This window comes from Danio rerio, chromosome 12 (assembly GCF_052040795.2).
Source record: "Danio rerio strain M-AB ecotype USA chromosome 12, GRCz13ab, whole genome shotgun sequence".
NCBI classification, from domain to species: Eukaryota; Metazoa; Chordata; class Actinopteri; order Cypriniformes; family Danionidae; genus Danio; species Danio rerio.
The window spans coordinates 12132652-12352049 of record NC_141032.1 but is presented as its reverse complement, the minus strand read 5'-3'; the positions used below and the strand labels follow the sequence as shown (position 1 = coordinate 12352049).

The window sequence follows — 219398 nt, the reverse complement described above, 5'->3', positions numbered from 1 at the left end:
AGTAGTTAATATAGTTACACAAACATGCAAATAAAAAGCCATCAACCATTAGATTAACAACACAGCAAATGGATTTTATAGCACCAGGTTAAACTTTATGACACCTTTATGCAACCAAATACAGTAAAAATAAACACAGACCACAACAGTACAATGAGGATGATTTCTGAGTGGCGGTCTCCAAAATTAAACCAAGAGGCTTGTGCTAAAACAATATATGTTAAAAAAAATATTTGGTTGTTGGGATGTTGCATTTTTTTTGTGTTGTCAATATCCTAAATTAGGGAAAATTATTTACAAAGGGAGCTAATAATTCAGGAGGGATATAAATTTTGACTATATATATCAGAGGCACGTGTCCCAGTAAAAATCGCCGGTGCCCCAGTAAATGCTTTCAGATACGATTTACTTTATATGCAAGTGTATTTCTTAAGATCCCTGAATAAAGATGTTATTCTCTATGTGCAACCGAACCAACGCTGATGAAAGCAATGTAGTTTAATCAAAAAGCAAACTGAGCAGATAAAAAAACAAACTCGCTGAGAGGCGCTGCTCTGCTCCTGGTTTGGTTGTGAACATGCACGCCAAAAAAATAGCCATGCCACTCATGCGTTGTGTAACCGGCATTATAGTTTTTCATGAGGTGTTTTTTTTTCTGTTTGTTTGTTTTTTATTTTAGATTGATTAAAAAAGAACTGAAACATTTAGTCTTACTTTGAGTTTTAGAGAAGGGATATTTCGCCCAGAGTATATGATTGTGTAATAAAATCTATTTCTCCAAAACCATCACATCTGACTAGAACCTGTGCTTAAACAGACTTAAAATGTGAAATGCCTAAATTAGTTATTGAAGAGGAGGAAATTACTGATATTAATTGTAATAATTGGTACATTAGAAGAAATTTTGTTAATAAGTTTAGCTTTTTATGAATGGAAATTAAATTACCCGGTTCTGTTCACCATTAAAATTTGGCCTGGTATTAATAAGTGCCTAATGAGATGACAGAACTTTATTTTAAAATCCTTCATAATTACTATCCCTGTAATTCTTAGCTGTCTAAATGTAGTATTCTTCGCAATGCACATTCTGTAATTCTAAGCTGGAAACAATAGCGCATTTACTTTTAGAATGCAATTTTATAGACAAATTTTGGACAAAAATATCTTGGCTTTTCTTCTAAACTTACAAAAAACTTTTTTATTTTAAGACAATTAATTTATTGTTGTTGATTTGGAAGTCAGATTTTAAGGAAATGGACAATATGTTAAAAATTGTAACTCTGTGGCCTTTTCCATCTTCACAAATATAGAGTTATTCAGTGTTTGCCTAGTTTTAGAACATTTTGTACTGACTTGAAACTTTATTTTGAATCTGTCTGCCTATCGAAAAGTAAGGAAGCCGCTAAAACAACTGAACTGCTGAATAAAATAATATAATCATAAGTAATACCTTTAATATATCAGATCCCTTTTGGTACGCCTATGTAACATTCCTAATAATCCAAGTATAGTTTGAGATATTTGTTTTATTTCCTTTGATATATATTTCTATATATATTTTTTGTTTTCTTTAAATATTTGTTTTTCTTTCATGTATTGTTTTTTTCCTTATTCCTTGTATCATTTGTGCTACTAAATGTACAATGAATGTGTATAATTTGTATTCAGATCATACAATATTAGCACAAATTCATGTTTTATGTATTCCCTGTTATTTATGTTAATAAAAAATTATGAATTAAAAAAATAATAATAATAAATATAACGTTAAAATGGTTTAAAATCTTATCTATGAACATTAATAATTTCTGTGAGAGTAAAGCTGATTTCATTTATTCATACTATTCATACAGAACCTTTTTAAAATCAAAGTTATTTCAAGTTCAAACTCTTTCGAATATATATATATATATATATATATATATATATATATATATATATATATATATATATATATATATATATATATATATATATATATATATCAGGTCACTTCAACCTCCAATAACCTTTTCTCAAATCTGAAACGTGCACCTGAACAACAAGACACTTAAAAAGAGACCAAACGAGGGGATTTCCAAAAATACAGCACTGTTTCCTTCTTTAGCACCGTCTCTTTAGTCACACAGGGCACTGAAAGACATAAACAAAACATTTGTGTGTATTATATAATAAACAATTTGACGAAATAATCATATTATAGACGGTAATTAAACTTTCTAAATAAAAGAATGTGGATCAGTAAATTAAAAGCAACTTACACGTTCTGAAGCTGAACATCATTGTTATAGTACTACAATTCCCATCGTGCTGTTTTCTATATCCGGAAAGGGCCTTTTCCGCCTTCGTTCGCTGGTTTATAAATTCCATAGACCTCTACACTGGCGAAGACTTGACTCATGAATAATAATTTGATGCCTTGAGATACGCCACTTGATTGGCTGAACGAAGACATAGAAACTGGGTGTTTCTCAACAGCAGAACTGTCAAAGCCAAACGCAGCGAAGGTTTGGCTCATTTTTATTAATAAAGAAACGTGATTGGACGCTGAGGAAGGTTTATCCAGGGACGTAGGCATAAACTAATCAAGATTCATGAGCCAAACCTTGGCCATAGTAGAATTTGCAATTCCGCTCTCCACCCGTCAGTTGACCCGTCTCCACCCGTCACAGGAGTTTCACAGCTGCTTAGAAGTGTGTAAGTAGTCTGCGCATGTACTATCGATATATATCTTTAAATATTAAACTTTGAATGTGGTGTTGTTATCAGTAGCACATATTTACTTAGAGCAGTTGACTAGCTGACTTTATGCAAAACCTGTCGCTTCTATTTTAGACAGTGCGTTAAACATTAGGTTTCTTATCTAACGTCCAGAACGTATTCCATGTCCTTTACATGTAAAACCACCTTTACTATACAAAATGATAGATTAAATATGTCTGAGAATAAGGCATTGATTCTTAATGCCTGTACATGGCTCCGTGCAGCTCTGGTTGCATATCTCTTTCGAATTCTAGTGCAGTACCTAACTAGACAGCATTTTTGGACACTAACGGAATGAATGGAACGCATAAACGTGTCTATGATGCCCATAACTGGTGTAGATTTACCTTTACTAGCGTAATATGGCTCTGTGATGTAGGTATGGTATTACCATGTTACTGGTGATGCAATGCATGATATAACCTGTCTGTGTTAGTACCATTGTGCTTTCTTTCTTTCTTTCTTTTTTTTTCTTTCTTTCTTTCTTGATGGTATAGTGTCTTGCTGACAGCTGTCAATCAATGTTTTGATATGTTGAGTTTAATAGTACACGCCCACTTTTTTCCCATTCATTGTTTTTCCATAGGGGTTATAACATGACTTTTTAAGTGGTGAATATATGTAACATTAAATGCATATATGGGATCAAAGACAGGTGTTTTCAAGCTTCATCATGTATCTGGCTTAATTTTATTGTTAATATTAAAATTAATTACACAAATATCGATTTTTGTTTAATATTTTATTTTATAAGTACAAGGCTGCAATTGTGCAGTTGTTTATGTTTACATATGTATATTATGATCAATGAAGATTTTAGTACCAATGGGATGTCTTGATCAGGTTTTTATGCCTCCAAGTCATTTGATTTTGAGTATTTACCAATATCGAAACCCAATCCCATACTTCTGTAATACATAAGAAAAGAATAAAGAAGAGCAAAGAAACAGATCCAGTATGTTCCTTGATTTTTTTTAATTCACCTTATTTTAAACAGAGCACTTATGTGAGGTAGCTTGAAAAATCAAGAACTAAATATCAAATTGTTCACTTTTGGACTTTGATGCAACAGCAAATATTAAAACAAAAAAAATCTAATCTAAAAACAAGTAGCACCTCAACTTTAAATACCCGGCAGGCAATCCCAAGTTTTATATCTCTCAGTTTGCTATGGCAATGTTGTCATCATCAACTTTATAATACATCCAGATCGCAGACATACTTGCACTCTCCGCCTCAAGCTGCTTTCGTGTTCTACTTTGGCGGCATTTAACCAATAGCGTCTCTGCAACAAAGTGATGTCATGCCACACACTTTGGGTTTAACTCTGTGCTACTGTATATTTATTATCTATAAATGTGTTTTAAAAATTAAATAAGAATATCTATACAACAGTTCTGTCTGGTTCCAGAATTTGATTGGCTGATAGCAGTGCAATATTCTGCAATATCAGAACTCCTACAGCCTCCTCACCCTTCTGTATTACGCCACCCAAATAGTGCGACAGCAGATTAATAAACTCACTACAATTTGACAAATATTGGAGCTGTTGGACAACATAATGTACTTTTGAGGCTTTTTTTGCCGAAAATTGTAGTTGACTATAGTTGGTAGTCAACTATGCAGTTGATTTATAAAGATAGTGCCTATTTTAAATATTTATAATTTCGGAATGATGGTGACAAAGACCGCATAATAAGCCCTTAGATGAGGAAAAACCCAGCGTAATTTTAAACTACAGCTGATCAAATCATTATTAAACTGGTAAGTGATTTTCTAAGTTAGTCTCTCTTTTTTGTATGTTGTAGTGCTGTATTTATACCATAGTAATTGTAGTGTGTTGAGTGTGAGATGGCAATCACATATTACTGCAGACTAGTTCTGTTAACGTTTGGGGCGAAGCAGTGGCAGAGTAGGTAGTGCTGTTGCCTCACAGCAAGAAGGTCGCTGGTTCGAACCTCGGCTCAGTTGGCATTTCTGTGAGGAGTTTGCATGTTCTCCCTGCGTTCGCGTGGTTTACCCCGGGTGCTCCAATTTCCCCCACAGTCCAAAGACATGCTACAGGTGAATTAGGTTGGCTAGATTGTCCGTAGTGTATGAGTGTGTGTGTGAATTAGGGTGACAGGCCCAGATGAAAGGCCGGCCGGAATGTGTAAAAAAGTTGTTATCATATGGACAAGTCTACAAGAGCCGACCCCACAACCATACGGGACTAAGGCCAAAGAAGAAGAAGAAGAGTTCAGTTAATGTTTGCAAAGAAGAAATGCGTTTTTTCTTATCGCAAACACAAAAGTAATCTGGTAGTGTTTGTGCTGCTTTGGCTTTTTCAGGGTTAATTATTGTAATATCCTCAATGCAACAGAGGAATACTGGGAAATCTCTGTAGACTGATGGCATTTCATGCAGTTCAGCCTTATAATTTTAAAATGTAAGCAAAATCACCAGTTTTGTCATCACTTTAGACATTCTAGAATCATTCAAATACTAGCTCTAAAGTAACGTTTGTAAAGTAGCAATGGTGTCTGCTCTTATGACGTCAGATGCAGATGTGAATGAATATCGGAAGAAAGTAGTTCCTCATACGAAAGGGTTTTTAGACTCTTTGTGTTTGATTTTCTTTTTTATATACACAATTATGCCGTCAAACTGTTGTGTAAACACAATATCACACTCTTAGCAGTGCGATGTGGCTGTATATCGTAACTGGTGGGACACTAAGGCACTCAGCCTTATATATACATATATATTTGAGTCCTGATCAGGCGGTAACGTCCGATTCCGATTGAGTTTGAAACTGTGTGATCGGGCCCGATTTCTGATCACGTGATCAGATCTGGACATCCCTAATTACCAATATTTTAACCATTTATTTTTACAGAAGTGAAAATAAAAGGTAAAACGTTAAATTAGACAGTTTACTTGCATTTAACATGCCTTCTATTTGCATATAAAGTCAGTTTTATCGATTTCATTTGATGTGAAAAACCAAAATGGGATGTTTTGTCTCATGCATGCAACTTAAATCAATGGCAACCATCCTTTTTAGCGAATAGACCCTTTTAACAAGCCTGTTATGACACATTTAACGGTCATCAGCTTCTTACATCTTTGAAAGTTTTTAATATTCAGATTTTTTTTAAAGGTATGTATATTTATATGTATTAATGTATGTAGTATATCATCTTTGCTTCAAATTACGAAAAAACGTATTACCGCTTGTGTGGGGCATTTCTAATGCAACGTCTATGGGACAGGGCAGTAAATTTGATGTTATTCTCACCTCTGGCTGCTGTCATCAGTCTCACATATTTTTTTTTTCCTTTTTATGAAAGTCTTAATAGATCATCGTGGAATTTTTCGTTTATTATTTGAGCAAATAAGATTGTACAAACATTATTTGTTGTATTCTTTCATTCACTGCGCTATAGCTATGATGACCGAGAAACCCAGAAATGAAAAAATGTAGAAGAGAAAAACAAAGTAAATGCTTGTGCTGCTTAGGGTTGGATACCGAAACCTTAACTGGTATGTACCGGATCAAATCAGCATATGAGTTTTGGTGCCACTGGTGCTGCGACGAAGACGTAAGACGCATCAAAGAGGTGCATCAAAGGCACACATAAGCGTTGTGTCACACCATGTTTAAACATTTAATTCTAAAAAATTTGGAGGAATACGGACAGGTGATGTCAGGCGATTGTTATTGTCGCTTAGGGTACGGATGCACGCAACACGCGCAGTACAGCGCATTTAGCCTGGTTTTTGGTAATTGAGAACGGCATTCTTCAGATCAACACGTATGATCGCATTCATCAAATTTAAGTAAACTAAGCATTCTAAAGCATATTTTACAAGGAAGGATTCTGACACACCAACGTGCTTTACAAAAGTTGCGTGTAAGGGGGAAACGTCAAACTTAATGACACATTTGAGGGCTCAAAAAGTCAAAGGAATGCCTCTCTCGCGTGCTCTAGGTGTCGCGCGCAATCCCTCCCTCGGGATCGCACTTGCTCTCTCTGTGACGGTGCTGTGCGCATCAGTTCCCTGCATTCGTCAGAAGTTGACGCCCACATTGACACAGGTAATAAAAAGATTAAACTTCAGTCATGTTCATGTTGTGAAACACTATCAAAATGTCCACTGTTGATGATATTAGACTTCTGTTTTCAATAGCATTTTAATACTTTTAAAATAGGAAGTCTTCAGTTATGCAGAGGCATTTATTAATCAGAAATCTAGTGTACATAGTTTTACGTTAGGAAATGCAGTCTTGAATTTACAGTCGGCAAGTACCAAAGAACAGATGTAACAGATTGATTAAATGTAGTTTTCAGACACGCCTTCATTCATTTTTGATTTTCGTCTTCAACGCATGATTTATTTTCAACACATTTTTAAACATAATTTTAACTAACTAATTTCTAATATCTACTTTTTTATCTACCCCATAGTGACAGTCAGTGCATACCATTTTACTAGTTACTTTGCAAGACAGTTGTATTCAGACAAAGTTCCTTTAAGTATTTTATAGTCTTTTATTCAGATTAAAGTATAATTTAAAGACTTAATCAGTTAACTACTAAAGTTAAAATAATTAGTCAAATTATTTTGTATTTGTTGTGTAAATCAAAAATACACAGTAAATATTTCTTAATGAGGCTAGTAATACTGACCTTATTTTTATTTTAATTAAAAACTGCTTTTAAGACATAAGACATATGACTTATTATGACTCCAGAATAATAAATTTTTTAGGAATCACTGTGAAAAATTGGTTCAGGCAGCATTTTGGCACCAGTATTGTTTTAAGAGTATAGATTTGGCACCGTTATCGAAAAAACCCAAACGATACCCAACCCTTGCTGCTGGTGAAACATTAAGGTTTTATGTGTGTGCATGCAAGAAGCTGAACATCACTTTCAGGTTAGTGTGATTTGCTCTACAAGCGATATCGGCCACTATACCCTTATTCACTATTCCCCATGACTCCACTGATTACTACATTACCTACATTAGTCCGATGATTGAATGAAGTGAGCGAATTTTCCAGCGCTGCCAGTCAATGGAATTTATTTAGCAGTGCTAACATTGAATGGCTGTTCTCTAGTGTTCAGCCTTTGAGAATATATTGGTTGTATAGGCGGGTGTATTATGGGAATGAGTATGTGTGTATAGTTGATAATGTCAGCTATGGGTTTGGGCATCACTATGACTGGCTGTGCACTCAGATTGCATTATATGATGGGATAAAGGGTGATTAGTAACAACATCCTTATTTTCAATTTTTATTTACTATCAGTATCAACATTAATAATATTTTTAAATATTTTTAGGGTGAAATAGGTAATTTCATTTTTTGTTAGGATTTCTCACTATCAACCACAGTTATTAAAAGAAATATAGATGCACCGATTGCAATTTATTTTTGATTGTAATTGATTCCGTTTTCCAATTTTTTTGGTTAGTTAGAGCTGCCGATACAGATTGGAGCTGATTCCAAACTACTCAGTCATTCATTTTCCTTCGGCTTAGTCCCATAATTCATCAAGGGCTGTCACAGCGGAATGAACCGCTAACTTATCCAGCACATGTTTTACACAGCGTATGCCCTTCCAGAGAGAGGGTGCTCGCTGCTGAGCCATTTGAGCAGAGCTGAGCTCCAGCGAGGGGGAGCATGAGCTCTCGTTCTGCCTCCTGTAAGTTGTTTTAATGCGTACACCAACCCCACCCCTAACCCTACCCCCAGTGACATCACTCGTAGAAGAAGTGCAAAAAAGGTGGAGCTCAAGCTCAAGCTCCCCTTTGCTGGAGCTCAGCTCGCCCAAATGGCTCTGCAGCGAGCACCACTTGCTTCCAGATGCAACCCAGTACTGAGAAACATCCATACACACTCATTCACACACATACACTACGGCTATTTTAGTTCATCTAGCGCATGTTTTTGGATTTGTGTGGGAAACAATCACGAGGGGAACATGCAAACTGCACACAGAAATGCCAACTGACCCAGTCGGGACTTGAACCAGTAACCTTCTTGCTGTGAGGTGACAGTGCTAACCACTGAGCCACCATGTCGCCTATTCCAATCTATAATTATAATTAATAATAATAAAATAATAACAATAAAAAAAAACAAACATCACAGTTCCCTGAAACTTCATTAACAACATCGCTGCATGTGCAGCTGCTAACAAACCGGTCATAAAAGTATCTGAGTTCGGTCTCTGGTCGGTCGTTAAAAGAAATACAAAAGTTTTTTGGAAATATTTTTAGGGGTTTATCACCTTTAATTTGGATAGGATAGTTAAGGTTACAGACAGAAAAGTATTGGGAGTAGAGAGAGGGGAAGTGTCGGCAAAGGACTCCGAGTCAGGAATCAAACTCGGGTCACCGTGAGCATCATGACGCTATATGTTGGCGCACTAAACCCCTATTGGCTGTTGGCACTAACAGAAATGCAAAAGTTTAAATAATGTGAACTAATGGCTTTAATAAAAGAGCATGCCATCAGTTTTTAAACTCACAGTCGGTCGGATTTGAATTGTTTACCCATAATACTTTTGCAGAACTTTTTTTCCTTTGTCTTTTTCTTTTTACATAAGCATCACAGTTATCCCACAAGTCTGAGTAGACAAAAAAATAAATTAATATAATATAATGTCATTTACCAGAGGTTTTGACAATGTTAATTGCAGTTTTCCGCCGTGAGTACAAGTATTGAGTATATAGTATTAAGTTTATATATATATATAATTTTTTAAGCTGTTCCAAAAAACCCTCAAGAATTGTGTTGTTGCTGCTCAAATAAATAAATATAAATATATAAATGAGCAATTCCATGCAAATGTCAACCTTGTCAGGAAAACAATTTAGTTTTCACTAAAATATGGAAACCTTTTCTATGTTTTTTGTGTAAGCAAGTATTTTACAGTGCTTTAGAAATACTCAAAATGTCTCTGTTAATGTTTTTAACAATTCAATTTGATTTACCAAAAAGCACACAAATAGCAATTTCAGTCACATCCATAATGCAGACGTGTCACATCCATAACAAAGCTTTTTCCTCATAAATGCTAACATAATAAATATAAATAAAGTCAATCATGTTTGTTCTATAGTGAGCCAACTCATATCCTGTTGATTAGCAGTATTTTTGGGCGGTTGTGCAGTTTAATTCACAGAATGTCTACTAAGCATGTTGTATACTGTAAACTCGCAGACTTTTTTGGTCACATCCATGACGCATGTTTATTTCCCTCATTTAAAGTATAAAACATGTTTACAGATTTGTATTTTTCTGATCCTATTGCTCTGTGGTTGGTTGTTTTGGAAAATATAAACTTATGTTTCAATATAATGTTAATATATACTTTCTATATGTGAATTTATGTTTTGAGTTTAAACTGATTTGAAAATATAATTCTTTTTAATAAGTAGTTTCAACAAACATCAGTTTTGAGTATATATAAATGGACGGACGGACGGACGGACGGACAGACAGACAGACAGACAGACAGACAGACAGACAGACAGACAGACAGACAGACAGACAGACAGACAGACAGACAGACAGACAGACAGACAGACAGACAGACAGATAGATAGATAGATAGATAGATAGATAGATAGATAGATAGATAGATAGATAGATAGATAGATAGATAGATAGATAGATAGATAGATAGATAGATAGAGGAGGTTAGTGTAGTGTAGTGTAGTTTAGCGTAGCATAGCTGTCCCACACTTGTTCCTGTTTCCACACAAATGCTCATGGGCTCTGATTTAGGAACTGTGTGCACTGATGCATGCATGTGTTGCTTACATTATTCATGCTTGCTAGAGCACAATATATCAAACAATTATTGTTATACACTGTAAAAATGCAGGGTTCCACACAATTCATTCCTGTTGTCCCAACACAAATTGATTAAGTTAACCTAACACTTTTAACAAATTGATGTGGATTGAACATAAAAAAATTTGTCCCAATGAAATTTCAAGAATTGAGTTGTTTCAGGGTCCGTGTACGTTGCGTTCATTCGATTTTTGATCTTAAACGAAATTTAAAAAACGAGGAAACGGCCGTTTTTCGTTTTTTTATTTGGCTACAAAAAAAATTAAATAACTGATTTTGGCTCGATTTTCTTTTTTTGGTTTAGGGTAGGAAAACGGATAAATGACTTTAAAATTCATTATCCACATGTAGGCGGTTCTGAAACGCCCATTTCCTCTGATTGGTCAATCAAATCTGGGCTCCTGACGTCGCCTTCAAAATAACAGTCCTGTAGTCTTCGTCCTCTGCGGATCAGCACCCAGGCATTTAATATGTTATATTTAATATATAATATATTAGCAGTATTATTAGACATTTATCATTACAATTTATCATTACTATTATAGTTCGCCGCCAAATTTGCTGCTATATACTGAGCAAAAGATTTGAGAGCAGCACTTGGTTTGCACGATTGTTTCCAAGCTAGGCCTATATAATACTAATAATAATAATAATAATTATTATTATTATTATATAGTTTTTATTGTTTAGTTTTTATTTTTATAGTTGTTAGCAGGGCCAGAATAAGAGTTCATTGGAACACACACACATTTTCTCTCACGCAGCAAGCCAATTCCTTTCGAGACTTTTGCTGGATTAATGTCGAGTACATATCTGTAAATTAACAGTTTTCAGTATTTTGTGATTTTTTTTATTTTTTTTTTATTTATGTATTAATTTATATTGTCTGGGCTGGTGTTGTATATTATGCTACAAAAACTTTGTAATAAACTGTCAGTGCATTTTCTGTTATTTTATCAATTTATCTTTAGCCTATAAGCTGGACATCTTACTACAGATATGAGGGAGGCGCAGCTAGGCGCCGCGTTTCACTTTGGCAGCAGCTGCAGGTGATGAGAATGATGCAAGTAGAATCCAACTGTCAAAGAGAACGATGATCTTAATTTTTTTTTTGTTTAAAATAACTGTTTAACATAATACACTAAATTTACATATCATTTGAACCACATACTAGAACATAGGCCTATGCCTGATTCATCCATTGCTTATGCATAAATTATACAAAAACATATAATTATAATCATTAATTTTTTATTTACCAAATCTGAGCTCCTGCACTCGCCCTCAAAATAATAGTCTTGTAGTCCTCTGTGGATCAGCACCCAGGCATTTAATTATTATTATTTGATATATATTATTAGACATTTATCCTTACAATTTATCATTTAAAAAAAAGTTATAGTTTGCAGCCATTTTTGCTGCTATGCACCTGATGCTGAGCAAGATTTCCGAGCACGACAGTTTTACGATTGTGATCTGCACCGAGGAAAAGGCAGATGACATAATTCGTAAAATAATAACTTTAAAATGTAAATATTTGTAATATAGAAATTACAGTGAGCATAGGCCTATAATTAAATCCTTATTAGCAAAACAATTCATCCACAGCACTGTATAGCAGACCGGCCCTAACAAAAGAAAATACACTTCATATAGGCTTTTTTTGTTGGAAAGATGAGCTTTTTGGAACGAATTTTGTTTGGTATAATTTGTATAAGCAAGATATCTTAATTTTAATGTATTTTTTGTTGGCCAGTTAACTACAAACAACAATATTTGAGGTCCCCTATATAGGCCTGGCTTCAGTGCCAAAACACAATTTTTTTTGTTAAATAAAATAATGATATAAATAAAATTAAAGTGAAATATTCACAATTTCAGAGTAGCCTAAATTAAACTGTATTGGCGATTAATATCAAAATCATCCATTGCGGCTGTCAGTTTCGATTTAATTCCGTGATTTGAATGAGCCAGGACAGCCTTACAAACTATTTGCAGCAATGAAGGTATTCCCCGGTTAACTCAGTTTGAAAAAATATACAGAATTTGTATTGAAGCCTGTGTGAATGCACTGATAACTGTACGGTTCTATACCACCTTAAAGGATATTTTGATGTCCAAAGAATAGAAGAAGAGTAAAGAGGACAGACACAAGTTATTATGTTTAAACAATGTATTAATTTCTTTATGATTAATGTGTAAACATAATCATCACAATACAAATCAAACAAAATAGCATAGGCCCACGTAAATGGTAAACAATTATCACATAAGAATGACAATAATTTTAATACTGAGAAGTTGTAATATAGTGATGAAACAAGTCCCATAGTTTTAGAGAATAAGTCCACCTTATAAACAGGAGGTCCAGCGATCACTTCAGCAGACGATCCGTGGACATTATGCAACATTTGCCGGGATCGTAGCTATATTTTCATATGCCATGAACGTATAATGTAAAATGAGGAGTTATTGTGTTAAAACAAGTTATCAGATGAAGTTAAATGTTGCTGTAAATTTTTATGCAGTTGCATGTGATTGTGTATGTGTGTGTGGTTATAAAGTTATGTCAAACTCCGAAGCAAATCACACCACATCTTCTTCTCATCTGATAAGATTCAGTCAAACTGCTTGCTCTTGGAATGGTGTGGTTGTAATCTTGTTGGGTATAATTCTTTAAACTGTCGACTAAGCATCGCGATGTGCACTTGCCTTTTCCTCTGTTCCTCTTCCGTTACTGTGTCAAATACATTCATTGAACTCGCGAGCGGACCTCTAACCACGCCCACATAATAACATAACAGGTAAAGAATAAATGTACAGTTCGAAAACAGAATAATTAAACAATCTTTTGTAAAGAATTATAGTGATATGCAAAAACATATGCCTGAGTGCACTTACAAAACAATTAAAAATCTTATATTCTTGAAGGAGCCGTCTTTGCTTTTTTTTATGAACAACATCCTCCAACTTGTGCAGTAAACTCATTGTGAGAGATTGCGCGTGTCTGGCCACGATGAAAGATTTTTATATCCAAATTTGTGCCAGTTTGTCAAGATACACATTTTTAAAACACCTTATTATTTTTCAGAACGTAGATGACGTTTGCATAAGCAATGACTGATCCTATCACCTGATCCACCCGATTAAATAAAAATGTAGACTTTAGCGCTTAAAAAATACTCCCATATAAGCTATGTAACTCTTGCTAATTCACGGAGTAAACTGCTGAGCTCTACAGTAAATCTATTATTAATGTAGCGTAAGTAATACATTTTAAAGTGTTCTTTTGAAATATATTTCTTTGTTATTGAAAAAAGCCAGAGAGAATGGTAAAAAAATACATTTTGACTATTTAATTTTGTAATATCCAAATAAAACACAAAGGCAGTGTTCGGAAACAGCCATATGGCCAATTAAAGTATTTCATTAATATTCGGCTGAATTTAAGCTTTCATCCTTACATGTACGCATATCCATCTATCCATCTCTCGCTTTCTCTCTTTTTTTCCTCTCTAGGCTATATAGCCTATGCACACACACACACACACACACACACACACACACACACACACATAAAGAAAGAGAAAGAGAGAGAGGCAAAGACTATAAAGGGACTTTGATATATGTATTTGATATATATATATATATATATATATATATATATATATATATATATATATATATATATATATATATATATATATATATATATATATATATATATGTTAAATAGGTCTAGTTTTAATTACATCACAATAATACGTGAAAATAATCACGTACTATAAAGCTGCGCCTAGCTCGGAAACAATAATGCAATGTGCTGCTCAGAAATGGCTTTATTTTGCTCAGCATCAGGAGCATAGCAGCAAGAAGTTTGACAGTGACGTTAATTTAATGTCAAATAATTATACTGCTGTTTTTATATAATTTATGCATATGCAATGAATGTATCAGGCATAGGCCTATGTACTAGTATGTGGTTCAAATGATACGTAAATTTGGTGTATTATGTATATTAAACAGTTATTTTAAACGAAAAAAAATAAAGATTATAGTTCTCTTTGGCTGTTGGATCCGACTCTTGCATCGTTCATTTATGGGACCTAATATCTGCTCTGCGGACTTTTGAAGTAATATAATGTTTAAGAAATAATATAGGCTATAGATAAATTAATGTAAACACAGTTTATTACAAAGTTTTTGTAGCATAATATACAACACCAGCCCAGACAATGTAAATAAATACATAAATAATAAATAATAAAAAAGTAAAAATCACAATACTGACAACTGTTAAAACAGATATTTTGTACTCGACATTAATCCAGCGAAAGTCTCGAAAGGAAGGCTTATTATTATTATTTGTATTATTATTATCATTATTATTATTATTATTATTATTAGTATTATATAGGCCTAGCTTGGAAACAATCGTGCAAACCAAGTGCTGCTCGCAAATCTTGCTCAGTATCAGGTGCATAGCAGCAAATTTGGCGGCAAACTATAACAGTAATGATAAATTGTAATGATAAATGTCTAATAATACTGCTAATATATTATATATTAAATATAATATATTAAATGCCTGGGTGCTGATCCGCAGAGGACGAAGACTACAGGACTGTTATTTTGAAGGCGACGTTAGGAGCCCAGATTTGATTGACCAATCAGAGGAAATAGGCGTTTCAGAACCGCCTACATGTGGATAATGAATTTTAAAGTCATTTATCCGTTTTCCTACCCTAAACCAAAAAAAGAAAATCGAGCCAAAATCAGTTATTTAATTTTTTTGTAGCCAAATAAAAAAACGAAAAACGGCCGTTTCCTCGTTTTTTAAATTTCGTTTAAGATCAAAAATCGAATGAACGCAACGTACACGGACCTTTCAGCTTATTTTAAATGGTTAGTTTAAACGACCAAATGTGTAGTATGCAATATGACAGAGAGGTGTTATAATTATTAATATTTGTATGCCAAACATTTGTATGTTGCATACATGGTAGGGGTGTGAACCTACACTGGTCTCACGGTTCGGTTTGGTTACGACTATTAAGGCATTGATTCGGTTCAAATCAATATTTCGGTCCACCACGGTGCATTGACGGAGCTTTCCATACATAATAAGATTTTTTTTTGCACAGAACAAGATTTTTTTTAAAATAAAATCTATAAATATATTAATATTTATATATTATTTGTAATACAATTCTTTCCTTCAATACAAGCAGTAAGCTATACAAACTGTACTTTTAGTTTTACCTGCTTAAAGAAAACACTCTTTTTTTAATGTTTTAGCCAAAACTTAAAAACATGCACAGAAGACAACATGAGCATTTATACCAAATAAACTAATGTAGATATTATTCCGCTTGCTTTTTGAGTGCAAGCAAGCGAGGTCTTACACCCCAATGATTAATCATTGTCTTCACCCGCTCAACAGAAAGGGCTGCGCTTGGCTCTAGAAATGAACACGCTGTTCACCGATGAGTGACTCAGGAAGAACAGCTGCGATTACAGTCTATATGCGCATAATGCACGGTTATCACAGGTAATCTGTAATAGACGCAGTGGAGAAAACTCACACCTCAGGCAGGCTTGTGTCTCGATTCATAAGTATCGCTTTAGCAGCCAAGAGGAGAGAAAAGGTTACCTCATGAACATGCCAGCGATGTCCAAAGTGAGAGAGAGAGAGGCAGAGATGGAATTTTACAGCATTTCTCCTTACTAGTTAAAAAAGACTTTTGAGCAACCTCACAAGCAGTTGAATTGTGCATGATTATCTACCTTTTAAGTAGTATTTCCTCGACTACTTCGCCATAGTATTCTACTGCAACATTGCGCATAGGAGATAAATTACGTCAGTACATAATAACCGGTTATGATCTATTACTTAACTGATAGCGAATTGTCCCCATCTGCATCGCGGAGCACCGAAAAAACAATTACTATTGACACACCTAATGCATAGGTTGTTTAACCAAATTTGTCTAATCAGATGGGATAGGACCTTCTTTACGTTACTATCTTTAAACCCAACTCCCCAGTAGGTGCTATTGGCTAGCTCTGTTGTCAGGCCCAAAGGTGAACCTAGTAGTGCCTTCAGGAGTAAAGAGAAGCAAGGAAAAATAACCTCACACAAGTAAGATTTGCCAGACCTGTCAAGCAAGTAATTCAAGGATATTAAATATATATAAAAGTTCCGGGTGCTGTGCTGTTCTTTGTCTTTACAGTTGTGCACTTACAGTACAGCAGCAATGTACAAAAAAAGTGCACTGATCAATAAAATACATTAATCAGTTTAATCACTCAAAAATGACAGTGTTTAGAATTTTCTATGCTGACCATTGAAATAAAAAAAAACTATCACAGTCCCACAAAGATATTAAGCATTATATATTGTACATACATATAGTGATCATTTATTTATTATTTATTTATTTTCAACAAAATTTGTCTTCATTGAGCATTCTTTCAAAGGAATAAAATGTCTTATAGACTCTAAGGGGGGGTCACCAACCCTGTTCCTGCAGAGCTGCAGATTTCAACTCCAACCCTGATCAAACACACCTGAATCAATTAATTAGGACCTTAGGTAGCCCTTGATAATTACAGACAAATGTGTTTGGTCAGGGTTGCCACTGAAATTTGCAGGAAGGTAGCTTTCCAGGAACAGGGTCGGTGACCCCTGGTCTAAACCTTAAAAAACTGTAGTAAAAATATAAAAACCTTACAAATGTATTAAATGCAGGAAATACTGGCCATACTACACTATAATCTTGCTATATGTCCAAAAAAACACGGGTATGTGGTACTTATCCCAAGAGCATATAGTATGGTATATACAGTAGTATAACTGTGCCTAATGCACAGTTTTGTATTATTGTGGTATAATTGCAAAACATGGAAAGCAATAATTTAGGCCCATTCCCAGTTCTACCCCTTAGCCCTTCCCCTTACCCAAATCTCTTTAGCTTGAAGGCGTGAGGCTAAGGGGAAGTGACAGATAGAGTTTTCAGGACCACACTCGAATCCAAGAGGTAAGAAAATTTTCCAGAATGCACCAGCCCCAACGGCAGCATAGCTGCACCCGGAAGTATGAAAGGATTACCGGTTTTACTTTCATTCACCATCATTTATTTAAAAAGCACCCTTTCCCTTTTTTACGTTAACACTACGATAGTTAGATGTTGAGCTAAGATTAATCAGATTCACTCTAGTGAACAGTTAAAAATCATCATAATAATTTACTCGAGTGCACACCTAATGTCTCACGTCCCCCTTAATAGCTGCTAGCGCCCCCCTGGTGGGGCAAGCCCCACCGTTTAAAAACCCCTGATGTAGTGGAATGGCTATTTGTATGGCCATACACCCAAAGTGCTTTACAATCATGAGGGGGGTCTCGCCTCAACCACCACAAGTGTGCAGCATCCACACTGTGGGAAAAAAAATTTAACCATGCAAGCCAGTGGCAACAGCGGAGAGGGAAAAAAAACTTGGAGGGTGAAGAAAAAAAAACCTTGAGAGAACCAGACTCAGTTCGGCACGACCATTTTCATTTCTCCGCTGGCCAAAAGTCTTGTGCAGAGCTGCAGTGTCAGCAGTGGAGGCTGGAAGCTGGCCTCAGCGAAGACTCGTCTGTCCCTGGAGCGTCACTGGAATCAGTCTCATGCTCTCCACTCCCCTATGACCAACAGCTCAGCAGCAGCTCAGGATATGGCCTGGTCCCGGATATGGACACCTTGGGATCATCTTGTTGCTGGTCTTTGGTCCAATCAGTGACTCCACATAATCTGAGGACCTCAGGATGAGAATACCCAGGTAGAAATGGATAATAAAGAGAATAATTAGCATAGCTGCTGTTCATATTGTATATAAACAAGATGTAGAAACTTGTGTGAAAACCCACTAAGTGATGCATTGAGTGTATGCTTTACTAAACAGATAGGTCTTTAATCTAGTTTTGAACTGGAAGAGTGTGTCAGAGCCTTGGACATTATCAGGAAGGCTATTCCAGAGTTTAGGACCCATAAAGGAGAAGGCTCTACCTCCTTTACTCGACTTTGCTATTCTAGGTACTACCAGAAGCCCTGAGTTTTGAGATCTTAAAGAGTGAGCTGGATTGTAGCGAGACAGAAGGTTGGTTAGATAAACAGGAGCTAGATTATTTAAAGCTTTTTAGGTACAAGGCAATATTTTATAAACAATACGGAGCTTAACAGGCAGCCAGTGTAGGGAGGATAAAATTGGTTGGGATCAAATTTTCTACACCTGGTAAGAACTCTGGCAACTGCATTTTGTACTGTTAGCTGATGTTTATAAATAGAGGATACTGGGCAACCAGCGAACAGAACATTACAGTAATCCAGCCTAACCGTGATTAGTTCTGTTATAATCACTGATGGGCGGAACCATATCATGCGCTTCCATGTATTGATGTTTGCTGGGAGCCTTTACTGCACCTGTTTTGCAGCTTCCAGAAGGAAATCCTGACATCTGGTCTTCACATTTGTTTCGACATTGGTGTCCAGCTTTGCTTCACAGAGATCAATAGAAAACTGCTTGCTGAAATTAACAAGAAACACAGGTGGATGAGTGTCATTAAAATTGACCTCAAGGAGTTTGGAATCAGAGAGAGAAATGGAATGTTGCTGGGTGTGATAACTCATGGGATAACCGTATGAACAAAACTGTAGGCAGTCCAACATTGTTAATGCATCCCCGTTTTAATGCTGGAACAGTTTGATGAGAAAACTCATGTATAATGGGTACAAACTCTAGTTTCAAATCACATTACATTGGGTAGAGTACTTCTGGAATTTACTTCATTGTTTTGCAACTTCATCCCACTGTTTTAGTATGAACACAGCCATCCACTGCCTGAAAGTTGCATTAACATCAGTGGGATTTTACAGGGGTTGATTAATTGGTATATTTTTGCATATTCTCTGCACTGTGAGCAAACCAATTGTGTGAATGAACAACTCAACATGGGGTGACAGTGTTCAGCGTAACAAATTTTAGTGGAATATAGGGCTGCTTGATCATGTGAACAATCATAATCTCGATTATTTTGGTCATAATTGTAATCAGGATTTATTCAAAGTGATATACAGTTGATGTAAAAATGAATCGCACTCCTGTGAATTTATTTATTTTTTATTAGATATTTTCCAAATGACAGAGCAAGAATTTTTTCATTGACATCTTCCCAACAGGGAAAACCATCAACAATCCAGAATGCATGATTATATGCTGTCATGGCTTGAAATGTCATAATAATAAAAGTCAATGGATCAAAAACATCTACGAACATTATAAAAGGGTAGTACTCTGTGAATTTATGCTATACGTTTTTATTGCAAATGTCACATCCATAACGCTGAATTAGCTCAATGCTAATTGGCAACCTTGTGGTGTTCCCTCAAATCAGGTGATCCTTGGTCTTTCAGTTCTAACTCTAAAAAGCCTTCATGCAGTTATATGAGCAAACTCTTTCTCATCAATAGTAAATGGGTCCTTGGTAAATGATATTACTTCTGTGGCTGTGCTCAATCCATAAAACCTTGCACCAAAGTTTCATCATATCTCTGCTAATTCTGAGGTAGTTACTGTATGAAGATCTGCAGTGCTGGAAAGAGTAGCCAGTATAGGGGGAAAGAAAACCTAGATCCATTGAGTGTTGTCACAATATTGCCTTCCATTTTATTTGACACTATCTCTAAAATTCCAGATTTACGCTTTTGGAGTGATGGAAGCTGTCATTCAGAAAGCACTCTTCGGCCATAAAGTTTTCATCAAGGATTTGAGAAATTGACAGCTTTTTTTATTGATGGGAGCAGTGGAGATAAGCAACACTGACCTGTCGGAATCCAAACCTCTTCTATTTCTCATGCCGTTTACCATTGCCAAGGCAAGGCTAACTTTATTTATAGAGCACAACCGTAGTTGATCTGAAGTGATTTATAATTAAAATTCAAAATGGAAGAAAGAAAAGTTTACAATAACAAGCTTGCATCACTAGAAAGTCTTTAAATAGGATTTTTAAAAGAATCCAATGATGAAGAAGTCCAGGTGTTCTTTGGAGCTGCAGCACAGAAAGTTCGTGACGAACCTGGAAATATTTTGTCATCATAAAATTAATTGTTCATTAATTAGACTATTCAGAGTATTTTCATTGACACTTTCCTATTTAGCTCATGAATCTACAGTTAGGTCCATAAATATTAGGACATCTACACAATTTTTTTTTTTACATTTTCGGCTCTCGGCAACAACACAATAGATTTTAAATGTAACGAACAAGATGTACTTCATAGACTGTCAGCTCTAGTTTGATTAGTCAAATCAGGTAAACGCTGTAGGAATTACAACAGTTTGCAAATGTGCATCCCACTTGTTAAGGGTCCAAAATTAATTGGACAATTGGCTTCTAAGCTGTTCCATGCCCAGTTGTGTGTTATTCCCTAATTGTCCCAATTACAATGAACAGATAAAAAGTCCAGAGATCATTTCAAGTGAACTATTTGCATTTGGAATCTGTTACTGTAAACTGTAAATAAGAGTTCCTAAATGCTGTCACTATCAGTTGAGCAAGCCATCATTAGGCTGAATAAACAAAACAAAGTCATCAAAGAGATAGCAAAAATAGCAGGGACTCGGAAGACCACAGCAAACAACTGTGGTGGATGACTAAATATTTTTTTTCCCTGGTGAAGAAAGCACCGTTCACAACAGCCGGCCAGATCAAGAACACTCTCCAGAAGGTGGGTGTATGTTCATCAAAGTCAACAATCAAGACAATACTTTACCAGAGTGAATACAAAGAGTTCACCACAAAATGTAAACCATTGGTGAGGCTCAAAAACAAGAATGTCAGATTAGAGTTCTAAAAAAGCCTTCACAGTGCTGAAACAGCATCCTATGGACAGATGAGATCAAGATTAACTTGTACCAGAGTTATGGTGAGAGAAGAGTATGGAGAAGGAAAGGAACTGTTCATGATCCCTTGCGGTGAAGCATGGTGGTTGTGGTGTCATGGAGTGGGCGGCTGCCAATGGACATGGTTCTCCTGTATACTGATGATGTGAATGCGGACAAAAGCTGCAAGATGAATTCTGAAGTGTTTCAGGCTGTATTATCTGCTCATATTATGCCAAATGCTTCAGAACTCATTGGACGGTGCTTTACAGTGCAGATGGAGAATGACAGTGGAATGTTATGCAATGGCCAAAACAATCCCTTGATCTGAATCCACCTGAGCTTGCATTTTACTTGCTGAAGACAAATCTGGAAGGAAGATATCCTAAGAACAAGCAGGAACTGAAGACAGTTGCTGTAAAGGCCTGGCAGAGCACTATCAGTAATAAAACTCAGCGTCTGGTGATGTCTATGCGTTCAAGAACTCAGGCTGTAATTGGAGAATTTGCAACCAACTATTAAAAAGTGAAAGTTTGATTTATGATTACTATTCTGTCCAATTACTTTTAAAACCCCTAATAATAGGGAGGCACATATGCAAACTGTTGTTATTCCTACACCATTCACCTGATTTGCATGTAAATACCTTCAAATTAAAGCTGACAGTCTGCAGTTAAAGCACATCTTGTTGGTTTCATTTCAAATCCATTGTGTTGGTGTATAGAGCTAAAATGTTAGAATTGTGTCCATCCAAATATTCATGGACATTTTAAATTTCATTCGCATGCCAAATTCACTTTACAACAGACGCGGGTTCGCAGGGCAGGGCTTATGTCTGCCCGGTGACTCTAGCTTCATTGCTAAATAGCTAACATAGATTTTATTGAGATAGTAGCTGTGCTTTATGTGCTTTAGGAAGGCTGAAAATCAGCGTAGATTTATTCTGCGCCATGTCTGAGTCCATTAGAGTCTTTCAGAGGTGCACATAGGTCTGTGAGTTCATCAACTCCTCCAGAAACTATACCTGGATGATGGAGGATTTCAGTGGTGCTTTAGACCGAGCTGAGCCCAGTTTGATAAGCTGTTGTCTGGTGTCAACAAGAGGATTTCCCCTCGGGACACCAAAAACGGGCACTACGTAATAACCACTCCCCTATGAAAGAAAGCTCATGATTGGTTAAAGGTGTCCAAATGTCCCCTGAAGTTCAGAATGTCCAACTCGACCAATTCAATACAAATGTACAAAACTCTAACCTCGCACTTCTCCATTCGTGAGAATTGCATCTTTGCATTGACTTACCATGTATAGGAACTACTTTATTTCGCCATTCATTCACATCTGCAGCTGACGTCAGAACAGCAGAAGCCATTACTAATTCATTAACGTCACTTTAGACCTAGTATATGAATGATTCTCTGTAGCGTAATGTGAAGCGGCACTTCTGGTGTGTGGCCCCTTGATGACGTGATGACGTGATGACGGTGATGACGAAAAAGCTAATTTTGTTCACATTTTTAGATTATAAGGCTGATCGTGACATGAAATGCCATCCATCTACAGAGATCTCACCAGACTACTGTTGTGTTTGCGATAAGGAGGAACAAGGCTGATTCCAGCTTCTTATTCAGAGCTTCTTATTGACTCTATTCGGTCCACCTTAAAAACCATGAGGCTTCCGTTTTTCAGATTTTTATTCGCATTCAAGAGAACACACTATCTTGTGGATAGACGGCGTCAACTGTCTTTGGCCGCTGACGAGCTCTTAGAAATTGTAAATATTTTGAAATAGGCACTATTTTTACAAATAAACTTCATCATTGCAATCTAAACAACTACATTCTCTACTAAAAAAGCCTCAAAAGTTGTCTAACAACAGTAATATTTGTCAAACTGTAGCCTGCTTGTATATATATGTACTTCTGACGAGTATGAATACACACTCAGAAATAAAGGTACAAGAGCTATCACTGAGGTGGTACCTTTTCAAAAGGTACACATTTGTACTTAAAGGGTACATATTGGTACCCTAAATGTATATATCAGTACCTAAAATTTTTAAGAGGAACACCTTTGTACTTTTTAGGTACTAATATGTACCCTTGAGGTATTAATATGGACCTTTTAGGTGCCTTTTGAAAAAGTACCACCCCAGTGACAACTCGTGTTTTTTTTTTTATTTCTGACACAATAAATCAGCAGAGATAAACAGAAATCAAGCTCCCTTGTCCTCAATACCCAGAATGCATTGCACTGTTATAACACATTCCCATTCTCTTTATCCTATTTACACCTTGTGGTATTATCTCTACATTTATGTGTCTATGCGAGTCTGTATTATATTATTTTATTTACTGTGACAGTCATCTGTATTTTCTGAATAGATATGATGAAAATGTTTCTAACAGCATCACTATCTCCTCTACAGTAGATAACATCCAATCTTTTTGTGAGCCATAAAGTTTCTTCTTCTTTTTTTTTTAAACATCTATGCTACAAATTGTAGTGCTGAAAGAGCTTTTCTCTTTTTCTTGAAACATGATCTGACCGTGATAGCTTGTTAGGCTTTGCACTTTATGACAGCGAGCGTAAGAGCCTCGAAGAAATTGTGTCATATTTGAGTGCTTGGACTTGAAGTACCTTCTCAGGATGTGTAATCCTATATCCCAGCACTTGAAACACGTATTTTCTTCATTGAGTTGTTGTACGGGAACTCTGTCTGTCGATGCTTTTCTCTCTTTAAAGTTGGCAGGACTCAAAATTTGCTCTTCTTGTTTTTATATTTATGGAATAGTGCTTGTTGTAAAATATTGTATCTGTGCACTTCATTATTTTGTAAAAAATTATTTGCCATCATAATCTTTAATCAAATACCATAACCTGCCCTGTCACCTCAAAAGGACCTTTTTGTTTTTACTTCTGGTCATATAGAATGCCTTTCGCAAGGGGTTATCAGACCGTGTGTTGTTTCTGCCCAACTTTTGTCAATTCATCAATGTTTCTTTATTTTATTAGCAACACCCATCTTCCAAGGATCCAGTTGGTTCCCAAAGAATGAAATAATTTATCACCCTACATTTTGTTTATAATTTTAGGACCAATAGGAAGTTTCGTTTGGATATACATCACAATATGGGAAAAAAGCACAATCTTAAAGGGTTAATGGCTGGTATTATGATGTGCGTCAAATCAATAAATGATTTAATTGAACTCATTCCCAGCAGTTAACGAGAGAAAACAGTTCCCTGCCATTGACGAGTTTTACAGCAATCCGTGTTTATGTGTATGACGGTAGGGGAAGCCCTGACGCATGTCTTATGTGTGACTATGTTTGGGGAGTGAAATCTGAGAAAAAGTAAATTGTCGCTAAATTGTCTGCAGATTTCTGGGAATTCCCGCCATGAAATCAGTCATTTTTATTGCAAAATGAAATCGTGAAAAACTAGGGAGTCTGTCTTGTTACTTGACTGATGGTGTAGCATTTTTGCTAAAAAAAAATATAAAGTTTGTCTGAAACTTTGCACCTGGAATACTTGCGCGTTTCGCTTTCAATATGTGCACGCAATCCACGCATATTCATTGGAAATGAACGACTGCACCGCAGAAGACCCCTTCATCAAACTTATTAAAGGGCCATGACACCCCCCACTTTCGGTTAAAGTCTACTTCAGAATTTTTTCAAAAGATGCATGATTAATGGGCGTGGAGCTCCGCGAGCATCGGGCAGGAGTGGGCGTAGCCAGCAGGGGAGAACGTGAGCGAACAACTGTTGTTGCCAGTTAGCTCACAAAATGAGACAAACCGTGAGGAGACGCATGAGTTTATAGTTTACAAAGTTAAAATGCTAAGAAATGAACAGTGATTTAATGCCCTGCTGCATTTGTTATTCTCCCTCAATCCCCGTATCCAGCAGACTCAGTGCAGCAGGTCTCCTGACCTGTCTATTTTAACCATTAACCCTGCTGGTAATCTGGAGGATTTAGGCAAACACAGCAGCACAGTGATGTGTCTGAATGTGAACAAACTCCTGATAAAAGACAGCGTCCGCCATTCTCTAATTTTCGTGCTGCTCTCCCGACAAAAATGATAGCAGCACACTCACAGCTTTGCTGTATGATTGGCCCTGACAAGATCGCAGGGGAAAACATGCAACAAACCCCGTGGATGATGGAAACAAACGCATATGAGCCTTCATGAACGGCTAAATACTGTGCCGTGGTTTCCGTGTCTCTCAGCTCGGCTTGACACTGGCAGGTCTCATGAATAATTAAGCAGCCGGCTCTTCTCATAGGATAAGAAAACTCCGCTATGAATAATAATGAGAAACCGACGCGTCATCATTGCACTTGCAGTTCTGCGCTACGTCGCCGATTTTGATCCCTCCCCCAAAATCATTTTAAACCCCGAAGCTGAAATTAGCTGACAAAAGCTCAAAATTATCCAGTTTTCCCCACAATTAAAGCTGACAGGTGCTAACATTGTCTTAACTGATGCTCAACACACACACATCTGTTAATATATAAAAAAAGGTTCTCCAGGGTGTCCTGAACCTTTAAGTTTGCAGATGACACTACTGTTATGGCCTCATCTGGAACGGTGACGAGTCTGCATACAGACATTTGTTGGAGCGGCTGGCTTAATGGTGCAGATACAACAACCTGGAGCTGAACACACTCAAAACAGTGGAGATGATGGTGGACTTTAGGAGAAACCCCTCTGCACTCCCCCCACTCACCATCATGAACAGCACTGTGGCTGCAGTAGAGTCATTCAGGTTTCTGGGCACCACCATCTGTATTTCCTTCGTCAGCTGAGGAAGTTTAACCTGCCACAGGAGCTGCTTGTACAGTTCTACTCAGCTATCATCTAATCCATCCTCTGCACTTCAATCACCGTCTGGTTGGGCTCAGCTGCCAAAACCGACCTCTGTAGACTACAGCAAATAGTCCGGACTCCTGAACGAGTCCTTGGCATTACCTTTCCTACACTTCAAGAACTGTACTCTTCCAGAGTGAGTAAAAGGGCTTGCAAAATCACTCTGGACGCCTCACACCCAGCACACTACCTGTTCTAACTGTTACCATCTGGTCGGTGCTTCAGAGCACCAAGCACAAAAACAGCCAGACACAGGAAAAGTTTCTTTCCTCTGGCCATCTACCTCATAAATAGTTAAATATCCCCCAACTGTGCAATAAATATGTGCAATACTTTCTCAAACCCACTTGTACACTGCACCTTATATCTATATACAATGCAATACTTTCTACATTCACATTTGTACACAGCACCGTATAACCTGTATATTTATAACAAATCTGTACATACAACTATCTTACCATAGCATCATAAAGAGGTCTATAATCTATGCATGACAAAACAAATCTAACCATACACGCAACTACTTCTCGCCTTTGGTCAAGCAGAACATTGGAGCCTTAAGCCGTACTCACACTATGTACGATTGCCTCGAACCAGGCCAAAGCACGCTTGTCCCCCCTCCCGTCTCCCCCGACAGCCAGCACTCACACTACAATCGGGCCTGGGCAAGCTTGCGTCATCGATACTGTGCTGTTCTCTGCTCTCGCTCAGCACAGAGGACATTTCTCTAGTTATATCATTTCAGTCGTTTGATATGCAGTGACATGCAGTCAAATATTTCGTCAAACAGTCCTGAGGGATGCAGTGACACGCGGTCAGATATTTCGCAGAACAGATCCGCCACTTTTGGCACTCATAAACAATCATAAAGCCCTCGTGCTGCTTCTGCTGCAGGAATGAGGAGGTCTGCTGAAGGCGCGCAGCTGTCGTGCAGTGAGGGGTTTGCGTCTTTAATAAACTACGACAGTTTGTGTTCATTGAACAGTAAGATTGATTTCAGTAAGATTGATGGTTTCAAAATCCATTTGAAACAGTCCCTTAAAAGTCAGGTCTTGCTTTCAGTTTCAGGCTTTGGCGAAAAGCCCAAGTGAACCACGCTCAGGCCCACCTCTTTCAACCGGGCCAGGGCCGGCCAAGTGAACCGTGCCTGAGCCCGATTCAGCGCACTCACACTTCTCAAACGATCCAGAAAACGGGCCTGGGCACGTTTCGGACAGCATAATGTGAGTAGGCCCTTACTCGAGTTTGATGACGCGAACGCGCTCTCACATAGGTCTGTTTTAGAGACAATTTGCTACAGCTTGGTGATTTTTATTTTGTGTCTGTTTTAGAGACTTGTTACTGTAAAGTCTTAGTTAAAGATCTAATTGTTTTCTTTTGAAATATGTTTCAGATTCACACTGTAAACACAGATTCAGTCTGTCTGTGACAAAATTTTGGTTAAAATCGAATAGGTTGATAGGTTTCTTTTGCCCATATCGCACAGCCGTACTATGAATAATAATGAGAAACCGACACATTATCACTTGGACAGGCCGATTGGCGCTACATCATCAATTTTGATCTTGCGCCAATAAGGATTTTCAACTCGGAAGATGAAATTAGCTGACAAAAGCTCAAAATTATCCCCACAGTTAAAGCTTAATTGTGTATTTAAATGTTAAATACACACAAATCCGTTAAAGTTTCAAAAAAGTACTTGAAGGGTTTCTTGAAACTTCATGATGACTTTCTTTTCTATTTTTGTCCAAAAATCCAAAATACTTTTTTTTTTTAAATACATTTATAATTAAACTACCAAGATTTTTGCATTGAACATTTCATGAAGTTCCTCTTCATTGAAATTGCTTTGCAACCAAAACTTCCTTTTAAAAAAATCCTGAAGACATCTTATATATCGAGCCATTCAACTCATGTTTCTGAATAAATATGATCGTTTCATTCTGTAACGGGGAGACTGACACGGAGGGATCCATTTTGCAGTATTTATTAAGTCACACTTAAACATCAACACCTCGCACGGTTGTGCGAACATACAACATACAACTCAACGATGATTAGCAGATAACAGAGGCAGAGTGATTACCAGGCTTGAGTCAAGGGCAGGCAGCGTGGTTCAGAGTCCGTAATACAGGCTTTAGTCAGGGGCAGGCAGCGAGAATCAGAGTCCGTGTAATCAGGCTTTAGGTCAAGGGCAGGCAGAAGACAGAGCAGAGTCGAGGAACGGGCTGAAGTGGTAAACGGGAGATCAGGCAGGATAGAACGCTCAGAAATGCTGGCCGGGGCTAAACAAGACTTCGCAATGAAGTGTGTGTGTGAGCTGCTTATATGTGGTACGTGGGTCATTAGTGAGATGAAGAACAGGTGTGCTGGGATCTGAGTGAGAAGGATGACGTAATGGTTAGAAGTCCGGAGATGGTGACCTCTGCTGGTCAGCGAGGGGAATGACTGGGACCGAGTCGGTGACAGAGCCCCCCCCCAACGAACGGCTCCTGAAGTGAGGCAATTCTCGACGCCGGGGTCTTCCACGGGGGTGAGGGGCCGGCATCTCCGGATGTTGTGAGTGGAACTCTTCCAGTAGTGTGGTGTCGAGGATGTCCTTGCGGTTAATCCAAGATCTCTCCTCCGGACCGTACCCCTCCCAATCAACGAGATATTGGAGTTGACCGCCCCGGCGTCTGGATCTCAGGATCTCGTGGATCTGGTAAGCCTCTTCGCCATCGATCATGAGAGGCGGGGGACCCTGTTCACCGGCTGCCACCTCCCTATCCGTCTCGGCTGGACCAGCAGCAGGCTTGAGCAGAGAGACATGGAAAGTTGGGGAAATACGAAAATGATTAGGGAGTGTCAGTCTGAACGAAACAGGAGATATTTGTCTTTCTATCTGGAAAGGACCCACGTACCTGGGACTGAGTTTCTTGCAGGGCAGCTTGAGGCGTAAGTCGCGGGTGGAAAGCCATACCCATTGTCCTGGGGAATACATGGGACCAGGACGTCGGTGTCGATCGGCTTGTTCCTTGAAACGCCTTATGGCGTGAGAGAGGTGAGTATGAGCTGCGTTCCAGACCTCTTCGCAGTTTTTAAACCAGGTATCCACCGCAGGGAGTTCAGAGGTCTCGCCGGACCAGGGAAAGAGCGGAGGTTGGAAGCCCAGCACGCATTGAAATGGGGTTAATCCAGTAGATGCCTTTCTGAGGGAGTTCTGAGCATATTCTGCCCACATCAAAAATTTGGCCCATTCGTTCTGGGTCGAGTGACAATACGTGCGGAGGAATCGACCGATCTCTTGGTTCAAGCGCTCTGTCTGCCCGTTGGATTGGGGATGATAGCCGGATGTTAGGCTGACGTTGATTTGGAGATTTCTGAAGAATGCTGACCAGAGTCAGGATGTAAACTGGGGACCTCTATCCGATACGATGTCTTCGGGGAGACCATAGTACCGAAACACACACTCGCAGAGTAACTCAGCCGTTTCCATGGCTGTGGGCAGTTTGGAAATGGGAATAAGGCGGCAGGATTTCGAAAATCGGTCCACTACTGTGAGGATGGTGGTTTTGCCCTGAGATATGGGTAAATCGGTGATGAAATCTATAGCGATGTGTGACCAAGGACGATGTGGCACCTCCAGGGGTTGGAGTAATCCAGCTGGAAGGTGACGGGAGTGTTTGGACATCTGACAGGGTGAGCATTTGTTAATGAAGTTGATTACATCCTTGTGTATGGATGACCACCAGTAGCGGGATTGAATTATTTGCACAGTGACTGTGCTGCCTGGGTGACCGGAACTGGGGTGGTCATGTACCTCGGAGATGAGTCTTTCTCGAAGCGACGGGGGAACAAAGATTTTATTCTCCGGACAGGGCTGCTGAGAAGGATTATTTTCGGCGGCTTGGAGGATCTCCTGATCTATATCCCACTGGATGGGAGCGACAATTAGAGGGCTTTTGATTATAGGCTCGTCAGGGATTTCAGAGGTCTCATCGTCTGAGAGGCGGGACAGAGCATCTGCTTTGATGTTTTTCGAACCAGGGATATAGGTGACTTGGAAGTCAAATCGGGTGAAAAACAGCGCCCATCTTGCCTGTCTAGGATTCAGACGTTTACAAGACCGGATGTATTCTAGGTTCTTGTGATCAGTGATGACGATGAAAGGGTGTTTTGCGCCCTCAAGCCAGTGTCTCCATTCCTCTAGCGCAGCTTTCATGGCGAGGAGTTCTCGATTTCCCACATCGTAGTTCCGTTCAGCGGAGTTAAGCTTGCGAGAATAGAAGGCACAGGGGTGGAGCTTCTTATTCACTAGGGATCGCTGGGACAGGATGGCTCCAACTCCAGTGTTTGACGCGTCAATTTCGACGACAAAGGGTTGTTCGGGATCAGGATGACGCAGAATAGGTGCACTGGAGAAGCGAGTCTATAACTGGGTAAATGCTCGGACAGCGTCGGGGTTCCATTTAAGGCGAGTATTATTAGCTTTGACCATGGCGGTCAGTGGGGCAGCGACTGAACTGAAGTTCCTTATGAAGCGTCTGTAAAAGTTAGCAAAGCCCAGGAATCGTTGTAGTTGCCTGATGGTTTCGGGTTGTGGCCATTGTGTCACAGAGTCAACCTTTTGCTGGTCCATGGCCACGCCTTCTGGATTGATAATGTAGCCAAGGAATGAGATGCAGGTCTGGTGGAATTCGCACTTGGAGCTTTTTGCATACAGCTGGTTTTTAATGAGACGTTTGAGCACTGCCCGAACGTGCTGGATATGCTCAGATAGCGAATTGGAATAGACCAGGATGTCGTCAATATATACTATGACCCATTTGTTGAGCATGTCTCTAAATATCTCATTTACAAATGCCTGGAACACGGAAGGACTGTTTGCTAGGCCGAAGGGCATAACGAGATATTCATAGTGGCCGTCAATTGTAGAGAACCCGGTTTTCCACTCGTCTCCTTGTCGTATGCGGATGAGGTTATAGGCACTACGGAGGTCCAACTTAGTGAAATACTGGGCGGATCGGAGTTGTTCAAGGGCGGCAGGAACCAATGGTAATGGGTAGCGGTATTTGACTGTGATTTCATTCAAGCCTCGGTAATCAATGCAAGGGCGTAAGCTGCCATCCTTCTTCTTAACGAAGAAAAACCCTGCTGAAGCGGGAGAAGTGGATGGTCGAATGAATCCTTTCTCTAGCTCCTCAGAGATGTACTTCTTCATAGCCTCAGTTTCAGGTTGTGAGAGAGGGAAGATGCGACCACGAGGGGGCGTGGTGCCGGGTAGCAGCTCAATGGCACAGTCATTTTCACGATGAGGAGGGAGCTTAGTAGCCTTCTGCTTATTGAATGCTTCAGTTAGATCGTGATACGCATCAGGAACATGCTGGAGTTCAGAGTCTTCGGTCTTGTTAATTGTGTTGATCTGGATAGGGGAAACAGGATGCAGACATTGGGTAAAGCATTGATTGCTCCATTTTATGATCTCACCAGATCTCCAAGAGACTTGAGGGTCATGCTGTTGTAGCCATGGTAACCCAAGAATCACAGAGTGTTTAGGGGAGTTGATGGCAAGAAGGGAAATTTCTTCTTCATGGAGAGAGCCTGTTTGAAGCAAGATTGGCAGGGTCTGGAATTTTATACGTCCTTCTCCCAAAGGGCGCCCATCTACAGCAGTGATGGCTATGGAGGAATCACAGGAGGTTAAAGGAATGGAGTGAGTGGTGGCGAACGTGTAATCAATAAAGTTACCAGCGGCTCCTGAATCGATCATGGCCATAGTCTCAATCTCCTCTCCATCGTTTCTCAAAGTGACAGGCAGATTCACAACATTATTAGTGGTAGTGAACATAGTGGTTGCACTCACCGAGAGGGTTTTAGGGAGAGGCTTGTGGGGACATAAAACCTTCGTATGACCTGGAAGTCCGCAGTAAATGCACAGGTGATTTCTTCTCCGTCGTTCTCGCTCTTCTGGGTTCAGACGGGTTCTACCCAATTGCATGGGTTCAGCGGAGGTTTCAGGGGATACAGGACTGGAAGCAATTGAGCAGAGCGGATTGCGAGTGCGGAGGAGAGTGTCTAACCTTATGGAAAGCTCGATTAGTTGATCCAGAGTTTTCCCATCGTCACGACATGCCATCTCTCGCTGCAATTCTGGCTTTAGAGCCCTTCTGTAGAGCGTGACAAGCGGATCATCAGCCCAGCCAGTTTGTGCTGCCAAGGTGCGGAACTGCAGGGCGAACTCAGCTGCGGAGCGATCTCCCTGTTGGATACACAATAGCTCCTCGCCAGCGTTACGACCACCCTCCGGATGATCGAACACAGTGCAGAAACGTTTGAGAAAGTCATTAAACGAGGGAAATATCGGGGTACTGTCTGGCCAAACTGCAGTAGCCCAGTCTAGCGCTTTCCCAGTGAGCAGTGAGCACACAAAAGCAATTTTCCCGTTCTCGTCCTTAAACAGATGGGGTTGTTGGGCGATAAACAGTTTGCATTGCAATAGAAAGCCTTTACATTTTGCTGGGTTACCTGAGAACTTGTCAGGAAAAGCCAATCGAACTCCGGAAGTCATCGGGGGTTGTGCAACAACAAGTGGACTTGGAGAGTAGTTGGCGGTGGGTTGCGCAGTGGCAGCAGCTTGCAGGTTTTGGAGGGATTTCACCAGTTCATCTGTTAACTGAGTTAGGTGTGTTAGTTGTTGTTGGTGTGTTGACAATACTTGAGCTTGTGTGGTGACTTCGTGAGACAAAACCTGGATGGCTGCGGGATCCGTGTTGGGCGAAGTCTTCTGTAACGGGGAGACTGACACGGAGGGATCCATTTTGCAGTATTTATTAAGTCACACTTAAACATCAACACCTCGCACGGTTGTGCGAACATACAACATACAACTCAACGATCATTAGCAGATAACAGAGGCAGAGTGATTACCAGGCTTGAGTCAAGGGCAGGCAGCGTGGTTCAGAGTCCGTAATACAGGCTTTAGTCAGGGGCAGGCAGCGAGAATCAGAGTCCGTGTAATCAGGCTTTAGGTCAAGGGCAGGCAGAAGACAGAGCAGAGTCGAGGAACGGGCTGAAGTGGTAAACGGGAGATCAGGCAGGATAGAACGCTCAGAAATGCTGGCCGGGGCTAAACAAGACTTCGCAATGAAGTGTGTGTGTGAGCTGCTTATATGTGGTACGTGGGTCATTAGTGAGATGAAGAACAGGTGTGCTGGGATCTGAGTGAGAAGGATGACGTAATGGTTAGAAGTCCGGAGATGGTGACCTCTGCTGGTCAGCGAGGGGAATGACTGGGACCGAGTCGGTGACACATACACTGTAAAAAAACTAAGGGTTCTACACAATTCAATTATGTTTTCCTAACACAAATCAATTCAGTTAACATAACAAATTGAAGTGGATTGAATATAAATAAATTGTCCCAAAAAATCACAAGAGTTTTGTTGTTTCAGCTCATTTTTAATACGTAGTTTAAACCAGCATTAAAAATAACCTTTTGAGTGTATACTGTAAAAAATACAGGGTTCCACATAATTCATTCATGTTGTCCCAACACAAATCCGTTACGTTAATGTAACAAATGTTAGTAGATTGAACATAAAACAATTAATTCGTCCCAAAACAATCTCAAGAAATGTGTTGTTTCAGCTCATTTTAAATGCGTAGTTTGAACAAGCTACAATATTTTTTACAATATTATCCTTCTTATGAACAGCCTCTACATTTCTAAAATTAAGTTTATAGTCAATAATTGTGCCTAAATGCTTAAAATTTGAGACCTGCTTTACTATTTTTCCATTTATGATGACTGTTTTTTTTTAAATCTAGTTTCTACTGCTCTTGTTTGACTTCCCAGACATAGCTCTTTTGTTTTTCCAATATTAAGATGTAATGATATCTTAATATTATATGCATTTCTACAGAAACATGTTAATATGCATCTATCAATCAAATCGGTGGATAGGGAAACTCCACTCCTATGTCACGTTGTAGTGGGCCTCAAGATGGGAGGGATTTGGACCCTATTTTAACATCAGGAAATAAAAAAAAGAGACCTATTGTCTTTATATCACTCCAGTATGACTGTGGACACACTATACTTACACACAGTTCTGTCCAAACAGCTTCCAAAAGATGATTTTCATCATAGGTGCCCTTTAAATAACTATAAAAAGCTTCACTAGCTAAAAAAAATCATTGTTTTTATGCCCTGACACAAAACACATTTCAGTAATCACGTCAGCAGCACATGTGACAGTGGGGAATGAGTACTAGTCAGGTGCAATCAATAAGTGCGTTGGTCACATTTTACAATAAGGTTCATTAGTTAATGTTGCTTAATGCATTTACTAACATGAACAAACAATGAACAATACATTTACTACAGAGTTTGTTCATGTTAGTTAACGTTAGTTAATGAAAATACAGTTGTTCATTGTTAGTTCATGTTAACTTACGGTGCATTAAATAATGTCAACAAGCAAGAGTTTGGATGTTAATAATGCATTAGTAAATGTTCAGTTATGATTAATAAATGCTGTACATGTGTTGTTCTTGATTAGTTCATGTTAGTAAATGCATTAACTAATGAACCTTATTGTAAAGTGTTACCAGTGCGTTCGACATAAAGCACAGCTGCAGCCGGTGATCAGCGAAGTTAGCCGAGCGCAGGCAGGGGCGGAAGTGAAAACAGAGCTGTCAAGCCAGACAGCTGGAGACTTCGGGGCTCAAAGTTGCTGCAGTCATGATGACCGATCACATGGCGTCATCATAATTATATTATTATTTTTTTATTTATAGCAACAAAAGATTTACAAATAAAACAGAATACAGTCTCTACAAATAGTTCATTTTTAAACAATAAGGGAACTATGAATTAAATTTCTAACAAATGCATGAGAGAAATAAGGGTAAACGGTAAACTATTAAACACAAAGCAGTAAGCACAAATTCTAGGATTTAAACATCACTCTAGGCTAATTACTTCTTGTTTGAATATGCTAAAAAGGCTTTACATTTATAGATATAAAACGTTCTAATATTTATTAATGTTAAACCCAAAACAAGCTGTTTTGATCTTAAACAATGATTAAGATTATATTGGATAATGAAAGCATTTTCAAAAAAGCATTTTAATCCAAAAAGATTGAACAAAAGGTAAAATAAGTGAGCTACACTTTAAGCAGATGTTTCCCAGAAAGAGCAGATATAAACGGCTAGCCAGGAAATAAAATATACATTTATATTATAATCATAAAATCATTTTATAATTATTTAATAAAATAGTTTTTTTACGTAATTTGTTAAGAAACCTTTAGGGTGTCAGGATCAATGATGGTAATCATTTTATTTCAAGTCTATAAGACTTATTTGAGTTATATTTAGGTTATTTACTAAAATATGTCATTTAAATCGTTCATGAAGCTGAATGCAGTAAATAGTCTGTATAAAAAAGTTGAAAAGAAACCCATGCAAGCAAGCCAGCCTTTATAACCAGATTATTTAACAAAACATGATTACTTCAGTAAAATACTTGTAGCCTTTTAATAAGCATGATGTGTAAAAGATAGAGATGTATGAAAAGTGAATTGTTTGTTTTGAAACTTTTGAATCCAATAATAAACCCGAAACACACGTGTTTGTTGTCATGTGGTGAACTCGGCCATTTGTGTAATATCGGTGTCGTCATCAGAGCCCCTGCAGCCGCTATTCAGATGCTGCACGGTCTGATTCAGTTGTCTAATCTCGGAACGCTGTCGCTGTACTTTGATGGCACATGTGACAGTCACGTGGCGTCGGCGCAGCATCATTCCGGACAAAATTTCTAACCAGCATGCACCTCTTTAAGACAGATTTCGATTGATCTGCGCAGCGCTGCATGAAGTCGAACGCACCTATTGTCACACTGACTGGATTGTAACAACAGACTGATTACTAACATGAGGGTACAAGTGCTTTTAATTATTGCCTTTTTTTACCAATGGTTACCTCAAAGCCATGGTTACCCCCTTTTTGCATCAAAATGACCTCACGTGCAAAGAAACTACTACAAAGAAGATTGCATCTGTAAAAAAAACAAGCATTTACCGGATCGAAACCCTCAAAGAGAGTGGTTTGAATTCATGATAAAATTCAGGACATCCCAGAGCGTCCTGTAAGCACCATCTTTTTTGTAGGATCATATCCCCACCAGTGCAGAGCTTGGTCAAGAAAGGCTGCAAGTGGATTTTGGTGCATCTACATGTACAGTGAGGGGAAGACTTTTGGATAGTGGCCTGTTTTCAAAGAAAACGGTTTTCTTCAAGAAATGCATCAAGGACAAACTAAAACCCTGCAGGATGTACAAGGATTGGACAGAAGAAGACTGGTGTTAAGTAGTTCTCTCTGATAAAGCTTCCTTCTGACTATTTGAGACAACTGGAAAATCAATTGTCTGGAGAAGAAACGGTAGATGCTAAAGGGTGCAACAATACAGACTTCTCACAGTTCGGTTTTCATTTTTAGGGTCACGGTTTTTGGTATGGTTTGGTATATGATATCATATGTTCAGTAAAAAAAGGACACTGTCAAATAAAAATAAAAAAACTCTACAAGCAAAATACAATACAAAAGGGATACAGTATAGTGAAGATACTACAAAAGATACAGTTCTTTCCAGGTATCTAACAGCAGTTTTCAATAACATATTTCAGTATAACACTGAATACTGTATATATTCTTCACCATATAAATTCAATAAAGCTTAAAGGGTCATGAAACATCAACACATTTTTTGAGCTGTTGACAGTCATATATGTGTCCCATGCTGCTAAAGACACTATTAGTACACAAATTAGTGAAAATTGGTTGTTGTTGTTTTTTGCATTATTTTGAGCAAATTCGTACTTTCGGGTTGAAATAAATTTTTAAAGCTGCGTCACGGCCATGAGATCTTATCGTGTATTCCAGCGTGTGGACTAGACATCTGTACCTGGGAGTACCTTATTACGTCTCTGAGTGTGCTGCATTCATTCAGTGTGTCTTTCATTCAGTTGGTGTTGATTGTACTGTCTCAACAGATTTAGTAAGCGGTCAGTGGTCTTTGTTTATTCAGATGGCAAAGTTCGTATCGTCAGCAGTACTCTTTAAGTGTTTAAATACGGACCTTAGTCAAATGATTTCTTACGTTAATATCACTACAATATTATAGACTGAAAAAGCTGATGTAAATGCTTCAATCCGAGTGTAAACATGCTAGCATCACAATCAAACTTTTTCCGTCGTGTAGGATTTTCACCGTATTTTGTGACAGGAATAACACACTCTGCTTTCAGACGCTACCTACAGAGTGCATCTTAGTTTCCGAGAAATGCGGAGGTTTTTTTTTTTTCTCTCATTTGCCGTGCGGTAAAAAACATTGCATGAAAAATACAAGCTTAGAGCAGTTCCTTGAATCAAATATCTCGTTTGTCACGAGAGGCATGAATGAAATTCCTGAATGAAAGAGCCAAACTGCAGTTAAAGTCCACCATTTAATAATTTGCCAAATAATTTTAATACTGATGTCCATTTAATCAGTCTCTGTCTTTCTCCCCTGTGTGTGTGTGTGTGTGTGTGTGTGTGTGTGTGTGTGTGTGTGTGTGTGCGTGTGTGTGTGTGTGTGTGTGTGTGTGTGTGTGTGTGTGTGTGTGTGTGTGTGTTTGTTTTGCCTCTGTGAAAATCAACGCATGCCCAATCCGACACTCCCATTTTTATGCAATTTTTTACAGACCTTCCCTATTTTGCTCCTCCGACAATCCCCCTAAACAGAGCCGGACACGCCCACTTTCCTGACTTTTTCCAAAGTAGAGGTGTGAAAAAACCCTGCTGAAACGGGGGTTTCATGGCCATTATTGAGCTATATAGCTACATTTTAAATAAGGAATCACCAATAAGATTAAACAACAACTGTCCCTTTGGTTTAATTTCTAAACTTTCGTATCAAACAAAATCTGCAGAAGCGCACATCAGGTCCGATCCCCTCCCCTTTAGAATCTTCAGTCTATATTAATATGGATCGCTGATTGGCTCTTGTATTAGAATGCGGGTCTTTATTCGCCAAATGACTGTTACACTTTTCCCTATTCAAAACTACAAGAGTGACATGTCTTGTGTATTTTAGAATCTTTGGTATAATATCTGCACATTTACCATACTGTTATGACATTGAGAAAGTGTGCAGGTAAATGGGAAATTACACTGTTTAAGTATGTGTGTGCTGCATCTCAGCTGTGAGATGTCACAGTGAAGTCATTTATATTCATACATCTTAGTATGACAGGGGTTTCATCAGCACAGAGGTCTGAAATGAAATAAGTGTCACTTCGTTGGAGCATGACCAAGAGTGACATCATAGGAAATAGTTTTACCAGACGATTACACACAAAGACACCAAATAATTTTTAATTACTATCCTCCACCTCTTTCTCTCCCCTTCACATTCTCTCATCTCCTTCTAATCAGTTGTTCTCTTTGTGTTACAGGGTAATGCTTAGTCTCAGAAATGCCGTACGTAGATCGTCAGAACCGGATATGTGGCTTTTTAGACATCGAGGAAATGGAGAACAGTGGCAAGTTTTTACGACGCTACTTCATTCTGGACACGATGGACAGCAGCCTGATGTGGTTCATGGATAACCCTCAGGTACCAATCATTCTACTTCTTCTTCACTCAGTCAATGCTTAGCTGAATGTAGTTGCTGTCAATTTGACATTTTCCTGCCCTTGCTTTTACTCCTGAAAAAGTCATTACATTTCAAACATGTACATTTATTGAATATGGCATTGTTATGTTCATCTGGGTCTAGTCTTTGATCCATTGTAGTTTCACACAGTGATGCTTGATTTTATGGTAATACTCTATGTATTGGCCACAGTGGTGCAAAGTAACAAATTACAAATACTCAAAGTACTGTAATTGAGTAGTTTTTCCTCAGGAATTGTAATTTACTAAGCAGTTTTAAGATTGTGTACTTTTACTTTCCTTTGAGTACATTTTTAGTGCAGTATTGGTACTTTTACTCCACTACTTTCCTTCAACCTGCAGTCACTTTATTTTTCCTTGTCTGTGAGGATTAGAAAAATCAGCGCTGTATTTCCTGTCTAATCAAATCTCACATGCAAGGTAAATCGCAATATAATAAACTACCTCAAGACATGTGCGATTTATAATTGCAGAAAACAGTTTGGAAACATTAAAAGTGTCCAAGAATATGTCCAAAATCTTTACCCACATTGACCAAAAGACTGTTCAGATGCATGTCATGATGATGACCAAAATGAAATCAACACGACATCAGGTTGACGTTGTACCCCACCGTCGTGGGGATGTTGCCTTTTGTTTGGAAATGAAAATTGGGTTGACGTCAGAACTCAACGTCAGGCTGACGTCAATGTCCAACATCCAACCTAAAATCAACCAAATATCAACATGTAATGATGTTACAGCTTGATGTTGTATGTTACCCTGTGCATAAATTGTGAACTGCGAGGTCCTGTAACAGATCGGGGTAATGGATCTGGCATGTTAACCAAGGATGAAAAGGTGCCGCGCACATAATCGTGCATGAAAGTGGAGAGCAGGGGAGGGGGTCGCGGACGAAGTACGAAAGTAAAGAGCGTGGGGTTGCCGCCAGATGAAAGTGAAGAAGGTTGGGGAGTTGCGGAAGAAAGTGAAAGTAAACAGCGGACGAGGCAGAAGGGCGGTTGAGGAGGGGAATCGATAAAATGAGGTGTCGGATCTGATTTTAGAGGTTCCGGATCCAGTGTGTTCTGGCACAAATTAAGCCCTAATGTTACCACTATGATATCTATCAGATGTTGGATTTTAGTTGCCATACCCCACAAATAAATGTCAGTATTTGACGTCAATATGGTATTTTGGTATTATGGTTTAAGATAATATTACAATAATAATAAGTAGGGATGTAACGGTATCAGAATTTCACGGTACGGTAATACCCCGGTATGAATGTCACGGTACGGTATTTATTGAATCATTTACAGGAAAAACAAAACTTTTGAAAATACTCCAAAAAAGTGCCAAAAGTGTCAATGACATACAAATTAGTCATCTATCTGTAAGCTTTGAAACAGGAACTTCAATTTTAATAACAAAAAATTATTAAACCATGTAAAAAAATAAAGTTTCAATTTAGTATTGTTGAAAACTCATCACATTCAACATTTAATCACTCACTCACTCACTTAGATAGAGATGGGTTTAAAGGAAAATTATCATATAACTATAATCTGGTAAAAGCTGGTATCTCTGGGTATTTACAATGTCCCCTGCAACAGAAAAAAACCCTCTCATTTGGGACTGAGGATTCTGGGACAGAGATATGACTTGGCCCATGTTGACAGCAGTGGATAACGTTGTGCATTGTCTTTCCCCCACTTGAGAAGACAAACCATGAGTGAGATAGAGGTCTCTTTGCGGTACAAGTCAATGTCTGCATCAATCTGAACAGTGTGCTGTGTTTCTGCAGTCCCCATGACTGCTATTAGTCGTATTCCCCAACTTGCAGGCACGTGCACACATAGGGCTCAACCTGTGCAGTGCACATGCCCCTTTTAGTCTTGGATAGAAAATGCCCTTCCAAATCGATCAAAAGTGCCCCCGCGACGCACACTCCATTTCCGCATTACTGGATCTGTAGCGACACCAGACCACAAAGGATTATGGCCACACCTGGGCTGATGGGAAATGTAGTTTAAGCTACCTCCCGTTCGCTTCATTCGCCTGACCACATTTTCTCAGAAGACCTATAGTTTTACCGAGTCATGCGACTTCGGTAATATCGAAAAAAATTAATATTGCGGTATGACGGTATTTACAATACCGTTACATCCCTAATAATAAGTAATGTTGGCTCGACGTTCTATTTTGGTCACGTTCCAACACAACCTAAAATCAACCAAATATCAACGTCATTTGATGTCGATATTGGACATCAAAATAACATTGTCCTTAGATGCTGGCTAGACATTGAATTTTGGTCACCTGACATCACAGCCTAAATCTAATCTAATATTAACGTCTTGTAATTTTGTGTGCCTTCTGGGCAATAACTAGATGCACTACAGAATGTTACGTTCACACACACATGCACAGATTACATGCAAACGCATCAGCTTTTAACAGCATAATACTCACTACTATTGAGTATTTTTAAAAGGGCTACTTTTTATGCATACTTTGAGTAATATTTACGACAGATACTTTTACTCTACTTGCACTACAGTTTTAGGCAAGTAATAGTAATTTTATTTAAGTATGATTTTTCTGTACTCTGTCCACCCTTGATTGGCCAGCAATGGCATCAAACATTAGCATTTGGTTAATTATTATTAAAAAATTAAGGATGTGCCCAAAGACTTTAGAATACACTAGGCACGTCGATCATACAGTTTTGAATCGAGAAAAGTATAATGGTCAATATGGCAGATAAAGCCCTGTTTTCTAGTACAGGAGCCAATCAGCGTTCGCTATATACTGAAGATTCTCCAGTTGAGGGGCTTGGACCAGATGTGTGTTTCTGCAAATTTTAATGATTCAAATGTTTAGAAATTAAACAAAAAAAAGACAGTTGTTGTTCAATTTTATTGGTGATTCCTAATATGAAATTTAATAGTAAGCTTGGCAAGCATTTTTTGAGAATTTGATGTTTCCCCATTCAAACAGAATGTTTGCGCATACTGCCCAAGAGGCGTTTCAGAGATGGCCGCCGAGTAAAATGACTTGCCTTAAAGGGACTTTGATGTGCCTAGTTGATAAGATGATGTGTTATAGGCTGCAGTGTCTAACCGTTACTCATAAGTGCTAGCATTAAGATCAGATAAGCAGTCTAAAGTGAATTTTTACCTGTATGGTGATTTATGGCCACTATTTTGGATTGCCAACTTGAAACTGCGATTATGAGTACAGAACAAAACAAAACCCCTCAGTAAGTTTGCCTCTGCTGCACTGACAGCCTCCCTCAGGTCCTAATGCCTAATGCAGTTTAGTACTGCTAAAACATTCTGTATTACCTTATTCAGCACCTGCTGGATCTGCTTCTTAGCCACCCCTTCAGGATGACATTACTTATTATTTTTTTTTAAATTGCATGCCATCGTTTTGCAGACTTAGGGCTCTATTTTGACGGTCAATGCGCAAAGTGCAAATCTTTTTGTGCAGGGCGCAAACACTTTTAGGGCGTCTCAGAATCCACTTTTGCTAATATAAGGACAGAAAAATCCGCTTTGCGCCATGGCGCATGATTCTAAAAGGGTTGAGCTTATTTTCTTAATGAGTTATAGGTGTTTTTTGAGATTTAACCTATCAGAGGCTCATCTCCCATTCCCTTTAAGAGCCAGTTGCATCACACCATAAGCGCATTTGCTATTTGCATGATGTAAAGTAAGTGTAAGTAAAAAAACTGAGCATTTCACTTGCAACAAAACAGTTAAACAGAGCACCTTTAGCGCAAGAATGAGAGATAAGGCATCTCATAATCTACTTTCACTTTCGCTCTTAGATAGGGAAACCTTGTACGCACAGACATCAATTAGCCTATAAACAATTAATTTCATTTGTTAAGTGCAAATATTTGTTTCAAAACTATTTCTAAATTCAGTTCTGATTTCCAGCAAACTAATAAATGAACAATAATAACGAAGTGTGTTAAATCCAAATACACATGCTGGGCCCCATATGGTCTGAAACCTGACAGGTGGACAAATTTAAGCTTGTTTTTAATAAAACAAATATAGATATGGATAATAATAACATTATAATAATAATAATAACATTATACTGTACAAAAGCAAATTGTTATGACTGAACTGAAAAGGCCACCCGAGATGAAGAAGGCATGAAGGCAGAGTTTTTTATATTTATGTAGGCTAGAAAATAATATATTTTGTAATATTTTAATCCTTTATATTTATATCCTATATATATATACTACTAACGCGCTCTGCACTGGAGTTTAGACTAGCTTTGTTTTGGTCTATTGAAAAAACTATTATAGTTTCTCAAAATAGCAATGCGCCTCAGAACGCCTTCCTTTTTAGACCAGAATGCCAATGGGCGCACATATGAGCGCTAATGCATTTCCTATTTAAACAGCATGGCGCAAAACGTCAAAACAACTCTTGTGCCAAGCTGAAACTAGCAAACAACAATTACGTCTTGCCTTGCGCCACATTGCGCCGGGTGTATGATAGGGCTCTTAGAGTTCCATGTGTATATGTAAGTTTCTATGTGCAGAAAGAGAGAGAGAGAGAGAGAGAGCTTAGAAGAGTGATCACAGCTTCCACTGGTGCTTATCGTTAATTATATGGTCAAACCAAAAAATTGGATTGTGACTTTTAAAGGCTTTTGAAAATAAATTACATTTGCCTTTGTGGAACGAAAATGTATTTGTGCCACAACACAATTTAGTCCACATTACAAAACATTTAAATCTTTGAAATGGCTCTGTTCCAATGAATTATAATTTATTGATTATTTTTTTAAAACATCATGTAAAATGAAGTTTGAATGGGGGTTGGTAGTTTCATTAAAAATTAAAACATGTCCCTGTATCAGATATGGCAGTATGGTGTTCCTCAAGGGCTTGTCATTGGCCCAGTTTAGTTTCACATACTGTAAATGTTACAAACACCCAAACCAACAAAGTCTAATATACTTTTTCAAAAATATAGAAATATACTGTTTAGTATTACATTCTTTATTTGTACATTTTTCCAAAGTGGATAGAAAATTCAGTTCTGACACAGAAAGTCTCATAATCCCCAAGTGAATGAAACAAAAAAACTCAGATTTTATTTTATATATTGTAGCGAGGCAGAGGGAAAACACAACCACAGTTAGATGATGTTACAAACAATGCCCAGGAGGGTGCTTTATTTACAAGTGTATAAGGGGTGAATGAGTGCTCTTCTTAATGGTGCGTGCTCAAGTGCTCCGGGGAGATGGTGAAGACTGGTGAGAGGTATGGTGTTGGATCGGTCACGAGCTGGATTCGGCTGTGGGAGAGACAGAGAGAGACAAGCGTTAGCGCAGGGAGTCATGTGCAAATGAAGCTCAGTTTCCTCCTGTGTGGGGCTGGCTTATATCTCTCCCTGGCTGATGAGGTCCAGCTGTGAGCGATCCGGGGTTGATGAGTGTTCCAGCTGGTGTGGATTTGTGCCCAGGGCGACGTGGTATTAGCCGACTCGCTACAATATATATATATATATATATATATATATATATATATATATATATATATATATATATATTTGCACACACCTGGCAGCCCAACCCAAGGTGGCCTCGGAGTTGCACATGTCACTCGGTTGGGTGGGTGAATGTGACGTAACCGTTTTTTTTTTTTTTCACCGAGTTCAGCGGCTGCCGTGTCCAACAGGGGCTACTACTGCAGCCACACACACACATTACCATGCTTCATAAAACATGCAAAAGAATAGCACTTTAGATATGCTGAAAGTCATAATCGTCATGAACACAAATGGAATTAAGACAAGTGGAGTATTCCTATTTCAGTTGCATTATTGAAATGCAGCACAGACATATAAAGACCTGAATCAAACTATTAATATCGTGAAGGACTTTTAGCTGCATTTTTTAACAGGACATAAACATATGGAGGTTTGACACTATTCTTTGCAACTACCGAGTCAGTAAAATAGCACAGATACATACATTTCTAAGTGCGCGTGCTCACACACTCAGACCCTTTTCCTCGAAAATTGTCACATCACCATTACTGAAAACATGTTTATGCTGTCTGGTAGATGCTGTCTTTTCATTCGGTGAGCGATATTAAATTGCATTAAAACAACAACTCCCTCCTATCAGTCCTTACTTTAGTGTCGCATCCAGTACATCAGAGGGAGACAAATTAAAAAATGAAACTTTAATAAAAAAATGAAAAATGAAGTACAAAAACTATTAAAAACATTATTTTTGTAAGCTCAATCTGTGTAAAGGACTTTGATTTCTTACGTTAGGTCAGTCAGTATAGTTTATAGCTAAATATTTAGCAGTGTTTGCATGTCCTTTATGGCATATACTATAATTCAATAAAATAGAAGTAGAAGATAAGATTAAATTGAAGATTAAAATAGAAATAAAATACTACTCATTGCAATTTTTTTAAAGCACTAAATTGTTGCTTTGCTCCAGCAAGTAGCATCTGTCAATATGTGAGGTTGTAATTACTTTTGTACGCATGGTTAGTTTTTAAAAGTGAAAGTATGCCCAAGTTCCTTTTTATGACATATCATATTTAACTTGTATAAAATGATTTATTTTAATTTGACTTTGTTTTAAAATGTCAGTTTTCTTATTTGATATATATTTCAACTTTAGAAATGTCCTTCATTTATTCTGAGAAATAATAATAAAAAAACATTTTGAATTTATTTATTGTCTGATGAGAATCTGAATGACTGCAATTTATTAAAGATCTATACCCCTCTTAGTGTTGTCAGAAACAGGAAAACGTGTTTTATAGGTATCAGGGTTTAAATCATGATATACAAAAAAAGTGTATGATGCTATAACTTCCCCTCCTACACACCTTGGTATTTTTAGAATTTAGGAAAGCATCGGTTTGTGAACCCTCAGCATAGGCTAGATCTTGTCTGTATTTACTCTGAAACATTTCTGAAAGAGGCTTTGAGTAATTTCAGTTCCCATGAGCTTGTGGTATATGAATATGGGCCGTGGACTTCATAATCTCATAAAGTGTTGGAGAACATTGATCTTTCTTTGCCTTCAGACCACTTTCAGAGCGAGCACGGTTGCAGTGTGTGTAAATGAATTTGCATTTGTGTGGGCCGCTCTTTACTTTAGTGAGCCTCTTTTATGAGGGTGTCTTTGTCTGAGAGTCCTGACCTACAAATAAAATTATTTATGAATATTTCAGTTTAGCTGATTTTTTTGGTAAGTCTAATTTGCTGGTTTTTGCTGACATTTTGTCTTGTTGACGTTGCCAATTGACAGCACATTCAAACAAAAATAAACTTTATTGCATGTTATTGTTTTTATAATTGAAAAAAAATTACTGAATTATTTAAAATGAATGTAAATTAGGTAAAGCACTTGCTGACAACCTAAACATGACTATCGTTTTCTTGTGAACAATTTTTTTTTCTGACACTGCAAACATTTTTAAAAATCACACAAGTTTTATTTTAAACCAGATAGTCAGATTAGTCAGTTAAAATTGTTGCTGTTTTTAACTTTGTATGAATGTAGACCTCCAAAACAAAATTAGGAACATTTAAAACCGTTAACTGTTAGTTATGTATTTATTATTTATTAACCAGATCTGATTGTAAAGTTTTAGAGTGTGGTCACATTTGTTGGTGAATTTCCCCTAGAATATTTCTCTTAATTTCGAGTATGTCCAGTTGCACATGACAATCAAAAAAGCTTCATGGTACTTTTGTGTGAACACTGTGGTTCACTGTGAATCTAATACTTAAATAGGCTAGTTTCATCATTCTCATGTATGCTGACGTGAAATCATTGTTTACATTGTTTTATGAACACACAACTTTTAAAAATCGTAATGTTGTCAAAAGATCTCCATTCAAAATGTTCTCCATCTCACTCACGGCAAGATTTGGCAAGGGAGTGTTTAATAAGTAAAACTGGCCTCAGACAGTTTAGGTTAGTCTGCGTCAAACCTGCAGGAAATAACAGGCTTTGCTAAAACCTGGTTATTTTACCAACAATTATTGTCAATAGTGGTAGCCTATTATAGATTTCAAAGAACAATCTTAATATTAAAAAAGGAAACATAAGCTAGACCACAACAGATTAACAATGTCATGAGGAATGCGCAAATAATGTAGCCTAGGTTACTGCAAGAATCATGTGTTTAGTTCAATTGTGTCATCTGTCCTATACAGTAAGGGTGCTTTCACATCTGTAGTTCGCTTTATTTGGTCCGGACCAAGGGTAAAAAATTATACATTGTTGCATCTTCTGCCGTCTTTGGGTCGTTTTTACACCACACTGATGGCTTTGGTCCGAACCAGTTGAAACTAACCAAAATGCAGTCATCTGACAAAATCCACATCTCTCATTGGCCAGATGTTGTTGAACATATTTCCTAAACTGCTTATTGATTGGTCAGAATTCACAAGCGGGAAAATGCCTACTGAAACTCCTGCAGGTAAACAAAACCTTTTACTATGAAGGGACGACTGCGCTGGCTGATTGTATCCCTGCTTTAGACAAACTATACATTACGAAAATGAAGCGCGGCCGCGGCTGGAAAACAGTGTTTAATGCATCGCTCGTCACTTCAGGAGGAGACGTGAATTAATTTAGCTAAACTGCGACATGGTCATCTTGCGGAAATATTACCAACGATCCATCAGGTAATGTTTTCCCCTCTCTCTCTCTCTGTTGGTAAAGCGCTGTCAACAAATATTTTTCCTCCATATCCCATAATGCATCGGCCTACAGCAGCTGAATTAGTCCAAAACACGCAGTACTTTTTGTGGTTGGACCTGTTTTAGTACGGATCATATTCTCACCACAAATGAACCGCTTCAGGGTTCGTTTGAAAGCGTACCGAGACCACCTCTTCAAGCAGGTCTCGGTACGATTATTTGGTCCGCTTTTGGTGCGCATTCGTGTACGATTGCTGCATTCTCACCTGCCCAAACGAACCGTACCAAAAGGGGAAACGAACTCTAGTGCGATTCAATCGAACTAAATAAGGCAGGTGTGAAAGTACCCTAAGCCTATAAGTCTGTTGTTTTACTAAAGAAGATTTATTATTTGAGCACCAGAACTATAGTAACAGTATTAGAAAAAAAAAACAAAAAAACGCATGTGTCGTGCAGTGTTCACATGCAGCTTTTGAGTCCAGATGCCAACAATACGCTAGTTGTTTGGTGTCGACTTGGTGTGTCTCCACCCTAACGAAACACTATGCATCTGCACACATGTAGTCTTGTATGTCAACATTGTTCTTTCATTCATTAAAGAGCCCCTATAATGGGTTTTTCAAAATGAGCTTGCATGCAGTGTGTAACAGCACTAAGTGAATAAAAACATCCAGCTGAGGTTTAAATCTGAAAGTGCACAGTGTTTAAAACTATTGATTATTTAACGGAATAGTCAACTAAGAGTCAAATAAATGAATCGTGTTGGGTTCGGATCTTTTGCTTGAACGCGTTGACATCGATACAATACATCACCAAATATGTATTTCCGCATCCGGTAAAACATGAACGCGCCTTTCCCTTTAGACACTAGCGGAGAGCAGGGCATCAGAGGACTGATTATGACGCGAATAGATGACAATCACTGATGGAGATTTGGCTACAGGGAATAAAGGGCTAAAGTTCATTTTCTCATCGATAAGATGTATTATAGATCAGTACTAGTACTGTATCTCTCAGGTTAAATCTCTATGGGGCTATTTACATATTGCATCCAAAACCATATTAAAAAGACATGTGCTTCTTCCTTAAGCAATTTAATTGAGTTACTGAACTCGCGTTATTTGTCTTTGCTATGGTCACCATCACCTGTTCCTAATTTTCAAAATAGTTCAACTTTTGCCACTGTGTGGATTAACACAGAAAGTGTGTCGTTATTACTTGGGGTTTACATTAAGAGTAGAGTAATAACAGCGTTGCTTTATTGCATTCCTGCATTGGACTCTCACACAGTCACTTGTACTACCCAGTCGACCAATTACAACAGACTGGGTCATCGGACCAATCACAGCAGATTTGTCTCACACAAAGGAGAGGTTTGGGAACAAATTAATTGCTGAATGAATCATATGGGAGTCGTTGGTATAACTAGGTAAAAATAAATGCATATTATAAGACAATGAAATTGTTTCCTTTTACGCGTATCAGCCTTCTGTTGGAGACCCCTAAAACCAAAATATGACCTTTTATAACCTTTAATTCTTTCCTAAATGTAGTCATTGACCATTAATTATAACCACAGGGTTCATACAGTCATGGAAAACCTGGAAAAGTCCTGGAATTTTGACATGGCATTTTTCAGGCCTGGAAAAGTTTTAGAAAATCAAAACCCATCAAGTTTTGAAAAAGTCATGGGAAACAGATATCTGTATACATGAATATAGGTTAGTTGTCTTTACTGCTTTTCTGTCCTTGGTCAGTCACATACTCTCACATTATTTGTGCAATGTAAGTATTATCGAAATCAATTTTACATAATAAATATTATTTATTTCTGTAATAAATTTTAACATGTATTGTTTTTTCCATGCATATGTACACATTGCATGAAACATTAAGTCATGAAAATTTTCTTAAAAGTTTTGGAAAAGTCATGGAATTTTAGTAGTAAAAAAGTGTAGAAACTCTGCAACCATCATTCATCTACTTGACAGCCATCACAAAAGTAACAATTATTTATTGTTTATAATATTATTCAATGACAATTACTAAGTGACGCAGTGGCGCAGTAGGTAGTGCTGTCGCCTCACAGCAAGATGGTCGCTGGGTCGAGCCTCGGCTTGGTTGGCGTTTTTGTGTGAAGTCTGCATGTTCTTCCTGCGTTCGCATGGGTTTCCTCCGGGTGCTCCGGTTTCCCCCACAGTCCAAAGACATGCGGTACAGGTGAATTGGGTAGGCTTAATTGACCGTAGTGTATGAGTGTGTGTGTGAATAAGTGTGTGTAGATGTTTCCCAGAGATAGGTTGCGGCTGGAAGGGCATCCGCTGCGTAAAAACGTGCTGGAGAAGTTGGTGGTTCATTCCGCTGTGGCGACACTGGATTAATAAAGGACTAAGCCGACAAGAAACTGAATAAATAAATGATACTATACTGCCCTACAGACCCTGATAGACCCACCCTAAAGGCATTCCATGAAGTAAATAAAAAAGTAGTTTCGAGGGGTTATGTTTTTTTAATGAAGATTACGAGCAAATACATTTTTACTAAATAATTGTGTTAAAAGTGCACAGATACATCATTTATAACAAACGCTACTATATGTGTCCTTCTTATTTGTACATTTTGAATTCACGCCGACTTTAAGATGGAAAAATCATCTCAAACTTTAAGAGTTTTGCAGTTGGATCAGACAGAAAGCTTTGATATGAACTATCCTGATGCTTTTAAGGTCTTAATGTCATTTTGCTTAAAGCAGAAGAAGAAATCTCAGCCGAAATGTGACCAGGACTAGTCAGTGTCAGGACCCGTCTTTCTGATATTTCACATTCTTTCTTTGTTTATTTTAATGGATTCTCTCTTTTCTCTCGGCTGCTGTAGGTTCTGTACCAATCACTTTATCTAAGACCAGCCCCAGCCTGCATCTTTTATTGATGCCACGTCTGTCTTTGAATAATTTACCTCACCGCATCTGTAGATGTGTGCTGAAACTTTCATAGACCTTGTGCCATTCTACAACTTTGGAAAACGACGTACACTCACCATGAGTGTATTCTGTCCATGTTTATTTTCAGATACTTCTCCAAGCACGCACACAAACACACTGCTCAAATCAAGTCAGCGGCTGTCATTTTATATTCCGAACTTCAGCCCTAATGACTTTCCTTTCCTTCCACAGAATCTTCCAGAAGGAACGTCCAATGTCGGCTCAATCAAACTAACATACATATCCAAGGTTTGTCATTGCTTTGTTATTTCAACTGTTGCCAACTTGATGTTCACAGACATGAATGATACTTCAAATCGAGCTTCTTGTTTAGAAAATGTATGCTTTTTTACATGTTCCAGATGCACTTTTTTCTCCAGAGAAAAAGAGAAAGGGGAAAATGTAATCGCTAGTCTTGTGTTGTTACCTTAAATTTGACAGCCATGAGAGGTCCATCTATCTCTATGTATTATTAAACAGCCTTTTCTAGACTGCTATATAACTAGAGTCTTCATCTAATGTGAATGCGCACTCAGTCGTGTCCTTCAGGAGCAAAATCTTTTTATGGTTGAAATGGATTCAGTATATATACATAAAGCCTATAGGGCTTTGCAATTATGTATTGTCTATAAACATGTTTTTCTCTTGTTTTTCAAAAATAAACCAAACAAAAGCCTACCTTGAAAATTAATGCTTTCACTGATCTTTATAATCTGTTTTAAAGGGGACCTATTATGTCAATTTTTACAAGGTCTAATATAAATCTCTGATATCCCTAGAATATGTACAGGTATGTGAAGTTTCAGCTTAAAATACCACACAAATAATACTATACAAAATAGCATGCGTATCTATAATAAAGCTTATCGTTTGATGTTATGTCTCTGGGATTGTGTATATTAATACATGGTTACCTCGGTTCATTTCCAAATGAACTGTGCCCTCACTGAGGGCGTGATCACGTTAGCTGAAATGAGGCGATGCAGGAAAGTCCTTAATTTTTTACAGATTACATAAAAAGAGATTATTTGTTTTCGACTTGAAAGCGTTACTGCAAAAATTGACATCAAGTAGACTTCAATCTTTCTATCGATGCATCTCTCATTCTTCTTTGTTGAGTTTTTGCTGAATTTCAGTTCATTTTAATGACGTGTTTTTTCTGACACAGTCTACATGTTGTGCGCGTTTCTTGCAGACGATTGTAATAACAAAGCCTCATGGGCGAGGCAGCATTAACTCTAATGAGCTCAGACTGAGAAGCTAGACAGCATTGGTTTCATACTGATTACTTTATCAAACAATATTTGTTTTCAACATGCACTCACTGCATTTAAAGTAGATTCTTCAAGCTTTCTATAGATATGTGTCTCATGTCTGTGTGTTCTGTTTTCGCAAAGTTTCAGCACATTTTACTGACGTCTTCAAAAAAACAATTCACGGACAGAGAAAAGACAGATTGCCTACACTGTTTATTATCCTTATTTTGCAAAAGCACACATATTTGTTGTCATTGTGAGTGCACACAATAAAAAATAGACACCTAACAGATTCGATTGATGCAATGATCTTATCTGTACGATTAAAACTGAAAGTTTAATTTAAGTTCATTTAAGCATTATGAGAAAAAAACAGTCTTTGACCCCTGGTGGTTAAATGACAAAGTTAAACAATACCACACAAGTGTGTCTTTAAATATCACTTGATTAAAAGTTTGATAAACAAGAAAATTGCTTATATTTCTTAAATTTCAAATCAAATATTGTCAATGTTGCTTTTCAAATAAAGGCAATACATGGCTTAAAGCACAGGTGTAAAACTCAGTTCCTGGAGGGCCGCAACTCTGCACAGTTTAGTTCCAATCCTAAATAAACACACCTGTTCAAACTAATAGAGTCCTTCAGACTCAATTAAACCTACAGGTAATCCCGCGGTCACACTAGAGTTTAAGCTTGGGAAATTTTGTCGTACGGTGCTGCCAAAAAGGCTGGGTAATTGGTCCATATTCAAATTTCTGTCCAGACATGTCATGTTTTGGTCTTCGATTGGTCTTGTGCAATCACGTGATGTGTTTTCACAGGTCAGAGTTCACCGAACTTGAACTTTGCAACGCAGTGAACTGCAAAACTTGTTGCACAAGCTGCTGCATTCACATTCATATGAATGGATAACTATGTGACCACAGCTCAAGTATGTTGGAGCATGGTTGGTTGGAACTTAACTGTGCAGGGCTGCGGCCCTGCAGGAACATTGACACCCCTGATTTAAGATAATTTACCCAAAAAAGAAAATGATATCATCATTTACTCATTGACAGGGAAATATCGATCTTAATTTGACCTGAACGTTTTTCTGCTTGCATGTTAAAGGTGCAGTAGGTGATCTGCCAAAATGCCATCCGTTAGCATAATATCTTTGAAACACAGTCCATCCCCTGTTCTCCAAAGCCACGTCTCCTAAAATCACGAACGCGAACAGAAATTAAACTTATTACTAACTGTGCGTTCACACCGAAAACAGTGAGAGCATTCAAGGTCGCTCTGGCCACCCTAGCGACAACGCTGTCTGCCTTCAGCTCAGGCGGCGAGAGCTTCAAAATTTGCTATATAAATCTCGTATTTAAAGGGGCCGTTGCAGCGTATCAGTTACATTCCTGCATAAAACATGCTTTCTAGCGTGAAAATGTTGCTCTCTTCTTATCAAATTCATTTAACAATGGAAGATCAAGTTGCATGTGCTGTGGCTTTGCTCTACTTAATTATCCAATGTGTCCATATGTATTGTCGCATGAGATTCCCGCTTTTTTAAAGATAAATATATATAACATTAACACAGATCATTAACTCGCCAGTAACTTATTTAATGCATGTTCCTGTAAGAAAACATAATAAATAATTGAAAACCCGGCAACGGCAATAATCAAAGCCTTGGGAACAACTGTGGTCGGAACCAAAGTTCACAGGTCGGTGTTCTCTGAACTCCTCTCAAGCGGTGGTTTTCTTCATTCTGACTGCTTGCCGCCGAACCCGTCATAGCTTAATACCATAAAGTTGACTTGATTTCAACTCTCCTTGACGCCCACACTGGTGAAGATGCGCCACCCTGCTTCTCGTTTCTTATCCCCGCCGCCTCTCATAGAAAATTAATGACTTCCGGCTACTTTGACGCTCTCGCCACTTTCGGTGTGAATGTACAGTAAGCCATACTTGCATACTATTTCAGAGCAAATACTTAAAGTAGCATAGTAAACAATATAGGGAGCGCATCACAGGTTGTTCAAAAATGAACCAATGTAAATATAAAACCATCGTCACCTCAGAAAAGCAGGCTATAGAATAGTGCTATTTACTGATGTTTTGTTGTTAAACTAAATAAAAATCTACATTATCGATGCTGTAAAACGTTCCTTATGAAACTGAAAATAATCACATCTACATGTTGCTGGAAGATTTCAGTCGCTAAACAACACTTTCGAGCATAGAACCCATTTGTAAAACAAGACAATCTACATTTTAAAACATAACATTACCTGTCTATAAGAAATACTACCCGTGTCGTCCTTCCTCCAGCGTTTCTCCAATATTGCCTCAGGATTTTAAAAAGTTTTGATTCAGCATTTGTTTTTACAGCTGTCACTCTCTCTTGTGTCCATGTGAACACTTATGATAATTATGCGAATTATCGGCCGGACATATTTTAATTGGACTAGCATGTTTTTAGTCTTATGCCTTTACCAGAATATAAAAATACATATAAAAACATTTAGATAATTTACTTTAATCATTACTATTAGAATGTGAAGAGACTTTCAACCAGCACAACAAGCAATGTTTCTGAAGACAATCACCTACTGCACCTTTTGGGGTAATATACAATCTGTGCCTCATTGGAGAATAAAAAATCTGAAATGGGAATTTGTACAGTTTAATGTTATTCTGGGCTAAAAAAAGTGACAAGTAACCATTTACTGGCAGTTTTAATTAATTTATTTTTTGTCATATTGTAATCTTAAGGCATTTATTAAAATTATACACAGCATGTGTACTGTAAATACAGTGTAAATGCATTTAGGCTACATCTGAGCTGCAAAAAATTATCTAAACCCCTAGTTAAATGTACTTCTTTTGGTTCCATCCCAAAGAGGGAAGAAATCACTTTCGCGAACGCTCATGCTCAATCTGCCCAGTTGGTGGAATGAACTCCCTAACTGCATCAGAACGGCAGAGTCACTCGCTGTCTTCAAGAAACGACTAAAAACTCAACTATTTAGTCTCCACTTCACTTCCTAATCTGCAATTGCCTCTCTGGATATCACACTAACTGTACCCAAAAAAAAAAATACTAATACTTTCCTTCTTAGACTTTACAGACCTGAAACTTGCCTATAGCACTTATTCATTGTTGCTCTTATTGTGTAAATTGCTTCCTTGTCCTCATTTGTAAGTCGCTTTGGATAAAAGCGTCTGCTAAATGACTAAATGTAAATGTAAATGTACTGTATATGCTGCCACTTCTGCAGTGCAAAGTAGGATTTTTAATTAACATTTAAATAGACACATAAGTGGGGAGAAAAAAAGGTATTTATAAATGTTTTTATATTTTTCCAAGTTGTTTAAAGAAAAGACGGGGCAAAAGCAAAAAACTCTCCTCAAAATATCTCAGTTTATTAACAAAATCCTTGCAAATAATAAAATATTTTGTGTGAGTATTTCAGTACTTCAGTGCACCTTTAAATGTGTGTGTCTGTGTGTAGTGTGTGTGTAGTGTTGTGTTGTGTTATTTATCTGCTCTTATTTTGTCCTTAAAGGTTAGCGATGCCACCAAATTGCGACCAAAGGCAGAGTTCTGCTTCGGTAAGCAAGCGATTCTTTCTCCATGTCAGACAGAGGAAGCACTATGTGGAAAATAGAGGCGATTAGAGAGCGTGTTAGACCATGAACCTTAACCCTGAGCTATTGTTTTCGAAGATCAGAACCAGAGAGAATCACACACTAGGGGTTCTGGGACTGTACCGGGTGGAGAAGCCACTGTCAAGAGTGTGTGTGAAACAGCAATGTGTGATCAACATAATACAGAAACACAACCTGGTCACAAAATGAGGTTCTGTTGAGGTGTTTAATGAAGGAAGTGTTTTTTTTTTTTCTTTGGCGTTTTACTACTTCTGCTTTTTTATTGGGTTTATCTGTAATCATTTTTTATGTTTGTCTTTGATGCTGTGCTTGCATCATGTATTTTTTGTGTTCTATAACGCAATGCTAAAGCTAAAAGGAGTTAACCTTTGAAAATCTGTATCTTGAGATCCTGCATTTATTAAAGGGGCTGAAATCAGAGGACTTATCTGGTTTATATCAGTCCTGTCAGAGCAGAGCTCCAGCTTTACGAATCAAATGTCATTTATAATGGCCCACTTCCACAATTTAGACTGGTTTCATGAAGATCAGTACCTTTTCAGTTCTGATTTTTAAGCATCATTTGCGTATCAATATTTATTTAAAATTAAGTTTTCCTAATTTTTATGTCTTTGTAGTTTTTATACATTTCTTTTCAAGCAGCTTTTAGCCTAAAGACACCATTAAATATGATGGAAATTATGTTAATATTGCAAAAAGGCTATAGTGGTAAAATAAATTCTGGTGTGCACCAAAAAGTTAGTAAAACGTGATAACTGCCCTTTAAAATCTAAGCCTTAAAAAAGGTAACCCTCCTTACTTCGCTTCCAAATGATGCACCAAAGGAATCCAAATGAGCCAAAAACATGATCTGTTTTAATGTGCTGTGTATTCAAAACAAAAGCAGCAGAGGCCAAACGTGGAACAAAGATGAACCATTAAAGAGATAGTACAGCAAATTGTTAAAACAAATTGTCATTAATTCATGTCATTCCAAAGCTGTAAGAATGTTTTTCATTTGCCAACACAAATTAAGAATTATTTGTTGATGAAATGCAAGTGCTCTATGAGCCTCCACTCTCTAGTGCACACAGTAGGTTCTGCATAGCCTTCACATACAGTTAAATTCAGAATTATTAGCCCCCCTTTTAATTTCTTTTTCTTTTTTAAATATTTCCCAAATTATGTTTAACAGAGCAAGGACATTTTTACAGTATGTCTGATAATGTTTTTTCTTCTGGAGAAAGTCTTATTTGTTTTATTTTGGTTAGAATAAAAGCAGTTTTTAATTTTTTAAACATCATTTTAAGGACAAAATTATAAGCCACTTTAAGCAATTCTTTTTTTTTTTCGATAGTCTACAGAACTAACCATAGTTATACAATAACTTGCCTAGTTACCCTAACCTGCCTAGATAAACAAATTAACCTAGTTAAGCCTTTAAATGTCACTTTAAGCTGTATAGAAGTGTCTTGAAAAATATCTAGTAAAATATGATATACTGTCATCATGGCAAAGATAAAATAAATCGGTTATTAGAAATGAGTTATTAAAACTTTTATGTTTATAAATGTGTAGAAAAAAAATCTTCTCTTTGTTAAACAGAAATTAGGGAAAAAAATAAACAGGGGGTCCAATAATTCAGGGGGGCTAATAATTCTGACTTCAACAGTAGTTGCTTTAGGCCAATGAAAAACATAAAGGCAGCATGCCTCAAGCAGCATGACACATCTATTACAACCCCGCCTACTGCAACGGAAGAGTGTCAGAAGGTTTAAAACAGTACATTTGTCATTTAGCCTTTTTAAACTTATCTTTGCCTTAAAACGAAGATCAAAATTGAACTGCTTTGAAGTATACAAGGACTTTTAATACTTTGATATTGAGTGCACATGGGTGGTAGGTCTGGCATAGTCTTCTAAAGTCACATACTTTTCGCTGATGTGCACCCTGATGCTCACCTCTAAAAAATGTAGCAACACCTAGCGATGATGCCGAGCACAAGATCTGTGATTGGTCAAATTGGTGATGAGTGTGGGTAGGGCCTAGAAAATAAAAACTATAAAGACAAGAAAATTAGAAAACTTGTTTTTTTTCTTGAAAATTTTTGGTGTAATGCTACGAATCACGAGTTGAAGACAGTAAAAGATCTGTATATAAAACATAATGAGTAAGGGACAATAATTAAACAGACGATTTTATTCAGTGGAAGTCAGAATTATTAGCCCCCCTTTGAATTTTTTCTTTTTAAAATATTTCCCAAATGATGTTTAACAGAGCAATGAAATTTTCACAGTATGTCTGATAATATGTTTTCCTCTGAAGAAAGTCTCAAGTCTTATTTCTTTTATTTCAGCTAGAAAAAAGCAGTTTTAAATTTTTTTAAAACAATTTTATATATTTTTTTAAATATGTAAAAAAATATATTTTTTATATGTATATATATATATATATATATTTAAATTCAAGCACGCAGCGTTTAATTTAATGTTTGGTAAGTTCCTTCAATAAAATACACTAAAAGTAGATGAACCAAGTTGTGAACATTGTTAACAGCAAACAAGAACATGAGTGATTGTTTTTTTCCTGTTTCAGAAACAAAAGTACTGGATTTTAATGTGAACACAGCTTTAGACAGAAAAAGACTGACTAACACTTAATACCACCAAATCTATGATACCACATTCATGTCTATATTTTTGTGCTGCCCTACAGTGATCAACGCTGGAATGAGGAAGTTTTACTTGCAGGCCAATGATAAGCAAGATTTAGTGGAGTGGGTCAGTGAGCTGAACAAAGCCACCAAAATCACAGTAAGTCCCTGATTCTGGATCTTTTTTTTCTGACCTAATCAAATTGCAGATTTGAAAAGCTGTATGCATCTGCACTCAAGGCAGGCTTAACAATTACTTTCGTTAGAGGCTAAATAAAAAATCCAATTTTGTCATACAGATACGCACAAAACATTAATTTCTGTAAAACCTACTCTCAAGAAGTTTGGCCAGAGGGTAAATGGTCGTGCCCAACTGAGCCTGGCTTCTCTTAAGGTTTTTTATTTTACTTTCGTCAATCGGTAAAGTTTGTTCCTCGCCACTGTCATCACTCGCTTAGATGGTTTGGGACTTGTGGAGCTGCGCATCGATGGATTTGCTCTTCAGTGTTTGGACTTTCAGCAGTGAAAAGTATACCACACTGAACTGAACTAAACTAAACTGAACTTCAACTCTGAAAACTAGACTGATAGAGTTTCAATTTACTAGAACTTCCATGTTAAGCTGTTTTGACACAATCTACATTGTGAAAGCGCTATAGAAATAAACAGGAATTGAATTGAATTCAATACTCTCCCAAACAAAACACTGTGGCTTTGTAAACGAACGCAACACTATATCATTCTATTATTTTGTTCTTTATTTTTACAGAGATCAGCAACATATGCTTGATACCTCTTTGTTGATAATGCTGACATAGAAAAAAATTCATGGCCAGGTATGAACACTGAACAGCCTCTTTGTGTAACAGTTAAGACTGACCTGTTGTTTTGGGTTAGAGACAACAGGTGTTGTGATAGTTTATTGATTAGTGTTTAACCTGAAGGGCTGAACACTGAACTGCCATGTCTTTAGGAGCTGCCAGAGCCGCATTCTTTTTTAGCACGCCATTAATGGCTGTAAGAATGGGATTTAACCACAGCAGTTCGAAATATAGTTCTGCCAAATGGCTAAAAGTTATCTGTATGATTGTCATGATCACCAGCGATCGTGACTCTCTAGAACGCTGGATTGCATGCACAATCAATTATGGACTACAAATCCACAATTGTTGGACTACATTTTCATACATGCACTCAGCTCACACACACGTTTCCTCATTCTGACTGATTACACACACACCCCGGAGGATTGTCAAGGACTAATTACTCACACTATTTAAGCAGCACACACACTCCCTTTGCCGAGTCTGTGACATTACAACGCGTTTTCCTTGTCTTGTTTTACCGTGATTTGACCGTCGCCTAGTTTATCCTTTTATCCCTGCCTGCTGCCTGCCTTCTGACCTCTCGCCTGTTGTTGTACTACGATTCTGGACTGCCTTTTTACATCTTTTTGCACCCGTGTTGACCATTGCTTGCCTGACTTCCGTATTAAACCTGCATCTGGATCCGAACCCAGGTGTCAGTGTCACTCCCCATGTAACAACGATGGTGAAAAACTACATTTCTAGTGGAACCATCCTTCTGCAGTCTTATATAGAAAATAGAAATAAGGGCAGTATTAATAGCTTTAAATGTGGGAGAGCATTTCTATTATGTGATTGTATTGTATTTCAATATAGAGCAATTAAATATTGATGTTAAATCAAAATTAAATCACAAATACTTGAAAATAAAATTATTTAATTACAATAATTCGATGTGGTTACAGTTTAATTAGTTACAAAATAACTGTATAAAATGATAAAACATGAAATAATAAAAAAACATGATACTAATTGTACCCAGCTTAAATGTAAAATACAGTTACCTGAGAGAGAGGAAGAGACGGGGAGGGAGGGAGAGACGAAGAGAGTAGCCCTTAAAGAGAGCCTGATAGCAGTAGAGTCAGACAAGATAGAGTCCAGAGCTGGAGAGAGGCAGAGCAGAAAAAGCACAGGGCAGAAAAAGAGACCAGAGCAAAGCTTACCGACTATTTTGCCTCTTTCGTCACCATGGCTGTTTCTCAATTCCATGAATGCAGAGAACGGACTTGCGTTCTTGTGGAGACCGGTCTTGCCAGGTGTCCTCAGAAGAACGAACTCAGGAGACCGCAAGGACAGAGGACGCGTCCTGTGAGAAATGAGATGCTGCGTTCTTCCTGATGGTCACATGGCCTTCAAGTGTTTTTTTAATGGAAAATTATTTAAACATTACAGCATCCATTCAATGATTTACTGTTTTTCCCCTTTTTAAAATATATATTGTGCATAAAAACATTATAAGTATACGTTGCACAATATAAATAAAACAGATTTTAATACAAATTTCAGCAAACAAACACCCTTAATGTGTTTATTCCTTTATTAAGATGTCCATGGTAGTGTTTACCTTCACTGTTTCATTTAAGGAAACTCCTGAGGTAAATAAGTTATATCTCTGAACTTTAATAATAAATCTAAATAAAATGCTGCGCTTCCCACCTCCAGTCGCAATAACTTCTTGGACCTCTGGAGCAAGTTTGGTGCTCAAGTATACACCGGTGCGTCCTCGATATCAAGAACACATCCGAGAAGTTTCACGCGTCCTCCGTTCTTGCGGTCTTGAGTATTGGAACTGAACTTTGGCAGCTGATGATGACGTTACATGAGAACACGAGGACGCAAGATCACTGAAGAACGCATATTGAGAAACAGCCCATATGACCACAGCCCAAATACTGAGACATTCAAACTGACCAATCAACATGTGTTAACATTGTAAAACCCCTAAAGTCCACATATTAACCAGGCCCTGATCTTATCATTATCTGCCTTTGGAATCGGTATGGACCTTCTTAGTAAAAATGCATATGATAATTTTCCTCCCTAGAGCTGTATTTGCTGAACCATAAAACTATTTATTAATTTCCTCTTTCAGTGAGGATAAAAACAGTTTAAACAGGAACAAAAAATGATATATATATATATTTTTTTTTTTTTGAGTTTAAGGGTTGCTTGCTCTTGTTTAAAACTTTGTAACTCCCATTCCAATCTCCACCCACCCACAAAAACGAAGCAAAGCAAGTAAAAACAATAATGAACCACAGAATCTGTTTTTTATCTTTGCGACATCAGACTAGTAATAACATCAGTACGTGTTACTGTGTGCATTTTCTGGGTGATTAAAAATGAACTGATCAGAAGTTTAGGAAAAACAGTGCTCAGAATAATTGAGTGCACCCCTTTAAAAATAAAAATTTTTACTAATTTGTCAGTGAATATACCTTGCATCCAGAGTATTCATAGCGCTTCACTTTTTCCCCATTTTTTATGTTACAGCCTCATTCCAGATTAGATTAAATTCATTTATTCTCTCAACATTCTACACACAATACTCCATAATGACAATGTGAAAAAGATTAAGAGGCCTGAAAAAAGAGGCCTGAAAAATGACATGTACATCAGTATTCACATCCTTTGCTTAGTACTTTGTTGATGCACCTTTGGCAGCAATTACAGCCTCAAGTCATTTTAAATGGTAACACTTTACAATAAGGTTCATTAGTTAATGTTAAGTAATGCATTTACTAACATGAACAAACAATGAACAAGACATTTACTACAGTATTTTTACATGTTAATAAAGGTTAGTTAATGAAAATACAGTAGTTCATTGTTAGTTCATGTTAACTCAGGGTGCATTAACTAATGTTAACAAGCATAGACTTGAATGTTAATAATGCATTAGTAAATGTTCAATTATGATTAATAAATGCTGTACATGTGTTGTTCATGATTAGTTCATGTTAGTAAATGCATTAACTAATGAACCTTATTGTAAAGTGTTACCCTTTAAATGGATTGCCACAAGCTTGGCACACCTGTCTTTGTGAATTTTTGCCCATTCCTCTTTGCAGTACCTCTCAGGCTCTATCAGGTTGGATGGGAAGCCACAGTGTACAGATTTTAGTTCTCTCCAGAGATGTTCAATAGGATTTAGGTCTGGGCTCTGGCTGAACCCCTAAAGGACATTCACCGGGTTGTTGTGAAGCCGCTCCATTGATATTTTGGCGGTGTGCTTTGGGTCATTGTCCTGCTGAAAGATGAACCCCAGTCTGAGGTCAAGAGCACTCTGAAGCAGGTTTTCATTCAGGATGTGTACATTGCTTCATTCATCTTTCCCTCTATCCTGACTAGTCTTCCAGTTCCTGCTGCTGAAAAAAAACTGTCAAAGCTGGTGTTTTCTGGGAAGTTTTTGTACCCCTTGGTTTGGAGTATGGTCCTGAAAAATCTTTGTTTCAAAAGGTTATCTAGCCAGTCCCCTTAGCCCTACACCTTCAAGCTAAAGAGAAATGAGACACCCTAATCCCTTCATGTTGTTGCGCAAAACAGGGTAAGGGAAGGGCTAAGGGGTATCAGAATTAAGATTGGGGAGTGTACATGAGTGTAAAAATGCAGCAGGTTGTGGCTAGATTATGAATATATGTTTATATACCAGTAAAATATTAGTTTCAGTTTTGGCTTTGGTACTAACTAATGTAATGCATATGCACAAAAATAATAATGTAAAGCATCCTGTAGAAAATATTAATCTTAAAGAAAGATCTGTGAGGGGTGTACCTGAACACTTACGCTCACAAATGCTGCATGTTTTTGTTAAAAATATGTGCTCAAACTGGAATGGTTTCTGAAATTGAGAGTCCTGGGGTAAGCTTTGTAAATGCTTGCTCTTAAATGGGTATTTAAAGGAAGCAGCTGTCGCAGCGCCTTGTTTATTTATACCTGTTCGTCTTTTTCTTCCAGGTGCCAAAGTCAGGCGAGCAGGTGGCTCCAAATACAGCAGAAGCCTGTGTGGACACGTCCTCCAGTGCCACCAAACAAGTGTCCTACAAGACGGAGATCGTCGCAGGAGTGCCCATTATCACAACCACACAGGTCACACAGCAGTCTCAGACCCCAAGACAGTTAAATTAAAGACAATTAAAGTCACCTATAAATGAAAATTATATCGTTATTTTCTACTCGCACTCATTTAGTTTTTCAAAATCTTTATTTTTGAGCGAACTATTTCTGCTAGCACTTTAAAATAATAGTCTATTAGTTAATATATTTACTAACATGAACAAACTATTAGTAATGCATTTATTATGGTATTAGTTAGTCTTTGTTAACCTTAGTGAATGTTATTTAATTTAAATAAGGTTGGTTGATGTTAACTCACTGTGCATTAACTAACAACTTTGGATTTTAATAATGCATTAGTTAATGTTAAACTATGATTAATTAATGCCTAATAAGATTATTCACACTTAATTTTAGTAAGCGCATTAACTAATGGACCATTATTCTAAAGTGTTTCCCTATTTCTTTAACATATAGCTATTGATACTTTATCTTAATATCTACAGTATCTTAATTACTACATTTATTTACCATGTGTTTGTGTAGTATCATTACTGATGTAAAAAAAAAAAACATAAGAAACACTTTACACGTAGATAATGTTAATGTATTTACTAACACAAACAAACCATGAACAATTGTACACTATTTATTTATTATAGTTCAACGTTTACTAATGCATTATTTTAAAAAAATTCTGTGCTTGGTAACATAGTGAGTTAAAAATAACAAATTTATTTATTTAATCTAAAATTGTGAAATGTTATTGCACTATAAAATAACTGTTCAAAAGTAGTTTATCATTTACCTTAATCATTTATTCGAGTCATTTTAAAGATGAATTTTCAGCTTCATTACTTCAGTATTCAGAGTGACATGATCCTTCAGAAATCACTCTAATATTAATTATTTTTGTTATTATTATCATTATTATTATTATTATTAATGGTAATAGTTATAAAAGCAATAATGACTGGAGTAGTAAATTAGTTTAAAACTTCATACAATAAGTAATAAATAAATATTGAATTAATTAGTGTTTAAAAATATATATATATTTTTTTTACATTTAATAAATATCATCTGAGGAGCAGAATAATTTTATTTAAATTATTAAATTATACTATTAACTATATTTTTTCCCGATAATCTACAGAACAAACCATTGTTATAAAATAACTTACCTAATTACCCTAACCTGCCTAACTGAGTCCCTGTATTGTAAAGTGTTAACAAAGTATGCATAATCTACATTTGTACTGTGTCGTTGGTTTTCAGGAAAAGGGTGAAGGTCAGAATGGTGCAGACAAGAGTGGACTAAGGAAACCTCCTGGTCAACTGCCATATTACCTGAGCCGCAGTAACCAAGACCAGTCGGTCATTAAAACTGGATATTGTGTCAAACAGGGAGCTGTGGTAAGTAACATAAAAAAAAACATAAAGTATATATTAAAAATGTAGATAAATTAAAGATAAAATAAATTTAAAAATCCTGGTTTGCTGTATCATATCTGATTCATCAGGTTTTTAATTTTTATGAAATAGGCAATCCCGACTAAAACAAACACCGCAGTTTTAGTTTCTTAATAATAGACCCTTTTCACAAGACTGTTATGATGCATTAAACGATCATCAGCATCTTATTCCTTGAAAGCTTGTAAAACACATGAACGAAAAAACATGTGGACATTGCTATGTATTAATTTATGTAAAGTCTCAGATTTTTGTTCATTTTCAGAATACAAGTGAAAATATTTGAGAGCTCCCTCGTCCTCCATAGACAGCAAGATTCCAGACTCATTCAAAGTCCAAATCACATTATCAAAACAGACCAAATGCCTTCAGTGGTTCAATCAGAATATTATCAAGGTACAACAATAACGACTTTGAGAAAAATAAACTTTTAAATAGTGTCAGTATAATGTGCATGTTTACGAGCACTGTGCATGACTTTCTCTTGAAACTAAGCAAAGTTTCACATGAGGTACACATCAGAGGCCTGACACTGAGCAGAAGAAACTGTAGAAAAAAGTATTCTCATAGCTTTATAATATTCTAATTATCAAACCTAAACCCTATTTTCACCCGTCTCAAAAAATTTTTTTTGATGTTATATATGCATAAAAAACTGTCAAACAGTTAAGAAAAAGTGCTTTTTTGTAAATTTGGACCACAATCCACATATATGGACATCGTTTTTCTCTAAAAGTACATCATATCAACAGATGATACTTCAATAAGCACAAATAGCTGAAAGAAATAAAACATGCATGTAAAAAACACCTTTAGTATAATATATTTTATAATAATACAATTATTATTATACCTTTAGTATAATATTATATTGCAAATACTGTATTGACAGTGACAGCTTTTCGTAATGCCATTACTGTACATCCAACTTTTCTTTTACCTCTTTTTCTGTTTTGCCTAATGTCTATCCATATTAAATATTGCTATTATTTTTGATGAATTAGTGAATCATGTGCTATATCTATAGATGAATTACCATGTTTGTAAACATTCAGGATGCACGTGCAAGGAGGTGGCAGAAAAAAAGCATGAGCTAGCATTTAGAGCGAGGGAATGACATCTGATGCGGTAGAGTTTGTTGTTGTCTTAGAAATAAATTATATTGATTTTATATATATATATTATTTACATAATGCTTTCAGTGTATTATAACAGCCAGTGATAAGCACAGTGATTCGGCAAAATGAGCAGCGTTCATCTAACAGGTCCATTTGCGATAGCAACCTCCCAATGAATTTTGGATAAGACGAAATGGCCAAGCATCCAGCCCGAAATATACAATCTCATTGAAGATCCAAGTGATTTTACAAGAGGTTGGTTTTATTTTCGCTTATTCAGACTTTCTTCTTAATAATATAATTTCATAAAAGTATTAATTGCGAACTCTAAATAGTTAAATTATATTAGCAGCCAATGACTATCAAAGTACAACATTGTTCAAAGTCAAATAAACAGTGTTAATGTTGTTTTCAAGACACACTTGCAGGTTATTTCAGACTGAATATTCATAGTGCCGTGGTAAACAATATACTGTAGGGAGTGTGTTTCAAGTTGTCACTGAATGAATGTGTGAATATAAAACAAACTTTACCACAATAACCTAAACTTTCACGTTTCATTCTTAGCATTCAGTGTCCGCAGGTTAATTAACCATATGTAACTTTTTTTGCTAAAATCATTGCTGCAATCAAAAACGAGTAATGTGTATGATTCAGCATAGCGTGAACTTACCTGAAATAACATGAGGACTGCAGAGTCCAGCATTTCTAATTAGGTCGTCACTTCATTCAGCTCCCTTTTAGCCAAAGATGTCTGCAGTTGCCATAAAAAAACAGTGTCGTGTATGGTAAAAGTAAAGTTTTCTATTTTTCAACTTTCGAATTTGGCTTTCTACCGAACACAACACTACATGTTTGCGATTGCAGCCGGTCTTTTTTTGCAACCGGGAACCCGCGTGACATCATGTGTGACGTAGGTTGGTAATTCGTCTTTACATTTTCAAAGATGTAGAATTCATTTTAAGGGTTAAATGCACATTCACAGTATTGCCAATAGCTTACCAATGTATGAAGCACAGCTAACACAGGAGTTCCAAATCCGGCAGCTTGCTGTTGGTCACCGTGTGGGATTTGTGTGGTCGACCTGAATACAGTAGAAATCTGTGTGGGGAACTGTCCCTTTTATGTGAAACTCTACTTCCACATTTACATTGAAATGACTGCATTTAGTTTGTAAAATTTCAAATATGACTCCCTTTATCTTAAAGGTCCTGTGAAATTAAAATATTTTTAGATGTTTGTGTCAGTATGCAAGTATTAAGGATATCTACAAGCTTGTGTGTTCCAAAACAGTGCCAAAATTAACCTTTAGAAGATCGACTTGACTTTGATCGACTTTCTCTATTGTCCACAACTGGATTTTTATCTTTGGCTTCACCACATAGCAACATCAGCCTTGACATCACAAAAACACAAGCAACACAAATACATTCAATATTAGTGCATAAATCACATTTAAAACTCAACTAACCCACGTTAACCCATGTAGCACGTTCGTCTCACAACAAGAAGGTTGCTGATTCGAGCCTCAGCTGGGTCAGTTGGCATTTCTGTGAGGAGTTTGCATGTTCTCCCTGTGTTCGCGTAGGTTTCCTCCGGGTGCTCCAGTTTCCCCTAGTCCAAAGACATGTGGTATGGGTGAATTGGTTAGTCTAAATTGTCCGATGTGTGTGTGCGAATGAGTTTGTGGATGATTCCCAGTGATAAGTTGCAGCTGGAAGGGCATCCGTTGCGTAAAAATATGTGCTGTATAAGTTGGCAGCTCATTCCTCTGTGGCGACCCCAGATTTATAAAGGGACTAAGCCGAAAGGAAAATGAATGAATGAATGAGTAAAACCCAGTATTTAAAATTCTAATAGCAGTTGGCACGAATGACATTTGATACACATTTTTCTTTGCCAGAGGTTGCCTAAAGGGTTTTGAAGGCAAAAGCTGAAAATTTATATTTAAGGGGTGTGAACAATCTTCAATAATGATATGTGCATTCTGTTTAATTGTTGTTAGATCAATTCACATATGCCAAATGAACCATGGTAACTGGTAAAACAAGACAGGTTCCTAAAACAAGTGTCTGATTCGTTAGTTTGTTGGATCGATTTGCTTTCTGACTACAATCTATTCACTCCAGAGTTGGTTGTCTGGTACTATAGTTCGTTGGATTGTTTAGCTTTCTTACTGCGATTGATCCAATGTCGCTCCAGAGTTCATTTCAATCGGTCCGAGACCACCCCATTTAGGCAATCTCAGACTGATTGATTTGACATGGACCTGAGTGCGAGGATTCACATATGCAAAACGAACCACGGTAACTGGTGAAACAAAACAGGTTCCGAAACAAATATCTGGTTCGTTAGTTCACTGGATCAATTTGCTTTCTCACTACGATTGATTCAATGCTGCTCTAGAGTTTGTTTCAATCGAACCGAGACCACCTCACTCAGGCGATCTTGGACCGATTGATTTGGCGTGGATCTGAGGGCGATTGCGAGATTCACATATGCCAAATAAACCATGCTAACTGGGTAAATGAGACAAAGCTTCCGAAACAAATGTCTGGGTGTGAAAGCACCTTGACATGTCCCGTCCGCTTCTTGATGCTTTTTTTCGCTTTAAGTAACCTCAACCACTCTTACTAAAAGAGCTGTGATATAAACTAAATGCTATTAGCTGATTTTATAAGGGGGAGGAGCTACAATATGCCCCACCCTGTTTTCTTATTTGAGATTATGTTGAGTTAAGATTCAGTTGAGTTTTAAAAAAATAAGTAAGGTTTATTTATGAACTAATTTTGAGAGGATCCTATGCTTTTGATTGATCACGGCTGGTCCTGCATGAGCTCTGCATATTGCGCCAATCAGATGAATACTGTCACTATAAATAATCAGAGTTTTCCACTTCAGTTATCTTCATCTTGAAGAATCCCTCCTTCCACTTTTACTCCTCCCCTTCTCCTGATAGGGCGGCACAGCAGCCCAGTGGTAAGCACTTTGTCAACTTTGTATTGTAGGATAACACACTTCAAACAAACAAGTACATCAAGGCATATTTTTACACCTGTAAACTTTAACAGATGAAGTTGAAGTCCATTTTTTTGCCCCAATAATTTAAAATAATGTTTCCCAAGTGAATCAAACCAAGGAGTTTTTCATAGTATTTCCTATAAAACACAAATAATTGTTCTGGAGTCATAATAAGTCTTATTTCTTACAGTTTATTTCTTGAATAAAAGCAGTAAAAAAGCCTCCTTTAAGAAATATTTACTATTTGTTTTTTGATAGTCTACACAACAAACCAGTTATACAGTAGCTCGACTAATTATTCCAACTTTTCTAGTTAACATAACCTATTGAAGTCTTTAAATTACACTTTAATCTGAATCAAAGACTATAGAATACTCAACGGGACTTTGTCTGTATACAACTAACTTCTAAATAACTAGTAAAATATTATGCACTGGCTGTCACCATGGGAAAGATTAAAAAGTAGTAATTAGAAATAAGTTAGGTTAACTATTGTGTTTAAAAACGTGTTGTAATAAATCATGTGTTGAAAACTTGTGCTTTATGTCAAGACGGAAACCAAAAATGAATGAAGGCAAAACTTAACAAGTTGAATATTCCTTTTACATGAGCGTGACTGAAAACTAAACTGGGTGAATGTGTTACATCTGTTCTCCGGCACTTGCGACTGTTTGTAAGTTCAAGACTGCATTTCCTAATGTAAAACTGTGTACAGTCAATTTCTAATTAATAATACCCATGTATAGCCGAGTACTTCCTCGAAGTACTTAGGAAATCGCTATTGAAAACAAAAGTGTAATATAAACAACCGTAGACATTTTGATAGTGTTTCACAACTAATGGCTGATCTCGCTTCTCCCTGGCGTTTTGACGCCCCCCATACATTTTTTCGATAAAACGATAATGACCGTTCGATAAGTGTTTGATAGTATTTACGCACTATGCTAATGGCTGCGCAGGCACTTTGCAGCCTGCCCTTCCAAATGCCGCTCACAGTACAAGTGTACAGCCATACAGTGTTAGGTGCACTTGGAGTAAGTCAAAAATAAGGTAAAAAGGTCGAAGTCACAGACATTGTTGACAAGAAACATGACTAATCATCGGTAGTCTGGAGCTACTTCGTTTTTTGCAATACAACACAAAACAGAGCAACGTGCACTGCAAACTGTGCAGACGACTCATGTCATCAAAAGCAGGCAACACCACAAACCTGTTTTGTCGTTTAGAACATTGCCACCCTTATGAACATGCAACTGAATTACAAACCCTAACAAGTGTAGGTAAACCAGCGCAACTACCCATCATTTTCGAAAGCCGTGCTTACGAGAATAAAAACCCCGAAAAGACAGGCGAAAAATATGACAGACACAGTCTCAAACACATCTCAATGAATACTTGATGCTTGCTGTAAACTACAAGCTGCACTATTTAAGGGCATTTGTTACGACATTGATAGGAACTTTTGTTGTCAAGCTTATGTTTCTTTTTTAATATTCAGATATTTTCTTTGGAATTTTTAATACATATTGTCCCTCATCGACAGTAAAAGAACCAGCCTTTATGAAGACATAATCTTTAAAATAATGAAATAATAAAAATGCAGCAAGTATATGACAGACGTTTACATAATCAGTGGATATTTAATTAAATCCTTATTTATGGAGTATCATCCATCTGCAGTTGTTTAAGGCGGGCACGAAATAAAAATATATACACTTTATATATTTTTCTTTGAAAATGTATCTTTTTGCAACGAATTTCGTTATGTATAGTATGTAACTTAAATCGGTCACACTTTACAATATTCATTAGATAATGTTAATTAATCCATTAACTAACATGAACAACAATGAACAATACATTTACTACTGTTTTTGTTCATGTTAGTTAACGTTAGTTAAAGAAAATACAGTAGTTCATTGTTAGTTCATGTTAGTTCATCCATCTGAGGTGAAGCGCTTTAAAACAAGTCCACTATAGTATATGCTTTAGCGCCAAAACAATCATTCATTCATTTTCTTGTCACTTAGTCCCTTTATTAATCCGGGGTTGCCACAGCAGAATGAACAGCCGCCAAAACAATCAATTAAACTATTTTCACGGTTTCATTTTAATTCATTAGCGTAGAGCGGTTTGAGTAGCATCAGCTAGTCTTTACAAGCTTTTTGCAGCACTGATAGATTTCTTAAATTATCTCGGATTAATAAACTTGGTCTGAAGCATCAGAGAGCTCAGAACCTCGTTGAGTGAATGGAGAGGCTCCCCACATGTCTCGCCGTGATGCACGATTTATAAAATGAGAGTCTGCATAGGCCTATTCGTGCCAGTCTTTGAGGTAAAATTTAAACACCCTCGGATATAACCAAGACGTGCGCATATCAGGTTTCTTATGCGTCCCGCAATATGAAATGACAAGAGAATGACTGCGTAAGTAAGGTAACTGTACTCACTTTATGCAATGCGTGGATGTGTCTCACACTGCAAAGCATAACTAAACCTTTAAAGGTCCATCTTTAATTAGTTATCGATAAGGTCTATCGATTTAAGGGTTATTGACAGCCAATCGATCATCAAGTAATCGTTAACATCTCTAAATAAAATAGTCTATATATTGTAGGATATTTCACCCTAAGTTCACCATACTCACCATTAAAAGGACGGTTTACCCAAAACTGAAAATTCTGTTACCGTTAACTCACATTTTGCTTGTTCCAAACCGGTTTTATTTTATTTATTTATTTTGAGGTTGAACAATAATATCCAATAACTTGTAGGTAATGTCTTTGGTTGTTAAAAACTTGAACAGTAAATGATGAAGTAAGATTCTTTTGTTTATTATTTTATTATTTATATTGTCAGAGAGCTAAAACATTTCACAAAATGTGTTTAATCAGCTGCACAAAGCGATTGGCATGCTGAAAATCCTATAAAATTAATAGGTATAAAGATTTGACATGTATCGTGATAATTATCAACATTAACTGATATAAAAAAAAGGTAATGATAATTTTTTACCATATAACCTAGCTCTATTCCTAACACATTCACAAGCAGAGAAACTCTCGAGACCTACCTGAGCTCAAACTCCCCTCTTGCCCTTCAAACAGGAGGGAGCCCCAGGCTCGAGAATATTGTGAGCTCAGGGCTCTCTCCCGGGACAGCATGCCAAAAATGCTTTATTATCAATCATCAGCTAAGTGTGAACTCTTGAAATGCATATTTACCTGTACCTGTAAGCTGCATTGTTGCATCATCAAAACTGACCATTTCATAATCACATAATCACTGCCTACACACTCTAAAATTGTGGCTAGCTTAACAGCTCCGTAGTTTCTCTAACAGCACTATCTTCTGTCATTCTGCAGATGAAGAACTGGAAGAGGAGATACTTCATGCTGGATGACAATGCACTCAGCTACTTCAAAACAGACATGGTCAGTCTCTCCTGAATGTTGATTTCTCCTTATTTCTCCAGAGTCTTGCACACTTCCATTGTCCTTGAACTATTCTCAAACCCATTGACCGTTCTTTGTTTGCATTGTGTTTTGCACCTGTGCATTTGTGAGCCCGTCTCTAAGCTCCCATCTGATTAGTGAAAGTCCGGCCTGTGTATTGTTCATGCCATCTGATCTTTCGGCCAATCGCATTTCACCAAATGGAGCATATTTACATACGAGCTCCTAGAATTAGATCAGTGACTCATGTGGGAGTGAAAGCTTGTGTCCAGTGGAGGTTCTGTGTATGTGCGTGCAGCATGTATGTGTGTAGTTGTTTGAACTTGTTCACGATGTTTTGAATTCCTCTTGCTGAGTGTCAACAGGATTACTTTGTCTGGACAAGTCTGCATTTGTGAATTTAGGATTGCTTCCTCTTAAAGGGGGCCTATTATGTCCCTTTTTGCAAGATGTAAAATGTTCCTAGTATGTGTTTGAGAAGTTTCAGCTCAAAATATCACACAAATAATCTTTTATAAGTCTTTTGAAACTGCCACTTTTAGGCTTTGATCCTAATTGTAAGATTTTTTGTGAATACCGGTTTATATTGAAATGATATTGTGCTTCCTGGGCTATTTTCACAAGAGGGAGGGAGCTACAAATGTCTATTTGTCAGCATAGTGGCAGATTCAAAAACAAGACTAACGTCCTATGCTGATGAGGGACTAACTGGGGGGGGGGGGGATGGGGGGGTTCCCCTTCCTATAAAATAATGTCAATCAAAGTGTTTCTGTGTTTCTGTTTTTTTAAGTGTGATTATATAAAAAAAAAAACACTTCATTTTTACTATTAAAAGCTGGTTACAATCCCAGAATGTTGCCACACAACTGTTTAAATCTCTTATAAAAATGAGGTTTTTACATAATAGGTTTTTAAATTTCATTTAAAATTTTGTCAATGTATATTTATAATTATAAACAAAAACAATGTAGTCATATTAATATATTCACTCACTTCATATTGCTCCTCACAAGCTTCATAGAAAACTATATACGTATATATATATATATATATATATATATATATATATATATATATATATATACATATATATATATATATGTATGTATGTATGTATGTATGTATGTATGTATGTATGTATGTATGTATATATATATATATATATATATATATATATATATATATATATATATATATATATATTAGTCTGTATTTTTTTTAAAACTCCCAAACAAAACTTATATTCATTCATTCATTCATTTTTTCTTTGGCTTAGTTGAGCATTTATCAGGGATCGCCACAACGCAATAAACGCCAACTATTTCATCATATGTTTTACGCCGCGGATACCCTTCCAGCCAACCTCCATAAACTCTCACATGCACACATATACACTATGGGCAATTTAGTTAATTCAATTCACCTACAGCACATGTCTTTCGACTGTGGAGGAAACTGGAGCATCCGGTGGAAACCATCGCGGGGAAAATATGCTAACTGACCCAGCCGGGACTCAAACCTTCTTGCTGTGAGGCGACAGTGCTTACCACTGAGCCACTGTGTCACCCTAAAGGCTGATTTATACTTCTGCGTCAAACGCCAGCGTATGCTACAGCGCTGACGCATAGTTCTCCGCCATGGCCGTCGGCACCGCTGACGTGCACCTCTCAAAAAATGTAACTACACGTCGCAACGACGTGTAGCACAAGCTCTGTGATTGGTCGGCTTGGTAGCGCTGACAAGTCAGGGTGGGACCAAGAGCCGCGTTAATGGTGCGAGCCTGATGGAGCGATTGTTTACAAGTGTGGAGTCCCGTAAAGGAGCTCCGGATGGAAATTTTTGTTTTGTGTTTACCTCATAGTTAAAGTTATTGCACTTCTGCCGGTTCCTGCCTTAAAATGAGCGAGTTTGAGCCACTTGTACATCACGGAAGTGTTCAGGAAAAGCAAAACAGCAGCGAAGAAACTCGACACAAAGGACCATTAACACTTGACTGCCAACTAGTGTTTCGGAAGTGTTAATGCAGACCAACAGGGACAGCGTGCAGAAGTATACATGCACAGCTACGCGCGTTGCATGCGCCGTGGGTTACGCCGGTCACTTGACGCAGAAGTATAAACCAGGCTTAATATTATATAGTGCTGCGTTCACACCGATTTCGCCCGAATCGTTCAAGTTCGAAAAACTGAACTTCAGCGACGATCGCGCCACTTTAACCAATCAGGAGCTTGCTCTAGTGGGGGCCGTAATTATGACCTAGCGCCTATTGTTGGTGTCCCTGGGGAAAATCCTCCTGCACACACCGACAACACTTCATCAAACTGGGCTCGGCTCAGTCAGAAGCACCGCTGAAAGCTTTCATCATCCAGGTTAAGTTTCTGGAGGAGTTTATGATCTCACAGAGCTGGATACATCTCTGAATGGATCTAGTGGACTAAGACACAGCTCCAAATGTATCGACGCTGTTTTTCAGCCTTCATAAAGCACATAAACACAGTTATTTTTTCAATAAAATCTACGTTAGCCATTTAGCAATAAAGCTAGAGTCACCGGGCAGACAGAAGCCTTTCCCTTCATGTGAACCCGCGAGTGTTGTGACGTGAATTTGACGCACAAATGAAGCAGATTTTGACTCGTAAATGAAGCGAGTATACTCAGATGTTCACGTGTCTATTTACACACGAAAATCACGATTCATCCACATTTTCCGCATCTGGTGTAAGCACAGCATTAGTCTATACTATTTTTGCAAAACTCCAAAAATATATAATAACTGAATACTAGCCACAGTAAAACACTCACAAATTGTATTAATTGTCATATAAATTATGATTACACCCACTGCACTGAATACGTAACAGTTTTTTAATGTTAAAATAATAGATGAATGCCAATGTGATGTATGCTACATTTTTTTATTTATAAAATACAGTTGAAGACCGAATTATTAGCCTCCCTTTGATTTTTTGATTATTTATTTATTTTTAAAATATTTTCCAAATTATGTTTAACAGACCAAGGAAATTTTCACAGTATGTCTAATATTATTTTTTTCTTCTGAAGAAAGTCTTATTTGTTTTATTTCGGCTAGAATAAAAGCAGTTTTTAGTTTTTAAAAAGCCATTTTAAGGTCAAAATTATTAGTCTCTTTAAGCTATATTGTTTGAGTCTACAGAACAAACCATCGTTATACAATAACTTGCCTAATTACCCTAACCTACCTAGTTAACCTTATTAACCTCGTTAAACCTTTAAATGTCACTCTAAGCTCTATAGATGTGTCTTGTAAAATATTATTTACTGTCATCATGGCAAAGATAAAATAAGTAATTTATTAGAAATGAGTTATTTAAACTATTATGTTTAGAAATGTGTGGAAAAAAATTCCATTAAACAGAAATTGGGGAAAAAATAAACAGGGCCAATAATTCAGGGGGGCTCATAATTCTGACTTCGACTGCATATAAAATATTTATTATTTTATTTTGCTAGCTCACATCAGTTTGATGGGTTTAGCCATATTCTTAACCACACTCCTCTTAGCATTAGTTATGCTACAGGGGAATTATGCGCAAAGAGAAAGCCCTGCCCCCTACTCAATATTTGTTTTCAGATGGAAGTACATCAACATGCTGAAATAAAAGTCTCAGCAACTTCCAGTTCACACAGACTTTAAAACAAATAAATCCTTGGTTTATGTAACCGACAAAGCAGTGGCACATAGTAAAAAACGTTTTCTCTTACTTTTGACAGGTGAGATTTAATAAAAGCTTTTTTGTACCAACGTGAAAGTTTTGAGTTACCTCAAAAGACCTGTCTAAACTTGATTTCTCAATTTAATTCCTCTTTATTGTTTGGATCAAACATCTTTCTTCACAGGTATATATTTTCCAACATGGTAAACTTGATCAGTAGCTCACCTGGTACAGCCTGTGAAGTTTTTATGACAATTCAGTCTGTTGGTCTCATCCCCTATCTCGGTCTTTCCAACTTTACTTCCTCTCTACAGACGGTAATATCCAAATGAACGCAAAAACAAAAAACATAAATCTAAAAAAACAACATGACCATACCTTAGGCTGTTTTGTCTGCAGAACATGATTGTAGAAAGATGTAAGGTTAGTAATGGGATGTAATGTTTTTTGAGTTTCAACAGAACACTGAGTATTGATTGCACTTATTTGTTAATTACAAATAATATGCAGGTATTTTAATATGCAAATATTTAAGGCTGATTACGTCATGCTCAGTGCTTCATGGGAGCTTTGCTTACTGTGGCTCAGTAATCTGTAGAATTGTCTGTACAATGTCATGATTTCTTTTTTTTTTTTTCCTTTTCCCTGTCTTTAAACTGAAATATGTCAACATAAACAAAGGAGGCTGAGAAAAAATGTTCTGTATAAAGCATTATAAAGAAAACCAATACATTTTCTGAGGCACTTAAGGATGAGGAAAATAAAGCGTAAGTTTCATTTTTGGGTGAACTATCCCTTTAAAAACATCCAGAAATAGAGCATTTTTACTGAACAGTTGTACTTGGAAATTTGTAAAAGGAAATTATGTAGGAAATCAACTCAGGGTTAGGAAGTTTACGCCCCCAAATGTGAAGTACATGACACTGGATTAGCAATTTTAAGGATGAGAAGATTCTATTATCACTAATGTCATTTTAGCACGGATGGGTGGGCAGTTGTTTGGCTTGTGACGCACATTTTCTCTCAAATAAAGTGATTGGCACATCTTCTTGTCTGAAGAAGGAACCATTTTTGGCTGTAGTAGTTTAAAATCATTATAAACTGTGGGGGCAGAACAATGGTAATTCGTTCCAACGTTCAAACACACAACTTCCTGTTAAAGCTTTTTGACAAACTTTATTCTCCACAGATTTATAGGACGGATATTATTTTTATTCCCATCAAGTTAAGAATAGCACAGACTGATACAAACTGATCTTCTGCATCTGACAGTGAAAGTTCAATGAAATAATGACTAGAAGTTATTCGTTGGACCAACTGTTTTGGATAATTGCATTTATAGTTAATGTTTTTGAAGATTCTTATGCTCACTAAGGTTGTTCGTTTGATGGAAAATACAGTAAATTAGTAAAGTTGTTAAAGTAATATTGTTAGTAAATCCTAAAAATAACAAATATTAACAGGGTGTCCATGGGGTCTCAAAAAGTATTAAAGGGGTGGTCCACTACGATCTCATATTTTAAACTTTAGTTGGTGTGCAATGTAGCTGTGTGAACATAAACGACATCTCTGAATGTAAAAAGCTCTAAGTTCAATCCAAAGGGAGACCTTGGGTTTTACAGAGTTAGCTTAGCAAAGCCGACAATAAACGAATTTTGGGGACTACAAAAAAATACTTCCTGCCCTTGTGAGATCACAAGCATACTTTTACCGCGCGCACACACTGCGCAGCTAAGGGCCTTGGCCAGAGGCACTGTAATGTTATAGCAGAGATAGCTAAAATGCTTCCAAACGCTGCTGTTTCCACAGAGCTTCGTCTGTTTCTGTATTTGGGCTTCCAAAGGGCACGACACAAAGACAGAAGTGCTTACAGTTCAATATTAATTATGTTCCAGAGAATTATAAAATACACAGCAAGCATGATTTGACAAAACAGCTCAAGAATCTCTCCCAGTTCAGTGCTGGATTCGGTTAAAATCTCCTCAAAGCAGAAGCTGTGAACTACAACCTGTTTTTATTTGTTAAAATTGATCATGACATGTATAGTGTCTAGCGTTAATGGTATGCTGTAGCAACGATGTAAACAACAGGAAATGCTGTTTTGCAACGCAAACGATTTAGCTATATATTTATATTTATCAGTCAAACTGCTATATACAAATGCGCTACTTTGCATTGATTCTCTTAAGGCAGCTTTTCCATGGGTTTTACATCTCAGATAATGAAGTCGCAAAAGATATGTAAACGATTTATATTACTTACACCTGCATATACTGTATATATGTGAAAGATGTCGTGTAACGCATTGAGTTAAAAAATACAGAGAGCTTGCCTAACTCGTGTAGCAGCAGAAAAATAAATCAAGGCACACACAGGTCGCATCCCACATCTTGTGCTTTATTCTTCTGTCAGCAGTGTCTTAATCCGAGCATCAGAGAAAAAGAAAAAGAAAGTCCCGCACACATGCGCTTGTTACAGAAAGTACACACATTCACACACACACAAATGATCTCTCTTAAAGGAGCCGCACCCCATTTTCACTCATTACAGACACTTGTCAGATTTTATTTTAGAGAGCAGGCAGGAGGTTGACTGACTGTTTACACAGCAGAAAAGTGCGTGTCTGTACAGGCGTGATGTGGAGCTGATCCGCGAATCGCAGCACATTATGACGATGACAATCAGTGTCACTTGAAGGCGGGCCTTTCAGATGAACTAGGAAATATATCAGTTGTTTTCATCTTAGCTGAGTAGCTGTGTATAATCAAAGTGAGATTTATGAAAAAATAGCGTGATTTCCTTCAAGTGAAACATGAACACACATTGCTTTGCATCTTATAAACACATTTTGGCCTTAAAATTCTGGACACCCCTTTAAAAGTTGATAAATCAATTATGAGAAAATTAAGGCCCTTAGAAAGTATTAAAGCCTTAACCGGGTTTTACAAGGTCTTACATTTTAAGCGTTGACAAAAGTGTTTGACTCTAAAAAAGCATAAATATATTTATTTACCTTTTATTATTAACAATGGCGTGCTTGATTCACACGATTGGTTTGGGCAGGGGCACGTCTGGCCAATTTCTTTGTCCAGGTGATGTCCCATAATTTGCGACAAACGTGGGAAGATGATGTGACGCTCTCCACATGTAGCGAAACCATAGAACGAAACAGATGGCAAAATGGGATAATGCAAGTCTGCGTATTCCTGGTTGGATTAAGACGATTTTAAAAAGTGGCTGAAGCCTGTCGCTGAAAACAACCACGTAACTTATTCTTTCAGAATAAGTCAATAAAAATAAAGAACAAAAGCTATAAAGAAACAATAGCTTTGTTTCTTCTGAGCTAATCTGAGTTCTGTTGCATGGTTTTACTCCATTGATTTAATTAACTACAACTGTTTATTAAGTTAAAGGTTTAATACTGATTAGAACTTGAAGTGGCGAAGAGGTCTTTAAAAAGAAAAAAAAAAAGGCATTGAATATACTTTTAGGATTCCTACATATAATCTGATTAAGGATTAAAGTAATTTTAGTAGTTTATTAAAATACTTAATTTAATACTTAAATACTTAATTTCAAACAGGCATGGGTCCGTATAAGATTCTGACGGAATGATAACATTGGATAAAAATATCGGTAGCACTTTATAATAACTACACACTATGAATCATTTATTAAGCATTAACAAATAGTGAATTCATTATCTGATAAGCATTAACTCTACATTAATAGACATTAGGAAGCAGTTTATAACTGCAGCTACAAATGCTCTATTCTTGACTTATAACCACAATTATAATGTGTTATTGATTTATTTTTCATTACTAAATTAAGTATTGCATTGTTACATGTATTTCAGCACAGTTAGTAATTTTTTAAGATCATTCAGAAAGAGTTAGTAAATGATTAATAAACTATTAAAATTAACATTTATAATTCTTATTATTTAGTCATATAGTAATAGTTAATTTGTAGGTTAATTATTTTTTTATTTATTTAATTATTTATTATTTTATTATTTATTTATTTATTTATTATTTATTTTATAGAAATTTTACTTTTTAAATAAGATTGCAGATAATTGTTCAATTGATACCAAGCCTTTAAATGTCATTTATAAGGGATTTATAAAGCATAAGTAGTCCTTACTTTAGATTAGGTCAAAAACTGCAGTTAATAAAGCATTTACTAACATATAAAGTCACCATTACTATCTGCCTGAACAATAAAATAAACAAATATTGATTTGAATTGTTCATTTACTAACTCATTCTGAATGATTTTAAAAACCACCAACTACTCTTAAAGACAACTGGTTTGTAAATAATGCAATACTTAATTTAGTAATGAAAAATAGATAATTAACAAAGGAAGAAAGTACAATTATTAAGCACATTATATTTGTGGTTATAAGTCAAGAATACAGGATTTGTAGCTGCAGTTATAAACTGCTTACTAACGTTTATTAATGTAGAGTTAATGCTTAACAAATAATGAATTCACTAGATGCTAATGCTTAGTTAATGATTCATAGTATGTAGTTATTATAAAGTAAATGATTAATAGTGTGTAGTTATTATAAAGTTTTATCAAAATATCGTGGTTTCACAGTATCACGGTGTTGTGATTACTTTTTCCCAATTGAACACAATATATTCTATCATAGTATCACCGTAGGAAACATTTAAAATATTTGAACCATAGCTTTTGATGTAGAGGTTCATTTTCTGCTGAAGATACTGTTGCCCTAAAAAACTGAATAAAATGGGTGTAAAAAAAATGTAATAAATAAATAAATAATTACATATAAATTAGGAACGGTGTAACATAAAACTTTGGTGGTTTCAAAATCTTGACTTTGCCAAACCACGGTAAACCTTGAAACCGGTTATTGTCCCATGCCTAATTCCAAATGTAATTTGGTTTTATTTCAATTTTAATATTATTTTACATTTTACGTTATTTGCACTGTCCTGTTACTTAGTCCCAAAAATCACTAAAATAATACAAATAAAATTCTTTTTTTTTTCCTATTTTAAATTATCAGAAAATAAATAATTAGTTTTAAATGAAATTGGATTAAACTTGATTGTGAGCTCCTCTTTAAAGTAAAAACAAATACATTGATATATTAACTGTGGTATTTCAGTCTCAGTAGCAAAAGCTTGTTACTGCTTCAGCAAAAGCCGCTGATGCTGTGAATATGAGAGTTGGTGTACAGTATGTGTGTGTGGGTGCGTGTAAGGGGGTCAGGCATATCGAATGCAGGAGTGAGGCTTGGTCAAAGGCTAAATCATACAGTAGATGTCAATAAAGGCTATTTCAGGGGGTGATAATTACAGGCTTGTTCTCATTGCAGCATCCTGCTCGGGCCTGTTTTTTTTCTGTCTGCGTGCTCACAGCGTGGCTGGATTGTTAGCTTTTTCTGAACAACCATTCACATGAAGTAAGGTCTGTATTAAATAAACCCTCTTTTTCAGGAGCGAGAGCCATTAAAGGTTATCCTTCTGAAAGAAGTGAACAAGGTGCAGGAGTGTAAACAAAGGTCAGTAGTTCTTCATTTGTGTTTTGTTTTAGAAAATTTGCTTTTAAAAAATGTTTTTGTTTTTATTTAGTTTAGTTTTGCTTTTTGTTAAACCAGAGGTTGGAAAACTGCCACAAGATGTCAGTTTGTCGTTGTTGTTTTAATAAATTTTTTGCTTAGAAAATAATATCCAAAAGTGTTTAGCTTATGAACTATTTAAAAATAAATGTGAGTGCATTTGTTGTTTTTTTTTTTTTTTTTTTGATAATTCAGTTTAATTTTTACTTCACTTGTCACACCCCCTCTTAATCCAGAGATTGGCAAACTGCTTAAACAAATACCACATGATGTAAGAAAATAATTTAGTTGTCATTAAAAATAGTTTCCAATCGCATCTCTGCTACAAGATCTATTAAGCAAGAGGTTGACAAACTGCTCAGAGAAATGCCACATAATGTCTTTTTTTTTTTCTTTAGGAAATAATTTCCTAATGTGTTTTGCCACACTTCTGTTGAGCAAGAAGTTCTCAAATGCCCTATAATTTTGTTTTGTTCTGCAAATTATTTTTAAATGCATACACTGACAAAAAAGATTTCTGGAACAATTTATTGTTGCAAAAAATTTATATGGGTTGAATTTAAACAAACAAATTAAGGGCTCTGTTTTAACGGTCTAGGCGCAAAGTCTAAAGCACATGGCGTAAACGCATTAAGCATGTGTCCGAACACTTTTGCCCTTTTAAGGACGGAAAAAAACGCTCTGCGTCTTAGAGCATGGTCTAACATGGTTGTGCTTATTCTGTTAATGAGTTATGAGTGTGTTTTGAGCATAACATGCATTAAACCAATCAGAGTCCCATCTCCCATTTTCTTGAAGAGTCACTTGCGTCGTGCCATGGCTCATTTGCTATTTAGCCTACAAGGCAGACGTTGTAAGTGGAAAAACTGAATGCTTCAATGGTGAGAAAACAGTTAAACAGCTTCTGCAGCACGAGGATAAAGAATGAGCCTCCCCCATTCATCCTCTTTACTTTCTCTTTACTTTTACTCTTTACTTCTTTACTTTTGTGGATAAGGAAACAGAGGAATCTCACTTTACTCAAGACATCCATTAGCTTACATATTAAATATAGTTTGTTAAGCACAAGGATTTGTTTCAAAACTATTTTTAAAATCAGTTCTAATATCCAGCAATCAAATAAATGAGCAATAGTAATGAAGTGTGGTCAGAAAACTGAGTTTTATCCAAGCACGCCTTATTCTTATGCCCCATATGGTGATGCATACGTCTCAAATATAACAATTCATATAATAAATAATACTGCTAATAATAATTAAATTATACAAAAGCAAATTGTCATGAATAAACTGAAAAAAGCCCCCCAACGTAAGGCATGAAAGTAGTGGTTTACATTTATGTAGATAATAATCATTTTTGTAACAATTTATTCCTTTATTTTATTTTTTTTTCATATGTGAAGATATTTGTGTGTTGCTGTACATCCTGTGTGTATTATGCAATGTGTAAGCGTTTGGACTCGCATAGGCGCACAACTAACGCACTAGACTAGTTTTTATAAGGTAATTGCGCGGTCTATTTCAGTTTCTCAAAATAGCAATGCGCCAACAATGCGCACCTCTTTTATAGAACACCCTTGAGTCCACAAAGTGGTGCAAATGGATTTGCTATTTAAACAACGTGACGCAAAATGTGACAATTATTGCAGCGCTGGTTCTGAAAATTGCAACAAATTCAGCCTTATTGCGCTGGGTGTATAATAGGGTCCTAAATTTAGTAATGTTCAACTTATTTTTGTTTGTTTAATTTCAGGCCAAATAAATTGTTTACCTTAAAGTAATAAATCCAAGGTATTATCTTTTGAATAATTTTTTTTGTGATATCTGCTACACCTCCTATTGCACAAGAGGTTGATAAACTGCTCAAATAAATGCCACATGATTTATGCTTTTTGTCTGGGATTTTTTCACACCTGAGGGGTACTGAACAAAAGCAAGATAAGGGATTAAGCTAGGATTTTCAAGCTATCCTGGCTTAGTTTAGCCTTGACTTCAGTTGTATGAAAGCAAGAAAAATTTATGTTGCATGAAAGCTCAATGCTCCGGAGTAGACTAATTACCAGGCTAACACAGTGATTTATCTGTTATTTTTGCTGTCAATGCTAATAGAAATTCAACCCATCTTATATATATATTTTGTTAACATAATAGTTTTAATAACTCATTTCTCATAACTCATTTAAATTCAAGTGACATTTAAAGGCTTAACTAGGTTAATTAGGTTAACTAGTTTAATATATATATATACAAATATAAAAATAAATACATGTTCAAGTGTATTACCAATTAACACCTTAACCATTTTAGTATGTGTTATTATATTATTAATGACCTCAAGAATCAAGAGCGTCTGTGCTCCGTGTCTCGCCTTCAAACACCACTGCACATTTACTGCGTGTCAGCATTGCCTTCTGAGGCGCAAGTTATTTATTAAATGAAGAAAACATTCACGCAGCTTCTCCTATAGCAGCAAATTCCGTTTTTACTGTTGATATTTAGCGCCAGTTAGTCAGGAATGGAATGGAATGGAATTGAATGGAAATGCTGCTTTATTCGCACATCTTTAATGCGATAATCTAATTTTGTGCATAAAGTTAATTCACGGTTTTGGATTGAAACATAGGTTATGGCAGTGATTCAAAAATATATGTTTTGTTGAGCTGAATCTCGTTATATTTTTGATGTCAGTTGCGGGTCAGCAGAAAGAAGAGGGTGTCCCAGAAATGGCAGTTTGAGAATCCTGAATTAAATTGTTGCGCATTTTGTGGTTTTGTGATTTATTTTTTGTTTATTTTTTTACAGTTGAATAAAATCTATTTTCCATTCACATATTATGAATGTCCTTCACTGCCTATAATTAATTAAAATATAAGTAAAATAACATTTATTACAAGTTGATTTTAAAAAGTCACCAAAATAGTTCTGCTTTTTGTGATTTTTATCTTTTTTTCAGTACGAATTTTTCTATTCATACATTTCATTATTGAGGATTTTAAAAAAGAATAAAAATCTCTTCTCGTCTTTTTCACATAAACTCAATCTTGTGTCTCATCTCACGGAGTAAGCATCTCGTTACACTTCCAGCATATATAGCAAATAAACAAATGTAAATATTAATCCTGCTTGCTTTTTGAGCATTGTTTTGTGAGTAAGTCTCAGATAGAACCAAGTTTCTACTTGGCATTTCAATAATCTCAGGAACTTGGATGCATGTTGAATACAGATTTTCGAAATGTAATTACACATATATTACTGTTACTCCTGGGAAAACATCTGGAAAGGATTGTGCTGAGTTTTTTTTTTTTTTTTAAGTATAAACAACTGTGAAATGTGCCAAATAAGCAGATTCACATTCATTCTACACTTTGATATAAAAAATGCTACAAATGATTTTCTAGGAATCATGGATGACATTAGCAATATTCTGCAGGTGAGGATTTAACATTTAAAAAGAAAATGACTTCTGGATGAAAACACACTGGGGGGAAAAACATCAAGGTGATATATGTGTGCTGTCAGGAAACATCGGGAAAACATGCCATTATCTCCAGACAGCCAGGTTTATCATAATATTGACTCGCAAAAAAAATCACAAGTTTTAAAAGTTTGGACACTTCATAAAAGTTTCAATGAATTACAGCATTCCCATCATGCATCTGTACTACTGTGCTGTTGCATAAGTACTGTATCTAATAGCCATTTACCTTTTTAGTGACTTGATGATGAGGGACAATCTTTTTGAACTGGTTACTACCACGAGAACTTTCTACATTCAGGTAGGAATATTTAATTCATTGTAATTCATGGTAAAATCTCGAACTGGTTTATATGTAATAATGTTATGCTTTGATTTATGATGCTGGAATAAAATGCATGCAGTTATTTTTGTAATGTTATTTTATTGACAGGAGAAAAACAAAAGGTGCTTCATATTATATTGTGAATGTGAAGTCGAGATACAAGAACTAATAGTAGTTACCGTTATTGATGCAAATGGTTTTTGCATTATATTGTATAGGAATTTTGTATTACATCAATGTTATTTTCTCATTTAAGGTTTGTTAGATTCAGGCTTTCAGATTAGGAGTTTATTCTGAAAATATTGCAAGTTTGTCAAGTTAATTTCCTTCACTAAGTGAAGATTATTTATAAACTAATTTTGAGAGGATCACTGTCACGGTTGCAGGTTTGTGCGCTCTTCCGGAGTGTCTGTTTGATCATGTGAGTTTGTTTTGTTTTTGTTGCCCACGTGTACTCAGTTGGTTTAATTAATTCGCCAGCTGAGGCTCATTATCACGCCTATATATATGCAACGTTTTCTGTGTTTCCTTGTCAGTTTGTTACGTGTGCTTATGTGTTCGTTTGTCTGTGCTCAGGACAGTGCGGAGTTACCACTTGACCCTGTTTTCCCGTCTGATCCCTGCTCTGGTTTCTCCTAGTCCTAGCTCCGTACTCTCTGTTACATTTATCTTGACTGTGTCAATAAATACAATTTCACTTGCACTTGGATCCATCTGAACATTCTTTGTACGTGACAATCACGTTATTATGATTGAACACAGCTGGTTCTGCATTAACTATGTATGATCCACCATTCAGATGATTCCTAACCCACTATAAAGAGCCAGGGTTTCTCACTACAGTCATCTTCGATTAGAAGAATTCCCCCTTCCACCCCTACTCCTCCACCTTTCCCTTCATAGGGCGGCACGGTGGCCCAGTGCCTCACAGCAAGAACGTCACCGGTTCTAGTGCTTAAATAGACCGGCTGCCGTTTCTGTGCAAAGTTTGCATGTTCTTCCCGTGCTCAAGTGGGTTGCCCCCGGGTTCTCCGGTTTCCTCCAACATTCCAAAAACATGCACTACAAGTGAATTGATCGATCTAAATTTAGCACTAAAGTCAAACTCTCATCCAGCAGCATATCTCTTCATAACAATCATTTTAGTCATCAGCTTTTATCAAAAAGGGAAGTTGTCAAGATCTACCTGAGCTCAAAGCTCCCCTCTCGCTCTGCGTTCTGCGATCTTTTGAGCTTAGGGCTCTCTCCGGGGACAGCATGCCAAACTTGCATGTTATCAATCATTGGCTAAGTGTGAACTCTTGAAAGTGTTTATTTTAATAAGATGTAATAAAATGTCTTATAACATATTCGTTTGTTCTCTTTATAACCTACAATAGAATAAAAAATATCCTCTACTTTTTCACTCTGATCACACTAAAACATTATGCTAAGTTATATATGAAAAACATTATCTTAAATCATTTGTAACTTTTTTTTAAGCTTACAAACATGTACAGAAATTCATATTTTATTTCATAATCTTTAAACTAAAGAACATCACTGATCTTATCACAATGAATTTTTTTTTTCTTGTACTAATAAGCATTGGGATGTACATCTCAATATGAAAGAAAGGATGTTTAAAACTTCTCATGTTTACTTCAGCTTAAAAACTAAAGCTACAGGTATGTGTGTTTTATTTCTTTCAAGTCTGACAGCCCTGAAGAGATGCACGGCTGGATAAAGGCTATCTCTGGGGCCATAGTGGCCCAGCGGGGTCCTGGACGCTCAGCAGCATCTGTAAGACTTTTATTAACTCACATATCATCAGTTAAATTGTTTTTGTGCTCTTGTTTGTCTTTTGTGAGGTGCTTTGTACCAATTGCTGAGCTAATTTCCAGTTTAACCATTTCTCACTTCACTTGTCACTGTTACTGATGTAACAGCCACTGGCCAATCTTGAAAGGATAGTTTTACACTAATAGTGTTGGGGGTAATGCATCCATTACAAGTAACGTGAGTTAAGTAACAAGTAAAGTAACACATTACTTTAAAAATTGAAGTAATAATATTTGAGTGACTTTTTTAAATGTAACTCCAGTTACATTTTTAGATGAATTAATTTGCCTTTAAAAGAATAATTTGCTGAATTAAAATGACTGTAATCACGTTGAATCACATTCACTGAGAGAATGAGCTCCCTGCGGGATCAGACACAAAGCAAGATGGCAGAGCCTTACATTTCTGAGATGGAAGTATTCTCATTATTTTTGAACACATACAGTGTGACGTTATATGCAGAGCTCCTCTTTTAAAAAAAAAAGAGAAAAATACCCTGCAAGTTCCAAAAGAGATCAAGCCTCATGCAGGTATGAAAAAGTAACTCAAAGTTAATGTAACACATTACTTTCTATAAAAAGTAACTAAGTAATGCAACTAGTAACTTTTTTTGTGGAGCAACTCAATATTGTAATGCATTACATCCAAAAGTAATTTTCCCTAAAACTGGTGCCATTATATACTTCCCAGTGGTTCTCAAACGTTTTGTGTGGTTGACATCTCCTCATAGGCCCTGTCCACACAAACACTGGTATTTTCAACTGTAGTAAGTTCTATGCGATTTGTCCTCTTAAAAATGCAGCATCAGGTGACTGAAACCAAAACTTTCAGAAATCTTCTAGTTCAGGGTGAGAATTGTCTGAAACTCCAGTTAAAGTGTGGTTGTGCGGTTCTTGCCTCATATTTCCTTTCTGATTGGCCAACACCTGTGTTCACACCAAACATGGAAGCCATTGAAGCGATTTCTGTGCATTTGCAACAAATGGATCGCACATTCTACATTTTTCACACCACCGGACCATAAACCACCTTTGTTTTCACTATTTCATTGACTTGTGTGCAATTTTCTTCCACATTTTGTGTGAACTCATCATAATAGGATTTTTTAGTTGTTGCCTGTTGGTTCAGTGTACCCATTAAGATGCATAATAGTTCATTTTTGTGTTTTCATGTGAATTGATTATTCTTTTATTTTTATTTTTATGAAAGCAGGGAAAACTCATTTATATTTTTTTTTAATACCATGGACATGGCCCTAAACTGTGCTTCAGCAGCAAGGAGAAGTTTTTTATTGATTATTTTTTTAGGCCAAAATATTTGTTTTGCTTTCTACTATTATTATGTTACACTTCTACTGCAGGTCATAAAAAACAACACAAAATTAAAATAAAGCTGTACTCTGCTCCCAAACTGTTTAGTATTAAGAAACATATATTGTCTTATATGGTGCCTGAATTATTTTTGTTAGCGCACTATTTGTTGTTGTCCATCTTAGGGTATAAACATCAGCTGTTGTATATATATATATATATATATATATATATATATATATATATATATATATATATCCTGATATGGAGGAATTGTTAGAAACAAGACAACAGGGAATCCCAAAGGACAAATAAACATGTTGCGTTTAACTGAGCTGACTGAATATCTAATAGCTTCCATTTAAAAATAAAAAACACGAACATTTAAAATGCAATAAATACATTTTAAATCTGTTGAAACACATTAATCTGAAGGTGGCCCATAAGAGATTGAAGATTGAACAGGATCATCCTGTATGGGTGAGTGTTCATTATAAAGCACTCTCAAGACATTTATTTGGACAACTATGCTGATATAATGAAGCGTTCTTGCCAAATACATAGAGAGCATCAATACTTACATGTGGCTAATGTAGGACTTTGACTGGAGTCATGCATTAGCATGCTGGAGTTGGTTATTATTAATTTAAATCAACTTTACATTAGCGTGAAGATTTTTTTATGAGATGAGATCTATTCACTGGTAAGTTTTAATTATGTTGAGGAAAAATCAAATACACTTCAAGGTTTTTATTTGGTAAATGTGTATCAATTGTAGTTTATATGCTAAAAAAATCATTATACTGAAATGAGTGCTTAGGTCTATTATGCACATTTCTAGAATTTCTGCATATCTTGGTGTTTCTATCCAGGTTTTTTTATTCAACTCCGTAAAATGCACATACAATTAGAAGAACGGAAACATAGTTTTTGTTTCTCCTTTCTGCCATGTAGGTGCCTAATGAATGTGCAATATGTTGCAGATGCGTCAGGCCAGGCGGCTCTCAAACCCTTGTATACAGAGGTATACATCCTGCAATGGTGAATGCAGCACGTATGTGTTGAGATTGAACCCTTTGGCCCTGTTTCTTTTACACTCAGCTCCCTGCTTAGAAATTAGAAGGCCTGCAGTCCTTTTAGTACATCTGAGCAGGGTATAGAGCTGCTTCACCTAAACAATACAACCCAAGCCAACTAAAACCACCCCTTATGTCATGCTATAAATAAGGGGTAACCAATCTCGGTCCAGGTGGGCCGGTGTCCCTGCAGAGTTTAGCTCTAACTTGCCTCAACACACCTGCCTGGTCATTTCAAGTATACCTACTAAGACCTTGATTAGCTTGTGCAGGTGTGTTTGATTAGGGCTGGAGCTAAAATCTGCAGGACATCAGGGCTGCGTCCGAAACCGCCTACTACTCAGTAGGTACTGCATTTAAATTTATACGTACTACTCGGCCGTTAGAAAAGTACGTTCTATACAGTATGAGCGTGAAAAGTATGAATGGAATTCGGACGTACTACATCCGCCATTTTGTCATGGTCACGTGACCTACCTGCGTCAGTTGCGTCGCTTTACTTCCATTCATGAATTTGCTCGCAGGGCATCATGGGATAGCGCAGCATGCATGGGATGCGCACTCCTGAATCTCGTCGGAAGTAGTAAGTCATCCGGGTACTTCTCGCATACTGATTTTCGAATCCTATGAATTCGGACATACTACTCGGCTCTGATTTTGGCTTACTATATAGTATGGTAGTATGCGGTTTCGGACGCAGCCCAACCCTCCAAGAACTTGTTTGGTGACCCCTGCTATAGAGTGACCTTTGACACCCATCATCTCCATTTATCCATTTAACTATGCTTTTGGCACATCCATATTTAACATCTCATCCACTCATCTGATTAGCCACACTTCTGTCTTGGACTCAAGTCTAGTATGAATTTTTTATTATTTTTTTTTTTTTTGTTCTTGTTCTTAATGAGAATTGAACAGCATGCCATATTATTCGATAATTGTAAGAAATACCCATAAAAGCTATAGGCTGTGTAAAGCTACATAAAACAAAAGCACAAGCTTGACTGATATGCCATGATCAGCGGTTAGAAGCAGAGAGCTGTCACTCAATTGCCCACGCCCTTAATTATGCAGAATTTTAGAGCTTAGTTTAAATTTAACTGTTTTTTTATGTAAAAATTCACTCTCTTCACAATTGTTAAGAAGAAAAATATTAGCTATATATACCAACACTTTTTTGTACCAGGCTGTAAACTTTTTTTCTGCTAAAGAGTTTAAAATTTTAGGTTTCTGAGATTGACTATCTTTTGGAGCCAGCCTCTAGTGGCCAGTTTATGCACTGCAGTTTTAATCACTTCCCTATTCAAGTATATATTCCTGCAGCTCTGAGAACTCCAAGTAGAAGGGACAGTAGAAGGGACATGCCACTAGTAGTTTGAGTTATGGCTAGAAAGGTTGCTACTGAGAATGTGTACATAAATAAAGCGCCATTTTTGTGACCCTGTACAACAATTATAATTGTTGTTGTTTTTTTGTCATTGCTGTAAGGGGTTTGTTTAGGGTTGAGTGTAGGTGTAAACGTTAATAAAACACAATAGGTTGGAATCTGTATCATGTACAAGACATTGAAAACCCTCATGTCCAAAAAAAGCAAGAATTGTCTAATTGTTGTGATCAGCCAAACACCTTAATGGCTTGTTTCCACTGACTGGTACAGAACGGTAAGGTTCGGGTCAGTACGGGTTACCTTTACCAGGCTTGCGTTTCCACTACCAAGGTTACTCTTTCGGTGGGCGTGGTGTATGACAGAAAGTTTCAGTCGCATTATTCTCACTCAAGGAAATAACTACAATAAAGCTGTACGGGTCGCTCACATGTCATATGAAAAGCACTTCTCACAAAACAGATGCTTTATACACCTAAATACTTCAGTATAAATGTTTATTACCAACTTTTCCTTAAACATGGTTTGATTATAACTGCAGATTAATGAAATAGCCTACTGTAACGTGTGTAATTATATTAAATAAATAAATAAATAAACGTATATGAACACATACAGCCCCTTACAGTCTTCGATATGTTACCAACTACAGAAAAACTACACAAAACATACATTTTATCCTTTTTTAAGTTTAAAACAACACAAAATATAGCCTACAGTCAGTGAAAACCTCTCATCTTTGTCTGTAATCTTCAGCAGCGCATGTAGCCTCTGTTAGAGAGTCATTCCATCATTCTCAGTTCATATTAGTCCAAAAGGTGATGATAAAATTAAAACAAATCAGTTTGTTCACGTTTGCTGAAGAAATAATGTGCTCTTTTTTTTCAGCTTCTCCTTTTTTTGCGCTTCAAAAAAATAATAATAGAATATAATTTTAAAGCCCTGTCAGATCCTTATTTACTGATATTTCAAACTTTAACATAAACATTTTTGGAAGTACTATCTGGACTTGCGTTTTTTTCTTTGTTTAAATCCAGTTTTTAGAAGACAAATATGAAAATATGAAACAACTTATATTTGTAATTTATGCAATTTATACAAACAGTTCTTTTTAATAAAACCAAAATAAAAATCTATCTGGATGCTTTATCAGGCTAGTGTTGTGAAGATTTGACTCTTTCCCCTTCAACTTCTGGTCACAGTGAAGAAAAAAATGTAGTTTTTTTTATTGGAAAGGATATATGTTGTTCTTTATACGTTTTGGTCTTTGGGTATTTGGCTGGAATTCTCTTTATAGCATTGTTTATTATCTTCATCATGTTCTCAACATCTCAATATCTTCAACATGTCACATCTTCATTATATCAGATTATATTTATACTGTTTGATGACCACACTTAACTACTACCAGTATACCATCCATTTCACAACCTTGCTTTTACAATTCTTTGACATTTATGTTTTGTCTTTTATCTTAATGTTTCTCTTCTACACAGCAAATTCATCAGAGTTAAATTCTCGGTGTTGAAGCATTTCAGAGTAAAGTGTTGACGTTAAAGAGTTAGATTTTGATAAATGAATATAATAAGAGTTAGAATTGATTTTATTCAGTGCGAAATCAAGGAGTTATCTTTTCTACACTTGGTGGAGTTATTTCCAACATCCGGGAATTCATGCAGCCCCAGTCACTGAAGAATTTTCCAGACGCCATTTTCCATCTGAGGTTTAGAACAGCAACTGGTGAGTCAAACTACCTAAATGTTGGTATTTTTACTGACTTTCTTTAAGGAAATACAGTTGTAAACATATTGTTAAGTTAATAATTTTAGAATAGAGTGACAATTTTAAACTTCTGCGGTTCATTCATGGTCGTTTGTGTATCTAGCTTAACTGCATTACTATTGACTTCTTTTCAAGAATGTTTTTATATATGCTCACGCATACATAGTGCATAAAAACATCAAATGTACATGTTCAACACATTTCTGTCACGCTTAATGCTATTTTGTGCGTTGTTACCCATCTGAAAAATAAAATCGACACTTCTCCTTTAATTTGAAGCAAACTAGCGAGGGAATCCCCGGAGCAGCCTAGCCTACTCTGCCCGGATGCTAACGGCAACACAGGACGGTTTCCATGAGCTCTGGAGTTTCTAAAACATATCTGGTGAGTAAATGAACATGCTTACTTGTAAAAGGCTTCCTGACTGAAACATATGATTGTTTGTTATTCGTGTACGTTAATTTGGTTATTTTAAACACCGCAGCTCTTTTAAACTGGTTCATTCGTGGCCGTCCATATAACGTTAGTCCATAGACTCGCGTGATAACGTAACAGTTACGCTTGAATTATATTAAGTGTTGACAACCATTAAAGTCGGAATGTTAACATTAATGTCTTTAAATGACCACGTTTGCACTTTATCAGACATTTGACGTTACAGAAGTCTCCCGGAAGTTGCGGGACTAACGTTAACGTTATCCCGCAAATGCACAGAGACTCCCAGATGCCCAAGTAGATGCCCGCAAATGAATGATAATCTCCTGGAAATCGCGCGTCTCCCGCCCGGTCATTAAACACTTTACACACCCCTCTCCACCGCATCCCTCCCAGCTCTTCAGGTACGTCGCACGCAAGTCACCCCCACCGCTCTTCAGGTACGTCGCGCGCAACTCATCTCATTGCTCTTCAGGTTCTCATTTCTCCCGCTAACGTTACCTCCCGCAAATCAACTCTGTATCCCCCGAAAATGACTTTTCCCAACTCGGGATGTCTGACGTTAGTAAGTTAGGCTATTTCTGTAGTCAGGAACATCTAAGTCAAGCTTTTTCTCCCACATGATATTGTGCTTAAAACTATAGGCTAAACTTAGCATGTACTGTACACAACATTTCCTTTTTATTAAAGACAATTTAGTGCGTTGTAAACAGCCACCTGTCTGTAAAATTAATCAACTGATTCATATTTGAGCAGCCTAATGATGATATAAGTTTGATTTTTAGATTTATTATCAATAATCAACATCTGAATCAAAAGATATCTGAAAAAGTGTGAGGCATACTTTGTGATGTTTATCTCTTTTATCTGAAGGTTATGCATATGTGTTTGATACTAATGTGTTGTTGTTTTTTAACAGCCACAGTTCTCTATACAATAACACAAGACCCTGTGACGGTGGCTGATTAGAGACGGATGGTGTATTTCCAGAGTTGGTGAAATGACACCAAGCACACCTTCTTGGTCATATGTGGTGAAAATAATGAAGGTATGTTTGATAAAGTTCTTTATTTGTTTCACAATAAGCTAAGAGGGTATTAGAGCATTAGAGAATAACAAATGACATGACGGTGATGAGTTTTGTATTGTGGGTGAACTGTTACTTAAATAATGTTTTGCTCTGCTTTGCACTTTTCCTCTTCTGCTTATCCTAATATTTTAGATTATATTTGGACCTGAAACATCTGCTAGACTCCAGGAAAGGTGGCGTCAATAATGCACCTGAAAGGGCCTAACAAGTTGAATCTGGTAAAGAAACATGCACGCACACACACATGCACGCACACGCTTACAGAAAACTGTAAGTTTATGAATATTTTTTACACTGTGGCCAATATTTTTGGGAAATCAGCATCACTAAATGATATAAAAGATTTTAAGCTCCTCTAAATTTTGCTCCAAGTGTTGTGTTAAATTCAGGATTCTGGACAGACAGCTGCCTGTTTTTCCAGTTCTAGACATAGTGGTTAACCTAATTGTTTTGGAGATCCAACAGTGATGTATGTGTTTTTTCTACTTTTCCATATCCTGTCACCTCAATCAGCTGGGAGAGTCAAGTTGTGGATCATCATGAAGATTTTCAAAAGGTGAGTTTAGATTTCTTGAATGTTTTATTTACTTTAAATGTTCTTTTAAATATATCATAGAATTTGATTGCAATTTGTTTTCAAACATTTTTCTTAGTCATGCTGGAGTCTTGAAGAGTTCTTAGATGAGCATCACCCTATATCCGTGCATCAGGAACCACCAGACGAGCGATCAGCAGCTGCTACATCGTCATGGATATAAAGGACATCCTGTGGCTGGGAAGCACTTCATTCACAGGACATGCTTGATGAGATTTCCTAGCTCTAGTTTGTTTTCACACAAGTTTACAGCATTTATACCTTCATTTAAACTGCTGTGTTTGATATGGAGGACCAAGGAAACACCAGAAGTGAAAGATTTGCACGCCAAGTTGTTTAAAATGTAATTTCAGAAGAAAACTATGAGTTCAGAAGAAAACTATGAGTGACGCTATATTGAACTTTCAAATTGCTCTGATGAAACATCAAGTTTGGACCAAAGGACTGAAACAGCCTTTTTGAGCACTGGTCATACATATTTTGTTGATACTGTCTGTACTAATAAAACATTTAAAGCATATTTGACATTGTTGCATTTTAAAAACTGAATGAATTGTTGAAGTGGTGAATGTTTTCAAATAAAATGTTTTTTCTTTTGTAATTTACAGTCTATTTGACCTTTTTACCATTTTTACACTCAAGAGAGTTGAATAAAATAACAATATATTACACCAGGCGGTGTTGAATATAGTTACATATTTTAACTCTGCCCAGAGTTAAAATTAACCCTTTCTTCGGTGTCAATGTGCCAACCCTTTTGAAAGTGTTGATTTAAGTCTGTTTTGAGTGGACCCCATGAGACACTTTCAAAGGGTTGAAATTAACACCCATAGAGTTGTTTTGGGTCCCCATATTTTGCTGTGTAGTATTGGTTAATCACAATCTAAATCTATATTTTGAAAAGAAATGCAAGTTTGTTTAACTGAATTATATTGCATGTTGTAGATAAAAAGTGATCACCATGTATCTTAGGCTGACGGCATTTACAGCACATATTAAAATGATTAGGTGGACTCTAATGTACAAACAAATCTAATATGTTGATGTCATATTACTATCAGACTCTCTTACAAAACAACTGTTAGATGACAATAACTTAAGAAATAAATATTATAAAAATTGGAATGGCTAGGTTCAACTTTAAAGAGTTTTTAAAAAATAATAATAAATTATCATAATTGGTTCAATCTCATGCTCATCATATGCATTTACAGGTAACGGAATGGTAACAGAATATTATCTCCAGTTATTATCACTATCATAATTTATATAACTTATGAAACTTGTATATAGCTTGTGAAAAAGAAGTACAGTAGAGTGCAATTAATGTGTTCTTGTAGTGTACTAAAAACCCTAAAAGTACAGTAAATTTACAGTAAAAAAACTGTAAATGTTAATAATTCTCTTACGTGTATTAAAAGAGATGAATTCCCCTAATTTTTTCAGATCACATCACAGTACAGAGAGCGCTCTTATAAAGATAATCAATGATATACGCCTAAATACAGATTCAGGTAAAATAACAGTGCTGGTATTGTTGGATCTCAGTGCTGCATTTGACACTGTCGATCACAGCATACTCCTGGATAGGCTGGAAAACTGGGTTGGGCTGTCTGGCACGGTCCTCAAATGGTTTAGATCTTACCTTGAAGGTAGAGGTTACCATGTCAGTATAGGTGACCATAGGTCGAGGTGGACACCCATGACGTGTGGAGTCCCACAAGGCTCGATTCTGGCACCTCTCCTGTTCAACCTTTACATGTTCCCTCTAAGCCAAATAATGAGAAAGAACCAAATCTCCTACCACAGCTATGCTGATGACACTCAGATCTACTTAGCCTTACTGCCCAATGACTACAGCCCCATTGACACCCTATGCCAATGCATTGATGAAATGAGCAATTGGATGTGTCAAAACTTTCTTCAGTTAAACAAAGAGAAAACTGAAATGATTGTGTTTGGAAACAAAGATGAGGTTCTCAAGGTAAATGCGTACCTTGGCACTAAAGGTCAAACGACAAAAAATAAGGTCAAGAATCTTGGTGTGACTCTTGAGTCAGATCTGAGTTTCAACAGTCATGTCAAAGCAGTCAGTAAATCAGCATACTATCATCTCAAAAACATAGCAAGAATCAGATGCTTTGTTTCTAGTGAAGATTTAGAAAAACTTGTTCATGCTTTTATCAGCAGCAGGGTGGATTACTGTAATGGACTCCTCACTGGTCTTCCTAAAAAGACAGTCAGACAGTTGCAGCTCATCCAGAATGCTGCGGCCAGAATTCTAACCAGAACCAGAAAATCAGAGCACATCACACCTGTACTCAGGTCTTTACACTGGCTGCCAGTTACATTCAGAATAGATTTTAAAGTATTATTACTGGTCTATGAATCACTAAATGGCCTAGGACCTAAATACATCACAGATATGCTCACTGAATACAAACCTAACAGATCACTCAGATCATTAGGATCATATAAACTAGAAGTTCAAAGAGTTCAGTCAAAGCAGGGTGAATCAGCTTTCAGCCACTATGCCCCTCACTGCTGGAATCAGCTTCCAGAAATGATCAGATGTGCTCCAACATTAAGCACATTCAAATCAAAACTGAAAACACATCTGTTTAGCTGTGCCTTTACTGAATGAGCACTGTGCTGCGTCCGACAGATTGCACGATCATGTTTTTCTCTTCTTCTTCATTCTTTTATATCACATTTTACCTGTTTTTATGTTTTGTTTTGTTTTTACGCATTTTTATTATTTGTTTTTATTTTTATTTTACTTGTTTCTTTTATTATTGTTTATGTAAAGCACTTTGAATTGCCATTGTGTATGAAATGTGCTATGTAAATAAACTTGCCTTGCCTTGCCTAATTTTAAGCTTTGAAAAGTTATAATGTATTTCGTCATTTTTAAATAAGCGCATTTAATATATATTTACATATTTTATTGTTAGAAAAAATTTGAGGCAGTGCATTTTTTGATATTTTTTATTTTTTACATTTATTTGAGCTAACACACAAGTTTCAATATGAATTACATTAAAAGGCACCTATTTTACCTATTTGTCAAGATTTAAGATAAGTCTTTGTGTCTCCAAAATGTGCCTGTAAAGTTTCAGTTCAAAACACTCATCAGATTAATCATTATAACTTTCTGAATCTAGGATATTTGAGCTTGTAGTTTTCGATATTGTAGATGTTGCCTATGCCTTTAATGCAAATGAGCTGGTTCTTCCCACCCCCCTTTTCCACGTGCATATCAGAGCCACAGAGATCAAGCGGTACTCAAACTGATCACTCTGATGGGTGTAGACTTTACTTGCTGCGTTTCATGTCGATAAACAGTACAGTGACAGATAAGAATGAAGCAGATCTCCCTTACTACAGTAAGAACTTTCCTTATGGCTATTTGATGTATTGATGTGGAATTAATTGAAGCCTTTCTGCTACGATGAGTCACACACAATGTAGTTATAAAGTTTGTGCACACACACACACGTTTAGATTTGCACTATTTTTGCACAGTAAATATGACAAGACACATATTAATGCCTACTGCTGTATGGACATCCGTTATATTAATGTACAAAATAAACCCAATTTAATAAATAAATAATAAACCTAAACCCAAGTCCACAAACTGGGATTGAAGCATCTTGTTTTATAATTGTACTAATTGAATTACGGTGTTGAATTACATAGCAAATGTCTTTATTGCAAACCTGCACTATTTTAAAAACTTTTAAACCTGCAAAACTCATTCTTGAGGTGCGCACTACCTGCTTTGTGGATATGATTATACACGTTACAATGGAGTCATGTTAAGACACTGCTGTCAATCAATTTGGTGGGCGGGGAAAACAGCACTCCTACATCACATTGGGATGGGCCTCAAAACTACTGGGATTTGGATCCTTAACATCAGGGAATTCAAAAAGAGAGACTTATTGTGTTTTTATTACAACAATATGACTGTGGACACACTATACCTACACACAGCTTGTCCAAACAGCTTACAAAAGTTGGTTTTCATCATAGGTGCCCTTTAATATATTTTAGTTAATGGTTGTCAAAACAATTATCCATATTTAATAGACAATAGAACTAAATAGTATTGTAAATGACTTAATTGTCTAAAAAATGAGCATTAAGTATCTATTTTATTATATATGTTACACTGTTTTAAAGCATATGCTAGAGTGTGCTTCTTTTTCACACCAACATGAAATCTTGATCTGTCCAGACCAGAAAAACATAAGACGAGCTTAATAAAAATGTTAATTTGACTATAAACAGTCAAACTTTAGTGTTAATCAGAACAGACACTTCTACAGTTCTTCCTTCGTGTGAAAAAGTGTTTGGTTTTGAGTTTAAAAAGTTTGCGGTGAATACTGTCTCCTCAAAGCCTTTTAATAGACCTGTCTGTTTTATATATATTTTGTCCTACAATTTTACCTTCTGTCTTCCTCCAATGCTGTTTTATCTGATCTCCACCTTTTATTTTCACTTTCAGAGATTAAATGTGACACTGAGACACTAAAAATCAAAAAACGAGCCCTTTTCCTGCACTACCAGCTCTCCTCTTCCTGCTGTTTCCCGGAATGATCAACATCTTCCAGCCTGGTTGCTTTCACTGCCATTGTTTGACTGCCGCCTGTGTCCCAAACTGCACTTAACATCCTGCTGTAACTCCTGCTTCACCCTGTTCTCAAGTTTTTCACCCTCTCTACAAAATCTGTTTCCTCTGTCCCAACTGACACAGCGTTCTGGTGTTTTTGTAACTGTTCCTCGATCTCCGCAGGAGCCTGCTGAACCAACCTCGACCTTCTACTACGATGAACCAAGTCTCCCAACTTCTCGCTCACCCGTCCCCGCTGAACTCAGTTTCCCAGAGTGCCATCTCCCCTCGGGCCATCAGCATGGCGTGGGAGGGAGCAGAGCGAACCAGCATGCGGGCCGGGGCACGAGCGCGCCTGTCGCTCCAGGAGTCGCCCCAAATCTACTTCAAGTAAACACAGATGACTGCTCGCCTTGGCAGAGAAGAACCAACATAACACCACCTTCAAATTCCCCTAAAGATAAAGACTTGCACACTAGCGAAGTGTAACAGCAATGTTCTGGGTATTTTACACACACGCACATTACAAATGATAACGGTAGGGACTCAAGCCCAATGCATCATGGGATAATAAGGACTGTGAAATTTAATTAATCTCAAGCCTCTCAAAGAATTGTACACTATTACACAAAGTTATTGGCATTCGTTGATAACAATAGTTGGCAATTATTTTTCTGCTAAGGGAAATTAGGGCACATGTCCAGCAAAGCTTATTTGCGTAGCTGAAAATTCCAGCGCTCTTCTAAAAACGCTCAACAAGAGCATTTTTTCAACTGTTGGAGCGTTTATAAAAGGCTGAGCACTTTGTGTAAAATGCACACTGAACGCCTTAGTGAAAAACATAGCGCTTCCATTGATAACAACAGAAAGAAAATGCTGTGAGTGGGAAATAACGCTTAGGTGTACTAGCGCACTTACACATAGATACAGTTGAAGTCAAATTATTAGCCCTCCTGTGATTTTTTTTTTCTCAAATTTTTCCTAAATGATGTTTAACAGTGCAAGGATTTTTTTCCACAGTATTTCCTATAATATTTTTTTCTTATGGAGAAATTCTTATTTTTTTATTTCGGCTAGAATAAAAGCGGTTTTTAATTTATTTAAACCCTTTTAAGGTCAATATTATTAGCCCCTTAAGCAATATTTAGTTTCGATTGTCTACAGCAGCAGTTCCCAACAGGGGGGTCCTGGCCCACATGGGGGCCTCAGCGAGTTCTATGAGGGGTCACGTCATATTTTTAAAGTTTTTTAGCGGTGTACAATTAGAACGATCATGTTGCCTTAGTTTATTTTATCCCCTGGCTGAGCTTAAAGTATAAAAGTTTGTAATTCGTCCTCCACAAAATCAGTCTCACTGATTCACCTTCAGCAGCTAATACTAATGACCCAAGCATACTGGACCCAGGTGAGGAAGCTCAAAACATTTAATGTTGCAACACTAGCAATACTGCAAACACGAAATGCAGGAAACACCAAGATAGTTATCGGAAGTATGGTTTTATTCAGTTCTCTCGAAGCAAAGAGTCCCTGACCACAGTGTATTTTCTGCACCAAAGTTCTTGCTAACGAATTCATGAGGCCGTCCAGATTATTAAGTAATCTGCAGACGACTCATCTCCAATTCAGCGACAAGCTTAGAGCATTTTTTGAGCGGAAGGCAAAAGAAACTGACACATACCCAAAATGAGATGAGGGACGTCACAGCTACTGACAAGAAACTCTGAAAAATTGGCAACTAATATATGATCAATATAAAGGTCATATTTAAAGGTCAATTTTACGCTTTTCGGTTACAAATGGCTTACTGAAGTTTTGCTTTTATATTTTACATTAGGCTATAATTTGTGCATAGACATATCTAGATATAGTATTAAACATACCGTTTGTTTGAAAACAACATTTTTTGTCGTCCTTACTGCAAACTTATATGAGTGATAATATCATTAAATGTTCAGGGCGGCCTTACAATATTTTCCGGAGGAAAAACAGGTCTCAGGCAAAAAAAGGTTGGCAACCACTGGTCTACAGAACAAATCATCGTTATACAGTGATTTTCCTAATTACCCTAACTTGCCTAATTAAACTGGTTAAGCTGAGTAAAAGTATCTTATTATATTAGAAATTCAAAATTATTAGAATGTATGTTATTATTATAGTTATTAGAAATTAGTTATTAAAACTATTATACTTATGAACATCTTTCTGTTAAATCGAATTTGGGAATAATAATTCAAGAGGGATAATAATTCTGACTTTAACTGTATTTATATATGCATAGTAAAACCCAAAAAGTTAAGGTAACTCCAACCATTTGAGTGAAACCGATTGCAACCAAGCATCTAAGTTAAAAAAACTAATCCTAATGAGTACTGTGAACTTATCCCATTTGAGTAAACAAAGCAATTTTAGCACAGTAAATAATAAATGAAGAGAACTCAAACCAACTGAGTACTGTAAAACCCAATAGGTTACTCAAACTGTTTGAGAAAACCGATTACGATGAACCATTTGAGTTCAAAAACGAATCTATAAGAGTACTGTGAACTTACTCCATTCAAGTTGAAGTAATGAGGTATTTAATTAACTCATTACCTTCGACGCTGAGTTCAAAACTCTTTTCAAATGAGTAGAAATAACTTTCACTTGAGTTAACTACACTCATTTCATTTAAAAAAGTTGACTGTTGGGTTTTACAGTGTGGCTGTATCTATGGGCAGCATATGTCAAGTCATAATTCATCTGCAATATTTGAATGGTCAAAGCCAGTCTGTGAATTTTGCAGAGCAAGGTGTATCTGCATTTGGTTGTAGGCTTAGAATGGTGAAAGGTTTGCAATTTTATAATGTTCCTTTAACAACATTGGTAGTGTAATTCTTAATATGTAAGTTATCTTAATATGTAATCAGTGAAATAGACCTACAGTAAGCATTTATTTCAATGTTCAGCCATAAAACCAGATCAAAATTTGCTTAAATTTGAGCACCACGAAGGGAAGCAGCTTGACACAGTTGTGTACGACAATAGAAAATGCAAAAATGATTGATTTTAAACAAGGTGGATCTTAAAATCAGCTGTATCAAACAATATTGCAGTTCACCAAAGATACTCGGGCTGGCTATTCGAAAACCATAGCAGTCATATGGTCAATTGGGGTGATAAGAGTGTGTCAGCAATTATTTTGGCCAGCACAATATTGACTATTGCATATAAAAACACAGACATTTTCACCAGTGAAAGGTTATCCAATCTCTTCAAGTATTCAAATCTCAACCGTACACTCTCAGAAATAAACGTACAGGAGCTGTCACTGGAGCTCTCATTTGTACCTGAAGGGTTCATAATGGTACCTCATAGATAGGGCCAGACGGAATCTGGGGACGTTTTTTGCTATTTCTGCTGAGAATTTTGGTAAAACCTTGTGGATTTCTGCGAAATTATTATTTTTTTGTATCATAACTAAAAGCTTAATATATAAAATAAAAAAACAATATCTTTTTAACTTTTATTTAATGTTTAAATGCAAATCCATTTAGATTCATATAATTTCTCTACTAAAAGATAGAAACTATTACTGTAAAAACTGCATTGTACATAAATCAGATGAACATTTTCATGTTAGTCAGTAATATTACTGTAATTAATTTAAAAACTGAATAAATCTAGATTTACACACATTTACTCAAGTAAATAAACCGAAATAATACTGGCCTAAAAATCTGCGGAATTCTGTGGGTCTACTCATAGGTACGTTTTAGGTACATTTGAGTACTAATATGCCCCTTTGAGGTACCAATGTGGATTCTTTAGGGTACAAATTTGTTTCTTTTAAAAAGGTACTGCCCCAGTGACAGCTCCTATTCCTTTATTTCTGAGAGGGTAGGCTGTGCAGGGAACATGTTGACCATTTCAAGATGCATTACCATGTCAGATGTGAAAGGAATGGTCAAATGTGGCATCTACATTTAAATTTCTATGCAGTAACTGATATTTCCCCCTTTTTTTTAGACTCGGCCTAATCTCACTAATAAATTGAACTTTTAAGTTTTGACAGAAACAGTGCTTAAAGTAGCTCATTTGTACAAATTCAAACAATTGAATTAGTACAAAAGATATTTAAATGGAAATTTGCCCCCCAAATCCCACCCTCAAAACCAATCGTCATTGTGGGAAGAGCAAATCATGCTAAAATACATGAATGAGATTGTGTACATTTAGCTGAATTGGACACTAAATCAAAACATTAAGAATTGCCGCGAGATTGTGTAGCCTAAAACACACAATGCCTGTTCAAAAGCTTTAAAGGAAGTCAGGCATCAAAACACATAATGTACAGTAGAAAATATATATGTTTAGTATATTTTACACTATAAGGTTTGAAAAACTGGAAGTATATTGTTTTAAGTTTGGTATTTATTTTTTTGTTCAAGAAGTCTGTAATAAAAAGAACCATAACTGATTTTATAAAAGAGACTACCGGTCCAAATTTTGGAATAAAGATATTTGAGATGTCACTTTTGCTCAGCTACACTTCATGTATTTCTTGAAAAAATACAATAAAAAAGTAATATTGTGAAATTTTATTGCAGTTTATTGTTATTGATTCCAATCGTCTCTAATTTTTTTCAGCGTGTCCACCAAAGCATTTTTGCGCGGCTGAAAATTCCAGCACTCTTCTAAAAATGCTCAGCTGAGAGTATTTATGCAACTGTTGTAGCTTTTATAAAAGGCTGAGCACTTGTGTAAAATGCACACTCAATGTCTTGCTACCAACTGATGTTCATTTGTAGAAAAAAAACAAAAACAAATAATAACTTGACTACTAGGTGATTATTTGGTAAAGTGGCAGAAGGTTGATTTTTCCGATGAATCATCTGTTGAACTGCATCCCAATCATCACAAATACTGCAGAAGACCTATTGGAACCCACATGGATCCAAAATTCTCAGATGAATCAGTCAAGTTTTGTCAAGGAAAAATCATGGTTTGGGGTTACATTCAGTGAGGGGCCGTGTGAGAGATCTGCAGAGAGGATGGCAACATCAACAGCCTGAGGTAATAAGACATTTGTGCTGCCCATTACATTGCAAATCACAGGAGAGGACAAATTCTTCAGCAGGATAGCGCTCCTCATAATTCAGCCTCCACATCAAAGTTACTAAGAGCAAAGTAGGTCAAGGAGCGCAAAGATTGGCAGCTCAGTCTCCAGAAATGAACATTATTAAGCTAAGATAAAGAAGGAGGCATTGAAGATGAATCCAAAGAATGTTGAACTCTGGGAGTCCTTCAAGAACGCTTTCTTTACCATTCCAGATGACTTTATTAATAAGTTATGTGAGTCATTGCAGAGATGTATGGATGTTGTCCTCCAAGCTCATGGGAGTCATACACAATAATATTTTTTTTTCCACTGCACCATGACTTTATATTCTATACTGTACATCATTTCTTTTAAATGACAGGACTTGTGTCTTAGCAAAGTCAGAAATTAATTTCTTAATTAAAAATCAAGGCATGATCATATTTCATTTTGCTAAAATAAGCGTAATCTAGAGGCCTTTGCCTTTCATATTACCCGCTTCTGATACCAAATGATCAACTAGAAGTCAAGTTATTACTTTTTGTTCCTAAAACTTTGACAGGCAACAAGACTTTTGTCAGGTAGTGTATAGTGTGACCGTGGCTTTAGACTTCAGAGAAAATTAGCATACTCAAAGTGAGCTATCATAAGCAATAATTGAGCAACAATTGATTAGTCAGTTTTAAATAATTCTAAAACGATTATTCCAGACTTTTGACTGGTAGTACATTGTTAGTTTGTCATTTACATAAAAACTGAAAGTATTTTGGCCTTTCATTCACATGACAACAACATTTTGAAGGCCTGAAAACAAACTTTTAAAAAACCATTAACAGTTGAAGTGAAAATGATTAGCCCTCCTGGCTTTTTCAAATATTTCCCAAATGATGTTTAGCAGAGCTAGGAATATTTTTACAGTATTTCCTATATTATTTTTTCTTCTAGAGAAGGTCTTGTTTGTTTAATATCAGCTGGAATAAAAGCAGTTTTTATTCTAAATTATTAGGTCAAAATTTTTATCTCCTTTAAGCATTTTTCAAACCATCGTTATACAATAATTTGCCCAAACCTGCCTAATTAACCTAGTTAAGGCTTTAACTTGGACTTTAAGCTAAAAACTAGTATCTTGGAAATATCTAGTAAAATATAATGTGCTATCATCATAACAAAGATAAATCAGTTATTAAAACTATTATGTTTAGAAATGTGTTGGAAAAAAATCTTTCGATTAAACAAAAATTGAGGGAAAAATATACAGGGGTGCTAATAATTCTGACAATTAACAACAAATAACTATCTTCTACATCCATGATATCCATGTGCATTACCTATTACTTGAGAGCTAAAACAAAAGTTGTGGACTGTAAGACTGTAAGTGTGTAGACACATAGTGTTTATTAACACAACCAACTACTGGCCTGGAATACATAATACATCAGTTTAAGACATATTTGAAGATCACCGTGAACATACATCAAACTTTTGATGCACCGCTCTTGTGTGAATGTACCCCTTTGTAACAGTTTCCAATAAAGATTTAATCAGACTAATGATGATAATGAATACAATAAAAATCCTTCCTAACAACCTGAGGATCGCCATGTCAAATTCTGTTTGATTCATAAATTCTTTTTGAAATAATCTGGTGCTCAAATCCTTTTTCTTGGGGTAGGTTTTGGATCATACAGAAACTTTCATTCTTTTTGAAGACATTAGGATTTGGTGGGCTTGTTTTTATTTTTAATTTATTTTTTTTCTGGCGTACAATTGCAAACTAAATTAGACTTTGTGATCAGCTTGATCTGCACAGACAAGACCAGGGATCACCAAACTTGATCCTGGAGGTCAGGTGTCCTGTAAATTTTAGCTCCAGCCCTAATCCAACACACCTGAACAAGCTAATCAAGGGCTGTTTCTCAATTCCAAGAACGCAGAGAACGGACTTGTGTTCTTGTGGAGACCGGTCTTGCCAGGTGTCCTCGGAAGAACGAACTCAGGAGACCGAGAGGGCAGAGAACTGAGAATTTGAGATCCTTTGAGAATTGAGATGCTGCGTTCTTCCTGATGGTCACATGGCCTTCACATGTTTTAAATGGTAAATTATTTAAACATTACAGCACTCATACAACGATTTATTGTTTTTCCCCTCTTCAAAATATATACTTTGCATAAGAACATTATAAATATACTCTGCACAATATAAATAAAACACATTTTAATACGAATTTCAGCAAATAAACACCCTTAATGTGTTTATTCCTATTAAGATGTTCATGGTTATGTTTACTTTCACCGTTTCCTTTAGGGAAACTCCTAAGCAGGGCCGGAGTGGGACTCCTTTTCAGCCCTGGAGTTTCAAGCCTCAGACCGGCCCACCTCAGTTCACGACTGACTATATTGAAATAAGGTGATTTCCAATTCAGTTTCTAATGACACTATCACGTCTTTTTTGAGAAAACAGCTGCTTTAGAACTTCAAATGTTCAACAACCCTAACAGTATTATATGTCTTACCAATAAAAATAAAAATAAAAAATTACTCTACCGAGGATCAAACCCAGATCGCTGGAGTCAAAACCTAACGTGCTAACCACTCGACCACAACAGTAATAAATTCAACCATTTGCAGGCTGCATCTTCATCACGAGGCTGCGAGAAAATAGAAAGAGCAGAGCTGCGGTACAATATTGAATAAGAAGACTGTGGTCAAGTAAATAAATACATTAATTTAAAAAGTGTGACTGCTGAGAGCAACAGATTCTGGAGCTAGGGACACCGGCCCTCGCGGGCAAAAAACGGACCGGCCCACCGGGAATTCTCCCGGTACTCCCGATTAGCCAATCCGGGCCTGCTTCTAAGGTAAATAAGTTATATCTCTGAACTTTAATAATTAATCTAAATTGCTGTGCTTTCCACCTCCAGTCGCAATGACTTGGGACTTCCAGAGCGAGTTCAGTGCTCAAGTCTGCATCAGTGCGTCCTCGATATCAAGATCACATCCGGGAAGTTTCACGCGTCCTCCGTACTTGCGGTCTTGAGTATTTGAACTAAACTTAGGCAGCTGATGATGACGTTGCACGAGGACGCAAGACGGCTGAAGAACGCATATTGAGAAACAGCCCAAGTCTTACTAGGTAAACTTGAATACTTGTTGAGGCAAGGTGGAGCTAAACCCTGCAGTGCACCAGACCTCCAGGAATGAGATTGGTGACCCCTGGACTAGACTAACAACATAAACATAATGCTGAAAAGTTACAGAATTATGTAGTGTGTATATTTGCATTGTTATTAAGGCCCAATCCCAATTCTGTTTTTGTAACCCTACCCGTTCCCCTTGGCCCTTAAAACCGAGGGTGAAGTGGAAGGGCTTTAACATTTACCCCCAGCACTACAGCACCTGCACGTCATTATATGTCATTGCGATCTCTTGCTTCATATGAGATCAGGCGATGGCGACTTCTGTAGTGATTCCAGCTGTGCTATTTTTTTCTATTTATCTTGAGGAAATCACTACGGCATATATTATGTACACTGTAAAAAAAAAAAAAATCATTAAAAAAAGGTCAAATGACTGGCTGCCAAGCATAAACCATAAAGTTACGGTAACATTTCTTTGTTGAAATAAAGTACAAAAAATAATAAATCTACAGATATTTTAATTAAAATTTTTACAGAAAAACACTGTTATTTTACAGACTCGTCCTAGATTATTATCATCAAATCCGTTTAGTAAAGTTACACGCTAAGAGTTTTACAGAGAAACACTGTTATTTTACAGACTTTTACTAGATTATTATGATCGAACACCATCAATAAAGTGACTGTATTAAAAGTTCAAGAGAAAACATTTTCCCTAAATCATTCAGTTAAACACCTTTAATAAAATGCCAAGACATGCTCATGGTCGTGGTTTAACGGTTTTATTTTGGATAAAAAAAAAAAAACAACATACGAGATACAACTGATTAAAATTCCTACAACTTTAAAATGACAGTTGTTACATTTATGTATTTATGTAAATATGTAGAGGTTTAAGTTATATGGAATGATTCAGTTACAAATCTTAAATGAAATGGAACTGTAACGTGAAGGGGACGCTGACAAAGGAGTGCAGATCCAAATGTAGGCTTATTGCACAGAGATGGTCAGGCAAGCAACAGTCAACACAGGGGCAAACAGATGCAGGGAATCCAGAGTCATGGTCAAATAACTGGCAAATGGTCAATCCCGGCAGCAAACCACATAAACAATTGACAAACAAAGCAAGGCAAACAAAGAGAAATGTGCCATAATGTTCACAGTAACAGATTAACAAGATTTGGCAATTGGTGCATGCGTATGTGCTGCTTTTAAAGTCTATGTAATCAGTTCATAACGTTCTTCCGACTGTGTTTAATTTTACGTAATTTTAAATGTACTTAAAAAAACAGGAAAAAACACTGTAAATAATATGTGTGTGTGTGTGTGTGTGTGTGTGTGTGTGTGTGTGTGTGTGTGTGTGAGTGTGTGTGTTCATGAAAACTGGTTTATAATAAATTCAGAACTGCTGATGTATAAGCATTAAATGTGAGATATAAACTTTGAATTCATAAACCACAGTTTCCTGAGTGGAACACTAGACTTGAAGGGATGTTAAAAAGATTTTCATGACCCATGTCATTAATGTGAATGAGAGAATCATTGAGTGTCATTTTCTCAGGTATGTCATTTAATTGCAAATGATACATCGTTTTAGATGTTTTTGTTATGACAGCTTGACATAAACAAATGCACCGGGTCCTATCATACACTCGGGACAATAAGGCACAATTTGTTGCTATTTTTAAAACAGCACAACCCTAATTTTCATGTTTTGTGCCATGTTGTTTAAATAGCTAATCCATTTGCGCACTTTGTGGATTCATGGGTGTGCTGGTCTATAAGGAAGGTGTGTTAAGGTGCATTGTTGGATTTGTTGCTTTTTTGAGGAACTGAAATAGACCCCACCATTTATCAACTGAAAGCTGGTCTGATGTCCAGCGCAGAGCGCGCTAGTTATGCACCAAACCTATGCAGGTCCAAACACTTACACATTGCTTAAAACACACAGGATGTACAGCAATGCACAAATTTCTTTACATATGAAAAAATTAAAGAATTAAAATGTTACCAAAATTGTTCTTTTCTACATAAATATAAAAACCAACACCTCCATGGCTTCATGTTGGGGGCTTTTTTTTAGTTCATTCATGACAATTTGCATTTGAATAATGTTATAATTAGTAGTATTGTTTATTATATGCATATTTATATTTGTTTTAATAAAAACAAATTTAGATTTGGCCACCTGTTGGGTTTTGGAGACGTATCACCATATGGGGCATAAAAATAGGACGTGTGTTTGGAAATAACTTTTTTGACCACACGTTATTATTGTTCATTAAATCCTGGTGGAGTGGAGTGTGTACAACACCATTTCCTTATCCATGAAAGTAAAGGAGTAAAGTAAAGAGTAAATGTAAAGAGGCTGAATGGAGGAGGCTTGTTCTTTATCATTGTGCTGCAGATGGTCTGTTTAACTGTTCTTTCGCTAGTGAAGCATTCAGTTTTTCCACTTACACAGTCTGCCATATGAATAACAAATACGCCAAATCCCGACATACTGTAGCTGACTCTTAAAAGATGAGAGGAAATGGAATATGAGACTGATTGGTTTAATGCACATTATTCTCAAAACACACCTATAACTCATTTAGAGATTAAGCTCAACCATGTAAAACCATGCGCCAGGGCACAATCCGTATTTTTCCATCACTAAAATAACAAAAGTAGATTCAGACACATTCCTAATACTTTTGCACCATGCCATGTCACCCTGCAGCCCAAGACTGGTTACTCACTGAAGCTAAGCAGGGCTGAGCCTGGTCAGTACCTGGATGGGAGACCACTAGGAAACACTAGGTTGCTGTTGGAAGTGGTGTTAGTGAGGCCAGCAGGGGGCGCTCAACTTGTGGTCTGTGTGAGTCCTAATGCCCCAGTAAAAGTAAAGGGGACACTGTACTGTCAGTGGGCACTGTCTTTCGAATGAGACGTTAAACCGAGGTCCTGACTCTCTGTGGTCATTAAAAATCCCATGGCACTTCTCGTGAAAGAGCAGGGGTGTAACCCTGGTGTCCTGGCCAAAGTCCCTCTATCGGCCCATACAATCATGGCCTCCCAATAATCCCCTTCCACCGAATTGGCTCGATCACTGCTCTCCACTCCATCAATTGCTGGTGTGTGGTGAGCGCACTGGCGCCGTTGTCCTGTGGCTGCCGTCCCATCATCCAAGTGGATGCTGCACACTGGTGGTGGTGTGGAGAGACCCCCTCATGATTGTAAAGCGCTTTGGGTGTATGGCCACACACAATAAATGTTCTATATAAATACACATTACAGTACATTACAATACACTTTAGACTTTGCGCCTAGATCGTTAAAATAGAACCCTTAATGACAGTTGTCATTAACATGGATACAATGTTCTTCTTGATGTGTCATGTCATGATTATAAAAAAATTATGTCAGTTGTCTTATGAACACCCCCTTCAAGTAAATTGTTTTACTGTCACATTTAAGAAATTAGAAAAAAGAGATTGGGAAGATTTCGGAGAGAGTCAAAATTCTCACTTTTTTTCTAACATTTCCAAGTTTGTCATGTAATATGCTTTTATTTTTACTTTCTCAGAATGTACTGACCATTTCTGACCGTTTTTCTCTGAACTGCGACCATTTCAAGAAATAGTGAGTTTAGAGGCTTTCTTCCAATTTTGAGTTAATAGGTCATAATTATTTTTTTCTCAGAACTGCAAGATCACTGTTCTAAGTATATCAGGTCAAAACTGCAAAATACAGTCCAAGATCTGAGAGAAAAAAAGGTCTGTGAGATGTAGTATTTTTTCCCCTCTTTTATAAGTCGCATAAACACATTTGTGTGTAGTACTGTTGGGGCACATGGACATGTGAAATGATATTTGCTGTACCGCTCATCTCATTCAACACCCAACTATGATGAAGCCTGGGAATGTGTAAAGGGCCCATATGCTAAGAGTGTATGTAAACTGATTCACAACCCCAGGGATGAATACTGTATGTCTTTTATTGTGGAACATGTGCTGCACCATGTTTTTGATTTGTAATATAAGGCAGTGATTCTCAAAGTGAGGGTCAGAATTGTATGCAAGGTTTCTGTATTTATAACTTGTATTTATAATTGTATGAAAGGTTTTTGTATTTATAATACAGAGGATTTTGGGGATCGCAAGTTACTGGCATTTTTATTTTGGGGAGTCATGGGCTGAAAAGTTTGGGAACACTTGATATAAGGGACTAATGGTTGAACCTATGATCCAGGAGGAACAGTGCCGTTTTCGTCCAAGCCGTGGTACACTGGACTAGCTCTATACCCTCACCAGGGTGCTCAAGGGTTCATGGGAGTATGCCTAACCAGTCCACATGTGTTTTGTGGATTTGGAGAAGGCATTCGATCATGTCTTTTGTGACACTGTGGAGGGTGCTCTGAGAGTTTGGGGTCAGAGTCGTTCTATTAAGGGCTCTCTCATCCCTGTATGAACAGAGTAAGAGTTTGGTTTGCATTGCTGGCAATAAGTCAAACTTGTTTCCAGTGCATGTTAGACTCCAGAGCTCCATTGGAAAAGGTGGTTTGCCATCTTCAGGTTGGAGGAAAGTCCTTAACCCAGGTGGAGGAGTTCAAGTATCTTGGGGTTTGTTCACGAGTGAGGGAAGGATGGAGCATGAGATTGACTGATTGACGGATTGGCGCACTGGCAGCAGTAATGTGGTCGATGTACTGGTCCATTGTGGTAAAGAAGAATCTCAGCCGAAAGGCAAAGCTCTTGATTTTCCGGTCAATCTATGTTCCTACTCTCATCTGTGGTTATAGGCTTTCGGTGCTGACCGAAAGGACAAGATCTCAGATACAAGAACCCGAAATGAGTTTTCTTCGCAGTGTAGCAGGGCGCACCCTTATGGATACTCTTATAGTTATCCGGGAGGTGCTTGGAGTAGAGCCGCTGCTCCTCCACATCGAGAGAAGTCAGCTGAGGTGACTCTGGCATCTATTTTGGATGCCTCCTGGACCTCACCTAGGGAGGTGTTCCAGGCATGTCCCACTGGGAGGAGGCCTCAGGGAAGACTCAGGACATCCTGGAGGGACTATGTCTCTCGGCTGGCCTTGGAACGCCTCGGGATCCCCCTAGAGGAGCTGGAGGAAGTGTCTGGAGAGAGGGAAGTCTGGAGTTCCAACGCAATCTCACGCCAATTCGTAGCTTTTTGATTTAGTGGCTAATTGTATGCATTTGTACGATCTATTTCGTACAATTTAGTACGATTTGCTCATCACCCAATGATGGTTGGGGTTAGGGTTGGGGTAAGGTGCCACACCTCCTTTTTAAAATCGTACATTTTTCGTATGAATTAGCCACTAATTCCTTGAATTAATGAATGAATAAATTAGCCATTAATTCGTATGAATTAGCCACTAAACTGAAAAAACGTAAAATACTTGTGTTTCCTCGTGAGATCAGGCTGGGAGTTTTCTTTTAAGACTCGGCCCCCAGATAAGTGGAAGAAAATGAGATGAGATGAATATCAGACATTCTACCAGTAGCGTACATTTTCACTTGTAAAAAATGTGACGGGCCTGACTTTTAGCTTGTCGTCCTCAAACAATCATACAAAAACAAGAATAAAATCATACAATTCAATGATAGAACGCATCTATGATCACTGTCAGCTTCTCCTTTAAATGATGTCACTTTCTAATCACAGCCTTTAATGTGTATTACACGCATTGTATGCTAAATTTAATGCAAATGTGACAGGACTGATAGAAACTTGGGGAAAATTGTAAATTTATTTGTATTATATATTTGTAGTATTTATTTGTACAATTTATAATTTCATGTTTTTATTCAATTGATGTGAATGATAACAATTTAATCTTGCTATTTCAGAAGGTTTTGTTTTTTTCTAAATAACAGTTTTTAGCATTACAAAACCATTAAAGCTTTGGACAATGACAGGGTTTGTACATTTGTAAAGTTTTTTTATTAAAGAAAAAAAATCTGAGAAACAAATGAAGGACATTCCTTTACAGAACAACTCACAGAAATCAACCATCAGTCCATTTTAGAAATTTTTGGGATGAAATACTTTATATTCACTGTATTTATGTTTTTATTTTAGGCACAGATAATGTACGTTTCTGGTAAAATGTCCCATAAGTTCATATTTTCTTGGTTGAATTGTTTTTAAATCGAGTCACACCATTGTTTTCCTTTTATTTTAAGGTTTGACTCTTAAATTAGATATGAGAATGATAATTATCTTTATATAAAAACAGTACAAGTATTAGGATTACCAAGTAATTCTTTCTGTGTGTGTGTTTGAGAGAGAGAGAGAGAGAGAGAGAGAGAGAGAGATAGCACGCCTTGTATTGCTCATGTTGTGGGTACCAAATGTCAGATCTGGTAGAGCGCCTTTGGAATGTGTTGAAAGAGAAGATTCGCATCATAGATGTGCAGCTGGCAAGTTTGCAACAACTGCATGATGCAACCAATGTCAATAGGGACAGAAATCCTTAAAGGGGACTTTTAGTCCCATTGTACCTGTCAATCTTGTGTATTTTGAGTTGGTGCCATTTATACTTGCATCTCAACTTGGATTAAACCTACACCGCTCTCAGTCTGTGCACTGGGAACAACCACCAAGGCCCTTGTCAAAAATAATGAGAAGAAGTTAGTCAAAACTGTTTCCCAGAAAAGTAGGATTTGTTTCCTTACTTTTGTTCAAACTATGTTAATTATGACATTAAGCAGGTGGCGGAGTGATCATTTCTGATAATGAAACTGTTTCTTTGCATAATAATGCTATTTGGGTTTATAAGGGAGATTCCTTCACTCAGAGCATGTGCACACAAGTTAAATCTGTAAAGTATGAAATGTACATATTGTACTTCATGATAGCTTATTTTGTGCAATATCAAGATGTCTTGTCATACCAACAAGTAGCTATTCTTCTAACTAGTCGAAAGCTGCTTTTCCAACCATACAAGTTTTGGAAAGGTACCCCTTTTTAATCATGGTCACGACCATGTTTCATTTTCTAGTTTCCACCCAATTTGCACCTGCTTCCCTGTATATCCTAGCAGGTACCATTGGACTATTACGTGTGTTGGTCTGTGTATAGGGGAAATAAACAACAGTGATGCCTTGCCATGAGCAGGAACCCCTGGAGCAACTACGGATGATATTTGTGAGTGATATTTTTCATATTTGTTATCGGTATTAGCATGGACAAAGAGTTTGTCTGGTTGAAAATCATTGAAAACTTGTCTTTATAGCAGGTATCTCAGTGTCATGATTTTTTTTTTTACTGCATCTCCATGAAAGATTCATCCTAGAGGGGTAACAACAACCAGATCAACTTTGATCAGCAAATTCTGCTTTCTCATTAACCACAACCAGCTTTAGCTAGTTTTTTTTTTTTTTTTTTTTTTTTTTTTTTTTGCTCCGGTGACCTTGCTCAGTTGTTTAAGTTCCAACCCACATTTCTTATGCAGGTGCAACTGGGAACCCATGGCATCCAACTATAATATGGAACAAAGTGGCATGTCATCCTTCAGTACAGAGGTGTCAGTTCCTAGAGGGCTAAAGTTTTCAAGCTTAAACATAACCGAGAACTGCAAAATTTGTCCTTCATGCTTATTTGAAAACTACATGGTTTGAATGTTTGAGCATAGTTGGAACTTCACTCTGCAGGGTTGAGGGTATTTGCAAAAAAAGATACTTTTCCAAACTTGTGTAGTTGGGAAAATAGTTCTTGCCTGTTTAGAAAAAGTGTTACTTGTTTGAATGACATGACAATTTGATATTGAACAAAATAAGGAAGGAGTATAACCCCTCTGCTTTAGTAGAACCCTCATCAATCACATCTCTCTTGTCATGATACAGAGTAAGCTCAACTAGACGTTTTGTTTGTCATTGCTTCTGTACAGAACTGTGTCTGGTCAAAGTAGCCTCAGATTTCTTTCTGAGGTCCTGCTGCATGCCTCGTTCAGAAACGTGAGACAAACAGAGGGTAAAGTATTATTAGTTTCTCTTCACTTTGTCATTGGCTTAAGAAACTTACTGGGCTGTGGTCCTTTACAATTTTTTTCTTTTTCTTTTGGGGTGGTCTGTCCATTTTCTAATTTTCAGCTAAAACCTTGTAATGTCTCCATTGGTAAGGCCTACATTGTGATTCAGATACATTTACATTGCTTGCAGGATGAATCCTGCTTTGAAATGGACATATTGATTTGTTTGTTCGTGAGATTCTTTTGAAGCCCCTTCAAATGAATCTTCAATTCACTTCGAGCTAATTCGCTACAGATGCTCAAGGTTCCAACAGCCGGCCAAAAAAGCAAACCCCACTACTCTTACAAACCTATCTTCCTCTTCCTCTGCTGCCTCTCGAACCCATCTTTGCCAAGTCCCAATCATATCCAAGGCAGATCAAGCATGTGTTCATGATGTAGTTCAAAATTTTGTGAGGTGCGCTTATTAATTTATACTTTAACGTTAAGTGATTGCTTTACCCCATGGCACATTCCCTGCATTTATACTTTTGTGTTCTGTATGTGTTGCTCTGTAACACTTCCAGAATGTTAGTATAGGCCATAGGAATTCTGTTTCACTTTGTCCAATTTCTTTCCTGTTGTTTTGAGTTTCTGGTGCAAATACATGGCATGCTACTGTAACAGCATACACTCATTTTCCACTTTATTAGGTACACGTACCATTTGGCACAACAACCATGCCACGTTCAAAGTCACTTAAATCACCTTTCTTCCTGATCTTCTCGCATAAATCCACCAGAGGCCACTGTCAACTGACTGTTTGACTGCCTGACTGACTGACTGACTGACTGACTGACTGACTGATCGACTGACCCACCCTCCTCCTTCTCTAAACCCAAAAAATAATGTCTTCAAAAGCACCAATTGACCCGTCCACCCACTTCCCTAAACCCAACTGACAATTTTAAAAAGCAATCCAGAAAAAGAAAAGGTCTCATCGTATTTTTACTGTTTTCAGATTTTACCACATTCTCACCCTGTTATTTACTTGTTTATTTTATTTTTTGGTTTCTGTTTTTGTCTTACCCACTTTCCCGAACCTTTCCTTACCAAACTTGAACCTCATTGTCATGGTCAACTCCTTTCTGCGTCTCAAATCTGCCGACGTACATGTTGTGCTAACTGGACAAACAGCGGGAAAGCTGTCCATACAGAGGTAATCAGTCAGCTGGTAAGCACGAAAAAGAACGGCATCATACCACCTTGTAGCGTTCGTTTTAAAGATGAAATGCAGCCATACGTACTTCTGACTGCATAATTCACAATGTACAAAAATGTATGTAGGGCTACATTTTCAGAATGATCTTATGGTGGGATTTACAGTAGGGCGAGGCAAAAAAATAAATCAAAAAATATATCTTCAGTTTAACGAAACTATGTTGATTCGGGAACCCACAAATTGATTCTTAATATGAACTTTACTTGAGAGGTTCTGTTCTTGAGGTGTTGCAATATTTTGCTTTGCTCCAGACCCAAACAAAACAAAGGATCATCATGGCAGAAAGTCATTGCAGCCAATTTAAGCCAGAAACCAAATTAAAGTTTGATGTGTGGAAGTACTTAATGTTCAAAGGCAGGGACTATCCAGATGGTACCATTTATAAGCCTACACTAGGCAGCAACACAGCTTGGTCTTGTTGGCGCTAGTTGTATGGCATCAGCTTGGTGTGTACCGACCTTAAAACTTTAGATGAAACATTGATATCAAATGGAAACGAATCAAAACTACATAAATCAGAATCAAATTGAATTACCAAACTGATTGAAATAGCCAGTCCTAATTTCACATGCTCCAAGATTTAAATGGTTTACATTGCATCCATGAATAGGTAACTTTAGGTTGTTTTTAATTCTTAAATCAATTACCGTAATGTAGTCTATAAACAGGGGTGGCCAACCCTGTTCCTGGAGAGCCACCATCCTGTGGATTTCAGTTGCAACCCATATCAAAAACACCTGCCTGTAATTATCACGTGGTGTTCAGGTCCTAATTAATTGGCTCAGGTGTGTTTGATATGGGTAGCAACTGAAATCTGCAGGAAGGTGGCTTTAATAAGTAGGATCTTGGTATGTATTCATTACTCACATTTCCTGAAAAATGATGTTGTGCTTAACCACTTGTAGACTTTTTCATGACTATTTGCATTAAAACATCACTTAGGTTTTGTCATTGCATATTCATGTCATGATATTTTATTAATGTCATGGACAGCTGAACTCACCGCAACATTTACATTGAGTATTCCTTTAGTACAATATGGAAAGATGTGTGTGTCACTGCTAAGTGTGTATGTTTCAGCTCTTGAGGCCTGTTCAGCCTTTTTTTTATGATGGTCATACAGCGCCCTCTGTAGGTTTGCTCCTGTTAACACACTTTCTGATCGATAACAATAAACGTCTTTCATTTGACATACGTGAAAGAAAATTATCATAAGACATTTACATTCCAAAACGTTCTATATTTGCGACAAGAACTAAATAAAAAAGCATAAAACTATGTATATTTTTCATCTAAATTATACAGAAAATAAATTAAAAAAAAAAATTACAAAAACACAATGAAAAAATCCTTAAGTCACTCCCAGGCCTATTTAATGTGTATTATGGAGTCAATCTAGGGCCATATACTTGCAAAATAATAAAAAGCTTTGCACACAAAAAAATAAAGTATTGAGCAAAAATAAATAAATGCAAATCGCAAAGCAAAAAATTATTTTTGAGAAATAAATATTTATTTTGCTAACAAAATTTAAGAGCTGCAAGGGAAAAATAGTTTTGAGAAATAAAAATTCAATTTGCAAAAAAAAAAAAAAAAAACTGCAAACAAAAATCAAGCAGTGCAAAAAAAACTAAAGTATCTGCACTTTTTTAAAAAAAAACTATATATTTGCAAAACATTTTGTAGCATTGTCTTTACAAAACTAAATGTTACAAGGGAACTTGAGCGTTTACAGCAAGCCCAGACCTACAGGGCTGTAAGACCACCTCGATGATACTGTGACTCCAGCTAATGATGTCGATTAAATGGAGGCTGAAGGTTTGACTTTCACATAATAAGATGTACTATATGGAATTACTAAAGATTGCTCTGTTTTGCAGTATTTGATAAATATGATCATTGTATTAGTCAAATATTTTATTTATAAATGTGGATGTTTCAAAACACCTCCATTACTCGTATTAATAAAGCAACTTAAAATGTTTTCAGATGTCCTGGCTATAAAAAAAATAAAAAAAGCTGCCTTAAAAATGTTAAATTTATTTGTGTCATATAACTTGCCCAAGACGATATTTGTTTTGTATTGATTTTTTTTATGTTTTTTTTCACTTTTATTTTTATTTTAGTTTGAATGTTATTTGTAACTACATTTTTTGTATTTTTGTATATTATTTTGTGTTGAGGCTTCCATGACCATGTGTGATACACAATTTGTAAAGTTAAATGTCATTTTGTTGTATTTGGATTTTGTATTTCCAATTTAAAAAAACGCCCAAGTTTCCTTGACTTTGCCCCCTTGTCAAATCAGGGCAACAAACTAAAACACGCTGAAACGTGAAGAAACGTTTTTTTTTTTGTTTTTTTTTCTGCACTGTTTGATTTTTATTTGCAAATTTAATTTTAATTTCCTTTTTGCAGTTCTTGATTTTTTTTAGCAAAATAAAAAAAATTTTCTCAGAAAACAATTTTGCTTAGCGATTTTAGGAGAATTTTTTTCATTTTTTTTTGCAAAACTTTTATTTTACATAGTATATCAAAGTTAATATTAGCCGCAACATGTTGGTGTTTCGTAACATCTAGTTTTTATGAGGTGGGTTGTTAACACAACCCTAACCTGGAGGACCAGGACATACAGGCATACAGTATAGACAATTTAGCTTACCCAACTGACTACACGAATACATTTTACGTTTTTAAAATAAACAAACACATAATAAATACTTATTGTGTGTGTGTGTGTGTGTGTGTGTGTGTGTGTGTGTGTGTGTGTGTGTGTGTGTGTGTGTGTGTGTGTGTGTGTGTGTGTGTGTGTGTGTATACAGTTGAAGTCAAAATGATAAGCCACCCTGTTTATTATCATTTATCTTTTTAACGGAGAGATTTTTTTTCCACACATTTGTAAACAAGTTTTAATAACTAATTTTTAATAACTGATTTATTTTATCTTTACCATGATGACAGTAAATAATATTTTACTAAATACTAGATACTAGCCAAAATAAAACAAAAGAGGCTTTCTTCAGAAGAAAAAAATATCAGAAATTTCCTTGCTCTGTTAAACATCATTTAGGAAATATTTAAAAAAGAAATAAACAAAAGGGGGGGGGGTAATCTTTCTGACTTCAACTATATACATACACACACACATACACACACACAAACACACACTGAATATTGAATAAGAATAAGCAAAATGCATGAATACATTTTATTTTAAAAACTACATGCAAATTATACATCATTTGAACAATATATATTTTGCAATGTAACAATATTTTTAAAAGTTTTTTTATTTTTACTTCTTTCTTTTCTTTTATTGTGTTTTATTAGAGTAAACAGCAGTTTTAGAATTCAGTAGATTAATTCTGAATGTTGGGAAAAGGCACATATGTGTATTATTTAATAAACGAATGAATATCTGTCATAGGTAGGCATGTGAAGGCTTTTATTTTGGTGTGCCTAATGTACTGTAAAAAAATAGTAAACTAAAATTTATTTCATTTTATTTATTTTTCAAAGAAATTACTGAAACTGGAATAACTATGTTTCATTCATCTTTTAAAATTCACCTTTCTTCTAATATCAAATGTCATTTGCTTTTAAGATGCCAGTTTTTAATATGCAGAACAGATGTTTCATAGTTCCTCTATACTGTTGGTTTGCTTTATGATAAATCGCTTGTGTTTTCCTCATTTGCTGGTGAGACACATGGGGATAAAGGCATCTGCTAAGACAGTTGGTCTTGGTCCTGGAATCCAGCACTTTACTTTTTGATGCGTCCTTTATTTAACACCTGATAATTTCACATAAAGCAGCTGGAGGATGTGACTTTCCAAGGACACCCTCATAATTGTAAATGAAATATGCTCACAGTGTGTAGTCTTAAATATCCATATTAATATGATTCAGTTTGATTTTGTCTGGGCTCTTTATTTAATTTATGCATTTAAATGTTAGTTAACAAAAAGTGTAATTAAGGGAACTATGAACAACTTTATTTCCCTAAGCTGACATTAGTAAACTGTAAATACTTTAACGAATGTATTTGTTTGTTTATGCTAGTAAATACATGAACTAATACAACATTATAGTAAAGTGTTGATATTTTCTCTCTTTATCTTTCTTAACATACTTGGTTTTACGATTGAATACAAATTTATCGTAATCAAATAAAGCCATGAAGCAATAATAATTTAATAGGCCTATTTATTAAAGCATGCAAACAAAAATGTTCTGTTCAACAAATGCCTACTATTTAAACATAATAATGTTTAGAAAGAGAAAGTGTGAGTATTGCTTTAAAAATTCACTGTAAAAAAAACTGCAGCAAAATTAACAGTCTGTTACTGGTAATTTTGGTTGCCGCTACAATTGTAAATTTACAAGCACACTAAATTTAAAATTAAATATCAGTGTAAAATTTACAGTAACTTACTGGCAATTCTGGTTGTCGGTAGAGTTTAAATTACAAGCGCACTGTGAATTAATAATTATAATTTACTGTCAAATTTACAGTAACACTGACTTTTATTTTGGTAGCCAATAAGACAGCAAATCTACAAGCATTCTGTAATCTAATAATAATAATTTACTTTAAAATTTACAGTAACTTACTGCCAATTCTGGTTGCCAGTAAGACTGTAAATTTACAAGCACACTGTAAATTAATAATTTTATTATTATTAAAATCTACAGCAACTTACTAGCAATTTTGATTGCCCATACAACTGTTAATTTACAAGCACTTAAATAAATATTAGTGTAAAATTTACAGGTACACTGCTGTTGTCTGTAGAACAAAATTTAAAAGCACACTGTAAATTAATAATAAAAATTTACACTGACTGATAGTGATTTGAGAGCAGCTGGGAGTTTACTAAAGTTTACAAATAGATCTCTCTGGGCCTTGATTTCACTCATTGTTAAAAGTGCTGACATTCATTCACAGGTCTGAGTCATGAAGCACAGCTGCTTTTGGGTATTCACCAACAGCATTGTTTGGGGAAAAGAGGATAGATGAATTACACACTCATCCTTTGACTGAAAAAGAGAGAAGTTTTAAAAATTCACTGTCGCAGGTTTAAACAAAGTTTGTTACGCTAATAACACAAAGCACAACAAACAGTGGCCAGATTTTATAAGGAAAGTCTGATAAGGGAAGTCTGCAGACACAGCCTGAAGCACTGCAGAGTTTAGTGGTAAAAACTTAAAAGATCTGAAAGTCAACATACATTTTGGTTTTCAGAAAAAAATAAAAAGCTTAAATCAGTACTATTTTGGCTTTGCCGTGGCAGCATAATTATTTAATTTACTTTTTAAGCAGGAAGCTTGCTTTTTCAGCTTTGTCTTTGGAAGTTGATTCATTATAGTATTAAAACTTAGCGAAGCAAATGATGTGCCATAATTGAAAGTTGCTGGAGTAAAATATATGCTCTCTGATGTGAAAGGGTGACTCACTTGTCCTGGGGATTGTTTCAGGAAACTCAGGGAGGAGGTAGGCTTATTTTTCCCGGAATGCTGTACTCTATCTGACTTGAGCCCAGCTTGATACTCTCACGTCATGAAGTGCAAGGAATATTGAACAGAATGATGAACGGATGCGGGGAATATGTGGCCGGCGACACCATGAGTACGCATCTGTGCTGAGCTGCAGTTTGCACACTGTGTGCTTCATGTTGCTGATATTTTTTTCTTATCTTATCACACATGTGTGTGTATCTGAGTGCAAAGCCGTCCAGATGTGACTCAGTGTGTTTATGTGTATAAATCTGCCATTTTTTATGGTCTTTATAACAAATGTTGAAGAACTACCGGTCTGGAATGGATCAACACAATGTGACGTTGTAGAAAAATTACTGTTTAAAAAGATACTTCTTGGAAGTACCTCACAATTTATAAACAAGAACAAGCTCAGGACAAAAGGAAGTCCATTTCAGGAGTTCAAATCGGCTTACCAAGAAGAATTTCAGAAAACATTGCTCTGACTAGGAAACACTTTAGGACTATTTATTGGTCTGTGATATTTACATAATTGTTCGGCTACAACATTTTTGCTTGTCCTTCGAGGTCAGATATCAATAATAAAAAAAAAATAAATAAAAAAAAAACACTTTTAAAGCAGAAACTGGAGTGCAAATCAAGAATTTCTACTTTATCTTTACATACCTCATTTGGTAACTTCAGACATGTCCACCATCTTGGAACTATGATCTAGCCTTTGACACCCCTGCTGAAAAATCTAGCTTAAACCAGCCTAGGCTGGTTGGCTGGTTTTAGCTGGTTGACCAGCCTGGTTTTAGAGGGGTTTTGGCCATTTCCAGCCTGGTCTTAGCTGGTCAGACTGGAAAGGGACCAGCTAAAACCAGCTTGACCAGCCTGGTTTAAGCTGGACATAGCTGGTTTTGGCTGGGTTCCCAGCCTGGCTAAGCTGGTCAAGCCGGTTTTAGCTGGTCATCTCCCAGCCTGACCAGCTAAGACCAGGCTGGAAATGGCTGGAAACCAGCCTGGAAATGGCCAAAACCCCTCTAAAACCAGCCTGGTCGACCAGCTAAAACCAGCCAACCAGCCTAGGCTGGTTTAAGCTGGATTTTTCAGCAGGGACCTCTTAAAACTCAAGCAAAAACTATGTCATTTTCTTGATGCTAAGCTTTTTTTAGCCCTAATTATAAGGCAAATAACTAGATTACTGATGTCCATGTAAGCGTAGTCAGTAGTGTCTTCGGAGTAAGTGAAAGATTCAGAAGGGCATCCTGCTGATTTGAGGGCACTTTTAAAAAGCACCCGGTCCAATTTATTTGTATATGTTTTACTCGAACGCATAAACTCTACAGGTGCCAGATAATTAGATGTGTAGCTAACATTAATCAGTTTCTCTCAAGTGAACTGCATCCGTGTTAGCACGTCACTTTTAATGTGGTAATTTTACAGGAGCAATGCACACAGGTCCGAAGACTCGTTCTCACCCCCTACAGTGCAATTCTGGCAGGTATACATCCGCTCTAAAATTCATCCATTCATTTTCTTGTCCGCTTAGTCCCTTTATTAATCTGGGGTCGCCACAGCGGAATGAACCGCCAGCTTATCCAGCAAGTTTTTTTACGCAGCGGATGCCCTTCCAGCCGCAACCCATCTCTGGGAAACATCCACACACACACACATTAATACACTACGAACAATTAAGCCAACCCAATTCACCTGTACCAAATGTCTTTGGACTGTGGGGGAAAACGGAGCACCCGGAGGAAGCCCACAAGAACGCAAGGAGAACATGCAAACTCCCCGCAGAAACGCCAGCTGAGCCGAAGCTCGAACCAGCGACCTTCTTGCTGTGAGGCAACAGCATTACCTACTGCGCCACTGCTTCGTCCCCGCTCTAAAATATCAAGGTGAAAGTCATCATAGATTGCATAGAACAAACCCATCTCCCAACCAACTTTGAGAATAGATTAACGGCGATTTTTTATTAAAAGCCTGATAGGAGTCAGCACGTTAACACTGATGACGGCCCACCATTAGTTATTACTCATTGTAAGCAAATTTAATAATTGTTATATTATTATATTGTATTTTATAATTATAATTGTACACATTGTTAGCATTTCTTAATATATAGCAAATGTGGCTTAATGTGTTCCTAATATATGTTTCTTGTATAAATATCTCTTTGTGATAACTCCAAACATCTCTGCCATTTTGAAACAGTCGTCCATTCAGATGCTGGTGTCATAATAAAAACAAAAGTGTTACTAGCAAACTTTAGAATGAAGTTTGCTAGCATTTTTTGATATGTTACCTTGTATTGTTGCAGAAACGTATTTTACCAAGAGCAGCATAATGGAACAATGTTTCTATCTACCCAAACATTTTTAGTCACAGTTTATAATTTTGTTTATTTTAGGCTTATAGTCAGGTTTAATTGCTTCTATGCTAAATGCTAAAGCTTCTATAGCATTACTATTCACGGATTATTTCCCTGTGATGTTTAGAATAGAGTGGAGGAACTATGACATCAATTTGTATGCAAAAACCTGGAAGCGAGACAGCATTTTAGCATCCCAAAGTCAATGTTTTTTTTCAATGGGATTTCAGTAAAATTGCTTAAATAAGGTTCGTGGCTGACAGAAACTAAAGATACTTTCCCGTTTTGTTTAACAACATAAAACACATCAGTTACACCACACTCTTGATTTTTTAAATCGGTTATGTTTCTTTAAAAGAACGGTTGCTATCAAGATGCTAAATGAGACTACAGGTGGTGTCGGAGACATTATGTCATCGAGCTCAACTGGTTTGAAGCGCAGCTCGCTTGCATTGGGCATTTAGACTAGTCTGTTATTTAGGTATTTTCATGAATATTATTGTATTGATTGTAGTATTTTTCTAATTATGAATTCATATTGTGTGTAGATAATTCATTCACTTGTAAAGACAGTCAAGACAGATGAATTTGTTGATCATTTATTTCAATTAAATGATTTTTTAAAGATACTGCTTACCAGTGCAGCTGTCTCTGTCCTGCTCTCAGTAATGCAAACGTGTGAACAGGAGTGTGGTGGACATTTTAAAAGTGGGGGGACAGCTGTATAAAAATTCACGTATCCCACCCATACATACATATTAGGAGTTATTTTAACGTGATCAATTGATTATTCATCAGGTTTTTTCTTCATCTGAACACATTTAATTCTGTCATAACTGCAGTATACACTTCTCAATGAAATGTATAGCATATGTGACTGTGTAGGCTGCTTTTTGCTGTACTTCGTGACATAAAAATAGTATTGAATGTTGTTCTGTGTCCATGATGGATCTTGCAGGCATATAGACTTGTCCCTCACGCCTTATTTATTTTGTCTGTTAAGGTAAGCAGGCTGTGTGCATGCAAGCATTACACTTATTTAAATATGTCTTGTGATAATACTATGTACGCACATTTATACATGCAGTTTTAAAACTTTTACAAGAACTGTAAAGCAAAACAAACGTATTTCCCACTTAAAAACTTAATATATAGAGTGGATTATAATATAATAAACAGAGAGATTAACTCTTTGTCATGGACCATATTTCTAAAAATAAGCTAGAAAAGTTGTCTGTAGCAGTGTGGTGCTGACATCACAGGCACATGCCTCGAAGGCGCTGTAGCCTGTTTATAGCCTAATGTCAGCTTTTCAGTTTTTGCGTTTGCATTTAAGATACAAAAGTGCTCAAAGTTGTATTTTCATGTGAGGATTATCCGGCTGGACAAAACATGTTAGTGTAGTAAACAGTGTTTGAACACAGGGCTTATTATTTGCAATCTTCGAAAAGCTTATGGGATTTATCGAGGGAACCAGTTTTATGCTAGCAGCCGATTAGCCAACAAGGCGACGTGACGTCATATAGTTCCTCCACTCTATAACTTACTAAGAGACCTCAGCCATGTACACTGAAAGATGCTGCTACACTAGGAACTCAGTATATTTACATAGTATATAGTATATAGTATATTTTACAGCATAATGTTAGGTTATAAAATGGCGGCTTGTGAATTATTGTACAGAATCTGTGCTGTTTTCAGTGTAGCTCCATTCCTTCACAAAACAGGAATGCTGATCAGCCATATTAGTAGTATAGATGTAACTGTGCTGTAAAGTTTTGTGCAAAGCATGTTTCTGGAGCTGGTACAATCAGATGATGTCATCACGCAGTATATCATTCCCGCCCTTTAAAATACACACACTGGTAACAGTAACTTCAACAAACACAGCCTTTTACAGGAAAAGTGCCACAAAAGGAAGAATGATGGCCAAGAAAGATCATGAATTTAAAGAGCCAATGATGTTTCTGCCTGTGTGCTGTCTTGTAGTACACTTCAGTTTTTATTGCTGGGTCTCAAACCAAACAATCCATCTTATTTTTCAATGTAGAGGTAAGCACTTTCCTGTTAATGGGTGAGACATTCACCATTAGCTGTTATAGAGAAATATTATGAATAATAAAAAACTGCGGTAAATGATAGAACATGACAAACAAGTGGATTCAAATTCTAACTAGTTCAGAGAAGATACATTAAGTCATTAAAAAATTTAAAATACATAAGAAATTAAGCTCTGTCAATCCCAGTGTCAACGAATTTGACAAAATCACTCAATGAATCAGTTTTAGTTTCATTTTTAAAATGATAATACATTTAATACTAATAGAAATTTTAATTTGAATTCTAAACAGAAAATAATAGCTAATTTACTGTCTACAAATGATAACTAGCGGGGGCACTTTTGATCATTTTGGAAGGGCACTTTCTATCTAAGACAAAAAAGGGCATGTGCACTGCACAGGTTGAGCCCTATGTGTGCACGTGCCTGTGTAGCGGTGCGATATGGCTGCATATCGGCATTGATGGGAGACGTGCATTGTCACAGGGTTTATTAAGCGTTCTCTGTCGCCATCTTGTGGATGGACAACACCAACCATCTTTCCTCTGCTCAATGACAGGCTAAGGGCCGCCGACGCGCACTTCAAAATTATTAATGTTTAAAATAGGCAATATGCTTATAAATAAACTTCATAGTTGCAATCTAAACAACTACATTCTCGACTAAAAAAGCCTCAAAAGTACATTATGTTTTCCAACATGTTGCTGTGCATGTCGCTGTATGTAGGCGGAGTAATACACAAGGGTGAATTTTGCATGTTCCCCCTGCGTACGTGTGGGTTTCCTCCGGGTGCTCTGTTTTCCCCCAAATCCCAAAGACGTGCGGTACAGGTGAATTGGGTACGCTAAATTGTCTGTAGTGTATGAGTGAGTGTGTGTGTGAATGAGTGTGTGTGGATATTTCCCAGAGATGTGTTGTGGCTGTAAGGGCATCCGCTGCGTAAAAAGGTGCTGGATAGGTTGGCGGTTCATTCCGCTGTGGCGACACCGGATTTATAAATAGACTAAAGCGAAAAGAAAATAAATGAATGAATGAATGAATATTGTGACAAATTCCTTGCTCTCTCTAAACATATTTTGGGAAATTTTTAAAAAGAAACAAAATTCAAAGGGAGGCTAATAATTCTGACTTCAGTTATATATATATATATATATATATATATATATATATATATATATATATATATATATATATATATATATATATATATATATATATATATATATATATATATATAGTCACATGGCATCAGTGTTGATGTTGTTGAAATTCTAGCTGGAGATGGCATCTCAGACCATTTATTTTGTTGATGCACTGTTTAGCCAAGGCCACAAACTCAACTGCTGTTTACAAACACACTACAATTATTACTGCTACTAGAGATTGCTTTGCAAGTAAACTTACTGATTTGTCTAAACTCATCTTACTGGACAGTTTAGAAGAGCTTGATGTTGTACAGAAACTACAGACCTTCTCTTTTCTAGCACTCCAGAAACAAATGCTCCTTTGTGCTTAAGAGGAACTGGGTGGGTTTGTATCATTGTATAGTGTACACTCAAAGAAGGACATTTGCTGCTTGTTCAAGCTGCTTATTTAAAACGAGCTGAAACAACACTATTTTTTTTGTTTTTTGGGAGACTTTATTGTTTTATGTTTATTTTTAATTTGTAAAAACTACTAGGTTAACTGAATTCCTTCCAGTTGTCTCAATACAAATTGATTGTGTGGAACCCAAGTAGCATTTTTACAGTGTATAAGCTCTGCAAACATTAATAAATAAATAAAATAGCACTCTTGTTAACAAAAAATCTGAAAAAAATATTCTTGCCTTGTGGAAAAACATTTTTAGTGCCAAGCTATTTTAGTGCAAAGAATTTAATAAGAATTAATTAATATAAACATGGGAGACTACAGAACTAAGGATTACCAATAGACACATCTTATTCCTGTTTGTTTTGTGCTTTAGTAATAACTACAAATTCCAGAATATTGAGATACAGGCACAAATATTGAGAAAAGCGACATGTTGCCTAGGATACGTGAGCATGAGTTGATCCACTCCCTTCAGAGATCTGCATGGGAGGACAACTTGGACCTGCAACTCAGTGACAAGCACATCTAAAAATTCATCAAATGCAACTGAACACAAGTTTGTTTGCTCAGATCAGTGCTTGGCTTTTCCACATAGCCTAAATCATGTTAGTACCTGGATGGGAGACCACATGGGAAAACTAGGTTGCTATTGGAAGTGCTGTTAGTGAGGCCAACAGGGGCACTCAACCTGTGGTCTGTGTGAGTCCTAATGCCCCAGTATATTGAAAGGGACACTATACTGCTTAAGCACCGTCTTTGGGATGAGACGTTAAACTGAGGTCCTGACCTCATTAAAAATGTGCAAAATTCATTAAGCAAAAAGCAAAAAATGAAGCGTGATGACAAACGCCACTTTCGATTCCTCCGTGGAAAACGAGGAAGGCTGCAGGGAAAAGTACAATGAGCACTTCGCTAAAAAGGCTCGACAAAACTCAGGCTCTCCGGAGTAGAACGCTGGAGGTGGAAGGCGAGGCTCGGAAAATCCAGCTGTTCGCTCAGGAACCGGCATAGATGGACTAAGGTTAGCTGCAACAGGCTGCTGAAGACCGACAGCATGAAGACGTTGCAACCGTGTTGTGAGATCAGAGATCTGAGTGACCAGCGCCTGGACAGCGCGACTGATGGTGACCATCTGATCATCATGTCTGTTCATGCGTGTGGTAGCGTGTGCAACAACTTCAGCCAGGCCGGAGATACTCGCTGGATCCATGTTTGATCAGTCCGTTCTGTCACGAATCAAGACAAGGAGGATCCAAATGCGAGTGTTTTAATGAACAGAGGACCCACGAAAGTTCAAACAAAAGAGAGCCACTGACCACAACGATGACATCAAACAGACAGCGGATGATACTGGGAGACAACAGTCAGGAACAAGGACAAACAAGGACAACAACGGACTGATAACCAGCACATACCACAGGAGGAATTTTATAGCCAGCCAAATGAGGTTCAGCTGGAGGATGATAAGTCAGCTGATGACATCAGCTGATCCTAGCACGCTGTCAACACAAAAGGTAAACAAACACACACCCTCACACATGACAACACACAAGGCATGATACATAACATACAGGAGGAACACACAGATCCATAAACCGTGACACCAAGTTAATGCTGCACACTGGTGGTGGTATGGAGAGACCAACACAATCTCACGGCAATTCGTAACTTTTTCATTTAGTGGCTAATTCGTACAAATTCGTACGATCTAATTCGTACATTTTAGTACGATTTGCATATCCCCCAATGACGGTTGGGTTTAGGGGTGGGGTTAGGTACCACGCCTCCTTTTTAAAATCGTGCATTTTCTTACGACTGAACTCGTACAAATTCGTACGAATTAGCCACTAAACTGCCAAAACGTAAAATACTTACGTTTTCTCGTGAGATCAGGCTGGAGAGACCCCCTCATGATTGTAAAGCGCGTTGGGTGTATGGCCATACACGATAAGTGTGTTATTTAAATACACACATTATATTACATTACATATACTTTCACTGTAAAAAAATGCATGAAATTTATGGTGAAAAAATGGCAGCTGGGTGGCACGGTGGCTCAGTGGTTAGCACTCACAACAAGAAGATCGCTAGTTCGAGCCCCTGCATGTTTTCCCCATGGCGTGGGCTTCCTCCAGATGCTCCGGGTTTCCCCCACAGTCCAAAGATATGCGCTATAGGTCAATCGAGTAAACAAAATGTATGGCCATAGTGTATGAATGTATGTGAATTCTCGAATGCAAGTGTATGGGTGTTTCCCAGTACTGGGTTGCAGCTGGAAGTCTGTATAAAACAGATGCGGAAACAAATGCCGACCCTTACTATTCTGGTGTGGTGACCCCTGATAAGAAATTAAACTGATGGAAAATGAATGAACAAATAAAATATGGCAGCAGTAGTTGCCAGAATGTAAGTGTTAAAATATTATAGGAACATAAAGTACATTTTTTAATTTTAGGGTAAATTAACACTTTTTTTATACAAAAGTTGTTTTTTTTTTTTTAAGTTTTAATATTATTCATATATTTTTATAAAACCTAAATGTATATGTGTGCAGCGGGTTTTGTTTGTTTGTTGTTAAAAAAAAAAAACGAAAAGCTACTTTAACTACAAGTTTCATATCCAACATGTTCAATGAAAACACTTTTAAGGGAAAAAAGCATTTAAATTATTAACATCTACACAACATAACTTTTTAATACAGACAAAACACAACCATAAGCATGTGTTGATGAATCAATGCTCATCGCGTACAACTTTTCCCACAAGCATAGAAACATGCTAATTTATAAAAGGTGCCATTCACACAACAAAACGCTGTCATGGTAACACACATAAAAAAATTGAAAGTAATTAAAATTAAACTAAATAATGTAAAACACTGTAAAACCCAAGTCAACTTTATCAAGTGAAAAAAGTGTAGTTAACTCAACATTGACTGAAAGTTAATTCTACTCATTTGAAAAGAGTTTTGAACTGCTGAAGGTAATGATTTAATTAAATACCTCATTACTTCAACTCAAATGGAGTAAGTTCACAGTGCTCACATGAATTGGTTAACTCAAATGGTTTGTTTTAAATGGAACGATTTTGTCAACACATTTCTAAACATAATAGTTTTAATAACTCATTTCTAATAACTGATTTCTTTTATCTTTGCCATGATGACAGTAAATAATATTTGACTAGATATTTTTCAAAACACTTCTACACAGCTTAAAGTGACATTTAAAGGCTTACTGTAACTAGGTTAATTAAGTTAGCAGGTTAGGGTAATTAAGCAAGTTATTGTACAGTATAATGATGGTTTGTTATGTAGACTATCGAAAAAATTATAGCTTAAAGGGGCTAATAATTCTGACTTCAACTGTAAATGGTTTGAGTTACGTTGACTTTTTTGGTTTTACGGTGTAAACATTGTTTTATCAAGATTACATGTAACATAAAATTCTACATTTGCATAACCCATAAAATGAAAGTAAAAAGATCCATAGTAATGTCACCAGAAAAGCGTAAAAAGTCATGCAAAATGTCATGTAGAGAACTTTGGGAAAGTGAATTTATAGTAATTTATCATATATTAAAGACATTTACGATTAACCAGGTTACTGTAGCATTTTAATAGTTTTTTCAACCACTGAATTCAAGGACATTTTTCACACCTTACAGTATCCAGCCTCTTTATGAAATACACTAAAAATGGATTATGGCTTGAGTTGATTCAAAAAATGAGTTGATCCAAAGAAGTATGTAAGTTTTCAATTTTATACAGCTCGGTTAATTAAAATAAGTGAAAGGAGGTTGTGCTGCTTCTGCAGTACCGCATTTTGGTCAATAGGTAGAGTAAAATCTGCACATGCGCAGTTTCAAAACAACACAGGACATAAGATTCAAACCAAAGCAATCACTCTCATTATACTGGAATCAAAAGATGAATATTACGGTACAAATTGAAAAAGTGCACAGAAAGTTTCTCCAATGTGGACACAGAGATGAGATTATTTACTTTTTATTCATTGATATTGAGGCTTTTACAACATTTGAATCATTAATGTATCGGACTCCCATTTAATAATACCATGTTGTGTATAACGTTATAGTATTAAGCCTATTATGTAATTGCCATGTTACCTGTGTCTTTTTCACATTTTAGTTTCACATTTTAGTTAATTTTAGTAGCATTTCTGTGAAATGTTATGCTTGGTAAATTTTGATATATATTAAATCCCCCAAATAAAGTTCACCAAAATAACATGCATAATTTAGCTTTAATTCATTTAGTAATTAAACCTAAATAATAAGTAGATTAAAACTAACTTATGAATGTTATGTTGATTGAACTAAACAACATTACATTGTCTATATGTAACTAACTTAAGTTCCCTAAAAGAAATATTCTTTCTTTAAAACTCACTTACGTGGAACTTTTTGACATAAATAAGTTAATTAAAACCAACATATCATTTTTTAGTGTACAATTTGCAGCTCTTTTTAACTTCAAGGACTAGAGAACATTATTGAGTGATTTTTGTCTATAACAACCTGATACAGTAGCATCACACAGTTGCTGCAGATTTGTCCATGATCACAAGATGGATGTATTCTTATCTTAAAGGAATGGGCATGGTCAGCAACAATACTGAGTAAGGCTGTGGTGTTTCAACAATGCTCAATGGTACAAAGGAGACTAAAGTGTGTGAGAAAATCTCCCTACACACCTTTACACCACCAGCAGCAGCCTGAACCACTGATGCAAGGCTTGATCTACAGTACATTTACATGTTAGTATGCCAAATTCTGAATGTCATAACAAAAAAGGACTAGACAACCTTTTTCCAGTCTTGTATTATTTGATTCTTGCTGGGCCTGACAGGAATTTTACCCAATGTGCTCTTCTGCTGCTGTAGCTCACCTGCTTCAAGGTTAAATGTACTTCTGTTCTGCAGCCTTTTCACTTCAGTAGTGGTTATATCAGTTACTGGTGCCAGACTATATCTGGCCTTTCTGCTCTATGATCAAAAAGACATTTTTCTATACTTAAATCCATTGGATCAATCCAGAAACATTCAAAATGACTTCATCTTGAACAGTTTTATTGACCCTTTTTGGAGAATTCAGAATAAAATGTTTATTTTTGAACTCAATTTAAAAGATGTCAAATATATTACATTAACAAGATTTTAACATATGTTCTCTATTCAAGATAACAGTCCGCCCTAAAATGATGTCATTCTTTACTCTTTGCACTCACTTTTGTTAGAAAGAGAGAGAGAATTCATATGCTTTTGTGCAAAAATAACATCATTTTATTTTACAAATTACATTGTTCGCATACAACGAACAACGAAAAAAAAAAAAAAAAAACGTTAACCTGAGTTTTTTTTTTATCTACTTTTGCATTTTGACAAGCATGTAAATGCAATTGTAAAGACTAGCTTTTTCCAACTTAGATTGGTGGCAAATGTTAAACCGTTTTTTTCTAATAAAGATCTAGAAATAGTAAATTATGTTTTTAATTTCCTCTCGGTTAGATTTCTGTAATTTGTCTACCTCAATCAACACTGTATTGTTTAAAATTGTGTATTGGTCCAATTATGTATTGGTTACAGTTGGTTCAGATCATATCTCTCCTGTCTTTGCTTCATTGCCCTGGCTTCTTATAAAGTTCAGAGTTGATTTTAAGATCCTTCTTTTCACATATAAAGCATTGCACAATTCTGCCCGGTCTATAGCCATGAAATTATAAGGCCATATACAGCTTGTAGGCCATTAAGGTCCTATGATCAGTTTCTTTTGTCTGTACCTCGGTCTCGCTGCAAATCAAAAGAGGTTAAGCTTTTTGTTTTGCGTCCCCAAGGCTCTGGAACAGTCTCCCTCTGGACATCAGCATTTCTCATTGGATGTTTTTAAATTTGTATATCTGTATTTCAGTTAATATATTTTTTTTCTTATATTTTTAAGACAAGTCTATATTTTATTTAATTTTTATCATTGTAAAGCACTTTAGATCAACTACCCTTGTGTAAAATTGTGCTCTACAAATAAAGTTTACCTTGTCTTGCCTTGCCTTGCCAATTCTATCAGGAAAATATTTGGATGATATTAAAAGTTGTATCATTTAAACTTGTTTCTAGTAATTTTATTCCTTCTTTTTTTCATATATACATATAAAGAAATATGTGGAATATGTCAATTTAATAATTCAATTTTAATCTTTTTGTCAAAATCTATACTGTTGCAAATAATATTGCCCTAAACATGCCAACAAAAACAGTGTCAGGACATATCAGTTTTACTTTATTAAAATGTATTTAAAATTATAAGAAATATGTTAAAAAGAAAGAAAAACTGTGACTATATTATTCTAGAACTCAAAGGAGACTATAGTCTGGGATATGTATTAATTCATCACTGCGCAGATAACCTTCAAATAAATATAGTTTTTAGAAGCATAGAGTACACGGTTTAAAAAAAGAGGTTTTAAGGGCTTTCAGCATATGGTTGTTCATAACTCGTCTAAAAAGCATTTTAATCGGTACTGTGCTTTTACACTTGTAATCATTCACATTCTTCCCTATATTATATACTAATAAAAACTAACTATGATTATACAATTATATAGTCTTTATATATTACTATTAGTTATTAATCTAACTAAATATACAATGTTATTAACTACAAATTTGAAAAAATACACATTTTATATAAATTAATATAATTTAAATGTAGTCTATTTAAATTAACTTTGATTGATTGATTGATTGATTGATTGATTGATTGATTGATTGATTGATTGATTGACGTAGCCTATAGCTTTCGAAATGTGTGCATGAGATTTGTTACCATAATATTTAGACACATGCTTGGGCGTGGCCTCCTTGTTTACCATTAAGCCCGTCCCACACCCGTTCCTGACGTCAAACTCAACCAATCAGCCTTGCTGTTTTTGCTCCTCAAGCTTTATAAAGTCTGTCATTGAAGCGCAGGATAACGGGCATTTGACAGCACATCAAACTTGGTCAAGTTCACAGCAGTTTAACCTTTTGTTTGTCCTGTGACGTTTTCCAAATCTCATTAACTTGGAAATATTTGACTTAAAAGTTTTCTGCTTCTGATTATAGTCGTAAAATGCGTCTTTTGATTCTGTGCGCGTCTATTATTCTGGTACCGCTGCTGTGCGATGCGCGGATCATTAAGCGTTATGTGATCGGCTGTCCGGAGCGCTGTGATAAGAGTCTTTGTCCGCCTATACCGCCCGACTGTCTGGCCGGTGACATCCTGGACCAGTGCGACTGCTGCCCAGTGTGCGCGGCCGGCGAGGGTGAGTCTTGCGGCGGCACAGGGAAACTGGGAGACCCGGAGTGTGGAGAAGGTCTGGAATGCGCTGTGCCTGACGGGGTTGGTGCAACGACTACCGTGAGACGGAGAGGAAAGACCGGCGTGTGCGTGTGCAAGAGTTCTGAACCGGTCTGCGGCAGTGATGGGGTGTCCTACAGGAACATCTGCGAACTCAAGAGGGTCAGTAACCGGGCGCAGAAGCTTCAGCAGCCACCCATCATCTTCATCCAGAGAGGAGCCTGCGGGAAAGGTAAGAATTGACCTTTCACATTTCCAAGTTTTGACAAAATATCCAAGGTTATGCATAGGCTACACTGTGAAAATGCTGGGCTCAACATAATTCTTTCATGTTTTCCCAACACACATCTATTAAAATCTATGGTGTTAAACATGAAACAATTAAGCTGTCCCCTAAAATAATACTTAGCCTAATCATTGTGTTGTTTCGTCTCATTTTAAATATGTAGTTTGAACAAGCAGCAAGTCATTGTTTGAGTGTAGACAACGATTTTGTGCATCATAGCCAAGTAGAAACATAGGAAACCTTTCTGTTAATGTTCCTAATTTTACACTTAGCATTCTTAATTGTTTTCTGAGGCACATTAACCCTTTAACAGACTGCTCTGACTGTCAACTGTTAACCATCTAAACTGTTAAAGTCATTTAGAGAATGACTGTTTTAAATAATGGTTTACACAAACAGCATTGTTGGTTTATAAAATAAAAAAAATCAAACATAATCACGTTGCACTACTACACTTGGTATTGGTTTTATTGTAAAAAAAAAAAAAAACATGTTAAATGACAATCTAAAATATTACATGGCATACTTCATAGAATAAAGATGATTTAGTATTCAAAATGTTTTTTTTATATTTGTAATAAATTGCTCTTATACTTCATATTTTCAGATTTTTCATAGTGCATTAATTCCGATTATTATTATTTTTTTCTTTTACCATAAACCGTCAACTATTTGGTAGAGGTTGATATGTTAGAAGTTAAAGGATGTTTTGGAAAAAAAGTGGATTGAATGTGTTAACTATTGACATTAGGAGTTAAGAAATGCAATCCAAACATTTTTTTTTCCTTGTTGGGGCAGTTAAAGGGTTAAGTTTATCACTGTTTTTATTTGTGAGATTTTTTGAAGATTAAAAAAAAGTTCTTCACATTAGCATGTTTCTGTCAGTATTCTGACAATTCTAAAGAAAATAGAGAAAAAGTTTTTTGCCCTTGATTAGGGCAATACAAAATACATTTTTGGCTAAATTATTGCATTTCTGTGGAGAATTATCAAAGCACAGATTTAATATCACAACAGATCAATTCACTTAGAATATCAAATAAAGAGATCAGATGTAAAAACAATAGAGACATTTTATTTTTTCTTTTAAAAAGAGCATATTTCAAGTTACTTGTATTGCATTTAATATGGAACAACTGATCAAAAACATAGGATGGTGAGAGAAATGGCTATTTTAGAAGACAAATTCAAATGGTCGAGGTTTTACATGTGAACTCTTCAAATTCTCACTCAAATCCACTCCAAACTTACTCTAAGAACATTGTTGACATGCCTTAAAGTTATATAATCTGTTTATCTCTCATATCACATACCATCCCTTAGTTAGTAAAAATATCATATAAAGAGATCAGATGGAAAAAAAACTCTAGTGCCATTTGAAATTTTCTACTAAAAATAGCATTTTCAAGTTACTTATATTGCATTTAATGTGAAATAACTGATCAAAAACATGGGATGGTAAGAGAAATGGCCATTTTAGAAGAAAAATTCTAATGGTACTTAGAGGTTTTACATATAAACTCTTCAAATTCCCTATCAAATCAACTCCAAACTCACTCTGAGAACAGTTCCCTAAAATTATATAATAATAATCTCTTATATCACATACCATCCCTTATTTAGTACAAATATTAAATACAGAGATCAGATGGAAAAACCTCTTGTGCCATTTGAAATTTCCTTCTAAAAATAAAAACTCTCCAGTTACTTTTATTGCATTTCATGTAAAATAACTGTTTAAAAACATGGGTGGTGAGAGAAATGGCCATTTTAGAAGAAAATTCAAATGCTACTTAGAGGTTTTCGCATTTGAATTCTTCAAACTCACTTTCAAATCCACTCAAAACTCATTTTAAGAACAGTGTTGACATGCCTTAAAGTTATATAATCTGTTGATCTCTTATATCACATACCATCCCTTAGTTAGTAAGTTTAAAATAAGACTTTTACAATGTGACTTTGATTGTTTACAATACCTCTAAGGTGTTGAATGCTAAATAAAGTGCTTAGTATCTTTTATTGCGTGATTTAAATTGGCTCCCTCTCAAGACGATAAACATAGAAGCTTATTAGATGTTGCCGGTCTGTCCAAAGCTCCATTACAGGGATTTATGCTTGGCACTGAAAACATACAGGAATACAGTGAAAAACACATCCACAGCAGATATCCACACAAGGGAAAAAAGTTCTTTCTCTCAAGGAGACAAATAGTTGATGCAAAATTGCAGGAGAAAAAGTACATTCCAAAAAGGTTAGTGTTTTAGGAGGTCTCATTAAATCCAATGCATCAAAGGGATCTCACTCATCATAACTCAGGAGTTTAGTGCAGTAAAATAGAGACATTTCAAACATTTTTAACTCAGCGTTTGGTTTGCCTTCATATTATAATTCATAATCGATGCAAAATGCAATCAAAGTGTTTTGAACAATGCCAAAAGAGCATTTTTAAACTTCCAAAAGGTAAAAGGCAGATTCACAAAAAGACTGATAAAATGTATTAAAACCTTCTAAATGTGATGAAATCATTTCATTTCTTTCCAGTTTATGCACAATAAATACCACTGGCAGCCTATCAGAATCCATTCTGCTTCAAAGAGTGCAAGAATTTAAAGGAATAGTTCACCGCAAAATTAAAACTTCATAACCGTCTACTGACAGTCAAGTAGATTTAAACATTTATTCATTTCTTCTTTCTTCTTTTGAATGCAGAATAAGATGTTTTGAAGAATGTTGCAAACTAACACTCACTGACATCCATAGTAGGAATAAATAATATTATGGAAGTGAATACCTGCTGCTTTCCATCATTATTCAATGCATAGATCTGCTGTCCAAAACACAAATGCCAGGTTGCAAAAGTTAAAACGCCAGTCATACTCTTGAGAAACTGATTTTTTAACAATATTTTATATACATTTAAAGAGAGATGCTAATTGATTATACATGAGTTTGTTGCATTAATTCAGCTTATTATTAAAATAGTCACCTTTGGGGCTCACATATTTGAAAACGAGATACCTAACGTAAAGCTCTAGTGTATAAGATTTTTGTGAGTTTGTAAAATTGCAAAGAAGATTGTTAGAAACTAAGCTGGAAAAATTTGATCTCTGATAGCTCATCTTGACCTACCACTTGAAAGTTTGGCTGGTCAACAGCTGAGACAGCACTAGGATTTGTAACAGATCTGTAATGTACTGTAATGAACTCTTGTAAAAGCCTCATCCAATGCGCTTAATTAGGTGTTACCAGGCCTTTATGTCATTGGATATAATGGTTTCCAAATCAAGTCTGGCACAATCTGTAACTCCACGTAACCTGGCTACCTGCGTATTCTCTTTGGCTCATTACGTTGTCACCTCACCTTTGTTCCGGTCACCGCTTGACTTGCCAAAAATAGAGTTATGCAGGTTTGTTTGTGCACCCAGGACCTGCTGAAATGGGACCTACAGTAAAGCTCTGTTTCTACTCAGTCAAAGCTGAAGCATGACATCTACCATCGTATGACGTAATCTACATCTGGAGTTCTCCATGCTGGACATTATCTTAGAAACCGATTCTCTGAGGATCCACATCTAGGTCAAATTTTACAACCTTGAGCTGTTTTTCCCTACATTTCCGACATGTGAACATATGTGTGTTTCTTCAGCTAGATAGAGGTCAAAGACAAAAATGTTTTTAAGGATCAAAACCATGAAAGTATAATACTACTTGATTTGTTTCTATAAATTAGATGTCCTGCTTAACGTAATTTTTTCTGAGCAAAATATAATAACTTTCATATTTTAGTACCTTAATTTATTGACATGTTCTCCCCATGTTCACGTAGATTTCCTCCGGGTGCTCCGGTTTTCCCCACAGTCCAAAGACACACAGTATAGGTTAATTGAATAAGCTAAATTGTCCCTAGTGTGTGTGTGTGTGTGTGTGTGTGTGTGTGTGTGTGTGTGTGTGTGTGTGTGTGTGTGTGTGTGTGTGTGTGTGTGTGTGTGTGTGTGTGTGTGTGTGTGTGAATGTGAGAGTGTATGGATGTTTCTCAGCACTGGGTTGCAGCTGTATGGGCTTCCGCTGTGTAAAATATACGCTGGATAAGCTGGTGGTTCATTCCACTGTTGCAACCCCTGATGAATAAAAGAACCATGTGGGAGGAAAATGTATGAATGATTTATTGGAAACACTCAAGAAAATGTAACACATTGTAACAGTAGGTTATATAACAAAATATTTTGCCAGGCATATTTGTGAAACCACGTCCCCTAGAAGATCCATACAGATTCTAAAGGCAGTGCTGATAAAGATTGGGGATTATTTTTAGCTATTATAATTGCCCTTATTTTCATTTTTGGTATAAGATTGCAGACGTATAGTTTGACTAGAATTGTACAGTTTTTACCATCATAGTAATAACTTTTTTAGTCATTCAGCAGATCTACAGTTAGAACCGGCGCAGTAAAATCTCGTTTTTGCATTTGGAATCCCAAATTGATTATATATTAAACATTTTTAATCATTGAAAATGTAATAACCTCTAATATGATCACTTAGATGTTTTTCTACATACAGTACAAGTAAGAATAAATACTTTTTTAACTGAATCGTGATGGATGGATGGATGGATGGATGGATGGATGGATGGATGGATGGATGGATGGATGGATGGATGGATGGATGGATAGACAAACAGACATATAGAGAGAGAGATAGATAGATAGGCAGGCAGACAGACAGATAGACATAAAGATAGACACAGACAGATAGATCATAGATAGATAGATAGATAGATAGATAGATAGATAGATAGATAGATAGATAGATAGATAGATAGATAGATAGATAGATAGATAGATAGATAGATAGATAGATAGATAGATAGATAGATAGATAGATGATGGATGGATGGATGGATGGATGGATGGATGGATGGATGGATGATTGGATGGATGGATGGATGGATGGATAGATAGACAGACAGACAGACAGACAGACAGACAGACAGACAGACAGACAGACAGACAGACAGACAGATAAATAGATAGATAGATAGATAGATAGATAGATAGATAGATAGATAGATAGATAGATAGATAGATAGATAGATAGATAGATAGATAGATAGATAGATAGATAGATGGGAGAATGCATGGATGAATGGATGGATGGATGGATGGACGGACGGACGGACGGACGGACGGACGGACGGACGGACGGACGGACGGACAGACAGACAGACAGACAGACAGACAGACAGACAGACAGACAGACAGACAGACAGACAGACAGACAGACAGACAGACAGACAGACAGACAGACAGACAGACAGATAGATAGATAGATAGATAGATAGATAGATAGATAGATAGATAGATAGATAGATAGATAGATAGATAGATAGATATATAGATAGATAGATGGGAGAATGCATGGATGAATGGATGGATGGATGGATGGACAGATATTTTGATTATAATAAAACAAAACAAAAAATAAGAGTAAAACGATTTTAACAAAAATCAACTTCTGTTACATAAAAGTGCCCAGAAGGAAACACCCATGAAGTCAACTCCCTTATGAGAGGACTAAGGGTCTTGCCCAAACACTTACATTGTTGAACACCCAAATGATCTGTGGAAGAAATATGTTTTGATATTGCCCAAACCAAGGAAGAAAAAAAAAAAAACGTTATTTGGCTTTAATTGATGACAGACATCAGTCCTTGAATAAAAGTTTGATTTAATGAGCAAGAGAATCAGCAGTGTGGATATTCAATAACTACAGATATAGTCCTGAGAGCATAAAGACTGTCTGTCTTTATCATAAGAAGCGAGAGTGTTACAGTATGCTGCAGTAAAGCCAACACACACTCTCCATGGTTTGCCTCAAGTGCTGAGTTTGCATCAAGGGAGGAAATGCATACCGCAAGCCAATCTCAGCCGGTGGCATGTACAGTATAAAAACTGCAAAGAAAGTTAAGGAAGTCTTATGTCGACAGTGCAGTTCTGCTGTCAGGCAAAATGCCATTGATGTGGAATATTCATCAGGGAGGGCAGGTACAGTAGGATTTAACCATGCTTCCACTATACTGATTGTGGCCAATGAGCTACAGCTCAATTCTTGTTTTTTATAAACCATTTATCATAAATATTAAAGCCAAAAATAAATTAATAAATGAAGAATTCAGATGCAAAAAAATTGCATTTTTCTTAGCCTCTTATGTTCAGTTATTTCACCATAGAGAGATTAAAAGGAAAGTATTCTTTGATATAAGAGGGAAACTACTGAACCTAGAAGCTGAGAAAAATGCTAATCTTAGAAGTAAATTTCAGATGAAACTAAAATTTAGGCCTAGTAGTCAGTACATTTACAATTGAACAATATTTTGATATGAACATAATTAAAAATATAGCTGCAAGCAGCAATTATCAGGGCCAAGCAGCCCAGCGACCACATCATAAACAAACACAGCAACAAGCTATTGCAACTGGAAAATTCTATAACTTGTTGGCAGCATGGTCTGAATTCAATTAGGTGGAAATTGGGCTAACAATCTATGGATAGTTCAAAACAACAGATTTTCAAACTAATTCAAGATTGTGGACAGACGTCATGTCAATTAGGGAATAAATGATATTAAAGTTCTCTGTACGATCCAATAAATCTGCAAGACTAGTCTCATGACAATAGACAAAACTTGTTAAAACAATGCTCTGATTCAGGGCTCTATTTTAACGATCTAGGCGCAGAGTCCAAAGCGCATGGAGCAAAAGCATTTTTGTGTGTAAATACACTTTTGCTAATTTAATTATGGAAAAATACGCTCTGCGTCACGGTGCATGGTCTAACAGGGTTGTGATTATTCTCTTAATGAGTTATAGGTGTGTTTTGAGCATTAAACCAATTAGAGTCTCATCTTCCATTCACTTTAAGAGTCAGTTGCGACGCTCCTTGGCGCATTTTCTATTTACATGGCGGATTTGTAAGTGGAAAAACTGAATGGAAAAACTAAATGCTTCACTGACGAGAAAACAGTTAAACAGACCATCTGCAGCAAGGATAAAGAATGAGGCTCCTTCACTCACCCACTTTACTTTCTCTTTACTTATTTATGTACATGGAAACAGTGTTGTACGCACTCCAAGTGGGGTCAAAAACTCTATCCAAACACAAGTGCTATCCTTATGCCCCTTAGACGTCTCCAAATTGCAACAGGTGGACAAATCAAAAATTTGTTTTTATTAAAACAAATAAAAATATGCATAGAATTGATACTCCTACTAAAAATACTAACGTTATATAAAAGCAAGTTGTCATGAAACTGAAAAAAGCCCACAGAGATGAAGAAGGCAAGGAGGAAGTGGTTTTTATATTTATGGACTTTAGACTAGCTCTCAGTTGGTCAATTGCACAGTCTGTTTTTGTTCCTTAAAATAGCAATGCGCCTTAACACACCTCCATTCTAGACCGGCACACCCATGATTTCACAAAGCGGCCCAAATTGATTTGCAATTTAAACAACATGGCGCTAAATGGGAAAATTAGGGTTGCATTGGTCTGAAAATAGCAACACATTGCACCTAAAACGTCTTGCACTGTATTGCGTCGGCTGTATGATAGGGCCCTAAGTATCTACCATAAACAGAGGCTTATTATCTTATTAAAGTCAACAGTAAAGACAAATTGATTTGAAATTGTCATGTTTTAGCCATATTATTTGTTAATCACACTATTATTATTGTGTAGGTCTTTTCACACCATTTTGTGAAAGCATAAAACAGTAAACAAAAGAGGATGCTTTGAGTAACAATTTGTTTTTATGTAAATTATGATAAATGCACTTCATAAAAATAAAACCCTCCAAATTGTATATAGAACAAAAATAAAAACAAACTGTAAAACAAAAACTGTAGGGATTTGTTTACATACAGTAGATAGACCTGCTTATCTCACTATGAAAGTATGTCAGTTGTTCATATTTTAAAGCCAGACCTGTTTTCCAGCAAACCACGATTTTACCTGTAAGAAGTGCAGCCTAACAGCATAACTCGGTGATCATACAGTACTTCACCGTACCTGAAAAAGAAACCATAAGAAATAATTTTCCTTCTGCACTTCAGAACATTTATTTGTCAGGAAAGCATGTGCTTTCTTAAATATACTAATTTTAGTTTTGTTTTACACTGTTAAAAGTTAAATGATGTTTAAAAGTTGTAAAAAAAAAGATTATTAAAGTCTGCATGAAACGGAATGATGTACTTCCTAAAATGGAATCTGAGTATAGGGGACGGGGCTTTCTTTTTTCGTGTCATTCCCTGATAGCAAACTAACAGTAGGATGGGCAACCTATTTCAACATTTATATTAAAGAAATAGTTCACCCAAAAATGAAAACTACCCTATACTGTACTCAGCTGTAAGCCATCCTTGGTGTATATGACTTTTTAACTATTCCTTTAAATTCAATGCTGTACTTGTAACGTTTGTAATTATTTGTGCTATTTACTACAATACATGTTTGTATATAAGACTAGATATGAACAATTAGTTTAAAAGAGAAAAATATATATGTATATACTGCACACACACACATACACACACACACACACACACACACACACACACACACACACACACACACACACATATATATATATATATATATATATATATATATATATATATATATATATATATATATATATATATATATATATATATATATATATATTCCAAAGTGGTTATTGGGGTTTGTGTGGCTTCCTATTCATTCCTATAACATATAAGCTTTAAGAAATGTTCACTTAATCACAGTGCTCTCTTTCATTTATTCAATTCTTTTTGAATTAGTCCATTTATTAATCTGGGGTCGCCTCAGCGGATTGAACCGCCAACCCATTCAGCACATGTTGGACGCAGCGGATGCCCTTCTAGTTGCAACCCATCTCTGGCAAACATCCACATACAGTACAGTCATTCACACGCACACATTAAGGACAATTTTAGCCTACAAAATTCACCTATATTGCATGTCTTTGGATTGTGGGGGAAACCGGAGCACCCTGAGGAAACCCACGCGAATGCAGGGAAAACATGCAAACTCTACAGAGAAATGGCAACTGACCCAGCCGAGGCTCAAATCAGCGACCTTCTTTCAGTGAGGCGACAGAACTACCTACTGCGCCACAGCATCGCCCTACCGTGCTCTCAATATATGAGAAATCATGTGTCTGCACCAATGCTACTGTTGGTAAGGAATCATCTGTTCGCTTAAGCCAATTGGATGTGACCTACAAATAGCACACAAACTACATTACATCACAACTGTCTCTAAGACTATTTGCAAGGCTTCCTACTATAGTTGGCACAGCCAGCGATGACACAGTATAGTTCACTTGAGGGTAGTGACATTTGTTTATGCATTGCTACAACAGTCTCCATTCATAAAAAGAGCTGGCCCAGCCTTCACCTGGAATATTTGAATTTCCACATTCATAACCTGCTAGCGGTAATCCAAAAACATGCTTAAAAGCGGTTCTTTTAGTCTGGTGGCCATTATATGACAAACAAAACATGCTAACATAAGTGCTTGTACTGTAATTAAGGAGCTGCCTGGGGTTAGTTTTTAAATAAACAAATCTAAAATAAACATATGGACACATGGTATTAGCATGCATTTTCAGTGGTCCGATCTGAAGTGTTTCTGAGATTTATTACTATTTACACCTTTTACTTTTTACACCACGAGTCTTTGGTGAAAACTGAAACTGGTTGATTTGGCTGTGTTGTTGATATTGAGAAAAATTTTGAAAATCCTAAAAGATTTCTATAATCCAAGGCTAAAGCTGAGCTTAAACTCTGTGATTTTTGATAATCCTATATGATTGTAGTATGTTAGATTGTAGTATGCACGAATATGATCACTATGTCACGATATGAGATCTCAGTTGTCATAATGTTCCTGAATGAAAGTTAAACTCCCAAACTGCAGTTATCGTCGACAAATTAAAAATTAAACACCTGAAATTACATGAAACTCTAGAGGAATTGTGTATAGCAACTCATGCAAACACCTTAAACATATTATTGTCTTATTCGGTTTCAGATTAAAGCAAATAATTTGGTTACTGATGTCCATGTAAACGTAATCACTGAGACAGTGTGACAAGATAAAATCATAAAGGACTATTAAAATTGCACAACATGAGCCTGAATTTCAGTATTAAAATTTTTTTTTCTTTACGATTTAATCAACTCTGCATCACTTTTACAAGTAATATCAGTTAAGAGAGCGGATGTTACATGGCAAGTAACAACAACATGAATCTCTACAGCATGAGTCAACAAACTGGACGGCCAGTGCCTTCAGTATGAGCGCTGATACCCCCCACCCCCAAACCCGCCCACCCAGCATGAGCACTTGCTGAACCCGCCGCATTTCTCGACAACTTAGATGCACTTGGTAAGTGCAGAAAATAGCTTCAAAAAGCTGTGCCAAAAATGCTGCACAATGATAATAGTTTAAACAAGGTGTTTATATCAAAGAACTGTTAACTTAACTAAATCATTTTGATTAAGGTATGTCTTTAAAAACTGAAAGAGTACTGCTGACGATACTAACTAACTTTGCCTCTTAAGAAACATGAACAAAGGACACTGATCACACACTTACCGAATCTGTAGAGACAGGACAATCAGCACCAACTGGACTGCTTCTTTGTTTAAAAGAAGACGAGTGGCAAATCCGGATTTCACCATTTCCAGATTCGAAAAGCTCTTGAGTAAAAATGTCCCTTACACATATTTTTGTCGCATGTTAGCAGACCACTGTAATCCACATTTGAGCCCAGCTGCGCTCTCTAATAGCAGGGAAATGGAAACAAAACCTTTGTTGTGGCACATTTATAAATGCAACACTGACGACCCATGTCTCCAAACAATTCTTCTTCCACTTGTTTGAATTACGTTTGGCAACACTATGTGGCGTCTTTTTTTGCCATCTGAACACTGTAACAGGAAAAAACTCTTCGAAGCTATCAAGCATATTAATGAAGTTGCACCTCATTCACAATAGAACATGCTGATTGGTTCGAACCAAGTCTTTCTCATTAATTATTGATAAAAACTCAAAGACGTCATGTTGTACCCGCCAGTACAGACATCCAGTCTCCACGCTGGAATTTACACAAGGATCTAATTGCCGTGACGTTGCTTCTAAATTTCTTTTCAAACCAGAAAAGGAATTTGCTGGCAATAACGCAAAAACAACCAATTCCATTTTTTTTGTGAAATATATTTTATAGTGTTTTTAGCGACATGGGACATATAAATGACTGTTAACATCTTAAAAAATGTGTTTTGGTGTTTTTTTGTTTTGTTTTGTTTTTTGCCAATATGTGCCTGTAGTTTTGACTTGGAAGTTCTGAATGACCAATACATTTGTTATATTGTTTTCATATTATTTATACGTTACATATTTCATTTTTAGCGAAAAATACTGTTGCTTCATAATCAAAAAATTACTTTTTATATTATATTATATTTTAAGAAATTATTTGTCTAGTGAGTGTCCAGTCTTTTTGTCATATAGTGCAACATGATGTCAAATAAATTAGATAAAAATCTAATGACACAAATGTGACTGGCTGTTACAGAGAGTACAGGTAGTATTTTCGACTAGAAAATTCAACAGAGCTGTTTTCTTATTCAAGCTGAGATAAGTTTTCCACCAGATGGGTGGTTAAAGAGAATAGAGCAGGAGTTTTGGGAGATCAGGAGTCATTTTTCCCTAATGGTAGAGGAATTCAAGCGGCATGTGACAGCATTCATGAATAAGAGCCTCAGTTAAACAGAACATGGGTGCCACTATAGATAGAAGACAATAATTGATCCACAGAAAGTCTGAATCTTGCCATGGAGAGTTATTATTTATCTTAAATGCAATGCAATATTCTGCGTCAATGCATCCATGCATCCTTGATATCAAGAACACGTCTGGAAACCTTCAAGCGTCCTCCGTTTTTGCAGTTTTGGAACTTAACTTTGACGATTAATGATGACGTTATACAAGAACACGAGGACGCAAGATCGCTGAAGAATGCATATTGAGAAACAGTTTATGTTTACCAATGATCTACAAGCCTGGATTGCTGGTGATTATGACAAAGCCATTGTGAAACTTTTTCCCTGTATAATAAATGACCTCAGAAGAAGACGAAACCTCCAAAAGCAATCTCACAGTTATTATTAATCTTAGGGTGCTTTCACACCTACACTTTTGTTTTGGAACATGTCTCATTTGCCCAGTTAGTGCGGTTTGTTTGGCATATGTGAACAAGGCACATCTGTTCCGCACCAAAGTAATCGCTCCGAGATCGCTTGAATTAGGTGGTTTCGGCTCGATTGAAACGAACCCTGGTGCGGTTCGATTGCAGTGAGAAAGCGATCCGATCCGAGCGCGGTTAAATCACAGTGTTTTATGGATATGTAATAGGCTTACGGCTATATGAAGAGAGAATTATGAGTAGGGCGGGAACTTTCACGAGTCTCCTGATGCCCGCAAACGAGTGATGATCTCCCGGTAATCTCGCGTCTCCCTCCCGGTCCTCAAATAGGCATCGTCGTGCACCCTTCTAACCCTTCTCCACCGCATCTCTCCTCAGACACGTCGCGTGCGCACCCTGTCAATCACCACCAAACCACCACATCTCCTGACAGCTTAGCAGGACGCTGCAAAATAAACCCTGACACTCTGACCAATGTAAGGAGAGTTTACTCTGAGTTTAGGAACTGAACTTGACGGTTAATGATGATGTTACATGAGAGCACAAGGACGCAAGATCGCTGAAGAACTCATATAGAGAAACAGCTAATGTTTACCAGTGATCTACAAGCCTGGATCACTGGTGATCATGACAAAGTCACTGTGGAACTTTTTCCTTATGTAATAAATGACCTCAGAAGAAGACGAAACCTCCAAAAACAATCAGTGACAGTGACCGTTTTTTTCTCCTAAATCATAGGTTCGAAATGGTGTTTTATTTTTAAACATTTTATGCCATTATCCAGTTTTGCTAATTTGCTATTTGGATGAAAACATAACTAATATTATAGTGAGTTGCCAGGATGAGCATTACAAGGTATCTCTTGCATGCCTTGAGTGTTTCAAAAGATTTTCTCTTTATTTACATTTAGTTATTTAGCAGAGGCTTTTTTTCAAAGGACTTACAATTGAGGAGGTATTCAGCGATTCAACAAGAAGAGGCAATACATATAAGAAGTGCTAGTTGTTTAAAGTATCGTGTTAGTGCGCAGAGAATTCAGTGCTCGAATATGAGTTTGTGGTGTTTTTTAAAGAGAGGGAGAGAGAGAGATAAAGTGCTTCAATAGGTGGTTTTGGTATTATTCACCAGGGTTCAGGTGTTCTCAGAAGGGAAGGGTTTTTAGTTGTCGTTTGAAGGATACCAGTGTATTCGCAGTTCGAGTGGGAACGGGAAGATCATTCCACCAGCGAGGAACATTGAATGAAAAGGTTTTGGAAATTTACTTATAGCCTCTACAGTATGTGATGGCACCAAAAGGCGGTGCTCCCATTCTGGGGTGCATTTCCCAAACAACAATGTAACTCGTGGCTGAACCATCATGGTACAATGCATCATTCGGGAAAAGAGGGTTGTAGTGGCGAATGTTTCCCAAAACCAGTAGTTTCTCTGTTGCAGATTCATCGTTTGAACCACGTTAGTTATAACATAAAACACCCATAATGATGCTCTAAACGGGGTGGAATAACAACTTCTTTAAAGAAGAGCCCATAATTTCTTTGTGCAGATTATATTGTTTTATACGCACATGCATTAAAAAAAAATCAAATTTTAGTTTTGATAAAAACATGCACCTGTTGTCCATATTAATTGAAACATATGTAAATGACACATATAGGGCCTATGTTTCCTTTACAAATATTATTGAGAACATTACATATTCGGTATTAAAACATAAAATCACTTACAAAAGTTAACACATATTCTAATATTATATATAAATCATATAAATAAATAAATAATGAGGCTATTTATTAAGAAATGAAATAATTTTATATATATTATTTATAATTTTTTTAGGAAATAAAAAAAATCCTAATTTAATAATAATATGAATAATATTGATGATGATGATGAGGAATATGATAATGATTATTATTATTATTATTATTATTTATTATTATTATTATTATTAAAATATTATTAATAATATTATTGTGTTGTTGTTGTTGTTGTTGTAGTTGTTGTTTTTTAAGTCTACAATTTGACACATGCAAACCATTGCAGAAATGTTCTAACCAACAGGCCCATGTCATATACAGTGCAGATACTTAATAATTATAAGTTAAAAGCATTAACGTATGTTATGATTTTTGTTTTCACAAGCTTTGAAGAATAAGATAAATTCCATAAATTGTGTTCAAAATGACATCAATGTTCTCAGAGTGCACTTCGAAGGGAGCGTAATTGTAAACACGAAGATCGCTAAAACTGAACTGTAAAAATACTTTGAAAGCAAATTACGCCTAAGAAAGATGACTGTTTTTTTTTTTTGTTGTATAATTTTAAGTTTAAATGTTAGAATGTTTTAAGCGAATACTGTATGGCATAGGGGGATAACTGGAAATAGAAAACAGACAGGAAATATGTTTCAAACTACAGCTCCAAAGATATAGTTGCACGCATACAAGTTTGCGACGCAGTTAACAAATGTTTGTTAGAACGACCGATTTGGGAAACGGCAAATCAACAAACTATGTTTGTCACGACGGAACTTGCGACCTTAGTCGGTTAGCGATGGCTTTCGGAAACGCAGCCCTGATCAGAGGCCCCTGGAAAGGGATGTAGTCCTTCAGGAGCAGGTGGAGGTAAGAACGTGCAGTGGCTGTCCTGTTAGCAAACATCAGTGATTTGAACTTGAGCAGAGCTTCAAACAGTAACCAATGCAGAGCGATAAAGAGAGGTGTTACATGGTCTCTCTTTTGGCTCATTGAAGACTAAATGAGCTGCAGTCTTCTGGATCATCTGTAGATTATCATCATTATAAGTGAGTTTTTCCAACTCGGTGCTCATTTGCAAATTTGTAAAGTAGGGCTTACACTCACAGTGCCTAACACATATTATTCTTTGAATTAAATGTTACGAAATCTGTGATTCACAAAGTTCAAAAAGCAGCAGATGTTGGTGTGGCCATTTCCTGACCTTTCTGTGTGTCCCTGGTGCATATAGAATCATTATTTGTACTTCTCACATAAAACATGACTCGTTTGCGAGTTTCACAAACGTTAGATTTTGTGCCAGCTATGACATAGCATACGAAATGTTCTCTCGCCTAAACGTACTAAAAACCCTCTACAGATGTGGAGCCATATTACAAGGGAGGAAAAACAATTCCATTATCAAGATTCCAGAGTCGTGATGGGATATGCTAGAGGGAATGGCAATCAGTTATATAAGCCTACAATTTTTTTTAGCAATGAGTTTCTACAATAGTAAACTATAATCAGTGGTGCCTGCCTACGGCTGTCCGCACTATGCGTACCTACCATAAGAAAGCGCGAATTATAGCCTATTTATTAATTTATTTTTTACATAATTTAAAATGATTATTAAACATATATATATATATATATATATATATATATATATATATATATATATATTGTACACAGTTCAATCACAGTTACGCAACTGTGATTGATATCCAGGCAAATATAGAGACAAAATAAGAAAGAAAGAGACTAAATAAAGGTGTGTGTTTGTGTGTTTTGAAGTGTATATATACTTGCATGGTGAAAGATGGGTAAAGAAATCTCTATTGGCTTTAGTTTTGCTGGTATTTTTTTCCACTCACTAAAAATTACAGTTCAGATAGCTATTGTTTAAAACAAGGTTCAAAATGAGTAAACACTCTTTAAAACAGCTAAGTTTAATTGAGACATTTGCCAAAAGGCCTAAAACTAATGAGACAAATATTGCTTCCCCACACGGGGTGGATACCGCAGCCTCATCAGCCCCTGAACCGCCCCTTCCAAAAGAGCTTGAGACTGGTTTTGAAGCATCTTTTCTCAGATTTTATTCCTTATTCTTGTTTTTCTAGTAGATAACTGACCAACAGAAAGCATATTAAAATTAAGATACAATGATATGCTTTCATTTTCTTGGTCCCACTCGTGGCAATGTCCTTAAATAATGTAGCCTTTGACAGCATGCATCATTGTTTTTTGGGATGAAAATAAGAATAAGGGATGATGGGGTGGGGTGGTGCTGGATATATGCGTACCTTTGAATAAAGTCCTGCAGGCGCCCCTGAGTATAATCATTTCTATTTACAACTGATTTTCAACATAGATGGTAAGGATTTTCTCATCCACCTAGATGTTGTCAAGTGACATTTGGATTTTATTTTCTCAAGAGTTTAGCATTTGATAAAATTCATAATTGAAAAAGACAGCAGGGTATATGTGATTTGTTATAGTTCCACACTAATAGGTGGCGTTTAGTTTGGCAAGTGTGAGATTCCGCTTTACCCATCTGTGTTTCATTACAGTAATTGCGTGCTTTTACAACCCAAGCATTCACTAATGCTGAAAACCTCCAAGAAATTAAAAAAAGGTCATAAAAGTTTGCTGTTCTGGGTCAAGGTGCTATTTATCACTGGGACTTTTCAACAGTGAGTATATACAGTAGTGTTGTATACAGATCCTCAGGGAGGAAACAAATAGCGTGCTATTTAACACGCTCACAAGGGTAGGGCAGATGTGCTTGCATGCAGATGTTGTGAAAGGAAGGTTATGTAAGGTAAAAAAGTGTTACATGTGCAAAGTTATAAAAGGTTTTGACTCCAGGTTTTATAAGTACTTGAATAAACGGATGGATCACTTTCTAGACAAGTCAACCCATGTTTCTAAAAGACTCACGTTTTGTTTTGTTTTGTCTTATAAGCAATATTCGGTCTGTTTGTGTTTTTATGCAAGGGTTCTTATAAAATAACTGCCTCTAAAAAAAAGCTATGTGGTCCTGTTTTAGTAATCATGGAATTCTGTGGTCAAATATTTTGGTATAATGATGTTAAAACTCTCTACATGACTGTTGTCCTCTTGCAGGACATTCCTACAGTACATAGCTGTGCTAGTTTAATCTTTGCCTAACACACTAATGTGTTTTTCTCATTTACCATTCTATTCTATATATTTCATATGCATTCATTTACGTATTTGTTGTGGATATTCAAAAGCTGTAGTTACCAGAAATTCACCATAGCATACTTTCTGACAATACAAGGATTCCTGTGTTTCATTCAATTCAATTCAATTCATTTAATCTTTATTTCTATAGCACGTTTACAACGTAGATTGTGTCAAAGCAGCTTAACATAGAAGTTCTAGTAAGTTAAAATTCAAAACTGCTTCAGTCCAGTTTTCAGAGTTGAAGTTTAGTTTAGTTTAGTTCAGTGTGGTTTAATTTTCACTTCTGAAAGTCCAAACACTGATGAGCAAATGCATCGATGCGCAGCTCTACAAGTCACAAACGAAGCAAGCCAGTGGCGACAGCGGTGAGGAATAAAACTTCACCAGTTGACGAAAGTGAAAGAAAAAAAAACTTGAGGGAAATCAGGCACATTTCTCCTCTGGCCAAACCTCTTTTGCACAGCTGCAGTCTAGACGCCAGGAACTGGAGATCACTGTATGTAATGATAACCTCCATAATTATATTGGTACTCATTGTAAGTAATCTAAAGATAATTTAACATGAAATTTAATATACTGGAAGCTACTCTTGCAGACACCTTGTTAAAATTAAATTACCAAAAAGCATTTAAAAAACTAGTCTACATAAAAAATCTTTTTATCTTTCACAAAGACAACTTTTATCATTTCAGTTTTTATGTCACATTCTGTTTTCTTTTGTGTGTTCATAACTTGTTTCGTATTGCTGGTTTGTTGCGTTAGGCCTAACGGAATCTGCGTGCACAGAAATATGCAGTCTTCCTCCGATTTTTAGCGCATCATTGAGTCTATTTATTTACTCGTGTAAATAAAGTCTGTGTAAATTCAGTTTTTAAATTAATATTACTAATATTATTGACATATTATTATTGATATGAAAATGTTCATATGATTTAATTATCATACACTTTGTAAAGTAATATTTTCTGTCTTTTAGCTGATATATTATATAAGAGACTTGTTTGGTTTACCAATTAAGTAGATCTAATTGGATTTGCATTGTAAACATTAAAGTTGAAAATGTATTATTTTGTGTATTATGTTTTTAGTCATGATACTTCCAAAATGATTCTGCATAAACCCACAGATTTTTTACAAAATTCTGTGCAGAAATAGCAAAAAAATGTTTTTTGGCCCTACTCATTGGTTTACTTATTATCCAATATGTGTCTCTCTTTACTGTATGTTTATGTAATTTTACTGTAATTTTATAATATTGTAACCATAGCAATGAATTCATGAGACTGTAAAATTCCGTCAGTGAAAGTGTGCAAGGAACCAAACTACAAATAGTATTCTTAGCAGTGATTCATCTAAAGTCTTGCTATGCAGATTGTAATAATAAGTTGTAACCACTAGAAAATCACTGTAAGGTCATAATTAAGAGTTGCAAACATTTCCGAAATATAGAGGTGTGTCTGAGAGAAACAAAGCAAAATGGATAAAGCATTCACTCACAGGTCACTTTATTAGGTACACCTGTCCAGCTGCCCGTTAATGCAAATTTGAAATCAGCCAATCACATGGCAGCAATTCAATGCATTTAGGCTTGTAGACATGATCAAGACAATCTGCTTTAGTTTAAACCGAGCACTAGAATGGGGTAGAAATTTGACTTTGAACGTGCTATGGTTGTTGGTGTCAGATGGACTGGTCTGAGTATTTTAGAAACTGCTGATCTATTTTCACGCACAACCATCTCTAGGATTTACAGAGAAGGATCTAAAAAAAGTGAGCGGCAATTCGGTTGATGCCAGAGGACAAAGAAGAATGGCCAGACTAGTTCCAGCTGATAGAAGGGCACAGTAACTCAAATAATCACTCGTTACAACCGAGGTATGCAGAAGAGCATCTCTGAAAGCACAAGATGTCCAACTTTGAGGCGAATGGGCTACAGAAGACCACACAGGGTGCCACTCCTGTCAACTAAGAACAGGAAACTGAGGCTACAGTTGGGCAATAGAAGATTGGAAAAACATTGCCTGGTCTGATGCTTCTTGATTTCTGCTGCGACATTCGCATGGTAGGGTCGGGTAGGGCAAAAGGGGGTCTAACTCAGTACTAGTAAGGTGTACCTAATAAAGTGGCCGGTGAGTGTACTGATAGTAAATTTGTTGAAATATTTTGAATTTTATTGCCATTTTTGTGCAACTATAATACAGTTTATGAGTATTCAATTTCCATTACCTTATTAAACTTAATGTGCAAAAAGAACATTACCAAACACTTGAATGCATGCTTAATTGTTACAATTCTCAATGCTAAAAAACACACACGCACAAACAAAAAATCTGATGCAAAGTGTGAAGATGTTCACTTTAATCTGTAGAGCTGTAATAGATTTTGTTTAATTGTTTAATTGTCTCCTTATCTTGACTTTGTGGGAACATTCTGGTTACCAACCCCCTGCTGATTTCCAACCCTGTTGTAATGGGTGTCTGTGTTTGCCATGTGTTCTCCAGGCCACGAGGAGAATCCAGATAGTCTCCGGCACAGATATAACTTCATCGCTGATGTGGTGGAGAAGATCGCTCCAGCTGTGGTTCACATTGAATTATTCCGCAAGTATGCATTCTGAATAACACACTTCATCAATCAATCATCTCACGTCTCCCAAAGAACATCTTAGTCAGGTCTAGCTTTAAAACAAAATGGATGATTTCAAATTTCTGGACTGTTTTTCTGTCACTTTCATAACACTTACAAGCTGTTGTTCTTTTTAGCCGTCTAATAGCCCTTGATCATCAATTTCAAATGAAAAATTGACCAATAATTCATTGACAAGAATGTCATTTAGTGATTTGAAGTTTGGATCATTTTACTGACTCAATTTGCCAAAATATCATTATAATGTTCAAGATGCTTCCAATTACATTTACAAACGTTCATCACACTTAAAACAAGTCATAATTAGAATGCTATAAGAGAAAATAATCATTAATTGCCATTTTAGCTGGGTCTTTTGTCTATGATTAGCTCAGATCACCCCTTCTGACAAAACAAAACTTCAAGTTGAGTCATTCATTCAAGTTACACATCACTCCCTTATAATCTTAACCCATGCATGCAATCTGAGCCAAAAGGACCCATGGTTAGTTCCCTCTTTAAGCCTTTGTTTTTAAAGTCATTCATTCATTCATTCATTTATTATATGACAGCATGTAAAGATATGAATCAAACCTGTGGACTTGGAAGATGAACGGATCAAATCTTTTTCCAGCTCTGACTGCATATGATATACTCATGTCTTTCAAGTGATGAATGAATGACTACAGACTTGGGTTTATATCACTCCAATATGACAGTGGACACAAATACAGTTAGCTCTGTCCAAACAGCTTATAAAAGCTGATCATTATAGATACCCTTTAACGTCTTCCTCTACCCCAACCCTAAACCCAACCATCACAGAAGTGTAAAAACAGTAAGTATATAGAGTATTATTCATATTATTTATTAAATTGCACAATAAATTGTTTAAATAATACCTACCTACAGCCCAACCCTAAACCTATCCCCCACAGTAATGTAAAAATTATAATTTGTTTTTTTCAAATTCGTAGTTTAACTGCATTGGATTGGCTTATGACATTTCACGTGATGAATGAATGACTCAAACTTGTTAGAAGACTCAAAAAAGGAACCAATCTTCTACCTCAACCTGCACAATGTGTGCCAAAACTAATCACTCCCTGAGAGGACTTATCATTCTTGAGTCACCTAAAATATTTGTTCAAAATATTCAGCAGCAACCTATTGCTAATGTCATTTCATAAACATTTTTCCCAGGGCAACTTCATGTAGTGCGAATTAAAGTTTCAAATATATATATATATATATATATATATATATATATATATATATATATATATATATATATATATATATATATATATATATATATATATATATATATATATATATATATATGAACAACAGAATTCTATAATATATATATATATATATATATATATATATATATATATATATATATATATATATATATATATATATATATATATATATATATATATTATAGAGTTCTGTTGTTCATTAAAACCACTTAGACATTAATTCTCTTAAAGGGATAGTTCCTTCAAAAATGACAATTCTGTCAACATTTTCTCACCCTTATCTGAATTTCTGTCATGTGTTGAACCCAAAGAAGATATTTTGAAGAAAACTGAAAAACCTGCAACCACTGACTCCTACACTCTCAGCAATAAAGGTATACGAGCTGTCACTGGGGTGGTACATTTTCAAAAGGTACAGATTTGTACTTGAAGGGTCCATATTGGATTGGTTCCCTTAAAAGTATATATTAGTAACTACACATTTTAAGAGGAACACTTTTGTACTTTTTAGGTACTAATATGTAGGCTACCCTTGAGGTATTAATATGGACCTTTTAGGTACAAATTTGTACTTTTTAAAAAGGTACCACCCCAGAAATAGCTTGCGTACCTTTATTTCTGAGTGTATAGTATAATTTGTCTACTCTGAAAGTTACAAGATTATTGAAATATCTTCAGAAAAAAAAGAAGCTTATAAAGGTTTGGAATCACTTGAGGGTGAGTAAATAGTGAGTAAATTTTCTTTCTTTCTTTCTTTCTTTCTTTCTTTCTTTCTTTCTTTCTTTCTTTCTTTCCTCCTTTCTTTATTTATTTATTTATTTATTTTGTTTTTTTTTGATGAACCATAACTTTAAATATCACAATACCTTCATCATTACATAAGAAAGTTTCTGGAATGTACAATTTCAGCCAATCTTAACTTTATGCTGTTGAAATCATACACTGTGGTGAACAATTCACTAAACAACCATCTTGTTTTCAACAAATCATTTGTCAGAGAAAGTGCCTCCAAAGCCTAGCTGGAAAATATGTGTCGGATCTAAAAACGTTGAACGACCATCATTCTTTGCCGTTCTTCTGTGGGAAATAGACACATTATTGGAGTGTTTCTCATTTGGAGTAGTCTTCAAAAACATCTTCGCTTTTCTTTCTTAGAAATGTCTTCAATCGGGAAGTGGCGGTGGCCAGCGGCTCTGGTTTTGTGGTGTCTGAAGATGGTCTGATTGTAACTAATGCTCATGTGGTAGCCAACAAACATCGGGTGAAGGTCGAACTGAAGACAGGGACCACCTATGATGCCAAAATCAAAGACGTAGATGAGAAAGCAGACATCGCTCTCATCAAAATAGACGCCCCGGTGAGTGCCAGTTAATATTGTATATCTCACAGACAGGGTTTTTAGACATTGTGTATAAAGACATTCAGTATGTTCAGAATCGTAGTGAGCTACCTAAATATGAAGGATTTAATGTAGGAAACATCGTAAAAACCTGTCACTCATTCATTACAATGAAATTACAAATGTGTAACATTTTTAAAACATGAAAGAAGATTTTTATGAAAAAAAAGACAAAATATTTTACTTCTAGATCCTGGAAATTTGTTCAAAAGGGTCGCACTGTTAACAGATTTGGGTCTAGATTTAAATTTTTAATTAAACACAGAAAGTGTGAGTGCGTTACTAATTTGAAGAACTTTAGCAACTAATTTCCATTATGGTTCTGACTTGCAACATCAGTGCTCATTGCATGTTTATGTGGGAGATGAGAAGACTTGAAGGTTCAGTATGTAAGTTTGACACCCTGTGGTTGAACTAGGTATTGCACACCTGGTTCAAAACACATGCGAGCGCAGGTTGCCAGATTAACAACATCAACAGAAGTGTGCCTAACTATCGAGCCTAAAGGCTGATTCAGGGCAGATTTTAGTCGTGTTCTCAATAAAAGCAATGACAGCCTGATTAGAAGGAAAACTTTCCATATTAAAATGAGTGGTTTTCTTCTAACCAACACCTGAAATTTATATTTTAGAAATGGCTTCTATTTCTTGCAGCTGAACAACAGGATAAACTGGCAATGTTTAGCTCAGGTACACCTTGTGTGCATTCAGTGTTAAATGCTAATAATGTGAGTTTGAATTTTATTTTACGTGACATTTATTGCCAATACAAGCAGCAGCAGATAGTTTACTTTGGATTTTGAAAATAAAATACGTTAAACCGTTTGAAATCAGTGCAAACTAACACATATCAGTGATTTAGCATCTACACTTAAGAATGTTAAAGAGCTTTAATATGTATTAATTAGATTAGAATCCTTACAAGTTTGTTGGAGTGCAGTAAGCGCACTATTCTTTGGTTCTGAATAGCAGTATTTGTGTTTGTATTTGACAATGTCTGATGCGGAAAAGCTTATTCTTGCTTTCATGACCTGTCTGTTAGACTACTGTAATGCAATACTAGGCGGTTGCCCTGCTGGCCTAATAAACAAACTTCAGCTAGGTCAAAATGCAGCTGCTGGAATGCTTTCTAGAACAAAGAAATTTGATCATATTAATCCAGTGCTTTTATCATTGCGTTGGATCTTTATTAAATATCGTATAAATGTAAACATTTTATTGACCACCTACAACGGCTTAGTTCCCCAGTGTTTGAGGGAGCTCCTGGTGTATTCAGTTTCCTACATTATATAGTTTTCTTAGAACTAACTAATATTTTTGAATTTTAAACAAAGTTGCAGCTTACGAACAGTTTCAAGGTTCAATTTAAGCTAAAGTGGTGACAAGGATTTATAATGAGTCTCAGTTAACTTCTGACAGACTGATATCATGCCTAGTCTTGTTTATTGAGCATCTGAGATGGTTTCTAAAATAAATTGATGCCTGTCTCTTGACTCTGGTACAAACAACAAGCTTATCTCATCAAATTTTCCATACTTCTGTATCAGAATTATCTCTTACTTATATAAGAGAGCTAGATCTAGATAAACATTGTTGAATTGCTTCACTAAACAAGACAGGCTTCACACCCAGGCAGAGTCAGGAAACACATAACAGAGCATTTTGACATAATTAGACCCCAGACACAACAAATTAAACCCATCATGTTGGAGTGGGGTACATAATTTGCAAAATTCTGCACATTTGTCAAAAACATAAATTTATAATAAGTTAAAATTAAATGCTGCAGGCAGAGTAATGTTACAAAATGTATTTTGAAGAGTATTTTTAAGCCAGAATTTAGCTGTTTAATTGTTAAGATGTGGTTTATATTTAATGTTAATTCCTTACAAATGTGTTTAGATGGTTTCTTATGTCCGTTCTGATGACAGGATCAAAAAAACAAGTCAAAAATGATAATCAATTTGATCTCAAAATCTTGACATCCACACACTGATGCTCTTTAAGAATTTAGGAAACATTTCATTCATCTAAAACCTCCAATTACAAAATACACATTTACACTGGATTTTGTATTCCTACAGTGCATGTAAACTACCTTAATGTAAGAATCAAATTGAGATCTAATATTGGCTTAAAAAAACACGACGTGTTTGCATGTTCTCCCCATGTTCATGTGGGTTTCCTCCATGTGCTCCGGTTTCCTCCACAGTTTAAAGATATGAGCTATACATGTACATAAGTGAATTGGGTAAAACAAAAATTGCCTTAGAGTATGTGTGTGAATGTGAGAGTGTATGGGTGTTTCCATACTGGTTTGCGGCTAGAAGGGCATTCACTGCGTAAAACATATGCCGGACTAGTTGTTGGTTCGTTCCGCTGTTAGGAATAAGGAACTAAGCCAAAGCAAAATGAACAAATGAATAAATGAAAGTTTGCCCTAAGCAAAAAATCTTTGCTCTATAACAATTAAGATTAGAGCATGCATTGTTTGTTAGATATAAAAACAAACTGTAAAAACGGTCTCTTTTGTTAAGCAGGTGGCAAATTCCAGACGTAAAGGCCAGAATAAGTGCTATTTTTGCTAATAAACTGCACATTTAAAGTTTGACCTATTGCTTTATTGCCTAAAAACTCATTCTGGGACACAAATATAGTTGTATGCATTAAAGTTTTAAAAGAGTTATTTTTGTTTACTGGTAATTTGCATAAAGTCAATGGAATGTTGAACTATCCAATCAGCATGCAGGACGAAACTATTTTATAATGCTTTGTATACACAGGCTTAAAGTAAAGCCTTATGAAATATATGAAAGCTGTCATAAGCCATGATCAACTGCACAGGGGAAGTCCAGTTATAAAGTGTATACATTTATACAATTCTGTTTTACTTAAAATACATCAAGGACTGCATCACATTGAAAATGCCTTAGTGATGCTTATCTAAACAATATGAGTGATGTAACTGTTTGGTAACAGTTTTTGGCCTTATGCTGGCAGACTGCAGTGCCACGTCTCTGTAATTCCTCTGCAGACTCTCCTGCATAACACCCCCCTCCTCTCTGGCTCAGGTTCTGCTTAGTCACTGGCGTATGTGAATAATTTATATTGGGTAACTGTCTCATATTCTTTTCATCTTTAGTTTTATGGTGGACTGTGGTGGATTGGTTCAATGTCAGAATTCCCATTTATATTAAAAATGATTTGACAGAACAGATGTGGGAAACATTTTTAAACACGCAGCAGGGCTTTCACAGTGACCACCTTGTTTGTCTGGTTATTTTTGGTCGGAAGTCATTTCCAAACTCATTACAGATGATTTTCTGTGTCAAGAAACTCTGAATGGATCACTTCTCTTGAGAGTCGAATCTGCCATAATTTCTGCGCTTGCACCTGTTCTTTCTGTGCTACTTGATCTAATCTGACACTCGTGTTTTTATTCCCAGCAAATTAGTCAATTGCTCAAAGCGGATAGAACATCAACATCACTTTCCACAAACAGTCTGAGAAACTTGTTGACCTTGTTTTAGACCGCTTGTTGAATGTGATGTACCCATATCTTGCATCTGCATTTCTGCACACAACAATTTCACAGCAATCATTCAGGCCTTGTGCATTAGTATTTTGTAGCAGAGTTACAAAACAGTGCTTCGTGGTGGAATTCAACGTAAAAAAAAAGAGTAAAAATGTACCAGTGTCAGTGCAAAAATTCTGCAATAGATCAATGTAGAAACCCTTGTGTGCATGATAATTGATGATTGATTATGGAGCGTGTTTGGCATGCTGTCCCGGGAGAGAGCCCTGAGCTTGTGAGATGCGAGTTCAGGTAGGTTTGAGAACTCCCCTGCTTGATAATGTTGGAAGTCGATTATAATGCTATGAAGTGTCTATGCTGTCAATTTAGATTTGTCAATTTGCTTATGTTACATGTTTTTGGTCTGTGGGAGGAAACCGGAGAGCCCGGTGAAAACCCATGCAAACACGAGGAGAACATGCAAACTCCGCACAGAAATGGCGACTTGGCCAGGTAGTGTCTGAGCCTAATAATTATGAACATACACTCACCGGCCACTTTATTAGATACACCTTTCTCGTACCAGGTCAGCCCCCTTTTGCCTTCAGAACTACATATTCCATATAACTCCATATTGACATAAAAGCATCATGCAGTGGCTGCAGATTTGTCAGCTGCACATCCATGATGCAAATCTCCTGTTCCACCACATCCCAAAGGTGCTTTATTGGATTAAGATCTGGTGAGTGTGGAGGCCATTTGAGTACTAATTGGCCGATTGGTACTAATGGGCCTAAAGTGTGCCAAGAAAATATCCCCCAGATTGGAAAATATCCCCCACCACCACCATCAGCCTAAACCGTTGCAGGATGAATTCATGCTTTCATGTTGTGGAAGCTAATTCTGACCCTACCATCCAAATGTTGCAGCAGAAATCGAGAGTCATCAGACCAGGCAACGTCTCTCCAATCTTCTATTGTCCAATTTTAGTGAGCCTGTGTGAATTGTAGCCTCAGTTTCCTGTTCTTAACTCACAGGAGTGGCATCTGGTGTGGTCTTCTGCTACTGTAGTCCATCCGCCTCAAGGTTCGACCTGCTGTGTTTTCAGAGATGCTCTTCTGCATACCTCAGTTGTAATGCATGGTTAATTGAGTTACTGTTGCCTTTCTATCAGTTTAAACCAGTCTGGCCATTCTCTTCTGACCTCTGGCATTTGCGCCCACAGAACTGCTGCTCACTGACCCTAGAGATGGTTGTGCGTGGAAATCCCAGTAGATCAGCAGTTTCTGAAATACTCAGACCAGCCTGTTTGGCCCCAACAACCAATCAAAGTCACTTAAATCTCCTTTCTTCCTATTCTGATGCTCGGTTTGAACTGCAGCAAATCATCTTGACCATGCCTACATGCCTAAATGCATTGATTTGCAGCCATGTGATTGGCTGATTAGAAATTTGCATTAACAAGCAGTTGGACAGGTGTACCTAATAAAGTGGCTAGTGAGTGTAGTTCAAATAATTTTAAAGCAACAGGTTTACTCACTTTTTAAAGTAAAGTCATTTAATCGTTTTTTTTACAGTATAAACGTTTAATTTAATAATCTTTATCTATTTGCATTTTTATTTTCTCTAAAGTAGTTGTTATATGTTGGCTGTTAAAGGTGTTTTTGACTCATGGAGTAATAAATACAGTTTAAATTAAATAAATTATTTTATTCAGTCAATTTTTCATTTATAACTCAGACTCAAACATTTCATCTGAAAATACATTGCTAATTAGATTTTCTTTTCTAATTTCTAATTATATCGTGGGAATTTCTGACAACGGTGCATACACATTGTAATAGACGTGCCAGGCACGAAAGCTTGACAGGTGTAACAACAGTAACTAAGGAAGGCGGGGCTTAGCAAAGGGTCAAGTTATCACCTTAAATATATCGGCCTAATTTTATGAACAGGCCAATAACAATGATGTTAAAAATAGGATTTATCAAACGATAGTGTTATGACAGCCACCATATCATGTGAATATATGTTATTCTAATGTAAATATTGCTGAACTGATTTGTAAAGAGGGTTCCTGGATGCTGGAGGTCTCGGATGTTGGTTTTATACCCAAGAATTTCAGCCCTGCTACTACGATTATGTGCTCCAGATTCAGGATATGTGAATCAGACCTAACACTGGATGAGAAAAGCATACCAGCAGAGATGGGGATAAAAACAGATGCCAGCAGAGCATGTCAGAGCATGTCACTCCAGTTTGTATAGCATACAGTAAATGCTGTAGACAGGTCCTGGCAGGCTACAAAAGGGTGAGAGTTGAAGTAGAAATAACTGGTAAGGATAACTTGGGTCACCTGCATTTAGACAAGGCTGTGATACTTCTGAAATCTATGTACAGTCTGTGTGTGAATGTTCAAGAACATGTTTATGAGATCTAGGTCACAATTGGTTTGTGTATCTGAATGTATTTCCACTCTAGGACTTGAAGAAGTTTACATGGCTGCCACATCTGTTCTTTAGCCTGCCAAACATGCTGCTTGTAGATTAAATAGGCAGATTTGTTAGATGTTTGTTAGTAAATTCATGCACATTGAGGAAGTTCTGGTTTATAGATTTCAGTAATATCAGTGATGCATGGTAGCTCACAGGAATCACAACCACAGGCTGAACATGCTAGGTTCTCATCCCATCTGTATCATTTATGGCTGACATATTTAATATTAATCAGAAAATATTTTTTTCTGAACACATTTTTAAACAATAGACAGACACATTGTTACACATTTAAACACATTTTTCTTTTACTTTTAGACAAGTTTTAGCGTCATATGAAACATTGCCCCTCTATGAATAGGCATGGGCCTATAAAAGATTCTGACTAAGATTATGATATCCTTGTATAGAAATATCACAGTTTCACATTAAAATGATTACTGCTCTAAATGTCTGGGTAAAAAAATCCCTTTTGAACACAATATATTTTATTTTGAGAAACATTTAAAATATTTAGGAGCAGTAAACGTGTTAGGTTAAATCAATTATTGAGTTCTGCGGACTTCATTTGTTTAAATTTAATTTAAGACAACATAATTTCTGCTGAGATATTGTCGTCCTAAAAACAAATAAAAAAATCATATACATACCTTACGGTATGGCAAAAAAAAAAAAACGGTATTGCAGAAAATTTTTACTGTTTTAAAACCTTGACTTTTCCAAACCAAGGTATACCTTGAAAATGGTAATTGTCCTATGCCAACCTCTGAGAATGAGAGGTGAATTACATCAAAGTCAGTTATGAATTTTATTTCTCTATGTTTTACTACTTTTTTTTTTTTTTTTGGAAAAATAGTTTGTGTTGTTTGACTTTGTGTTTTAGTTAAATTTTTTAATCTATTTTGCTCTGCCATTTTGAAACATTGAGGTGTTTTTATAGTAGTTTTATGTTAGTTTTTATTTCTTAATAAAGAAATAATTTTTTCTTTGTGTTCTTTCAGCCCATATTTAGTATGAGTAAAATACTTAAGTTCTTTTAAAATCGGATACTTCAATACTTTTACTAAAGTCTTATTGGAATTGGTGACTTGTAACTTGAGTAATTTTTACAGTAAGGTATTTGTACTTTTACTTGTGTATGGTTTTCAGGTACTCTTTACACCTCTGATCTGTTGTAAATATTACTAAAAGAATGAGTAAAACGTAGACCTTTTCAAGAGTTCACACTTAGCTGATGATTGATTATAAGCAAGTTTGGCATGCTGTCCCGGGAGAGAGCCCTGAGCTCGAAGGTTCTTGAGCCCTGGGCTCCCTCCCGTTTGGAGGAAGAGAGGGGAGCCTCGAGCTCAGGTAGATCTCGACAACTCCCCCTTTTTATAATAGCTAAAGATTAAGATTGAAGGCTATTAAAAGATATGCCGTTTTATTAGATTACCTGTATTGAAATTTAAATTTAACGATAAACTTGTTGTGCATGTTTTTGGAATGTGGGAGGAAACCGGAGAACCCGGGGAAAACCCACGCAAGCACGGGAAGAACATGCAAAACTACACACAGAAACGACCACCGGCCTGTTAATGAACTAGAACCGGTGACGTTCTTGCTGTGAGGCGACAGCGCTAGTCACTGAGCCACCGTGCTGCCCTGTGGAGGGAAAGGCGAAAAGGTAGGGGTGGAAGGGGGGATTCTTCAATCGAAGATAACTGTAGTGAGAAAACCCTGGCTCTTTATAGTGGTTACGAATGGCCTGATTGGTGGATCAAGCATACTAATGCAGAACCAGCCGTGTTCAATCATAATCACGTGCTCCTCTCGAAATTAGTTTATGAATAAACTTCACTTCAAGAGTTCACACTTAGCTGATGATTGATTATAAGCAAGTTTGGCATGCTGTCCCGGGAGAGAGCCCTGAGCTCGAAGGTTCTTGAGCCCTGGGCTCCCTCCCGTTTGGAGGAAGAGAGGGGAGCCTCGAGCTCAGGTAGATCTCGACAACTCCCCAAAAATGCTCCGCTCGGGACAGCAGCCGCGTATTTGAAGAACCCCCCAAAGGCACAGGAGATTAATGCTATATCCGGCTGCTGAAAAGTGATACAGAAATAGCTTGGAGACTGGTGTGGGTGTAAAAATTAACTGAAAGTGCTTGTGTATTACTATGTGTGCTCCCGGGGCCGGTTAATTGTAAGGACCAGCGGGAGAGTGAGTGGGGTAAGTGTAAAATGTTTAAAACATATGTGGTGAGTTTCGTAAAGGTTTAGTATAGTAGTGCTGGAAATTGAAGCTGTAAGTTTCTGCGGAGCTGTAGCTGCAGATGAGAAGCGGTTAACTGATTAACCGCTTTGGCAGTCCAATGGGGGGTGTGTCAGTAGTAGTATGGATAAATGGTAGTGTGCGTGAGCTCCGGTGGAGCGACATAGCTGCAGCAGTGGTGCAGGGGGGATGAAGCTCGGCTGAGCGTCTCTGCGACAGCAGAGGTGCGGTGGTAGTCAGTACTAAGGGGAAGAATACGCTTCTGCAGCAGCGTTTAAACTGCTTTAGCAGTGCTGGGAGTGACAGAAGTGGTATGAGTGTAATGGAAGTGTGCATGAGCTCCAGCAGAGCGTCACTGCTGCAGCAGTGGTGCAGGGGATGTAAATGATGCTCGGCTGAGCGTCTCTACTGTTGTAGAGGTGCAATGAAAGTCAGTATTTGTAAGGGAAATACGCCTCCGCAGGGACGTTTAACTGCTTTAGCAGTGCTGGAGAGTGTATCAGTAATGGATTGCTAAGTGGAAGTGTATATGCGCTCGCTGAGCGTCACTGCTGCGGCAGTGATGTGGAGGGGGGTGATGCTCGGCTGAGCGTCTCTGCGACTGCAGAGGTGCGGTGGTAGTCAGTACTAAGGGGAAGAATACGCTTCTGCAGCAGCGTTTTAACTGCTTTAGCAGTGCTGGGAGTGGCAAAAGTGGTATGAGTGTAATGGAAGTGTGCATGAGCTCCAGCAGAGCGTCACTGCTGCAGCAGTGGTGCAGGGGATGTAAATGATGCTCGGCTGAGCGTCTCTGCTGCTGCAGAGGTGCAATGGAAGTCAGTATCTGAAAGGGAAATACGCCTCCGCAGAGACGTTTAACTGCTTTAGCAGTGCTGGAGAGTGTATCAGTAATGGATTGCTAAGTGGAAGTGTATATGCGCTCGCTGAGCGTCACTGCTGCGGCAGTGATGTAGGAGGGAGTGATGCTCGGCTGAGCGTCTCTGCGGCTGCAGAGGTGCGATGGAAGTCAGTATCTAAGGAAATAGAGCTGATTAACTGTTGTGTAGCAGGTAGGGATGAGGCTTGGTAGCGACTCTGAATTGCAGGGGTGTGTAGATATTCAGTGTCAAATGAATGGTTGGTGAAATAGGATAAATGGATGAAATATGATTTGGCGGAGTTAAAGGCGTTGAAGTAGAAGATTTTATTGTGAGAAAGCCGTATGCGTTCCCTCTAAGCCTTTACGGCTGTATAATGCGGGGATTGTATTAGTAGAAAGAGCTTTGAGCATTGTAATGTACGAATTTGGTATGGTGAGAAAGCAATATTGTTCCCGCTAAGCCTTTACGGCTGTATTATGCGGGGATTGTGTTAGAAAAAGAGCTTCGAGCATTGTAATGTAAGAATTTGGTATGGTGAGAAAGCAATATTGTTCCCGCTAAGCCTTTACGGCTGTATTATGCGGGGATTGTATTAATAAAGAGAGCTTCGAGCATTGTAATGTAAGAATTTGGTGTGGTGAGTAAGCCATATTTGTTCCCGCTAAGCCTTTACGACTGTATTATGCGGGGATTGTGTTAGAAAAAGAGCTTCGAGCATTGTAATGTAAGAATTTGGTATGGTAAGGAAGCAATATTTGTTCCCCCTAAGCCTTTACGGCTGTATTAAGCGGGGAGAGTGGCGATAAGGAGCTTTAGAGCGTTGTAGAGTAAGGTTAGAAGTAATGCATGTTCCCGCTAAGCCTTACTGCTGTATTATGCGGAAATTTTTTTTTTTTTTTTTTTTTTATATATCAACAAGTCGCACACACGTAAATAAATAGGTGTGTACACACACTCACACACACACACACATGCAACACACACACACACACACACACACACACACACACGCACACACACACACGCACACATAAACGCACACTTGAACAAGAAAAAGACAGAAGGGAAAAAAGACAGATTTGTGTTTTAGAGCTTCATAAGTGTTGATGTCGGCTACCGAGAATCTGCTGAGCTTCTCTGAGGTGATATTGGCTGAGGCGAATGTATGATTTGTAGGCGTTAGAAGACCAACGTCCGAGGGTTTGGATCTGTTGTTGGGAAAGGCCGTTGTGTGCTGCTGTAGTAGCTGCTCCTATTCTAAATGAGTGCGAAGAGAAAGGTTCGGGGGGAAAACCTGAAATGCGAAGGATTTCCTTGAGGTGGAATTGGAACCAGAAACGAGTAACTGGACGATTAGCGTCATCAGTAAAAAGTGGAGCGGATCTGTTGGGTTCTTGGGCTCTTCTGTAATGCATGTATGCTTTGAGGGTTTGGAATGGTTGAGTGGGTGAGGGAATATCAAATATATAAATAGGATGTCCTCTGCGTAATTGATCTGTTTTGCTTTGCTTGATGAAGAAGGATAGAGTTTCTTCATCTAGCAAGGTCAGATCTGATAAGGTTGGGTGAATTGTAGGATTGAAATTTGATGTTATTGTGAGTTCAGAACATCGCAAAAATCCAAAAAAAGCTAAAGTGAACATGGCGTCGAGTGTGCGGGCTGTGTGGATGGAAATATATCCTTTGCGTAGGGTGTGGATGCATTTAGAAAGGATGTTGAGTGTGATGGGTTGCCTGGTATCGGGGGAGGAGGGGTGACTTTTTTGTATACCCTTAATGAGGAGAGATGTTTGAGAATTTGAAATAGCCTCTGAAGGAGACCCGTGAATCAATTTGTAAAAAAATTGGATCCCACTTAGGTAGCTTCGAATGGAACTGGCTTGTAGATTTTTTGTAAGGTGTAAATGTGCTATAAATGAGGTGATAGAAAGGAGAGAAAAGTCAGGAAAATGAGTTTTATACAGACAGTGGAAGTTTTTGAAGGAACTCCAAGCAGTGAGATATGATTGGAGGGTCCTAGGAGCGACACCCTGCAGGATGAGAGAAATGGCTGATTCTCTGAGGTGGTGTAGAGGATGGTTTATGGCAATATCATCTCTGAATAGTGAGGAACAGGTGTTGGATGAGGGTCCGCTTCTGGTGCTAACAGCCGAAATTTCTGAAACAAAAAGCGAGACAGAGAATCAGCAATTTGATTTTTACAACCTGATACATGTTCAGCAGATATGATAAACTGTTTTGTGGCAGCTGTCCAAACGAGGCGTCTTAATAAGGGCATGAGTGACGGTGAGTGCGAGCGCCCTTTATTAATGCATTGAACTGTAGCCTCGTTGTCACAATGTACGAGGATGCTAGAGGCGGACCATTCGTTACCCCATAAAATGGCCGCAGCGACGATGGGATATAATTCGAATAGAGCTGATGATTGCTCGTTTTGAGGTATTTCCAACATTTGGGGTGGCCATGGGGACGCGAACCAGCGGCCTTGGTAAAAACCCCCGAAACCGACTGATGGGGCGGCGTCGGTGAATAATTTAATATCTACCGGCGATGCTATAAGGTCGCTGTAAAAAAAGGAACATCCGTTCCATTGCTTAAGGAAAGATATCCATAAGCTAATTTCGTCGCGACAGGGTTTAGATAGAAGGATTGTATCTTCTAAACCAGGAACTGAGGTAGAGAGTTGTAGGAGGTGCGAAATAAACGGACGACCTTGGGGGATAATGCGCATGGCGAAGTTTAAGTGCCCGAGGATGGAGAGGAGTTCGCGTTTTGTACATGACTGGTTTTCGATGAAAATTTGGCATAGAGATGTAATGCGGTCGACTTTCTCTTTTGGGAGAGATGCTTGGAAAATATTCGAGTCTAGGTTGATACCCAGGAATTCGATGGACGTGCTTGGACCGGATGTTTTTTCCTCTGCTAGAGGGATTCCGAGGTCGGCGAAAACTTTTTGGGTGATCGCCAAATGATTATTTGGAGGAGACGACGGAGGAGAGATGATTAGGAAGTCGTCTAACAGATGTATAAGGTAAGGAATTCCGTAATTGTTGGAAAGTATCCAACATACGGCTTCTGAAAGCATGTCGAATATTTTTGGGCTGCTTTTGCAGCCGAAAGTTAACCGGACTGCAAAGTAGAATTTTGATCGCCAGCGAATGCCAAAAAGGTGCCAGAAATCTGGGTGGATTGGCATAATTTTAAAAGCGGATGTAATATCGACTTTAGCTAACCAGGCATTACGGCCGGCGGTTTTGATAAGGGTTATGGCTTGGTCTATGTCGTGGTAGTGGAGCGAGTATTCGTCTATCGGGATAGTGCTGTTTATGCTGGGGAATCCGGAGTTATGTGGCGCGGAGAGATCAATAATGAGGCGCTTTTTACCGGAGAATTTCCGAGTAGCCACTCCAATAGGACTAATACGAAATACTGTAAACGGCGGAGCTGTAAAAGGCCCGATCATGAAGTCGTTATCAATTTCTTTTTTGATAAGCTGGTCGACTGTTTCTGGTTCGGCTTTTGCAGATAGAAGATTAGGACAGCAGAGGTTGTATGAGGGAGAGGCTGAAACACCTGGGTGGAATCCGTGAGTTAAACCTGAAATGAGAAAATCAGAGAAGTTAGTATCAGGGTGATCTTTTAACTCAGAAATAAGGTGAGGAATATTCACAGGAGTCGATAGGTAGTTTTTATATTTTTTATTGTTTGCTCTGAAGATTGGGCAAACAATTTTAGCGTGAGCCCCACCGCAAAATGAACAGACATGTAGATATTTGCAAGGGTTTTTCTGACATCTACCTAAGTTGAAGTTAATACAGATGTTATTGGAAGGAGTGGAGCGGATAGAAGAAGGAGGGAGAAGAGGAGAAATGTTAGGATTAGCGGGGCGGGGAACGTAACTAGTAGATTTCGGGTTCTGAACTGTGTTAGCGGAGGGAGAGATGAAAGGGCAAGAGGTAGTGACGTGAAGACTTGAGCGGCAGACCGCGCAGGCTAGATTACGGCATCCTAAAAAGACCCGATTATGGATATCAAAGTCCACGGCCCCCCAGTACGGAATTTGATTCCATTGGGTTACCCGGATTGCACATTTAGCTGAAAATAATTTGTGGTACGTGTAAAAATGGGTGCCCCCGTAGGAAAGCGCGAGTTCGGCTATGATCGCCATGTAGTCATTTAACTCGCGCCTCCTATGGGGGAAGGCGGAACAGATGACTTCTGTATAGCGTGAAAATGCCATGGTAAATTCGGGTAAGGATAAGATACGTGACTGTGTGTTGGACGATTGTTTTAAGGTGAAGGTGAATTCGCCGCAATCGACCTGACGTTCTGCCGCGGGAGGTGAAATTGGTGACAGGAGTGTGATGAGATCTATATCTGCACCTGAGAGAATCTGGTTTCTTGTAGCTGTAGAGATAGGGGTGGGATCCAGAGCCAGAGCGTTAGGCGGCATAGGGAGGGGAGTGGCGGTGAAAAGTGTGTAGGAGGGCCGTGCTGAGGAAACTGGTGCGGGGAGAGTTTGAGTTGGATCAGTGCTAGTGTGTGCTAAAGGGAGTGAAAAAGAGGGGGGAATAGGGTAGGTTGGAAGAGAGGAAGCTGGTTGGTTATGGGGAATAGAGTAAGAAGTAGAAGGTTGAGGAGGGAGAGAGAAAGGCTGATTAATCTGAAAGGCAGGAGGAGCGGAAACGTTAGGTTGGAAAGGATTAGAAGAAATTGGAGGGATAGGAGGGGTAGCAGGAGAACTGGAGGGAGGGGCTGGAGGCCAAGAGAAAGAGGGAGGTAAAAGTTGAGAAACGGGGAGTCCTTGGTTCAAGTCCTGACGGTGTGACGTAGCTGGTGGTGACTGGGATTCCTGGGGGTGTGGTCCTGTGGGTGCGCTGCTGGATACATGTTTGGTTTTTGATTTTCTTTTTCCTGGTTGAGTGCGGGTGGGTTGAGGGTAGGGGGTGTGTCTGGCGCTGGGTTCCCTGGTGATAGGTCTTTTGCTGGGACTGAGTAACGGGTGGGAATCTGAAGTGGCGTTTGAATAGAGTTTGAGTAGTTCCGGTTTGTTGAGGGTCCTTGGGGCGTGAATGCCGAGATCTGCGAGATGTTTGCGTAGTTCTGAAATAGTTATTCTTGTGGGCTGACGGAAGGAGGAAACTGTAGCATATGATGAGGCTGGGGACGTGGCTTGCTGTCTGGATGTCGATGGAGGAGTGGAACTGGTGCGAAGTCTGGTGGATGATCGGGTGGATCGGCGGCTTCTTGTGGCGTTCTGGGGCTCTGTTTGAGGTACCGTGGAGAGTTCGGGTGCTGCTGGCTCTTCTGTAAAGGTGAGTGGTACTGGATTGACTGGATTGATGGTGGAATTACTGGGGCTGTTGACGTTGTTGTTGTTGATTTCCATCTTTTGAAGGTATTGTAGAAAGATGGGCAGTGGTAAGGGTTATTGTTGATGTAGCTGTTGGTTAGCTTAGCTTGCTTCGCCGTGCTGTTGTTGTTGTCGTTGTCGTAGTTGCTGTTGTTGTAGTAGTAGTTGTTGAAATATTTGTTGTTGTAGTAGTAGTTGTAGTAGTAGTAGTTGTTGTTGTTGTTGAAGTAGTTGTTGTTGTTGTTGTTGTTGTCGTAGTAGTTGTTGTTGTTTTTGTTGTTGTAGTTGTTGTAGTTGTAGTTGTAGTTGTAGTAGTTTTCGTTGTTTTCTGTCGTAAGCGTTGCTTGCTTTGTTCTTCAATCGAAGATAACTGTAGTGAGAAAACCCTGGCTCTTTATAGTGGTTACGAATGGCCTGATTGGTGGATCAAGCATACTAATGCAGAACCAGCCGTGTTCAATCATAATCACGTGCTCCTCTCGAAATTAGTTTATGAATAAACTTCACTTAAAAGTACTTAAGAGTAGTGAGTATTACGCTGATGCATTTACATGTAATTTGTGGATGTGTGTAAACGCAACATACTGTACTGCATTTAGTTATTGACCAGCAGGCACACAATGTCATAAGATGTTGATATTAGATTAGACTTAGGGTGTATTTATGTACTTATGTCAGGTGACCAAAATTCAACGTCTAGCCAGTGTCTAAGGACAATTTTATTTTGATGTCCAGTAACGACATCAAATGAAGTTGATATTTGGTTGATTTTAGGATGTGTTCGAAAATGTGTGTGACTTAAATTCAACGTCGGGCTAACATTTTAAACCAATGTCATATTGATGTCAAATACTGACGTTTATTCTTCAGGTATGGCAACTAAAATCCAACATCTTATAGACGTCATAGTGTTAATGTCCACACAACGTCAAGCTGTAACATCATTAGATGTTGATATTTGGTTGATTTTAGGTTGGACGTTTTCTAATTCCCATAGAAAACAAACTCAAACCTTTCCTCTATTGCATAATTCCATCTGTATTCAGTTTGCCATGTTTAAAAAAAGCTGTGTGCAAATGAGCTTGTTGTTGTCAGTGTCACAGAGCACTTTCTGTCTGGACGTTGTAAAACATCCCAAAGACAGATTCAGTTGTCATTTACTATGACACACAAAGCACCACAATACCCTACTGTAGACTAAATTGATCATGCCCAAATAAGGCTGATATATCTTGTAATCTGTGTCTGACCCAACATCTGACATAAAACTGCAGAGCATAATATTCACATGGATAACAAATTAAACTAGAAACAGATGAGGAACATAAATGGTACCTAGAGTAACAAACTGGGACATATGCAGCAAGCAAGGAAACAGTACATACATTATATTATGTGAAAAACAGCCTGTGAGCCAGGTAATCAATCCAAATTCAAAGTATTCTGAAATACCTACTGCTTCCATTGAAATTACATTTGCATAACTTTGTAATCCCATAAGGTTATCGGAGAGATTTTAGAAATGGCCAAAGTAGTCACGTGAATTTTAGATATTTAGCCAGCAGCTAGCTTTCTGCAACTCTCACATGGTCGCCAACTGAAGCTAAGCAATCCTGCGCCCAGTCAGTACGTGGATGCTAGACCACATACAAGATTTAGGTTGGTGCCGGAAGTAATGTTAGTGAGACCAGCAGGGGGTTCTCAACCTGTGGTCTGTGTGGGTGCTAACGCCCCAGTATATTCATCTTTCAGGTGAGACATTTAGCCGACTCTTTGTGGTCGTTAAAAATCCCACGATGTCTTGCGAAAAAGAGTAGGGTTTTAACCCCGGCTTCCTGGCCAAAATTTGTCCACTGACCTCTTGTCCATCATGGCCTCCTAACCACCCCCATATAATATTTGGCTTCATCTCCTCTACACCAGCTGGTGTGTGATCTGGCGCAATATGGCTGCTGTCGTGTCATCCAGCTGGGTGTTGCACACTGGTGGTGGTTGAGGGGATTCCCCGCCCTGCCCCCAAACTGCAGGAGTCTAAATAACTGCTGAAGCTGCTGCTGACTTCTCTTGAAAGGAACTTTGGTTAAGTGTAACCAGGATTCAAGGAAAGATTATGACAGGGGTGTCCAATTCTGCTCCTGGAGGACTATTTGAGCTTCAGGCAGCTCTAACAAACTTTCCTGTAAGCTTCTAGAGAGTCGTCTGGAGAACTTGTTTAGCTGATCCAAGTATGTTTAATTAGGAATGGAGCCAAAATCTGCCGTGATTAGAATCTACAGTGGCCCTCCAAGAAAAGCATTGGACCAGAGGTGTAAAGTACTTTTTCTTGATTACTGTACCCTACTACCCTTTTCATTTTATTTACAGTCAAAAAGTTGTAAACTCAGGCAGCATAGTGGCTCAGTGGTTAGCACTGTTGCCTCACAGCAAGAAGGTTCAAGACCCGGCTGGTTCAGTTGGAATTTCTGTGTTTGCATGTTCTCCCCATGATCACATGGGTTTCCTCTGGGTGCCTTGCTTTCATCCACAGTCCAAAGACATAAGGTACAGGTCAATTGGATGAGCTAAATTGAAAGGGCATCTGCTGCGTAAAACATACGCTGGATAGTTCATTCCACTGTGGTGACCCCTGATAAATAAAAGGACTAAGCCAAAGGAAAATGAACAAATGAAGTTGTAAACTCACTGTTGGAAATGATTGCATCTTATTTCTCTTGCTGCTAACAAACATGCGCTGATGCCTATTTTTATTTAAATGTCATCTATTCTGCCAATGAAAGATTCATTATAACATTCCATGAAATTGGCCAGACATGTTTATTGATTCTTTGAAAGTGATGTCAAGTCGCATCCATAACCACAATAGACAGCACATTAACCTGGACCTACGAGAATTTATAACTGCATCCAAAGCTCTAAAGTCATGTCTGAATCTAAATTCTGCTGTATTTCCTGTCTTAGTAGGTAACTTCTATTGATGAATTTTGAAGGTAGCATAGATGTGTTTTTCCTGCCTTACAAAACACACAATCAGGCCACATCTACTTTATTTAGTAAAGTTTTGACTCTGTATTTATAAGTGTTCTTTTTCAGCTCTAGTTTGGACAGCCATGGATTATTGAAGAGGTCATCAGGGGTTATCAGATAATAGAAGGGGTTATCGCCATAACATTTCTGCCTGTCAGGGAAAAAATTATATCCATTATAGTGCAGGAAGAAAAAGTCCCCATTTTGTCTTTGTGCTGTGTATGAGCAACCACAGCAGTAGACTATGTTCTCTTTTATTTGGACCAATTTGTTGTTGTTTTTTTCCAGATTTTCAGTTTGCTGGATATGTTCCTTGATGTGGTTTATGTTCACTATTAGTAGCCTCATGTTATTAGAAGACTACACAAACAGAAGAACAACCCTGACAGTACGGTGTGCTTTTTAATTTACCACAGCCTCAGTGAAGGCCCTGTCATTAAAGAGTCTCAAAAATAGCAGCTGAAATGCACAGTGTCTGCAGTTGTGTTTGTCTTTTTAATTCATTGGAACTTCCATAGATTTTTTAAGGCTCCAAGTGTAGCACTGAAAGCTTTTTGTAATTGTAAGGTCACAATTCGGCCCTACATCTGATCAGGCAGATAAAACCGTAAGTTGTGGATTTGCAGTACATCTATGTTGATCCTGGAACAGCATTCCAATCAGCCAATCAGAATTAAGGCATACATTTACGTAAAGTTTAGGCTTACAGTTTATGCGCTTCTACATAATTGTTTTCCAACTATTATTCCCCTCTGATTTTGGGAATAATTTACAGTTATAGTTGAGTTTATCGGTAGGGGATAGGTTTGGATTACATTTTCGAACTTGGCTTTCCTCATGCACCGCCTGATGTAGATGTCCTGGAGGGAGGGAAGCTCACCTCCTACTACGCATTTAGCAGTACGCAAAATCCTATGTAGGCCTTTGCGATTGCTGCTGGTGCTATTTCCATACCAGGTGGTGATACAGCCAGACAGGATGTTCTCCACAGTTCAGGTGTAGAACGAGCGGAGGATGTGGGGGCTCATTCCAAACCTCCTAAGAAGCCTGAGGAAGAAGAGGCATTGTTGTGCCTTCCTCAGCACTGCGGCTATGTGAGCCGTCCATGAAAAATCCTCAGCGATGTGTACTCCAAGAAACTTGAATGTGCTGACTCTCTCCACTGGTTTCCTGTTGATGATGATAGGGGTGTGTTCTCTCTTCTCCTGAAATCCACCACCAGCTCCTTGGTTTTGCTAATGTTGAGTGAGAGGAGGTTTTCCTCACACCACATATATAGGCTTGCATGTGTGTAATTATATGTACATAATAAAAATACACAACACACACATATGTTGTGTCAAAACAAACCTTTTCTTTTACTTTTATTTGCTATTTATTGTGATTTTATTTTTGCTGAACAGAAACCCTAGAAGTAAGTTGTTCTTACACAGATTTTAATGATAAATTCTTATTTACAGTCTCATTTAAAAATCTCTCAATATCATTTAAATAATTTAAATACATCAAAATTCAATCAAGATGCATTCCTTTTAAACAATCAGAAAAAGCTAAATCTTCATGTTAATCATTTTGACATTTTCAAAAAGTTTAAAACAGAACTGAAATCCACCAATGCATCCAATTAAAAAAAAAACAAATAAAACTTCTAGCAAATATAGTTTGCAATGAGTTCACTACAGAATCACACGCACAGCCTATAAAAATATTCAGAATTTCTTGGATCTTAATTTGGGCCCAATATCAGTTCTGTCTGGAATTTCCCTCCATTTAGGAAGCCCTGTTGGCAACATTCCTGTCTTAATAACTCAGAATTTATTTGAATACTTTTAAAATAAATGTTTAATATGAACTTTCCGTGGCTTCAGTGCCAACATGCAATGCCGACGCTGTCACAACTTGCCTTTTGTTCTTCTTCTGTTTGTCTAAGAAGATATCATGAGTGGAAGTCTGATTTGGAGGACACATGTCTGAAATCTGGGTCAGTTTTTGAGGTTGGTGTTGGTTGAGGCTCAGTAAGTCTTGCTCAGACACATCTCTTTGACTCATCAGAGTAAAGAGAGTCCTTCAATGTCTCGCTCTTGGCAACCAGTTGCTCATACAAATGGGGGTAAACATTTCCTAGGTAAACTGCAGCTGAGTTTGTCTTTGAATTATTTTTACATATGTACTTTTCCAGTGGTTAATGCATACCGCAAATCTAGTCCACAAACATTCCTGCTGGCAATTTTGCACTCAAATCCAATCGATGCCAGTTTAAAGACATACAAGGAGTCTTGGCATCCTTCAGGGCCTTTAGGAGACAAAGTCTGGCAGACATGCAGTCGTCATTCATCCTGGTTTGTTTCAGCACATATTTTAAAGCGTTTGGTCTTGTCGTCCGAGAAAGCAGCCTTGCAGACTTCTTCCATGATGGGGCAAGACACCTAAATTGGGTCAGACTCTTTATTCCAAAAACAAATATGTTAGCCATTCAAAAATTGCATGGAAAAAAGTGATTTAAGGCAATGTTTTCAAAATGTCACTATGAATTTATGAATATTGTATGTCTTTTGGATTAAATACATTGTGACATTTACTCGGAAACTTCAGAGAACTGAGTTCTGGCTTTCACATATTGTATCAGAATGACGCAAGCACAGGTTCTTAAATTTTAATTGACGTTAAAAGCTGAGATTTGACATAAACAATCCATTTTTGTTTGATAGAGCCAAATTCAGACATTTCTAAACACAGTGAGTTTGACCCACACCACAATGTCTTTGAGTTTGGAATCTGATTTACAGTTGCTGAGAAACAGGAAGAGCCAGTCAAAGATTCCTACTCTTTCTGGCAGAACACAGGAGTTTTCGAGAGGATGTTGAGAGCTCAGCTGGGAATGATTTGTTCTAAATAGAGGTTTTGCGTGCAGTACACATGTATCTATATCATGTGTCCTCTGACTAAACAACTAAATTATTTAGCTTTCTCATCCAATATGTGTTCATGGATAAAGATTGGAACAGGACATGATATTGGATTGTTGTAGTATTTTTGCCTTTTTTAACTAAATCATTGAGGCCAAGCTAAAATCTCACTGATTTCCTTAGATCACGTAGATTGCCGTGAAAAATGTGAATGCTTTTCTCATCATCGTTATGGGTGGCCTGAGACAACTCCTTCAGCATTAAAGCAAGTAGGTTTACGTGTTTTTTAAACTTGTGGGCTATGCATAACATCCTCAGGATGTTTTCAGACTTTACACAACGTTTACGCCAGACAGATTTAAGGATGCCATAAAGTTTTGTGGCAATTAGTCTGTTAGTGTAGGTACTAAAAGACTGGGCTATGGGTAATCTTGTAAATTTCACAGAATGATAATTATGATACTAATTGTGTCTTAATGAGCTGTGAACAAAATTGCAAGTAGACTGTATCTGCTGTATCTGATGGAAAATATTTTATTTAGGGCTGTTTTAAGTTCAATTTCTGTTTCAACAGTTTCACCAAACACCCCAGCCTAAATTAATAAGGAAAAAATAATATGTAAAATGTTAATATTTGTTTCATTCTATTAAGGTCTAAAAAAAAAAAAAAAAAGGGATAACACTCTATTTTGATGATACGTTTGTTGAATTTAGGTTACATTGCATTTACATGCCAATAGACTGTTAGGTTGGGGTTAGGGTTAGGGTTACTGTCAGTGTAAGTTGACATGCACTTGCAAAGTTTCTTATAGTCAGTTAAATGTCTGTTGAAGGAGCATATCAACAAAAATTAAGCAGACAGTCTACCAATACTTAATTGGACCATAAAAAAAAAAGTGTTACCAAAAAAAGTCAATTTTTCATTTGTTGAAAACCTGAGTTATTCCCTAATTCTTATTTACTTTAGTATAACTCTTCTAAAGTAAAAATATTTGTATGGAGTTGTCTAAAAATAGAATATAAATGTTATGGGAAATGCTTGAAATGACAACAGTTTAAATTAAGAGGAAAAGCCATAAGCAGTTTACAGAATGAAACAAAAAAGGACATTTTACTCTAGTTGATAACAAAAAAAAACATCCCTAGAATTTAAATTTCTGTTCTAAATCTATCTGATTGTTTATAGTAGGTGCATTCCAAATTTTCTACTTAATTTAGGCTGTGTCTCATTTTAGAAACTGCATCATCCGAAGGATACAGAATTTAAAGGTGAGTCTTTTAATGTTCAAACAAGCTGAAATTTTCAAATGAGATTATCTAGCCTACAGAGGACAGGTCTCATCACCTATAGCAACCATAAAAGCTGCTGTTAATAATCAGTAATAAAATTTGCAATGACGTTTTTTCAAAGTGAATTTTAAAACTTTTTTCTCTATACATGTACCCATAAAAATGTTAACAGTCTATAAAAGCACTCTTTAGTAAGACATGTCAAACTCTTTTTTTTTTTTTTTTAACACGTTTAGATATCCAATAAAATAAACCTTGTTCAAACATTTAATCTGGAGTTTACTTTAAAAAACGTCTTGTCGTTATCAGCACACAATAAATCCTGGGACATTCGAGGCTGCAAAGGATCCACCGGTTATGTCCATCATTACCTGGGAAACGGAGGACACATTTCAAGGTTGCGTTTGAAGGAGCCTTTGTTTTTTTTTTTATTATTTATTTATTTTTAAATGGGACAGCCTTTGTCGCGCCATGATGACACTGCGCCCTTCGAATTCATCCTTCAGGGGATGCAGCCTCTAAAATGAGACACAGCTTTTTGTTGTATAAATACTCATCACAGTTTAAAAGAAAAAATCTGGAAAACACAATAATACCTTATGAAGCACTGTCAAGAGCGTGCCAAAGCAACAGATGGCAACATACTCTTAACAGTAAAGTCATGTTGGCCAATTAAAGGCCTCAAAAAAGATTTGTTATGGTTGCTGTCAACATGGCAAAGATGGCAGCACAATGATAAGCCAAAACTTCTGTTTGCCCCACTACACAGACAGAGCCAGCGTCTTTGAAAACTGACAGTTTTGTTTATATTGACTCAATACTGCATTTGCATTTGAACAAACCACCAAACTTTGAATACCTGCATTTTGAGGGCCTAAGATAGTAAAAATATATATATTTATAAAAATGTTGGTGTTAATTCCAGTTACAGGAGCAATTTGACACAGAACAAAACAATCATTCCCAGAATATTAACATAATACAATACTTCTAAAAAAACAGTGTTAGATTTAGACATACAGCGATGGACAGAACATCTTGAACAGACTATGTCACAGCTTTGAGACTTAAGGGAGTCAAAACATGAGTTCAGATTTTACAGACATCGAGGCAGCTTTGTCTGAAATCAAGCCAGTCGTTTTGCCCTGTGGAAATGGTCTTGTAAAGTCTGGCTTATCATCATTTGGGATAACTCATCTCTATAGGTCTGGCAGGACTAGTTCATTTTCTTTTCTCAGAGATCTTTCTAAATTCACGTCAATGATCCACTCTTAAAGAGATTAGAGGGATTTAATGAAATAGTCGTCAAATCCGCTTCCACTCTAACAGACGACGCAAGCTGATTAAATCGCCCTGTAAGACGATCAATGAACATTGTTTTAGTTTGCTGAATGATTTGAAATAAAATTAAAAGAAAAGCGAAAGCATCTAGTCAAGCATCTAAGATTTGTAGTTGTACCAGCTCAAATGCTTTAATTTCAAAACCCTAAACATTTATTTGTTTTCAGCTTTATTAAAGTAAGACATAAAATAATATGGCTATGATCAGAATATGGTACGGTAAATATTATATATAACTACTACATGCAGAAAGTCACTAAGTCCCTTATAATAAATGCAACAAATCACAAGGAGCAACAATCGTATTAGTAAAAGACAAATTAAGGACTAGAACAAACACACAACATGCTAAAGGGAGTATTTTTAGAGGAAGAACAAAACAAGACACGGGTGGGACTAATTTGTAAGAAAGACAATTAAGAAGTAGTAGTTAAGGTCAAGCTCTGAGGCATCCAAACCTGTTCTAGGATGACCAGTGTCCCGCAGAGTTCAGCTCCAACCCTAATTAAACACACCTCAATCAGCTCATTGAGATCTTCAGACTAACTAGAATCTTTCAGGAAAGTGTGTTGGAGCTGGTTGGGACTAAACTCTAGTTGACATTTGACCTTCAGGATAGAATTGGAAACTCTTTCTCAAAACAAAGTGAAGCAAAATACAGGAACCAAAACAGTGACACAACTAAACATATGCACATGCTACTATGTCACATTGTTCTTACAAGTACATTCTTCACAAGTACAGAAAAATGTATTTATTCATTATATGCATTTAATTAAGCAATTGTTTTTGTTGTTTTTTCAAATCAACATACACATGAGGATTAAAAGATAGGAATTACCAGAGAGTAGCAATAGATGCCATGGCACTTCTAATGTAGTTTAGAGGTTTTGCTGGATAAGTTAGCGGTTTATTCCGCTGCAGTGGGTAGCACGTTCGCCTCCCAGCAAGAAGGTTGTTGTTTTGAGCCTCGGCTGGGTCAGTTGGCAGAGTTTGCATGTTCTCCCCGTGTTCGCGTGGTTTTCCTCCGGGTGTTCCGGTTTCCCCCACAGTCCAGAGATATGGGGTACAGGTGAATTGGATAAACTACATTGGCTGGATGAGTGTGGATGAGTTTGTATGGATGTTTCCGAGTGATGCGGAATGTGGTACAGGTGAATTGGGTGTTCTAAAATTGACCAAAGTGTGAGTGTAAATAAGTGTGTATGGATGCGTAAAACATGTGATGGATAAGTTGGCGGTTCATGGAAAAATTTAATTTGTCACTAGCAGGAAAATAGTTAAACAGACCATCTACAGCACGAGGATAAAGAATGACCCTCCTCCATTCGGCCTCTATACCTTCTCTTTACTTTACTTTTACTCTTTACTCCTTTACTTTCGTAGATAAGGAAACAGGGAAACTCACTCCTCTAAAGACATTAATTAGCTTACATATTTGATTTCTGTTTGTTAAGGGCAAAGATTTGTTTTGAAACTAATTCAAAATTCTGTTCTAATTTCCAGCAAACAAATAAATGAACAATAATAGCGAAACATGGTCAAGAAACTGAAATATATCCATACACACGTCCTATTTTTATGCCCCATATGGCAATGCATACGTCTCCAAAATCTAAACTTGTTTTTATTAAAACAAATATAAATATTCATATAATAAATAATACTAACAACAATAATAATAACACGATACAAGTGCAAATTGTCATGAATAAACTGAAAAAAATCCCCCGAGATGAGGTAGTGGTTTTTATATTTATGTAAAAAAAAAATGTGTGACATTTTTTAATGCCTTATATTTTTTTCATATGTAAAGATATTTGTGTATTGTTGTACATCATGTGTGTATTAAGCATTGTGTAGGTGTTTGGACCTGCATAGGTGCATAATTTACACGCTCTGCGTTGGACTTTAGACAGCTTTTACAGTAGTTGGTCAGTCTATTTCAGTCCCTCAAAATAGCAATGCGCCAACAATACGCCTTAACACACATCCATTTGGATTTGGACCTCTAAAGGGATTTGCCATTTAAACGTGGCGCAAAATATCAAAATTACTGCTGCGCTGGTCTGAAAATAGCAACAAATCGCGCCATTCACGTCTTGCGCCTTATTGCGCCGGGTGTATGATAGGGCCCTTAAAGTTAAAGGGTTAAAGAAACATTCCAAATCTTTACATTTCACAAGAAGCCCTTGACTGTCATTTACAGTACATGACCACAGGATCATCTTTCACCGGTTTGCACAGTTCAGCTCTTCAGCTGATGCAGTCAGCATTTAATACCATTGTCCTTTGAGCAATATTCAGCATGGGATAAATTATCACATTTCAGGCTGTTGCAGTAATTCAGTTTCTATGTTTAGTCTTGACTCCATTGACTTCCTATTGGAACAGGAGGTTAAATCATTAATTTGTCAGTCGGTGACAAGTAGTATTTATAATTGACAAGCAATAGACTGCAGTTTAAGTATATTTATTTCTATCCTTTGTATTTTTCTAGTGGTGCGATAAAGGGAACAGCAATAGATGTGTGCAGTTATGCTTTGTGTCCCATTCAAACAGGTGCAGTGTTGCAGAAAATTAAGAAGGGGTGTCCAGTTCATATAACGGATATTGTTTAACACACAAAAGCACGTATAATTTGAAGAGTAAATTTAGCATAGACAGATTTGCTGCAGGACTGCTGCTGGCTTTAAGAGCATGATTGTAGGTTGTCAGAGGTTGTGGGAGTGAATGAAGGAGCAGAACAGTAGCATGTTATCTTTATCCAAGCATTGATTGTGCATCTGCAAACAAGACTGCCTGGAATGCTCAGCAGGCATTCTCTGATACTCCCTCTGTTACGCTTTCAAAAATACAAGCTTTTTTGTTTTGTTTTTTATCTGCCTTTCTGTATCATCTCTTGGGGGGTTAGTTAACCCTTGAGGGTTAACCTCTTAGGAAGATATGTATTAAATAATGGCTTATTACTATTTCAAACAAATTTAGTAAATTATTTTGGGACAAAATAAATAGGACACAACATTTACAGTGGACTTTGATATACTTTACCTTATTTTTTTCAAAATATAATAAAAGTCTCAGCTGTTCTCAGATTGTGTCTTTTAAGTTTAATCTCAAAATACTACCAAAATCTCACAGCAATCTGTAACTTTTTTATTTGCAAATTCGTTTGAAGTTGTATGATCTCATTTGTACAGTTTAGTACAATTTGCTCATTCCCCAATTAACCGTTGGGTTTAGGGGTGGGGTTTATTGCCACAACAAAAAAAAATTCATACATTTTTATGTGAATAAATGCATACAAATTTGTAAAAATTAGACATTAAACTGACAAAAACTGTAAAATCATCTTCATGAGATCAGACTGTAAATGTGTACTTCAACATACTTTTACTACATTTTTACTATACAAAATAAATGCTATGGGCCAGTATGATGCCACCATTTGTTCCTTTTAATGCTAATGATATTTACTGAGACATATTTTTGATTATTAAAGGATTATTTTATGTATTTCTTTGCACAACACCAAATAAATTCCACAAACCTCCTTAACTTCCTTAATTTGTAATCAAATACATTTGCCTCACCTTTTTATATCTATATGGACAACTTTTCTGGCGTGGTCAGTTTGCTTGGTTGCTCACCATGTAGGTGGAGAATGTTCAGGTTTGAGTCCGGTCATACGCAGTTCCACAAATGAGATAAAAGCTATGTAAAATCAAGGTAAAACGATGTGATAAAAGCAAAGTAAAATCAAGGTAAAAAGCTGTGATTGCAGTGTACTTTTTTATATGCATTCAAAGCACTTTTCTCTCAAAATCGCCTTTGAAAGCAATATTGGTTAGATTTAAAGAAGGGTTTTGGTTAGTGGTTCGCTAGTCTAGGGGATATGTACAACAAGTCCTGCCTTTTCACATACACAGGAAAGATGTGTATCTTAAAAGTACAGCAAAACTTGTTGTAAGACAAAATGTAGACAGCGCCCTCTTGAGGGTTTTTCATCTGAAATGTACAGCAAAATGTACTTCTTATGTATTCTTCATGTAAGGGCAGGCACAACCATTTCAATCTTTTTGGTTCTGGTTTTATTAACTTCCATTCATTTTTAGATGTTAAAAACAGCTTGTTATGCTGCTTGATGTTGCAAACTTATATTTTCTTATTATATTAGTCTACTTGGTATGTATAGTCATGCAAACACTTGTTTGTAGAGCAAGTAGTTTGACCGTTTTCTGACGTTAATTATACCTAGTCATTTCTCCCATAGGCGGAAGTTTGAAAATAATCGCAAAAACAAACACACTTTCACATTGAAGGATAGGGTCAATATCTTTCACAAAAATGTATTCTGGGGCACACATTTCTAATGAGCCAGGCTTGTAAAAATATGGTTGTTAAATCTTACATCATGTGTCATGATTTCTTGGTTCATTAAATCATTAAAATATTGGTGTTGGGATTGAGAGACAAAAGACTGTAGTGTACACCATGTTCTTTAAAAGATTCACTTTAAAGTGAGATGTGACTAAACAGGGGTCATCAATGACTTTTGAGTATGTGTTGATATGTGTCAAATGATTTATAAATTTTGCATTTAGAAGCCAGAAGCTTTTAGAATTCGCAGATTCTCATCAACAATTTTTATGACTTTGCTGCATACTTAAGCTTCTGACCAATCAAATACTCTCTGTTGGACCGTTTCCACAGAGTGGTTTGGTATGGCATGCTTTTATGACCGTTTCCACTGTCAAAAGGCGTCCTAAACCGAACCGTATCGTACCACTTTTCTGGCACCCTTTCGAAAGGGTACCAAACACAAGAAAGGGTACCAAAAGGTGGAGCTACACACATAGCTGAACGCTAATTGGTTACAGAGATATGTCACGAGCTCATGGAGCTAGCCAGAATGAAAACAAAGGAACGGCTATGTATTTAATACACAGCTGATACATTACATCGAGTACTATATGCATATAATGAGCCATGGATGACCCGAGGTCAAACAAACCTTGTCGTTGTCTTGATGAACAGCCACAAAGAAAAAGAAGAACAAAATCTGCCGTGTACTGTTGTTGTTTTACGAGGTTGTTTAAAAGAGTCAGCGGTTTTCGCTTTCTCCAGAGAGCTTGCGATCGCAGCTATCATGCTTATCATCGCCTTTTGGACTATTATGAACTCAGAATGACAGAATTACTCTCTAACAGAGGCTACATGTGCTGATGTACTGTAGGTTACAGACACAGATGAGAGGTTTGACTGTGGGCTATGTTGTGTGTTGTTTTTAAACTCAAATAAGAACTATATGTATACTGTGTGTAGTTTTTCTGTAATTGGTATCATATCGGAGACTATAAGGGTCTGTATGTGTTCATATGTGTTGCATTTATTTATTTATTTTATATAATTGCAGTCGTTACAGTAAGCTATTTTGATCTGCAGTTATAATCAAATCATGTTCATAGAAAGTAATAAACATTTATACACAAGTGTTTATATGTTTTCAAGCATTTGTTTTGTGAGAAGTGCTTCTCATATGATTTGTAAACGAGTGAGAATGACATCAACTGAAACTCTCTGTCGTAAACCACGCCCATCCAAAGGATACCCTTGGTAGTGGAAACGCAAACCTGAAAAAGTACCAACCTGTACCGTACCGTACTGTACCAGTCAGTGGACACGAGCCATAGAAATCCCGCTACTGGCAGGAAGCTAAAACTTGCATTGTAATTTTATATTCAATTTAATCATTGGATAGCTTTTCATGAGATTACAAGCCCTCTGTAATTCCATGTTTTTGTAAATGCGGACAAAAGTATTTAAACAAAACACAAGAAATTTGATTGTGTCAATATGTACAGCTTGATCATACCAAGGCAGCAGTTTGAACAAGTTTGTTATGCATAAATGCACACTACAATTTTTATAGAAGACAATATAATATCTCAGTTTAACAACAACAAAAAATTACAAAACAAATACAGGGATTTGTCAATTTATATTAATTCACAAATGTACAAAGATGCATCTATAAAATACATATTATACATACAGATACCAATTTAGTCTGAAATACAGCAGTGTCATTGGCTGTTGTGCTTGTTGACATGATGACAGTCAAAAGTAGCACAATGACCAACATAGGCTCATTCTGAAAACATATATTCTGAAGCCCTATATACATTTCTGGAGATCGCGAATTATGTAGCCAGAAGTAAGTATGGCTGCATTTCGTCTTTAAAATGAAGAATATGTTTGACATTGTTCCTTTATGTGCTTAACAACTGACCACTTACCTCTGTGTGTACTGCTTTCCCGCTGTTACCAGTTGTCCAGTTAGCTCACCATGTACATTGGTTAACTTAAGTTGCAGAGAGGAGTTGACAACAATCACAGGGTTTGAGTCTGGTGAAGAACAGTTCTAGAAAGTAGGTAAGACAAAAACAGAAGCCAAAAAATAAAATAAACAAGTAAATAACGGTGAGAATTTGGAAAAATCTGAAAACGTGGTAAATAATCAGCCAAGAGCTTTTCTTTTTCTCGATTGCTTTTTAAAACTGTTGATTTGGTTAAGGGAAGTGGGTGGGCGGATCAATCTGTGCTTTTGAAAACACTATTGGTTGGGTTTAGGGAAAGAGTAATTACCATTAATTACTGTACCATTATAAATTGCTTAGTGATGCATTACTCTATAGCTTTTATCATTCAAGTCTGAAGCACTGTTTGCAATTAGCATGTGGGAAACAAAGGCTTACTTTAGGTTAGGGTTTAGTTTGTTCTAAATTCCAGCCCTAAATATAAGCAATAATAGTAGCGATGGTTGACTTAGCATGCAAATAACATGTTTTTCAAACATCATTCTGGCTTTTCCTGAAATTCTTCTTTTCCCTTAATAAGAAATAATTCTCATAATTTCTTTTCCAGCATCTGGAATTATCCTTAGGCAGCGAGCTGTAAAAATAACAGATGTACATAGCAAAACACATGCAGCAAGTGTACATAAAGACTCGATATCAAAAGACTTCAGAAGGATATCTTGTAAAAATCATTTTGTTTTAAATTCAAATGTGTGAAAAAGACATTGTTTCATGTGAGAAAAATGTTTCATGATTTTGTTGTCAATTTTTAAACAGATATGTTTCCGTCTTGGCCCAGCTTGATGATACGAGCAGCCTCTTTCGATCTCTCTGCACTTTTATCTTCATTTCCTTTCTCTCTCTCTCTCTCTCTTCCTGTTGCCAGAAGGGGAATGGTGTTGAAATCTCAAGTGTGAAACGGGAGGGTCTAATATGACTCAGAATTGTGTCAGCCGTACAGCTGTGGCCACCGCAGGCTTTGATTACACTTTGATTTATTGTTTTTCCAAACAATCAAAAGTTCACAGTTGGATGCATAATCTGAAAAACCCGTACCACACAATTCCACATAGAAAACCAATGCACTAATTTGCTTATTTCGAAGTCAGTAATTGCTTTTGACAGAACCAAAGGCCCAGTGTTTGACTGGGGTAATACATTATAATTTAGCAGCTGGTATAACATAAAAAGCTGCTTGATAAACAAAGCTGTGAAAGTATGTGGAAGTAGAAAGATTTTGTATAAATGTATGCTTAGCTGCTTTTAAACCTATAGTGTTGTACATGTTTTTGGTGGATATGGTAAGAATAACGATAAATCTGATGATAATGTCTAATGGAGAATCTAAAATTTTATATAAAGTTTTTCTTGTCTGATTCGAATCCTATTGAGAAATCATGGAATGTTACACCATTAAAAAATATTTTGGTTTACTCTGGAAATTGATTTATTGTGCCTTACAGTCAAGGCTGATTTATACTTCAGCATCAAACACCGGCATATGCCGTCGCAACGACGCGTAGCGCAAGCTCTGTGATTGGCCGGCTTGGTAACACTGACAAGTCTGGGCGGGATAGAGAGCCGCGCGAATGGCGCTAGCCCAACGCAGTGATTGTATACAAGTGTAGAGTCCCTTAAAAAAGCTCAGAGTGGAAAGTTTTGTTCTGTGTTTACCTTATAGTTAAAGTTGTTGCACGTCCGCCGGTTCCTGCCTCAAAATGAGAGAGTTTGAGACACTTGTACGTTAAGGAAGTATTCAGGAAAAGCAAAAAATTAGCAAAGAAACTCGACACAGAGGAGCATTAACATCTCACTGCCAACTAGCGTTACGGAAGTGTTAATGCAGACTAACAGAGACAGCGTGCAGAAGTATAAATGCACAGCTACGTGCGTTGCATGCGCCATGGGTTACGCCGGTCACTTGACGCAGAAGTATAAATCAGGCTTTAGTCTAAAATCATTTCCATAAATGATTATCATACTCAAAACAACTGAAAAGCAAATAATAACATAGTTGCTAAAAAATTGTGGCAACTTTTCTGGAAATTCCAAAAACCTGGCTGGGTATATTTGATATCAAATACCCAAATCTAGCAACAGGTACTTCAGACATACAATATGTTAAAATTATCAAATGATTGGAACATAATCATGGAGTAACATTGAGGACACAACCTCAGAAAGCTGCGGTCTGCTTTAGTCTCAGCAGCAGAGGTGTGTGGCTTCCACATGTGGCTCTTTGAGGCCTTTCATTATCTGCTAGATCATCCATGAATGTTGAATGATTCAAACCACTATCCAGGACAAGACATCGCATCAATTTCAGCACGTATAAATAAAGGTAGCCACAATGTCAGGCTGCATCTTTGGTGTGAACCAAATACTGACCAGAAGAACCTCAGACCAGCTGTGCAGTATGGGCATGAAAGCATTATGGATGTGTTTTATGGTTTGAGGTTTAGCTGAGATTGTACTATCAGAAAGCACTTGAAGAAAAATGCGGGTACAACAGAAACCATACATAAAATCGAGCAATTTCTCAAAAGGGGGTAAAACCGGGGTTCCCGTGTTTTTTCACCATAGATTTTTCACTATGGACCACTCCGCTAGACTTTATTGTAAGGATGAAAAGGATTGTTAGGGAACAGTGAAGAGGAAGAGGATGAAGAGGAAGGGAAGTAAGAGGATAAACAGTGAACACGTAGTTAGGTAGGTTGATTGGGTGTCCTTCGGTGATGCCCCAGAGACTTAGAATAGGGGTACCGTCTCTGTAATATTTTGGTAGAGTGATTGGACCCCCTGATTCAACCTAGGAGGGAGAAGAGGGTTATAAGGATTGTTATGGGAAGCAAGGAAATCGAGGGAGTGACGGTGGGTTCGGGAGAGCGAGCGAAACAGCGTTAGAGGGCTGGTCTGCCTTAAATACATTTTAGGGAGTAGGTTAAGAATTGGTTAAGGAGGTCCTGCTGCCGAACCTTTGTTTATGGCCTGAAGGATGGATTATTGTGTCAAAGCCTGATTCTGTGTTTTGTTTAATATTGCAGATGAAGCTCCCTGTGCTGTTGTTGGGCCGGTCAGCTGATCTGAGACCAGGTGAATTTGTGGTGGCAATTGGCAGTCCGTTCTCCCTTCAGAACACTGTGACCACAGGCATCGTCAGCACTACCCAGAGAGGTGGCAAAGAGCTGGGCCTGCGCAACTCTGATATGGACTACATCCAGACAGATGCCATCATCAATGTAAGCCCAAACATCACAATATACTATTTAGCCATTTGGAAATATCATGCATTAAAACATGTTAAAGATAGCAAAATGATAACATACTAAAGACATGTTAATTCACTGCAATGGTGTGAAATCATGCTGTTTAAACTTTTTAAAGTATTGCTATCCATGTTATAACATGCTAGTAACATATCTATTCCTGCTTGAAACATGACACTAATTAGCCAGTTGTTTAAACATGCTAACGACTTGAATATACACTCACCAGCCACTTTATTAGGTACACCTTACTAGTACCGAGTTGAACACCCTTTGGCCTTTAGAACTGCCTTAATCCTTCGTGGCATAGATTCAACAAGCTACTGACAAATTCCTCAGAGATTTTCGCCTGCACATCCACGATGCGAATCTCCCATTCATGTTACATAGTAATACGCAAATGCTAACCATGTTAAAAATATGCATGCAACATGATAATTCGTAGCATAATGTTAAAGCGTATTAGCAGCATGCTAAACATAAAAACATGCTAAAACATGTTAGCTATGTAGTAAATCATGCTACAAATGGGTTCAACACATGTAATTAATTCTAGTAGCTTGCTACAATATGTTAAGCATGTGTTAAAACATGTAAGTAACATGCTAGCTACATGCATGTTCATAATAGCAGTGTTAAATTAAGTTAGCAATGTGCTAAAATGTGCCAGAACATGTTAACCATGTATTAAAACATGTTAGTAACATGCTGGCAACATGTTTGTTCATGCTAGCAGTGTTAAATTAGGTTAGCAGTGTGTAAAAACATGCCAGAAATACACTTTCTTTCTTTCTTCATTTATTTTTACCATAATTTTAAACTTGCAGGTAACTTAATAACATTGCAACAAACTTCAACATCTACTTTTGATTAAGAGGAACAAACATATTGACACACTTGTCTTAAACCACTCTTTCTGTGTTTCAGTATGGTAATTCTGGAGGGCCCCTGGTGAATCTGGTAAGAGTTTTGCTCTTTGTTATGTATATCTTCCTCATGTGCAAATAATAAAACCAGCTTGAGTCTTGTATGCAAGCATATTAACACGAGCAGCAGAATCCAGTCAAAACTGGCTTTCTGCATTTAATGATGTTTATGGCATTTCTTGATTAGCCTAGGAACATATGTTGGCATTAAGACTTTGTGTCGAGTCAGCCATGACCATAAACACATGTGTGCGTTCATAATGATTAATTTCGGAAATATCACATTGTCACAGGAAGACATTTGTGCATCCAGATGTGCAGTGCACTTGTGTGAGTTCACATTTACATTTGTGTCATTACTCTTGTGTCTGTTGCTGTAGGATGGGGAAGTGATTGGAATCAACACACTGAAGGTGACCGCAGGAATATCCTTCGCCATTCCTTCTGACAAGATCCGACAGTTCCTGGCTGAGTCTCACGACAGGCAGGCTAAAGGTCAGCTGCAGCATTTAAAACTTAGGAAACATCTAAGTCCTTTTATGACATATGTTTTCAATTTTATGTCTGAGCATAGAAAGATCAGTACATTTCTGTTTCTTAACTCCTCAAAAGCTTCAGTTGTAGGTCTAGAGTTTTGGTAACAATTTAGTTTAGGTACCATTTTTTATATTAACTAATGGCTTATTTCCTGCCTATTAATAGGTTATTGGCCATTTATTAGTACTTATAACTTACATACTGTATACTGCATAATGTTTTTACATACTTTATCCTACCTAATACCTAAACCTAACAACTACCTAATAGCTACTGTGTAAGCAGCAAATTATTAGTTTATTGAGGCTAAAATCAAAGTTAATGGTTATTATTAGAAGAATTTAAGGGATAGTTCAGCCATGAAAGAAACATGTTTCAAACCATTTTGATCTTTTTTGTTCTGTTGAACACAAGAGAAGATGCAGTATATTGAAGAATGCTGGAAACCTGCAACCATTGATTTCTGTACTTGGAAAAACAAAGTTCAGATGTAAAAACCTATAAGTGTCATTTAACATTTTTTTCTAAAATAGGCATTTTTCTTAGACTCTTGTGTGTAGGTTTGGTAATCTCATTTTAATTGTGATTGTTTATTTTCATTGCCTTTAATGTAAGTTAACTGAACAAAAACAGGAGTTTGAGAAAAATGCTCATTGTAGAACGAAATTTCAGACAGCATTTAGTATGTTAACATTCGAACTTGACTGAACCAGGCCGTGGTACACTGGACCTGTCACATTCATGATGGGAATGGCCAAATGACGTGATGCACACGAATGGTGTGGCGCAAATTGAGCGTTTTGCGCATTTGACACGCGTTTCGCGCAAATTGCTCAAGTTCGAAAGTCTGAACTTTAACCGACATTTGCGCCACGTTAACCAATCAGGAGCTTGCTCTTGTGGGGGCATGATTGTGACGTACACCTGTTGTTGGTGTCCCGGGGGAAAACCTTCAGCCGACACCGACAAAAGTCAGAAGCACCTCTGAAAGCCTTCATCATCCAGGTTAAGTTTCTGGAGGAGTTTATGAGCTCACAGAGCTGGATGCACCTCTGGAAGAATCTAGTGGACTCAGACACGGCCCTAAACATATCTATGCTGTTTTTCAGCCTTCATAAAGCACATAAACAGTTATTTTCTCAATAAAATCCATGTAAGCCATTTAGCTATGAAGCTAGAGTCACCGGGCAGACAGAAGCCCTGCCCATCACGCGAGTCCGCATCTGTTCTGAAGTGAATTTAACGCACGAATGAAAGGGATTTGATGCGCAAATGAATCGGCTATTTTGGCGTGAATAGTGCGATTTATCCACGCATTCCGCGGCCGGTGTGAACGCAGCATAACACTGCTGCTACCGTCACCAGTCGCCGGGTAAAATGGGGTAAAATGCAGTTGAAAATTAATGAATGAATGAACATCTGAACTTTTCAAATACTATAAAAGTCAATGGTTACAGGTTTTCAGCCTTCTACAATGTATCTTCTTTTGTGTTCAATAGAACAAAAAAAGCTCAAACTGATTTGAAACAAGTAAAGTGTGAGTAAATTAATGGGATCGTTTTCATTTTTGTGTGAACTATCACTTTATAACCAAAGTCTGTGTATGTGTTCTATAATTATTCCTGCCACTTTGCAGCATTGTGTAGTAAAAAGTATCTTTGATGTTTGTTTTTTTTTAGCAGAAACATTTTAAATGTGTTTAAAGCTTATGATAGTCCAAAGACTAAATTTGCTAAACTAGGCAAATTAGAATGAGCTTCCATTAAATTTTACTTGGAAGTGCTGATAGGAGCGCAAAGCTCTGTAGGTGATTCTACTGCCAATGTGCTGATTAAAGAAAGATGCTTCAGCTCATTTTACCAGAGACAAATGCAGTCAACTAAAAGCATCACAAATTAAAAATAATGTGACATGGTAATCAATATGTTGTGAATAGTCTTCTTTTTGAAATGGAGAGAATGTTTTACACTCAGCTTTCTACTCTTTGCATTCCTCTTACAGCATCAGCATGTCAAGTACAAAAAAATGAGTCACAATTTTTTTGGGGGGGGTTACAAAATGCCAGTAAACAGACTACCGCAAACCTCAGTAAATCAAATTACATGATTTAGGGAGATAGTTCAACCAACATTCTGGCATCATTTACTCACCCTTCACTGGTTCACAACCAGTATTTCTCCTTCTTCTGTTCAACACAACAGAAGATATTTAGAAAAATGCTGAAAAAATACTATTTGTTGTTCCATCTATGGAAGTCAATGGTTACAGGTTTACAGCTTTCTTTCTTTTTTTTTCTTTTTTTTTTTTGTTCAACAGAATAAAGAAACTCACAAAGGTTTGAAACCAGCCATTTTGCAGCGAACCATCCCTTTAATAACTCTCCTCATACATTTTCAGGCGCAAGGAAAGCTGCAAATGCAGTGAAGTCAGCCACAAAAATGTTTGATCTTGACCATTTTTTTATTGTTATTATTATACCTTATAATTACAGTATGTGACACGTTTAACACCATATGGAATATATATAATACACCATATATATAAAACAATGTAAAGATGTGTGCAACCATCTTTACGCTACTCTCCTGACCTTGAAAATAAAATTGGCTCAATCTGGCAGACACTGCAAATTTTAGATAGTAGATTTAACTACCTTAGAGTTCAAATTAACACTCCCTCAGAGTTTATATGGCAACCACTATAAAAGTCTTAAATTTACACTATTGTAAGCGTTAACATTATCAACACTCAGACAGTGTTAATTAGCAAACTCTTATAGTGTAAAATATTAACACCACAAAAGGATCAGCGTTATGTGTTAACACTCTTATAGATCAAATTTTTAACACCGCACATAAATAAAAAAATATCTTGTTTAATATCAGCAACACTTTATTAACTATTCGCTTAATGTTTAAGGAAAATGATTCAAAACAGTCACAAACCATATTTCTCGTATTTTAACCAAAAGGAGCAGTTTTAAGATTTTCATTAGTTTTAATGTAACATGGTTAGTACAAAATAAAGATGAAAAATTATGCTTTTCTTTGAGATATTTAAAACTAACATATATATAACTATTTGGATGTCAGATGTCTATATACAAACACTTTAATCACCAGTTACTTCTTCTCATTGCTCCTCATGGCAAAAGAAAATGGCGTCTGGAAAAATCCTACCAGGATATTGCTGCATAAATTCTCGGATGTAGTAGTCAACACTGTATTAGCGTTAGATACATGTTACTTTGTATGACAAGGAGGCAAATCAGCTTCTAACACTGAGAGGGTTATTTTATTTTTATCTAACTCTAGAATTTCAACACTTTACTCTGAATTACTGCAACACTCGAAATTTAACACTAATGAATTTGCTGTGTAGAAAAGCAGAATTAAGATCGTGTGTAGAGTTGAATTGAGATTGTGATCTTTTTTCAATTAATTATGCAGCCCTATTGGACATATGTACATACATGGAAAAGGCAAGAAACTACTTTAAATTCCCAGTTTCACAATTTACAATTATTTCTTTAGTAAAACATATTATTTATTGTATTCTGGAAACAACTGACGACATTAACATTTTCAATCCCATCATTTGTCCTTGTGAACAATGTTCCTTTTGAAAACAATACTTTAATCCATACACACTTCATGTTTGTGTATATGTGTGTTCAACAGTGTATACAGTACAAACATATTATACTGGGACCTCAAATAATTCTAAATTTGCTGCAACAAGATATTAATTATCGTACAAGATTTCAGTATGGCTCAAAATAACAGGCTTCCATGGCAAGGTGTCTTTTGTGACATTCACTGTTAACAATTCCCTGTAGAATCTACAGTAACTTACTGGAAGCATTTCAATTCAGCAAGCAAAAATACTGTATTTATATGTTTACTGCACCATTTATCTTGCTGTCTGTGTATTTTCAGTATTTTGTATCTTTATAACACAACTTTAAAATGCAGTTACATACTGCACAACTGTCCTACAGTAAAAAAAAATGTTTAGATTACAGCTAATTATACTGTGTAATTTACAAAGAAAAATGTTAACAGTGTTGCTGACAGTATTATTTTGAAAACCAAAATAAGGTTTGCACTGGTGCTAGCTGCTAGTAAATCAGTCCCTAAACTTGATTCACAATTCTATCAATATCTTGTATTACTTTTCAGGAAAAACAGCCACAAAAAAGAAGTATATCGGTGTGAGGATGATGACGTTAACTCCAACGTGAGTCTCAAATACTGTTTTCTTTCTGTACACACTTGTACGTTTGTGAATATGGAGGAATGTTTAAATGAAATGAGTCGGCCATCTAAACAAGTCATTTAAACTTGTATTGTCGATAATTCATGCAAACAGACATGGCGTTTGTGTTTGTACTAAGAATCTGTTTCTCATAGACTTGCTAAGGAGCTAAAGCAGAGAAAAAATGATTTCCCAGATGTCACCTCTGGTGCTTACGTCATTGAAGTTATTCCCAAAACACCAGCTGAAGTGTGAGTAGCCCATCACATGCAGACACCCTTTACAAAACAGCTAATAAACTACCAAGGCAACAAACAAACGCAGAGAAACAAAGGGGAAACCAAACTGATTACAATCTGACTTCACACACCAGGGAGAGAAAACACTTGAACACATAGAATCTATGAGTGATATGCTTAAAACACGTAGCTACACTCTAAAAAAAATGTTGGGTTATTTATATAACCCAGTGGTTGAGTTAAAAATATTTGGTGCTTTGTTGGGTTATTTTTAACCTTTATTGGGTTTTTATTTGCACTTCTAGGTGCATTATTTATGACAATAAATTATGGACATTATTTAATCCATGTGTGTATACTTGTATTTTGTTCAGTACTTAGAGGAGGAGGAGCAACAGAGACAGAACCCTCCTGCTTCATGGGGATAAACTAAACTGCTCTCAGGCATTTGTTATTGAGGGAGGAGTAGCACTAAATGCATGAATTTAAATTAAGCATTACCAATGTATTTGATTTTTTTTTTAATCTAATTATTACTATTACTACTGCAAAAAATAATAATAAATAAATAAATAAATAAATAAATAAATAAATAAATAAATAAATATATATATATATATATATATATATATATATATATATATATATATATATATATATATATATATATATATATATATATATATATATATATATATATATATATATATATATATATATATATATATATATATATATATATATATATATATATATATATATATATATATATGGGTGTTCGTGTGGGTTTCCTCTGAGTGCTCCAGTTTCCCCCACAGTCCAAAGACATCTGGTAGGCTAAATTGTCCGTTGTGTGGGTGTGTGTGTGTATATGACAAACCACAGCTAACATATAAAGTTGCATGACTATATTTTCGGCAATTAGCCAAATGACTGACTAGTAGTTTATTTATCACGTCAATAAAGAATCTATAAAATTACAGGAATAATTACATTCTGTTGCGAATTGGGTAAGCTAAAATTGTCCAAAGTGTATGAGTGAATGAGTGTTTATGGATGTTTCCCAGAGATGGGTTGCAGCCGCAAGGGCATCCGCTGCATAAAACATATGCTGGATAAGTTGGCAGTTCATTCCGCTGTGGCATGAAGACAATTAGAACATTTCTTTTTAAGAAACGTATGATAACTAAATTTATGATTAGTAATATGCAATTCTACGAACTTCATTTGGACAAATATAAAGCCGATTTTCTCAGTATTAAGATTTTTTTAACCCTCAGATTCCATATTTTCTAACTGTTGTATTTTGGACAAATATTAACAGCTTTCAGCTGATGTATAAATGCCTTCAGTACAACTTTCAGGTGATGTATAAATGCTTTCAGTACAGCTTTCGGGTGATGTATAAATGCTTTCAGTACAGCTTTCGGGTGATGTATAAATGCTTTCAGTACAGCTTTCGGGTGATGTACAAAATGCTCTTTGTACAGCTTTCAGATGATGTATAAATGTAAATGTCAAAACATGTCTGCTGTCAAGGGTTTCCAAAGGACATATATTATGATATATAAAGAAAAATACTATTATATAGGCATTTCAAGTTGTTTCAAAAGCTGAACAGTATATTACATTTTAATGAAAGATCAATCTATTGGTACTAACCTGGACCTTTGTAGGACTAGGAAATGCCACAGTTAAATGCAATGCAGTGCTGAGACGTGATAAAAGCTTTCTTTGCCATGTTAAAAATAGTTTCTGTCCTAACCATCCACTTTGATGACAGAAAATTTCTGCAACAGTGTGGCTGGAAAAACAACATAAATGACTTTGACGATCACCTCAGGTCTGATTATGTGCTTTATTCCAGGTTCAGTGTTTCTAATTCAATTTTGAATACTATTTTGTGTGACATCTATATCCATACTGAACTAGCAGTTTCCATGATTTTCCATGATTCTGGATCTGATCAAGGCTGAATTTTTTGAATTGACACATGCGCAAACAGACGTGGAAACCAAACTAAGATTTATTTACACCTAACGGTTCATGTGACCCAATAACGATTTTATTCATTCAATCATGTGGTACAGATCAGATACAGCAAAAAAACTGCAAAAACAGTTATTAATATAATCTGCTGAAAACACATACAAAAATTTATAATTCCTTCGGTTTTGCACATTATTATATGTAGTTTTAAGCATGTTTCAATATATAATAATTATATAAAATGCATTGGCATTGAACAATAATTTTGTCACGGTTAGAGGAAGGAGAACCCAAATGCAGAGTACAGGGGGTGTTTATTGACAATGTAAAATGAGGTAGGGGAAGGTGAAACAGTCCAACGGTGATGGATAGGGTAGTGCCGGGGAATCTTGGATGGAGCCGACAGACAGAGGAGACAGTGCTTGAGAGTCCTGGAAGGAGTAAACAACAGCCACAAAACGTCAGGAGAACAGGAGACTGAGCAGTGATGCCAAGTCCAGGCAAGAGGTGGTAAAGGCCTTGGATGCACTGCTGACCAGCGATCCTGAAGAGTGGTGGACTTGCCACTAGCAGCCCACAGTACACCAGCACTCAGGGACTCACAGCAGGCAGGGCTAGACAAAGACAGCACACGCGCACACACCCACACACACACACAAAGACAGATTGGGGACAATAAACTAATTAAAAAAAAAAAAAGTTAATTCAGAAACTATTGACAAACTAAAAAGCAAAGATAAATAAAATTTGTTTTAGCTTACTGAATTAGTTTTAACTTACTGAAGAAATAAAACCAATAAAAAGGAACTAACTTAAACACTTAAAACTACTAAATAAGATTAATAGAATAACTTAAACATACGAACTTGTAAAAGGATTAACCAGACTGGGATGATACTGAAGGCCAACTGAAAAACACAAACAAACATTGACAAAAGACAACTCCCTAACAAACAACAGCACAGATAACTGAACACGGTCAGTCAACAACATGTAACAAGAAGCAATGAACCAACAAAGACATGAGGGAAGAGAGAACATTATACAGGGAGGGAAGAACATGTGGACCAGGTGTAAACACTGAGACTAACGAGAACTAGACAAGGGCTAAACAAGGGGGCATGGCAGCTGAAAACAAGGGCTGCGTTCGATACCGCAAACTTCCATACTATACCCCTGCTGAAAAATCCAGCTTAAACCAGCCTAGGCTGGTTGGCTGGTTTTAGCTGGTCGACCAGGCTGGTTTTAGAGGGGTTTTGGCCACTTCCAGGCTGGTTTCCAGTCATTTCCAGCCTGGTCTTAGCTGGTCAGGCTGGGAGATGACCAGCTAAAGCCAGCTTGACCAGCCTAGCCAAGTTGGGAGTCCAGCCAAAACCAGCTGTCCAGCTTAAACCAGGCTGGTCAAGCTGGTTTTAGCTTGGCTGGTCATTTTCCAGCCTGACCATCAATTTTATTGTGTCTGGGTGAGCATCTACTCTCCAGCAGACATAGGTTTCCACATCATTTTAGCATACATCTGATGATGTGACCAGTCCATAAGTGACCACTTCCTGTCATTGTGGGTTGCCCATTTAGAACTAAATGGTTTAATGTTGCGTGTAGCAGCATTTAACTTTTTTTTGTTTGGAAGCAAAAAACTGTCTGTGGTCAGAAAATCTACAGATAATTGCCATGAATTAAATGTCAAACTGTGTCAAAATGGCTAGTTCGGAAGAAATAGTGCTTAGAGTACGAAAGCATGAACGTTTTAAGAACTAAAGGTTGCTGCTGAACTTTCAAGAGAGAAAAAATTAGATTTTTTATGTTAAACTGTTATACTGTTACCCAAATCTAAAATGGAACCTTTAAATATAATGTCAGAAGCAATCAAACCTTTTTTAGATGGCAAAAATCAAGATATATTAGGGTTTAACAAAAAGTCCAGGGGTGATAGATTGAAGTAAATATAATTAAATAATCTGTAAAAAGAAATAAAACCTTTCCACTTTTAGAACAATTCAGGGTTGATTTTACATGAATGTAAATGTGAACATAATGCAATATTAATAAAGAATAAAAGATAAACTTGAGCTTTGTTTGATTTACATCTGCGTTAAATATGGTCAGAAAAAACTAAACCATTTTAAATGGTGAATTGCAAAACAACACAGTTAAACAGAATGTTCAGGGATGAAATAATTTCAAATGAGAAGTGCGTAAAAAAACACAAGCAAAAGAAAGTTATGGTACATGCAGCTGGAAAAAGGAAAACCATATTTGCAGACGTGCTTATAATCAAACAATACCAGTGATTTAACTCCCCATGGAATCAACATAGAGGTTTTAAGTGTTCATTTCAATATATTCGTCTTAAGGCAATCTATAACCTAGTTTGCTCCAAAGCAGACACATTTAGAATATATAAACATTCAAATCTTTAGGTCAGTGCTGTCGCCTCACAGCAAGAAGGTCGCAGGGTCGCTGGTTCGAACCTCGGCTCAGCGCAGTTGGTGTGTCTGTGTAGAGTTTGCATGTTCTCCCTGCGTGGGTTTCCTCCGGGTGCTCCGGTTTCCCCCACAGTCCAAAGACATGTGGTACAGGTGAATTGGGTAGGCTAAATTGTCTGTAGTGTATGAGTGTGTGTATGAATAAGTGTGTGGATGTTTCCCAGGGATGGGTTCAGCTGGAAGGGCATCCGCTGTGTAAAAAAAAATGTGCTGGATAAGTTGGCGATTCATTCCGCTGTGGCGACCCCGGATTAATAAAGGGACTAAGCCGACAAGAAAATGAATAAATGAATTAAATCTTTAGGTGTGTCACTTCAAGCCTAATAAACCAATGATGGTTTCACATCACCGCATTAAACTTTGCTTTCTCATCAAGTCAAATGCTATAGTATTTGATACATTCCAGTCCCTTCAAGACCCTTTTGCTACAAGCTGAAATACATAATTTATCACATCAACGGTCGTTCAAACCAAGTGTTTGCCTAAACCAGGGGTGTCAGAAGACATAAGCAATCAGTATTTAGTGAAAAAACCCAGAATTATTATTGTATATATATTTTTTTTTTCAATTTCACTGAACTCTCTTGTCACATAGAAATCGGAATCACTCTTATGATTTTTATATATATTCAAACAATCTTAAAGTTATTTATATATTAGAGGTGTCAAAAATCAATTGTTTCTGTGATGCACCGCAATGTAAATGTGAACAATTCGATATCGGTTCAGTAATAAATCATAACCGGTTACTGATGTAATTTATCTCATATACGCTATGTTGTTGTAGAATACTATGGCAAAGGAGGCTAGAACAAGTAAATAAAATGCTCCAACTAGTTAAAAAGCAAATAATTGTGCACAATTCACTGCTTGTAAGTTTGCGGGACAATTTTTCACTGACACAGGTACAGCACACGAGTCGCTATTACACTACTAGGGAGAAAATGAAAGTGCTCTCTCTCTCTCTCTCTCTCTCTCTCTCTCTCTCTCTCTCTCTCTCTCTCTGTCTCTCTCTCTCTCTCTCTCACTCTCTCTCTCTCTTTCTCTCTCTCTCTCAAAAAAATATCTGATTACTTGTATTAACAGACAAAATTGTATTACAAATAATAAAGAAATCTAAATATATTTATAGATTTCAATAAAAAAAAATCTTGTGTTGTAAAGAAAAAAATATATAATTGTGAAAGGAAAGCAACATCACTGCATCTTGATGCACCGAGGTATCAAACTGAACCGAATCGATGGCATGATAATCGTAACCGTAAGACCAGTTGAAATCATAATTATTAGCCTCGCTTTGATTTTTTTCTTTTTTATATATATTTGTGTGTGTGTGTGTGTGTGTGTGTGTGTGTGTGTGTGTGTGTGTGTGTGTGTGTGTGTGTGTGTGTGAATGTAGAGTGTACAGTGTGTGTCTATGTGTATATATATATACAGTTGAATTATTAGTCCCCCTGTATTATTAGCACCCCTGTTTATTTTTTTTCCACAATTTCTGTTTAATGGAGGGAAGATTGTTTCAGCACATTTCTAAGCATAATAGTTTTATTAACTCATTTCTAATAACTGATTTATTTTATCTTTATCATAATGACAGTAAATAATATTTTTCTTGATATTTTTAAGACATTTCTATACAGCTTAAAGTGACATTCAAAGGCTTAACTAAGTTAATCAGGTTAACTAGGCAGGTTAGGGTAATTAGGCAAGTTATTGTAAAACAATGGTTTGTTCTGTACACTATCGAAAAAAAAAAAAATTAGCTTAAAGAGGCTAATAATTTTGTCCCAAAAATGGCTTTATGAAAATTAAAACTGCTTTTACTCTTGCCGAAATAAAACAAATAAGACTTTCTCCAGAAGAAAAAATATTATCAGACATACTGTGAAAATTTCCTTGCTCTGTCAAACATTATTTGGTAAATATTTAAAAAAGGAAAAAAAATCAAAAGGGGGCTAAAAATTCTGACTTCAACTATATATATATATTGTTAGAAATAGTGATTTGAAGTGAACATTGTGTAGGAAAGAGAATACCAGAGCGTCAGTATTGTAACTGATTTGTAGATTATACACACAAAAATTCTTAGATATTTTGTGTTTCTGTAAGTTTCCCTTTCATTACCTCTAGGTTGGTCACTTTTGACCAAAAGTAACAAGTGTGACAATTCTTATGACCAATTTGCCTGCTCGAATCTTGCACTTTTGTACGTTTATTTACACTCCAAATTGCCAAAAAGTCACAAATTTTCTGCCCATTTTGAGAAAGCAGTAATGTTTTTCAAAATTCAAAATCTAATTTATAGAAGTGAGTCAGAGGGTTAATTTCAAAACAAATACAACTAACAAACAGAACATTCAAGTGTTTTCCTAATTTTACCATAGCTTTAAATTCTGCAACATGACATCATAATGACATAAGCGCCTTGATGTAACAAAACCTAATAATGTTTTGTATTGGAAATCCAATGTGAATAAAAGACTCCAAAGCCAATAAAGGACTTTAGCTAAAGCGTTTGGCACTCTTAAAAACAGGTCAGTTTGAACTGCTTCTTGCTTTGTTTTCTAGTGGCGGTTTGAAGGAGAGTGACGTCATAATCAGCATTAACGGTCAGAGGATCACATCGGCCAGCGACGTCAGCACGGCCATCAAGACAGACGAAAGCCTGAGAGCAGTGGTACGGCGCGGAAATGAAGACATTATCCTCACCATCATTCCTGAAGAGATCGACCCTTGACCACCCTCACGCTCACCTTGAGCTGGTTCTCAGACTTTTACTGAGAGTGTGTCTGGAGTCGCACTCAATCTAGAAATCAATCATAATGAACACTTCCAAACCCAACCATCATCAAAACTTAGAACAGCAAATGTCCTTTGTTTTTTTTTGCCTTTTCTCATATATGAAGCCATTTTCTGCTTATTCATTAGCATACCATCTTAGAATAAGTCTTTTGTAAATAGATATGAGAATTTAGCGCTGTGTTCACTCTATACAAGCATTTTTTGTTATTGTTTAAAGGAGCGCTTCATTTTTTTAAAATAACTCCCCTAGAGTTAAACAGTTTACCATTTTTAAATCCACTGAGCTGATCTTTAGCTATGGTAGAAGCACTTTTATTTTAGCTTAGCATGAATCATTGAATTTGATTATAGGCCATTGGCATCTAAATTAAAAAAAAGATACAAATTGTTCATCTTTAAATAGTCAAGCTTTACATAGGAAGATTATCGACACTCTTGATTGAAATATTTTAATTGGATGCTAAAGGTCTGGATGCGATTGAATGATTTATGCTAAGCTAAGCTAAGCTAAAAGTGCTCCCTGGAGATTGGCTGAATGGATTAACTCTAGGGGAATTGTAAAATTTCCAAAAAAGTGGAGTGTTTCTTTAAAAGGCGTCTAATAGACGTCTAAACTGTGACATCTTGGCTAATACAAGGCTATGTTTGGACTGTCAGTGAATAGTGAAAATCTAAAAGATGTCTAACAGTAGTTAAAAAATAGACAGGAATGAATTAATACAGAGGTGAAGTCTGTCTAATATGTTTATTTGATGACTTGTTTTAGCCAGGATTTTGCGTTTATACATCTAGTTGATGTCTTTTAAAAATGCTTGATGGGCTGACATTCGGAAATGTATATATTTTTTTCTGTTCCAAAACCTAGTGAACTGCTTTCGAAGGTTCCATTAGGGATGGTTGCACAGGTTTATTTTAACTATCAGTAACTGAAATGTATATCTACAAAAAATAAATAAATAAATCAGTGTAATTAAACAGGAATGTTTGATTCAACGTGTGTGTTTATGTGTGTAATGTACAGTTAAAGTCAGAATGAATACCCCCCTGAATTATTAGCCCCCCTGTTTATTTTTCCCCCATTTGTTTTTTTCTCTATTTTGTTTAACAGATAGCAGATTTTCTCAATACATTTCTAAACATTATAGTTTTAATAACTCATCTCTAATAACTGATTTATTTTATCTTTGCCATGATGACAGTAAAAAATATTTAACTAGATATTTTTCAAGACACTTATAAAGCTTAATGTGACATTTAAAGGCTTAACTGGGTTAATTAAGTTACCTAGGCAAGTTAGGGTAATTAGGCAAGTATTTTATAACGATTGTTTTTCTGTAGACTATCAGAAAAAAATAATTAGCTTAAAGGGGCTAATAATTTTGACCTTAAAATTGTTCACAAAAATCAAAAACTCAAAAATCAAGTCTCCAGAAGAAAAAATATTATCAGACAAACTGTAAAAAGTTATTTGCTCTATTAAACATAATTTGGAAAATATTTAGAAAAGAACACAAATTCAAAGGGGGGCTAATAATTCTGACTTTAACTGTGTAGTTTGCCCAAAAGTTTACTCATATTTACTTACCCTTGGGTGGTTCCAAACCTTAAGGTGTTTCTTTATTCTGTTAAACGCAAAGAAGGCATTTTAAAGAAAAATGAAAACGTGTACTCTTTGAAATCCATAAATAAACACTATGGAAGTCAATAATCACGTTTCCAGCTTTCTTCAGAATATCTTCTTTTCTGTTCAACAGAAAACATTCAAACAGGTTTGGAACAAGCAAAGGGTGAGTAAACAACACAATGTTATGTTTTTTTTTTTTAATTAAAATTCCTCCCAGAATGAATCATGGGAAAACCTGAAGCAAGGACAGCAAAGCATATTTCAGAAGAGCTATTGTTCATACACAAAGATACAGACAAAGGCTTGATTCATGCATAAATAGCACAGTATATAAAAACAACTACAAAGAATGCTACAGTAAGCCCAAAAAAGCTGAAGTTTATCCATCCTGAAAGATGACTAAGTGGAATGCCGAAACATGAACAGGCGCGCTCTGAACAATACGGTGTGCACATGTTTGTACTGTATGTATTTTGTTCATTTGGAAATATTGCCTTATTAAAGCTAAATAAATTACAACAATTTTCCTGTTTTTCATCAAAAGTCAAAGAGTAAACAAGTGAAGAAAATGTGCTTAAACATATTATTTTCAGAAATAGAATGTGTTTTAGATATAATTATTCAGTTGAATGCTATTTTAACAGCATCTCGGAGATGTATGTGTGCTATATTGCTACTAGCTTAGCACTGAAGCATATGTGCTATTTTGCTATTAGCATAGTAGGCTAATCAATCAGCCAGTTATATGTTCACCACAGTCACACTACTACCTAGAAGGCTTCTGCCTATGTATAGACAGCGAGGCTGATTAGGTTTTGGAACAAAGCCTGTATTTTGTCCTTATGTATACATCAGCAAGGCATCACAAAGTGATGTTGTCTGTATACAACTTTTTTTTTCTTTTTATATATATTTATGCTCAAATCTCACACTTGACATTATTTGAAAATGGACTGTGGTCCATTAGAGGATGAGTTTTATCTCTGGAAACGTTAAATGTTTTTGTGTCTGTCAGACGCCAGTTTCGGAAACTAAATTAAAGAACGTAATGTTTTTAAACCGTTTCAATGGTGTATTATTACTAGAGGGCACATATTAACAACAAATAAAGCCATAGTTTGCTGAAGTCTTTCAGAAATCATGTTCATAGATGAGCTGAAGTATTAATCGCTTATTATCATGATAGTATAAAGCAGAGTAAGGCTGAAAGTTATCGTATTAAAACAGGAGCGCTTAAGCAATTCTGATGAAAGACGAGCACAGTATGGCACAAAACCCTGCTGAAAAAACCCCAGCTAAAACTAGCCTAAGCTGATTGGGTGGTTTTAGCTGTTAAACCAACCTGGTTTTAGAGGGATTTTGGCCATTTTCCGGCTAGTTTCAGCCATTTCCAGCCTGGTCTTAGCTGGTCAAGCTGGAAAATGACCAGCTAAAACCAGCTTGACCAGCCTGGTTCAAGGTAGACATAGTTGGTTTTGGCTAAAAAATCATAATTAGTTTTGGTAAAAACATGCACTCGTTTTCCATATGAATTGAAAATTTATGTAAATATAGCACATATAGGGCATGTTTCCTTTAGAAATTTTATTGAGAATATTGCATAGTCTATTCTAAATAAACATAAAATCACTTACAAAAGCTAATACGTATTCTAATATCATATATAAATCATATAAACAAATAAATAAATAAATAATAAGGCTGTTTATTAAGAAATTACATTTATTATATATTATTTATTAGGAAATGAAAAAAATCCTACTTTAATAATAATAATGATGATGATAATTATTATTATTAGTAAGTAGGATAAGGCCTATTGTTTATTTTTATTTTTTTTTTAAAGTCTACTTTTACAATTTGACACATGCAGACCACTGCAGAAATGTTCTAACCAACAGGCCCAGGTCATATACAGTACACATACTTAATAAATATAAATTAAAAGCATTAACGTATGCTATAATTTTAAATTTTCACTAGCTTTGAAGATGTAAGGTAAATTCCGCTTTTAAATAATAGGTAGGTCACCTACAGCTTTCGTCATGAGCCACGGCTGTGTTCAAAATGACATCAATGTTTTCAGAGTGCACTGTGTAGGGAGTGCAATTGTAAACATGAAGATCGCTAAAACTAAACTGTAAAAATACTTTGAAAACAAATTACATCTACGAGAGATGATGTAATTGTTTTTTCTATAATTCCAAGTTTAAATGTTAAGGTTCTAAATGAATAGGGCTTAGGGGGGATAACTACAGCTCTAGAGGTAAGGTTGCAAGCATATAAGTTTACAATGCAGTTTGGGAGTGTTCGTTGGAACAACGAATTTGTAATCGCTAAATCAAAGAATTATGTTTGTGACCTTAGTTAGCTAACAGTGGTTTTTGAAAAAAACACACCACTGGTTGACCAACTAAAACCAACCAACTAGCTTAGGCTGGTTTAGGGGCTGATCACACAGAACACGTTTTTTGCCTTTTTTGAATGGTTTACTAATGGCTGCAAACGTTTTGAACACTTCTCATGCGCCCTGCGCACCTCGCATTTCTGCCATTGTGCGCTGTGTGCTAACAGTTGACAGAGTCAACTCTGAGCGGAAAAAGCCTTTTAAATCGATCTCGTCTTTTTCATTTTCTAATCAAATGAAAGCAGAGGCGGGGTTTCTGTTGCAGTATTTGTGTTATCAAGATAACTGAGGAGACTTGAAGAGAAAAGACTTGTGGTTGCTGTTTGAATTATCCGGTGCTATATGACTCACAAATCTTGAATATCACAATAATATTCAATTTTAAAATTATATTAATATCAACAGCAACAGTCGCGCACAATACGCAGCTGATTCAGTTGTTGCCTAGCAACATAAAAATGCACTGCGCTTCTTTTTTTTCTTGTTACCAAAAAGGCAGTGTGGTGCACCTTGCGTTTTTTGGAATGTAAAAGTGCGTTGGGTGTGATCAGCCCCTTAAGCTGTTGTATTTTTTTTTTCTTTTCAGAAGGGCAGCGAAGCTTTTATTTAGTTATTCTTACACACATTGGCAGAAGCAGTGTTCTATCACACTAATCATACTTACACAGGCTAATATTGTGAACAACATTAAGTCATCTTTGGTGCTTCCCTGTTTCATATTAAACTAACAGAAATTGAGGTTCCCCTTCGGGGGGAACTTCAGCACTATAAGTGGATTTGATTGTAAAATCCACGCATTGGGAGGTTCGGTTCAGAAGCTACTCGTCTGAAAGAGTATTGAACGGGCCAATTAAGAATGAATTGGCAGCGCAAGCCTGCGCAGGTGAGCGGCATAAGCAATCAACTGAGTATATAAGCTCACCTGGCGCAGCAGACGCTATCCTTTTCGCTTCAGAGACTTTCTGATCGAGTCGATGAGGGTTCCTCCTGCTGTGACCAGCGATTCTGAGCGAACGAGAGCATTCTCCCGGTCCAGAGTGTGTACACGCAGTGGCAGACGGTCGAGCTGGGTTTCTCCCTTGCCTGGCGTTCTTTGGGTCCGGTCCTCCAGAGCGGTGCGTATAAAGTTGCAAACTTCACAGAAAGAGCAACACAGTCGTGCAGCACGTCCTTATCAGGACGGCGCTCCGACTGTGCGTTTCTGGATGCGGTGGTTTCCTGTCCTCGGATGATGGGCGCGGGCACTGTGTTACATGTCTGGGGGTCCAGCATGTTAATGCGCTGCTCGCGGGCAGTTCATGTCGTCATTGCGATGCCATGACTGTTGCGCAAGATCGCGGTTAGCCTTTGCAAAAAGGCGAACCACCCCAGTTGTCCCCTGCTCTGCAGCGGGCACTCGGGCAGATCTGAGGGTTTCAGCGAGAGATAATCCGTCGCCCACGGGCCCGCGGACCTCCCGCTCCTCTAAGCGCTCCATCCAAGCTTCGGGCGGAGGAAGCGATCCGTCTAACAGATGGTAGCCCTTACGCCCGATGACACCGGAGACCAGATGTCCACCGCGGCATCGGAGGGTGGGCTTTCATTGTCCGATGATGATCCAGACCCGCTCGCCCCCTTCGGGCTGGTGAGCGCTGTCACTACGGATCCTGAAACGGACATGTTAGCCGTGCTTTCCCGGGCTGCTTCGGCCGTGGGTTGGAGATGGTTTATCCCCCAGCTCCGCGGCCGGACCGACTAGAGGGGCGTTCCCTTCTTCCCGGAGGTGCACAGTAGGCTCACGCGGTATTGTAAAGCACTTTTTTCTGCTCGTGCTGCGTGTTCCTCCACCCTAACCACTCTTGACGGTGAAACAGCCAGGGGGTATGTGGCGATTCCTCAGGTTGAGTGCGCGATGGCGGTAAATCCGCGCGGCGCCTCTTCTTGGCGGGGTCCGCCTCGTCTCCCATCCAAAGCCTGTAAGTTATCTACCTCCCTCGGAGCTAGAGCTTACATAGCTGCGGGCCAGGCTGCTTCCGCCTTGCATGCGATAGCCACCTACCAGCGCTACCAAGCGCAGGCGCTGGCCGAGCTGCACGAGGGTGGGTCCAACCCAGGCTTACGAGCTTCGCACCGCCGCCGACTTAGCTCTTCGGACTACTGAGTCCGCTGCGTGTGCGTTGGGGAGGACGATGTCCACATTAGTGGTCCAGGAGCGCCACCCCTGGCTGATATGCGCAAAGTCGACAAAGTCCGCTTTCTTGACTTCCCCATATCCCCAGCCAGGTTCGGCGACACTGTCTGTGAATTCACCCAGGAATTCAAGGCGGTGAGAGAGCAGTTGGTGGGTGATGTCTTATCGGCGGTCCGTAGCCCGCTCCGCCCGCCGTGCCATTCATACCTGCTCCTCGCCGAAGGCGTCCGCCTACGAGAGCTGCTCCGCCCCCGCACACGCCTAAGGCGAAGCGAGCGCGTCGGGCACCTCGGAAGCAGGCAGCCCCCCTGCCCAGAACGCCGCTAAGTCCGGCAACGGACCGCGAAGCGCCCCTGGGACAGGCCATCTGGAGAAGAGGGAACTTGCTCTTTCCCCGCTGGAGGGCGGGGCCCCATTTCCAACGGCACTTTTTACTGCCATGAAAACATTATGAAAGGGCACTTTTCACTTCCCCAGATGTGACAGCCCGAAATCTGCCAGTCTGGGACGCTATGCTTTCTAGCTTGCAGATTCGGTGCGTTTCGCCAGTGGCTCACGAGCGCTGGGAGGACGGTCTCCTTTCTCCCACCCCTCGAGCCTCCCCTCCGGAGCTCGGGTTTGGAGTGAGAGCAAATATCCCACCTCCAGCTTTTCCGTGGGACCCGCGAGCTTCCCGGATCAGCACACCCACTCCGCGCTGCCCCACTGCTGGTACGTCAGCGATTGTAGCGATGAGTCCATTAGCGAGAGCTCTGCCTGCCTGGTTAGCGCGGGCCAGCTCTTCGCGGTGGCTCATACGCACAATCAGACTCGGCTATGCGATTCAGTTCGCGAAACGGCCCCCCAAGTCACGGGTGTGTATTCACCAGGGTCAGCCCCCTGTCCGCCCCTGTCTTGCGAGAGGAGATTGCTGTCCTCCTGGCGAAGGATGCAATCGAGCCGCTCCCTCCAGCCGAGATGGAGAGCGGGTTTTACAGCCCACGCTTCATCGTGCCCAAAAAGAGCGGTGGGTCACGGCCAATCCTAGATCTGCGCGTTTTGAACCGCTGCCTGCACAAGCTGCCGTTCAGAATGCTCACGCAGAAGCGCATCCTCCGGTGCGTTCGTCCTCTGGGTTGGTCTGCAGCATTAGACCTGATGGACGCGTATTTCCATGTCTCCACTCTTCCTCGCCACCGACAGTTTCTGCGGTTTGCGTTTGAAGGTCGAGCTTGGCAATACAAAGCCCTCCCCTTCGGGCTCTCTCTGTCTCCGCGGGTCCTCACCAAGCCCGCGGAGGGTGCCTCAGCGCCCCTTCGGCTCGCGGGCATCTGCATACTCAATTTCTTTACGACTGGCTGAATTGCCCTCTCTTTTGATTATGCACAGAGTTGATTATGCACAGAGACAAAGTGCTCTGGCACTTCCACCTGTGGGGGTTTCAGGTCAACCGAGAAAAGAGCAAACTCGCCCCCGTGCAGAGGATCTCTTCTCTCGGGCTGGAGCTGGACTCGGTCACCATGGCAGCGCGCCTCTCCGGAGAGCGCGCTCAGCTGATGCTGTACTGTCTGAGAGAGCTCGACAGTAAAATAGTGGTCCCACTGAAACAATTTCAGAGGCTCCTGGGGCATATGGCATCCGCAGCCGCTTCATGCCGCTCGGATTATTCTATATGAGACCACTTCAGCACTGGCTTCACGATCGAGTCCCCAGACGCGCATGGCACGCGCGCGCACACCGAGTCTCTGTTACTGCGCTGTGTCGCCGCGCCCTCAGCCCTTGGAGCGACCCCTCGTTCCTACAGGCCTGGGTGTCTCTAGAACAGGCGTCCAGTCTTGTTGTCGTTTCAGCAGACGCTTCCAACACGGGCTGGGGGGCTGTGCGTTGCGGGCATGCGGCTGCGGACCTGTGGAAAGGTACCCAGTTGCATTGGCATATCGCCTGGAGCTGTTGGCAGTGTTCCCCGCTCTCCACCGTTTTTTTCCGGTGTTGGAGCGGCAACACGTGCTGGTCAGGACGGACAGTACGGCGGCGGTGGCGTATATCAGCCGTATAGGGGGTATGCGCTCTCGCCGCATGTCTCAGCTCGCCCGCCGTCTGCTCCTCTGGAGTCATCCGCGGCTGAAATCGCTGCACGCCATTCATATTCAGGCAAGCTCAACCGTGCAGCCGATGCGCTCTCACGGCAGCCTTGCGTCCTGGAGCATGGAGACTCCACCCCGAGTCTGTTCAGCTGATATGGGCGCGATTCGGGGAAGCCCAGATCGATCTGTTGCTTCCCCCGAGATCGCTCATTGCCAGTTGTTCTTTCCCTGACCGAGTGCTCTCGGCACGGATGCACTGGCTTACAGCTGGCCTCGGGGCACGCGCAATACGCGTTTCCCCCAGTGAGCCTGCTCGCGCAGTTACTGTGCATGGTCAGGGAGGACGAGGAACAGGTTGCTGGTTGCGCCCCTCTGGCTCAACCGGACCTGGATGTCAGAGCTCTCCCTCGCGATAGCCCTCCCCTGGCAGTCCCTTCGAGAGAGCACCTACTCTCTCAGGGACAGGGCACCACCTGGCACCCTCGCCGATCTTTGAAGAGATTTTTAGACGCGAGGAAGACTTAGGTAACCTCCGATTGCGGTGGCTAATACCGTCACTCGGGCTAGAGCCCCCTCCCCGAGCGCGCCTATGCCCTGACGTGAAGTCTATTCACTGAATGGTGTGTCTCTCGCTGAGAAGACCCCCGTAATTTGCCAGATCAGCGTTGTGCTTTCTTTACGCCGAGAGAAGTTGGAGAGCAGGCTGTCGCCCTCCACACTCAAGGTTACGTGGCTGCCATCTCCGCTCTCATAACGCGGTGGCTGGCAGCACCGTGGGAACGCATAACCTCATCATCCGGTTCCTCAGGGGCGTTAAGCGAATTAATCCACCCCGCCCCCCTTCATGCCCTCTTAGGATCTCGCCCTCGCTACACAAGCCGCGTCAGATCCCTTCGATCCTCGACTCAGTATATTTCTGTCCCTGAAGACAGCTCTGCTGGTCGCGTTGATATCGATTAGAGGGTCGGGGACCCGGAGGCATTTTTCGGTCAGTGACTCGTGCCTGTAATTGGGCTGGCTTCTCTCACGTATGAGACCCCGCCCGCGATATGTGCCCAAGGTTCCTACCACTCCGTTTTAATACGAGGTAGTGAGCCTGCAAGCGCTGCCCTCGGAGGAGGCAGACCCAGCCCTTATTTATTGTCCAGTTCGCGTTTTGCGTATTATCCGGACCGCACTCAGAGTTTAGATCATCTGAGCAGCTCTTCGTCTGTTATAGCGGTCGGCAGCAGGGAAGTGCCGTACCGAAATAAGTTCCCACTAGATTGTGGATGCCTTTCTTTCACTATCAGAGCCGAGATGAGCCGCGTCCCCCGAGAGCGCGTGCGCACTCCACTCGGAGCTTCGCATCCTCTCGAGCGCGCGCACGCGGCGCCCCTCTAACAGACATCTGTAGAGCTGCGGGCTGGGTGACACCCAACACATTTGCAAGGTTTTACAATCTGCGAGTGGAGCCGGTTTCCTCAAGGGTATTAGGTAACCCTTGGTGATTGAGGAAACAACTCGGTAGGGTGTTGAAACACGCTTGCTGCGCCATTTTCCCTAACACGGAGATACGTGCGCCTTTTTATCTGTCAGTAAAGTTCCCCGTCAGGTGAGCCCTGCAGATTCCTCCGTGGCCCCCAGCACTGACTCAGCGGAGGAGTCACTTGCTGGCCCACTACGTTGTAGGTCTGCCCGCTGGTCAGCCCGCGTTTTGGGTAAAGGTGTCTGCTATGCGTGGTCCCCACTAGGCGATCCCATATGCTTATTCAGCCACGGTTAAGTCCCCCCCCCCCTGGGCGGACCCGTGTCTTCCCTCCCCGCTAACCACTCTTTTGCTATGCGTACTCCCCCTTTTAGGGCTAGTCCATATGTAAATTCTGCCATCTATCCCCCCTTGGGTAACGGATGGCCTCCGCAGCGTCCTCCCTATCGGGATTGCACGCTTCCCAACGTACTGTCGTATTTCCTAGAATTATCTAGATGCTCACGACACCCCAAAAAATATATATAAATCCGTAAAACTTCTGTTGAAGTAGGATAAATTAGGGCCAGGGACACGTTGGAGGACCGCGCCCCCCATGATGTGGGTGCGTCACGCTTGCTTGACTATCTCCTCATCGGGGGTGTTGGTAAGGTGCAGTCATTATGGCGCTTTCAATGGGCTCCCAATGCGTGGATTTTACAATCAAATCCACTTATAGTGCTGAAGTTCCCCCCGAAGGGGAACGTTCGAGGTTACTAAAGTAACCCTTCGTTCCCCGAGGAGGGGAACGGAAGCACTATACTCCGTCGCCATAATGACTGTCCCTTAGCTGTTGAAAGTCTCTTCAGCTTAAAAAGGATAGCGTCTGCTGCGCCAGGTGAGCTTATATACTCAGTTGATTGCTTATGCCGCTCACCTGCGCAGGCTTGCGCTGCCAATTCATTCTTAATTGGCCCGTTCAATACTCTTTCAGACGAGTAGCTTCTGAACCGAACCTCCCAATGCGTGGATTTTACAATCAAATCCACTTATAGTGCTTCCGTTCCCCTCCTCGGGGAACGAAGGGTTACTTTAGTAACCTCGAACGTTGTATGAAGTCATGTCACACCCCATAACTAGTTAAACAGCTTTTTAAAATTTTTCTCTGGATTTGATCATTCTTCAAAACATTTGGGATACTGTAAGTACACAAGTCAGCTAAATAAATAACTGTTTTACTGTTTTATTTTTTCAAAATTTTAATAATAATGCCTTTAAGCTCAGTCTGGATTGAAGCAATAGTAGTTTGAGCTGTCTTTTTTTGGCAAGAAACACTCCAGCAGAGAATATTGAGGCAGCGAGTGCCCAGATTTGCTCTATTAAAGAGTCTTGATAGTTTAATAGAGATTTTAATAGAGGTCCTGCTGTGTGAATCTGGTCTCTTGAGGTCTAGCCATTCTTTACCAATTTGTCACATCTGTGCTGAAATGAATTCCAATATTCTGTCATGATTGGACGTCATGCTTGGTTACGTATTAAGACAGCAAAGCGTTAATGATGAATAATGTTTCACAAATCAATTACGTGCTGTATCAGAGCCGTTCTTCATATAGTCTAGCATGGGCTCTGAGGGACACGTAAAACTCTCACTGAATTTGATTATTACTGCCCTTTAAGAGCTATTTATTCAGAGTCACGCCAAATGCTGAGATCAGATCTAAGTTGTTATAATACATACGGTGCACATATGGCACATGAGTAATGATTTTGTACAGCAATACGTGTAACTAGATTAATTAACAAATCTGGTTTTGTGGTTATGGATATGATTATGGCTGGTCATTTGATTTAAGAAGTGGTTCATGGTTAAAATAGAGTTAGGCGTTGGACTCTGATTAATAGGTAATACTACAATAACAGTACATGTATAATGATGTAAACTAAACATTACTTAATTATGAACTGATGACTAGTAAATGCATGTGCTAATCATGAACTAACTTTAACTACAACATGAGTCATGTGAGTTCATGTGTGAATAACGGCAGCCTTAATTACTTGTTGATAGAATTCATGTATTCCCAGGTGAAAAAATATATAATTAAATGCAATTAAAATACCCGCAAACACATTTTTAGTACATTGTTATTTTTTTGTGTTAAATAAAAGTTTGATGGTTTTACACTATAAATATACTAATTAAAAGTATTTTTATACTTCAGTAGGACTTTAGTACACTTGACAAAAGTATACTAAATACCAGTAATATTTAAATAATTTTTTAGTGTACTACAATAAAGTACACTACAGAAAAAAACACCCAAAAGAGTTTTAATATTGTGTTTTTCAAAAGTGTGCTTTAAATGCTTTAAAAATTAGTTGATTTTTAGTAAACTGTACACATACTAATCCTAAGTTTAAAATAAGTTAATATATAAAAAAATCTATTAGTAATGGATTGTAGTAGAAGTACATTTTCCCAAAAGTTGTACTTAAGTACACTTAAAGTGAATGCACTATTATGACTAACACTTAAATTGATTTTGAGTGTGGTAATCTTACCAAAACATTATTGTCTTGAAGTATGTGTGTGCTGTAGGTCAAGGAATGATCAGGAAAGCAAAGAATAGGTATGCAGAAGGGATTATATGTTTGTGTATATCCAGTGTAGTCATTCATTCATTCATTTTCTTGTTAGCTTAGTCCCTTTATCAATCCGGGGTCGCCACAGCGGAATGAACCACCAACTTATCCAGCAAGATTTTACGCAGTGGATGCCCTTCCAGCCGCAACCCATCTCTGGGAATCCAGCGTAGTCAATAACATGATAATCTAAGGAAACATGTTTTACATTGCATATTCTAAAATTGTTCTGGACTGTTTATCCTTCTACTTAATTATCTTTTGTCTAACCAATTACGTGAGAATGTCTAAACAATCTAATGACATAGGTTTGTTGATTCTGTTAGCATAAATATCACTGTATTCTGAATGTAAGGAAGGATTAAACTTTAATTTAGTCATAAATATATTTAAATGTTTAAAAGTAGGGTTCAAGTGTATTTCTAGTTATATATATATATATATATATATATATATATATATATATATATATATATATATATATAAATACAGATATAGTATGTTTAAAGCACATTTTAGTTCAATTTCATGGTGTCTTAAAATAGCACATTTGAGTACACTTAGATGGTATTAAGTTTATCTTAACATATACCTAATACTATCTTTTAATACTACTCAAGAACTCCTTATGCACATGCGTCTAGCACATTTACACTGAATAACAATAGAAAAGTGTTCTGTCAAAATCAACATGTACAGTTTAAACAAAGGAGTTCATGAGCAGTTAATGATGTCATTAACAGCTCATGAGGTAATGTTGGTGACATTTGGCTTAAACTTAAATGTTAATTAATAATTTTTTTTAATAAACATGTACTAACAAGTAATTAAGGTACATGTAATTTTATTTATATACTCGTGTGTCACATGTTGCTGCTTGCCATCATCATTATTTCAAATTGTTTTTATTTACATATTAATACATAATTATTCATGTACTGTTATTGTGAAGTGTTACCGTTAAACTTAAATGTTAATTAATACATTAATCAACAACATGTACTAACAATTAAGGGAGCCGTTATTCACAAATTTGACTCATGTTGTCAACCCAGGCTCATTCTGAAAACGTAGTCCTGTGGACGTTTCTGGAGACCGCAAAATACATCCTGGGAGGTACGTATTTGTGCAGTTTTTGTTTTCGCAAATCTGCGAGAGGCCGCTGTGTGTGCTTTTTCGCATCTCGAACGTCTCTACAAAGTGTAAACCCACTGGAAGCCGCTGTCGAGTGACCATCTGTCTGACTGACTAAAATGATTTACTGGGCGACTGGCCAATCGGATGACCCACCCTCCTCCTCCTTCCCTAAACCCAACCGGTTTTACCGATTGACCCACTCGCTTGCCTGCTTGCTTCCCTAAACCCAAGCAACGATTTACGAAAGCCATCCAGAAAAAGAAAAGCCCTCATCTGATTTTTACCACATTTTCAGATTTCACCACATTCTCAATTTCTTTATTTTAAGAGGGCCCCCAAGGAAGAGGATGGTGTGATAGCCGATCTCCGAAGTTAAGACCACAGGGGATCTCTGGGTATAGCGTATAGACAGTCATATTGGGGTAATATAAATACACACAGACGAAGCAGTGGCGCAGTAGGTAGTGCTGTCGTCTCACAACAAGAGGGTCGCTGGTTCGAACCTTGGCTCATTTGGCGTTTCTGTGTGGAGTTTGCATGTTCTCTCTGCGTTTGCGTGGGTCTCCTCTGGGTTCCCCCACAGTCCAAAGACATGCGGTACAGGTGAATAGGGTAGGCTAAATTGTCCGTAGTATATGTGTTTGTGTGGATGTTTCCCAGAGATGGGTTGTGGCTGGAAGGGCATCCACTGCATAAAAACTTGCTGGATAAGTTGGAGGTTCATTCCGCTGTGGGGACCCCAGATTAATAAAGGGACTAAGCCGACAAGAAAATAAATGAATGAATGAATAAACACACACAGTCCTTTTTATTTTTAATTTAACAACATTAAAACATTGGACCAATTGTAGCTGGTTTTAGATCGATCGCAACATGACGTAAGAGTGCGGTCCCCCCATCCACCAATATTGATTGACAGTTGCTCGTCACGACCATATGCTCAGTTTGTTGTTTCACATCCGCTATTTACAGCGTGATAGTCAAAGTGATGTCACTAAAGAAACACCCCTGGCTCTATTTTCAGATGTAAGGCTCATTGAGCTCAACACAAGATCAACATTCACCACATGATCGCTGCAATCAGAATTATTGTTTGTAAGTTAGTTTGTTTGTAGGTAGGTTTGCAAACATGTGTACTTTTCATTGCGTCTACCTTAAACTTCAGCCTTTTTTCCACAGAAGCTCCCTGTGTTCTTAACAGGTACGGCTGGAAAGTGCGAGTTTTTTGTCAGGGGACACATAAAGGCGATTCCAGCCGGCAACTGTCCACGCGCCCAGCCATGATTCGGGACACTTCATATTTCTACTATGCCACAGAGCTCCATCTGAATAGTTTCATATAAAATAACATCCGAATGTGTTTGTCTGGTGTTCT

General features: G+C 37.2%; 2 protein-coding genes and 4 long non-coding RNA genes across 17 annotated transcripts; 4 read left to right on the top strand and 2 right to left on the bottom strand.

Moving 5' to 3' along the window:
* Positions 1-2612: 2612 nt before the first annotated feature.
* On the top strand, positions 2613-104106 carry plekha1b (pleckstrin homology domain containing A1b). 11 transcript variants are annotated; one of them, XR_015503933.1, is made up of 17 exons: positions 2613-2697; positions 38897-39057; positions 50989-51045; positions 55601-55646; positions 58398-58495; positions 63159-63290; positions 64536-64673; positions 72235-72303; positions 81500-81564; positions 85333-85396; positions 87113-87202; positions 89535-92751; positions 93073-93177; positions 94148-94276; positions 94451-94536; positions 94832-94874; positions 94972-95514. XR_015503933.1 is itself a non-coding variant. In XM_087275955.1 (13 exons), the coding sequence occupies exons 2-13, from the start codon at positions 38917-38919 to the stop codon at positions 99923-99925; spliced, it is 1152 nt and encodes a 383-aa protein (XP_087132081.1). In that variant the 5' UTR covers positions 2613-2697; positions 38897-38916; the 3' UTR covers positions 99926-104106. The 11 variants fall into 11 exon arrangements, 5 of the variants coding, with proteins under 5 accessions (XP_087132081.1, XP_087132083.1, XP_087132080.1 ...); XR_015503932.1 differs by lacking the exons at positions 93073-93177; positions 94148-94276; positions 94451-94536; positions 94832-94874; positions 94972-95514 and adding exons at positions 99715-102803; positions 103383-104106 and having other exon boundaries at positions 89535-89605; XR_015503934.1 differs by lacking the exons at positions 93073-93177; positions 94148-94276; positions 94451-94536; positions 94832-94874; positions 94972-95514 and adding exons at positions 99427-99598; positions 99715-101428 and having other exon boundaries at positions 89535-89605.
* LOC147841305 (uncharacterized) lies at positions 26097-35597 on the bottom strand. The gene is made up of 3 exons (XR_015503953.1): positions 33707-35597; positions 27063-28357; positions 26097-26987 (listed from the first exon to the last, which is right to left on the bottom strand). It is a non-coding gene; the product is annotated as an uncharacterized LOC147841305 (long non-coding RNA).
* Positions 104044-106213, bottom strand: LOC147834411 (uncharacterized). Its single transcript, XR_015503951.1, has 2 exons — positions 105104-106213; positions 104044-105061 (listed from the first exon to the last, which is right to left on the bottom strand). It is a non-coding gene; the product is annotated as an uncharacterized LOC147834411 (long non-coding RNA).
* A 1486-nt stretch (positions 106214-107699) lies between these two features.
* On the top strand, positions 107700-111785 carry LOC147841304 (uncharacterized). The gene is made up of 2 exons (XR_015503956.1): positions 107700-109069; positions 109111-111785. It is a non-coding gene; the product is annotated as an uncharacterized LOC147841304 (long non-coding RNA).
* Positions 111786-128119: 16334 nt separating this feature from the next.
* On the top strand, positions 128120-132113 carry LOC147841303 (uncharacterized). Its single transcript, XR_015503949.1, has 3 exons — positions 128120-129293; positions 129967-130537; positions 130682-132113. It is a non-coding gene; the product is annotated as an uncharacterized LOC147841303 (long non-coding RNA).
* A 3367-nt stretch (positions 132114-135480) lies between these two features.
* On the top strand, positions 135481-207215 carry htra1b (HtrA serine peptidase 1b). Of its 2 annotated transcripts, XR_015503541.1 has the most exons (10): positions 135481-136079; positions 155852-155954; positions 158399-158600; positions 191075-191269; positions 192224-192256; positions 192603-192717; positions 196941-196998; positions 197172-197267; positions 204299-205547; positions 206087-207215. XR_015503541.1 is itself a non-coding variant. In NM_001111182.1 (9 exon segments), coding segments are annotated over 9 exon segments (1431 nt in total). In that variant the 5' UTR covers positions 135495-135619; the 3' UTR covers positions 204468-206675.
* Positions 207216-219398: the final 12183 nt, after the last annotated feature.

Bases quoted from the DNA above. Each gene is read 5' to 3' on its own strand.
- plekha1b (XM_087275953.1), top strand. From the start codon at position 38,917: ATGCCGTACGTAGATCGTCAGAACCGGATATGTGGCTTTTTAGACATC. The intron at 58,496-63,158 runs GTAAGTCCCTGA...TTTTTCTTCCAG, and splicing joins ACAAAGCCACCAAAATCACA to GTGCCAAAGTCAGGCGAGCA. The intron at 87,203-99,714 runs GTAAGACTTTTA...CGATCTCCGCAG, and splicing joins CTGGACGCTCAGCAGCATCT to GAGCCTGCTGAACCAACCTC.